Genomic DNA, 283,145 nt, shown 5'->3' with positions numbered 1-283,145 from the left:
CAGTCATTATGGCTGAATCTACTCAGTACCCTTTTCTTCCCTCTGGGCTATAAAGACTAAACCAGGCCGGGGGCTGTGGCTCAAGCCTGTAATCCCAGCACTTTGGGAGGCCAAGGCAGCAGGATTACTTGAGCACAGGAGTTCAAGACCAGCCTGGGCAACATGGTGAGACCTCCTCGTGTCTACAGAAAATTTAAATACGACCGGCATGGGGGGCTTGTCACGTGGGAGAAGTCACATGGGAGAAGAGTTGAGAATTGGCCTGAGTTTTGAAGGGCCAATTTTCTTCCACACAGGAATGAAAAATGTCAAAGGTTGGCCAGGCACGGTGGCTCACTCCTATAATCCTAGCACTTTGGGAGGCCGAGGCAGGGGGATCACAAGGTCAGGAGTTCGAGACCAGCCTGGCCAACATGGCAAAACCCCATCTCTACTAAAAATACAGAAATTAGCCAGGCATGGTGGCAGGCACCTATAATCCCAGCTACTCAGGAGGCTGAGGCAGGAAAATCTCTTGAACCCGGGAGGTAGGGGTTGCAGTGAGCTGAGATTGTGTCATTGCACTCCAGCCTGGGCGACAAGAGCAAGACTCCATCTCAAAAAAAAAAAACATTAAAAAGTTAGCTGGCTGTGGTGGCACACACCTGTAGTCCCTGGTACTCAGGGAGTTGAGGTGGGAGGATTGCTTGAGCCTGATAGATTGAGGCTGCAGTGAGCTCTGATTGTGCCACTGCACTCCAGCCTGAGCAACAGAGTGAGACCCTGTCTCTAAATAAATAAAGACTAAACGAGGGAGGGAGTAGAGACTAAAACGGAGTTTTGTATGAGTACCCTGAAATCGGGACTTAGGAATGAGGAGACTCAAGGAAGGGTCTTTGGCAGATTTTGCCAGCCTGGGTGGTAACCAGCTAATAGCAGCCTCTGGGGAAGACTGCCCTGGCTCCTCCCTGCCCCCTTAGTCCCTGCCCTTGTAATCTGGGCTTCTTCCTGCTCTTTCTCCCATTAGCTATCCCAGGGCCTCTGTGCCCATTGTTACCTGGCCAACAGCACCAGGTTTGTTTGGGTTTTTTTGTTGTTTGTTTGTTGTTTGTTTGTTTGTTTGTTTTGAGACAGAGTCTCACTCTGTCGCCCAGACTGGAGTGCAGTGGCATGATCTGGGCTCACTACAACCTCCATCTCCCGATTTCAGGCCATTCTCCTGCCTCAGCCTCCTGTGTAGCTGGGACTACAGGGGCGAACCACCGCACCTGGCTAATTTTTGTATTTTTAGCAGAGGTGGAGTTTCACCATGTTGGCCAGGCTGGTCTCAAACTCCTGACCTCAGGTGATCTGCCCACTTGGCCTCCCAAAGTGTGGGATTACAGACGTGAGCCACCACACCCGGCCCAGGCTCTGGTTTTGATCAGTGTTCTGCTCTTAGCTTGCTTAGGGCTGGAGAGTCTCAGGCATAGTTGGTGGTGGGCAACATGGGAAGGGGCATCTGCAGAAATAACAGCAGCAGTGACCATTTATTGAGTGTTAAACCCTTACTGATATTAACACACGCCCCACAGGAACATATGATGTAAAGGCTTAGAGGGGCGAGGTGACTTGCCCAGGGTCACACAGATAGGCAGCGGAGGAGTCAGCATTCTGAAGCAGAGCCTACTCAGAGACCCAGATCACAGCCCTGTCCAGGGCTGCTCTTGTTCTGGGGGTGGACTTGATTCTTTAGGACCATCATTTCTCTCTGGGTCTCAGGCTATGAGCTGACCCTTGAGAACACTGAAGGTCCTTTTTCAGGGCTGGGCTCCTCAGAGCCTCAGAAGATTCTTGGAAGAAAAAAAAAACTGCATCTCAACAGTGGTTACCCAGAGAGCAAAGAGAATCAGTCAGGTGATAAGCCTGTTATCTGAGTTCCGCCATACCCAAGGTACCGTCTTGGACTCTGGAGTGGGGCAGATACAAATGGATGGATGCCCTATGGTCAGACAGGCCTGGGTTTGCATCCCAGCTCCACCACTGACCACTGTATGACTCAGGGGAGAGTGGTTATCCCTTCTGGGATTCAGCTTCTTTGGTAAAATGGTGACTGTCATGTCTACCTTTTAGGGCTGCATTGAGGATTGAATGAGAAAGCATTCCATAGCTGCAGCAATAGTGGTTTATAGTAACAAACAGCACTGCATGTTGAGCACCGATCATTGTAATCCAGCCCAGGAGAGCAAGCCTAGTGGCCAGTGAGATGCTAGCACATGAGAGAGGACTGAGAAGAAACCAACTTGAGTGGTGCTGGGCCCCTACATGGCACCAAGAAGAGCTCAGTGAGTGACCCAGGAAATGGGGAAGAAATAGGACCTAAAAGGGTGGCTGGCAAAGGAGTTGGGAGCATTCCAAGCATGGGATGAATCATTGTTTTCCTGAAGATGCAAACATGACAGGCATGGGGGCTTTGTCACATGAGAGGAGCTGAGAATTGGCCTGAATTTCAAAGGTCCTTGAAAGTCACAGAATTTAGACTCCGGGCCACTGGGAGGCATGCTGGACTGTAATATGTTGAATTTCAGTTCTTGGCGAGGGGTCCTTTTGGGACCCTGTGGTGTGAAAACAGGCTGGGAAGCCAGGCAGATCCAGATCCAAATCCTGCTGTGCAACTTGCTAATATATGACCCTGGGTCAGTGATGGGATCTCTCCAAACCTTTTGACCACAAGACTGTCCTAAGGATTGAATGAGATAAAGTATATCCGTGACACACCTGCCCGACATGGGGCCTCTCTCTAGTGCTGATGTGTTAGTACCCATTTTATGTTGACATCTAACTGGCCCAATGAGTCCGTATGCCTGAAACAAGCATGATTTGCACCTGATCTGTTTCTGTGTCTGTCTCCCCATACTCTGGCACCCAGTGCACTGTCTGCACAGAGGCATACCTGGGTTTGGATCCTACCCATGTGATCTTAGGCAAGTTATTTCACCTTTTTGTTCCCCAGTTCCCCCATCTTAGGATAACAGTAGTGCTTGTCTTTGTCCCATCTAGGTTGAGAAGGGTCCTAGGCTAGCAGCCCCAAACAGGTGGGTGTTGCTCAGCTGCCTGGGGCATGTGGTTGTAAGGCAGAACCCACAGACCTTGCAGGAAGAAGGCTCTTGGGGCCATGGCCCAGGCCAGCATCAACAGTGACTACAGTGAGTGGGGCTTGAGCACGGATGCCGGGGAGCGGGCCCGGCTGCTTCAGAGTCCCTGTGTGGACACAGCCCCCAAGAGTGAGTGGGAAGCCTCTCCTGGGGGTCCAGACACAGGTACCACTTCCACACTTGGGGCCGTCTTCATCGTCGTCAACGCGTGCCTGGGCGCAGGACTACTCAACTTCCCAGCAGCCTTCAGCACTGCGGGGGGCGTGGCAGCAGGCATCGCACTGCAGATGGTGAGTGCACTGACCGGGAGGGCAGAGGTGCAGTTCAGGTGGGCACTTTGCCTCAAAAGGGAGGCTTTGAGTCAGGAATGGCCAGTAAGTGATATGGCACTGCTCTCCCCTCCCTCATATGTGGCAGACATGACTAATCTATTCTAGTATTCTTTCCTCTGACCCAAATGAGGCTTCAAAAGCCTTCCAACAATCAGAGAAATTTGAACATCAGTTACATCTCTAATTTTTTAGGTATAACATTGATTTTCTGGTATGTTTACAAAGAGGGCCCTTATCTTTTAGAATTACATACAGAAATATTTATTGATGAAATGATATGATAGCTTATATTGGCTTCACAATAAATGCAGAGTGGGAGGGAAAGGGAATGATGAAACAGGTTGGCCATGCATTGATCATTTTTGAAGCTGAGTGATGGATACATGCCAGTTCTTTTTACTATTCTCTTTACTTTTTTTTTTTCTTTTTCTTTTTTGAGATGGAGTCTTGCTTTTTCACCCAGACTGGAGTGCAGTGGCCCAACCTCAGCTTACTGTAGCCTCCGCCTCCCAGTTTCAAGTGATTCTCCTGCCTCAGCCTCCTAAGTCGCTGGCATTACAGGCACCCACCACCATGCCCAGCTAATTTTTGTGTTTTTAGTAGAGACAGGGTTTCACCATGTTGGCCAGGCTGGTCTCAAACTCCTGACTTCAAGTGATCCTCCTGCCTCAGCCTCCCAAAGTGCTGGGATTACAGGCATGAGTCATCGCGTCCGGCCTATTCTCTTTACTTTTGTGTGTTTGCAATTTTTCACAAAACTTTTTGTATTTAAGGAAAATCTCAACTCAGCATCGTCTAGCAGTCTCTTAAAATTGCCCTTGTGAGATTTGCCAAGCTTGCTTTGGGCACTGGCCCAGTAAATGCTAGGCGAGCCCAGGGCGCCCTCTGCTGCCAGGCCTGTCCCACAAGCTCTTGTTCTGCCTCTGCCTGCAGGGTATGCTGGTTTTCATCATCAGCGGCCTTGTCATCCTGGCCTACTGCTCCCAGGCCAGCAATGAGAGGACCTACCAGGAGGTGGTGTGGGCTGTGTGTGGCAAGCTAACAGGTGTGCTGTGTGAAGTGGCCATTGCTGTCTACACCTTTGGCACCTGCATCGCCTTCCTAATCATCATTGGTGACCAGCAGGACAAGAGTGAGCTTCCCCCTCAGTCTCTACCCCATCTCTTCTTATCAGCCCCAGGGATCCTAGGGGGAGGGAAAAGGCGCTGAACACCTCTCCAGGACTTACCTGGGCCCAGCATTCATCTGGGAATCCTCCCTCCAGGCAGAGGGAGGTGCTGGGACCCAGCGGAGCAGGAGGGCCACACCCCGTGGTGGCCTGGCTTGACATTCCCTCCTTCCTCCCTGTGCAGTTATAGCTGTGATGGCAAAAGAGCCGGAGGGGGCCAGTGGCCCTTGGTACACAGACCGCAAGTTCACCATCAGCCTCACTGCCTTCCTCTTCATTCTGCCCCTCTCCATTCCCAGGGAGATCGGCTTCCAGAAATATGCCAGGTATGGAGGCCCCAGCCCCGGTCAGACAGAAGCTGTGATCCTGGGCAGCTGTAGACCCAAGGGCTCCTGGGGAACCCTGCTCCTCCATGCCACCTTACCTTGGGGAGCAAGAGTAGGCAAAGCAGGGCAGACCGGGGCTTGCGGGGTTTCAGATAAGACCATCCTTTTCTGTCTCCATCACAGAAAAGGATGCATCCATGAGAGACTCAGTTCTAAGTGTCCTTTTGCATCCATGAGAAATTCAGTTCTAAGTGTCCTTGTCAAAGAAAGAACAGGTGGTATCTGGATGGTGAAGGCGGCCTCCTGGCTTTCCCTGGGAGGAAGGGATTTGGGTCTTTGTCAGCCTGGCAGCATCTTACCTGCAGCTTGGCATGAAGGAAGGAAACTGGTTTCCTGTCTCAGCGTCTGAAAGGCTGTGGGATTCTAGGCTTCCCCGTCTGTAAGTGCAGGGGCCATGCTCCACTCTCTCCAAGGCTCCCATAAATGTTGACACAATAGTGTTTGTACTCTCAACCCTCTTACCTCTGGCATTTCGTAGTTCTCAAAGGCCAGGCTCAGAGGATGGGCTGCCCACAACCCCTGCCCAGGCTGGGCTGCTCTGATTCAAGTCCCAGGTGTGCTTTGGAGCCCTGCTCTCTGCATTGTCTCTGAGCCATGGGGCTGAACCAGCACTTCCCAATGGCCAGAGATGATGATCGGGTCCCCTCTTGGCTGTCCAGCTCCCTCCTAGCTGTGGCAGGTTTCTCTGAAACTATTTCTCAGGCATTTCCTGAGTCTTTGCTTGGCATAGTTCCTGGTTCGTTCAGTAGACACTTGTGGTCACTAGAGCTGAAGGTGGATGTCCCTAGGGGTGGAATCAGATAAGGGGCAGCTAGGGATGAGGACACTTAGTCTCTCCTTCCCGGCAGCTTCCTGAGCGTCGTGGGGACCTGGTACGTCACAGCCATCGTTATCATCAAGTACATCTGGCCAGATAAAGAGATGACCCCAGGGGACATCCTGACCAGGTGAGGGTGAGGGCCCTAGGAGACATGGGGAAGAAGCCACCACTTGGGCCCCAGCAGGTGCTGGGTCAGGAACCAGAAGGCCACACAGGTGCTCTTCTCCAGGCTCATGAGCTCATCAGGGCTGACTTGGTCATTGTAGGAAGGAGGAAAGAGCCCCTGATCTCATGTTACTGGAGGGAAGTGCAAGAATCAGAGACAGGAGGCACTTTGCCACCCACATCCAACAGATGAACCAGGGTGAGGCTAGGCCTTGGGTTGTAGAGGAACCTGAGGGTAGAATTGCCCATGTTCCCAGCATGTGCTTGTCTGTAATTTCTCTATCTTTGAGGGTGAATTTATTATTAAAAAAAAAAAAAAAAAAAAAAAAAAACAGGGCCAGGTGTGGTGGTTCACGCCTGTAATCCAAGCACTTTGGGAGGCCGAGGCAGGCGGATCATGAGGTCAGGAGATTGAAACCATCCTGCCTAACATAGTGAAACTCCATCTCTAGTAAAAAAATACAAAATATTACCCGGGCGTGGTGGCAGGTGCCTGTAGTCCCAGCTACTCAGAAGGCTGAGGCAGGAGAATGGCTCGAACCCAGGAGGCAGAAATTGCAGTGAGCCGAGATCGCACCACTGCACTCCAGCCTGAGCGACAGAGCGAGACTCCGTCTCAAAAAAAAAAAAAAAATTCCTTTTTTTGAAAGGAACGGCCGGGCGCGGTGGCTCAAGCCTGTAATCCCAGCACTTTGGGAGGCCGAGACGGGCGGATCATGAGGTCAGGAGATCGAGACCCTCCTGGCTAATACAGTGAAACCCCGTCTCTACTAAAAATACAAAAACTAGCCGGGCGAGGTGGCGGGCGCCTGTAGTCCCAGCTACTCGGGAGGCTGAGGCAGGAGAATGGCGTAAACCCGGGAGGCGGAGCTTGCAGTGAGCTGAGATCCGGCCACTGCACTCCAGCCTGGGCGACAGAGCGAGACTCCGCCTCAAAAAAAAAAAAAAAAAAAAAAAAGAAAGGAACAAACCAGTGAAGCAAAACCCCCGTCCAGGAGCCAGGAATTCTGGATTTTGGTCCTAGAGGGGCTTTTCGGAGCCTCCAGGCCCCCTCCCAGCAGGGCCTGGGACATAGGGATGCCTCTTCTCCCTGTTCCCAGACTTCTGTGGCTTGAACCTATAGAATGCCAGTTGCTGGAGACCATGGTAGGCTGAATGAAGAGTGAGGGTGTGGGGTGGGTTGGTGGCTCCGAGGAGTTCCCAGGTGGCAGCACCTTGTGTGTTTGTTCACAGGCCGGCTTCCTGGATGGCTGTGTTCAATGCCATGCCCACCATCTGCTTCGGATTTCAGGTGCCAGTGCCAGTTGCAAGGTCCCTGCTGTCCTCTTAGGTCACCCCACCCCAGGTTGGAACCCAGGAAGGAGGAGGAACCCAGGCAGGATGGAGGAAATCCTGGGGGGAAGGACGGAGCAGGGGCCTCAGGACTTGCCCCTTGTCCCTGGGGTCTTTGTTCCCAAGGTACCTTTCTCTGGAAACTGGGGGTGAGGTCATTTCCCCACCATGACCGTGCCCTTCACCTGGACAGTGCCACGTCAGCAGTGTGCCCGTCTTCAACAGCATGCAGCGGCCTGAAGTGAAGACCTGGGGTGGAGTGGTGACAGCTGCCATGGTCATAGCCCTCGCTGTCTACATGGGGACAGGTGAGTGCTCCCTCCCTAGACCTGGGACTGGAGTGCTCTCACTTCCACAGGTGTCCTCAGGTCCTGGGGCCCAGCTTTCCTGGGGATAGCCCTGCATTCCCAGCATGACTTGTACAGGCACTGGCTTAAACTTGGCCTGTCTGGGGCCTCCTCCTGCCAAGATGAGAGTGGTGTATTTATCCATTCATTCACCAGTTCTAAGTTGGTGCCTAGGAAGTGCCAGGAACTGTTCTCAGTGTGGGGGATGCCATGGAGAGAGATAGAGCTGGTCTTGCGCTCATGGAGTTGACATTCTTGTTGGAGAGACAGTCACGCAGGAGTAACTAGGGAATCAGTAAGGAATTCCAGATGGTGGCGAGCATCCTGATGACAGTGAAATCGGGGAGGTGTATTTTGTTTTGTTCTATTTTGTTGTGTTTTGAGAAAGGGTCTCAGAAACTGTCACCCAGGCTGGAGTGCAGTGGCATGATCATAGCTCACTGTAACCTCAACCTGCCGAGTTCAAGTGATCCTCCTGTCTCAGCCTCCAGAGTAGCCGGGACTACAGCCATGTGCCACCGTGCCCAGCTAGTTTTTTGTTTTGTTTTGTTTTGTTTTGTTTTAGCAGAGACAAGGTCTCACTCTGTTCCCCAGGGTAGTCTTGAATTCCTGGGCTCAAGCAATTCTTCTGCCTTGGCCTCCCAAACTACTGGGGTTACAGGCATGAGCCACCAACCCAGCCTAAAATGGGGAAGGTATGAATGGGACTGGATGGGTGGCTTTGGGAGTGGTACACAGAAGGTTCTTCTCAGAGGAGGCCCAAATGATGAGAAAGAGCCAGAAGAGGAGGAGTTGGGGGAGAAGGGTTCTAGACAGAGGAACCACAAAACATCAAATCACTGAGGCAGAGCCAGGAAGAAGGTCTGTGTGGCTGGGGTGGTGTGTGATGGGGGCAGGTGACAGACAGTGAGGCCAGACAGGCACTGGCAGCCAGATCCTGTTGGGCCTGGAGGGCTTCTGGGAGTCAGAGAGGAAGCGTTTTAAGCAGAGGGGTGGTTCAGGGAAAGATGGCTCTGGCTACAGTGTGAAGAGTGGTTGGGATGAGGGAGCAAGTCTAGGAGACCCCGGAAGAAGGATCTCCTGAGTTCTTTCCATGGATGGACAATAGGAGCTGCCTGGGCCAGTACTGTTCTAGCCTCTGAATACACAGCCAGGAATAAGAGAAGCAAATAGCCAAATCCCTATTCTCCTGGGGCTCATATTCTGACTGGGGAGACAGAAAATAAGCCTGTGAAAAAAATTAATTTTTTTTATTGTTTACTTAAAGACCAGTGTAATAGTACAGTTTAAAAAAAAAAAAAATTAGAGATGAGGCTGGTCACTGTGGCTCACACCTGTAATCTCAGCTATGGGAGGCCAAGATGGGAGGTTCTCTTGAGCCCAGGAGATCAAGACAGGCCAGGCAACATGGTGAAACTCCATCTCTACAAAAAAAATTTAAAAATTAGCCAGGTGTGGCCGGATGCAGTGGCTCAAGCCTGTAATCCCAGTACTTTGGGAGGCTGAGACGGGCGGATCACAAGGTCAGGAAATCGAGACCACCCTGGCTAATACGGTGAAACCCCGTCTCTACTAAAGAATACAAAAACCTAGCCGGGCGACGAGGCGGGCTCCTGTAGTCCCAGCTACTCGGGAGGCGGAGGCAGGAGAATGCAGTAAACCCGGGAGGCGGAGCTTGCAGTGAGCTGAGATCTGGCCACCGCACTCCAGCCTGGGCGACAGAGCCAGACTCCGTCTCAAAAAAAAAAAAAAAAAATTAGCCAGGTGTGGTGACATGCACCTGTGGACCCAGCTACTTGAGAGGCTGAGGTGGGAGGATCGCTTGAGCCTATGAGATAAAGGCTGTAGAGACCCATGATCATGCCACTACACTCCAACCTGGGCAACAGAGCAAGACCCTGTCTCTAAAAAAGAGATAGAGAGAAATGAGTGTTAGGGGACAGGCACAGTGACTCATGCCTGTAATCCCAACACTTGGAAAAGCTGAGATGAGAGAACCGCTTGAGGCCAGGAGTTCAAGACCAGCCTCAGCAACATAGTGAGACTCATCTCTACAAAAATTAAAGAATTAGCCAGGCATTAGCCAGGCACGGTGGCTCACTCCTGTAATCCCAGCACTTTGAGAGGTCAAGGTGGGCGAATCACTTGAGACCAGGAGTTCGAGACCAGCCTGTCCAACATGGCAAAACCCTGTCTCTACTAAAATTACAAAAATTAGCTAGGCGTGGTGGCAGGCGCCTGTAAGCCCAGCTACTCAGGAGGCTAAGGCATGAGAATCGCTTGAACGTGGGAGGCAGAGTTTGCAGTAAGCCAAGTTCACACCACTGTACTCTAGCCTGGGGGATAGAGTGAGACTCTGTCTTCAAAAAAAAAAAATTAGCCGGGCGTGGTGGCATGTGCCTGTGCCTGTAGTCCCAGCGACTTGGGAGGCCAAGTCGGGAGGAACTTGAGCCTAAGAATTCAAGGCTACTATGGAACTATGATTGTACCACTTCATTCCTGCCTGAGTGACAGAGCAAGGTCCTGTCTTTAAAAGAAAAAAAAGGCCGGGCGCGGTGGCTCAAGCCTGTAATCCCAGCACTTTGGGAGGCCGAGACGGGCGGATCACGAGGTCAGGAGATCGAGACCATCCTGGCTAATACGGTGAAACCCCGTCTCTACTAAAAAATACAAAAAACTAGCTGGGCGACGAGGCGGGCGCCTGTAGTCCCAGCGACTCGGGAGGCTGAGACAGGAGAATGGCGTGAACCCGGGAGGCGGAGCTTGCAGTGAGCTGAGATCCAGCCACTGCACTCCAGCCTGGGCGGCAGAGCAAGACTCCGTCTCAAAAAAAAAAAAAAAAAGAAAAAGAAAAAAAAGGCCGGGCGCGGTGGCTCAAGCCTGTAATCCCAGCACTTGGGAGGCCGAGACGGGCGGATCACGAGGTCAGGAGATCGAGACCATCCTGGCTAATACGGTGAAACCCCGTCTCTACTAAAAATACAAAAAACTAGCTGGGCGACGAGGCGGGCGCCTGTAGTCCCAGCGACTCGGGAGGCTGAGACAGGAGAATGGCGTGAACCCGGGAGGCGGAGCTTGCAGTGAGCTGAGATCCAGCCACTGCACTCCAGCCTGGGCGGCAGAGCAAGACTCCGTCTCAAAAAAAAAAAAAAAAAAAGAAAAAGAAAAAAAAAAAGGCCAGGCACCGTGGCTCACACCTGTAATCCCAGCACTTTGGGAAGCCAAGGTAGGCAGATCACATTAGGTCAGGAGTTCGAGACCAGCCTAGCCAACATGACGAAACCCCATCTCTACTAAAAATACAAAAATTAGGGCCAGGCGCGGTGGCTCACGCCTGTAATCCCAGCACTTTGGGAGGCTGAGGCGGGCAGATCACAAGGTCAGGAGTTCGAGACCAGCCTGGCCAACATGGTGAAACCCTGCCTCTACTAAAAATACAAAAATTAGCCAGGCGTGGTGGCGAGTGCCTGTAGTCCCAGCTACTTGGGAGGCTGAAGCAGGAGAATTGTTTGAACCTGGGAGGCAGAAGTTGCAGTAAGCCGAGATTGCACCACTGCTCTCCAGCCTGGGTCACAAAGGAAGACTGTTTCAAAAAAAAAAAGAAGAAGGCTGGGCATGGTGGCTCACACTTTGGGAGGGTGAGGTAGGAGGATTGCTTGAGCCCAGGAGTTCGAGACCACACTGGGCAACATAGCACAACCCCATCTCTACAAAAAAATTAACTGGATGTGGTGGCATCTGCCTGTAGTCCTAGCTACTTAGGAGGCTCAGGTGGGAGAATCATTTGAGCTGAGGAGGTGAAGGCTGCAGTGAGCCATGATCACACTACTGCACTCTAGTCTGGATAACAGAGCAAGACTGTGTCTCAAAAAAGAACAGAAAAATAGGACAGGGTGATGTGAGAGAGTACCTGGGGTGGGGGTCATTGTATCATGGTAGCCGGACTGGCAGGAAGCATTCTCTGACGAAGGACATCTAAACTGAAACCTGAATGATGAGGAGATGGCATCTGAAGGTCTGCCAGACAGAACAGTCAGTGCCGAGGCACTGAGGTGGGAATGTGCTGGGCAAGTTTAGGCTCAGAAAGCTGGGGGCTGGAGGGCTTCCAGTGATGGGGGATATGAGAAGTCAGGGAGGGAGGCATCTGATCAGAGCCCCATCTCCCACTCTGAGCCTCCGCCTAAGTGTCCAGAGCTGCTACAGCAGCCTCCCAGCTGATGTTGTCCCTAGGAGTGCACAGTCCACCCCACTACCCTCCCACGGTTGCCCTGACCCAGCTGTTCCGGCCCCCAGGCATCTGTGGCTTCCTGACCTTTGGAGCTGCTGTGGATCCTGACGTGCTCCTGTCCTACCCCTCGGAGGACATGGCTGTGGCCGTTGCCCGAGCCTTCATCATCCTGAGCGTGCTCACCTCCTACCCTATCCTGCACTTCTGTGGGCGGTGAGCCCCGTTCCACTCCCCAGGGCCCCTCCGAGCCCCTGTGAGCCCTTCCAGCATGGTCCTTTGGCCTTGTGTGGACCCCATCCTGTAGAAGGAGAAACTGAAGCCTGTAGAAAAGGGTCAGTGCCTAGGATGGGTCCCTACGTATCCCAAGGCAGGTCTCAGGAGCGCCCTTTGTCCTGGGGTCACCAGAACATTCCGTGAGTCCTGTAAGAATATCCAGGGCATGGCACAGTGGCTCATGTCTCTAATCCCAGCACTTTTGGAGGCTGAGGCAGAAGGATCACTTGAGCCCAGGAGTTCAAGACCACCTGGGCAACCTAGTGAGACCCCATCTCTACACAAAATAAAAGAAATAGCCAGGTGTGGTGGCATGCACCTGTGGTCCCACCTACTCAGCCACTTGGGAGGCTGAGGCAGAAAGATGGCTGGAGCCCAGGAGTTCAAGGCTGCAGTGAGCCAAGATTGCACCACTACACTCCAGCCTGGGTGAGAGAGCCAGACCCTGTCTCAAAAAAAAAAACAAAAGAATCTCTATCCAGATCCTTTCCCGGGCTTTCACATGGACACCCTGCACTTTGCATACCCCAGACAGTTCCTTTTAAGGAAAAAACAATATCAGTTTCCATGTGATGTAAAGCAAAGCGCTAAGCTCTCCACATTCACCATCTCTAGTCCCCGTGGTAAACAGAGTGCTGGAGGCCCATTTTACAGAAGAGGAAACTGAGGCTCAGGAATGGAGCTTTCCCCGCCGTCTACCCAATTAGGAGTCTGGCTCCTGTGAGCTAGAGGTGGGAGGCTGCTAGCGGCAGGAGCCCCTCTAAGCCCCTCTCCATGTGGGCAGGGCGGTGGTGGAAGGCCTGTGGCTACGCTACCAGGGGGTGCCAGTGGAGGAGGACGTGGGACGGGAGCGGCGGCGGCGAGTGCTGCAGACGCTGGTCTGGTTCCTGCTCACCCTGCTGCTGGCGCTCTTCATCCCTGACATCGGCAAGGTGATCTCAGTCATTGGAGGCCTGGCCGCCTGCTTCATCTTCGTCTTCCCAGGTGCGGACCCCTGGCGCCCCATCTCACAGCCCCACAGCACAGACTCCCAGGGCCTCCCTAGCCTTAGCTCCCTACTTAATCCAAACATGCAGGAGAGAGTAACCACCATCACTGACTAATCACCCGCCTCACCTCTGTGATAACACCTGTCCAACCATTATCTCCTGGAAAGAAGGTGTAGTTGTGATCTCCAGTTTACTGATGGCACGTGGGGCTCAGAAAGGGTCACAGACTTGCCTAGAGCTTAACAAATTCGACTAGTAACAAACCTTTTCCATCCCACACTGTCTGGGTTCAGAGTCTGTTCTCTTAACCATTCATTCACGTGTCTGCTGCTCCCTGACTGAGGGATCTATCTGGCTGGTTCAGCCCGTTACAGCCCAGAGGGCAGTAGGGTCTGGGGGTGGCACCCTGACAGAGACATCAGAGGACCTGGGTTCCAGACACAGATCTACCACCAGCTCCCTGGAGAAGTGTCCTGTTGGCCCAGCCATGAGTTCTACCCTTACCCAACTTGTTTTTATCCAGGAAGCCACCCTCAAAGCCCCAGCTACTTTGCTTGGAGCAGGGGAGCCAGATCTGCTCGGAAGTGTACTGGGAAGACCCCTGGGGTTGGGCCACCACTGAGTCACCATTCAGTGCTGTCCCTTTAGCTCTGAATCTAGCACGCTGCCCAGGGGGTCTTATCAGATGCTGGCCTGTCATGGGAGAGCAGATGCCAGACGTCCCCAGGTGGATGTGGCATGGGGGCAGAGATGGAATTTCTAGAAGAGTAAACGTGGGCCTTTCTCCATCCAGCACTGCTTCTTGGGAAAGGGGGAGGCTAGGAGGGAGGGAGCCCTCTCCCCTCACGAATGCTCAGGGCCACTTCTTCTCTTCTAGGGCTGTGCCTCATTCAAGCCAAACTCTCCGAGATGGAAGAGGTCAAACCAGCCAGGTAAAGCAGGGCCCAGTCCTTGATCCTCTCAGGAAGGCACTGGATTGGAACGTGGCTTTGTGGGGGCCTTAAAACAGATAGGAGTCAGAGGCTTGTGTACTTAGAAATCATGGGTTTTTGTTTTGTTATGTTTTTGAGAAGGAGTCTCGACCTGTCCCCCAGGCTGGAGTGCAGTGGCGCAGTCTCGGCTCTCTGCAAGCTCCGCCTCCCAGGTTCATGCCATTCTCCTGCCTCAGCCTCCCAAGTAGCTGGGACTACAGATGCCTGCCACCACACCCAGCTAATTTTTGTATTTTTAGTAGAGACAAGATTTCACCATGTTGGCCAGGCTGGTCTCGAACTCCTGACCTTAGGTGATCCTCCTTCCTTGGCCTCCCAAAGTGCTGGCATTACAGGCGTGAGCCACCACACCCAGCTGGGATTTTTTTTGTTGTTTTTTAATACTTTTTAAAATTCAGTAGTGTGCTAGTTGTTAACAATTTAAACATGAGGCCGGGCACGGTGGCTCAAGCCTGTAATCCCAGCACTTTGGGAGGCTGAGACGGGCGGATCATGAGGTCAGGAGATCGAGACCATCCTGGCTAACCCGGTGAAACCCCGTCTCTACTAAAAATACAAAAAACTAGCCGGGCGAGGTGGCGGGCGCCTGTAGTCCCAGCTACTCGGGAGGCTGAGGCAGGAGAATGGCGGGAACCCGGGAGGCGGAGCTTGCAGTGAGCTGAGATCGCGCCACTGCACTCCAGCCTGGGCGACACAGCGAAACTCCGTCTCAAAAAAAAAAAGAAAAAGATGGAAGTCCCTCTTCCCCCACAACCCACTCGCCCCCACATCCCTTCTCCTGAGATAGCTCCATGTTACCAATACAGTCTGTGTCCTTCTCAACCACCTGTGTACATGTGTCCATGTCTGTGTACACATAGCTATGCAGATGTATACACAGTTGCAGGGCATTTGTTTTGTTTTATGAAAAATGATTTCAGCCGGGTGCAGTGGCTCACACCTGTAATCCCAACACTCTGGGAGGCCAAGGCAGGTGGATCACCTGAAGTCAGGAGTTCGAGACCAGGCTGGCCAATATGGTGAAACCGCGTCTCTACTAAAAATACAAAAAAATTACCTGGGCATAGTGGTGGCCACCTGTAATCCCAGCTACTCGGGAGGCTGAGGCAGGAGAATCTCTTGAACCTGAGAGGAGGAGGTTGCAGTGAACCGAGATCGCACCATTGCACTCTAGCCTGGTGACAAAGTGAAACTCTATCTCAGAAAAACAAAATGATTTCAGGTTCAGGTTTCGCTTTCCTGTTCCAGTCCCTTTGTTCCAGTTTCTAGTCAGATCTCCACCCCTTACAGTCCCATACCACGTTCAAACAGGTTTTCTTAAAGCTCTTATCCCACCTTTCTCAGCCTATACCCCCACTGCCTCAGACCCAGACCCCGCCTCCCCAGCTCCTATAATGATCCCCTGCTCTTCAGCAGGACCTGGCTCCTGGGCTCCTCTCAGCCTTTTCTGCCTATCAGCTTTTTCCAGCCTCCTCTTCCATATCCCTGCACTGACCAATGCCAGTCCACACCAGTCTGCATTTTCTGGACTCAAAATTAGTATTGTATAGACAGCAGTTAATTCTCTTACCTTCCCAATGCTTTCTTTTTTTCCCTCTTGTCTAGGGGGTGAGCTCAGGGATCCCCCCCAGCCCCAGTCTAGTAGTGGAACAGTAGTTACCGATTGAAGTAACTGACATGCTTGTTTTTGTTGTTGTTGTTGTTTTGTTTGTTTGTTTGTTTTTGAGTTGGAGTTTTGCTCTTTTCGCCCAGGGTGGAGTACAATGGTGCGATCTTGGGTCACCAATCTCCTCCTAGGTTCAAGTCATTTTCCTGCCTCGGCCTCCTGAGTAGCTGAGATTACAGGCATGCACCACCACACCCGGCTAATTTTGTATTTTTATTTTTATTTTTATTTTATTTTATTTTATTTTTTGAGGCGGAGTCTCGCTCTGTCGCCCGGACTGGAGTGCAGTGGCCAGATCAGCTCACTGCAAGCTCCGCCTCCCGGGTTTACGCCATTCTCCTGCCTCAGCCTCCTGAGTAGCTGGGACTACAGGCGCCCGCCACCTCGCCCAGCTAGTTTTTGTATTTTTAGTAGAGATGGGGTTTCACCGTGTTAGCCAGGATGGTCTCGATCTCCTGACCTCGTGATCCGCCCGTCTCGGCCTCCCAAAGTGCTGGGATTACAGGCTTGAGCCACCGCGCCCAGCCTATTTATATTTATATTTTTATTTTTATTTTTATTTTTATTTTTATTTTTGAGACGGAGTCTCACTCTGTCGTCCAGGCTGGAATGCAGTGGCGTGATCTTGGCTCACTGCAACCTCCACCTCCTGGGTTCAAGTGATTCTCCTTCCTCAGCCTCCCAAGTACCTGGAACTACAGGCACACGCCACCACGCCCAACTAATTTTTTTTGTATTTTTAGTAGACACGGGATTTCACCATATTGGTCAGCCGGTCTTGAACGCCTGACCTCATGATCTGCCTGCCTTGGGCTCCCAAAGTGCTGGGATTACAGGTGTGAGCCACTGTGCCCAGCTTAATTTTGTATTTTTAGTAGAGATGGGGTTTCACCATGTTGGCCAGGCTGGTCTTGAACTCCTGACCTCAGGTGATCCGCCTGCCTCAGCCTCCCAAAGTGCTGGGATTACAGGCTTGAGCCACCACACCTGGCCACTGACATTCGTTTTTACCATCAAAAATATTTAAAGGCCTTAGGAGGAGTACTGCCCCCCGAAATCATTTGAAGACAGATCTCAGGTCCCATGTGTTTATTTTGTTCAGGTAGTTTTTTTAAAACCTCTGGACAGCGCGAAGGCCAGAAAAAAAAAAAAAAAAAAAAGATGTTTTGATCTTCAAAGGCCATATGCAAAAACAAGGACTGAGCTCCCCCTCAACACTGTTTTTCTTTATGACACAGGTTCTCACTATATTGCCTAGGCTGACCTTGCACTCCTGAATTCAAGTGTTCCTCCTGCCTCAGCCTCCTAAAGTGCTGGGATTATAAGCCTGAGCCACGGCATCTGGTCTGCCACTTGCTTTTTTTCACTTAACTGCATGAGCATAAGAAGATCTGCTGCTTAAAATTTTTATTTATCTATTTATTTATTTATTTATTTATTTATTTTTTTGAGGCGGAGTCTCGCTCTGTCGCCCGGACTGGAGTGCAGTGGCCAGATCTCAGCTCACTGCAAGCTCCGCCTCCCGGGTTTATGCCATTCTCCTGCCTCAGCCTCCCGAGTAGCTGGGACTACAGGCGCCCGCCACCTCGCCCGGCTAGTTTTTGTATTTTTAGTAGAGATGGGGTTTCACCGTGTTAGCCAGGATGGTCTCGATCTCCTGACCTTGTGATCCGCCCGTCTCGGCCTCCCAAAGTGCTGGGATTACAGGCTTGAGCCACCGCGCCCGGCCATTATCTATTTATTTTAAGAAAGATTGAGGCCGGGCGCAGTGGCTCAAGCCTGTAATCCCAGTACTTTGGGAGGCCGAGGCGGGCGGATCACGAGGTCAGGAGATCGAGACCATCCTGGCTAACCCGGTGAAACCCCGTCTCTACTAAAAAAATACAAAAAGCTAGCCGGGCGAGGTGGCGGGCGCCTGTAGTCCCAGCTACTCTGGAGGCTGAGGCAGGAGAATGGCGTTAACCCGGGAGGCGGAGCTTGCAGTGAGCTGAGATCCGGCCACTGCACTCCAGCCCGGGCGACAGAGCGAGACTCCGTCTCAAAAAAAAAAAAAAAAAAAAAAAAAGTTGTCCTAACCCTGTGGCTCACACCTGTAATCCCAGAATTTTGGGAAGCCGAGGCGGGTGGATCACTTGAAGTCAGGAGTTCAAAACCAGCCTGACCAACATGGGGAAACCATGTGTCTACTAAAATTACAAAATTAGCCATGCGTGGTGGTGCATGCCTGTAATCCCTGCTACTTGGGAGGTTGAAGCAAGAGAATCGCTTGAACCCGGAAGGCGGAGGTTGCAGTGAGCTGAGATCATGCCATTGCACTCCAGCCTAGGCATCTTGTGCCTCAGCATCCAGGGTACCTGGGACTACAGGTGTGCGCCACCATGCCTGGCTAATTTTTGTATTTTTGGTAGAGACAGGGTTTCACCATATTGGCTAGGCTGGTCTCAAACTCCTGACCTCAGGTGATCCACCCACCTTGGCCTCCCAAAGTTCTGGGATTACAGGCGTGAGCCACCACAGCTGGCCATTTTTGTATTTTTTTAAAGTAGAAACAGGGTTTCACCACGTTGGCCAGGCTGGTCTCAAACTCCTGACCTCAGGTGACCGATCCACCTGCCTCGGCCTCCCAAAGTGCTGGGATTGTAGACATGAGCCACCGCACCCGGCCTGATTTTTCTATTTTTAGTAGAGATGGGGTTTTGCCATCTTGCCCGGGCTGGTCTGGAACTCCTGACCTCATTGGAGAAGGGTGATCTGCCCACCGTGGCCTCCCAAAGTGCTGGGATTACAGGCGTGAGCCACCGCACCTGGCCGGAAATCACCCTTTATTTCAATTCTGTTTTATCCCTGTTGCTGTTATTGGTACATACATCTGCAGATGTCTGCTTTTTGTTTCCTTTGTTAATGAAATAGACCACATTCCATGTGACCTGCTTTTTTCTGAACATCTTTCCATCAGGATGCCTACATTCGAATCCTGGCATGATGTAACCAATCAGTTACTCCCATTAGATCTTGGTCTTCTTACCTGTGGACTCGGGACAATACACCTGGCCCCACACTACCTTCGTATTGAAGTCTTTGAGAAATAGGAAGTGTTCTACCACCACGAGAAGTGGGATAATTACAGTAATTAACAGTTATATATATTGAAGTCTGCAGTCACAGGATGGGATGACTGATCAGACCTCTCTCACCCTCTGTTCTACAGCTGGTGGGTGCTGGTCAGCTACGGAGTCCTCTTGGTCACCCTGGGAGCCTTCATCTTCGGCCAGACCACAGCCAATGCCATCTTTGTGGATCTCTTGGCATAACCACTGCCTCCCAGGGAACACAAGGCCTTTGCCATTGGTCGCAGGAACCCATCTCTTACAGCTATGGGGCCATTGTTAGTCCACGATCATTCCAACTGGTGGGATGACATCCGGACATCCTCTTCCAGGGACTGGGGCAAACTCAGGCCCCACACCTCTGGACAGCTCAAACCCAGTCCTCTTCCTGCTCCCCAGTGCTGGCAGTGCTGTGGATGTTGGCAGGAGGTCTCACATCATAGAGGAACCTTCCTCCTCTCCCAGTTCTCAACTTCTCCATGCCTGGAATCCATGGGTGAAGAGAGTCGGTAGATCTCATAAGAAAGAATCCAGTCTGACTTCCTGACTTCCCTCTGGAGAATGACTATGGACAGAAGGCCACCATCCTCCACAGAGCACCCTATCCTGAGTAGGGGCTGTGCTCATTACCCCAGGCCAGTGGTAGCTTCCTCAGGAGCCTGGAAAGCACTGAAGTCATACAAATGCATAGTCAGGTAGATTCAGGCCTTGCCCACACCTTCCTGGGCAACCCCCAGGAACCGTGAACCTGTCAGCCTCTTTCCCATAGCTCACGGACATTTCCCAGGCCTTGAGGGGCCCCACCGTGTCTCTTTCACCAAACCTGATGGTCCAGGCTGGGCATCTCTCCTCCTCCATCCCCAGACATCACCAGGTCTATTGTTTACAAACGGTGCCAGCCCAGCTCTGAAGCCAACGGCCGCCCCGTGCCATGGTGCTGTGAGTATTCCTCTGTTAGCTTTCCCCATAAGGTTGGGGGATGTCTGCTTTTCTCTCTGAGATGGGCCCCTCTTTTCAGAGGCCCCAGGGTGGGTGATGGAGAAGGCTGGGAACATTTCAGACCCTCTGTGTGAGCTGGGTTGATCCGAATCAGCCCAGCCCTAGCCTGATTACCTAGAGACAAAAAAAAAAAAAAATAGGCAGGGCCAGGTGCGGTGGCTCACGCCTGTAATCCCAGCACTTTGGAAGGCCAAGGCGGGCAGATGACTTGAGGTCAGGAGTTCGAGACCAGCCCGGCCAACATGGCAAAACCCCATCTCTACTAAAAATACAAAAAATTAGCCGGGCATGGTGGCGGGCACCTGTAATCCCAGCTACTACTACACTCAAACCCAGGAGGCAGAGATTGCAGTGAGCTGAGATCGTGCCGTTGCACTCCAGCTTGGGCAACAAGAGTGGAACTTCGTCTCAAAAAAACAAAAACAAAAGGCAGCTGGGTTGTCACTGATGGGCAGCATCTGAGCCTGCCACACTGGCCTGGAAGCTTCCCTTCCAGTCTGGATTTTGTCTGCTCCTTCCCCCTCACCCTTCACCTCTTCACCTTCCATCACATTTCACCGTATAGCTCCGTCTGTCCCACGCACCTAATTTGGGGCAGAGGGGGGCTCTCTTATCAGCCTCTTCAGCAACACATGTCTATCAGGCCTGGCCTCAGTGGCCAGCCACATTGATGTCACATTGGAATTGTTACCCCAGGCAGGGTGAAGAGATAGGCTCTCTCCCCACCTCCCACCCCCCTCCCCACGATATTCTTGTTTTGACCACCTCAGCCCCTCAGCGACCCCCTCTCACTTTGGCCAATCCCAGGCACCAATCAGGCTTCCTCCTCCACCTGGAGCCCCTAGCATTTCCTTGGCCCCTCTTCCCCAAAACCTCTGTACAGGGTATGAGAGGGACCCGCTGCCCAGCCACCCACCACTCAGGGCAGCCCGATCTAAGAAGCAGAAGCTGGTTGGAGGCTGGCCGGGCTTCTGTCCAGTCTCCAGATGGATAAACTGCCTTTTCTCACATCCCCTCTTGGTGCCTGATCTCTGCCCACGGGGCAGACCCACGGTACTGTTTTCTGTGAGTCTCCGGCACAGCACCAAGCTCTGCCAGCACCAGTCCCTGACAGGGCTAGGAGGACAGCCTGGTCAGCAGGGCTGCAGTCCCCCAGTGCCGTGTTTCGGGGGTTGAGGGATGTAAGTGGAGTCATTGCACAGAGACAGACCAGTCAGGAGAAGGAGCTGGAATCTGGCCTCTTGGCCTAACCTCAGGAGCCCCCTCCCATCCTCTCCCCGCTCTCCCTGTCGGGGTACTTCACTGTTTATTTTCTACTTGTGTGTACTCGGGAAAGGGCAGATGGTTAATAAAAGGGATTTGTGCTGCTGACCTGTGTCCCCTGTGTCTGGTTCTGGGGACAGAGTCCGTGCCACTGCCAGGAGGAAGAAGGGCTGGGGTAGGAGGTGTAGATGGCATGTCACTGTCTCTGACCCCTGTCTCCGGAATGGCACCACCATGCTCCCTCTACCAAGCAGGGACCTGCGAGTGGCTCTTGCCACCCCTGCTTTCTTCCACATTCTACCTGTCCTTCTCCAATGACTTAGGAATGTATCGCAGTCTCCAGTCCTGTGACCTCTGCCCTCACTCAAGCCCTCACTGTGTCTTTCCTGTCCCTTTGTGGTCTCAGACTGTCCCCTTGACTTCAGATCTTGGCAAGAGCTTCAAACTCCTGAGTATCCACCCCCATCTTTTCAGAGGCCTAGCTGTCTTGATTTTGGAGCCACCAGTCACCATGCTCAGTGCTGGCAAGAAAACCAGCAAAGGGCCGGGCACGGTGGCTCAAGCCTGTAATCCCAGCACTTTGGGAGGCCGAGACGGGCAGATCACGAGGTCAGGAGATCGAGACCATCCTGGCTAACACAGTGAAACCCCGTCTCTACTAAAAAATACAAAAAAACTAGCTGGGCGAGGTGGCGGGCGCCTGTAGTCCCAGCTACTTGGGAGCCTGAGGCGGGAGAATGGCGTAAACCCGGGAGGCGGAGCTTGCAGTGAGCTGAGATCCAGCCACTGCACTCCAGCCCGGGTGACAGAGCGAGACTCCGTCTCAAAAAAAAAAAAAAAAAGAAAAGAAAACCAGCAAAGGTGGTCTGGGTGTGGTGGCTCATGCCTGTAATCCTAGCACTTTGGGAGAACAGGGTGGGCAGATCACCTGAGGTCAGAAGTTCAAGACCAGTCTGGCCAACATGGTGAAACCCTGTCTCTACTAAAAATACAAAAAAATAGCTGGGCATGGTGGCGCATGCCTGTAATCCCAGCTACTTGGGAGACTGAGACAGGAGAATTGCTTGAGCCCGGGAGGTAGAGGTTGTGGTGAGCCAAGATTGTGCCATTGCACTCCAGCCTAGACAACAAGAGTGAAACTCTATCTCCACAAAAAAAAAAAAAAGGCCGGGCGCGGTGGCTCAAGCCTGTAATCCCAGCACTTTGGGAGGCCGAGACGGGCGGATCACGAGGTCAGGAGATCGAGACCATCCTGGCTAACATGGTGAAACCCCGTCTCTACTAAAAATACAAAAAACTAGCCGGGCGACGTGGCGGGCGCCTGTAGTCCCAGCTACTCGGGAGGCTGAGGCAGGAGAATGGCGTGAACCCGGGAGGCGGAGCTTGCAGTGAGCTGAGATCCGGCCACTGCACTCCAGCCTGGGCGGCAGAGCGAGACTCCGTCTCAAAAAAAAAAAAAAAACAGCAAAACAGACTCCAGCACTGCTCTCAGCCTAGTTGTGGGAAGACTGATGCTAAGCAAGCAGTGACACAAATATACACTTCCAAACTGTGATAAGTGCCAAGGAGCAAAAATACAGTGTGTTAGTCTGGGGTCTTGAAGTTGTCTGGGGAGTCGAGGAAGACTTCCTGGAGGAAGTGATGTTTGAGCTGGCCTGTGACTGATGAGTAGGAATTAGTGAAGAGAGGTGGGGAAACTTTGCCAAGCAATGGAAACTGCATGTGCAAAGGCCTTGACCTGGGAGGAATATGACTTCAGGAACTGAAAAGTGGCCAAGGTAGGCAGACATTGACTGTGTGTTGGGAGGGTCTTAAACGACTCCTCCTTGCCTTTAGGTTCAAGTCTAACTAGCTCATCTCTCACACTTCCCCTCTCTGCTCCAGCCACACTCAAGTGAAGGTCAGGCTGCAACTCCTAGTAAAAGTAGGGGACTGACCTTGCAAGGAAGAAATACTTCAGAAGGGCTTGAAGGGTAGGTTGGCTTTGGGCTTTGGACTTTGGGCATTAGGCCTAACTAGGGGGCAAATAACTGGAGGTTGAGTTTCACCTTCTCTGAACAGAAGGAAGGAAAGGATACATCTATGCCAAAGGCATACTCCAGTGCAAACAGCCAACTTCATCTGTTCATACACTTCACTCGACATCCTCATCCTGGTGTAACAGGTGGATAATGAGAAATTACTTAATGGATACAATGTCCATTATTTGGGTGATGGATACACTAAAATCCCAGACTTCACCACTTACGCAATATAGCCATGTAACAAAATGGTATTTGTACCCCTAAAATATATACCAAAAAAAAATTTTTTTTTTGAGAGAGTTTCACTCTTGTTTCCCATGCTGTAGCGCTCTTGTTGCCCAGGCTGGAGTGCAATGGTGCGATCTTGGCTCACTGCAACCTCCGCCTGCTGTGTTCAAGCGATTCTCCTACCTCAGCCTTCCTAATAGCTGGGATTACAGGCACCCACCACCATACCCGGCAAATTTTTGTATTTTTAGTAGATATGGGGTTTCAGCATGTTGGTCAGGCTAGTCTCCAACTCCTGACCTCAGGTGATCTACCCACCTCGGCCTCCCAAAGTGTTGGGATTACCGGCGTGAGCCACTGTGCCCAGGCTACAGATTTTTTTTAAAAGACATCCCCATCCTAATGTCCCAAATACTCGTAAGCACTTGGTTAATGTCTGTCTCTCCCATTAGACTATAAGCTCTATTAGAGCAGGCCTATGTCTTCTTTACCTACCAGCGCTGGTGCCTGGCATGAACGCTCAGTAGTTACTAAAAGAATGAATAAATGAATAGCAGCGTTTGTTGAGTTCTTCTATTGTGCTGACACTTGCACAATCATCTGGTCTCTAAATTTCTATGAAGAAGCAAAAGCTAAGAGAAGTTAAATATTTTGCCCACGGTCACACAGGTTGTAAGACTGGAGGTAGACGGCACTTTTTTTTTTTTTTTTTTTGAGGTGGAGTCTCGCTCTGTCGCCCAGGCTGGAGTGCAGTGGCCGGATCTCAGCTCACTGCAAGCTCCGCCTCCCGGGTTTACGCCATTCTCCTGCCTCAGCCTCCCAAGTAGCTGGGACTACAGGCGCCCGCCACGTCGCCCGGCTAGTTTTTGTATTTTTAGTAGAGACGGGGTTTCACCGTGTTAGCCAGGATGGTCTCGATCTCCTGACCTCGTGATCCGCCCGTCTCGGCCTCCCAAAGTGCTGGGATTACAGGCTTGAGCCACCGCGCCCGGCTAGACGGCACTTTTAACTTGCATGAATAGACAAGTGACCAGGCCAGGTGCAGTGGCTCAGGTTTGTAATTGAAGCACTTTGGGAGGTGGATTGCCTAAGACCAGGAGTTCAAGGCCAGCCTGGGCAACACAATAAGACCCATCTCTACAAAAAAATATGAAAAAAGCCGGGCACAATGGCTCACACCTATAATCCCAGCACTTTGGGAGGCTGAGACGGGCGGATCACTTGAGGTCAGAAGTTCAAGACCAGTCTGGCCAACATGGTGAAACCCCATCTCTACTAAAAATACAAAAATTAGTCAGGCATGGTGGCGGGCGCCTATAATCCCAGCTACTCAGGAGATTGAGGCAGGAGAATCACTTGAACCCAGGAGGCAAAGGTTGCAGTGAGCCAAGATCGTGCCACTGCACTCCAACTTCAGCAACAGCGAGACTCTGTCTCAAGGAAAAAAAAAAACATATATATATATAGTGCATATCCGTAGTCCTAGCTACTCAGGAGGCTGAGGCAGGAGGATCACTTGAGCCTAGGAGTTTAAGGTTACAGTGAGCTGTGATTGTGTCACTGCACTCTAGCCTGGATGACAGAGCAAGTCCTGTCTCTTAAAAAAAAAAAAAGAGGCCGGGCGCAGTGGCTCAAGCCTGTAATCCCAGCACTTTGGGAGGCCGAGACGGGCGGATCACAAGGTCAGGAGATCGAGACCATCCTGGCTAATACGGTGAAACCCCATCTCTACTAAAGAATACAAAAAAAAAAAAAAACTAGCCGGGCGACGAGGCGGGCGCCTGTAGTCCCAGCTACTTGGGAGGCGGAGGCAGGAGAATGGTGTGAACCTGGGAGGCGGAGCTTGCAGTGAGCTGAGATCCGGCCACTGCACTCCAGCCTGGGCGACAGAGCCAGACTCCGTCTCAGAAAAAAAAAAGAAAAGCAATGTACAAATTTAACTTCTTCCCAAGAGGACCCATGTTGGGGTTTCCCTGCCACCTCCTGGGAGTCAGGGTGTTTCTAAGACTTTTTTTTTTTTTTGAAATGGAGTCTCACTCTGACGCCCAGGCTGGAGAGCAGTGGCACAATCTTGGCTCACTGCAACCTCCGTCTCCCGGGTTCAAGCGATTCTCCTGCCTCAGCCTCCTGAGTAGCTGGAACTACAGGCACACACCCCCATGCCCAGGTAATTTTTATATTTTTAGTAGAGACAGGGTTTCACCATGTTGGTCAGAATGGTCTCGATCTCTTGACCTCGTGATCCGCCCACCTTGGCCTCCCAAAGTGCTGGGATTACAGGCGTGAGCCACGGTGCCCGGCCTGTTCTAAGACTTTAACATGGGTACCAGTGCACACAATTATCACAAATCCCCTGGTGGCTCTCCTTGGGCTACAAATTCTGATTCACTAGGTCTGGAGTGGGGCCTGAGGTATACATCGCTGACACTCCCAATGATGCCAATGCTCTGGTAATCCCTGGGCCACACTTTTGAGTGGCAGGTGCCTCGTGGACAGTGCCAAGTCGTTGGCATCAGACAAACCTGACTTGAATCCTAGTGATGCCTCTTAACACTGTGAGAACTCAGGGAGTTACTTCACTTCCCTGAACTTCATTTCCTCATCTGTAAAGCAGGGTGATGATGCCTACTTTGTAGATGCAGACATTACAAATGCAAGGATGATGGCATAAGAGTACATATCAGGTGCCTGGCTGACAGCAGTGACTATGTTAGTCATTTTGCTGAACTAGAAGGAACAGGGAGTGTGTAACAGCCATTTCTTCCTTTTGTCAGTAGAGGTCACCTTTGCATAATCTCTGCTCATGAAAGTGGAAACCCTGTGGCCACAGAAGAGACTACAGGCCTCTGAGTCACTGGGGCTCCTGGAGACTTGGCTGCTGCTTGGTACATCTGAGTGACACCCATATACTAAGGCAAGGCCACTCTCAGTCATGGCCCACAGCCTGGTGGGGGAATCAGACCAATTGAATAATCACAGATGCTAATGTTTACTAGATACAGATACGGATATTATAAACCCAGATTTGGTATTGAAATAATTTGGTAATAATGTTTGGTATGATACAATAAAGAAAATGTCAGTTGGGCACAGTGACTCATGACTGTAATCCTAGCACTTTGGGAGGTGGAGATGGGCAGATCACCTAAGGTTGGGAGTTCGAGACCAGCCTGACCAACATGGAGAAACCCCTGTCTCTACTAAAAAAAAAAAAAAAAATACAATATTAGCCCAGTGTGGTGGCACATGTCTGTAGTCCCAGCTATCTGGGAGGCTGAGGTGAGAGAGTTGCTTGAACCTGGGAGGCGGAGGTTGCGGTGAGCCGAGATCACGCCATTGCACTCCAGCCTGGGCAACGAGAGCGAAACTCCATATCAAGACAAAAAAAAAAAAAAAAGGCCGGGTGCGGTGGCTCAAGCCTGTAATCCCAGCACTTTGGGAGGCCGAGACGGGCGGATCACGAGGTCAGGAGATCGAGACCATCCTGGCTAACACGGTGAAACCCCGTCTCTACTAAAAAATACAAAAACTAGCCGGGCGAGGTGGCAGGCGCCTGTAGTCCCAGCTACTCGGGAGGCTGAGGCAGGAGAATGGCGTGAACCCGGGAGGCAGAGCTTGCAGTGAGCTGAGATCTGGCCACTGCACTCCAGCCCGGGCGACAGACCGAGACTCCGTCTCAAAAAAAAAAAAAAAAAGAAAATATCAATAGATGTGGAAGAAGGCCAGAAACTTTGCAGACAGGAAGAAGGTAGACGCCCTGTCCTCCAAACTGGTCAAGTTTCCTGGGGGAAACAAACACAAGATTCATCCATTTGATCGTTACCCCATTAAAAACAAAATTGGGGGCCCGGCGTGGTGGCTCACGCCTGTAATCCCAGCACTTTGGGAGGCCGAGGCGGCTGGATCACAAGGTCAATAGATCAAGACCATCCTGGCCATCATGGTGAAACCCCATCTCTACTAAAACTACAAAAACTTAGCTGGGCATGGTGGCACAGGCCTACAGTCCCAGCTACTCAGGAGGCTGAGGCAGGAGAATTGCTTGAACCCGGAAGGCAGAGGTTGCAGTGACCCGAGGTCGCGCCACTGCACTCCAGCCTGGGCAATAGAGTGAGACTCCGTCTCAAAAAAAAAAAGAAAAAAAAATTGGGCTGAGTGCAGTGGCTCACACCTTTAACCCCAGCACTTTGAGAGGCAGACGTGGGCAGATCACTTGAGGCCAGAAGATCGAGACCAGCCTGGCCAGCATGGCGAAACCTGTCTCTACTAAAAATACAAAAATTAGGCCAGTAATGGTGGTTTACGCCTGTAATCCCAGCACTTTGGGAGGCCAAGGTGGGTGGATCCTGAGGTCAGGAGTGCCTGGCCAACATGGCAAAACACCATCTCTACTAAAAATACAAAATAAATTAGCCAGGCCTGGTGGCGTGCACCTGTAGTCCCAGCCACACGGGAGGCTAAGGCAGGAGAATAACTTGAACCTGGGAGGCGGAGGTTGCAGTGAGTCAAGACAGTGCCACTGCACTTCAGCCTGGTCGAATGTAAGATTCCATCTCAAAAAAAAAAAAAAAATTAGCCCAGCATAGTGGTACACACCTGTAGTTCCAGCTACTTGGGAGGCTGAGGCACGAGAATCGCTTGAACCTGGGAGGCAGAGGTTGCAGTGAGTCAAGATCACCCCACTGCACTCCAGTCTGGGTGAGAGAGAAAGACTCTGTCTCAAAAAAAAAAAAAAAAAAAAAGATGCATTAGTTAAGAGATGCTACAGATAAAACCTAAAATCTCAGTGACTCAACACCATAAACGTTCATATCTCACTGACGTCACAATCCAATGCAAGTGGCCCTGCTCAGGCACATGGAAGGCTAGGGTGAGGCTTGGGGCTAGCAGGTGGGTGGTTGAAGATAATACAAATTGCCGGGCGCAGTGTCTCATGCCTGTAATCCCAGCACTTTGGGAGGCTGAGGCGGGCAGATCACGAGGTCAGGAGATCAGACCATCCTGGCCAACATGGTGAAATCCCATCTCTACTAAAAATACAAAAATTAGCTGGGCGCGGTGGTGCATGCCTGTAGTCCCAGCTACTCGGGAGGCTGAGGCAGGAGAATTGCTCGAAACTGGGAGGCAGAGGTTGCAGTGAGCTGAGATCATGCCACTGCACTCCAGCCTGGCAACAGAGTGAGACTCCATTTCAAAAAAAAAAAAAACTGACATCCCCATCCCAATGTCCCACATACTTATAAGCACTTGGTGTGGGAGTTAGATATGGAGAAAAGCCCGCTGAGCAGAATGCATAAAAGCTTGGACTTTGGAGACTGAAAACTCAAAGTCTGACTCCCAAGTAATTTCTCCATTGGCTCCTTAGCTATGTGACCTCAAGGAAGTTATTTAACTTCCTTGGATCATAATTTCATCAGCTGCAAAAACGGAAATAATATCATCTGATGTTCAGCTTTCTCATCTCTCCATTTCTCTATTGTTGCATAATAAGCCACCCCAAAACTTAGAGGCTTTAAACAAAAGTTTACTTTCTGTAACAATTCTGGGCCGGGCGCGGTGGCTCAAGCCTGTAATCCCAGCACTTTGGGAGGCTGAGACGGGCGGATCACGAGGTCAGGAGATCGAGACCACCCTGGCTAACACGGTGAAACCCCGTCTCTACTAAAAATACAAAAAACTAGCCGGGCCAGGTGGCGGCGCCTGTAGTCCCAGCTCCTCGGAGGCTGAGGCAGGAGAATGGCCTAAAACTCGGGAGGCGGAGCTTGCAGTGAGCTGAGATCTGGCCACTGCACTCCAGCCTGGGTGACAGAGCGAGACTCCGTCTCAAAAAAAAAAAAAAATTCTGTGGGTTGACCAGGATCAGCTGGGTGGTTCTTCTCTTCTGTGTAGTGTTAGAGCTAGAGCTGCAGCCATATGAAGGCTTGCTTGGGGCACGGTGTCCAAGAAGGCGTACTCACTTGCTGGCTGCTGGCTGCTGGCTGCTGGCTGGGAACTCGCCTGAGCTGTTATCTGGAGCATCTGCACATGATCTCTCCATGCGGCTTCAACTTCTCATAATGTGGTGGCTGCATTCTTGGGAGAGTCCCAACAATGGTATGATCTCGGCTCACTGCAACCTCTGCTTCCCTGATCCTCCCACCTCAGCCTCCCAAGTAGCTGGGACTACAGGGGCAGGCCACCACACCCAGCTAATTTTTTGTATTTTTTTGTAGGGGTCTTTTGTATTTTATTGATGGGGTCTCGCCATGTTGCCCAGGCTGATCTTGAATTCCTGAGTGCAAAGCGATCTGCCCACCTCAGTCTCCCAAAGTGCTGAGATTATAGGTGTGAGCCACACGCCCGGGCCAACAGTGAGCATTTCAAGAGACCCGGAGAGAAGCATCTTCAGCTACAGGAGTCCCAGAATGCCACTTTTGTAGCATTCTCTCAGGCAAGTGAGTCACAGGGCCCAACGAGATTCAAGTGGAGAGGAGCTAGGCCCCATCTCTTCAAGAGACAAGTGACAAAGAACTTGTGGCCATTTTATCTAGCACATAATCTGGAAAATATACACAAATACCGGGATCAAAGGGTTTTTGCAAGAATTATGTGGAATTGGCCGGGCGCGGTGGCTCAAGCCTGTAATCCCAGCACTTTGGGAGGCCGAGACGGGCGGATCACGAGGTCAGGAGATCGAGACCATCCTGGCTAATACCGTGAAACCCCGTCTCTACTAAAAAATACAAAAAACTAGCCGGGCGACGAGGCGGGCGCCTGTAGTTCCAGCTACTCGGGAGGCTGAGACAGGAGAATGGCGTGAACCCGGGAGGCGGGGCTTGCAGTGAGCTGAGAGCCGGCCACTGTACTCCAGCCTGGGCGGCAGAGCAAGACTCCGTCTCAAAAAAAAAAAAAAAAAAAAAAGAATTATGTGGAATTTGTAAAAAGTACCTTGCCCATAATGAGGGATATTGAAGAAATAAATGAAAAAATAAATAAATAAACCATTGACTGTTGTTATTCTTTTAAAAGGTTACATTTGGCGTCAAAGAGTACCTTAAGTAAATCAGGATGGGATTCTTTACATAAGAGGATTCACCCCACATCAGTCTAAATAGCAAGCTTCCCTAGTTCCTGGAAAAGAAGACCTGGGTCGTGTGTCATTTCGCTGACATCCCACTAACTATAGCTACACCCTTCACACTCAATGGGGTCTCTTCTGAAGGCCCAACGTGGAGAAAGAGGGTCTTGCTGGGAATGTGACTAGTTCCATCTCCTGCAGGTCAGTGGTTGGACCAGGAACCTGATTCCCAGCCACCAGCTAAAACTGAGTGACATCCCTTGGGCTTTGGTTGTTGGTCAAAAATGAGAATGGGGTAGGGTGCAGTGGCTCACGCCTGTAATCCTAGCACTTTGGGAGGCCTAGGTGGGTAGATCACTTGAGGCCAGGAGTTCAAGACCCGCCCGGGCAACATGGTGAAACCCCATTTCTACTAAAAATACAAAAATTAGCTGGGCATGGTGGCACACGTCTGTAATCCCAGCTATTCGGGAAGCCAAGGCATGAGAGTCATTTGAACCCAGGAGGTGGAGGTTGCAGTGACCTGAGATTGCACCATTGCACTCCAGCCTGGGCCACAGAGCGAGACTCCATCTTAAAAAAAAAAAAAAGTTTTCAAGTCATAGCCTCATCCTCAATAAACCACATTTTATTATGGGAGACAGGGAACGGGATTCATTTGTTTAAAATAAAATGATTAAGATGATACAAGAGGGCCAGGCACAGTGGCTCACACCTGTAATCCCAGCATTTTGGGAAGCCAAGGCAGGTGAGTCACTTGAGCCCAAGAGTTCAAGACCAACCTGGGAAACATGGCGAACCCTCATCTCTACTAAAAATACAATTAGCTGGGTATGCTGGCAGATGCCTGTAGTCCCAGCTACTTGGGAGTCTGAGGTGGGAAGATCACCTGATCTTGGGAAGTCAAGGCTGCAGCAGGCCGAGACTGCACCACTGCACTCCAGCCTGGGTGACCAGAGTGAGACCGGTCTTAAAAAAAAAAAAAAGGCCGGGCGCGGTGGCTCAAGCCTGTAATCCCAGCACTTTGGGAGGCCGAGACAGGCGGATCACGAGGTCAGAGATCGAGACCATCCTGGCTAATACGGTGAAACCCTGTCTCTACTTAAAAATACAAAAACTAGCCGGGCGAGGTGGCGGGCGCCTGTAGTCCCAGCTACTCGGAGGCTGAGGCAGGAGAATGGCATAAACCCTGAGCGGAGCTTGCAGTGAGCTGAGATCCGGCCACTGCACTCCAGCCTGGGTGACCAGAGTGAGACCGGTCTTAAAAAAAAAAAAAAAAAAAAAAAAAAAAAGGTGATATAAGGGCGAAGAAGGAGCATGGAATTACACTCTGTCAATAAACAGATAAGGAGCGCCAGAGGACTCTGAACTCCTTCCTAGCTCCCTCATGAACGACCTCTGAGCCAGGAGGAAGTCCTACAGTCTCCTCCTCTGAAAGCCGGGAGCTTCTCCAACCTTTCAGCATTCCCGTTTTTAGACTCCATGGGCTGTGCTTTGGGTTAGTGATCCTATGGCCAGCTCTTGACTTTTCTCTTCCCAGGTCACCCTGGATTCCATTCAGCCAGTTCATGCACCTGTGTATCCATGCATCCATCCATGAATCCATCTGTCCTTCATCCATTCATCCATGTATATTTCTTTATTTACCGCCCCGCCCCGCTCCCCCCACCCTGCCCCAAGACAGAGTCTTGCTCTGTCCCATAGACTGGAGTGCAGTGGCGCAATCTCGGCTCACTGAAACCTCTGCCTCCCTGGTTCAAGCTGTTCTCCTGTCTCAAGCTGTTCTGTCTCAACCTCCCGAGTAGCTGGGATTAATATGTGCACCACCACGCCCAGCTAATTTTTGTATTTTTACTAGAGACAGGGTTTCACCATGTTGGCCAGACTGGTCTCAAACTCCTGAATTCGTGATTCACCTGCCTCAGCCTCCCAAAGTGCTGGGATTACAGGCGTGAGCCACTGTGCCAGGCCTTTTTTTTTTTTTGAGACGTAGTCTTGCTCTGTTGCCCAGGCTGGAGTGCGGGTGGAACCTTCTTCGCTCACTGCAACCACTGCCTCCCTGGTTCAAGGGATTCTCCTGCCTTAGCCTCCCTAGCAGCTGGGATTACAGGCATGCACCACTATATCTATTTTTTGTATTTTTATTAGAGATGGGGTTTCACCATGTTAGCCAAGCTGGTCTTGAACTCCTGATCTCAAGTGATCCACCTGCCTCAGCCTCCCAATGTACTGGGATTACAGGCATGAGCCATCACACCCGACCTAGTCCTAGTTTTGATTCAAGGGTTTTGATTATGGCCAGGCGCCGTGGCTCACGCCTGTAATTTCAACACTTTGGGAGACTGAGGCAGGCGGATCACTTGAGGTCAGGAGTTGGAGACCAGCCTGGCCAACATGGTGAAACCCCGTCTCTAAGAAAAATGTAAAAAATTATCCAGTTGTGGTGGTACATGCCTGTAATCTTAGCTATTCAGGAGACTGAGGCAGGAGAATTGCTGGAACCTGGGAGGAGGAGGTTGCAGTGAACCAAGATCACACCATTGCACTCCAGTCTGGGCGACAGAGCAAGACTCCGTCTCAGGAAAAATAAATAAATAAATCTCAACCTTTTCTTTTTTTGATGGGGATAGAAATTTTATTTATCCATGAAAGCCTCAAATCTGGGAACCTGATCTAATCCAAAGTTCTTTATTTATTTTTTATTTTTTTTTCCTTTGGAGACAGAGTTTCACTCTTGTTGCCCAGGCTGGAGTGCAATGATATGATCTTGGCTCACTGGAACCTCCGCCTCCCAGGTTCAAGCGATTCTCCTGCCTCAACCTCCCTAGTAGCTGGGATTACAGGCACCTGCCACCATGGCCAGCCAATTTTTATATTATTAGTAGAGATGGAGTTTTATCACGATGGCCAGGCTGGTCTCAAACTCCTGACCTCAGGTGATCCACCCGCCTCAGCTTCCAAAGTGCTGCGATTACAGGCGTGAGCCACGGCGCCCGGCCCCTAATCCAACGTTCTTACTAAAATGAGAAGAAAACTGAGGCCCCGTGAGGGAAGGTGTGACTTATCAAGGTCACCAGCAGTTAATGGCAGCCTGGAAGCCAGGCCTCCAGCCTCCTAGTCTAATGGTTAATGTTTAGCTGGCTGAGTCTCTGTCTCCGCCCATGTCCTTGATGCTCATTCCAGGGAATGGAAAGATGTGGATATAAGGAGGAAGCCCTGAGATCCTTCTCTGGCCTTTTTCCTCAAAAGAACAGACTCAGCAGTGACCTATTTCAGAAAAAGCACAAAACAGCAGCTGGCTGCCCATGGGTAGAGTCTGCAGAATCTACTCCTCCTCTGTTCCCCCAGCTCTCTCCCCCCAAGTAGGGCTGCGGTCATGGGAAAAGGACTCAAGCAGGAGCTGCCAGGACAGACAGTGGCGGGACCTACCTGGAATGGAATCTTAGCTTAGAGGCCCTCTGCAGCCAAAGAAGCTAAAGTGAGAGGAAGACATTGTATTCTGTGAGGACCCCAGCTCCCAGCATTTGTAGACAAATGATTATTTCCTTTCATCTTCTGAGTTGAGACACAGCCATTCACCACAGAACAAAGGCACTCACTTTCTGTAGCTACCATCAGGGCTCTTTGCACTGGGAACAGGGCCAAACGGGGGCAAACTTTAAAAATAGTAAAAGGGCAAGATGCCCCAAAGCAAACGCTCAGTGTGTACAAGGCACACCCTCAGAACTGAGGTAGATGCTTCACACAGCAGATGGGAAGACAGACAGCAGACCAGACAAGTGACCAAGTCTGCGGGGCTGGTGCAATCTCCATGAAATAAAGCACCAGCCTGGCCCCAGGGAGAGCACGGCTTTTCCCGCTGCCTCTCAGTTCCCTCATCTTCGCTGCCGGGAAGTTCTTTACAGCTATTTCCAATCTCTCTGCTGCAAACCTCTCCCCTCTAATTCAGCCTCAGGGACTGAAATCCTCCTTTTGGATGGAGGCTGGGCCCTGGCTTCCAGTGCTGGCTCCAGCACTGACCACTGCCTGACCTTGGGCAGGCCCCTCTGCACTGGTCCCTCATTTGTGAGATGGTGAGATTCTGTGGTTCCTTCCAGCTCTGGCTGATTAAATTGTCCTCAGCCTTCTCCTCCCCAGAGGTTGTAAATAGAAGCCGTTGCGTGCTGATGTTTCGGGGGGAAAAAATAAACTGGAAGAGAAGAAAGACTAAGAAGAAAGAAGGGAGAAAGAAGAGGAGGAAGAGGAAGTTAGGGAAAGGGGAGAAGAAGAAGAAACATTTAAAAACTAAGAGCTGTTGGCCGGGCGCGGTGGCTCAAGCCTGTAATCCCAGCACTTTGGGAGGCCGAGACGGGCGGATCACAAGGTCAGGAGATTGAGACCATCCTGGCTAACACGGTGAAACCCCGTCTCTACTAAAAATACAAAAAACTAGCCGGGCGAGGTGGTGGGCGCCTGTAGTCCCAGCTACATGGAGGCTGAGGCAGGAGAATGGTGTAAACCCGGAGGCGGAGCTTGCAGTGAGCTGAGATCCGGCCACTGCACTCCAGCCTGGGCGACAGAGCAAGACGCTGTCTCAAAAAAAAAAAAAAAAACAACTAAGAGCTGGGGCTGGGCATGGTAGCTCATGACTGTAATCCCAGCACTTTGGGAGGCCAAGGCGGGCGGATCACCTGAGGTCAGGAGTTCAAGACTAGCCTGGCCAACATGTTGAAACCCCATCTCTTTCTTCTAGCCAGGTGTGGTGGCATGCACCTGTTGTAAAAATACAAAATTAGCCAGGCATGGTGGCACGTGCCTGTAATCCCAGCTACTCGGGAGGCTGAGGCAGGAGAATCACTTGAACATGGGAGTGGAAGTTGCAGTGAGCCAAGATCGTGCCACTGTACTCCAGCCTGGGCACAAGAGTGAAACTCCATCCCCCCACCCAAAAAAAAAAAAAAAAACAAAGCCGGGCCGGGTGCGATGGCTCACGCCTGTAATCCCAGCACTTTGGGAGGCCAAGGCAGGTGGATCATTTGAGGCTAAGAGTTCAAGACCAGCCTGGCCAACGTGGTGAAACCCTATCTCTACTAAAAATACAAAAATTAGCCAGGCATAGTGACGTGTACCTGTAATTCCAGCTACTCGAGAGGCTGAGGCACAAGCATTTCTTGAGCCTGGGAGGCAGAGGTTGCAGTGAGCCGAGATCACGCCACTGTGCTCCAGCCTGGGCAACAGAGCAAGACTGTCTCAAAACAAATAAAAATAAAGTATCTTAATGTCTGGCTTCTCTGAGAAATTGGAATTTCTGGCAACCCTGGTCCTCATTCCTGCTTGGAAACCATGAGCTAGAGTTGGATGGACCCCTGCCCTCAAGTTCACTACGGTTCCAACCTGGCAGCTTTTCTCCTGTATGTGCCCTGTCTGCCCCCAGAGAACATCTGGGTTTTATTTATTTATTTTTTTTTTTTGAGACGGAGTCTCGCTCTGTTGCCCGGGCTGGAGTGCAGTGGCCGGTTCTCAGCTCACTGCAAGCTCCGCCTCCCGGGTTCATGCCATTCTCCTGCCTCAGCCTCCTAGTAGCTGGGACTACAGGCGCCCGCCACCTCGCCCGGCTAGTTTTTTTGTATTTTTTAGTAGAGACGGGGTTTCACCGTGTTAGCCAGGATGGTCTCGATCTCCTGACCTCGTGATCCGCCCGTCTCGGCCTCCCAAAGTGCTGGGATTACAGGCTTGAGCCACCGCGCCCGGCGGAACATCTGGGTTTTAAAGAGCTGCAATTGACCTTGAACCAAATCAGCCAATTCCAGCCCACCCCTTTGCTTCCCTGCAACATAGCGTTCACCCTGGGGCACTGAAATGCCAGTAGCTGAGCAGAGGTCTGCATCAGAGCCAGCTGTCCGATCAGCCTCTGCTCACAAGCTCAGGCTGACAAAGGAAATGGGACTGACCAGGAACACTAGCCAAGGGCTGTGCAGGGAATGAGGTGAGACAGATGCAGCCACTCAGCTTCCCCATAAATTTTAGCAGTTCACAAATCCCAGCATCCTCCCTACTTGTCTGGCTGCTCATGATTAACAGAGGCCCAGGGAGAAGCTGACTCTACCTTCTCTTCAGCCACACCCAAGATATTGGTATAAGGGAAGCTGGCACTATGAGTATTAGTATAAAGGCGGCTTCTGAGTTCTGCGCTAATACAGCTGGACCTCAAACAACCAGAGCCTAATGACCATTGTATGTAACTGAATTCCTGATTGATATGGGTTTAGTCTTCTAACCTGTATATTCCTTGATGTTTAAAATAAATAATCTTAACATGTGTTAGAAATCCTTTCTTCTAGCCAGGTGTGGTGGCATGCACCTGTAGTCCTAGCTACTTAGGAGGCTGAGGCAGGAGGATCCCTTGAGCCCAGGAGTTTGAGGTCTATCTGGACAACACAGTGAGACCCATCTCTAAAAAAAGAAATAAATCCTTTCTTCTTGAGCAAACCTCATGAATAAAACCGAATCTTTTTTGGCTGATTTAAGGTCTGGTAAAGAGCTTCCTTTCCTGCAAAAGTTGTTTTTAAGCACCTATGACGTGTCACCCCGTCTAGGCTTGAGAACCGAGAGGGTGCAGGCAATGGGCCAGAGTGAGTACTAACCACAGAATGTTCCTGAGAAGTTGCCTTCATAGACTAATTCTAGTTTGTGTTTGTTTTTATTTTGAGACAAAGTCTTGCTTTGTCTCCCAGGCTGGGGAATGCAGTATGTGATCTTGACTCACTGCAACCTCCACCTCATGGGTCCAAGCAATTCTCGTGCCTCAGCCTCCTAAGTAGCTGGGATTACAGGCACATATCACCATGTCTGGCTAATTTTTGTATTTTTAGTAAAGACAGGGTTTCACCATGTTGGCCAGGTTGGTCTCGAACTCCTGCCCTCAAGTGATCTGAGCCTCCCAAAGTGCTGAGATTACAGGCTTGAGCCACCACGCCCAGCCTATAGACTAATTCTACTTTGAATGCCTTGCTTCCAGCCGGTTCTAGGTTGATTAGAGCTCCTTAGGGACCTTCACTTCAGTACAAGCCAGAGTTTGTACTGAATCCTAGTTTGTGTCTTGAGGATTTGCTTTTTTTTCTCCTGAGGATTGAAAGCCCAGGAGGGGAAAAAATCAAACTAATTGTGAGCTCTGGATAGCTGAGTTCAAATTAACTGAGGTTTAACTGAACAGGGCTTGGGCACTGGGACAGTCTTGATAATTGAAATAGAGCAGAGTTGGAATTGGACACGTCTGAATATGAATCCTGGTTTTACCATTTCCAGTTAGTAGGATCTTATATAATTTACCTTTCTCAAGCATTTACTATGTACACACTTAGCACTGTGTATAATACTTCCCATGCATTAGCATTTGATCAGTGAGCTCTAAAAGCATTGCATAAGAAACCTCAGGAAAGACGCTTTACCTCTCTGAGTCTGAATTTCTACATCTACATGGTGAAAACAAAAATAAACATCGGACAGGTTTCTCGGGTGAATTAAGTGAGCTCAGTGCTGGAACGTCCTCAGCATCTGGGCTGGCCCAGGGTGTGTGCACTGCAGGTGTGGCCACAGAACACAGAATACACCACTCTATCAAATGCATCCTGCCAGGGTGCTCTGCTGGGTAATCAGGTTTGGGTTGTTGATTTTTCTTTTTTTTTTTTTTGAGATGGAGTTGCGCTCTTGTTGCCCAGGCTGGAGTGCAATGGCGCAATCTCCGCTCACTGCAACCTCCGCCTCCCGGGTTCAAGCGATTCTCCTGCCTTAGCCTCCTGCTGAGTAGCTGGGATTACAGGGGCATGCCACCGCGCTTGGCTAATTTTTTTTTTTTTTTTTTTTTTTTTTTTTGAGATGCAGTCTTGCTCTGTCACCCAAGCTGGAGTGCAGTGGCCCGATCTCGGCTCACTGCAAGCTCCACCTCCCAGGTTCATGCCATTCTTCTGCCTCAGCCTCCCGAGTAGCTGGGACAACAGGCCATCACTGCCACGCCCGGCTAATTTTTTTGTATTTTTTAGTAGAGATAGGATTTCACCGTGTTAGCCAGGATGGTCTCGATCTCCTGACCTCATGATCCGCCCGCCTCGGCCTCCCAAAATGCTGGGATTACAGGCGTGAGCCACTGCGCCCGCCCACGCCTGGCTAATTTTTGTAGAGATGGGGTTTCACCATGTTGGTCAGGCTGGTCTCAGACTCCTGATCTCGTGATCTGCCTGCCTCAGCCTCCCAAAGTGCTGTGATTACAGGCATGAGCTGCTGTGCCTGGCTAAGACTCCTCTCATCGTATTTAAGCCATGTGAAGTTAGGTTTAACTCCTGTTAGGCAGGATCTCTGCTGTCTGGGAGCAGCCCTGTGTGAGATTTAATCAATGCAGCCCAGCCCAGCCAAACAGGAGCATAAATTCCCTTTAAAATGAAGAAAGGGGCCGGGCGCGGTGGCTCAAGCTTGTAATCCCAGCACTTTGGGAGGCCGAGACGGGCGGATCACGAGGTCAGGAGATCGAGACCATCCTGGCTAATACGGTGAACCCCTGTCTCTACTTAAAAATACAAAAAAAACTAGCCAGGCGACGAGGCGGGCGCCTGTAGTCCCAGCTACTCGGGAGGCTGAGGCAGGAGAATGGCGCAAACCCGGGAGGCGGAGCTTGCAGTGAGCTGAGATCCGGCCACTGCACTCCAGCCTGGGTGGCAGAGCGAGACTCCGTCTCAAAAAAAAAAATAAATAAATAAAATAAAATAAAATAAAATGAAGAAAGGGTGGGGCAAGATTGTAAAAAATTGGCCGGGCGCGGTGGCTCAAGCCTGTAATCCCAGCACTTTGGGAGGCCGAGACGGGCGGATCACGAGGTCAGGAGTTCCAGATCATCCTGGCTAACACGGTGAAACCCCGTCTCTACTAAAAAATACAAAAAGCTAGCCGGGCGAGGTGGCTGGCGCCTGTAGTCCCAGCTACTCGGGAGGCTGAGGCAGGAGGATGGCGTAAACCGGGGAGGCGGAGCTTGCAGTGAGCTGAGATCGGCCACTGCACTCCAACCTGGGTGACAGAGCGAGACTCCGCCTCAAAAAAAAAAAAAAAAAAAGATTGTAAAAAATTAAGAAAAAACCTAAAGCCTTGGTCAGGTATGGTGGCTCATGCCTGTAGTGCTGGTACTTTGGGATGCCGAGGCGAGAGCATCACTTGAGCTCAGGAGTTCAAGATCAGCCTGGGCAACATAGCAAGACCCCTGTCTCTTTTTTAAAAAATGCCCACGGTGAAACCCTGTTTCTACAAAAAATATAAAAATTAGCCGGGCGAGGTGGCATGCGCCTGTAATCCCAGCTACTCAGGAGACTGAGGCAGGAGAATCGCTTGAACCCGGGAGGAGGAGGTTGAAGTGAGCCGAGATCGTGCCATTGTATTCCAGCCTACGCAACAGAGCTGGGTCTTTGTTGGTATCACCTTGACCAGTCACTCCCCATCTCTGGGTCCCAGTGCTTTCACTAACCCATTGCCTTGTGGACCTTAATTCCAGATCATATGAGTAAAATCCCATGGAAAGGAAACCATCCTGAGCATACTAAAAGCTGCAGTCAGTTCACATGCCTGGATGAGCCAGAGGTCATGCAAGTCTTATCTCCAACACCTCCCAGCTGTTCCTTAACCTCTACAGGCCTTAGTTTCCTCATCTATGAAATGGGCAACAGGCTGGGCGTGGTGACTCACGCCTGTAATCCCAGCACTTTGGGAGGCTGAAGCGGGTGGATCACCTGAGGTCAGGTGTTCGAGACCAGCTTGGCCAACATGGTGAAACCCCGTCTCTACTAAAAATGCAAAAATTAGCCAGGTGTAGTGGTAGGTGCCTGTAATCCCAGCTACTTGGGAGGCTGAGGCAGGAGAATTGCTTGAACCTGGGAGGTAGAGGTTGTAGTGAGCCAAGATAGCACCACTGCACGCCAGCCAGGGCGACAGAGCAAGACTCCGTCTCAGAAAAAAAAAGAAATGGGCAACAATAAAGTTAGTGTTGTGAGGATTTAGAATATGTAGGGAAAGAAGTTTAGCATAATATGTGCCCTGGAAACAGACTGATTGTTCAAATTTGGGCTGTAACATATAGCAGCTATGTGACCTTAAGCAAATAAACTTGTCTGAGTTTCAGTTTCCTCATCTGAGATTCCTCATCTGAGAAATAAGGATAATAATGAAGACCTACCTCCAAGGTTGCTATGAAAAGCAAGGCAAGGGCCAGGCGTGGTGGCTCACGCCTGTAATCCCAACACTTTGGGAGGCCGAGGTGGGCGGATCACCTGAGGTCAGGCGTTGGAGACCAGCCTGACTAATAAGGTGAATCCCCGTCTCTACTAAAAATACAAAAATTAGCTGGGCACGGTTCCAGGCGCCTGTAGTCCCAGCTATTCGGGAGGCTGAGACAGGAGAATTGCTTGAACCCAGGAGGCAGAGGTTGCAGTGAGCTGAGATGGCACCACTGCACTCCAGCCTGGGTGACAGAGTGAGACTTCATCTCAAAAAAAAAAAAAAGAAAGAAAGAAAAGCAAGGTGAGTCACAGGCAGGGTGGCTCACGCCTGTAATCCCAGCACTTTGGGAGGCCGAGGCGGGTGGGTCACCTGAGGTCAGGAGTTTGAGACCAGCCTGGCCAACATGGTGAAACCCTGTCTCTACTAAAAATACAAAATTAGCCAGGTGTGGTGGTGCACGCCTGTAGTCCCAGCTACTGGGGAGGCAGAGACAAGAGAATCACTGGAACCTGGGAGGCAGAGACTGCAGTGAGCTGAGATCGTGCCATTGCACTCCAACCTGGGTAAGACAGAGTGAGACTCCATCTCAAAAAAAAAAAGCAAGGCGGTAATTCTCATAGAGTATTTAGCGCAGTACCTGGCAGGCAAGAGTTATCTCTCGGCAATCTCCTGCTCCCAGGAGCCTAGAAAGAACATAACCAGTAAGGAGAAGCTTAGAGGTGAGGTTCAGGAAGAAGCCTCATTGTAAAGCTTGACTTTAAATGAGAATACCCTCTATTGTGCAAGCAGTGGAAGGGTTCTATGTAGAGAAAGTTTGAAGAAACTGGAAGAAAAAGGACTTGTGGCTGGGTGTGGGGGCTCATGCCTGTAATTACAACACTTTAGGAGGCTAAGGCGGGTGGATCACTTGAGGCCAAGAGTTCAAGACCAGACCGAGCAACATAGTGAGACCCTGATCTCTATAAAAAATTTAGCCGTGGGGTGGTGCACACGTGTGGTCCCAACTACTCAGGAGCCTGAGGCCAGAGTTTCACTAGAGCCCAGGAGGTAAAGGCTGCAGTGAGCCATGATCTCACCACTGCATGTCAGCCTGGGTAACAGGCTGTCTCAAAAAAAGGAAGGAGGGAAGGAGGGAAGGAGGGAAGGAGGGAGGAGGGAAGGAAGGAAGGAAGGCAGGAAGGGAGGAAGGGAGGAAGGGAGGAAGGGAGGAAGGGACTTGCCTAGACATCTGTTCCCTGACAAATGATACCAACAGATTGCTCCACAGGAATTCACACTGCTGGAACCTGGTGGCCAGAGTCCTGTACCTGGAGTCCCCTACTGGTGTAGGTTTTTTGGATTACTCCCACTCTCTCAGCCAAAACTACCAGACTGATGACCGGAAGGTGGGTAGTTGGGACACTCAAGGTGGGAACAGGTAGAAAGAAAGGGAGAGGGCAGAGGAAATAAGAGTAAGAAAGAGAGATATGCTGGGTGTGATGGCTCACGCCTGTAATCCCAGCACTTTGGGAGGCTGAGGCGGGTGGATCATTTGAGGTCAGGAGTTCAATACCAGCCTGGCCAACATGGTGAAACCCCGTCTCTACTAAAAATACAAAAATTACCAGTGTGTGGTGGCGTACGCCTGTAGTCCTAGCTACTCGGGAGGCCGAGGCAGAATTGCTTGAACCCGGGAGGTGGAGGTTGCAGTGAGCCGAAATCATGCCATTGCATTCCAGCCTGGGTGACAGATCGAGACTCCATCTCAAAAAAAAAGGAAAAGGAAGGAAGGAAGGAAGGAGGAAGGAAGGAAGGAAGGAAGGAAGGAAAAGAGACATAAGGCCTGGTGTGGGGGCTCACGCCTGTAATCCCAGCATTTGGGAAGGATGAGGCAGGTGGCGAGGTGGGAGGTCAGCCCGGCCCACTTGGTGAAACCACATCTCTACTAAAAACCAAAAAAATTAGCCAGGCGTGGTGGCGCATGCCTGTAATCCCAGCTACTCAGGAGGCTGAGGCAGAAGAATTGCTTGAACCCAGGAGGCGGAGGTTGCAGTGAGCTGAGATCATGCCACTGCACTCCAGCCTGGGTGACAGAACAAGACTTGATCTCAAAAAAAAAAAAAAAAAGTTTGGAGAGAGAGAGATGAGGCAGTGGGAGGACAAGAGAGTAGTGGAGCTAGAAGAAGAAAGGAAATGCTTTATGTCTCAGACCACAGGCTGCAAACTAGTGGCCTGTGAGCTGCATTATTTAGCTATATCTTTTCTTTGGCCTGTACATTGCTTAGGGAAAAAAAAACTTGAATTTTAGTTGCCATCATTTATACAATTGAGAGATTACACTTAAAAGTTCAGATTTGTATAATAATTTTGAAAAAATCAGATTTGTGGCTTCTGTTGGAAAGTTGTCCCTGAGTTTGCATTTCCCACTAGCAATACCCCTCTGGAGCCGGGTGGCTTTAAAAGGCCACCTGCGGCCGGGTGCGGTGGCTCACGCCTGTAATCCTAGTACTTTGGGAGGCCGAGGCAGGCGGATCACCTGAGGTCAGGAGTTTGAGACCAGCCTGGTCAACATGGAGAAAAATACAGAATTAGCTGGGTGCAGTGGCACATGCCTGTAATTCCAGCTACTTGGGAGGCTGAGGCAGGAGAATTGCTTGAACTCAGGAGGTGGAGGTTGTGGTGAGCCAGATCGCACCGTTGCACTCCAGCCTGGCTGGAAATTCCATCTTAAAAAAAAAAAAAAAAAAAGACACATTCTCTCCAGTTCATCACTAGCCCCACCATGCCCTGTTGCCTTACACCTGTGTGCTTCTTCTGTTCACGTCCTCTGCCTGGTTCCTACAGGCATTAGGTTTGTGGCCCCTATGTAAGACTCAAAGAACCCCAAACCCTATTCTGGAACTGACAGATAAATGATAATAATGTCTCTCTCCTATATATTAGGCAAGCCATATGGAGTAGCAGTTAAGAATCCAACAGCTGTTTCAAAAGGATCAATCTCAGGCCAGGTGCGGTGGCTCACCCCTGTAATCCCAGCACTTTGGGAGGCTGAGGCAGGAGGATCACTTGAGTCCAGGAGTTTGAGACCAGCCTGGGCAACACAGTGGGACCTCATCTCTGCAAAAAAAATTTTTTTTTTTTTTTGAGATGGAGTCTCGCTCCATTGCCCAGGCTGGAGTGCAGTGGCCGGATCTCAGCTCACTGCAAGCTCCGCCTCCCAGGTTTACACCATTCTCCTGCCTCAGCCTCCCGAGTAGCTGGGACTACAGGCGCCCGCCACCTTGCCCAGCTAGTTTTTTTGGTATTTTTTAGTAGAGATGGGGTTTTACCACGTTAGCCAGGAGGGTCTCAATCTCGTGACCTCGTGGTCCGCCTGTCTTGGCCTCCCAAAGTGCTGGAATTACTGGCTTGAGCCACCGCGCCTGGCCTGCAAAAATGTTTTTTAAAATGAGGTGAGAGAATAGTTGAGCCCAGGAGGTTGAGGCTGCAATGAGCCGTGATAACATCACTTCATTCCCACCTAGTGACAGAGTGAGTGAGACCGTGTCTCAAAAAAAAAAAAAAAAAAAAAGGATCAATCTCTATAGAAAAATAAGAAAAAGAATCTGATGGCTGGGTTCAAATCCCAGTGTGCCATTCCCAGATATACGACCTTGAACAAGTTCCTTTAACTTCTCTGTGCCTCAGTTTCCTCATCTTTCACATGGCATGCTAATAATACTACCTACCTCATAGGGTTGTGCTGAGAATTAAAAAAGTTAATAAACAGAAATCACTAGACTATAGAAAGCATTCAGTATCAGCTGTCATTGTCATCCTTCCTAAAGCTGTCACAGAGATCAGACTGTGTAAGAGGAGACACTCTGTGTAGCCCAGAGGTCAGGGGCAGCTTACTGCAGTACTCCCAATGTGACCTTGCCGGGTCACTTACCCTCCCTAAACCTGAGTTAACTTATTGTAAAATTGTTTCTTTTTTTTTTTTTTTTTTTTTTTTTTTTTTTTTTTTGTTGAGCGGAGTTTCGCTCTGTCGCCCAGGCTGGAGTGCAGTGGCCGGATCTCAGCTCACTGCAAGCTCCGCCTCCCGGGTTTACGCCATTCTCCTGCCTCAGCCTCCGAGTAGCTGGGACTACAGGCGCCGCCACCTCGCCCGGCTAGTTTTCTGTTTTTTTTTAGTAGAGACGGGGTTCACCGTGTTAGCCAGGGTGGTCTTGATCTCCTGACTCGTGATCCGCCCGTCTCGGCCTCCCAAAGTGCTGGGATTACAGGCTTGAGCCACCGCGCCCGGCCAAAATTGTTTCTTTTTTTTTAAGATGTAGTTTTGCTCTTGCCACCCAGGCTGGTGGTAGGATCTTGGCTCACTGCAGCCTCCACCTCTTGGGTTCAGGAGATTCTCCTGCCTCAGCCTCCTGAGTAGCTGGCATTACAGGCATGTGCCACCATGCCTGGTTAATTTTGTATTTTTAGTAGGACAGAATTTCATCATATTGGCCAGGCTGGTCTCGAACTCCTGACCTCAGGTTATCCACCTGCCTCAGCCTCTCAAAGTGCTGGGATTACAGGTGTGAGCCAGCTCATGTGGTCTGTGAAATTAAAGAGACTGACAAAATTATCTCTGGATCTTCTTTCTTTCTTTCTTCTTTCTTTCTTTCTTTCTTTCTTTCTCTCTCTCTCTTTCTTTCTTTTTTGTTTTGTTTGTTTGTTTGTTTGCTTGTTTGTTTGAGACAAAGTCTCAGTCTGTCACTCAGGTTGGAGTGCAGTGGTGCATTCATAGCTCACTGCAGCCTTGACTTCCTGGGCTCAAGTGATTCTCTCAACTCAACCTCCCACGTAACCGGGACCATAGGCACATGCTACACGCTTGGCTAATTTTTTCTTTTTCTTTTTTTCTCTCTTCTTTTTTTTTTTTTTTTGACAGAGTCTTGCTCTGTTGCTCAGGCTGGAGTGCAGTGGTGTGATCTGAGCTCACTGCAACCTCTGCTTCCCGAGTTCAAGCGATTCTCCTGCCTCAGCCTCCCGAACAGCTGGGACTACAGGCACGCGCCACCATGCCCAGCTAATTTTTGTATTTTTAGTAGAGACGGGATTTCCTCACATTGGCCAGCCTAGTCTCGAACTCCTGACATCACGATCCACCTGCCTCAGCCTCCCAAAGTGTTGGGATTACAGGCATGAGCCACCATGCCCGGCCATTTTTCATTTTTTGCAGAGACAGGATCTCACTTTGTTGCCCAGGCTTGAATCTTCATTTTCTTTTCTTTTTCTTTTGAGACGGAGTCTCACTCTGTTATCTAGGCTGGAGTGCAAAGGCGGTCTCACTGCAAACTCCGCCTCCCGGGTTTACGCCATTCTCCTGCCTCAGCCTCCAGAGTATCTGGGACTACAGGCGCCCACCACCGCACCTGGCTAATTTTTTTGTATTTTTAGTAGAGATGGGGATTCACCGAGTTAGCCAGGATGGTCTCGATCTCCTGATCTCGTGATCCGCCCGTCTCGGCCTCCCAAAGTGCTGAGATTACAGGCGTGAGCCACCACGCCCGGCCAATTTTTGTATTTTTAATAGAGACGGGGTTTCACCATGTTGGCCAGGCGGGTCTCAAACTCCTGACCTCAGGTGATGTGCCTGCCTCAGCCTCCCAAAGAGCTGGGATTACAGACGTGAGCTGCCGTACCCGGCCAGATCTTCCTTTTCTAATCTGAATTTAAATGTGACAACTTTTTTTTTTTTTTTTTTTGAGACGGAGTCTCGCTCTGTGGCCCAGGCTGGAGTGCAGTGGCCGGACCTCAGCTCACTGCAAGCTCTGCCTCCCGGGTTTACACCATTCTTCTGCCGCAGCCTCCTGAGTAGCTGGGACTACAGGCGCCTGCCACCTCGCCCGGCTAGTTTTTTGTATTTTTAGTAGAGACGGGGTTTCACCGTGTTAGCCAGGATGGTCTCGATCTCCTGACCTCGTGATCCGCCCGTCTCGGCCTCCCAAAGTGCTAGGATTACAGGCTTGAGCCACCGCGCCCGGCCAATCTTTTTGTTTTATAGAGATGGGGTCTCACTCTGTCACCCAGGCTGGAATGCAGTGGTGCCATGATCACGGCTCATTGCAAACTCAAACTCCTGGGTTCAAGCAATCCTCCTGCCTCAGCCTCCTTAGTAGCTGGGACTACAGGTGAGTGCTACCACTCCTGACTATTTTTCAAACTTTTTTGTAGAGACAAGGTGTCACTATGTTGTCCAGGTTGGTTTTGAACTCTTGGGCTCAAGCAATCCTCCTGCCTTGGACTCTCAAAGTGCTGGGATTACAGGTACCAGCCACTGTACCCAGCCATGAGTACTTGACCATGTGCTAGGTATGGGCTACCAATAGGGGAAACTGGTGAAGGAGGCAGCCTCAGAGCCTGCCAGTGGACACTAAACAAGTCGTGACGTCCTTTCTCACTCACCGGCCATCTTGGCAGCTGTTCTTGGCTGGGGCCATCCTGTGGGAAGACGATCGCCACAGAGAAGATGGAAAAAGTCTCTTGAGTTTATCAAGTCTAGGCTCCAACTCATTACAAAAAGTGGAAAGTTGGTAGGCTGGGCACCGTGGCTCATGCTTATAATCCCAGCATTTTGGGAGGCCAAGGTGGGCGGATCACCTGAGGTCAGGAGTTCGAGACCATCCTGGCAAACATGGTGAAACCCCATCTCTACTAAAATACAAAAATTAGCAGGTCGTGGTGGCGGGCGCCTATAATCCCAGCTGCTCTGGAGGTTGAGGCAGGAGAATCGCTTGAACCCGGGAGGCAGAGGTTGCAGTGAGTTGAGATCTCACTACTGCACTCCAGCCTGGGGGACAGAGCCAGATTCTTCTAAAAAAAAAAATAGTGGAAAGTTGGCCAGGCATGGTGGCTCATGTCTGTAATCCCACTACTTTGGGAGGCTGAGGCAGGTGAATCACCTGAGGTCAGGAGTTTAAGACCAGCCTGGCCAACATGGAGAATTCCCATCAGTACTGAAAATAAAAAAATAGGCCAGGTATGGTGGCACGTGCCTGTAATCCTAGCTACTTGGGAGGCTGAGGCAGAAGAATCGCTTGGACCCGGGAGGCAGAGGTTGCAGTGAGCCAAGATTGTGCCACTGCACTCCAGTCTGGGTGACAGAAAAAACTCCATCTCAAAAAAAAAAAAAAGAAAAATGTGGAGAGTTGGGTCAGGTGTGGTAGCTCATGCCTGTAATCTTAGCACATTGGGAGGCTGAGGCAGAGGGCAGCTCGAGGTCAAGAGTTCAAGACCAAACTGGGCAACATGATGAGATCCAGACCCTGTCTCTCTACAAAAAAAGAAAAGAAAAAGAAAGGAAGAAAGAAAAGTGGAAAGTATCTGCTGGGGTACAGCAGACTCTGAACATGATCAGACAAGGCAAAGTGAAATTGATCATCCTGGCCAACAACTGCCCAGCTTTGAGGAAGTCTGAAATAGAGCACTCTATCATGTTGGCCAAAACTGGTGTCCATTACTACAGTGGCAATAATATTGACTTGGGCACAGCATGTGGAAAATACTACAGAGTGTACACACTGACCGTCATTGATCCAGGTGATTCTCGTATTAGAAGCATGCCGGAACAGACCAGTGAAAAGTAAAACATGCAAAATCTGTCTTTAATAAAACTTGTCGGCCGGGCGCGGTGGCTCAAGCCTGTAATCCCAGCACTTTGGGAGGCCGAGACGGGCGGATCACGAGGTCAGGAGATCGAGACCATCCTGGCTAACACGGTGAAACCTCGTCTCTACTAAAAATACAAAAACGAACAGACATTTCTCAAAAGAAGACATCCATACAGCCAACAGACACATGAAAAAATGCTCGTCATCACTCGCCATCAGAGAAATGCAAATAAAAACCTGAATGAGATACCATCTCACACCAGTTAGAATGGCAATCATTAAGAAGTCAGGAAACAATAGATGTTGGAGAGGATGTGGAGAAATAGGAACACTTTTACACTGTTGGTGGGATTGTAAACTAGTTCAACCAGTATGGAAAACGGTATGGCGATTCCTCAAGGATCTAGAACTAGATGTACCATATGACTCAGCCATCCCACTACTGGGTATATACCCAAAGGATTATAAATTACTCTACTACAAAGGCACATGCACACGTATGTTTATTGCGGCACTATTCACAATAGCAAAGACTGGAATCAACCCAAATGTCCATCTGTGACAGACTGGATTAAGAAAATGTGGCGGCCGGGCGCGGTGGCTCAAGCCTGTAATCCCAGCACTTTGGGAGGCCGAGACGGGCGGATCACGAGGTCAGGAGATCGAGACCATCCTGCTAACACGGTGAAACCCCGTCTCTACTAAAAATACAAAAAACTAGCTGGGCGAGGTGGCGGGCGCCTGTAGTCCCAGCTGCTCGGGAGGCTGAGGCAGGAGAATGGCGTGAACCCGGGAGGCGGAGCTTGCAGTGAGCTGAGATCCGGCCACTGCACTCCAGTCCGGGCGACAGAGCGAGACACCGCCTCAAAAAAAAAAAAAAAAAAAAAAAGAAAATGTGGCACATATACACCATGGAATACTATGCAGCCATAAAAAAGGATGAGTTTGCGTCCTTTGTAGGGACATGGATGCAGCTGGAAACCATCATTCTTAGCAAACTATCACAAGAAGAGAAAACCAAACACCGCATGTTCTCACTCAGAGGTGGGAACTGAACAATGAGATCACTTGGACTCGGGAAGGGGAACATCACACACTGGGGCTATCATGGGGAGGGGGGAGGAGGGAGGGATTGCATTGGGGAGTTATACATGATATAAACGTTATGCACATGTACCCTAGAACTTAAAGTATAATAAAAAATAAATAAATAAATAAATAAATAAATACAAAATACAAAAACTAGCCAGGCGAGGTGGCGGGCGCCTGTAGTCCCAGCTACTCGGGAGGCTGAGGCAGGAGAATGGCGTAAATCCGGGAAACAGAGCTTGCAGTGAGCTGAGATCCGGCCACTGCACTCCAGCCCAGGTGACAGAGCGAGACTCCGCCTCAAAAAAAAAAACAAAAAAACTTGTCAGCTTGCTTTTTGAAAAAAATAATAGGCTGGGCATGGCGGCTCACACCTGTAATCCCAGCACGTAAGGAGGTCAAGGCAGGAGGATTGCTTGAGACCAGGAGTTTGAAACCAGCCTGGTCAACATAGCAAGACCCTGTCTCTACAAAAAAAAAAAAAAAATTAAAAACAGCCAGGAGTGGCAGCCTGCACCTGTAGTCCCGGCTACTCAAGAGGCAGAGGCAGGAGGATCCCTTGAGCCCAGGAGTTTGAGGCTGCAGTGAACTGTGATTACATAAGACCCTGTCTCTCAAATAAATGCATAATAAACAAATCATGACAAGTGTGTGGAGTATGACAAAAAGAAAGGTCCAGGGAACCGTTGGATCACCGAGCAAGGAGATGTGCATCACCCGGGGCCATAGGGAGAGAAGCGCACTGAGTGCAGAGAAAAGGGCATTCCAGGCAGAGGGAGCAGTGAACAGATGCATGGGGATAATAAAAGTTGATGCAGGCCAGGCATGATGACTCACACCTGTAATCCCAGCACTTTGGGAGGCCCAGGCAGGTAGATCACCTGAGGTCAGGAGTTCAAGACCAGCCTGGCCAACATGGCAAAACCCTGTCTCTACTAAAGATACAAAAATTAGCTGGGCATGGTGACACACGCCTGCAATGCCAGCTACTTGGGAGGCTGAGGCAGGAGAATCACTTGAACTCAGGAGGTGGAGGTTGCAGTGAGCCGAGATTGCACCACTGCACTCCAGCCTGGGCAACAGAGTGAGACTCTGTCTCAAAGACACAAACAAAAAAGTTGCTGCAGGCCAGGTGCAGTGGTTCACGCCTATAATCCCAGCACTTTGGGAGGCCGAGGCAGGCGGATCACCTGAAGTCAGGAATTTGAGACCAGCTTGTTTAACATGGTGAAACCCCGTCTCTAGTAAAAATACAAAAATTAGCCAGCCATGGTGGCAGGCACCTGCAGTCCCAGCTACTGGGGAGGCTAAGGCAGGAGAATTGCTTGAACTTGGGAGGCAGAGGTTGCAGTGAGCCGAGACTGTGCCACTGCACTCCAGCCTGGGTGACAGAGCGAGACTCTGTCTCAAAAAAAAAAAAGAAGAAGTTGATACAGCAAAGGCTGGGGCTTTATGTTTAAGAGGCAGAAACTGAGAAGCTCTGTAGGGTCCAATTATGGAGGGTCGTTCAAGCCCCAGCAGGGTTAAAGATAATAGGAAGCTTTTGAAGGGTTTGAAGCCCAGGCTGTCATGATCAACTCTACTGAGACCAGTGAAATATGCAGATGAGTAGATGACCTGTCTCATACCTTGCCTGGAGCAGGGAAGGCTGTTTGAGAGTCTTTCCCGTCGTGACCAGCTGCTGGGACTCTGCTTCCTCTCTGTTCAGGTGGCTGCTGACAACTACCAGGCACTGGCGAGCTTCTTTGGAAAGTTCTCCACTTTTGCCAGCCATGACTGCTGTTTTTGGAAAATGTGACGGGTGGGTATGAGCCCTCCCTGAGTGTGCAAACTGTCAAGGGTCTGTTTTCCATCAATTTCAAAGTAAGCCTCAAGCCTCAGCTGAGCAGGAATTAACACCAGCGAAACCTTGAGTTCCTTATCCTTTGCTTCAAGGCTTCCTCTATCCCATAAATATGTATTGAGCACCCCATCTGTGCCAGGAACTGACGTGGCACTGGGAATATGGCAGTGACCAAGACAGACACAATCTCTGCCTTCTAGGTGGGAGGAAATAGGCAGTGAACACAAACACACACATACAAAAAGGTCGTTTAGAACACTAACTGCAGTGAAGGGCCTCCTTAGCATCCATGGAAGCCTTCCTGAGAAGGAAACAGGTGAGTTGAAGGATGAGGAACAGCTAGAGAAGACTGGTCCAGGAGGAGAGAAAAGGGGTGTGTCTGGGCACGGTGGCTCATGCCTGTAATCCCAGTACTTTGGGAGGCCACGGAGGGCAGATTGCTTGAGCCCAGGAGTTAGAGACCAGACTGGGCAACAAAGTGAGAGTCCGTCTCTACTAAAAATACAAAAAGTTAGCCGGGCGTGGTGGCCCATGCCTGTAATCCTAGCACTTTGGGAGGCCAAGGCAGGTGAATCACCTGAGGTCAGGAGTTTGAGACCAGCCTAGCCAACATGGTGAAACCCCATCTTTACTAAAAATTAGCCAGGCGTGGTGGCGGGCACCTATGATCCCAGCTACTAAACAGGGTGAGGCAAGAGAATCACTTGAACCTGGGGCGGGTGGAGGTTGCAGTGAGCCAAGATCACAACACTGCACTCCAGTCTGGGCGACAGAGCAAAACTCTGTCAAGAAAAACAAAAAACAAAAACAAACAAACAAACAAACAAACTGGCGTAGCGCGGTGGCTCACGCCTGTAATCCCAGCACTTTGGGGGGTTGAGGTGGATCATGAGATCGGGAGATCAAGATCATCCTGGCCAACATGGTGAAAGCCCATCTCTACTAAAAATACAAAAATTAGCTGGGCATGGTGGCACGTGGCTGTAATATCAGCTACTCGGGAGGATGAGGCAGGAGAATTGCTTGAACCAGAGAGTCGGAGGTTGCACTGAGCCAAGATCCCGCCACTGCACTCCAGCTTGGTGACAGAGTGAGACTCCATCTCAAAAAATAAAAAAAGTACAAAAAATACAAAAAATTAGCCGGGTGTGGTGGTGCACACTTGTAGTCCAAGCTACTCGGGAGGCTGAAGGGCAGGATTACCTGAGCCTGAGGAGGTCAAGGCTGAGTGATCACACCATTGCCCTCCAGCCTGGGTGACCGAATGAGACCCACCTCAGTGTTGGGGATGGACAGTAAGAAAGAGGCTCTTGTGGCAGGTGGGGGCCTTGTAAGCCATGTAAAGATTCTATAGGGAGCCATTAGAAGGATTTTAGCAGAAGGATAGTTTATGGAGGAGCAGGGCAGAGTACAAAGATGGAGACCAATCAGGGCCTGCTGTGGTCCAGGCAGAGATGACAGCGACACATGGACTAGAATGAGAACATGGGAGACAGAGATCAATGGGAAGAGTGGGGATATATTCAGAGGATAGTGACTGATCTCTGACCTTGATCCTCATCCCCCTCTACTGTAATCTGAAAGGTGTCAGCTGCTCTGAGGTTCTGAGTATGGCTCTGTGTTAACCCTGCAGGAGGCAATGTAGCCAAGTGGCTACAAGTGTAGATCCGGACATCACACCAATCTGGGTTTGAATCCTGGCACTGCCTCTGACTGACTGTGGCCTTGAGCAAGCTCTTTACCATCCCTTTGCCTCAATTTCCTTGTCTGCAAAATGGGAATGCACAGGCCGGGCACGGTGGTTCATGCATGTAATCCCAGCACTTTGGGAGGCCGAGGCGAGCGGATCACCTGAGGCCGGGAGCTCAAGACCAGCCTGGCCAACACGGTGAAACCCTGTCTCTAGTAAAAATACAAAAATTAGCCAGTCGTGGTGACCCATGTCGGTAATCCCAGCTACTTGGGATGCTGAGGCTGGAGAATTGCTTAAACCTGGGAGGCGGAGGTTGCAGTGAACCGAGATCGCGCCACTGCACTCCAGCTTAGGCCATGGAGTGAGACTCTGTCTCAAAAAAAAAAAAACTGGGAAAGCACAGAGTAGTACCTGCTTCACAGGGTTATGGTAAATAAAGGAGACAATTAAAATGAAGGACTCAAGGCAGGGTCTGGCAGACAGCGACTGCTCAGTCAAGGTGAGTCATTATCACTGTCATGATCAAGTAGAGGCATTTACTTGTCCCTCATGGTTTTAGGCCAATGACACTGACGGAATTTGGTTACTATGGCCTCATTGGCAAAGAGTAAGTTCTGTCTCCTTCCAGTCCTTATCTTTGGCACCTTGTGATACACCTACCTGTGAGGCAGGTGGCTCTCTGCCATCCTTAAGTCAGAGACAGGTGATGCCACCATGCAGACCAATTTAGAAATGGCAGGAAATGGGGTGACTTCCATGGGAATGGAGGTGGGTCCAGTGGCCCCCTGCTGTCACTGTATGACTTTCCAGACCTCTGTCCACAGCCTCTGGCCATTCCTCACATCTACTGCTGCTCTGAGGGCACCTGCAACTTCAGCAACACAGAGAACCACTGCCTGAAAACGGTGAGTCACCTCCTCTCCTCAGAATCAGAGGAAGGTTAGAATGAGGGTGTCTTGGCCGGGAGCAGTGGCTCATGCCTGTAATCTCAGCACTTTGGGGGACTGAGGTGGTCGGGTCACCTGAGGTCAGGATTTCAAGACCAGCCTAGCCAACATGGAGAAACCCCATCTCTACTAAAAATACAAAATTAGCTGGGTATGGTGGTGCATGCCTGTAATCCCAGCTTCTTGGGAGGCTGAGGCAGGAGAATTGCTTGAACCCGTGAGGCGGAGGTTGCGGTGAGCCAAGATCGTGCCATTGCACTCTAGCCTGGGCAACAAGAGCGAAACTCCATCTCAAAAAAAAAAAAAAAAAAAAATTAAACTGAGACAGAGGCCGGGCGTGGTGGCTCAAGCCTGTAATCCCAGCACTTTGGGAGGCCGAGACGGGCGGATCATGAGGTCAGGAGATCGAGACCATCCTGGCTAACATGGTGAAATCCTGTCTCTACTAAAAATACAAAAAACTAGCCGGGCGACGTGGCGGGCACGTGTAGTCCCAGCTACTTGGGAGGCTGAGGCAGGAGAATGGCGTGAACCCGGGAGGCGGAGCTTGCAGTGAGCTGAGATCCGGCCACTGCACTCCAGCCTGGGTGGCAGAGCGAAACTCCGTCTCAAAAAAAAAAAAAACAAAAAACTGAGACAGGGTCTCTGCTATGTTGCCCAGGCTGGTCTGGAACTGCTGGGCTCAAGCAGTCCTCCCACTTTGGCCTCCCAAAGTGCTGGGACTACAGGCATGAGCTATTGCACCTGGCCAGGATGTCTCTTTCCTGCTCAGGTGTCAGAAGAGCAAAAAGAGGAGCTTAGCACCCCAGTGCATAGTGCTGTACACACACACACGCACGCACACGCACAAACACACACACACAAATACACACACACTCTTCCAATTCACAGTTTACAAAGCATGACATTTCCTCCTTTGCACCATACAGCAACCCGGTGAAGCAGGCAGATTGGTTGGGCCCAGAGTGTTGTTTTAAAAAATCGTGTTCCGGCCGGGTGCGGTGGCTCACGCCTGTAATCCCAGCACTTTGGGAGACTGAGGCAGGCAGATCACAAGGTCAGGAGATCGAGACCATCCTGGCTAACATGGTGAAACCCCGTCTCTACTAAAAATACAAAAAAATTAGCCGGGCGCGGTGGCAGATGCCTGTAGTCCCAGCTACTCGGAAGGCTGAGGCAGAAGAAGGGCGGGAACCCGGGAGGCGGAGCTTGCAGTGAGCCAAGATTGTACCCCTGCACTCCAGCCTGGGTGACAGAGTGAGACTGTGTCTCAAAAAAAAAAAAAAAAAACAAGAACAACAAAAAAATCATGCTCCTAGGCCAGGCCAGTGACTCACGCCTGTAATCCCAGCACTTTGTGAGGCCAAGGTGGCGGATCACCTGCGGTCAGGAGTTCAAAACCAGCCTGGCCGGGCGCGGTGGCTCAAGCCTGTAATCCAGCACTTTGGGAGGCCGAGACGGGCGGATCACGAGGTCAGGAGATCGAGACCATCCTGGCTAATACGGTGAAACCCCGTCTCTACTAAAAATACAAAAACTAGCCGGGCGAGGTGGCGGCGCCTGTAGTCCCAGCTACTCAGGAGGCTGAGGCAGGAGAATGGCGTAAACCTGGAGACGGAGCTTGCAGTGAGCTGAGATCCGGCCACTGCACTCCAGCCTGGGGACAGAGCGAAACTCCGTCTCAAAAAATAAATCAATAAAAATAAAATAAAAAAATAAAATAAAATAAAATAAAATAAAAATTGGGGCCGGGCGCGGTGGCTCAAGCCTGTAATCCAGCACTTTGGGAGACTGAGGCAGGAGAATTGCTTGAACCCAGGAGGTGGAGGTTGTGGTGAGCCAAGATCGCACCATTGCACTGCAGCCTGGACAGCAAGAGTGAAACTCCATCTCAAAAGAAAAAAAAAATTGTATTCCTGGGCTGGGCATGGTGGCTCATGCCTGTAATACCAGCACTTTGGGAGGCCAAGGCAGGTGGATCACCGGAGGTCAGGAGTTCAAGACCAGCCTGGTCAACATGTTGCAACCCCGTCTCTACTAATAATACAAAAATTAGTTGGGCATGGTGGCATGTGCCTGTAATCCCAGCTACTCAGGAGGCTAAGGCAGAATAATTGCTTGAACCAAGGAGGCAGAGATTATAGTGAGCCGAGATCACGCCATTGCACTCCAGCCTCGGCAACAAGAGCAAAAATCCATAAATAAAATAAAATAAAAATTGGGGCCGGGCGCGGTGGCTCAAGCCTGTAATTGCAGCACTTTGGGAGGCCGAGACGGGCGGATCATGAGGTCAGGAGATTGAGACCATCCTGGCTAACACGGTGAAACCCCGTCTCTACTAAAAAAAATACAAAAAACTAGCCAGGCGAGGTGGCAGGCGCCTGTAGTCCCAGCCACCCGGGAGGCTGAGGCAGGAGAATGGCGTAAACCCGGGAGGCGGAGCTTGCAGTGAGCTGAGGTCCGGCCACTGCACTCCAGCCTGGGGGACAGAGCGAAACTCCGTCTCAAAAAATAAATCAATAAAAATAAAATAAAATAAAATAAAATAAAATATTGTTTTACTGGCCAGGCATGGTGGCTCATGCCTGTAATTCCAACACTTTGGGAAGCTGAGGTGGGACCAGCCTACCTGGTCAACATAGTGAGGCTCTGTCTCTATAAAAAAATTATATATAGGCCGGACGCAGTGGGTCACACCTGTAATCCCAGCACTATGGGAGGCCAAGGCAGGCAGATCATGAGGTCAGGAGTTCAAGACCAGCCTGGCCAACATGGTGAAACCCTGTCTCTACTAAAAATACAAAAAAGCCGGGCACGGTGGCTCAAGCCTGTAATCCCAGCATTTTGGGAGGCCGAGACGGGCGGATCACGAGGTCAGGAGATCGAGACCATTCTGGCTAATATGGTGAAACCCCGTCTCTACTAAAAAATACAAAAAACTGGCCGGGCGCGGTGGCTCAAGCCTGTAATCCCAGCACTTTGGGAGGCCGAGACGGGTGGATCACGAGGTCAAGAGATCAAGACCATCCTGGCTAACACAGTGAAACCCCGTCTCTACTAAAAATACAAAAACTAGCCGGGCGAGGTGGCGGGCACCTGTAGTCCCAGCTACTCGGGAGGCTGAGGCAGGAGAATGGCGTAAACCCGGGAGGCGGAGCTTGCAGTGAGCTGAGATCCGGCCACTGCACTCCAGTCCGGGCGGCAGAGCGAGACTCCGTCTCAAAAAAAAAAAACCAAACAAACAAACAAACAAAAAATTAGCTGAGCGTGGTGGCACGTGCCTGTAATCCCAGCTACTCTGGAGGCTACAGGAGAATTGCTTGAACCAGGACCTGGGAGGCCGAGGTTGCAGTGAGCAGAGATCACGCCACTGCACTCCAGACTGGGCAACAGAGCCAGACTCTGTCTCAAAAAAATAATAATAGTAAATTTAAAAATAAATAGGCCGGCACAGTGGCTCATGCCTGTAATTTCAGCACTTTGGGAGGCTGAGGCAGGTGGATCACCTGAGGCCAGGAATTCAAGACCAGCCTGGTCAACATGGCGAAACTCTGTCTCTACTGAAAATACAGAAATTAGCCAGACTTGGTGGCATGCGCCTGTAATCCCGGCTACTTGGAAGGCTAAGGCAAGAAAATTGCTTGAACCCCAGAGGCAGAGGTTGCAGTGAGCCAAGATTGTGCCATTGCACTCCAGCCTGGGCGACAGAGCAAGACTGTCTCAAAAACAAAAACAAAAACAAAAATTAAAAAATATAAAGCAGCAGGAGGTCTCACAAGGAATGGTGACAATTTAGAGAAGACTGCCCTAGAGCACTGATTTCAACTGTGCTCCCTGCCTGCTGCTGGGCCCTCAAGTTCTGATTATCCATTGCTGGAATCTAAATATTCCAAGTGCCTTCGATTTCCATTTGACCCTTGACAAAGGATTATTGTGCATGGGGAGTTATTACAGGCCACCAAAATTTGGTTTTCAAATAGAATTGGCATTTGAGGAGTGTTTACTGGGCACAGTCAGATTTCTGCCAAGAAGTTTGGTTGCCATGTAGCCTTGCAAACTTTCTGCTGTGTATGCCCAAGTGGAGACAGTTTTACTCCTATTAAGAGTGACAATGGGGCAGATGATAGGACCATTGAGTCTTTGGCTCTACCTAAATAGGCCAATTAAATAAAATTGTGGGGCCAGGCACATTGGCCTGTTACTATAATTCCAGCACTTTGGGAGGCTGAGGCAGGAAGATCGCTTGAACGCAGGATTTGAGACCAGCCTGGGCAACATGGCAAGATCCTATCTCTAAAAAAATTTTTATTTATTTATTTATTTTATTTTATTTTATTTTTTGAGACGGAGTCTCGCTCTGTCGCCCAGGCTGGAGTGCAGTGACCAGATCCCAGCTCACTGCAAGCTCCTCCTCCCAGGTTTATGCCATTCTCCTGCCTCAGCCTCCCCAGTAGCTGGGACCACAGGCACCCACCACCACGCCTAGCTAATTTTTTGTATGGTTTTTAGTAGAGACGGGGTTTCACTGTGTTAGCCAGGATGGTCTCGATCTCGATCTCCTGACCTTGTGATCCGCCCGTCTTGGCCTCCCAAAGTGCTAGGATTACAGACTTGAGCCACCGTGCCCGGCCAAAAAAATTTTTTTAATTGGCTGGGCAAGTTGGCCTGTGTCTGTAGTCCTAGCTGCTTGGGAGGCTGAGGCAGGAGGATCGATTGAGCCCAGGAGTTTGAGGTGGCAGTAAGCTATGACTGTGCAACTGTACTGCAGCCTGGGCAACACAGTGAGACCCTGTCTCTAAAAAAAAAAAAGAAAAATAAAAATTGTGAGCCCTGGCTCCTACAGCATAATCCAGCCCACTGCCTTGGTGATGCTAGTTGATACTTAGTAACTCTCTCCTGGGTGGGGAAGGGCTGCAGCTTCTCCCAGCTCCCTGTGGTATGGCATGGATGTGTCTCCTGGAGTCAGCTCCAAGACTGCCCTTCCCTCTAGGAAGCCACAGGGCACAAGCTCAGGTCCCATATGCTCCACTGGTAGCTTCTATCATGTGGGATGTCAGAGGGATTAGGACCTTGATGTCAATTGGTGTTGGCCAGGAAGTATAGCAAGTTGTATTTCACCCTCAACCCCAGAAAGACTTTGGACTGATTCTTCTCTGCAGGTCCTAGAAGCTTATGGCATGATTCAGGGCATTGGCCTCAACATTTACCACCTCTACTCACCCTGGTGGAAGGTACCAGGGGCATTACACTACTGTCATGAGCAACCTGTTCGGAAGATACCAGTTCACTGTGGTCACCTGGGTAAGCGGTTGGTGAGGTGAGATGTGGGATGGTGGAGGCTGCATCCTATAATCTGGAGATAATTATTATAGATAATGCTCCTCTCTACCTTTACAACTAGTCCAGTCCACCATCATCTCTTGCCTGGACCATTACAATCTACCTCTAATTTGGAGATTCCTGATTCCATCCTTGTTCTCCTATAGTCTTTTCCTCTTGCAGCAGCTTTTATTTATTTATTTATTTATTATTTTATTTATTTATTTTTTTTGAGACATAGTCTCACTGTGTCTCCCAGGCTGGAGTGCAGTGGCATGACCTTGGCCCAGCACCTAGCATTTTTGGAGGCTGAGGCAGGAAGATTGCTTAAGCTCAGGAATTCCAGACCAGCCTGGACAACATAGCAAGACCCCAACTTTAAAAAAGCAAAATTCAAAATAAATTAATAAATAATAAAGGAGTCAGACTCCTGAGTTCATATTCCAGCTTTACCCTAGGTAACCATGCACTAGGACACCGCCTCTCTGGGCTTCAGTTCCTTCATCTGTGAAATGGGATGTCAGCAGTACATAGGGTAGAGGATCTTCATGAGGGTTAAATGAGATAAAGTATGTAAAATACCCAATGTCTAATGTAGAGGAAGATTTTGTTGTTGTCATTGTTTTGAGACGAAGTCTCGCTCTGGTGCCCAGGCTGGTCCGGAATTCCTAAGCTCAAGCAATCTTCCTGCCTCAGCCTCCTAAAATGCTGGGTGCTGGGATCACAGGCATGACTCACTGCAGCCCCAAAACTCGTGGGCTCAAGGGATCCTTCTGCCCCAGCCTCCCGAGTAGCTGGGACTACAGGCATACCCTACTATGCTCGGCTAATTAGAAGTCTGACACTTGAGCCCAGACTGTAGTACTCAAAGTACCTCATTCTGGCCTCCCTGGAAACATCCTTGGGGCGGGTTGTCTGTGCTGAGGCAGTCTTGGACTGGGGACAGCACAGTCTTGAACCTGAAAGGGATCAAGGTGGTGGGATGCTCAGGTGGTGGAAATGAGGGACAGGCAGCACTTCCCCAGGGTCCCCTATCCAGGGCAGGTACACCCTGGGCCCTATCTCTTAGGAATATTGGATGGCAATGGAGGCGGAAAGGAAGGCATGCAGAAGGACCTTACTGCCTCTCCTCTTTCCACCTCACCTTTCCTGGGTTACTCTCCCTGAGAACCCCCATTTGGAGTACAGTGTGGACCAGGGGCTACTGTGACTCAGAACAGTTCCAAGTGGAAATGACTTAGAGATCATCCTAGCCAATTCTTCTGTTTTACAGAAAGATTCTGAGACCTAAAGAGGAACAAAGACTTAGTCTATATGGGAAGGGCGTGAGCAAAGGTGTAATTGCCTCATCATGGGTTCTTCCTGCCTGTTGCACAAACAAAATCAGTTCACTGAGACTGTGATATTGCAGGAGAGAGTTTTATTAACTGAAGTCTGGTCGTGCAGTAGTTGGAGTTATTACTCAAATCAGTGTCTCTGAGAAGTCAGAGGCTGTGCTTTTTATGAACAAGTTGGTGGGCAGGGGGCAGGGAATCAGTTGGAGATAGCACAGAAATGTAGAAAATGGGCCTCCTGTACTGAGTCTGCTTCCAGGTGGGGCCACAGGACTGGTTGAGGCATGAGTCACAGGTTGGGGCAGGATCAGCCAGTTGCCAAAAAATCTGGGGAAAAAAAAATCGAGGCCGGCCGGGCGCGGTGGCTCAAGCCTGTAATCCCAGCACTTTGGGAGGCCGAGGCGGGCGGATCACGAGGTCAGGAGATCGAGACCCTCCTGGCTAACACGGTGAAACCTCGTCCCTACTAAAAATACAAAAAACTAGCCGGGTGCGGTGGCGGGCGCCTGTAGTCCCAGCTACTCGGAGGCTGAGGCGGGAGAATGGCGGGAACCCGGGAGGCGGAGCTTGCAGTGAGCCGAGATCGCGCCACTGCACTCCAGCCTGGGCGACACAGCGAGACTCCGTCTCAAAAAAAAAAATCGAGGCCAAGAACGGTGTCTCACGCCTGTAATCCCAGCACTTTGGGAGGCTGAGGCGGTCGGATCACGAGGTCAGGAGTTTGAGACCAGCCTGACCAACATGGTGAAACCCTGTCTCTACTAAAAATACAAAAACTAGCCGGGCATGGTGGCACACTCTTGTAATCCCAGCTACTCAGGAGGCTGAGGCAGGAGAATCTCTTGAACCCAGGAGGTGGAGGTTGCAGTGAGCTGAGATCGCACCACTGCACTCTAGGCTGGGTGACAGAGGGAGACTCCGTCTCAAGAAAAAAGAACTCTCAAAAGACAAATCTTAAATTTCACAAGTAATGTTATCTATAGGAGCAAGAGGAACTCACAAATCCTGTGGCCTCTGGCCACATGACTGCTGAGCATAAGGGATTATAGGAACTATGCCTACATTTAGCAGAATTCGGGCCCGTCCCATACTCCTAATCTTGTGGACTTTCATTCGTCCTTTTTTGCTTTTTGTGTTTGTGTGTGTGTGTGTGTGTGTTTGAGATAAAGTTCTGCTCTGTCGTCTAGGCTGAAGTGCAATGGCATAATCACAGCTCACTACCTCAAACCATCTTCCCACCTCAGCCTCCCAAGTAGCTGGGACTAGAGGTGTGCACCACCACATATTGCTAATTTTTTATTTAAAAAGTTTCTTTCTTGGGCCGGGCGCGGTGGCTCAAGCCTGTAATCCCAGCACTTTGGGAGGCTGAGACGGGCGGATCACGAGGTCAGGAGATCGAGACCATCCTGGCTAACACGGTGAAACCCCGTCTCTACTAAAAATACAAAAAACTAGCCGGGCGAGGTGGCGGGCGCCTGTAGTCCCAGCTACTCGGAGGCTGAGGCAGAGAATCTCTTGAACCCAGGAGGTGGAGGTTGCAGTGAGCTGAGATCGCACCACTGCACTCTAGGCTGGGTGACAGAGGGAGACTCCGTCTCAAGAAAAAAGAACTCTCAAAAGACAAATCTTAAATTTCACAAGTAATGTTATCTATAGGAGCAAGAGGAACTCACAAATCCTGTGGCCTCTGGCCACATGACTGCTGAGCATAAGGGATTATAGGAACTATGCCTACATTTAGCAGAATTCGGGCCCGTCCCATACTCCTAATCTTGTGGACTTTCATTCGTCCTTTTTTGCTTTTTGTGTTTGTGTGTGTGTGTGTGTGTGTGTTGTGTGTGTGTGTGTTTGAGATAAAGTTCTGCTCTGTCGTCTAGGCTGAAGTGCAATGGCATAATCACAGCTCACTACCTCAAACCATCTTCCCACCTCAGCCTCCCAAGTAGCTGGGACTAGAGGTGTGCACCACCACATATTGCTAATTTTTTATTTAAAAAGTTTCTTTCTTGGGCCGGGCGCGGTGGCTCAAGCCTGTAATCCCAGCACTTTGGGAGGCTGAGACGGGTGGATCACGAGGTCAGGAGATCGAGACCATCCTGGCTAACACGGTGAAACCCCGTCTCTACTAAAAAATACAAAAAACTAGCCGGGCGAGGTGGCGGGCGCCTGTAGTCCCAGCTACTCGGGAGGCTGAGGCAGGAGAATGGCGTAAACCCGGAAGGCGGAGCTTGCAGTGAGCTGAGATCCGGCCACTGCACTCCAGACTGGGCGACAGAGCAAGACTCCGTCTCAAAAAAAAAAAAAAAAAGTTTCTTTCTTTTCTTTCTTTCTTTTTTTTTTTTGAGATGGAGTTTCACTCTGTCACCCAGTTGGAGTGCAGTTGGGTGATCTCTGCTCACTGCAACCCTTGGCTCCCAAGTAGCTTAGATTACAGGCATCTACCATCATGCCCAGCTCATTTTTGTATTTTTAGTAGAGACGGGGTTTCACCATGTTGGCCAAGCTGGTCTCAAACTCCCAACCTCAGGTGATCCACCTGCCTCAGCCTCCCAAAGTGCTGGGATTACAGGTGTGAGCCATCATGCCCAGCCTAGAGGGGGTTAGTTTTAAAGAAGGAATGTTATCATCCCTGCTTTCAAATTAAACTATTAATATCAGGGCATGGTGGCTCACGCCTGTAATCCTAACATTTTGAGAGGCCAAGATGGGAGGATGGCTTGAGGCCAGGAGTTTGAGACTAGCCTAGTCAACATAGTGAGACCTCATCTCTTTATTTGTACTTATTTTATTTATTTATTTATTTATTTTGAGTCAGAGTCTTGCTCCATTGCCCAGGCTGGAGTGCAGTGGCGCAATCTTGGCTCACTGCAACCTCTGCCTCCCTGGTTCAAGTGATCCTCCTGCCTCAGTCTCCCGAGTATCTGGGATTACAGACATGTGCCACTACACCCAGCTAATTTTTGTATTTTTAGTAGAACTAGGGTTTCACCATGTTGGATAGGCTGGTCTCAAACTCCTGATCTCAGGTGACCCGCCCACCTCAGCCTCCCAAAGTGCTGGGATTATAGGCGTGAACCACCACACCCAGCTGAGACCCCATCTCTATTTTTTTTAAAAATTAAACTATCGGCCAGGCGCGGTGGCTCAAGCCTGTAATCCCAGCACTTTGGGAGGCCGAGATGGGCGGATCACGAGGTCAGGAGTTCGAGACCATCCTGGCTAACACGGTGAAACCCTGTCTCTACTAAAAAAATACAAAAAGCTAGCTGGGCGAGATGGCTGGCGCCTGTAGTCCCAGCTACTCGGGAGGCTGAGGCAGGAGAATGGTGTAAACCCGGGAGGCGGAGCTTGCAGTGAGCTGAGATCCAGCCACTGCACTCCAGCCCGGGTGACAGAGCGAGACTCCGACTCAAAAAAAAAAAAAAGAAAAAAAAAATTAAACTATCAACTAAATTCCTCCCATGATTAGCTTGGCCTACGCCCAGGAATGAATGGAAGAGAGCCAGCCTGTGAGGCTAGAAGCAAGATGGAGTCAGCCATGTGAGACTTTTCTCACTGTCACAGTCTTTGCAAAGGCAGTTTCAAAAGTACAGAAACAGAGCAGGGGTATAGAACTTGCAAAACGTTTGCAGGACTCCAAAAGAGCATCTTCATGGGATTCACCAAGTCTGGGGGCCCTGGTCATGGAATAATGGGATGGAGGGATAATGTGTCTCTGGCCTTGAATTCTATAAACCCCTACTGCACTCTCTTCCTCCAGTCTCCTGATGGTTCCATCCCTGGGGTACCCGAATGCATTAATACCATGCCGTATGGATGTCAGGGATGTGGCTGAAATGCTCTCTGCTTTCCTGACTCCCTCCCCGCCTGGAAACCATGCAGTTGAGTCTAAGATCTGGTCAGCCAATGGTAGAGGCATGACAGCTGGGCTGTGGCCTCAAAGGATTAAGGGGCTTTCTTGAGGGAGAGCTAGGGCACGTAAGCACTCAGTTATTTGTTGAAAGAAGAAATAAGTGAGGGTTTGAAAGGAAAATACAATCTCAAAATCCTCAAATCACTAAGCCAAAGGGAAAAGTCAAGCTGGGAACTGTGTCAGGCAAACCTGCCTTCCATTCTATTCCTCAAAGATATGTCCACTGCAGCCTCAACTGCCTAGGCTCAAGTCATCCTCCCACCTCAGCCTCCTGAGTAGCTGGGACTACAGATGTGCACCAACACAAAAATTCCTTGTGGGCCTCAAGGTCCTTACCCTGTTGAATTTCACCCTGGTAATGTAAATTGATAGCTTATCTTCACAGGTGAGGGACAAAGGACAGAATTCAAAGTCATCCCTCTGCTCACCTGAGACAAATCCATATCTGATTGCCTCCTCTCCCCTGTTGTTTATGTAAAAATGCAGATTCACTGAGCTGGACTAAGGCATAAGTGACTATTCCTCTACCCCCTCTCACATGTAAATTGTATGTTTAGTAAAATGCTAATCTGAGACTCAAAGAAATGCAACCTTTTGTCTCTTATCTACGGATGACCCTGACGCAGAAGCCCCCACTTTGAGCTGTCGCAACCTTTCCAGATGGAACCAAAGTACATCTTACACATACTGGTTGATGCCTTATGTCTCCCTAAAATGTATGAAACCAAGCTGCGCCCCAGCCACTTTGGGCACGTGTTGTCAGGATCTCCTGAGGCTGTGTCATGGGTCCGTCCTTAACCTTGGCAAAATAAACTTTCTCAAGTGATTGAGACCTGTCTCAGATAGTTTTGGGTTAAGAAGGGAGAGGGATATGTGGCGGTTGGAGAGGATTCAGAGGTGAAGGTCGGGGGAGTCCTAGGGTCCAGGAAGAGGGTGTGGGAAAGAGTTGTGATCCTGGGAGGAGTGTAAGTGTGCCCATGTCTAGCAGCAACTTTGTGCTGGTTGGGAGGTGGGGTTGACAAGGGCCCCCGGGAATCCCAGTTCTCAGTTTCCCTTAGACCCAGAGTAGACACAGCCATCCTCAGCTGCTTCTCCCTGCAGTACTATGCGGACATGTCCCCTTTCTACCGGAAGCTGCAGCAGCACAACCTCCGTGCCCCATGTGACAAACGCAAAGTCATCTGACTGGGGAGAGGTTTGTGGAGACCCTGTGCCCCAGGGGAGGGGAAGAGTGGATTCTAGTTGGGGGGGGTTGGTGGGGATTGGGGGTGGAGGTGGAGTACTGTAGTCCTTCATTCTTCCAGAAGTCGGCAGCCCGGGGAAGAGTCCTAGCGCTGCTCCAAAAGGCTGCCATCCTGGAAGCATTCTGCCTCAGGGAAGAATCAAGTGGAGGAAGGCTGGGAAGATGATCAAAGTTCAAGCATTTCTTCCTTTTCATTGGTATCCAAAAGGAGATATTGTCCTTTCAACTATCTAAAGCTGGGCTCCACCCAGATCACAGACAAGAGATAACTTTCCAAAAGAGCTTCATTAGCATTTAAATGTGTGCCAATCTCTTCATCTAAAAAACAAAAATAGAACCCTCTCCTCCAGCTATAGCTCTCCTCCCCTTTTCCAGACTCACAGGCCACTTCTATCTGGCTTTGGTCTCCCCTCATTCCACAGAAAGGACTCTCTCTAAGGTCACCATGGCCAAGCTGAGCTGTCACACAGCCCAAGGACCTTGTCAATCCCCACCTTGCTTGACTGCTCAAAAACACTGAGCCTCTCAGTTCCCTTGGCCTCCAGTAGCCCTCAGGCCTCTTGGGCTGGGCTGCTCTTTCACGCCTTCTTTGCGGGAGGCTCCTCCACACTTAACCTTGAGCTCCAGCAGGATTCTTTTCAGGTCCTGGCTTCTGCTCTCTGCAAGCTCCCACTGGGCGGCAGCTCTACCAGCCTGGCCTGTCAGTAACTGCATGCCCCGTTTCCAGAGTCTTCCAGAGTGTTAGCTCCTTGGTCACAGGACATCTCCACTTGGGTTGAATCATAACTACCTTCAACACCTGCACTAAACTCACCATCTCTTCTCCCAAACTTCCCCAGTCTCTTTGTCTCATAGGGAGAAAGGCACCCAGTAGCAGACAATTCTTTTTTTTTCTTTTTTGAGACAGTCTTGCTCTGTCGCTCACGCTGGAGTGTAGTGTGCAGTGGCGCGATCTCGGGTCACTGCAACCTCCACCTCCCGGATTCAAGTGATCCTCCTGCCTCAGCCTCTCTAGTAGCTGGGACTACAGGCACGCGCCACCACACCTGCTTAATTTTTGTATTTTTGTGGAGTTGGGGTTTCATCATGTTGGCCAGGCTAGTCGCAAACTCCTGACCTCAGCTGATCTGCCCACCTCAGCCTCCCAAAATGCTGGGATTACAGGCATAAGCCACCGCGCCCAGCCCCTTCATTTATTTTCTCTTACCTTTCACACTCTATCAATTACCAAAGTCCAACAATTTCACTGCCCGTATCTGTTGTGGTCCCAGTTCTCTCCATTCCCACCGCACTATCTCCCCTGGACTCTTAGAGTACCTTCCTGGTTAGTTTCCCAGCCCTTCCTCCACATCACAGCCAGTGTGACCTTAAAAAAAATGCAAATATAAGCCTGTCAGCCGCTCCACCCAACCCTTCAAAGGCTTCCCAGAGCTCTTAGGATAAAGGGCTGAGCACAGCAGCCCTAGATGGGCTTCTGGCTACCTCTTTGGGTTCCAACCTTCCTGGTCTTTTAGCTCCTCACAGATGCCCAAAGATGCTGTATCATCTCTGGAAGGCCTAGCTCTTTGCTAGAATGTAACCCTCCCCTCCACTCTTCCTCTGTAACTCCTACTCTATGCCCAGCCAGGCTGTTACTTTTTAAAATATATATATTATATTTTTTATTGTACTTTACGTTCTGGGATACAAGTGCAGAACATGCAGGTTTGTTACACAGGTATATGTGTGCCATGGTGGTTTGCTGCACCTATCAACCCATCATCTCGGTTTTAAGCCCCACATGCATTAGGTATTTGTCCTAATGCTCTCCCTCTCCTTGCCCCCCACCCTCTGACTGGCCCCCGTGTGTCATGTTCCCCTCCCTGTGCCCATGTGTTCTCATTATTCAACTCCTGCTTATGAGTGAGAACATGTGGTATTCAGTTTTCTGTTCCTGTGTTAGTTTGCTGAGGATGATGGCTTCCAGCTTCACTCATGTCCCTGCAAAGGACATGGTCTCATTTCCTGTTTATGGCTGCAGGTTTCTGAATTTCTCAGTGGGCTTTTTGTAGTGTGCCTCCCTGGACATCCCCCCAGGGTAGAGCTACCAATGTCCTACTAAAGCTTGAGCGCCCAGGGAATCAGAGGGATTGGGGCAAGGCAGTGGTAATGGGCTGGATTTAGAGTTAGGCTGTCAATGGGCAGCTCTGGATAAGAGAGAGAATCCTAAGGTAGTTAAAACTACTGTAAATTGAAGTTACTGACTAACCTGAAAAATGAGACTGAAAAACAGGAACATGAAATAATAAGGCCTTGTATTTCTTGCATTCTTTTTTATGTATTTCTTTATTTTTTGAGACAAAGTATCAGTCTGTTGCCCAGACTGGAGTGTACTGGTACAATCATGGCTCACTGGAGCCTTAATCTTCTGGCCTCAGGGGATCCTCCCACCTCAGCCTCCTAAGTAGCTGCAACTACAGGTATGCAGCACCATGCCTGGCGAATTTTTCTTTTTCTTTTTTGTAGAATCAGGGTCTTGCTGCGGTTCCCAGGCTGGTCTTTAACTCCTGGGCTCAAGTAGTCCTCCCACCTTGGCCTCCCAAAGTGCTGGGATAACAGGGGTAAGCCACTATGCCCAAAGGCCTTGTATTTCCATTCACCTTTCTTCCAAGCACTTTGAAACATACTATAATATAGTTTGCACAGATCTCAAAGCCTCAAAATTCTTTGTCTTCTAAGTATTTTTTTGTTCCTCTCCCTAACTTAATTAAACAAGGCTTTTGTTTCCAGCATTTACATTTCCCTCTCTGGGCTATTTTGGGAAACAATGAAAAGTTTTGTAAAACCAGAGTCTCCTCTCTAGCCAGGCTGGAGTGCAGTGGCGTGATCTCAGCTCACTGCAACTCTGCCTTCTGGCTTCAAGCAATTTCCCCCGCCTCAGCCTCCCGAGTAGCTGGGACCACAGACGTGCGCCACCATGTCCGGTTAAGTTTTTGTATTTTAGTAGAGACGGGGTTTCACCATGTTGACCAGGATGGTCTCGATCTCTTGACCTCGTGATTGGCCCACCCCGGCCTCTCAAAGTGCTGGGATTATAGGTATGAACCGCCGCACCCGGCCCAGAGTTTTGTAAATTCTTCCAGAGCCTGGGATGCAGTTACTTGGGGAGAAGTGAAAGACTGGAAGAAGACGAAGGAAAGAGGCCAGGAAAGTAATTAACGGCTAGCTAAAATATCCTGTTTCTTATTTATTTATTTATTTATTTTTTTAGAGACGGAGTCTCGCTCTCGCCTGGGCTGGAGTGCAGTGGCCGGATCTCAGCTCACTGCAAGCTCTGCCTCCCGGGTTTACGCCACTCTCCTGCCTCAGCCTCCGGAGTAGCTGGGAATACAGGCGCCCGCCACCTCGCCCGGCTAGTTTTTTGTATTTTTCAGTAGAGACGGGGTTTCACCATGTTAGCCAGGATGGTCTCGATCTCCTGACCTCGTGATCCGCCCGTCTCGGCCTCCCAAAGTGCTGGGATTACAGGCTTGAGCCACCGCACCCGGCCAAAATATCATGTTTCTAAATACAGTGTGTTTCTGAGTTATAAGGTGATTCAGTTAATCCTTTGTGAAGGTGTCTAGTAAAATAGTTGATCTGGGCCGAGAGCGGTGGCTCACTCCTGTAATCCTAGCACTTTGGGAGGCTGAGGCGGGCGGATCACAAGGTCAGGAGATCGAGACCATCCTGGCTAACATGGTGAAACCCCGTCTCTACTAAAAATACAAAAAAATTAACCGGGCGTGGTGGTGGGCGCCTGTAGTCCCAGCTACTCAGGAGGCTGAGGCAGGAGAATGGCGTGAACTCGGGAGGCGGAACTTGCAGTGAGCTGAGACCATGCTGCTGCACTCCAACCTGGGCTACAGAGCGAGACTCCGCCTCAAAAAAAAAAAAACAAAAAAACAGTTGGTCTGGGCTTGATTTCCAATTATGTCTTTTGATAAAAAGTCAAAGGTGTATCACGTGATCTACAGTACCCCTTCCAGTTTGTAAATTTCCTGTGAGTCTTTCAGCTTTTTAGTAAGGATGTAAGCCACCTAGGATTCTGACAGATGGTTGAAGGACTTTGATCTCTAGGCCACTGTGCAAATCTTGAAGGTACTTAGCTCAGGCTCCATGACCAGTCAAATCCTAGAAGTGGTGTTGTAACTCCAGGCGAGGGGTTGGCAGTGAGCACAAGGGTCTGCTGGTGCAGTCTCAGCTGAAAGCAGCAAACCATTTTCCTGGCAAAGACAGGCTGAAGTAGAAAAAGGCATTTCACCTGTATTTTACCTTATCTTTATTTTTGGAGATCTATGTTTGAGACCAGAACTAGCTATAGAATTACAGAGTTGACCTTAGATAGCTGACCTCTATGGGTATCATCTTCTGTCTCTATTTTTTTTTTTTTTTTTTTTGAGACGGAGTCTCGCTCTGTCGCCCAGGCTGGAGTGCAGTGGCCGGATCTCAGCTCACTGCAAGCTCCGTCTCCCGGTTTACGCCATTCTCCTGCCTCAGCCTCCCGAGTAGCTGGGACTACAGGCGTCCGCCACGTCGCCCGGCTAGTTTTTTGTATTTTTTAGTAGAGATGGGGTTTCACCAGGTTAGCCGGGATGGTCTCGATCTCCTGACCTCGTGATCCGCCCGCCTCGGCCTCCCAAAGTGCTGGGATTACAGGCTTGAGCCACCGCGCCCGCCTTTCTGTCTCTTAAAAAAAAAAAAAAAAATTTTGACCGGGCACAGTGGCTCATGCCTGTAATCCCAGCACTTTGGGAGGTTGAGGTGGGTGGATCATGAGGTCAGGAGATCGAGACCATCCTGGCTAACATGGTGAAATCCCGTCTTTACTAAAAATACAAAAAATTAACCGGGCGTGGTGGTGGGCGCCTGTAGTCCCAGCTACTCAGGAGGCTGAGGCAGGAGAATGGCGTGAACTCGGGAGGCGGAACTTGCAGTGAGCTGAGACCATGCTGCTGCACTCCAACCTGGGCTACAGAGCGAGACTCGCCTCAAAAAAAAAAAAACAAAAAAACAGTTGGTCTGGGCTTGATTTCCAATTATGTCTTTTGATAAAAAGTCAAAGGTGTATCACGTGATCTACAGTACCCCTTCAGTTTGTAAATTTCCTGTGAGTCTTTCAGCTTTTTAGTAAGGATGTAAGCCACCTAGGATTCTGACAGATGGTTGAAGGACTTTGATCTCTAGGCCACTGTGCAAATCTTGAAGGTACTTAGCTCAGGCTCCATGACAGTCAAATCCTAGAAGTGGTGTTGTAACTCCAGGCGAGGGGTTGCAGTGAGCACAAGGGTCTGCTGGTGCAGTCTCAGCTGAAGCAGCAAACCATTTTCCTGGCAAAGACAGGCTGAAGTATAAAAAGGCATTTCACCTGTATTTACCTTATCTTTATTTTTGGAGATCTATGTTTGAGACCAGAACTAGCTATAGAATTACAGAGTTGACCTTAGATAGCTGACCTCTATGGGTATCATCTTCTGTCTCTATTTTTTTTTTTTTTTTTTTTTTGAGACGGAGTCTCGCTCTGTCGCCCAGGCTGGAGTGCAGTGGCCGGATCTCAGCTCACTGCAAGCTCCGTCTCCCGGTTTACGCCATTCTCCTGCCTCAGCCTCCCGAGTAGCTGGGACTACAGGCGCCCGCCACGTCGCCCGGCTAGTTTTTTGTATTTTTTAGTAGAGATGGGGTTTCACCAGGTTAGCCGGATGGTCTCGATCTCCTGACCTTGTGATCCGCCCGCCTCGGCCTCCCAAAGTGCTGGGATTACAGGCTTGAGCCCCGCGCCCGGCCTTTCTGTCTCTTAAAAAAAAAAAAAATTTTGACCGGGCACAGTGGCTCATGCCTGTAATCCCAGCACTTTGGGAGGTTGAGGTGGGTGGATCATGAGGTCAGGAGATCGAGACCATCCTGGCTAACATGGTGAAATCCCGTCTTTACTAAAAATACAAAAAACTAGCCAGGTGTGGTGGCGGGTGACTGTAGTCCCAGCTACTCAGGAGGCTGAGGCAGGAGAATGGTGTGAACCTGTGAGGCAGAGCTTGCAGTGAGTTGAGATTGTGCCACTGCACTCCAGCCTGGGTTACAGAGGGAGACTCCGTCTCAGAAAAAAAAAAAAAAAAAAACTTAAAGTGGGGTGCGGTGGTTCAAACCTGCAACCCCAGCCCTTTGGAGGCCTAGGTGTGGGGAATCACTTGAGGCCAGGAATTGGAGACCAGACTGAGTGAGATCCCATCTCTACAAAAAAACTTTTTAAATTCATTTAAAAAAGTATTTAAAATTATACAAATAAAACATAAATACATACTCTTTGTAAAAAGTTCAAATAGTGGCCAGGTGCAGTGGCTCACGCCTGTAATCCCAGCACTTTGGGAGGCTGAGGTGGGTGGATCACCTAAGGTCAGGCGTTCAAGACGAGCCTGGCCAACATGCTGAAACCCTGTCTCTACTAAAAATACAAAAAATTAGCTGGGCATGGTGGCAGGTGCCTGTAATCCCAGCTGATTGGGAGGCTGAAGCAGGAGAATCGCTTGTACCTGGGAGGCAGAGGTTGCAGTGAGTCAAGACCACGCCATTGCACTCCAGCCTAGGCAAAAATAGAAAAGAAAAAAAAAAGTACAGTCGTCCATAGAATAAAAAGCACAGTTTCATTTTACCGTTCCTCATTCCCACTCCTCTCCCTACAGACAACCATTAGTGTTAGTTGGTGGGGGGAGGAGTATATCTTTTCAAATGTTTTGATGCATTTAGTTATATATAAATATAGACAGTTATTTTCTTCCACACAAATGATAACATAATGATTATATATTTTTCTTTCCTGCATCTAACTTTCTAATTTAGCAATAAATCTTAGAACCATTCCAGGCCGGGCGCGGTGGCTCAAGCCTGTAATCCCAGCACTTTGAGAGGCTGAGGTGGGTGGATCACGAGGTCAGGAGATCGAGACCCTCCTGGCTAACACGGTGAAACCCCGTCTCTACTAAAAATACAAAAAACTAGCCGGGCGCGGTGGCGGGCGCCTGTAGTCCCAGCTACTCGGAGGCTGAGGCGGAGAATGGCGGGAACCCGGGAGGCGGAGCTTGCAGTGAGCCGAGATCGCGCCACTGCACTCCAGCCTGGGCGACACAGCGAGACTCTGTCTCAAAAAAAAAAAAAAAGAACCATTCCATATAAGCAAATATACTTACTTACCTCATTTTTTTTTTTTTTTTTTGAGACGGATTCTCGCTCTGTGGCCCAGGCTGGAGTGCAGTGGCCAGATCTCAGCTCACTGCAAGCTCCGCCTCCCGGGTTCACGCCATTCTCCTGCCTCAGCCTCCCAAGTAGCTGGGACTACAGGCGCCCGCCACCTCCCCCGGCTAGTTTTTTGTATTTTTTAGTAGAGGCGGGGTTTCACCATGTTAGCCAGGATGGTCTCGATCTCCTGACCTCGTGATCCGCCCGTCTCGGCCTCCCAAAGTGCTGGGATTACAGGCTTGAGCCACCGCGCCTGGCCCTCATTTTTTTGTTATTATTTTTTTGAGTCTTGCTCTGTTGCCCAGGCTGGAGTGCAATGGCACAATCTCGGCTCACTGCAACCTCCGCCTCCCAGGTTCAAGTGAGTCTCCTGCCTCAGCTTCCTGAGTAGCTGGGATTATAGGTGCCTGCCACCACGCCCGGCTAATTTTTGTATTTTTATTAGAGATGTGGTTTCACCATGCTGGCCAGGCTGATCTCAAACTCTGGACCTCAGGCGATCCACCCGTTTCGGTCTCCCAAAGTGCTAGGATTACAAGCGTGAGCCACCGTGCCCAGCCAACTTAACTCATTTAAAAAAAAAAAAAAAAAGGGCCGGGTGCGATGGCTCATGCCTGTAATCCCAGCACTTTGGGAGGCTGAGGTGGGTGGATCACGAGGTCAGGAGATTGATACCACTCTGGCTAACACGGTGAAACCCCGTCTCTACTAAAAATACAAAAATTAGCCAGGCATGGTGGCGGGCGCCTGTAGTCCCAGCTACTCTTGAGGCTGAGGCAGGAGAATGGCGTAAACCCGGAAGGTGGAGCTTGCAGTGAGCTGAGATCCGGACACTGCACTCCAGCCTGGGCGACAGAGCGAGACTCCGTCTCAAAAAAAACAAACAAACAACAACAACAACAAAAAAAAATTCATAATATTCCATAAAAAAGTACGATATTTATTTATTTATTTTTGAGTCACAGTCTCACTCTGTCAACCAGACTTGAGTGTAGTGGTGCGATCTCGGCTCACTGCAACTTCTGTCTCTCGGGTTCAAGTGATTCTCTTGCCTCAGCTCCCGAATAGCTGGGATTACGGGTGCCTGCCACCACACCTGGCTAATTTTTGTATTTTTAGTAGAGACGGGGTCTGGCCCAAAGTACCATACATTTTAACAATCAGTTTATTATTGTTTCCAATCTTTTGGGTCCCCATAAACAATGCTTCCATGTATATGTGTATGCACTCTACACACATTTGCAATGTTCGTCTGTGGAGTAAATTCTTAGACATGGAATTATTGGGTCACTGGGGTTGGCATTTTCACTTTTGATAAACTCGGCCACAATGCTGCTATACGTAGGGGTTTTGGCAACTTTTACTAGCAACAGTGCAGGGAAGGGCCTTATTCCTCATCCTTGTTCTGTTTAGGGGACCTTTTACTTCTAAGATTACAATGTTGTAAGTCGATTTCTCCCTTTAGTACCCTGCAAGGCTTATTTGCACATATGCCTACCATGTGCCAGGCACAATGCTAGGTGCTGAGAATACAGCTATGAACAAGACTGAAGCGATACTTTTTCTTACTGTAGGTGGGGTCCCTGGCTCTTGCAGTTCTGGCTCTTGCACGGTTGCTTGAAAACACGAGGGACTCAGTAAATGTATGCTGAAAGACCTGGCCTCCAACTAAGGAAAGGTACATGTTGAAAAGTATTTTTAGGCGGGGCTTGGTGGCTCATGCCTATAATCCCAGCACTTTGGGAGGCTGAGGTGGATTACCTGAGGTCAGGAGTTCAAGACCAGCCTGACCAAGATGGTGAAACCCCGTCTCTACTAAAAATACAAAAACTAGCTGGGTGTGGTGTCACGCACCTGCAATCTCAGGTACTTGGGAGGCTAAGGCAGAGTCTCACTTGAACCGGGGAGGTGGAGGTTGCAGTGAGCTGAGATCGCACCATGCACTCCAGCCTGGGCAAGAAGAGCAAAACTCCGTCTCAAAGAAAAAACAAAAAAAAAAGCCGGGCGCGGTGGCTCAAGCCTGTAATCCCAGCACTTTGGGAGGCCCAGACGGGCGGATCACGAGGTCAGGAGATCAAGACCATCCTGGCTAACACGGTGAAACCCCGTCTCTACTAAAAATACAAAAAACTAGCCGGGCGAGGTGGCGGGCGCCTGTAGTCCCAGCTACTCGGGAGGCTGAGGCAGGAGAATGGTGTGAACCCGGGAGGCGGAGCTTGCAGTGAGCTGAGATCTGGCCACTGCACTCCAGCCTGGTGACAGGAGAGGACTCCGTCTCAAAAAAAAAAAAAAAAAAAAGGAAAAACAAAAAAAAAAGAAAAGATGTATTTTTAGGACATTATGTTCAGTTAAATAGGCCAGTCACATAAAAACAAATACTGCATGATTTCACTTATGTGAGGTATCTAAAGTAATCAAACTCAGAAACATAAAGAAGAATGGTGATTGCCAGGGACTAGGGGGAGGGGGAAATGGAAGGTGTTAAACAACAGATAGTTTCAGTTTTGCAAGATGAAAAAGTTCTAGAGATCTGTTGTACAACAATATGCATATAGTTAACACTACTGTATTCTACACTTAAAAATGATTAAGATGGTAAATTTCATGTGTTTCTTACCATAATTTTTAAAGTATTTTTTTGGGCACCAGAGGTAATATGAGACAGATGGCCAGGAGAGCACCTACTGAGCCTAGCCTGAGGACAGGGTGAGCAGAGGGATAGGTTTGAATTCTTTTTTTTTTTTTTTTTTTTTTTTTTTTTTTTTTTTTTTGAGACGGAGTCTTGCTCTGCCACCCAGGCTGGAGTGCAGTGGCCGATCTCAGCTCACTGCAAGCTCCGCCTCCTGGGTTTACGCCATTCTCCTCCTCAGCCTCCCGAGTAGCTGGGACTACAGCGCCCGCCTCGTCGCCCGCTAGTTTTTTGTATTTTTAAGTAGAGACAGGGTTTCACCTATTAGCCAGGATGGTCTCGATCTCCTGACCTCGTGATCCGCCCGTCTCGGCTCCCAAAGTGCTGGGATTACAGGCTTGAGCCACGCGCCCGCCTGAATTTCTTTTTTCTTTTTTGTTTGGAGACAGAGTCTGGCTCAGTCGCCCAGGCTGGAGTGCAGTGGCATGATCTCGGCTCACTGCAACCTCCCCCTCCAGGGTTCACACCATCCTCCTGCCTCAGCCTCCCAAGTAGCTGGGACTACAGGCGCCCGCCACTACGCCCGGCTAATTTTTCTGTAATTTTAGTAGAGACGGGGTTTCACCGTGTTAGCCGGGATGGTCTCGATCTCCTGACCTCATGTTCTGCCCGTCTGGGCCTCCCAAAGTGCTGGGATTACAGGCGCGAGCCACCGCGCTTGGCCATTTTTTTTTTTTTTTTTTTTTATAGAGACGGGGTTTCACCGTGTTAGCCAGGATGGTCTTGATCTCCTGACCTCGTGATCCGCCCGCCTCGGCCTCCCAAAGTGCTGGGATTACAGGCTTGAGCCACCGCGCCCGGCCGTTTTTTCTTTCTTTTTTTTTTTTGAGATAGAGTCTCGTTCTGCTGCTCAGGCTGGAGTGCAGTGGCGCGATCTCTGCTCATTGCAACCCACGCCTCCCGGGTTCAAGCGATTCTCCTGCCTCGCCTCCTAAGTAGCTGGGATTACAGGCCTGGGCCACCATGCCTGGCTATTTTTTTTGCATTTTAGTAGAGATGGGGTTTCACCGTTGTTAGCCAGGATGGTCTGGATCTCCTGACCTCGTGATCCACCCGCCTCAGCCTCCCAAAGTGCTGGGATTACAAGCGTGAGCCACCGTGCCCGGCCTTAATTTCAAAAGGTAATAGAGCAGGCCGGGCGCGGTGGCTCAAGCCTGTAATCCCAGCACTTTGGGAGGCCGAGACGGGCGGATCACAAGGTCAGGAGATCAAGACCATCCTGGCTAACCCGGTGAAACCCCGTCTCTACTAAAAAATATAAAAAACTAGCCGGGCGAGGCGGCGGGCGCCTGTAGTCCCAGCTACTCGGGAGGCTGAGGCAGGAGAATGGCGTAAACCCAGGAGGCGGAGCTTGCAGTGAACTGAGATCCGGCCACTACACTCCAGCCTGGGCGACAGAGCGAGACTCCGTCTCAAAGAAAAAAAAAAAAAAAAAAGGTAATAGAGCTAACCAGTCAACACTTCCTTCCCAATCCTTTCTCTTTGGGGTACAGGTGAGTATAAAATCTTACCAACTATCATAGATAAGAAACAAACCATAGCTAAACATGTTTCTTTCTTTTTTTTCTTTTTGAGACGGAGTCTCGCTCTGTCGCCCAGGCTGCAGTGCAGTGGTGCGATCACGGCTCACTGCAAGCTCCGCCTCCCGGGTTCACGCCATTCTCCCGCCTCAGCCTCCAGAGTAGCTGGGACTACAGGCGCCCGCCACCGCGCCCGGCTAATTTTTGGTTTTTTTTTTTTTTTTTTTTTTTTTTTTTTGAGACGGAGTCTCGCTCTGTTACCCGGGCTGGAGTGCAGTGGCCGGATCTCAGCTCACTGCAAGCTCCGCCTCCGGGGTTTACGCCATTCTCCTGCCTCACCTCCCGAGTAGCTGGGACTCAGGCGCCCGCTACCTCGCCCGGCTAGTTTGTATTTTTTAGTAGAGACGGGGTTCACCTTGTTAGCCAGGATGGTCTCGATCTCCTGACCTCGTGATCCGCCCTCTCGGCCTCCCAAAGTGCTGGGATTACAGGCTTGAGCCACCGCGCCCGGCCAATTTTTGGTATTTTTAGTAGAGACGGGGTTTCACAGTGGTCTCGATCTCCTGACCTTGTGATCCACCCGCCTCGGCCTCCCAAAGTGCTGGGATTACAGGCGTGAGCCACCGCGCCCGGCCACTTTTTTTTTTTTTTTTGAGACGGAGTCTCGCTCTGTTGCCCGGGCTGGAGTGCAGTGGCCGGATCTCAGCTCACTGCATGCTCCGCCTCCCGGGTTTATGCCATTCTCCTGCCTCAGCCTCCCGAGTAGCTGGGACTACAGGCGCCCACCACCTCGCCCGGCTAGTTTTTTGAATTTTTTTTAGTAGAGACGGGGTTTCACCGTGTTAGCCAAGATGGTCTCGATCTCCTGACCTCGTGATCCGCCCGTCTCGGCCTCCCAAAGTGCTGGGATTACAGGCTTGAGCCACCGCGCCCGGCAGCTAAATATGTTTCTATGCTTTTTCTCTTGAGAGCAAAGGACATGGGTATCCTTTCTTAGAAGGCTTCTAGGACTTAAGCCAGTAAGAGAACTTGAGTCTCCTACGTCTCTGGAAGGCGTCTCTGGAAGGTGTCCTTTCTTCAGTAGGCAGAACTAAAACAGAAAGTTCCCTTGACCAAAGCGAAGCAAGCGAGGACAAGGTGGCCACCTGGCTGACTACATCCCCCAGCATGCACTGCTCCTTCTAGGTGGCAGCCAGCGACGGACGAAGTCGCATTACTTCTGAGATGGGAACGGGGTAGGGGAGCGCGACTACACATCCCAGGATGCAAAGCGCCCCAACTCTAGTCACAACCTGGCTTGCTTTCTAGCTGGCGTTCCCCGCCACAGGACACTAGGGGAGGGGAATGTTTCGGTTGGGAATCCCCGAAGTATGCTGGATCGTGACATTTCGAAAGAGGAAGGAAAGTGGAGGAAGGCTGTTTCACTGTAACTCAAAGTAGTTCCCGCGCAGGGTGGCGAGGAGTTATGGACCCCTTCCATAATTTACTGTTCCTCAAAGGCAATGCCAAGCCCTACTGGTCGCAGCTCTCCAGGGCAGGTGGAAAGTACGTGAAGCCCAAATCGAAGTTAGCGTCCCTTTATTGGCCCTCGCCTCGAGCGCAGGCGCGAGGGCTCTGACTCTGGTCCCCTGGGCCTGGTGAGCGGCAATTGGCCAAAGTCCGCGAAGTAACAGTCCGGATTGGTAGTTGCTAGCAGGAGCCTGGTTTCTTCCTCGACTTCTGCAAGTGATAGAGTGTGATTGGTTTAAATCCGCGGGCACCTGTCGGTGATTGGCTAGAAGCCACAGGCGGGGCGCGGCCATTGGCTGGCACTGGGGCCATCCCTCCTCGGGCGGGCAGCGAATGATGAAATGGGAACGGGGAGGGGAAAGGCCGCGACGTGAGCGCGCGACCTCAGGCGCCATTTTGTAGAGAAACAAGCGGAGTTAACCGAAGAGGGGGTCGAGGAGAGCCGGAGTCGGGGACCCAGGAGTTTCCTGTGTCCAGCGCTGCCGGAGCCGCCTGAGGTGAGGCGGGCTGGCGTCAGGGGCTGCGGTAGGGTGGCGGTGACAGCTTGGGAACGCGAGTGCCGGTGGGAAGAGGAACAGGGGTGGACCTGGGGCCACTGGAAGCGTTTCCCGGAGCTCCAGGGAGTGAGAGGCAGCCGGGACAGGGAATTGGGACGAGGCGGGAGAGGGCGGACTCTTCTCCGCACGGCTCTCGGAGGCTTCACGCTCTGAAGATTAGAGGCCAGCCAGAAGGCTCCAGGGAGCGGAGGGCAGAGCTCGGGCGAGACCCGGGGTGGTCTCTGTCCCTGGCCTGGAGGCTCAGGGGGCGGCAGTGGCGGCAGTTCGTGTCGCTGGGCCTGGCTTCGCGCGGGTTGCACCCTCCTGAGACCTCCACGAGCTGCTCAACTACTCTTTCTGTCTCTGCTCCCGGATAGTTGCAGTGGGTATCGGCTCCCGAGGCCTAGCGCTTCGGGCGAGGGGGACCGTGTTTGGAGTTTTTGCACGTTTCCAGTTCTTCTCCGTGTACTCGGAGCTGCCACTCTCCCTCTCTGACGCCCCCAGCACGTTGTCAAAGCCCCCAGGTTTCGGGTGTCCTCGGATGGGAAGGGCGGGCGGGAGCGAGCACTTCCTTATTACTTGCTACAGGTTTTGTTCCACTCGCGCGCCTGGGCGCTCACACTTTCTTTGAAGTCGGCCCCCACCTACTCGGTCCGGTGTCTGCAGTAGTGGTGGCCCTGCTCACCCAGGACAAGTGTCCCGCTAGTGAGCTGAACACTTGTAGGCCTCAAGGCTGATGAGATCCACTGCAGATCTTGTAGAGTTACTTAAGGCCAAACACAAATAATACTTTTTCAGTACCGCCTTCTCTGCAGAATTTACCCAAGAGAGCTCACCGATACTAACTCCACGAGGAGTGAGCTTTGTAGATTAAAAAAGAATGCTTGACATCTGTGTGTTTGAAAATGTTGTATTTAAAATAAACTTTATGACAAACTTTTCCCATGAAGTTACTTCAATCAAATGTCACATTTCTTAGGACTCTAATCAATTAAGGTCTGTTTTCTTCCTGAAAACTGAGCAACAATGCTTAACCTACCCTGCCGATTTCTCTACAATTCGATCGCCTGTGACTACTTGGGGTTTTTTTTAAGTCAGTACTTGAGTGAATATAATTATACTGTTTGAAAAAATGCCGAACGTTTTCCTTATGACAGCCTCCTTGATAGGAATAGGGAATATATGGATTAAAACAAAGAGGGAGGGCAAGAATTAGGAAGAAGATGAAACAGATTAAGAACAATTTTTTTGTATAGGTACGTGGGTTTAATACTTAAGTGGTCTGCGGTCCAGGTTGGCATTCCTACCCTTTTAGAGATTGGCAGCAGAGTATTTTAGCTATTAAGAAGACATGTGGTAACAGTTTAAATAATTATGTCTTAGGACACTGCAAATTGTACCTTGTCTAAGGAGAACGTGCATTGATGATACATGGTTTTAGGTGACTAGCTGTGTTTTCAGTGAAATGGTAGCATGTTGATAAAAACTAGTTTGGGGAGTTGGTCCCTTTTCAACAAGTGTGAGTCCCCAAGTCATAGTGGAAACAAGTCTAGAATCTACTGGTCGCGATGGCTCACGCCTGTAGTCCCAGTACTTAGGGAGGCCGAGGTTGGTGAATCACCAGAGGTCCGGAGTTCGAGACCAACCTGGCCAACATGGTGAAACCTCGTCTCTACTAGAAATACAAAAATTAGCCGGGCGTGGTGGCAGGTGCCTGTAATCCCAGCTACTTGGGAGGCTGAGGCGGGAGAACCGCTTGAACCCGGGAGGTGCAGGTTGCAGTGAGCCGAGACAGAGCCACTGCACTCCAGCCTGGGGGACAGGGAGACTGTCTCAAAAAAAAAAAAAAAAAAAAAAGTCTAGAATCAAGGCGCAAAGACATGTCTATTTGTAACTGAAAATATTTCCTTTTCTTACCTAAGATTGTAATCTTAGAAGTTTTAAGGTACAGTTTTGTGACATTATGGTGGAAAAGAATTGAAGTACATTCTTTTTGGTTCCCAGCTTTTACCACCCTGGGTTCATTTTCTTTTTTTCCAGTTTCTGAATTTCTCCTGGGGGTTTAGATCCTAGTCTCTTTAACATAAATGTTGTCAAGCTAAGTAATAACACATCCTTCTTATTTGGAGTCAAGTCATTAAAAAAAACTATGAAAACAAATGGAAATGCTTGCCATCTTTTCAAAACATGCTTTAAAGTCTGATTTCAAATTATGTTGCATTTTACTTTTTCTGAGTATGTTTTTGGATAGATTCTGATCTGGTTATGAGAAACTTTTTTTTTTTGAGATGGAGGCTCGCTCTGTCGCCAGGCTGGAGTGCAGTGGTGCGCAATCTCGGTTCCCTGCAACCTCGCCTCCAGGGTTCAAGCAATTCTCCTGCCTTGGCCCCCCGAGTAGCTGGGATTACTGGCGCCCGCCACCATGCCCAGCTAATTTTTGTATTTTAATAGAGATGGGGTTTCACCATGTTGGCCAGGATGGTCTTGAACTCTTAACCTCGTGAACCGCCGGCCTCAGCCTCCCAAAGTGCTGGGATTACAGATATGAGCCACCGTGCCCAGCCGAGAAGCTTTCTTTTTAACCAGTTTAAATTTATGAACTTAATTATTTCTTTCTGTGAAGTAATAGGTCTTCGGTACCCAATGCCAGAGAGTGGAATTGGTCCACAATAATTCTGATTGAATGCTGTCATATTTTGAGACTAATTTTTTTGGCCCAGGCAAGTGGCTCAAGCCTGTATCCTAGCTTTTTGGGAGGATGAGGGAGGAGGATGCTTGAGACTAGGAGTTACAGACCAGCCTGGGCAATATAGTGAGACCCTGTCTTTACAAAAAAGAAAATTAAGTTTTAAAAAATTAATTTTTTGCAAAATATTTGTTATGAATATTTTGTCCCAGATTAATAAAAAGAGAAGTCTGCCATTTTGAAATGCTGTATTTTATGAACTTGGTATATCTTTTTTTTTTTTTTTTTGGAAACACAGTCTCGCTCTGTAGTCCAGGCTGGAGTGCAATGTGGGATCTTTGCTCATTGCAACCCTCACCTCCCAGGTTCAAGCGATTCTCCTCTTTTGGCCTCCTGAGTAGCTGGATTACAGGCGCCCATCACCATGGCCAGCTAGTTTTTGTATTTTTAGTAGAGAAGAGGTTTCAACGTGTTGGCCAGGCTGATCTTGAACTCCTGACCTCAGAGGATCCACCTGCCTTGGTCCCCCAAAGTGCTGGGATTACAGGCGTGAGCCATAGCGCCCAGCATGAACTTGGCATATACTTTTATTTAAAAAAAGACTTTCAAGCCGTATATATTAACTGAGGCATTTCTTTAATGACCCTCTGACCAAACTAAACTTCCTGCTGTGAAGTTTCAAAATGGCATCCCATTGAGTGACTCTATATATAGAAGAATCTAGCAATTCCTTTTCTGTTTGCTCACAATTTTAAAGATGAATCTTTGAAAGTTAAAAGGGGCTCAAAACCTTCTGCCCCCCAGTGTATACAATAGTTTTTTTTTTTTTTTTCTTCTGAGACAGGGTTTCACTTCAATGCCTAGGCTGGAGTGCAGCGGCACAATCACTGCCCACTGCAGCCTTGATATTCTGGTCTCAGGTGATTCTCCCACCTCAGCCCCTGAGTAGCTGGGACTACAGATGCATGCTACCACACGTGTCAAAAATTTTTTTCTTTTTTTTTTTGAGACAGTGTTTTGCTCTTCTCCCCCAGGCTGCAGTGCAGTGGTGCGATCTTGGCTTGCTGCAACTTCTGCCTCCCGGGTTCAAGTGATTCTCCTGCCTCAGCTTCCCAAGTAGCTGGGATTACAGGTGCACGCCATCATGCCTGGCTAATTATATAGATATATGTTTTTTTAGAACGGGGTTTTGCTCTTGTTGCCCAGGCTGGAGTGCAGTGGTGCGATCTCTGCTCACTGCACCCTCTGGCTCCTGGATTCAAGGGATTCTTCTGCCTCAGCCTCCCGAGTAGCTGGGATTACAGGTGCACGCCACCGTGCCAGGCTAATTTTTTGTATTTAGTAGAGACAGGATTTCACCACGTTAGTCAGGGTGGTCTCCAACTCCTTATCTCAGGTGATCCACCTGCCTCAGCCTCCCAAAGTGCTGGGATTATAGGCGTGAGCCACTGCACTGGCTTGTAGTTTTAGTAGAGATGGGGTTTTACCATGTTGGCTGGTCTGGTCTTGAACTCTTGACCTCAAGTGATCTACCTGCCTCAGCTTCCCAAAGTTCTGGGATTACAGGTGTGAGCCACCGCGCCTAGCCTAATTTTTGTATTTTTTTGTTAGAGATGAGGTTTCACCGTGTTTTCCAGGCGGGTCTGGAACTCCTGGCTTCAAGCGATATGTCCACCAAGATCTCCCAGAGTGCTGTGATTACAGATGTGAGCCACCATACTGGCCTATGATACTTTCTTTGTTTTAAGTGTACTTTTCACTCAAATTTGCAAGAATGTAGCAAACCAAATAAAGCACTGTTCACTGGAAAGCATAGTTTGAGAAGGCAGTAATTAGAGGTGTAGACTTAATATGAAGCCCTTTGTTGAGTTTTTTGTTTGTTTGTTAATACGGAGTCTCGCTCTGTTGCCCAGGCTGGACTGCAGTGGTGTGATCTTGGCTCACTGCAACCTCTGCCTCCTGGGTTCAAGTGATTCTCCTCCCTCAACCTCCTGAGTAGCTGGGATTATAGGCGTGTGCCATCATGGCCAGGTAATTTTTTTTTTTTTTTTTTTGAGACGGGGTCTTGCTCTGTTGCCCAGGCTGGAGTGCAGTGGCCGGATCTCAGCTCACTGCAAGCTCCGCCTCCCGGGTTTACGCCATTCTCCTGTCTCAGCCTCCCGAGTAGCTGGGACTACAGGCGCCCGCCACCTCGCCCGGCTAGTTTTTTGTATTTTTTAGTAGAGACGGGGTTTCACCGTGTTAGCCGGGATGGTCTCCCTCTCCTGACCTTGTGATCCGCCCGTCTCGGCCTCCCAAAGTGCTGGGATTACGGGCTTGAGCCACTGTGCCTGGCCACGGCCCGGTAATTTTTGTATTTTTGGTAGAGATGTGGTTCACCATGTTCGTCAGGCTGGTCTCGAGCTCCTGACATTGTGATCCACTCACCTCGGCCTCCCAAAGTGCTGGGATTACAGGCGTTAGCCACCACACCTGGCAGTGATTTAAAGGAATATAGTGCATATATTTAAGAAATGCATTTATGGCTTTAATTCTGGAAAACACAGCATTAACCTCCAGGATACCTGTTGCTTAATTGTGTTACAGTTGTTACAGGGAAATTCCTAAAATGTTGAATACGATGTTCAACTGTGTAGGATAATTTTTTGTTGATTCTGAGAATATAGATACAAACTTTTTCTTCCAGTATATTCTCACAACACCAGATGCGTGGGGTTTTCCCCTGCACATCAAACAAGCTGTTCAGCAGTGGACACCACATGGGTATCCTCTAATTCAGTATGATTCTGACACGGTGTACCTGAAGATAGCATCAGATCCCACAGGTTGAAGGCTCAAGTCCCATAGACAGTCCCCCACTTCCAATGCTAATCTCAAGCCCCAGGTTGTTTTACCTGTGTTTCTGACCAACTGACTATAAATTGAGTTTCTAAGTACACCTTCTTTTGTTCAATTAACTTGCTAGAGTGGCTTATGTAATTTAGAACTCTGGGAAAGACTTCGGTTTTTTTTTTTTTTTTTTGAGCTAGAGTCTTGGCTCTGTCACCCAGGCTGGAGTGCAGTGGCATGATCTAGGCTCACTGCAACCTCTGCCACTCTGGTTCAAGCGATTCTCCTGCCTTGGCCTCGCAAGTAGCTGGGATTATAGGCATGCGCCACCACACCTGGCTAATTTTTTGTATTTTTGATAGAGACGGGGTTTCATCATGTTTGCCAGGCTGGTCTCGAATTCTTGACCTCAAGTGATTGACCCACCTCAGCCTCCGAAAGTGCTGGGATTACAGACTTGAGCCACTGCGCCTGGCTACGTGGTACATTTCTTATAATTGATGAACCTTACACTGATAAATCATCATCATCCAAAGTCTCTAGTTTACGTTGAAATTCACTCGATGTTGTATAGGCTGTGGATTTGGACAAAATATAGGGCCTGGTTTTGCTAACAAGAATAGTTGCCAGGCGTGGTGACTCACACCCGTAATCCTAACACTTTGGGAGGCCGAGGCGGGCAGATCCGCTGAGGTCAGGAGTTTGAGACCAGCCTGACCAACATGGAGAAACCCCATCTCTACTAAAAATACAAAATTAGCTGGGCGTGGTGGTGCATGCCTGTAATCCCAGCTACTCAGGAGGCTGAGGCAGGAGAATCACTTGACCCTGGGAAGTGGAGGTTGTGGTGAGCCGAGATCGAGCCATTGCACTCCAGCCTAGGCAACAAGAGCAAAACTCTGTCTCAAAAAAAAAAACAGGCTGGGCGCAGTGGCTCACGCCTGTAATCCCAGCACTTTGGGAGGCCAAGACAGGTAGATCACCTGAGGTCCGGAGTTCGAGATGAGCCTGACCAACATGGTGAAACCCCATCTCTACTGAATACAAAAAATTAGCCGGGCATGGTGGTACATGCCTGTATTCCCAGCTACTTGGGAGGCTGAGGCGGGAGAGTTGCTTAAACTCGGGAGATGGAGGTTGCAGTGAGCTGAGATTGTGCCATTGCACTCCAGCCAGGGCAACAAGAGCGAAACTCTGTCTTAAAAAACAAAAACAAAGAATAGTTAGCTGGGCCAGTGCAGTGGCTCACACCTGCAATACTAACACTTTTGGGAGGCAGAGGTGTACAAATCACTTAAGCCCAGGAGTTTCATACCACCCTGGACAAACCACCCTAGAGATGGGAAACCCCATCTTTTCTAAAAATACAAAACCTGAGGTGGGAGGATCACCTGAGCCTGGGGAGGTCGAGGCTGCAGTGGGCCATGATCATTGCACCTCAGCCTGGGTGACAGACTCTGTCTCAAAAAAAAAAAAAAAGTTATCCTTTTGTCTAGTTTCAGGCTCTTTTGTCTTTTTTGAAGTAACTTTCTAACTAATCTCCATTGTAGTTTCTTTATCGTTGGTTTTTGGGTTTATTTCATGAATAATATGTGGATAGTCTGTAAAAGATTCTAGGAATGCAGTTAATTTTTTATATTTCTGCCAAGATTCCACCTAAATCATTGCTTTGAAAATATCCTTTCTTGGCCGGGCGCAGTGGCTCAAGCCTGTAATCCCAGCACTTTGGGAGGCTGAGACGGGCGGATCACGAGGTCAGGAGATCGAGACCATCCTGGCTAACACGGTGAAACCCCGTCTCTACTAAAAAAAAAATGCAAAAAAAAACTAGCCAGGCGAGGTGGCGGACGCCTGTAGTCCCAGCTACTCCGGAGGCTGAGGCAGGAGAATGGCGTAAACCCGGGAGGCGGAGCTTGCAGTGAGCCGAGATCCGGTCACTGCACTCCAGCCTGGGCGACAGAGCGAGACTCCGCCTCAAAAAAAAAAAAAAGAAAAGAAAATATCCTTTCTTTGTTCAGAAGTCATTCTTTTTTTTTTTTTTTTTTTTTTTTGAGACGGAGTCTCGCTCTGTCACCCAAGCTGGAGTGCACTGGCCAGATCTCAGCTCACTGCAAGCTCCGCCTCCTGGGTTCACGCCATTCTCCTGCCTCAGCCTCCCGAGTAGCTGGGACTACAGGCGCCCGCCACCTCGCCCGGCTAGTTTTTTGTATTTTTTAGTAGAGACGGGGTTCACCGTGTTAGCCAGGATGGTCTCGATCTCCTGACCTTGTGATCCGCCCGCCTCGGCCTCCCAAAGTGCTGGGATTACAGGCTTGAGCCACCGCGCCCGGCCTTTTTTTTTTTTTTTTTTTTTGAGACGGAGTCTCGCTCTGCCGCCCAGGCTGGAGTACAGTGGCCGGATCTCAGCTCACTGCAAGCTCCGCCTCCCGGGTTTACGCCATTCTCCTGCCTCAGCCTCCCGAGTAGCTGGGACTACAGGCGCCTGCCACCTCGCCCGGCTAGTTTTTTTTTTGTATTTTTTAGTAGAGACGGGGTTTCACCATGTTAGCCAGGATGGTCTCGATCTCCTGACCTCGTGATCCGCCCGTCTCGGCCTCCCAAAGTGCTGGGATTACAGGCTTGAGCCACCGCGCCCGGCCAGAAGTCATTCTAATACCTTCATCTGGAGTTATAAGTGTTGATTCCTCCTTCCCTGTGGTACTACTGTGTTGTGTTATAGTGAAAAGACTGTTAAGCGGTAGTCCCCAAATATATCTTTGTCCTTTTTTTTTTTCTTTTTTTTTTTTTTTTTTTGAGGCAGAGTCTCGCTCTGTCGCCCGGACTGGAGTGCAGTGGCCGGATCTCAGCTCACTGCAAGCTCCGCCTCCCGGGTTTGCGCCATTCTCCTGCCTCAGCCTCCCGAGTAGCTGGGACTACAGGCGTCCGCCACCTCGCCCGGCTAGTTTTTGTATTTTTAGTAGAGACGGGGTTTCACTGTGTTAGCCAGGATGGTCTCGATCTCCTGACCTCGTGATCCGCCCGTCTCGGCCTCCCAAAGTGCTGGGATTACAGGCTTGAGCCACTGCGCCCGGCCAGAAGTCATTCTAATACCTTCATCTGGAGTTATAAGTGTTGATTCCTCCTTCCCTGTGGTACTACTGTGTTGTGTTATAGTGAAAAGACTGTTAAGCGGTAGTCCCCAAATATATCTTTGTCCTTTTTTTTTTTTCTTTAAATGAGATGGAGTCTTTGCTGTGTCACCCAGGCTGGAATGTAGTGTTGCGATCTTGGTTCACTGCCATACAACCACCTCCTTCTGGGTTCAAGCGATTCTCCTGCCTTATCCCCCGCCGAGTAGCTGGGATAACAGGCGCCTGCCACACCACACCTGGCTAATTTTTGGTTTCGTCATGTTGGCCAGGCTGGTCCTGAACCCCTGACCTCAGGTCATCTGCCCACCTTGGCCTCCCAAAGTGTTGGGATTACAGGTGTGAGCCACAGCACCCAGCCTCTTTGTCTTTTTACATCTGGAATGTCATCTCTACCAAAACTTTATCATTCTGGTCCAAACTCAGATGTACTGTCTATAAATCCCTAATTTCCTTAAGCAAAATTGATTTTTTGCCATCCTTGTCCAGTTTCACTTATGTACACCCTACACTGCCTTTTTAAGTTTTCTGTTTTATAGTGAGTAAGGAGTCTCCCTTTCCCTAGTGCATACATACAGTTGAACTGTAATTGAATAGTGCTTCATTTATTACAGTTGGGTAAATTGATAGAATATAGCATTCTTGGAAATCAGTAGTCTTTGGTTTTCCTTTTTTTTCATACTGCTTGAATGAGCGAGTAACATTTGAGAGGAAAAGATAGATCTGTCATTGGTGGTTCATTATGTAGGTCAGGATTTTAGTTTCTTTTTTTTTTTTTGAGGCGGAGTCTCACTCTGTTGCCCAGACTGGAGTGCAGTGGCCAGATCTCAGCTCACTGCAAGCTCCGCCTCCCGGGTTTACGCCATTCTCCTGCCTCAGCCTCCTGAGTAGCTGGGACTACAGGCGCCCGCCACCTCGCCCGGCTAGTTTTTGTATTTTTAGTAGAGACGGGGTTTCACCGTGTTAGCCAGGATGGTCTCGATCTCCTGACCTCGTGATCCACCCGTCTCGGCCTCCCAAAGTGCTGGGATTACAGGCTTGAGCCACCGCGCCCGGCCAGGATTTTAGTTTCATTTGTGCATTGGATTTTAGAATATCATGACTAATTCTGGTAGTCTACAGAGTTAACTGTTTACATCTTGGCAATTCCTTGAATTGATTAGGGAGATCTTTCTTTACCCCAACCTTTTATTTAGAGTTTTCTTAGTTGTGACCAAAGCAAATAAGGTTTTTTTCCCAGCAGTTTTTTGGAAGACTGGAAACAAGATTGGAATTTTTCATTGCCTCACTATGAAAATGCAAAACTTGGCCGGGCGCGGTGGCTCAAGCCTGTAATCCCAGCACTTTGGGAGGCCGAGATGGGCGGATCACGAGGTCAGGAGATCGAGACCATCCTGGCTAACACGGTGAAACCCCGTCTCTACTAAAAAATACAAAAAACTAGCCAGGCGAGGTGGCGGCGGCTGTAGTCCCAGCTACCCGGGAGGCTGAGGCAGGAGAATGGCGGGAACCCAGGAGGCGGAGCTTGTAGTGAGCTGAGATCTGGCCACTGCACTCCAGCCTGGGTGACAGAGTGAGATTCTGTCTCAAAAAAAAAAAAAAAGAAAGAAAATGCAAAACTCGGCTAGGCGCGGTGGCTCACGCCTGTAATCCCAGTACTTTGGGAGGCTGAGGCGGGCGGATCACTAGGTCAGAAGTTCAAGACCAACCTGGCCAAGATGTTGAAACCCTGTCTCCACTAAAAATATAAAAATTAGCCGGGAGTGGTGGCAGGTGCCTATAATCCCAGTTACTTGGGAGGCTGAGGCAGAGAATTGCTTGAACATAGGAGGCGGAGGTTGCAGTGAGCTGACATCATGCCACTGCACTCCATCCTGGGCAACAGAGTGAGACTCTGAAAAAAACAAACAAAAAAACAAGAGTCCTTGCAATTTCTTATTTTTTGTTTTTTTGGTAGAGTCAGTGTCTTGCTCTGTCATCCAGGCTGGAGGACAGTGGCCTGATCATAGCTCACTGCAAGCTCGGACACTTGGGCTCAAACAGTCCTCCCCCTTTAGCCCTTTAGCCTCTTTAGTAGCTAGGGCTACAGGCATTTGCCACTGCACCCTGCTAATTAAAAAAAAAAAAAGTAGACATGGGGTTATTCTATGTTGCCTAGGCTGGTCTTGAACTCCTGGCCCCAAGCCGTCCTCCCTTCTTGGCCTCCCAAAGCGCTGGGATTAGAGATGTAAGCTACTGTGTCTGGCCTGCTGTTTCTTGAGTACATTCGCTTCTCTTTTCCTTCCATGTTCATGGCTTTCCTGTGACCTTATCTTTCCTTTCTTGATATTTCTCATCATCAAGAGTAACTTCTAAAAATGTTCATTTGATCATTTTGTCTGTTATTAGGCAAAACAGGCCTAAAACATATCCAAGATGACGGCAGCTTAACGGAGTAAAAATGTTATTTCTTCCTCAAATAATTTTCGTTGAGGATGTTTGTGCAAATTTCATTGAGGATGTTTCATTGAGGATCCTTTGCAATAACTCAAGAACTCTGCCTTCATCTGTCATCTCGTGACATCTTCCTCCTCTAGGTCTTGGGGCTTATTCATTGAGCAGATAGTGAAAAACGAGAGAATCATGAGTGAGGTTTTATGAGCTAGGTCTGAAAGTGCCACATACCCTATTTGGTGTATATTTTGTGGGTTAGGAACTAAGTCTTGCAGCCAAACCAATGCAAGAGAAGCTGAGAAATGTATTCTAATTCTTTAGCCAGGAAGAGGAAACAGTTTGGTGAGCATCTAGTCCATCTCTGCATCACCCTGTTAACTAAAACAGACCCAGACCAATCGAAATAGCTTCCCAGATCATTTTCGTGATAAGATTCAAAATTCTTAAATGGATTCTCCATGTGCTAGACAGGAAATCCACAATTTGGGTCCCATTTACCTCCAGAAGAATTTTTTTTTTTTTTTGAGACGAAGTCTTGCTCTGTCACCCAGGCTGGAGTGCAGTGGCCTGATCTCCGCTCACTGCAAGCTCCGCCTCCCGGGTTTACGCCATTCTCCTGCCTCAGCCTCCTGAGTAGCTGGGACTATAAGCGCCTGCCACCTCGCCCGGCTAGTTTTTGTATTTTTTTTTTTTTTTTTTTTTTTTGAGGCGGAGTCTCGCTCTGTCGCCCGGACTGGAGTGCAGTGGCCGGATCTCAGCTCACTGCAAGCTCCGTCTCCCAGGTTTACGCCATTCTCCTGCCTCAGCCTCCTGAGTAGCTGGGACTACAGGCGCCCGCCACCTCGCCCGGCTAGTTTTTGTATTTTTAGTAGAGACGGGGTTTCACCGTGTTAGCCAGGATGGTCTCGATCTCCTGACCTCGTGATCCGCCCGTCTCGGCCTCCCAAAGTGCTGGGATTACAGGCTTGAGCCACCGCGCCCGGCCGTTTTTTGTATTTTTTAGTAGAGATGGGGTTTCACCGTGTTAGCCAGGATAGTCTCGATCTCCTGACCTTGTGATCCGCCCGTCTCGGCCTCCCAAAGTTCCGGGATTACAAGCTTGAGCCACCGCGCCCGGCCCTCCAGAAGATATTTATGTCATCTCTGCCACTAGCTGGGCGAGAGTGTTGGGGGCAGTCCCCAAGTCCACCTGCAGGTTTGGTAATTCACTAGGAGGACAGACAGCCCAGGGCCATGATTTTTTTTTTTTTTTAAATAGCAAAGGATACAGGTCTGCTGCTGTGGCTGACCAGCACTTTAGGAGACTGTGGCAGGCAGATCATTTGAGGCCAGGTGTTCAAGACCAGCCTGGCCAACATGGTGAAACCCTGTCTCTAGTTAAAATACAAAAAATTAGTCAGACGTAGTGGCTTACGCCTGTGGTCCCAGCTACTCTGGAAGCTGAGGCAGGAGATCACTTGAGCCTGGGAGGTAGAGGCCACAGTGAGCCCAGCTCAGGCCACTGGGAACTCTTCTGAAAGTTATCAGAGACCAGTCAAGGGCCAACTATGCAAGCCCTTCTAAGGACAGCAGGCTCAGGCCATCTGTGTTACCTCTTTTCTACAGTGAGTGAGGTGAATGGCTTCCATAGGTTGGGATTTTGCATAGAGAGTCTTGGAATATACAAAGCTTCTGCTGTAATATTTTTTGGTTTTGAGAGTTTTCTACTTTGAAAAAAAAAAATTCAATTCCTTTCTCAACTATGTAACTTTTCAGAAGTTATTCTTTTTTTTTTTTTTTTTTTTTTTGAGACGGAGTCTGGCTCTGTCTCCCAGGCTGGAGTACAGTGGCCGGATCTCAGCTCACTGCAAGCTCCGCCTCCCGGGTTTACGCCATTCTCCTGCCTCAGCCTCCCGAGTAGCTGGGACTACAGGCGCCCGCCACCTCGCCCGGCTAGTTTTTTGTATTTTTAGTAGAGACGGGGTTTCACCGTGTTAGCCAGGATGGTCTCGATCTCCTGACCTCGTGATCCGCCCGTCTCGGCCTCCCAAAGTGCTGGGATTACAGGCTTGAGCCACGGCGCCCGGCCAGAAGTTATTCTTATTAGATACTTTGTGTATATAAGAACATAATCTAAATAGACCACTGTTATGTGACTGATTTTTTCCCCCAATAGATAATTTCTATTATTTATGGGTCTCTTTTTTTTTTTTTTTTTGAGACAGGGTCTCGCTTTTTCGCCCAGGCTGGAGTGCAGTGCTGCAATCTGGGCTCACTACAAGCTCCGCCTCCTGGGTTCAGGCCATTCTTCTGCCTCAGCCTCCTGAGTAGCTGGGACTACAGGCGCCTGCCACCAGGCCCGGCTAATTTTTTTTGTATTTTTAGTAGAGATGGGGTTTCGCCACATTAGCCAGGATGGTCTCGATCGCCTGACCTCGTGATCCGCCCACCTCGGCCTCCCAAAGTGCTGGTATTACAGGCGTGAGCCACCGCTCCCGGCCGGGTCCCTTTTTTAGTTATTACGTAGTATGCCATTTTATGATTTACTTAATCAGCACCCTTTTGATGGATATTTAGGCTTTCAGTTGATAGTTTTTAAAGAATTGGTCATTGCCTGGAGAAAAAGTAATGAATTAAAAGGTGACTCCTAAGTATTCAGTGCAGAGTTATAATACAGATGGTTTAGGGGCCTAAAGCTCTTCTGTGAGGGTGGACATGCTTACTGATAGCAGGAATTGGTATTAAAACAATTATTTAGACTTGTACAAATTGATTTTGAAACTAGAATACAAGGATTTTTGCTTTTTTTTTTTTTTTTTAAAACTTAGCTCTAGGCCAGACGTGGTGGCTCAAGCCTGCAGTCCCAGCACTTTGGGAGCCTGAGGTGGGCAGATCATGGGGTCAGGAGTTCAAGACCAGCGTGGCCAACATGGTGAAACCCCATCTCTACTGAAAATAAAAAAAAATTAGCCGGGCGTGTTGGTGCACGCCTGTAATCCCAGCTACTTAGGAGGCTGAGGCAGGAGAATCACTTGAACCTGGGAGGGGGAGGTTGCAGTGAGCCAAGATCATGCCACTGCACTCCAGCCTGGGTGACACAGCGAGTCTCAAAAACAAAAACAAACAAACAAAAAACTTACCTCTACTGCTCAATATCTTCAAAATTATACTGCTTATTATCTGAAAGTTAAACTATTCCTTATCTGTAAAGTTGGAGTAATAATGTCAACCCTTGAGTTGTGAGGATTAAATAAACATGTAAAATGCTTAGACCGATTCTACTTAGTATTTATTATACTTGCATAAATTATCCTATTATGTACACAATAGTTATAACTGAGATTTTAATAAGTGAATCAACCTTTTGGAACTGCCTCATAAATCTAGAATCTTTGCCTCTTGGAGAAGTAGTTAATATCAGTAAGTGTATAATCAGCCTTCCATAGAAGTTTTGCTCTTGTCGCCCGGGCTGGAGTGCAGTGGCACGATCTTGGCTCACTGCAACCTCCATCTCCTGGGTTCAAGCTATTCTCCTGCCTTAGCCTCCTGAGTAGCTGGGATTACAGGTGCGTGCCACCATGCCTGGCCAATTTTTGTACTTTTAGTAGAGATGGGGTTTTGCCGTATTGGCCAGGCTGGTCTTGAACTCGTGACCTCAGGTGATCCATCCACCTTGGCCTCCCAAAGTGCTGGGATTACAGGCGTGAGCTACTGCGCCTGTCCGATGTAGAACATTTTCATGATTGCAGAAAGAGAGTGAAAAAAAGACAAGGCTCAGATTGACCTATTTTAGGTCAGAATGCTTCTTTGGAAGTAAATAATTTTCAAGGTCAAACTTGGTTATCAGTTGGTGTAAGTATTCTGCATTTTTTTTTTTTTTTTTTTTTTTTTTTTGAGACGGAGTCTCTCTCTGTCGCCCGGGCTGGAGTGCAGTGGCCAGATCTCAGCTCACTGCAAGCTCCGCCTCCCGGGTTTACGCCATTCTCCTGCCTCAGCCTCCCGAGTAGCTGCGACTACAGGCGCCCGCCACCTTGCCCGGCTAGTTTTTTGTATTTTTTAGTAGAGACGGTGTTTTACCGTGTTAGCCAGGATGGTCTCGATCTCCTGACCTCGTGATCCGCCCGTCTCGGCCTCCCAAAGTGCTGGAATTACAGGCTTGAGCCACTGCGCCCGGCCCTGCATTTTTTTTTTAGTATTGGAAGTTGGCAGTTCAATAAACTGATAGCCTTGGGTCTTGCCTACTTGTCTTTTTAAAGTGCCTGATATTTAAATGTAGAGCAAGGTAGGTGGTAGAATGTTGCTGGCATCAGTGCTGTGGGAAACCAAACTGCCTTTACATCAATGTCTTTGCAGCGTGGCATGGTGGCACGTTCTTGTAGGTCCGGCTACTTGGGAGGCTCAAGTGGGAGGATCACTTGAGTCTAGAAGTTTGAGATAGATAGCGAGGTGTGGTCACACCACTAGACTCTAGCCTGGATAACAGAGCAAGACCACCTCTGTTAAAGGAAAAAACAAACAAATAGATGTCTTTGGTCCAGTTGGAAGGAGTTAAGGGGAGAAAAAGGAGGTGTGAGGGGCATTCCTTGTCCTCAAAGAAGAGTTTGCATCAAACTACAGTATCCTTTTCTTAAATGTTTCTTTTTTTTTTTTTTTCTGAGATGGAGTCTCCTCTGTCATCGAGGCTGGAGTGTGGTGGTGTGATCTCGGCTAACTGCAAGCTCCACCTCCCGGGTTCATGGAATTCTCCTGCCTCAGCCTCCCGAGTAGCTGGGACTACAGGTGCCTACCACCGTGCCCGGCTAATTTTTTGTATTTTTAGTAGAGACAGGGTTTCACCGTGGTCTCAATCTCCTGACCTCGTGATCTGCCCGCCTTGGCCTCCCAAAGTGCTGGGATTACAGGTGTGAGCCACCGCACCCGGCTTCTTAAATATTTCTAAAACCTGTTAGCAAGGAAGAACCTGCCACTGCTCCTTAGGTCAGTGGTTCTCAGGAATTGACTGGGGAGTTTATTTTATTTATTTATTTATTTTTGGAGATGGAGTCTCGCTCTGTCGCCCAGGCTGGAGTACAGTGGTGTGATCTCGGCTCACTGTAACCTGTGCCTCCTGGGTTCAAGCAGTTCTCCTGCCTCAGCCTCCCTAGTAGCTGGGACTACAGGTGTACGCTGTCATGCCCGGCTAACTTTTTGTATTTTAGTAGAGACAGGGTTTCACTATATTGCCCAGGCTGGTCTCCAACTCCTGAGCTCAGGCAGTTCACCCACCTCGGCCTCCCAAAGTGGTAGGATTACAGGCGTGAGTCATCATGCTCAGCCTGACTGGGGAGTTTAAAACAGCCTGTACTCCCTTTCTCCAGCAGTGTTGACTCTCTTGGTCTTGGGTGGTGCTTAGGAGTCAGCATTTTATTTATTTATTTAGAGACCGAGTCTCGCTCTGTTGTGCAGGCTGGAGTGCAGTGGTGCGATCTCGGCTCACTGCAACCTCCGCCTCCCGGGTTTAAGCGATTCTCCTGCCTCAGCCTCCCAAGTAGCTGGGACTACAGGCGCCTGCCACCATGCCCGGCTAATTTTTTATATTTTTAGCAGAGACAGAATTTCACCATGTTAGCAAGGATGATCTCAATCTCCTGACCTCAAGCGATCCACCCACCTCGGCCTCCCAAAGTGATGTGATTATAGGCGTGAGCCACCGCGCCTTGCCTATTTATTTCTTTATTGAGGCAGAGTCTTGCTCTGTCGCCCAGGCTGGAGTGCATTGGTGCGATCTCATCCCACTGCAACCCCTCACCTCCTGGGTACCTGGGATTACAGGTATGTACCACCATGCCTGGCTAGTTTTTTGTATTTTAGTAGAGACAGGGTTTCACCGTGGTCTCAATCTCCTGACCTCGTGATCTGCCCGCCTTGGCCTCCCAAAGTGCTGGGATTACAGGTGTGAGCCACCGCACCCGGCTTCTTAAATATTTCTAAAACCTGTTAGCAAGAAGAACCTGCCACTGCTCCTTAGGTCAGTGGTTCTCAGGAATTGACTGGGGAGTTTATTTTATTTATTTATTTATTTTTGGAGATGGAGTCTCGCTCTGTCGCCCAGGCTGGAGTACAGTGGTGTGATCTCGGCTCACTGTAACCTGTGCCTCCTGGGTTCAAGCAGTTCTCCTGCCTCAGCCTCCCTAGTAGCTGGACTACAGGTGTACGCTGTCATGCCCGGCTAACTTTTTGTATTTTAGTAGAGACAGGGTTTCACTATATTGCCCAGGCTGGTCTCCAACTCCTGAGCTCAGGCAGTTCACCCACCTCGGCCTCCCAAAGTGGTAGGATTACAGGCGTGAGTCATCATGCTCAGCCTGACTGGGGAGTTTAAAACAGCCTGTACTCCCTTTCTCCAGCAGTGTTGACTCTCTTGGTCTTGGGTGGTGCTTAGGAGTCAGCATTTTATTTATTTATTTAGAGACCGAGTCTCGCTCTGTTGTGCAGGCTGGAGTGCAGTGGTGCGATCTCTCGGCTCACTGCAACCTCCGCCTCCCGGGTTTAAGCGATTCTCCTGCCTCAGCCTCCCAAGTAGCTGGGACTACAGGCGCCTGCCACCATGCCCGGCTAATTTTTTATATTTTTAGCAGAGACAGAATTTCACCATGTTAGCAAGGATGATCTCAATCTCCTGACCTCAAGCGATCCACCCACCTCGGCCTCCAAAGTGATGTGATTATAGGCGTGAGCCACCGCGCCTTGCCTATTTATTTCTTTATTGAGGCAGAGTCTTGCTCTGTCGCCCAGGCTGGAGTGCATTGGTGCGATCTCATCCCACTGCAACCCCTCACCTCCTGGGTACCTGGGATTACAGGTATGTACCACCATGCCTGGCTAGTTTTTTGTATTTTTAGTAGAGATGGGGTTTTGCCATGTTGGCAAGGCCGGTCTTGAACTCCTGACTTCAAGCGATTCACCTGTCTCGGCCTCCTGAAGTGTTGGAATTACAGGCGTGAGCCTCCTTGCCCACATTGCTCAACCAGGAATTAGCATTTTAAATATTGCCCTCTCTCCCCCTTTCCAGTTCTTATACATAGCTGCCTTAGTTGAATAGCATTATAGTAAAGTCAGTATTTATTACATTAAGCCTCTTGGTCAATGTTTCCTTTTGTGTATTCTGTAATACCTAAAGTGAGTACATAGTGTATAGTTAGGGCTCAAATGTTTGAGTTGCTAGGAACGCTCACTTTAGTAGATAATAATGTATTTGTATGTTTATTAGTAATATGTTAATGTATTATATTTTATATATATATATCTCAGATCCCAGAAGGATATTCCTTCATGATAAAAGAAGGAATGGGAATAGTACAGTTTTCCAATTAAAAATGTTTTCTGGCCAAATAATTCATGCCTATAATCCCAACACTTTGGGTGGCTGAGGTAGGAGGATTACTTGAGCTCAGGAGTTACAGACCAGCCTGGGCAACAAACTGAGACCCCATGTCTGCAAAAAAATAAAATAAGTAGCCAGGCATGGTGGCATGTACCTGTAGTCCCAGCTACTTGGGAGGCTAAGGCGGGAGGATCACTTGAGCCTAAGAGAGCAAGGCTGCATGAGCCATGATCACGCCATTGCACTTCAGCCTGGGCGACAAGCTCGAAACTCTCCCACCCCTCCAAAATTTTTATTTCTGTAGGTTATTGGGGGACAGGTGGTGTGGGTTACATGAGTAAGTTTTTGTTTGTTTGTTTGTTTTTGAGAAAGAGTCTCTCTCTGTCACCCAGGCTGGAATGCAGTGGCAAGATCTTGGCTCACTGCAACCTCCCCCTCCCAGGTTCAAGCGATTCTTCTCCTGCCTCAGCCTCCCAAGTAGCTGGGATTATAGGCGTGTGCCACCACACCCGACTAATTTTTGTGTTTTTAGTAGTGATGGAGTTTGTCACCATGTTGGTCAGGCTGGTCTCGAACTCCTGACCTCGTGATCCACCCGCTTCGGCCTCCTCAAGTGCTGGGATTACAGGCGTGAGCCACTGCACCTGGCGAGTAAGTTCTTTAGTGGTGATTTGTGAGAATTTGGTGAACCCATCACCTGAGCAGTATATACTGTACCCACTTTGTAGTCTTTTATTCCTCATCCCCTTTCCACACTTTCCCCCTGAATCCCCAAGGTCTATTGTGTAATTCTTACGCTTTTGCATCCTCATAGCTTAGCTTCCACTTATGAGTGAGAACATAGGACGTTTGGTTTTCCATTCCTGAGTTACTTCGCTTAGAATAATAGTCTCCAGTCTCATCCAGGTCGCTGCGAATGCCATTAATTCATTCCTTTTTATGACTGAGTACTACTCCATTGTGTGTGTATATATGTACCACAGTTTGTTTATCCACTCGTTGATGGATGGGCATTTGGATTGGTTCCATGTTTTGCAATTGCGAATTGTGCTGCTATAAACGTGTGTGCAAGTATCTTTTTTGTATAATAACTTATTTTCCTCTGGACAGATACCCAGTAGTGGGATTGCTGGATCAAATGATAGTTCTATTTTTAATTCTTATTTTATTTTATTTTTTTGAGACAGAGTCTCACTACATCACCCAGGCTGGAGTGCAGTGATGTGATTTCGGCTCACTGCAGCCTCAACCTCCCAGGCTCAACAATTTTCAGCCTCCCTAGTAGCTGGTATTACAGGCATGTGACACTATACCCGGCTAATTTTTTGTATGTTTAGTAGAGGCAGGGTTTCACCATGTTGGCTAGGGTGGTCTCAAATTCATGACCTCAAGTTATCTGCCTGCTTTGGTCTCCCATAGTACTGGGATTACATTGTGAGCCACCGTTCCTGGTTCACTGTGTTTTGTAATACAGATTGGATACTCAGGTTTATTTGGTTTAGTTTATTTTTCTTGTCTTTTTTTTTTTTTTTTTTTTCCTTTTTCTGGAGAACGGGGTCTCGCTGTATTACCCAGGCAGGTCTCGAACTCCTGGGCTCAAGCTGTCCTCCCGCCTCTGCCTCCCTGAGAGCTGGGATTACAGGCGTGAGCCACCGCGCCCGGCCTAGTTTATTTTTCTTTAAATTTTCTTTTTCTTTTTTTAAATTGAGACAGTGTCTCTCTCTGTCACCCTGGCTGGAGTGAAATGGCATAATCTCGGCTTGTTGCAACCTCCATGGCCTGAGTTCAAGCGATTCTCATGCTTTAGCCTCCCAAGTAGCTGGGACTACAGGCGCCTGCCACCACACCTGGCTAATTTTTTTTTGTATTTTTTAGTAGAGACAGGGTTTCACCATGTTGGCCAGGTTGGTCTTGAACTCCTGGCCTCAGGTAATCCACCCACCTCACCCTCCCAAAGTGCTGGGATTACAGGCGTGAGCCACCGTGCCTGGCCTTTTCTTAAAATTTTCAATCATGCAATATATTTACATGGCTCAGAAATAAATCAAAACCAAAAATGAAAGATGTAATCAGTGAATTTTTGTTCTGACTTCTGTCTCTTCTCCTTTTTTCTCACCCATTCCCTTTTAGATAGCCCCTTTGGGCCGGGCGCGGTGGCTCAAGCCTGTAATCCCAGCACTTTGGGAGGCCGAGACGGGCGGATCACGAGGTCAGGAGATCGAGACCATCCTGGCTAACATGGTGAAACCCTGTCTCTACTAAAAATACAAAAAAAAAAAACTAGCCGGGCGACGTGGCGGGCACGTGTAGTCCCAGCTACTCGGGAGGCTGAGGCAGGAGAATGGCGTGAACCCGGGAGGCGGAGCTTGCAGTGAGCTGAGATCCGGCCACTGCACTCCAGCCTGGGCGACAGAGCGAAACTCCGTCTCAAAAAAAAAAAAAAAAAAGATAGCCCCTTTGCTTTGCTTTGCTTTCCTTTCCTCTCCTTTCCTCTCCTTTCCTTTCCCTTCCTCTTTCTTCTTTCGTCTTTCCTCTTTCCTCTTCGAGACGGAGTTTCACTCTTGTTCCCCAGGCTGGAGTACAATGGCATGATCTCCACTCACTGCAACCACCACCTCCTGGGTTCAAGCGATTCTCCTGCCTCAGCCTCCTAAGTAGCTGGGATTACAGGCATGTGCCGCCACGCCCAGCTAATTTTGTATTTTTAGTAGTGATGGGGTTTCTGCATGTTGGCCAGGCTGGTCTCAAACTTCTGACCTCAGGCGATTGCCTGCCTTGGCCTCCTGAAGTGCTGGGATTGCAGCCGTGAGCCACTTTGCCCAGCTCAGATAGCCATTTTCATAGGCTTGTAGTTTATTATCTTCACAAAAAAGCAACTATATATATGTGTGCGTATATACAAACAAAAGGTAGTGTATATACAAGTGCTTAAAGACACATGACTATATACACTGTCCAGGATGTTTATTCACCAGTCACCTAGTCCTCACCTGCCATCTTTCATGCTCAGAGATACTGCTACAGTAAATAATACATCCATATGTTATACTTTTGAAGGTGTGTAGATTTCTGGACTTTTTTAGTGGGATTTTAAGTGAAAACTTCTGTGTAACTACTGTTAATCGAGACCTTATTTGGGATCATGCTGTTTAAGAGTTCTGCAGCTTTTCACTTAGCAACTTAGTGTCATGAGTATACTTTTTTGTTGACATTTAGCAAACTATGTACCACAGCTGCTCTTGGTTCTTTTTAGCTTGAATGTTCAATAGACAATTAGTAATATTGTATAGTGTTCTCTAGTGAAAATGTGAATGCCATTTTATAATACTTTTTCCCCCCAGCTCTGCAGTAGGTAGTGGTTTATGTATGGTAAAACTATATTTGAATTGGACATTAAGCATATTGGGTGGGTGTCCCATTGCATGTATGAAGATAATCTTTTTTTTTTTTTTTTGAGACGGTGTCTTGCTCTGTTGTCCAGGCTAGAGTGCAATGGCGTGATCTCAGCTCACTGCAACCTCCGCCTCGCATGTTCAAGCGATTCTCCCTGCCTCAGCCTCTCTGGTAGCTGGAATTACAGGCGCCCGCCACCTTGCCCAGCTAGTGTTTTTGTATTTTTTAGTAGAGACGGGGTTTCACCATGTTAGCCAGGATGGTCTCAATCTCCTGACCTCGTGATCCGCCCGTCTCGGCCTCCCAAAGTGCTGGGATTACAGGCTTGAGCCACCGCGCCCGGCCCCTATTTTATTTTTTTTTGAGACAGTCTTGCTTTGTCACCCAGTCTGGAGTGCAGTGGTGGCATGATCTCGGCTCACTTTAGCCTCCGCCTCCTGGGTTCGTTCAAGCGATTCTCCTGCCTCAGCCTCCTGAGTAGCTGGGATTACAGGTGCGTACCACCACACTCGGCCAATTTTTGTATTTTTAGTAGAGATAGGGTTCACCATGTTGGCCAGGCTGGTCTCGAACTCCTGACCTCGGGTGATCCACCTGCCTCAGCCTCCCAAAGTGCTGGGATTATAGGTGTGAGCCACCACACCCAGCAATATGTGTTTTTAATGATGAAGATTGGGAGATTTGTTGAAATGGTAGTCATTTTTGGAGTGGTGGGGTTGTTGTTTTGAGATGGAGTTTCGCTCTTGTTGTCCCGTCTGGAGTGCAACGGCGTGATCTTGGCCCTCCGCAACCTCCACCTCCCGGGTTCAAGCGATTCTTCTGCCACAGCCTCCCAAGTAGCTGAGATGCTGGGATTACAGGCATACGCCACCATGCGTGGCTAATTTTGTGTTTTTTTTTTTTTTTTTTTAGCAGAGATGGGGTTTCTCCATGTTGGTCAGGCTGGTCTCCAACTCCCAACCTCAAGTCATCCGCCCTCCTTGGCCTCCCAAAGTGCTGGGATTACAGGCATGAGCCACCACGGCCGGCCTTTTGGAGTGTTTTTTTTAAGGCTTTGGCCTGGATGTGAAGTTAATCATTAAAACTGAGTCCCTGGCATGTAAAGAGCCAATAGTATACAAATAGAATGATCCTGCACTACAAATCCCTTATAGTGAATGAATATCTTGGAATCTCAACTTTAATGATGTTAAAATTATTAACTCTCTAAATAAATATTTTTGTGATGAACTTGTTGGAAAATGACTATAGCTTTTTGTTACAGTATTTTAAAATGGCCTATAAATAATGACATGTGACCTAACTGTATACACATAATGCTAGAGGTTTATTGGAAGGCTGTTTACACCTTTGTGTAGTATATGCTACTAAGGCTAAATCACTTGTCTATTCTCATGTAATTGTTGTATATGACTAGCAGTATTTCAGTGGATTTTCATGTTTTTTTGGTAGAGTGAAAATACAGGTTACAAAATCCTAAGCTTCAATTTATATCTTATTCATTGAACAAATATTTAGTGAGTTCTTACTGTGGGACATGAAGTATGTATAATAAATTGGCGCAAAGTAAATAATTACTATCGTTGTTGTTATGTAACTTATATCCTAATATGAGGACACAAGAAAAATATAAGTATGATACATGTTAGTTGATATGTGGAAAAATGCATGGGGCAGGGGTGTGGGGATTACAATTTTGCATAGGATAGTCAGAGTGGTCTTCACTGAGAAGGTGATGTTTGAGTAAAGACTTAAAGAGAGGTAGTTAGCCATATTGCTATCCACAAGAAGGGCATTCCAGACTGAGGTATCAGTTTGGTGCAGAGCCATTAAGATGAGAGTGTACCTGAGAAGCAACAAGGAGGCCACTGTGGCCAGAGAGAACTGAGTAGGGGAAGAAGAGTATAAGAGGAAGCCAGAAGAGTACCTACTAGTGGTTAGGTCCCTTAACCTAACCGCTATTTGTTCATTGGACATTTTAAAGACTTTGGCTTCTTTCCATTCTTTGAATCAGTGGAGGATTTTGAGGACAGGGTGACACATCTGAGTTTTAGACACACACACATACACTTTTAAATTGTAGAGGTAGGGTCTAGGTATGTTATCCCAGGCTGGAATGCAAGTGGTGTGATCATAGCTAACTGCAGTGTTGAACTCCTGCGTTCAAGCAGTCCTCCTGCCTCAGCATCACAAGTAGCTAGGACTGCAAGTGTGAGCCACCATGCCTGGGTTTTGAGTTTTGTTTTTTTTTTTTTTTTGAGACGGAATTTCGCTCTGTCGCTCAGGCCGGAGTCAGTGGCGCTCTCTTGGCTCACTGCAAACTCCACCTCCTAGGTTCACACCATTCTGCCTCAACCTCCCAAGTAGCTGGGTCTACAGGCACCCGCCACCATGCCCGGCTAATTTTTTGTATTTTTAGTAGAGATGGGGTTTCAACGTGTTAGCCAGGATGGTCTCGATCTCCTGACCTTGTGATCTGCCCGCCTCAGCCTTCCAAAGTGCTGGGATCACAAGCGTGAGCCACTGCGCCTGGCCGGTTTTGAGTTTTTTGTTTGAAAATTATTTTTCTCAGGACATTGTGTTGAGAATAGACCGTAGGACGCAAGTGTAGCAGGGAGACCAAGTTAGAGGGCTAGCATAGTAATCCAGGTGAGAGATTGATGGTCTTTATCATAGCTTGGATATTGTGAGCAATGGTTGGATTCTGGTTATATTTTATAGGCAGAGCCAAAAGATATTTCCTGTCAGATTGGCTATAGGGAGTAGGAGGACTCTTAAGATTTTGACCTGAGTAAGTTTAAGGCTGAAATTAGCACCAACTGAGATGGAGAGTGCTTTGCAGGGTGTGACATTATTAAGTGGGGGGAAGACAAGGAGCTTTTTTTTTGAACACAGTATGTTTGAGATATGAAGTAGAGATTATATTATACAAATTTAGACACTATGAGAGAGGTTTGGGCTGAAGATAGAACTTTTGAGAGAGTTATTGATATAGATAGTTTTTTCTTAACAAATTTTTTTAATGTATTATTTTATTTTATTTATTTATTTATTTTTTTGAGACGGAGTCTCGCTCTGTTGCCCGGGCTGGAGTGCAGTGGCCGGATCCTGGCTCACTGCAAGCTCCGTCTCCTGGGTTCACGCCATTCTCCTGCCTCAGCCTCCCGGGTAGCTGGGACTACAGGCGCCCGCCACCTCGCCTGGCTAGTTTTTTGTATTTTTAGTAGAGACGGGGTTTCACCGTGTTAGCCAGGATGGTCTCGATCTCCTGACCTTGTGATCCGCCCATCTCGGCCTCCCAAAGTGCTGGGATTACAGGCTTGAGCCACCGCGCCCGGCCTTTTATTTTATTTTTTGAGACAGATTCTCGCTCTGTTGCCCAGGCTGGAGTGCAGTGGCACAATCTCGGCTCACTACAACCTCCACCTCCTGGGTTTAAGCGATTCTCCTGCCTCAACCTCCTAGGTAGCTGGGATTACAGATGTGCACCATCACATCTGGCTAATTTATAGTTTTTTTTTTTTTTTTTTTTTGAGACAGAGTCTTGCTCTGTTGACCAGGCTGGAGTGCGGTGGCGTGATCTCGGCTCACTGCAACCTCCGCCTCCCAGGTTCAGGCAGTTCTCCTGTCTCAGCCTCCCCAGTAGCTGGGATTATAGGCTTGCACCACCACGCCCGGCCTATAGATGGTTTTTTAAGCCATAAGACCATAGGCCGGATGCGGTGGCTCATGCCTATAATCCCAACACTTTGGGAGGCCGAGACGGGCGGATCACCTGAGGTCGGGAGTTCGAGACCAGCCTGACCATCATGGAGAAACCCCGTCTCTACTAAAAAAAAATAACTCTACCAAAAAAAATAACACAATTATTAAGTTGTGGTGGTGCATGCCAGTAATCCCAGCTACTCGGGAGGCTGAGGCAGGAGAATCGTGTGAACCCGGGAGGTGGAGGTTGCAGTGAGCTGAGATTGCGCCATTGCACTCCAGCCTGGGCAAGAGCGAAAGCTGAGATTGTGCCGTTTAACTCCAGCCTGGGCAACAGGAGCGAAACGGTCGTTAAAAAAAAAGAAAAAAATGACTGAAGTAGATTACTAAGAAAGTTAATCTAGAGAAGAAAAGTTCAAGGACTCCAGTATTGTGAAGCCGAAAGTCATCAGAGTAGACCAGAGAGACCAGTGAAATGCCGTGTTAGGAACAAAATAAGTGTATTCATCATCTTTTTATTGTTTACTTAAAAGTATTTTACTACCTTTTTTTTTTTAATAGACAGGGTCTCGCCATGCTGCCCAGGCTTGTCTCAAACTCCTGGGCTCAAGTGATCCTCCTGCCTCAGCCTCCCAAAGTGCTGGGATTACAGGTGTTAGCCACAGTGCACAGGCCTTTTGTTTGTTTGTTTGTTTTAGGTGGGTATGGAACAGTAGTATATGTAGAACCTTTGATTTGTCTAGATAAAACTATGTGGCCTTTATACATTAAACTGTTACCTTTGCTTTGTCTTGATAAAACTGTGTAACCTTTATACATTAAGAAACTTAGAGATAAAGGTTTTAAATGGCCTCTTAAAGGGGCTTTAATCTTCCTGAGTTTACTGCATCTTACATGGTGAGTTTCGATTGTAATGAAACTGCAAGTGGACTTCAGAACACAAAGCTGTGGATAAGCTCAGCTCCTTTCCTTCAGAGATTTTTATGTTTCAGTGGTTCTTGGTGAATTCCTTAAAAAGTAGGTGTTGTAGTTGGGCACGGTGGCTCACGCCTGTAATCCCAGCACTTTGGGAGGCCTAGGAGGGCGGATCACGAGGTCAGGAGTTAAAGACCAGCCTGGACATCATGGGGAAACCCTGTCTCAACTAAAAATACAAAAACTAGCCGGGATGCGGGCTCCATAGCTTATGCCTGTAGTCCCAGCGTTTTGGAAGGCTGAAGCAGATGGATCGCCTGAGGTCAGGAGTTCAAGACCAGCCTGGCCAACATGGTGAAACCCCTTCTTTACTAAAAATACAAAAAATTAGCTGGGCATGGTGGCTGTTGCCTGTGATTCCAGCTACTCGGGAGGCTGAAACAGGAGGATCAGTTGAGACTCAGGAGGCTGAGGTTGCAGTGAGCTGAGACCGCGCCATTGAACTCCACCCTCGGCAACAGGAGCGAAACTCTCTCAAACAACAACAACACAACAACAACAACAACAAAAAATAGAGATGCGCTCTCACTATGTTTTTCAGGCTTTTCTCAAACTCCTGGCTTCAAGCAATCCTTCCCACCTCAGCCTCCCAAAGTGTTGGGATCAAAACACTTTGGCGTGAGCCACTGCACAGCCACATTTGTCTTTTTATAGAGAATAGTTCTCATTCAGCAGATGGCTGGAGTTAAACTGATAATCATCCTGTCATTTTAGCTGTACTGCTACTTTGGGCTTCCCTTTTTGAATTCTCCCAGTGAACAGTTTCAACAATGCAGGAAGCAATTTGGCTTCTGGTGTCATTACTTGTACAGCCATTCAAATACGTAAGGTATAAGTATAAGACCAAACTACCTGATTCTGAAGCAGTAACGTAAAGAATACAGTGAATACGTAGTGTCTTATAAATAGGTCGCAGATACCACGGGAAGAGAGTCTGAAAATGAGAGGTGAATGTTCTTTCCACAAACCTTAGTTTCAAGTAAGTTTCCACTTGCTGCTTCCAAGGGTATAGTAGAAATTATTTTGAAATAGGTAAAATAGAAATCTTAAGTGTTACAAGTTGTCTTACTAAAGTGAAACTCTTTGGTTGAGTATTTTCTTTTTTTGAGACGGAGTCCTGCTCTCTTACCCAGGCTGGAGTGCAGTGGCATGATCTTGGCTCACAGCAACTCCACCTCCCTGGTTCAAGCAATTCCCCTGCCTCAGCCTCTTGAGTAGGTGGGATTACAGGCACACACCACCATGCCTGGCCAAATTTTTTTGTGTTCTTAGTAGAAACGGGATTTCACCATGTTGGCCAGACTGGTCACGAACTCCTGATCTCAGGCAATCCACACACCTTGGCCTCCCAAAGTGCTGGGATTACAGGCATATTTTTTCCCCCAGATGGAGTCTTGCTCTGTCGCCCAAAGCTGAAATGCAATGGCGCAATCTCAGCTGACTGCACCCTCTGCCTCCCAGGTTCAAGCAATCCTGCCTCAGCCTCCTGGGTAGCTGGGATTACAGGCGTGCGCCACCATGCCTGGCTAATTTTTGTATTTTTAGTAGAGATGAGTTTCACCATGGTGGCCGGGCTAGTCTCGAACCCTTGTGATCTGTCCACCTTGGCCTCGCAAAGTGCTGGGATTACAGACATGAGCCACTGCACCCAGCCACGTATTTTATTTTTATACCTGCCCTGCCTAATTGAGAAACTTGGCATCTCTTATCAGCAGTGGTTGAGCTACTTTATTGTCTTTTTAAAGTCCTTGGTAACATTTTAGGTACTAACACAGAGATGATGGTAGTTTAACCCTATTCTCTTCTAATTATTATTTTTTTTATGGCTAGTCAAGTGAAGCAGTGGGAGTGGCAAGGAACAAAGAAATCTGCAACTAGTTGTGATCAGTTAGTTGTAAACATCACTGCACTTGGACCAGCCTCCTTTTTCCTTTAATTTAAAAATCTGGATTTGTATGTGTGTTTTTTTTTTAAACAGGTGCCATGTTTCAGAACAGAGTAAGACCCCTGGTAAAGAAGAACTGAAGATATTATACAGATACCAGAGATAGCCTAATTATAGAGAAAGCATTAACCTGCCTCTGAGGTGACTAAAGGGGAATAATGGTGATTTTGCGCCGGGCTCGGCCGCCTGCTTCCGCCCCAACCAGCAATGAATCTTGACTCGCTCTCGCTGGCCTTGTCTCAAATCAGCTACCTGGTGGACAATTTAACCAAGAAAAATTACCGAGCCAGCCAGCAGGAAATACAGCATGTAAGTAAACTAGCCAGAAAACAAATGCCGTTGAAGGAATGAATAGACAGTGGAAAGAAAACCACACATTTATGTGGGCATGTTGCATGAAAGGTAACAAACTTTTGCCCCTTATTTCAAGTGATTTCTGTCATCATCTGTAAAAGAGCTCTTAGCCCATTTTTTTTTTTTTTTTGGAGACAGTCTTACTCTGTCACCCAAGCTGGAGTTCAGTGGCATGATCTTGGCTCACTGCATCCTCTGCCTCCCGGCTTCAAGCAGTTCTCCTGCCTCAGCCTCCCGAGTAGCTGGGATTACAGGCATGTGCCACCACGCCTGGCTGTATTTTTAGTAGAGATGGGGTTTCACCATGTTGGTCAGTCTGGTCTCGAACTCCCAACCTCAAGTGATCCGCCTCGGCCTCACTCTGGGATTACAGGCGTGAGCCACCACACCCAGCCCAATTTTTTTTTAAAAAGGATTTTTCACGGCTTTTTATTTTCCATGGAAATTATAAAATAGGTCTGACCTGTCTTTGGGCTGGTGCTCAGGGCCCTGAGAAACCTGCTAGCTAAGGTTTTCCTTTCTTTACTTTTTTTTTGAGATAGAGTCGCCCAGGCTAGTGTGCAGTGGCGCAATTTCGGCTTACCGCGACCTCCGCCTCCTGGAGGAGCCTGAGCTCTGTCGCTCAGGCTGGAGTGCAGCGACGTGATCTCGGCTTACTGCAACCTCCTTCTCCTGGGTTCAAGGGATTCTCATGCCTCAGCCTCCTGAGTAGCTGGGACTACAGGCGCCTGCCACCACGCCCAGCTAATTTTTTTTTTGTTTTTTGAGATGGAGTCTCACTCAGCTTCCCAGGAGTGCAGTGGTGTGACCTTAGCTCACTGCAACCACCATCTCCCAAGTTCAAGCGGTTCTTCTGTCTTAACCTTCCGAGTAGCTGGGATTATAGGCATGCGCCATCATGCCTGACTAATTTTTGTATTTTAGTAGAGATGAGGTTTCACCACGTTGGCCAGGCTGGTCTTGAACTCCTGACCTCAGGTGATCTGCCCGCCTCGGCCTCCCAAAGTGCTAGGATTACAGGTGTGAGCCACCACGCCCGGCAGATTTTTATATTTTTAGTAGAGACAGGGTGTCACCATGTTGGCCAGGCTGATCTGAAACTCCTGACCTCAGGTGATCTGCCCGCCTTGGCCTCCCAAGGTGCTGGGATTATAGGCATGAGCTCTTGCGCCTGGCTCCCAGGCTTTTCTTTTTTTTTTTTTTTTTTTTGAGACGGAGTCTCACTCTGTCGCCGGGGCTGGAGTGCAGTGGCCGGATCTCAGCTCACTGCAAGCTCCGCCTCCCAGGTTCACGCCATTCTCCTGCCTCAGCCTCCCGAGTAGCTGGAACTACAGGCGCCCGCCACCTCGCCTGGCTAGCTTTTTGTATTTTTTTTAGTAGAGACGGGGTTTCACCGTGTTAGCCAGGATGGTCTCGATCTCCTGACCTCGTGATCCGCCCGTCTCGGCCTCCCAAAGTGCTGGGATTACAGGCTTGAGCCACCGCGCCCGGCCTCCCAGGCTTTTCTTAAACAGAGTTGGGGATGGTCCCCAATCAACTTCATGTCTGGGTTTTCCATGATAGTGAAGTCGGAAGCCAGCAGTGCAGCTGCCACCTACTTCTGTCCAGCCAGACCCTTGCCCTTGCTGATCACAGTCCTGGGGCTGGACTGCTTCACATAGGTTGTCTTTTGGCCTTGGAATATCCTTTATCAGAACCTTGGGGCCCTGGACTCCTTCACTCAGTACTTGGTAGGCCACCATCACACCCTCCTGTGCAGTAGGTATTGGCTTGCCTGGCTGAGTCATGTGGGAGAGTCCTTGTATGGTTCCTGCAGACTTTCCTCTTTGAGATAGTGTCTCTCAATGTTTGATTGCTTACAGATCAAAGTGCCAAAAACGAACCTCAAGATAGCTGAAAGTTTTCTTTACGCTTTTACATTTATTCTCAACATTTTTTCTGTGTTGGGGAGGGTGGTGAAGTGTTTATCCAGTGATCTTTCTACTTTCTTTTTTTTTTCTGAGACAGAGTTTGACTCTGTCGCTCAGCTGGAGTATAGTGGCGCTCACTGCAGCCTCGTTCTCCTGGGTTTGAGCAATCTTCCTATTTCAGCCTCCCGAGTAGCTGGGATTACAGGCTTCCGCCACCACACCCAGCTAATTTTTTGTATTTTTAGTAGAGAGGGAGTTTCACCATGTTGGCCACGCTGGTCTCGAACTCCTGACCTCAGGCCATTTGCCCGCCTCGGCCTCCCAAAGGGCTGTGATTACAGGCGTGAGCCATCGTGCCCGGCCAATCTTTGTACTTTCTAGAAGTTGTCCTTCAAAGCTATTTAAGCTAGTTAGTCCTTTTTTTTTTTTTTTTTTTTTTTTTTTTTTGAGACGGAGTCTCGCTCTGTTGCCCAGGCTGGAGTGCAATGGCCGGATCTCAGCTCACTGCAAGCTCCGCCTCCCGGTTCACGCCATTCTCCTGCCTCAGCCTCCTGGGTAGCTGGGACTACAGGCGCCCGCCACCTCGCCCGGCTAGTTTTTTGTATTTTTTAGTAGAGACGGGGTTTCACTGTGTTAGCCAGGATGGTCTCGATCTCCTGACCTCGTGATCCACCCGTCTCGGCCTCCCAAAGTGCTGGGATTACAGGCTTGAGCCACTGCGCCCAGCCTAGTTAGTCCTTTTTTTATCTTTTTCTTTTTAAATGCCCTGGTTGAGCTTGAATAGACCAGTTGTTAAAAAAAGAAATAGAAAAAGATTTTAGCTGTTCAGTCCTATTTGGCAAGAGGACTTCCAGCTACCTTCTTATGGTTCTTGACTGTCAAGACCCTTGTGTCCTCTGGGGTAAGCCACATGTTAAATTGACTTTCTTTTTTTTTGAGATGGAGTCTCGCTTTGTCGACCAGGCTGGAGTGCAGTGGTGTGATCTCGGCTCACTTCAAGCTCCGCCTCCTGGGTTCATGCCATTCTCCTGCCTCAGCCTTCCGAGTAGCTGGGACTACAGGTGCCTGCCACCACGCCCGGCTAATTTTTTTGTATTTTTTAATAGAGATGGGGTTTCACCGTGTTAGCCAGGATGGTCTCGATCTGACCTCGTGATCCACCCCCCTTGGCTTCCCAAAGTGCTGGGATTACAGGTGTGAGCCACCGTGCCCAGCCGTAAATGGACTTTTTAGTATGTATACCTTTGCCCCCACCTTCTGATGAGAACACCTTGCCCTCACCACCACTATTTACCTCTCTTTTCCCAATTATTTTTCTACCTTGCTGGAACAAGATAAAGTGACACTTGCATTGTACATCAATTCCACATACTTTTATTAGGTACTTGTGAGGTAGGATTTTATCCTTTCACACTTACATTTCTCATGCTATAGAGAAAGATAAGGAAGATGAGCAAGTTCCCAGAACGGGGCAGGCTGAGCGGTCACACAGGCATGGAGCACATGCTGAGAACCTAGAGGGAAGGACTGCAGAGTGCCATCCCGAATGCTGCAGCCGGAAGTGGTCCTTCCCTCCACTTGGCCCCTGACACCATGCTCTGTAGTGTGCAGGGGTCTGATGGCACTGCTAGATTGCTCCTTCAGCTAAGGGCCACATCTTAGACAGCTTTACTTTTCCCTTCAGCCCTTGTCCCACTGCCTTGCACACAGGTGGTCTATCAGTGTTCATTGAACAAAGGAGGGAAACTGATTTCAATTTCACTTGTTCAGTATCATTCCAGTTTTTATGTGAAAATTGCACAACCCATTTGGGGCACCTTCTTTTTTTTTTTTTTTTTTTTTTTTTTTTGAGACGGAGTCTCGCTCTGTCGCCCAGGCTGGAGTGCAGTGGCGCGATCTCGGCTCACTGCAAGCTCCGCCTCCCGGGTCCCGCCATTCTCCCGCCTCAGCCTCCGAGTAGCTGGGACTACAGGCGCCCGCCACCGCGCCCGGCTAGTTTTTTTTTTTTTGTATTTTTAGTAGAGACGGGGTTTCACCATGTTAGCCAGGAGGGTCTCGATCTCCTGACCTCGTGATCCACCCGCCTCGGCCTCCCAAAGTGCTGGGATTACAGGCTTGAGCCACCGTGCCCGGCCTGGGGCACCTTCATCTCAAAAGACAAGCACAAGACTGTCTTTGATACCTTTCTGTGGATTCCGTGGTGAAAAACCTTTATGCTTTTCATACTTTTCTGTTCTCCATAACTTTCTTCAAAAGTATCTCTTTCCACCTCTGACTTACTCAAACACAAAAGCATTCCTGTTTTAGAGATTCTGGCCCATGGGTTATCTGGCTAGTTACGGCCTCTCCCGTTCACCTGGTTATACTTTATTACTGGTGACTGGTTGGAGAGGCAGGATCACTGACTCTGTCACCCTTAAGAACCATTAGGACCCCTTCCCTGGAGGATGGCCTGCTTGTTCTCTGGGGACTAGTCCTCATTTCCCTTCCATGATACAGTGGGGCAGGTTATTTTTATTAAGCAAACATTTATGAGAACCCCCTCCCCAAAATAAAGTCCCCAAGTAAAGCACAACCTGAGAGGTTGTGGACTATGAATTGTTTCTAGGGAAGATAAATTTCTGCAAGTATATTTTAATCTTTCCCTCTATCTGTCTTGTGATTAAGGGGTTGCTTTTGGTAAGGATTTTTTTTTTTTTTAATCGAGATGGAGTTTTATTTTTTTTTTGAGATGGAAAATTATTTTTGATCATAGAGTTAGGCATTATGGAAATTCAAGCCAGATTTTTAAAAACCTGGTCGTCTCCAAAGAGAGATAATGACAGTAATAGTGGTGCGGGGAACAATATGGTAGATTATTGAATGAAACGGATTAACTTGAATAAAATGCTGTGACTTGTCTCTCTAAAACAAATTATAAAATGTGATGGGACTTGTTTTGGTCTGGTTCCTCTTTTTTTTCTTTATTGGTTCCTTTGTTTTTCACATTTTAAAAAATTGAAATATCCACAGGTTGTAAAAATAACCTTTTTTTTTTCTTTTTTGACGGAGTCTCGCTCTGTCTCCCAGGCTAGAGTGCAGTGGTGCGATCTCTGCTCACTGCAACCTCCGCCTCCCGGGTTCAAGCAATTCTCCGCCTCAGCCTCCCAAGTAGCTGAGATTACAGGCACCCACCACCATGCCCGGGTAATTTTTTTGTATTTTTAGTACAGACGGGGTTTTCACCATCTTGGCCAGGCTGGTCTTGAACTCCTTACCTTGTGATCCACCTGCCTTAGCCTCCCAAAGTGCTGGGATGCTGGGATTACAGGCGTGAGCCCTTGTGCCCAGCTTTTTTTTCTTTTTCTTTTTCTTTTCTTTTTTTTTTGAGACGGAGTTTCACTATTGCTGCCCGGGCTGGAGTGCAATGGTGCGATCTTGGCTCACTGCAATCTTCACCTCCTGGGTTCAAGACATTCTCCTGCCTCAACTTCCCGAGTAGCTGGAATTACAGGCATCTACCACAATGCCTGGCTAATTTTGTTTGTGTTTTTAGCAGAGACGGGATTTCACCATGTTGGCCAGGCTGGTCTCAAACTCCTGACCTCAGGTGATCCACCCACCTTGGCCTTCCAGAGTGCTGGGATTACAGGCGTGAGCCACCGCGCCCGGCCTCTTTTTTTTTTTTTTTTTTCTTAAACGAGACAGTATTGGTCTGTTTCCCAGGCTGGAGTGCAGTGGCATAATCTCAGCTGACTGCAATCTCCGCCTCCGGGGTTCAAGTGATTTCCAAGCCTCTCCCTCCCCAGTAGCTGGGATTACAGGTGTGCACCACCCCATCGGCTTATTTTTGTTTGTAGTAGAGATGAAGTTTCACCATGTAGGCCAGGTTAGTCTCAAACTTCTGGCCTCATGTGATCCATCCGCCTCGGCCTCCCAAAGTGTTGGGATTACAGGCGTGAGCCACCGTGCCCGGCCCGAAATGTATATTCTTAACCTGTGTTTTGTTTTTGCTGTTTGTTTCACAGTTTCTTAAAATAGGTTCCATGCTGATTCTTTGTGTTTTTATTTTCAAATTGTCCTAATTATTTATTCACATCAACAATCTTGGGCATGCTTGAGGGTGAGGAGTATGTTGGGGGTAGTGTCTCCCCTTTCTGTTTTCAGATTTGGTAATGGTTGCCGCCTCCTCTTCCGCATTCTGGTTTTCCAGCACACTCCTTTGACTAGATAGTTAATCACAGATATTAAAATGATATCTTGATTCTTCCTCAGCTCTGTGCTCTTGACCATTCTGCAATTTTTGTGGGCTGATGTGGGTCTCTAAATGGAGAACTTTTTTCTTTTATGGTTTATTGATGCTGCAGATTCATCACTTGAACAGAGGATAATTGTATGTTTTGGGGCATTTATCAGTCTTAAATATTTTAATTTCTGAATTTATCAGTTTCAAAGAGAAATCTGAATTTGGCCCATTATTAGAAGTGGTAAGAAGGACCTCTCTGGACTACTTTGTTTGTTTTAGGGAGATGGAGTCTTGGTGTCTTTACCAGCCTGGAATGCAGTGGCTGTTCACGGGCGCATTCATGGCACACTGCAACCTCCAGCTCCTGGCCTCAAGTGATCATCCTGCCTCACCCTTCCCCAGTAGTTAGGACTATAGGTGTGCTCCACCACGCCCAGCTTGTTTATATAATACTTTTTAATTTAAGAGTTGCTTTTACAGCCACTCAGTCTTTTTAATACAATGTTAATAGGGAAGATTTTTTAAAGTCTTGTGTTGCAGTAATTAAAGACAAACATTTTATGGCTGTGAATGGAATGTTTTTTTCTACGCTGCCATGCTGTCTGCTCCTCACCAGGAGCAACTGTTTCTTCTAAAACTAAAGTAGTATTTTACAAACAAAATCTTATGTTACAAAGATGTTAAAGTAAGATTATATTTATCCTCTGAAATTAAGCCCTACACATTTTTGCTTAAAATAGAAACCATTCTACCAGTTGGTAAGGGGAGACTAGTAAAATAATTAAAAAACTGTGTTAAACACCTTACAATCTGGTAGCAAAATCTTAGGCTGTATGAAAAATTAAGTATATCAAAGGCTTTTTGCTATATTTCTATAATGTTTCGATTTATGACGGTAGTAAAACATTGTGATCTAGGAGCCACATATTAAGAGGGATATTAGCAAATAAGTCTATGATGTCAGAGATTTAGAAAATTATATGGAATGGTTGAAAAAAATCATATTGAATGGTAGACACTATTTGACCTAAAGAAGACACATGAGGGAGGATTAAGACTTAGAGTGTATCAAACATATGTGCCACACAAATAATGGAGTATCTCCATAGTTAACTTTTTTTTTGAGACGGGTTTCGCTCTTGTTGCCCAAGCTGGAGTGCAATGGCGTGATCTCTGATCTCGGCTTACTGCAAACTCTGGCTCCTGGGTTCAAGCGATTCTCCAGCCGCAGCCTCCTAAGTAGCTGGGATTAGGAGAGCACGCGCCACCACATCCGGCTAATTTTTGTCTTTTTAGTAGAGATGGGGTTTCACTATGTTGGTCAGGCTGGTCTCGAACTCCTGACCTCAGGTGATCCGCCCACCTCGGCCCCACAAAGTGCTGGGATTACAGGCGTGAGCCACTGCGCCCGGTGCGTAGTTAACTTTGAAAACATACTCTACCTCTTAAAAATATTCATTCCAGGTTTTTATTGTATAATCCGCATGGGAAAAAAATTAAGCAAGAAACAAATGTAAGGATAACGGGATTTTAGTAAATCTTTGCTGATCCTAGTGAAGCAAAAACTTGAAACTTTTTTATTCTTTGGCCATTGACAGTGTGATGAAATGTGCCTTCTATTTTTTAGGTTGATAACACAATCTCAGACAAGTCAGTGTATTCATTAACCATGATCTGGCCCCCTGATTCCCTCTGAACTTTTTTCTGATCTTCAGAGTTCTTTTCTGTTTCTGTGCTTTTGCACTCTAGGTTTTTGCTTCTCCCTGGGTTGTTTTTTCTTCACCCGTATCTATGGTTGTCTCAGCTCACAGGTCTCACCTTAGAAGGTCTCTGAGATAACCCCCTGCATCAATATTAGCAAGCTCTGTTTTATTTTATTTTTTGTAACAGATAATGTTGTCAGAAATTTTTTGCCTGTACTTCTCCCACAAAAATTGGCTTAGTGACAATCTGGAACCTATTAGTCTCCTCTGCTGCTGTGTTTACAGCTAGAATAGTGCGTAGCATATACTCAACAAATGTAGGTTGAACCAGATTATCGTGTTTTTTCAAGGGTGAGAGATCTGGTTAATTGGATCATAGTAAATTCTGTTCTTTTTGTTTCCTTGTTTGTTTGTTTGATTTTTGAGACAGAGTCTCGCTCTGTCGCCCAGGCTGGAGTGCAGTGGCGCGATCTGGGCTCACTGCAAGCTCTGCCTCCTGGGTTTAAGCCATTCTCCCACCTCAACCTCCCTGGTAGCTAGGACTACAGGTGCCTGCCATCACACCTAGCTAATATTTTTATATTTTTTAGTAGAGACGGGGTTTCACTGTGTTACCCAGGATGGTCTCGTTCTCCTGACCTTGTGATCTGCCCGCCTCGGCCTCCCAAAGTGCTGGGATTACAGGCATGAGCCACCTCGCCTGTCCTTTTGTTTTATTTTTTATTGAGACAGGGTACTGCTTTGTCCCCCAAGGTGGGAGCACAGTGGCACCATCATAGCTCACTGTAACCTTGAACTCCTGGGTTCATGTGATCCTCCAGCCTCAGCCTCCCAAGGTGTTTGGATTATGGATGTAAGCCACTGCACCCCGCCTCTATTCTCTCTCTTTTTTTTTTTTTTTGGAGACAGAGTCTCACTCCCTCAATCCAGGCTGGAGTGCAGTGGCGCAGTCTTTGCTTACTGCAACCTCCGCCTCCCGGGTTCAAGCGATTCTCGTACCTCAGCCTCTCAAGTAGCTGGAAATTATAGGTGTACATCACCATGCCTAGCTATTTTTTTTTGGTAGAGATGGTCTTTCTTAACTTCCATATTTTCTGAATGAGGAGACGGGAAACTGAAATAAGCTAAGAACTTAGCCAGCTTTCATGTTGTTATCGTGATACAGTGGGAAGATCATAGGCTTTGAAGTTGGACTATAAATCCAGATTCTTCAGCTCATAGTCTTGGATTTTCGGCTCAAGGAGTCTGTTTTAACTATATCAACCCCTATCTGTGGGGATAGAGGGTGGTAAATGTTAGCATTGTTGAAGATTAAGCCAGGAAAGCTCAGTGCAATATCTAGCCCAACGTGGCTCTTAGTAAACATGATGACTCTGCACATATACTGTGCTCAAGTCTTTTCTAGACTAGATGTGCAGAAGTGAACACAGCTACAGAAAATTTCAATAAATTAGCAGGTATAGTAGTAATTGCTATGGAGAAAAAGTAAAGCAGAATAAGGAGTGATGCTGGGGCAGGTCATATTGCTATTTCAGGAATGGTAATAAGACCTCACTGATAAGGTGGCTTTAGAGTAGAAACCTAAATGAAGTGAAAGAACAAATCATGATAGCTGTCTGGAGTTTTTCATTTAGAGAGAATAACAAATACCGGCCGGGCGCGGTGGCTCAAGCCTGTAATCCCAGCACTTTGGGAGGCCGAGACGGGCGGATCACAAGGTCAGGAGATCGAGACCATCCTGGCTAACACGGTGAAACCCCGTCTCTACTAAAAAATACAAAAAACTAGCCGGGCGAGGTGGTGGGCGCCTGTAGTCCCAGCTACTCGGGAGGCTGAGGCAGGAGAATGGCGTGAACCCGGGAGGTGGAGCTTGCAGTGAGCTGAGATCCGGCCACTGCACTCTAGCCTGGGCGACAGAGCGAGACTCCGTCTCAAAAAAAAAAAAAAAAAAAAAAAACACCAACAAACATGGGTAAATTTGAGGAAGAGCAGGAAACTAATTGAGCTCTAGGGCAGCATCTAAATCACTGAAGTCTGATCTGGTGGCAGCTTCATTTAAGGCTGGGCCGTGTAGCGTTACAGTTGTGTTAGCAGAGAGAATTTGAGTTAAGTAAAATTGTTACCTTAAAAGAAAATCTTTGTTACACATTTGATCAATGCTACTTGGTGTTTTTGGTGTAGATGTTGAGCAAAGTACAGAGTTGCATGGTAAAATTGCCGTAGTTTTTCTACTCTTCTTCCTGCCAGTGACTGACTATAGGAAACTTTTTTTTTTTTGAGATGAAGTTTCACTCTTGTTGGCCAGGCTAGACTACAGTGTCACGATCTCGGCTCACTACAACCTCTGCCTCCTGGGTTCAAGTGATTCTCCTGCCTCAGCCTTGCAAGTAGCTGGGATTACAGGCACCCACCACCATGCTTGGCTAATTTTTGTGTATTTAGTAGAGACGGGGTTTCCCCATGTTGACCAGACTGGTCTTGAACTCCTGACCTCAGGTAACCCACCTGCCTTGGCCTCCCAAAGTGCTGGGATTACAGGCATGAGCCACCGTGCCCGGCCCAGGAAACATTTTAAAAATACTGAATTACAGGTGGAAGCAGTGGTGTATGCCTGTGATCCTAGCTACTCAGAAGGGTGAGGCGAGGAGATGCTATGAGTCCAGGAATTCGATATCAGCCTGGGCAATACGGACCCTCTCTAAAAAAAAAAAATTAATTATAACTTATGGGCACTTCCATCAATAATTTCTTTAACTTCAAAAATGAGTAATTAATGTAAATTGGAATTTTGCCTTGGAGGTTGATTTTCTTTTTTGAAACTTTTTTTTCCTTTTTAAATCCTCTCTTAAACATACTATTTTTGGTCATTTTAGATTGTGAATCGGCACGGTCCTGAGGCAGACAGGCATTTATTACGCTGCCTATTTTCGCATGTGGATTTCAGTGGCGATGGTAAAAGCAGTGGCAAAGATTTCCATCAGGTATTTGGGGCTTACAAAGTTCATATCCACTTAGCTGTAATTGTTAAATGAATTTTGGGCATAGTGTATGTAGCATATGACACATACAAAATAGCATCCAGAAGTAATTGTAGCTGGAGGGTGAAAAGGTGTTAAATTTTTCCTTTTTTTTCTGTGCGTCCCTTCTTCTGCCTGCCTGTAGACTATAACAGCTACCTAGTTCAGATTTCGAGAGGTACGGAGCAGACTTGCCTGAAGGAAGCAGGAATGTGGGGGTTCCCTGCCTGAAAAGTTAGTAAGGCAGAGGGGATCTCATGTCCTGGATTGAATCTCTAGCTTTATTTCCCATCTAGCAAGAGTTTGTCATAATACTGTTTCTTACAGTTATCTTATCAATGAGCTCTTCTTTTCTGGAAGTTTTGCTGGTAATAGACTTTGAGTAGTGTAATGAGTTTTTTAAAAAAAAAACCTCTATTTTTATAACTTTCTTTACATCTTTTTTTATTTCCTAGTTCCTTTTACCTTGGATGTTGTTGAGACAGAGTGTCTCTCGTCACCCAGGCTGGAGTGTGGTGGCACAATCATGGCTCACTGCAACCTCTGCCTTCTGGATTCAAGCGATTCTCCTGCCTCAGCCTCCCGAGTAGCTGAGATTATAGGTGCCTGGCACCACGCCTGGCTAATTTTTGTATTTTTAGTAGAGACAGGGTTTTACCATGTTGGCCAGGCAGGTCTTGAATTCCTGGCCTCAGGTGATCCACCTGCTTTAGCTTCTCAAAGCGCTGGGATTACGGGCATCAACCACTGCGCCTGGCGAGATTTTTAAAGAGCTGATTTTGATAAGATATAACAGTATATAGTGTTAGATCACATTTTAATGTTCTCAGTACCTCAGCTTCTGTTTGTTCTTAGATGACGTTTAGTGCTAATGAAAGTCATTTTTTATTTTTAAAGACTCAGTTTCTGATTCAGGAGTGTGCGTTGCTGATTACAAAGCCAAATTTTATCTCGACGCTGTCCTATGCCATTGATAATCCATTGCACTATCAGAAGGTTGGTATTACTATTATCTTTAAGAATGTGATCTCAGGCTTTCTAAAAAGGCCCTAAGCCTTGATCTGATAATGTGATGTCTTAATATAAAAATTTCAGGTTGTTATTTTGGGATGTCTTCCATAGCTTTGTAACAAAATGAAGACAGTTCATTTAATAATAAATAGAATCTTACTAAAACCAGATCATGTGAAAGCTTAAGTTTGCCATAGTTTTAGGACATAGTGATGTTTCTAGCAACACTACAGAATTAAGCAACTCCTATGTAGTGCCATCCTTGAGCAAACAGATAGATTGTTAAAAATTTTTTGAAAAAACAAGTTCTTATTTTAAACTAAAATTTGGTTTGTTTCAGAGTTTAAAACCTGCACCCCACTTATTCGCCCAGCTGAGTAAAGTGCTCAAATTAAGCAAAGTACAAGAGGTGAGTGATTTAAGAAAAGAGACGTAGACAAAATTAGAATTAAAAACAGCCATTTGACTCTTTGGTTAATCTAACCCTTCTTGTTTCAGGTAATTTTTGGCCTTGCCCTGTTGAATTCTTCCAGCTCAGATCTTAGAGGTTTCGGTGAGTTACTTTTCCAAAAATATCATGAAGTGAGACTTTAAAATACATGGGTTTTTAATCATGAGGCTCTGTGGTTTAGACTTACTAAGATAATCTGAAATTAATTTCTCTCTGTGGTAAAAAACATGTAATATAAATGTTACCCTCATAACAATTTTTTTTTTTTTTTTGAGAAAGAGTCTCGTTCTCTCTGTCACCCAGGCTGCAGTGCAGTGGCATGATCTCGGCTCACTGGAAGTTCCGCCTCCTGGGTTCATGCCATTCTTCTGCCTCAGTCTCCTGAGTAGCTAGGACTACAGGTGCCCGCCACCATGCCCAGCTAATATTTTTGTATTTTTTAGTGGAGACGGGGTTTCACTATATTAGCCAGGGTGGTCTCGATCTCCTGACCTTGTGATCTGCCCACCTCGGCCTCCCAAAGTGCTGGGATTACAGGTGTGAGCCACCGCATCCGGCCCCGTCATAATCATTTTTTTTTTTTTTTTTTGAGACGGAGTCTCACTCTGTCACCCGGGCTGGAGTGCAGTGGCCGGATCTCAGCTCACTGCAAGCTCCGCCTCCCGGGTTCACGCCATTCTCCTGCCTCAGCCTCCCGAGTAGCTGGGACTACAGGCGCCCGCCACCTTGCCCGGCTAGTTTTTTTGTATTTTTTAGTAGAGACGGGGTTTCACAGTGTTAGCCAGGATGGTCTCGATCTCCTGACCTTGTGATCCGCCCGTCTCGGCCTCCCAAAGTGCTGGGATTACAGGCTTGAGCCACCGCGCCCGGCCATAATAATTTCAAGTGTAAAGTTCCATAATGATAATTGTATTTAGGTTGTGTAACAGATCTCTAGAATGTTATCTTGCCAAACAGAACTATGCCTGTCAACAACTCTCCCATTTCCCCCTCACCACAGCCTGGTTCCTGGCCATTACTTTCTTTATACTTGTCAGCTAGAGAAAGCATTAGAGAGATGGGTGAGCTGGTGAATAAGAAGGGTGATTATGTGCATTTTGATGGTATGTGACTTTTTAACCCATTGTGGTACAAAAATAACTTGTGGTTTTTGGTTTACCTGACTTCTAGCTGCCCAGTTTATCAAACAGAAGCTTCCAGATCTTCTGCGTTCTTACATTGACGCAGACGTCAGTGGAAATCAAGAAGGTGGCTTCCAAGATATAGCAATAGAGGTCCTACACCTCCTCCTCTCCCATCTCCTCTTTGGGCAGAAGGGAGCCTTTGGAGTTGGACAAGAACAGATAGACGCTTTTCTGAAGACGCTGCGCAGAGGTAAGGGAGTCTTTGTAGCCTACAGTGGATGGTTTTCATGGATGACCACAGACATATCACAAAAGCATTTTTTTCTCTTCTCTTTTCTCTCTTCTCTCTTTTCTCCCCTCTCCCTCTCCCCTTCCCCTTCCTCCTTCCCCTGCCCCTCCCCGTCCCCCTCTTTCTCTCTCTTTTTAAAAAAGAGACAACATCAGCTGGGCACAGTGGCTTAGGCCAGTAATCCCAGCACTCTGGGAAGCTCAGGCGAGCATGACACCATGCCTAGGCTTACATGCTGTTTTTAGCTTAAAAAATTGGTCACTTTTGATATGCTCACTTCACCTCCTTGGATATTGGCATGGTAAAGTTAAGATAAATTCTAGTTATTTTGTTGCCTCTGAGCTTTCATGTTTGAGAAAGATTAAGAATTCTTTTTAAAACAAATCTGGTAGTGGATTAACTTATCCATTCTCATGGTTATTTTTATTTACTTCCTAATGTTTATATAGTTTAATGTACATTAACATTCTCACTAATGGGAAACTTTCCACTTGCCAGTGAAATAAATAGACTGATATTCTAATTGTTTGCTTTCTGTGTATGGGAAGTGATAGCCCTGTTGTGAAAATTTAAAGTAATATTTAGGGTATGAGTTGGTCAATAGATGGAATCCCAGTATCAAATGTTAAAGGTACACTGATGAGCATTTTTTGTGATATAAAAGTATTCAAATTTTGAAATTGATGTTAAAGTCATAACTTGGGCTAGTAGGCTGGAAAAAATGAAATAAGCTTGCCTTTGATATGAACTTGTGAGAGAATTGGGTTTGAGGGATTTTGGATAGAGCAAAAGAGGATTGTTTGTTTTTAATTAATATAGCAGTTGTAACCTTTTTCTTCCCTCAGATTTTCCCCAAGAACGCTGTCCTGTGGTGCTCGCACCACTTTTATACCCTGAAAAACGGGACATTCTAATGGACAGGATCCTGCCTGATTCCGGAGGGGTAGCTAAAACCATGATGGAGAGCTCTTTGGCTGATTTTATGCAAGAAGTAGGCTATGGCTTTTGTGCAAGGTTGGTAGTAAAACATGTTAAGTTTCTGATTATTCTTGTGCGAAACATGATGTAATTCTTTAAAAGAATTCTCTAAAATTCCTTAATCATCTTTTCCTCTCAAGAGGCATGCTTCTAAATTTTAATCTTCCACAAACTAGTATGTGTGACAGCTGTAAACATGCTGGGTGTTAAATGTTTATCTCCTTCCCCTCTCCAGTTTCTCAAAATTAGGAGTCAGTGGTTTCTAGGCTAGTTGCCACGATAGGCATATTTTAGCTTTTGGAAGGAAGAGAGAGCATTGAAGCAAGTTAGTGTTTATGGAACTTGTATCGCTTTACACTTAACGTGACTAATTTTCTCCTCTCTGACCCCCACCCCTCTAATTTCTTCATTCTGCCTTCATCTGTGGCTTCCTTCCTTTTCTGCCTCTTTTATACCCTGTCTCTTGCGTATTTTTCTCACTTGCTTAGGGCATCAAAGGATATTATTTCACATTGTTAGTAGCACTTAAGTGTGATATACTGGATTATTAATATTTTTCTAAAAGCACATTATTAAGGATGTTAATGTGCTTTTCTTTGACTTAAAAATCCTTATGTTTTAAAAACTCTCAGACAAATCACATTCTCACTTAGGTTTGAAATAGTGCATTTGTGAGTGTTGTACTTGTGCCTGGCATGTAACTTGTTAATCAAACTGAGTAAGATGCATAGTGAAACTTCAGGATGCAGACTGGGCACGGTGGCTCATGCCTGTAGTCCCAGCACTTAGGGAGGCCGAGGTGGGTGGATCACATGAGGTCAGGGTTCAAGACCAGCCTGACCAACATGGTAAAAACCCTATCTATACTAAAAATACAAAAATTAGCTGGCCATGGTGGCACGCGCCTATAATCCCAGCTACTCAGGAGGCTGAGGCAGGAGAATCGCTTGAACCCAGGAGGCGTAGATTGCAGTGAGCCAAGATCGTGCCACTGCACTCCAGCCTGGGCAGCAGGGCGAGACTTCATCTCAGAAACAAAAAGTTAGGATGTATGTTCAAGGTTTTGTACATATCAGAATAATCAAACTCACTTTGGATGTTAAAATCTTAAAGAAGATTGAGGATAATTTTGTCATTGTGAAAGAGAACATCACTCATGAGTCTTATTTTCTTCCACTGTTTTTTTTTTTTTTTTTTTTTGAGACAGAGTCTCGCTTTGTCGCCCAGGCTGGAGTGCAGTGGCGCGATCTCGGCTCACCGCAAGCTCCGCCTCCCGGGTTCCCGCCATTCTCCCGCCTCAGCCTCCGAGTAGCTGGGACTACAGGCGCCTGCCACTGCGCCCGGCTAGTTTTTTGTATTTTTTAGTAGAGACGGGGTTTCACCGTGTTAGCCAGGAGGGTCTCGATCTCCTGACCTCGTGATCCGCCCGCCTCGGCCTCCCAAAGTGCTGGGATTACAGGCTTGAGCCACCGCGCCCGGCCTTTTTTTTTTTTTTGAGATGGAGTCTTGCTCTGTTGCCCAGGCTGGAGTGCAGTGGCACAATCTCAGCTCACTGCAACCTCCGTCTCTCGGGTTCAAGTGATTTTCCTGCCTTAGCCTCCCGAGCAGCTGGGACTATAGGTGCGTGCCACCATGCCCAGATAATTTTTGTATTTTTAGTAGAGATGGGGTTTCACTGTGTTAGCCAGGATGGTCTTGATCTCCTGACCTCGTGATCCGCCCGCCTCAGCCTCCCAAAGGCTGGGATTGCAGGCGTGAGCCATGACATCCGGCCCTTACACTGAGTTTTAAAATTTGTTTGCCTTTTAAAAAAATTTTCAGGCTGGGCATTGTGGCTCACGCCTGTAATCCCAGCACTTTGGGAGGCCGAGGCAGGTGGATCAGTTGAGGCCAGGAGTTTGAGATCAGCCTGGCCAACGTGGTGAAACCCCATCTCCACTAAAAATACAAAAATTAGCCAGGCGTGGTGGTGCGTGCTTGTAATCCCAGCTACTTGGGAGGCTGAGGCAGGAGGATGATTTAAACTCGGGAAGTGAAGGTTGCAGTCAGCCAAGATCGTGCCACTGTACTCCAGTACTCTTGTACTCCACAAGAGGTGGAGCCCAAGTGGAAATACTTGCTCACTTCCTGCTGTGTGGATGGTTTCTAACAGGCCACAGACTGATAACGGTCCATGACTGGGGTTTCAGAATTCCGCTGCATTGTATCATTCTTACGCCTTTGCATCCTCTTAGCTTATCTCCCATCTAACAAGTGAGAACATACAATATTTGGTTTTCCATTCCCTGGTTACTTAGAATAATGACTTTTGCCATTTTCTTACCGAAGTAGATGGTTTTTACATTCCTAGCTGTATAAATATAACAAGAAATGACACTTACAGCTCTGCCTGTTTTATTTAGTAAAACTAAGGATTTCAAACAAGGTTCATTTAATGCCAAAATTTCTCAATCTTGATGTTGAGGCTGGTAGCATTTTTCTGAAGTTCCATTTCTGTTTCAGTATTGAAGAATGTCGCAATATAATCATGCAGTTTGGTGTTCGGGAGGTCACAGCTGCCCAGGTTGCAAGGGTTTTGGGAATGATGGCTCGAACTCATTCAGGATTAACAGATGGCATTCCATTACAGGTGTGTTGAATTCAGCTATTTTACCAAGTGAGTTAATGTCCTGTCCTCTTTATTTTTTTATTAAATTACAATATGATTGATTGCTCTATCAACCAGAAGTGAACACATGGAGTAGTTGGGTTTAATTCAAGTTTTACTTCTACAGAGTATTTCTGCTCCGGGCAGTGGGATCTGGAGTGATGGGAAAGATAAAAGTGATGGAGCACAGGCACACACGTGGAATGTAGAAGTCTTGATTGATGTTCTTAAAGAACTGGTGAGTATATGTGATGATGGTTTTTGATTTGTGGTATTTGGATGATACAGTCCAAAGAAAGCAAATTTTAAGAATTTTCCACCTTTGTTAACTCAAAAAGTAATAAAGTGTCCAAGTTAATTGTGTACTGGAGGCAGTATGTAATCAAATTTAAATTTTTTCATTAGGGTTGTTACCTTGTAACTTGGGGTGCTACTGCTAAGTTACTCTTGTCTATGGTAAATAAGAATAACGAAAATCATATTTATCTTGCCACTTGTACTTTGGTTGTAAACTGAATGAAAAATAAACAAAGTACCTCTATTGAAATCTTGAAGGGCTTAAATAAGACATAAAGGAATTGAACTGTATTTATTTTTGCTTTTGCTATGTTGCCCATATTGGACTTTAACTCCTGGGCTCTAGTTAGTGATCCTCCCACCTTTGGGAGTAAAGGGTTGGGATTACAAGCGTGAGCCATTGTGCCTGGCCTAGAATGGAGCTTTTGTTTTTGTTTTCTTTTTTAGATGGAGTCTCACTCTGTTGCCCAGGCTGAAGTGCAGTGGCATGATCATGGCTCACTGCATCCTCTGCCTCCTGGGTTCACACATTTCTCTTGCCTCAGCCTCCCAAGTAGCTGGGTCTACAGGCATGTGCCACCATGCTTGGCTTTTTTTTTTTTTTTGTATTTTTAGTAGAGATAGGGTTTCATCATGTTGGCCAGGCTGGTCTCAAACTCCTGACCTCAGGCAATCCGCCCTCCTTCCAAAGTGCTGTGATTATAGGCGTAAGCCACTGCACGTGACCCTAGAATGGAACTTTTAGATATTAAGAGGTAGTGTGTGTAATAAGCCAGGTGTGGTGGCTCACTCCTGTAGTCCCAGCACTTTGGAGGCCGAGGCAGATGGATCACATGAGGCCAGGAGTTTGATACCATCCTGGCCAGCATGGCGAAAACTTGTCTCTACTAAAATTAAAAAAAATTACCTGGGCATGTTGGTGTACTTCTGTAATCCCAGCTACTTCGGAGGCTGAGGCACGAGAATCTCTCGAACCCAGGAGGCAGAGGTTGCAATGAGCCGAGATCATGCCACTGCAGTCCAACCTGAGTGACAGAGTGAGACTCTGTTTCAAAAAAGAAAAAAAAAAGAATGGGTTTCTTAAAATTCACATTTAAAATTTTGTAAGTAGAACATCTAAATTGAATTTCAGATTTAATATGGCCTTTTGGACAATGTATCAAAATATACACACATTCATTACATTTTAAACTGCTTTGGTCTTTTTTAGAATCCGAGTTTGAATTTCAAGGAAGTAACTTATGAACTGGACCACCCTGGATTTCAAATTCGTGACAGTAAAGGACTTCATAATGTGGTTTATGGCATTCAGAGGGGTTTGGGTATGGAAGTGTTCCCAGTAGACCTGATATATAGACCTTGGAAACACGCTGAAGGCCAGGTGAGTGAGTGGTGTTTAGCTATAGAAGGGGGAATAAAATATGACGTATTCTATATGTAGTGCCATCTACCCATTGATTGAAATATTCTTGTAAAGTAGAATTTGTTATACATAGCACAGAAAAGCAAGGAGTGTCATAAGTATTGAAGGAATATTATCATAGTTTTAGTACTAGTCAGACTCCTTTAAGGTGTAACTGTCAAGGTGTTTTCCCAATAGTTTAATGATGTTCGTTTCCAAGGCAACATTAAGTTTCCCTAATTGGCTCAAAAAAGTCTTCTAACAGTTATGATTGAGAATCCACACAGGGTTTCATTGTGCACCTTTCATGTGTCTGAATTATGTGTGGTTTTCAAAGGACAAATAATTAAGAATTATTTTTGTTTTGTTTTGTTTTGTTTTGTTTTGCTTTGTTTTGTTTTTTTGAGACAGAGTCTCACTCTGTCACCCAACCTGGAGTGCACTGGCGAGATCTCAGCTCACTGCAAGCTCCGCCTCCCGGGCTCACGCCATTCTCCTGCCTCAGCCTCCCGAGTAGCTGGGACTACAGGCGCCCGCCACCTCGCCCGGCTAGTTTTTTGTATTTTTTTTAGTAGAGATGGGGTTTCACCGTGTTAGCCAGGATGGTCTCGATCTCCTGACCTTGTGATCCGCCTGCCTAGGCCTCCCAAAGTGCTGGGATTACAGGCTTGAGCCACCGCGCCCAGCCTGTTTTGTTTTTTTGAGATGGAGTCTCACTCTGTCGCCCAGGCTGGAGTGCAGTGGTGCAATCTCACTACAAGCTCACTACAAGCTCTGTCTCCCGGGTTTACGCCATTCTCCTGCCTCAGCCTCCCGAGTAGCTGGGACTAAAGGCGCTGCCACCACGCCTGGCTAATTTTTTTTTTTTTTTGTATTTTTCGTAGAGACAGGGTTTTACTGTGTTAGCCAGGATGGTCTCGATCTCCTGACCTCGTGATCCGCCCGCCTCGGCCTCCCAAAGTGCTGGGATTACAGGCGTTAGCCACAAATTGCCATGCTAATAATAACCTTAAGATTGACAATAGCCTAACGAAAACATTTCAGATTTTATAGCATTCACAATCATTTATGGTGGTAAGCATTTTCTTTCATTGCAGCTCTCCTTCATTCAACATTCCCTTATAAATCCAGAGATTTTCTGTTTTGCTGACTATCCCTGTCATACTGTTGCCACTGATATTCTGAAAGCACCACCAGAGGATGACAATCGAGAAATTGCCACATGGTAAACACTTTGATTCAGCTTTCATTTAAAGGATTACTTCTTTTGTGAAATACAAAGTTAATAGCCAAATACATAGTTAACAGGTTTAAATGAAGCAGTAGTTTTAGTGACCCTACTTAAGTATTTATAGAGGGGGTTGTTGGATAACTTATTTTTCAGTCCCTATCGTTAGTTATATCTTGTAGGATCTGTCCCTAGGTGTTCTTTTAAAAGCGTCAAATCTGAAAGTATCGATGTTGCAAAGAGGTTTGTACTTCCTCCTTTCTCCCTTAATGTTGAGATTTCTTCTCTGTGTAGAGCTTATGCCTTTTTTTTTTTTTTTTTGATTTGTAAGTTGTTCAAGGTGGCCAGCCTGTCAAATATAATAGTTTTCTTTTCTTTTCTTATTTATTCATATTTTTGGGATGGAGTCTCGCTCTGTTGCCCAGGCTGGAGTGCAGTGGCACAATCTCAGCTCGCTGCGACCTCTGCCTCCCGGATTTAAGCAATTCTTCTGCCTCAGCCTCCCGAGTAGCTAGGATTACAGGTGCTCACCACCGTCCTTGGCTAAGTTTTATATATATATATATATATATATGTATATATATGTGTGTGTGTATATATATATATGTGTGTATATATATATATTTTTTTTTTTTTTTGAGACAGAGTCTCGCTCTGTCACCCAGGGTGGAGTGCAGTGGCACCATCTTGGCTCACTGCAAGCCCTGCCTCCCAGGTTCACCCCATTCTCCTGCCCAGCCTCCCGAGTAGCTGGGACTACAGGCACCTGCCACCATGCCCGGATAATTTTTTGTATTTTTAATAGAGACGGGGTTTCACAGTGTTAGCCAGGATGGTCTCGATCTCCCTGACCTCATGATTCGCCCGCCTTGGCCTCCCAAAGTGCTGGGATTACAGGTGTGAGCCACCATGCTGGGCGCATATATATATATATATATTTTTTTTTATTGAGACGGTGTCTCGCTCTGTTGCCCAGGCTGGAGTGCAGTGGCGCGATCTCGGCTCATTGCAAGCTCCGTCTCCCGGGTTCACTCCATTCTCCTGCCTCACCCTTCCGAGTAGCTGGGACTACAGGTGTCCACCACTATGCCTGGCTAATTTTTTTTGTATTTTTAGTAGACACGGGTTTTCACCGTGTTAGCCAGGATGCTCACGATCTCCTGATCTTGTGATCTGCCCGCCTCAGCCTCCCAAAGTGCTGGGATTATAGGCGTGAGCCACCCCACCTGGCCTAGTTTTATATTTTTATTAGAGATGGGGTTTTACTATGTTGGCCAGGCTGGTCTTAAACTCCTGACGTCAAGTGATCCATCCGCCTCGGTCTCTCAAAGTGCTGAGATTGCAGACTTGAGCTACTGCACCTGGCCGAATCTTATACTTTTTCAGCTAAAGTATCTAGTTTCTCTGAGTTCTAGTTTCAAATTTTCGAGGTAGAATCTTAGTCCAGCCCAGTGTCTAGATCAGGTTTCTCTTGGAACTCTGTCCCATCATTCCTCTCTGGGAATGTGTGAAGAAAGAATGGTACAAGTACTTTCATCATTGTTGAAGTACACAGGGCTACAGGGAGAGAGCGTGGCTTGAATTGTTCCCCAACGGGATCTAGTTCATAATGTATCTTCAGTTTTTTTCTAACTATACCCTCCCAGAACACGTTTCTGTTATTGATCAAATAATTGTCTTTTACCTTTTTTGGTGGTGGTGTGTCCTTTTCTTAGGTGGTAGTCAACATTAGATTTGTAAGCTTGCTAATTTTTTTTTTTTTTTTTTTGAGACTGAGTCTCGCTCTGTCGCCCGGGCTGGAGTGCAGTGGCCGATCTCAGCTCACTGCAAGCTCCGCCTCCCGGGTTTACGCCATTCTCCTGCCTCAGCCTCCCGAGTAGCTGGGACTACAGGCGCCCACCACCTCGCCCGGCTAGTTTTTTTTTTTTTTTTGTATTTTTTAGTAGAGATGGGGTTTCACCATGTTAGCCAGGATGGTCTCGATCTCCTGACCTTGTGATCTGCCCATCTCGGCCTCCCAAAGTGCTGGGATTACAGGCTTGAGCCACCGTGCCCGGCAAGCTTGCTTATTTTTTTCCTTATGAATCTGATGTATATAGTAGTATTTCTTCTTCATTTTATTTGAACAGATAAAGGCCTCTTTCCATTTTTATAAACTTAAATACCATTATCACATTAACAAATAACAGTTCCTTAATATACCTAGTTATTTACATTTAAGTTCTCCAATTGGCTCAAAAATGTCTTTTAATCTTTCTGTGATTGAGAATCCAGACACAGTCCATAGTTTCTTTTATTCTGTAAATCTATCTTTGTTCTCTCTTTTAAATTTGTTTTTTGCCATTGATTTGATAGAGAAATACAGCATTGGTTCTCTAGTCTACCCCATGTTATTTTCTTACTTGTTTTCTTGTGGTATTTACTTCATTCTCTATCCCCATGTTTTTCATGGCCTGAGGGTAGAGTTAGATCTTCAGGCTCAGTTAAAGTCAACCAGATTCAACCTCTTGGGGCAAAAATAATTCTTAAGAGAGTGCTGTGGACTTCAGACTTCTAATATTAAAACATGACACCAACTTGGTTTTGTGCTGACAAGCTGGTATCACTTATTTTGAAAATTAATCTGTATACTTGGATGTTCATTGATGAAGCATGTTTCTTCCTTTTTTGTTAGGAAGAGCTTGGATTTGATTGAATCTCTGCTGAGGCTTGCAGAGGTTGGGCAGTATGAGCAAGTCAAACAGCTCTTCAGCTTCCCTATCAAACACTGTCCAGACATGCTGGTATTGGCCTTACTACAAATTAACACCTCTTGGCATACCTTGCGCCATGAACTTATCTCCACTCTGATGCCAATTTTCCTTGGAAACCATCCTAACTCAGCTATTATTTTGCACTATGCATGGCATGGGCAGGTAAGATGTGACCTTGTGCTTACCATTTTTTCATCTGAATAACTGACTTTCAGAGTGTTGAGGGAGCTCAACCAGAGAAATTTTTTTTTTTGCATCTCTGAATTATTATGACTTTAGAAGTCATACTATCATAAAACTTGTTTTATCTGTTAGAATCATGTGAGGAATAAAATATAAGATCCAAAAAGCAAGGAGGCAAAATAATATTTAATGATTTTCTTTCCTTTTTTTTTTGTTGAGATGATGTCTTGCTCTGTCGCCCAGGCGGGAGTGCAGTCTGGCTCACTGCAACCTCCATCTCTTGGGTTCAAGTGATTCTCCTGCCTCAGCCTCCTGAGGAGCTGGGATTACAGGCATGCACCACCTTTCCTGGCTAATTTTTGTATTTTTGGTAGAAGCGGGATTTCACCATGTTGGCCAGGAAAGTCTCGAACTCCTGACCTCAAATGATCCATCCACCTCGGCTTCCCAAAGTGCTGGGATTACAGGCGTGAGCCACCACACCCGGCCGATATTTAATAATTTCAGTATTAAGAAAGGTCTATATTGCTAGGGCATCCCTTTTCTTGTTATACTAAGGAACTTAAACATCTATCATGGAGGCAGAAGGTACTGATGTTATATTTTCATGGGAAATGAAAGAAGATCACAGATCAATTTAATTAGCATTCTTTTCTAATTTGTCTAAGACCAACATTTACATTTTATTTCAGTTTGTGCTGAAATGCCTTTCAAGCCCCTGTGCTTTTCACCTCTAATTTTGTAGAATGGGTTTGGCAAGTAAGTATTCTTTTGTCCACTGATTTGTTTCCCTCCTCCACTTTTTTTTTTTTTTTTTTTTTGAGAGAGGATCTTGCCCCGTGACTTAGACTGGAGTGCAGTGGTGCAACCATGTCTCACTGCAGCCTCAACCTCCTGGGCTCAGTCAGTCATCCTGCCTCAGCCATCCCAAGTAGATGGGACCACAGGCACATGCCACCATACCCAGTTAATTTTTTGAATTTTTGTAGAGACAGAGTTTCAAGTTTCCTAAGCTAACATCCTACATTATATATATATATATTTTTTTTTTTTTTGAGACGGAGTCTGGCTCTGCCGCCCAGGCTGGAGTGCAGTGGCCGGATCTCAGCTCACTGCAAGCTCCGCCTCCCGGGTTCACGCCATTCTCCTGCCTCAGCCTCTCGAGTAGCTGGGACTACAGGCGCCCGCCACCTCGCCCGGCTAATTTTTTTGTATTTTTTAGTGGAGACGGGGTTTCACCGTGTTAGCCAGGATGGTCTCGATCTCCTGACCTCGTGATCTGCCCGTCTCGGCCTCCCAAAGTGCTGGGATTACAGGCTTGAGCCACCGCGCCCGGCCGGGCATCCTACATTATATGATACATGTAGAAAAAAAAATTTTTCTTTGCCTTCATCTCAGATGTCCTGTTTAGTTACTTTTTATCCTTTACCCATTCTTGTAATAGTTTATATTATATACAAGTGCTTTTTACAAATTAATGAAATAAGGCTCTTTATTGTAAGTGAAAAATGATAGCCTTAGTTCTAGGTCATTCAGTTAGTATCTCCTCCTTTCCTAGAGACTCAATTAACATTGTAGACTTAACAGTTTACAAAATGCATGATAAACATTTAACCAAGCATTTGCAGTCCAGATGGTCTTCATTCCCTTCTCACCAAAGCTGTGAGGTAGAAAGGGCTGGTAAACAAGCTGCATCTCCTCACTTGTGATTGAATACTTGTTCTAGCAGACCATCTGCCACTCTAGGACAATTAAATGGGATATTACTTGGACATAGCAATAGTACTGATCTTGCTGTTGCTTCTATGATAAATACTCACTGAGTTCCAGCTATTTGCATCATTCATGGTTGTTTGTGAAAACCAGTCTACCTGCCAGTAAAAAAAAGAAATGGAATAAAAAAAATCAAAGATGCTTGTTTGTGGAAATAAGATTTAGAATGCGTGTACAGGTGCCATTCTCAGAAGTAGTGATACATCCAACACTATAGTGTGCAACAGGAGAAATAGTTACCTCAAAATGTTTTGTTTTCATTCATATACCAGTGATTTGCATTTTAAGTAATTATATAAACTTTATGTAACCTCATGTTCACATAATCTGGTTCACATTTTGTTTTTGAAAATGATAGGCGGACTTAATATAAGACAGATAAGTTTGATTAATGACTGTATGACCCAAGTTTAGGAACAGGCTTTATTTGGAATATGTAGAGGTAACTTGGCTTTCCCATAAAGAACGTCATGGTAATTGCATAGTTTGAGGCCTGAACTTAATGTCAGCACAGGTATACCTGATTTTTATACAAGTTCTAGTAAAATTAACTGGGCATTTGTAATAATATCTATTACAGTGTTTAGCAGTGTATCTATTTAATCTTTCTTCCCCTTCTTAGGGACAGTCTCCCTCAATTCGCCAACTTATCATGCATGCAATGGCAGAATGGTACATGAGAGGGGAGCAGTATGATCAGGCCAAATTGTCTCGAATACTTGACGTGGCCCAGGACTTGAAGGTGAGTTCAGCAGGACAGAGTGACACCAATTTATTTACTAATGAGAAATAAAGGCCAGGCGTGGTGGCTCAATCCTGTAATACCAGCACTTTGGAAGGCCGAGGTGGACGGATCTACGAGGTCAGGAGTTTGAGACCAGCCTGACCAAAACATGGTGAAACATCATCTCTACTAAAAACAGAAAAATTAGGCCGGGCGCGGTGGCTCAAACCTGTAATCCCAGCACTTTGGGAGGCCGAGACGGGCGGATCACGAGGTCAGGAGATCGAGACCATCCTGGCTAACACGGTGAAACCCCGTCTCTACTAAAAAATACAAAAAACTAGCCGGGCGAGGTGGCGGCGCCTGTAGTCCCAGCTACTCGAGAGGCTGAGGCAGGAGAATGGCGTAAACCTGGGAGGTGGAGCTTGCAGTGAGCCAAGATCTGGCCACTGCACTCCAGCCTGGGCCAAAGAACGAGACTCCGCCTCAAAAAACAAACAAACAAACAAACAAACAAACAAACAAACAAAAAACAGAAAAAGCAGCTGGGCGTGGTGGCGCATGCCTATAATCCCAGCTACTCCGGAGGCTGAGGCAGGAGAATCGCTTGAACCTAGGAGGTGTAGGCTGTGGTGAGCCAAGATCGCGCCACTGCACTCCAGCCTGGGTGACAGAGCAAGATTCCATCTCAAAAAAAAGAAGAAAAAAAGTAAATGTTTATGTAACAAAGATGCTGTAGGATTCACATGTAACTAGCTCCTAGAATGAGATGAGATTTAGAGGTTTCTTGAAAAGGATAGGAAGGAGAGCGACTTTAGGTAGATAAAAGTGTTTTTGATTGATCTTCCATGTATTGTAAAGCTGTTTTATAGTGAAAAATTAGCTTTTCTCATAAGTTATGTTAGATGCAGTTTTTGGAGAAACTAGGCATGTTTTTTCCCTTAAGCAACTTTCTGAGAATCAACAGGATCTTTTGATGAATTACTCTGTCTTTTTTTTTCTTTTTGAGATGGAAACTTACTCTGTCGCCCAGGCTGGAGTGCCGTGGTGCCTCTTGGCTCACTGCAACCTCTGCCTCCTGGGTTCAAGTAATTCTCCTGCCTCAGCCTCCCGAGTAGCTGGGACTACAGGCGCCTGCCACCATGCCTGGCTAATTTTTGTATTTTTAGTAGAGACAGGGTTTCACCACGTTGGCCAGGCTGGTCTTGAACCCCTGACCTCAGGTGATCCACCCGCCTTGGCCTCCCAAAGTGCTGGGATTATAGTCGTGAGCCACCATGCACAGCCTAGACTCTATATTATTAATCACTAGGTGCATTAATGTACTGGTGATGTAGTTGTGCTTAAGCCTGTGTTTAGATTTTGAAAAATGGGTAGGGATAATTATTCATGCTCTGAGTCTTATTCTGCTCTAGGTATAGTTATTTTAAAAAGTACGGTAAAGTTTGTTTGGAAGGTAGTGTCATGTATTCACCTTTAAAATGTGATCATTATTTTAGAAAATAATGACTAATGTTACCACCGAATTGTGCTAAGCTGTTTAAATTGTGACCAAGGAAGTATTAGCAGTGTGTTTTATTTGAACTTTGTGGAAAGCAAGAAACAATGTGGGAGAGAGATAGTTTCTTAATTGCTCTACTTTCATTTTCTAATATGCTTTGTCCTTTAGGCCTTGTCAATGCTGCTAAATGGTACTCCATTTGCCTTTGTTATTGACCTTGCTGCACTTGCTTCACGTCGTGAATACCTCAAACTTGATAAGTGGCTCACAGATAAAATTCGAGAGCATGGGGTAAGCAGGATTTGTTCATTTATTTTTGCTCTTAAATTTTGGTGGCTAAAATGGCTAAAGTACAAGTTTCAAAATTTGTGCAGCAGTAATAAACTAAAAGTAGAAAAATGTAAAAGAAACAACTTTTTAAAGTAGCAATGCAGATGTTATATATTTTGGATTTTAGTTATAGTGCTTGGTAGTTATCTTTAATCCAAAAACATTTAAGATCAATTTTAAATACTTTTCTCTTCCTCAGGAGCCTTTTATCCAGGCATGTATGACTTTTTTAAAGAGACGGTGTCCTTCTATTTTGGGTGGACTTGCCCCAGAAAAAGACCAGCCCAAAAGTGCTCAACTTCCTCCAGAAACTCTGGCGACAATGTTGGCCTGTCTCCAAGCTTGTGCGGGGTAAGAAGTACATGGATGAATATGATTCTCTTTGAATTGATTATATGAATAATTGTAGATTTGTGGAAGAAGAGGTTCAGTGAAAGTTACAGCAGTTTAAGATGGTCCAATGGTTTTTAAGTCCAAAGTCCTATACTATTTATGATACATACTAAATCCATTTGAGTTAAGGTTTTGTATCTGGTGTGAGATAGAGGTCCAAATTCATCTTTTGCATGTGAATATCCAGTTGTTTCAGCAGCATTTGTTGAGACCACTACTTTCCCTTTGGAGTTATCAAAGCAGTTGCCCGTAGTGCATGGGTTTGTTTGTGGTCTCTCTTTTAAGCGGCAAGGTCTTGCTGTTGACTAGGCTGGAGTACAGTGGTGCAATCATAGCTCACTGCAACCTCAAACTCCTGTATTAAGTGATCCTCCCACCTCAGCCTCCCAAGTACCTGGGACCACAGGCATGTGCCGCCCCTCAGCTGGTTAAATCTTCTGAAAGAATTTTTGGTTTTTTTTTGTTTTTGTTTTTTAATAGAGATGAGGTCTCAGTATGTTGCCCAAGCTGATCTCAAACTCCTGGGCTCAAGTGATCCTCCTGCCTCAGCCTCCCAAAGTGCTGGGATTACAGGTGCGAGTCATCACACCTGGGCTATTTTTGGTTTCTTAATTCTGTTGATCTGTGTCTCTTAGGCCGGTTCCACAGTCTTGATCACAATAGATTTTCAGTAAGTTTTGAAATTGGGGATTATGAATTTCCCAGCTTTGTTCTTTTTTAAGATTGTTGCAGCTCTTCTGGGTTCCTTGAATTTTCCTAGAAATTTTAAGATCAGCTAGTCAAGGCTGGGTGTGGTGGCTCACGCCTGTAATCCCAACACTTTGGGAGGCCGAGGTGGGTGAATCACGAGGTCAGGAGATCAAGACTATCCTGGCTAACACAGTGAAACCCCGTCTTTACTAAAAATACAAAAAAATTAGCCATGCGTGGTTGCAAGCGCCTGTTGTCCCAGCTACTGGGGAGACTGAGGCAGGAGAATGGCGTGAACCCGGGAGGCGGAGCTTGCAGTGAGCCGAGATCCCACCACTGCACTCCAGCCTGGGCGACAGAGTAAGACTCCGTGTCAAAAAAAAAAAAAAAAAAGATCAGCTAGTCAATTTTTGCAAAAAATTTGCGAAACAGCCTACTGGGAATGTCGAGAGGATTATGTTGAATGTTTAGCTGATCTTGGTGAGTACTGCCATCTTAATAACGTCTTTTTAATAATGTCTTTTTAATCCATGAATCTGGGATGTTTTTCTACTTATTTAGGTCTTCAATTGTTTTTTTTTTTTTTTTGAGATGGAGTTTCACTCTTGTCGCCCAGGCTGGAGTGCATTGGTGCGATTTCAGCTCACTGCAACCTCCGCCTCCCGGGTTCAAGTGATTCTCCTGCCTCAGCCTGCTGAGTAGCTGGGATTACAAGTGTGCACCACCACATGCATCTAGTTGTTGTATTTTTAGTAGAGACAGGGTTTCGCCATGTTGGCCAGGCTGGTCTTAAACTCCTGACCTCAGGTGATCTGCTGCCTCAGCCTCCCAAAGTGCTGGGATTACATGTGTGAGACACCACACCCAGCCTCTTTAATTTTTTTCATTGATATTTTTTTCATTTTCAGTGTACATCTTGCACTGAGTTTGTTAAATTTATTAAGTATTTATTTAACTTAATTTTTTTTTTTTTTTGAGAGTGAGTCTTGCTCTGTCGCCCAGGCTGGAGTGCAGTGGTGCGATCTTGGCTCACTACAACTTCTGCCTCGCAGGATTAAGTGATTCTCCTGCCTCAGCCTCCCAAATAGCTTGGACTACAGGGATACACCAACCCTCCCAACTAATTTTTGTATTTTTAGTAGAGGTCAGGTTTCACCATGTTGGCTAGGCTGGTCTCGAACTCCTGACCTCTAGTGATCTGCCCGCCTCGGCCTCCCAAAGGGCTGAGATTACAGGCGTGAGCCACCACGCCTAGCGTTAACTTAATTTTTTTGTGTGTGTATGTCCCCCAGGCTGGAGTACAGTGGCATGATCATGGCTCACTGCAGCCTCCACCTCCCCCCCTCAAACTTCAGAGTAGCTGGCATTACAGGTATGCACCACCATGCCCAGCTGATTTTTTATTTTTTGTAGAGACAGGATTTCACTGTCTTGCCCAGGCTAGTGTTGAACTCCTGGGCTCAAGGCATCCTACCACTTTGGCCTCCAAAAGTGCTTCAATTGATTATAGGCATGACCTTCTGCACCTGGCCTATTTTTGTAGATCTATCTGTTACTGAAAGTGGAGTATAGAAGTATTCAAATTTTTTTTTTTTCCTTTCCTTTGAGATGGAGTTTTGCTCTTGTTGCCCAGGCTGGAGTGCAGTGGCGCAATCTCGGCTCACTGCAACCTCCACCTCCTGGGTTCAAGCAATTCTTCTGCCTCAGCCTCCTGAGTAGCTGGGATCCCAGGCATGCGCCACCAAGCCCAGCTAATTTTGTATATTTAGTAGGGATGGGGTTTTTCCATATTGGTCAGGCAGGTCTCGAACTCCTGACCTCAGGTGATCCGCCCACCTTGGCGTCCCAAAGTGCTGGGATTACAGGTGTGAGCCACCATGACCGGCCCAATTTTTTTAAAAAAAAATTTTTTTTTTTTTTTTTTTGAGACAGAGTCTGGCTCTGTCCCCCAGGCTGGAGTGCAGTGGTGTGATCTTGGTTCACAGCAACCTCGGCCTCCTAGGTTCAAGTGATTTTTGTGGCTCAGCCTCCTGAGTAGGTGGGATTACAGGTGTTCACCACCACACCCAGATGATCTTTAAATTTTTAGTAGAGATGGGATTTCACCACATTGGCCTGGCTGGTCTCAAACTCCTGACCTCAAGTGATCCACTTGCCTCAGCTTCCCAAAGTGCTGGGATTACAGGCGTGAGCCACTGTGCCCGACCTCCTGTTATTTTTTTGACCGTCTTTTTCTCCTTTCAGTTTTGTCAATTTTTCCTTCATGTGTTTGGGGCTTTGTTTTTAAGTATATGTTTTTGCAATTGTTACATACTTCTTTATTTTATTATTTTTGAGATGGAGTCTTGTGTCTCGCTCTGTCGCCCTGGCTGGGGTGTGGTGGCACTGACTTGTCTCGCTGCAACCTCCTCCTCCTACGTTTCATTGATTCTCCTGCCTCAGCCTCCGGAGTAGCTGGGACTACAGGTGTGCGCCACCATGCCCAGCTAATTTTTTTTTTGTACTTTACTTAGTAGAGATGGAGTTTCACCATGTTTCCCAGGGTGGCCTTGAACTCCTGACCTCAGGTGATCTACCTGCCTTGGCCTCCCAAAGTGGTGGGATTACGGTCATGAGCCACCATGCCTGACCTTAATGGTTACATATTTCTGATGGATTGACCCTTATTGTAAAATGTCTTTGTCTATTAACAGTTTTTTTCTTAAACGTTTGTTTTGTGTGATACTAGTATAACCATTATAGTTATCTATAGTGGTTTGCTTGGTACATCTTCGTTTTGTTTTTGTTTTTTTTCCTCAAGCTATATGTGTCTTAATCTGAAGCAGGTCTTTTTTAGAGAAGGTATGGTTGGAGTGTGTTTGTGAATTTGTGTGTGTGTTTACTACATTCTGCCTGTCTTGCATTTAATATATTTATTGACAATGTAGGGCTCTTTTGCTGTTAATCTTTCTATCTCTTGTCACCTTTGTTCCTGTGTTCTATTATTGCCTGTCTTACTGTTAAAGAAATATTTTGTAGTGTACCATCTTAACTCCTTTGTTTCTTTGACATTATTTTTTGTTTTGTTTCTTAGTGGCTGCCTTGGGTATTAAAACTAACATTTCAACTTATTCCAATCTTTTAGTTTCAGTAGGATCCAAAAATTTCCTTTAGTATGGCTTCGTCCCCTTCACCTTGATTTTTGCCATTATTGTCATACAAATTATACCTTTTTATACATTATATGGTCACCAAAAGGTTTATAATTCTTGCTTCATGCAGTTAGTTTTTTGAGGCAGGGTTTCATTCTGTTGCCCACGCAGGACACGGTCACAGCTCAGTGCAGCTTCAGCCCTCCAGACTCAAAGCAATCCTCCCAGGTAGCTGGGACCACAAACATGTGCCACCACACCGGATAAATTTTTTTATTTTTTGTAAAGTTGAGGTCTCAGTGTGTTGCCCAGTCTGGTCTCGAACCTCTGGGCTCAAACTGATCTCCCGTTTTAGGCTTCCCAAATTGTTTGGATTATAGCAATGACCCACTGCACCCAGCCCGGTTGTTCTTTAATTAGAAGATTCATACTGTCCTTCGTATTTACCTGTGTATCTTTGCCAGTATTTTTTCATATGGATTCAGGTCAGTGTTCAGTGTCTTTTCATTTCAGCCAGGATTCTTGAATTTTTCTTGTTTCAGCAGGACTGCTAGCAATGAATTACCTCTTTTTGTTATCTAGGGAATATCCTAATTCCTCCTGTATCTTTGGGGATAGCTTTGCCAGATGAAGGATTCCTGGTTGGCATTCCTTTTCTTTGAATATTTTGAATATGCTCCCCCACTGCTTTCTGTCCTCCGTGGTTTCTGATGAGACATCAGCTGTTAATTTATTGAGTATTGTATGTGATGAGTTGCTTCTGTCTTGCTGCTGGTAAGATACTCTCCTTGTCTTTTTTCTTTCATCAGCTTGATTATGTTGTTGTAGGTGTGAATCTCTTTGAGTTTATTCTACTTAGAATTTATTGAATTTCTTGGATGTCTAGATTAATGTTTTTTATAAAACTTATGGAGTTTTCAGTCATTATTTCTACAAATCTTTCTGTACCTTTTTCTTTTCTCCTTGAGGCACACTCAGTGGTGTTCCACATGTCTCTTGAGTTCTCAGCCCCTCCCACTCTGTTTTTTGTTTTTTTGTTTTTTTTTGTTTTTTTCATTTTCTCAGGCTGGATAATTTTAATTGATCCATCTTCAAATGAACTCTTTTGTCTGCTTGAATGTAGGGTGGGACACGTGGTTAGGGGAACTTTATTACAGTTACTGTACTTTTTCTGTTTGGTACGTTGTAGAGTGTAGTGTTTGATGGGAAAAAACGAATTTCTGTTTGGTTCTTGGCTTTTTTTTTTTTTTTTTTTTTTTGCTAATTTCTATGGACATGGTTTTTGAGATAATATTCTTATGCTTTCCTTCAATTCTTTTGATATACTTTCCTTTAAATGTGTTCTGTAGTGGCTGGGTGTTGTGGCTTCAGCCTGTAATCCCAGCAGCCCTTTGGGAGGCCGAGGTGGGTGGATCACCTGAGATCAGGAGTTTAAGACCATTCTGACCAACATGACAAAACCCCGTATTCACTAAAAATGCAAAAATTAGCCAGGTGTAGTGACAGGCAACTGTAGTCCCAGCTATTTGCGAGGCTGAGGCAGGAGAATTGCTTGAACCCAAGAGGCGGAGGTTGCAGTGAGCCAAGTTTGTGCCACTGCACTGCAGCCTGGGCAACAGAGTAAGACTGTGTCTCAGAAATAAATAAAATAAAATAAATAAAATGCAAATGTGTTCTCTGAACCTATTTAAGGTAACCGATTTGAATTCCTTGTCTGGTAAGGCCAACAGCTGTGCTTCCTCAAGGATCATTTCTGCTGATAGCTTTCCAGCCCTTTGTGTGGGACACCTTTTGTTTCTTTACAGGTCTTGTAATTTTTTTGTTGAAAACAGACAACTTTAAATAATATGGCATTTCCTGAAATCAGATCTTCCCTCTTCAGCAGAGCGTATTGTTTGTTATTGCCCTTTTTCTGTTTAGTGACTTTCCTAAACTAATTCTCTTCTTTATAATGGTTGGCTACTGAAGTTCCTGCTTGGTTAGCCTTATTGTCAGCTAAGATTGACAGAGATTTTCTTTTTTTTTTTTTTTTTTTTTTTTGAGGCAGAGTCTCGCTCTGTCGCCCAGACTGGAGTGCAGTGGCGCAATCTCGGCTCACTGCAAGCTCTGCCTCCCGGGTTCACGCCATTCTCCTGCCTCAGCCTCCCGAGTAGCTGGGACTACAGGCGCCCGCCACCTCGCCCGGCTAGTTTTTTGTATTTTTAGTAGAGACGGGGTTTCACCATGTTAGCCAGGATGGTCTCGATCTCCTGACCTCGTGATCCGCCCGTCTCGGCCTCCCAAAGTGCTGGGATTACAGGCTTGAGCCACCGCGCCCGGCCCAGAGATTTTCTTAAACCTAATCTTGGGAATCAATAATTAGTTTTTGCTCTGGGAGAGTCTTAGATGTTCTTTGGGGCTGACTTTCAGCACTAAGCCAGGCAGTTCACAGCCACCTTAGTCTTTACTTCCAAAGTGTTTTTTCTTCTCTCTCTCTTTTTTCTAATTGAGACAGAGTCTCACTCTGTTGGCCAGGATGGAGAGCAGTGGCACGATCTCGGCTCACTACAACCTCCACCTCCCGGGTTCAAGCGATTCTCCTGCCTCAGCCTCCCGAGTAGCTAGGATTACAGGTGCACGCCACCATGCCTGGCTAATTTTTGTATTTTTAGTAGAGTCAGAGTTTCACCGTGTTGGCCAGGATGGTCTTGATCTCTTGACCTCGTGATCTGCCTGCCTTGGCCTCCTAAAGGGCTGGGATTACAGGCTTGAGTCACCGCACCCGGCCCAAAGTTTTTTTACAAATTTTTCTTTTTTTCGGGATGAAGTTTCACTCTTGTTGCCCAGGCTGGAGGGCAGTGGCACAATCTTGGCTCACTGCAACCTCCGCCTCCTGGGTTCAAGCTGTTCTCCTGCCTCAGCCTCCCAAGTAGCTAGGATTGCAGGCATGCACCATTACACCCAGCTAATTTTGTATTTCTTCTAGTAGAGGCGGTTTCTTATGTTGATCAGGCTGGTTTCGAACTCCCAACCTCAGATGGTTCGCCCACCTCCCAAAGTGGTGGGATTACAGGTGTGAACCACTGTGCCCGGCCTTCTTTACAGATTTTTAGTTAGCCTGTGGTTTGCTCCAACTGTGATAGTCTTCCATCTTGGACAGGCAGTCAGTTTCAGACAATTACTTTCAAATGTTTTTTGCAAACACTTCATACAGAAAAGATTTTTGTTTGGGTCAGTTTTTAGATCAAATAAATCCAACCTTGTCATAGTGTTCTCACACAGACTCCCTATACAGGTGAAATCATGACAGTTGACTGAGAAGGAGGCTTTGATGTTTTAACCTTGTTTTGACTCACTTCTCAGGCTTCTGCTTTTCATTGTGATTGAGAACTGTCAGCTTCTAAGCTTGCTGTGTAGCTGGAGATGGGAATAATAGGGTAAATTAGTATGCTAGAAAGCTTGGTAGTCTCTTGAATAAATGTTTCCTACTTGTTTATAAGCCTTTGGTTAATTTCCAAAGTTCTGAAAAAGTTGATTCAGACACTTTTCTAGTTGCTTTTGTGAAGGAGAGGAAATCAGCCCATACCCTATCGTTTTGCCTTATGAGAATGTATTTTTTTTTTCTTTTTTTTGAGACGATGTCTTGCTCTGTTGCCTCTGATTAGCTGGGATTACAGGCAAATGCCACCATGCATGCCGGTTTTTTTTTAATGGAGCTTCACCATGTTGCCCAGGATGGTCGCAAACTCCTGAGCTGAGGCACTCCTCCTGCCTTGGCTTCCCAAAGTGCTGGGATTACAGGTATGAGCCACCACGCCCGGCCAGCATTATTTCTTTTTGTTGTTGTTTGAATATTCTCGGTCTGTTACCCAGACTAGAGTGTAATGATATGATCATGGCTCACTCACGGGCTCAAACAATCCTCTATGCATCCTAAAGTCCTGGGATTATTGGCATAAGCCACCTATGCTCAGCCTTTTTTTTTTTTCCCCTTGAGGTCTTACTGTGTTGCTGAACAGCCTGAAGTTCAACAGGCATAATCATAGCTCAGTGCAACCTTGAAATCCTGGCTTAGTCTTCCTGCCTGAGCCTTGTGAATAGGTGGTCCTATAGACACATGCCACCATGCTTGGCCTGATGGTCTTTTTGTCATAATTAGAGAGAAACGTGCCTCTAACACCTAGTATTGTAGAAACCAATGATACTAGGCTGGGTGCAGTGGCTCACACCTGTAATCCCAGCACTTTGGGAGGCCGAGGATGGGTCACCTGAGGTTGGGAGCTCAAGACCAGCCTGATCAACATGGAGAAACCCCGTCTCTACTAAAAATTAGGCGGGCGTGGTGGCGCGTGCCTGAAATCCCAGCTACTCGGGAGGCTGAGGCAGGAGAATCGCTTCAATCGGCAGAGGCAGAGGTTGGGGTGAGCCAAGATCTTGCCATTGCACTCCTGCCTGGGCAACAAGAGTGAAACTCTGTCTCAAAAATAAAATAATAAAAATCCAATGATACTGGCTACAAACATTCCACAGTGCACAAGACTGCCTTGTACAAGAAATAATTATTCATGGCGGGGCGCAGTGGCTCAAGCCTGTAATCCCAGCACTTTGGGAGGCCGAGACGGGCGGATCACAATGTCAGGAGATCGAGACCATCCTGGCTAACACGGTGAAACCCCGTCTCTACTAAAAAATACAAAAAACTAGCCGGGCAAGGTGGCGGGCGCCTGTAGTCCCAGCTACCTCGGGAGGCTGAGGCAGGAGAATGGCGTAAACCCGGGAGGCGGAGCTTGCAGTGAGCTGAGATCTGGCCACTGCACTCCAGCTTGGGCGACAGAGCCAGACTCCGTCTCAAAAAAAAAAAAAAAAAAAAAAAAAAAATATATATATATATATATATACATATATATATAATCATTCCAAAGCACTCTGCTCTATAAGCTCTAAATGTTCTGCAGTTTCAAGTTCTAAAGTATAGCCTTTTACATTTATACATTTTAATCCATCAGCAGTGGAATATTCTGCAAAGTTAATTGCCTGTTAAAATTGCACAGAATGTGTTTTTTTTTTTTTTCTTTGAGACAGAGTCTTGCTCTGTCGCCCAGGCTGGAGTGCAGTGGCGGAATCTCCTCTCACTGCAAGCTCCGCCTCCCGGGTTCACGCCATTCTCCTGCCTCAGCCTCCCATGTAGATGGGACTACAGGTGCCCGCCACCGCGCCCAACTAATTTTTTTGTATTTTTACTAGAGATAGGGTTTCACCGTGTTAACCAGGATGGTCTCGATCTCCTGACCTTGTGATCCGCCCGTCTCGGCCTCCCAAAGTGCTGGGATTACAGGCGTGAGCCACCGCGCCCGGCCAATATTGCGCAGAATGTTTTTATTATAGAAAGGCAGTTTACCTAACTTTTGGATTTCAATTAATATCTTTAATTGATCTATTTGCAGTACTTGACTTGTTGAAAAATTTAATAAGATAATGTATCCAAAGTATTCTGAGTCCATACTGATGATAATAAATGTCAGAGAAGGAAAGTTATTTCAACTAATAAATACAGAAGTTATTATGATGGAGTTATAATCGTTAATGTGTGCTAATAGTAATGGGTATATGTTTGAAGAGCAGGATAATTATGTAGTTTGAAAATATCTCTCCACAAATTACATTGTAATTACAAAGGGGGAAAACAACTTCAGTGGAGAAACCTGTCAGATACCATGTTAGTCTGTTGATCAAAGTGATCACCATCTGAAACCTACATCATGTGTTTCATAGAAGGCACTGAGAAGAATTCAAAGTAATGTATACCGTAAGGTTATGATACCTAATTTGAATTTAGAATATCAGACAAATCAAGGCACGTTCTACGAAACAACTGACTTATACTTCCCCCCCTTTTTTTGAGGCAGGGTCTTGCTCTCTTGCCCAGGCTGGAATGCAGTTGCGAACTTGGCTCACTGCAACCCCTGCTTCCTGGGTTCAAGCGATTCCCTCAACCTCTTGAGTAGCTGGGACTACAGGCGCACACCACCACACCTGGCTAATTTTTTGTATTTTTGGTAGAGATGGGCTTTTGCCATGTTGGCCAGGCTGCTCTTGATCTCCTGACCTGAAGTGATCCACCTGCCTCTGCCTCTGAAAGTGCTGGGATGACAGGTGTGAGCCATTGCACTTGACCCTGACTTGTACTTAAAAGAATAAAGTCAAGAAGGACACGTAAAGGCTAAGAAAATCTTTCAGATTAAATGACCTGAAGAGAGGTGACAACTTAATGCAATGGAACGGATCCTGTTCCAAGGGAAAAATAGCTTCAAAGAGCATTGTGGGAATAGTTGGTATAATGTGAACATGGCCTATTTATTTTATCATTGTTAAGCTTCTGATGTTTGATTTTACATGGCTATGTAGGAAAATGTTTTTCTTTTTTTTTTTTTTTTTGAGACGGAGTCTCGCTCTGTCGCCCAGGCTGGAGTGCAGTGGCCGGATCTCAGCTCACTGCAAGCTCCGCCTCCCGGGTTTACGCCATTCTCCTGCCTCAGCCTCCCGAGTAGCTGGGACTACAAGCGCCCGCCACCTCGCCCGGCTAGTTTTTTTGTATTTTTTAGTAGAGACGGGGTTTCACCATGTTAGCCAGGATGGTCTCGATCTCCTGACCTCGTGATCCGCCCATCTCGGCCTCCCAAAGTGCTGGGATTACAGGCTTGAGACACCGTGCCCGGCGGAAAATGTTTTTCTTATAGAAAATATAGTGAAGGCTGAGGATGGTGGCTCACACCTGTAACCCCAGCACTTTAGGAGACTGAGGTGGGCAAATTGCTTGAGCTTAGGAGTTTGAGACCAGCCTGGGCAATGTCGCAAAACCCCATCTCTGAAAAAAACATTTAAAAATTAGCTGGGCATGGTCTGTGTGCGTGGAATCCCAGCAACTGGGGAGGCTGAGTTTGGAGGATCATCTGAACTCAGGAGGCAGAGACTACAGTGAACCACTGCATTGCTGCCTGGGCGACAGTGAGACCCTGTCTCAAAAAAAGAAGAAAACATGTAGCGAAGCATTTAGGGATAAATTCATGATATATCCAAACCAATGCTGCAGGACAAAAAATATAGAAAGAATGGTTAGATTAATAGGGCAAATGTATACCCTTGGCATGAAAAGCATTTGTGGGAGTTAATTGTAATATTCTTGCCACTTCTTTTACTTATTATTTATTTATTTATTTGAGACGGAGTTTTTCTCTCGTTGCCCAAGCTGGGGTGCAGTGGCGCCATCTTGGCTCACTACAACATCCGCCCCCCAGGTTCAAGCTGTTCTCCTGCCTCAGCCCCCGGAGTAGTTGGGATTACAGGTGCATGCCACCATGCCCAGCTAATTAATTTTTTTGCATTTTTAGTAGAGAGGGGGTTTCAGCATGTTGGTCAGGCTGGTCTGGAACTCCTGACCACAGGTGATCCACTGCGCCTGGCCAATTCTTGCCACTTCTAAGTTTGAAACTGTGTCAGAAATAACAATTTATCCCTAAATAATAAAGATGAATATTTTAATTTACCATATTTTATTCTAAAGTGCCCATTTTATTTTTCTTCCTACTTCAATTTCTGAAATGATGTGTCTCATTGGTGATGTGTCTTATAATTGGTGGAATTACTTTTTTTGTTTTTCCATAAGACATAAAATATTAGTGTGGCTTACACAGTTGAAGGCATTTGGATTCAATGCAGTATAATATAATTACCATCTACTGCTTGGTAGCCTGTTTTTCTGACCTGTGGCATTGGTCTTTTTGGAACACTTTCTTTTTAATTTAATGGTTTGTTTGCTTGCATTTGTTTTTGTGATTGGTAAAACATAGATGTGGTTTTAAAGTCAAAACCCTACAGCAAGATACATTTGGAGAAATCTTACTTTGAACTCTGATACCTCTACTTTGTTCTCCTTTTCTCCTGTAGTTAGCCACTGTCATTAATATTTTTACATTATCTTATATTAAAAACAAATACATACTCATTTGTATATTTATCCTTCACTGTAGAAGAGATAATACACAACTTGCTTCTTGATCTTATATCCTAGAGTTCACTCCATACAATTAGAGAGCTTCCTTGTTTCTTTTAATTGCTGCCTAATACTCCATTGAATGAGTATTCTGTACTTTAGGCAACCAGTCTCCTACTGGTGAAAATTCACATTGTTTTCGCTCTTTGTATTACATATAGTGTTGCAGTGAGCAGTATTTTGCATCCATCATTTTTACCAATGTGTAATTGGACTACTAGAAGTGGATGTGTCAGAATAATAGGTAAATTCATGTGCGATTGTGTTAGGTATTGCAAAATTTTGCTCCATAGGGATTTTTCTGTTTTGTAAAACCAGCAGTGTTATAGCATCTATTTCCCCACAGCTTTGCTAATACAGTATGTCTGCATTGTTATGGTGAGATATGGGACAACATGGAGATACGGTGTCTCTATGCAGTTTTAATTGTTGTGGAGTATTTGCAATGCAGATACATTTGTAAATGAAGCTTCAGAGGGCCTCTTGTTTCCTTAAATTTGAAATAACCTTTAATTATTTTGAGCATTTTTGTGGAAACTAATGTTCTACTTGTTTCTAAAGTAAGTAAGTAGACCAATACCTTCAGGAGTGTGAGGCTCCCTTTTTTGTGGTCTGCATAGCGTAACAATAGGAATGCATTTCTGAGATATGTATCATTAGGCAATTCTGTCTTTGTGTGAGCATTATATAGTATACTGGTAACAAACCTAGATGGTATAATGTACTGTATACAGTTTGCCTATGTGGTATGGCCTATTCTTCCTAAGCTACCAACCTGTACAGTGATGGTACTATACTGAATATACTGAAGGCAATTATAACACAGTGGTATTTGTATATTTAAACAGAAAGGTACAGCAAAATATGATATTATAATTTGTGGGACAACCATTTTATATGTGGTCCCATATACCATTTTGTTGACTGAAATGTCATATGGTACGGGACTGTATTTTTCTTCCTGGCTTCAGTGGACATAAACCAACTTGTTTATTTCATTTGTTTCTATGTTCAAACTATTGTTATTTGGTGGCACAAGTAAAAATTTTCATAGATTTTTCTCTGTCGATTTAATGTAATACAGGCTTATTCAGTACTGTTAGCACCCTAGTCTTTTTGTTTTTTGTTTTCCTCCAAATGTGAAACCACTTTCTTTTCTGAGTGATCACTTTTACTTCTTAATGCCAGTAGTAACATTCTGAATTTAGGTGGGAAGATTTAAGACTAAGTTCATGTACAGCTGCTACTGCTTTTTTTTGTTGTTTAAGATGGAGTCTCTCACTGTCACCCAGGCTTGAGTGCAGTGGTGCAATCTCGGGTCACTGCAACCTCCGCCTCCCGGGTTCAAGCAATTCTTCTGCCTCAGCCTCCCGAGTAGCTGGGATTACAGGCACTTGCCACCACACCTGGCTAATTTTTTGTATTTTTAGTAGAGAAGGGATTTCACTGTGTTGGCCGGGCTGATCTCAAACTCCTGACCTTGTGATCCACCCGTCTCTGTCTCCCAAAGAGCTGGGATTACAGGCATGAGCCACCGTGCCTTGCCCTTTTTTTTTAATTAATTTTTTTAGAGACAGAGTGTTGTTCTTTCTCTAAGACTGGAGTGCATTAATGTGATCATAGCTCACTATAGCGTTGAAATCCTGGGCTCAAGCACTCCTCCCGCCTCAGCCTCCCAAGTGGTTAGGACTACCGTCATGTACCAACACATCTGGCTAATTTTGAAAATTTTTTGTAGCGATGAATTCTTGCTGTGTTCACAGGCTGGTCTTGACGCTCCTTCCTCAAGCGATCTCCCACTACTGCCTGCCTCCCAAAGTGCTGGGGTTATAGGTGTAAGCAACCTCCACCTCCCAGCTATCATGTAGAGCTGCTTTTTTTTTTTTTGATATGGAGTCTCACACTCTGTTGCCCAGGCTGGAGTACAGTAGTACAATCTCGGCTCCCGGGTTCAAGCAATTCTCCTGCCTCAGTCTCCTGAGTAGCTGGGATTAGAGATGCTTGCCACTTGCCCGGCTGATTTTTGTATTTGCAGTAGAGATGGAGTTTCACCATGTTGGCCAGGCTGGTCTTGAGCTTCTGACCTCAGGTGATCCACCTGCCTTAGCCTCCCAAAGTGCTAGAATTATAGTCATGAGCCATCGCTCATGGTCCAAGTAGAGCTTCTAAATACAAAGGACCCCATAGTTGTATGAGGCAATACAGACTGAGTATCCCTTCTTGGAAATGCTTGGGATCAGAAGTGTTTTGGGTTTTGGGTTAAAAAAAATTTTTTTAACCGTTTGCCTTATACTTGATTAATATACACCTCCAATTCAAAAATCCAAACTCCAAAATGCTCCAATGAGCATTTCCTTTAAACATTGGCATTCAGAAAGTTTTAGATTTTGTAGTGTTTGGGATTCAGATTTTCGGATTTGGGATGCTCAACCTGTAATAGCAACCTAAGATAGGAAAATTGGTTTAACTGTCAAGTAAACATTTACCCTACTTGACATTTGTTTTAGAGGTCAGTCGCTTCTTCATGTGCTTGTTAAAGGTAACTACTATGCATGGTGTTTTTGTCTATAAGTACATGTATTATCTTCGACTGTGATACACTAGTATAAAAATTGCATGCCTGTTTGCTTTGATATGTTTGGGTTTGGGCATAATTTTTGACAAAGTGGTTGAAGCTATGGAATGTTTCTTGGAGAATTTTAAAATATTTTGGTTGTACTGTATACTGGTTTGTTTCAGAAGTGCAAATTAGTTTCAAGAGAAAGCGAGTACTCAGAAAATTCTAGTGATGAGTGACAAGTGCAGAGGGATAGAGGATGTGGCAGAAATTTGGCTACATGTTCCAGCAAGTTTTCTTTCCCCTTTCCCTTTACTTCTCGTCTCTTACCCAGGCTGACATGCTGTGGTGCGATTATAGCTCATTGCAGCCTCGAACTCCTTCACTCTATCAGTCCTCCCAACTCAGCCTCCCAAGTAGCTGGGAGTACAGGCACATGCCACGAGACCAGGCTCACTTTTGTTTTGTTTTGTTTTGGAGACGGAATCTTGCTCTGTCGCCCAGGCTGGAGTGCAGTGGTGTGATCTCTGCTCACTGCAGTCTCTGCCTCCCAGGTTCAAGTGATTCTCCTGCCTCAGCCTCCTGAGTAGCTGGGACTACAGGCGTGCGCCACCATGCCTGGCTTATTTTTGTGTTTTTAGTAGAGATGGGGTTTCACCATGTTAGCCAGACTGGTCTTGAACTCCTGACCTCAGGCAAACCGCCCACCTTGGCCTCCCAAAGTGCTGGGATTACAGGCGTGAGCCACTACGCCCAGCCTCGACTTTTTAATACTTATTTAATATTTGTAGACGTGGGATCTTGCTATTTTGCCCAAGGTTGGCCTCAAACTCCTGGCTCAAGCAATCCTTCCACCTCAGTCTTTCAAAGCAATGGGACTACAGGTCAGGTATGAGCCACTGTGCCCGGCCTCAACAAAGTTTCTTTATTAGAAAATCAGATTGGTACTCAGGAGGCTGAGGCAGAAGAATCGCCTGAACCCTGTGGGGCAGAGGTTGCAGTGAAGTGATACCGTGCCACTGCACTCCAGTCTGGGTGACAGAGTGAGATGCCATCTCAAAAATAAAAAATAAAAAATAAAAATCAGATTAGTTTACTTACATGTTCTGGGGAATAGGAACTGATTTTTTTCACTTTTTCCCCTCTATTTTAGGAGTGTTTCTCAGGAGCTATCGGAAACTATCCTCACCATGGTAGCCAATTGCAGTAATGTTATGAATAAGGCCAGACAACCACCACCTGGAGTTATGCCAAAAGGCCGTCCTCCCAGTGCTAGCAGCTTAGATGCCATTTCTCCTGTTCAGGTAAACGAGTGCTACATTTGATACATCTTCATTTGCCATAGATTTGGAATAGAATAAGCTTCTATGTCTTTAATAAATTGTCTGAATTTGTTACATTTTGGATAACTGCATGTCTAGCATCCACTTATTTTAAAGGAGATATGTAAATAGGCATTGTAGTTAAGAATAGATTTTATCATCAAATAGAACGTGACTCTAAGAGGAAATGTACAAACAACTTTATTTAGGTAAATGAAGAGGGTTTCTTTTTAAAATATGAATTACATAGACTCTTGAGACCTAAGCACTGCCTTTGAACCTGATGTGTCTTGTTTGTAGCTTCACGGGCCAAGCAACAGTGCTAGAGCATAACGACTTGTTATAACTGGGGCTCTTCAGCTCTCAACTGAACTGCTCTTTTAAAAACAAGGTACATTTAAGTTACTCCCTGACATCAACCACCCCCTTCTCTCTGGGAGCAACATATTGCGCTTCTATTTTCAGATGCATTGAATGGCATATTGGGTTTTAAGGAAAGAAAGAGGCTAAAACTTAGTGATTCAGTGGCTACTTCCCTATAAAAGGCATTTGCTTGTCACATTCTATAACCATGAAGGTATGAAGTAGTGCCACAAACTTAAGAAGCCTGGAAGTGCAGTTATTAGATATTTTAAAGATACATCTTTTGGTGAATAACATACCTTGTTTTTGTTTTCAAAATTGGAGCTGATCTTCCCCCACCTCCAAAATCCCCAAATTTTGACTAAATTTATTTTGACTGGGAGATTTGTTTCTAATTTCTAATATTTCTATTTATGTGGAAACTTAAATTTAGCTTGAGAGATTGTTTTAAAGTGACTTATTGGAATTTGTGATGATTTATTAATATAACTGTCCCATGTCACCACTAAAAGTTTAGGGCAGTCCATCTTAAGTGTTGTTCATTAGATTTTATAGCCCTTTTTATGGCTCTGTTATAGGTTGAGCATCCTTAATCTGTAAATCTAAAATGCTCCAAAGTCAAACTTCTGGAGCACTGACATGACACACCACAAGTAGAAAATTCCATACGTGATCTGATGTTATGTGTTGAGTTAGAACATAGTCATAGTTTTGTTTCATGCACAAAATTCTTTTTTTTTTTCCAATGAGACAGAGTCTTGCTCTGTCGCCCAGGCTGGAGTACAGTAGCTGGATCTCAGCTCACTGCAAGCTCTGCCTCCCGGGTTTTCGCCATTCTCCTGCCTCAGTCTCCCGAGTAGCTGGGACTACAGGCGCCCGCCACCTCGCCCGGCTAGTTTTTTTTTTTTTTTAAAGTAGAGACGGGTTTCACTGTGTTAGCCAGGATGGTCTCGATCTCCTGACCTTGTGATCCGCCCGTCTCGGCCTCCCAAAGTGCTGGGATTACAGGCTTGAGCCACCGCACCCGGCCTCATGCACAAAATTCTTTAACAAATATTGTATAAGATTACATTCTGGTTATGTGTATATAGGTATATGTGAAACAAGTGAATTTCATGCTTTGACATGGGTCCCCTCCCCATGATGGGATTGTTATGATATCTGATTATGTATACGCAAATATTCCAAAATCCAAAATTGAAAACTTTTCTGGTCCCAAGTATTTTCAATAAGGGATTCTCAACCTGAACTTTGTCAAAGGCAAAAAACTCTTTAAACCTATTCCATATGTGACACAGTAAGAAAAGTGACTGACACGCTTGACTTGATAACTGGGATTTAAGTATTATTGTGATTGAGTGGGTGTAATAGTTTGCTTTTTAAGATTATGAAGAGCTGTTGTTAAAGACTGCTTTACGTGTGTCTGCCTTTCTGCGAAGTATGTTTAATACATTTTTATAATGTTTTTTTTAGATTGACCCTCTTGCTGGAATGACATCTCTTAGTATAGGTGGTTCAGCTGCCCCTCACACCCAGAGTATGCAGGGTTTTCCTCCAAATTTGGGTTCTGCATTCAGTACCCCTCAGTCACCAGCAAAAGCATTTCCACCCCTTTCAACCCCCAATCAAACCACTGCATTCAGTGGTATTGGAGGACTTTCATCACAGCTTCCAGGTAAGGGGGAGGCAAATGAGAGCCTGGATTATTCATAAGTTTCATTATGCCTTACTATTTGGTAAGGGGTTTGGAGTCACTATGACAAGGAAAGCTGCTTAAATGAAATTGTGAAAGCTGCTTCAGTATCCAAAGTTGGGAAAAGAAAAACAGATTATATTCCATTCAGTCTGATTGGAGGAAAGAATTAGGATATTTGTAGTTGTAAAGTTAATTGAATTATTTAGTAAGGATTTTGTGTTAACATGATAGTATAAGTGGTAACATGTATGTTAATCACATTCTAAAGGCCTTAGATCAAGGACTCACAGCTTTGTGAATTCAGGTTGATATAATAAAGGTAGAAACTATTGTACATATCAGGTTCAGGCATCTGTTCTGCCTGCCTTATTGCATTTCACCAACCTTGAAGATGATAGGACATCCTAAAAACATTTTAAGGTTTTTTTTGGGGGGAGGGACGGGGTTTCGCTCTTGTTGCCCAGGCTGGAGTGCAGTGGCGCTATTTCGGCTCACTGCAACCTCAGCCTCCCAGGTTTAAGCGATTCTCCTGCCTCAGCCTCCTGAGTAGCTGGGATTACAGGCACCCACCATCATGCCTTGCTAGGTTTTTGTATTTTTAGTAGAGACAGGGTGTCACCATGTTGGCCAGGCTCGTCTCAAATTCCTGAGCTCAGGTGATCCACCCACCTTGGCCCCCCAAAATGCTGGGATTACAGAACGTGAGCCACCGTGCCTGGCCACGTTTTCAGTTTTTTCCCCAGATACCGTGGCATGTGACTTTACATTGAAATAAAAGCTACATTTTTTTTGTTGTTGTTGTGGTTGTTTGTACCTACCTCTTCTTAGCCCCCGTACTTGTTATGTTGACACTGTAAGTTTGGGCACTAAAACCTAAGGACTTCAATGTTGTCATTGACTCTGATCTAGTTAACATTGCTGCTCTAATCTTCTAGCTTTTATGATTAATTCATTTAAATAAATGTTACTGAACTTACTAAGGCCTTCCTAGCAAAGCTCTAATTATTGTAAGATTCCGTTTGTCAGAGTTGAGAGGAATAAAGACGTTTTGAGACTCATGGTAACTTTAATTGAGAAAAGCTAGCCAGCTCCTTATTTAAACTACCTTGGGTATGGGAGTATGTGCTTCGAGAATGTATACATTAATTTTTTGCACATTATCAAGAATATAAATAATTCCAGATGCTGAAGAAATTTGGATTATCTGTTGTTACTGCCTAGTTTGTGGGCTCTGTAAAATTGAATAGATGTAATAAGGGGATTAACAAAGGCTCTGACTTTTAAAATAAGAGTTATTATGACTATTTTAAAAGTCAGTCTTATTAATATATCTGAGATGTTAATAAAATCAAGAATATGAATAATGATAGGATTTGTGGCTGCCTTCGTTCTCTCTAGTAGGTGGTCTTGGCACAGGCAGCCTGACTGGTATAGGAACTGGTGCTCTTGGACTCCCTGCAGTGAATAACGACCCTTTTGTACAGAGGAAATTGGGCACCTCTGGACTGAATCAGCCTACATTCCAGCAGAGTAAGATGAAACCTTGTAAGTGGTAGTGTTGTCTGTGATTGTGAAGTGTGACTGAAAAAATGTTTAGTTGTATGTCTCTTTTGTGTTAGTAGGGCCATATGTTAATGTGCCTTCTAGACCAATGGGAATAAATTCACAAATTTGAATTATTAAAATAAAAGTTAGAGATACCAATCCACTTTTGCTGTGGATTCCCAGAACAAGTCATGGTTAGTAAGAGGCTGCATCCTGAGGGTGTTTGTCCTAAAAGTAAGAAATAGATATGATAAAGAGAAATTAATATGTGGTAGATAAACGAATGTAACTCTTGTACTTAACCTAAACATGTGTTGAGTTTTTTTTAAAGCAAGTCAGGAGTGACAAGGAAAATTTCAGATTTCTGTTTCCAATTTTTGTTTCACTTCCTTAGTGATTTTTTTATCCTAACTAAATTCATAGAAGTCATCTTTATAAATCCATAGGTATAATTGACTGAAGTCCTTGTCATTGGGACTGTGTAGTCATGACACGAGAGTTGAAAGTATTCCAGCTGACGTGATAACGTTAGTGTGAAAGTCTTGTCTGAATGTTATGTTTTGTAGCATGCTTTGTGTTTACATCAGTCTTTCATGCACATGCATGATAATTATATGTTAAATGTGATTTTTATTATAAAGTGATAAAGATTTGTTAACCTAATGAGGTTGTATTAAGGGTAAGTGCATTATGAGTTTGAACCAAGTTAACTTTTGTGTTGTAATGAGTCCTGATGAAGATAATACTAATGTAGAATTATGGAAGGCACTTTGTTAAGGATCTTTTATGTCTACCCTAGAACGCGTTAATACTGAAACTTGACCGCTTAATACCTTTTCCAGTTTTTTTATATTTCCCTTAAAGTTAGAACTGCAGTAGTCTCTGGCTGTCTGTGTTTTCTGGGGAAGTGGAAGAAGGGCTTAAATACCCACTGATGCCTTTTTTGTTTCCAACAGCGGACTTGTCTCAGGTGTGGCCAGAGGCAAACCAGCACTTTAGTAAAGAGATAGATGATGAAGCAAACAGCTATTTTCAGCGAATCTATAATCATCCACCACATCCAACCATGTCTGTTGATGAGGTGAGTGTCTACGATGATCTGATTATTTATTGTTTAAGCCAGTCTTAAATAAATGTCCTTTCAGTGTTTTTAGAAATCCAGCTCAAAGTGCTCTGATACAGCGATGTGTGTTTTGAAACCTTAATATTTGTCTCAAGCTCTTTTGGTGAATATTCTACTTAACAGTCTTTTGTCAAGGATATTTGAGAAAGGCTCTTAGTAATTGTTTCCTTTATGTGTGCGTTGTTTTTGTCTTGCTTTTCCAGGTATTAGAAATGCTGCAGAGATTTAAAGACTCTACTATAAAGAGGGAACGAGAAGTGTTTAACTGTATGCTAAGGAACTTGTTTGAAGAATACCGTTTTTTTCCCCAGTATCCTGATAAAGAGTTACATATAACAGCCTGCCTGTTTGGTGGTATAATTGAGAAAGGACTGGTCACTTACATGGCACTAGGTCTGGCTCTACGATATGTTCTTGAAGCCTTACGCAAGCCTTTTGGATCCAAAATGTATTATTTCGGGATTGCTGCCCTAGATAGATTTAAAAACAGGTAAGTGGATAGGTTTCCTGTGAAGTGTCTCTTCCCTGACCCCACAGACAGGGTCTTAACTCTTACCCAGGCTGGAGTGCAGTGGCGCGATCTTGGCTCACTGCAGCCTTGACCTCGCGGGCTCAAGTGATTCTCTCACTTCAGCCTCCTGAGTAGCTGGGACCACAGGTGCCTACCACCATGCCCAGCCTTTTGTATTTTTTGTACAGACAGGATTTCACCGTGTTACTCAATCTGGTCTTAAACTCCCGCCTCAGTCTCTGAAAGTACTGGGATTATGGTGTGAGCCACTGTGCCTGGCCTGAAGCCTTTTTTTTTTTTTTTTTTTTTTTTTTTTTTGAGATGGGGTCTTGCTCTGTTACCCAGGCTGGCGTGCAGTGGTGCGATCTGGGCTCACTGCAACCTCCACCTCCTGAGGTGAAGTGATTCTCCTGCCTCAACCTCCTGAGTAGCTGGGATTACACATGCGTGCCACTGCACCCAGCTAATTTTTGTATTTTTAGTAGAGACAGGGTTCCATCATGTTGGCCAGGCTTGAACTCCTGACCTCAGGTGATCCATCTGCCTCGGCCTCCCAGTGTGCTGGGATTATAGGTGTGAGCCACTGGGCCCGGCCAAAGCTTCTCTTTTTAAAAATAAGTGGTAGGAAAACTAAAATGAGAGCAGAGGTTTTTTGGTTGGATATTTATGAGGTATACTTTGTATAGCAGAAGTCTTCCCTTTTAGGTATATAGTTCTTTGAATTTTGGCAAATTTATACAGTTCTGTAACTCCCACCACAATCAAGATACAGAATATTTTGGAACTCCTGAACTCAAGTGATTGTCCTGCCGCGGCCTCCCAAAGTGATGGGATTGTAGGCATAAATCAGCATGTCCGGCTGATGCAGAATATTTTCATCATCTCCCAAGAGGTTTCCTTGTTCCCCTTTGTAGTTAGTCCCCTTCCCTGACTCGCAATCTCTGATAATCTCTAAAGTTTTTCTAGAATGTCATTTACGCAGAGTCATAGAAATATGTAGTTTTTTGAGATTTATGTTACTACATGTTTCAGTAGTCTTGTGTAGTATTCTACTATATGGGTTGACTACAAATTATTTTTCCATTCGTATGTAGGTGAAAATTTGAATTGTTTCCAGATAAGTGGCTCATTTTCATCTATTTTTAAGTAAAATATAGCCTTTAAAAATCAAAGGTAGTGTCTTTTCTGATATAAATCCAGTGAAAATCATCAGTATTTTCTCCTTCTACTTTTGTTTTCTTCCCTTTGACATTTTCTTCAAATAAGTTATTCGTAGGTAAGATGGAGAAAATGACCTAGCTTAGCATTTGGACAAAAACATTTTGTTAGTGCTGCTTCTGTTCTGACACGAAATGATGGCAGAATGATTTTGTTGGCAGATTGAAGGACTATCCCCAGTATTGTCAGCATTTGGCTTCTATCAGTCACTTTATGCAATTTCCACATCATTTACAGGAGGTAAGTGCCCTCTGTACCTAAAACCCAAATAGCTGTGTAGTATTTGGAGGGTTTAATATTTTGGCTTTTTTTGTAGACTTGATGGTAATGGCATTAAGATTTCTTAATAATTGGCATGATATAGGTATACATATTAGTTGAGGTTGTTCATTTTGTGGCCTTACAAGAGAACATGAAAAAATAATCATTCTTGGATTATCTTTTCTAAGTAGCAGGCTTACTTCAAAAACTTTTTACTCATTCTTTTAACCTGATAATGGAGTTGAAGAATAAACAGTTCTACTAAGAGAATCTTTATCTTAGGTAAAGTACAGACACCCTGCCTCATTCTAAAAGGGAATTGGAGTGGGAATCTTGTGTGTAAAAATGTGAAATTTTTATGAGTTAATATGAGCCAAAGCTGTTACACATAAGACTTAGATCATGTTTATTAAAAATAAAGGTAGATTCCTTTGAGGTGTGGTTTTTGTTTTGTTTTTGTTTTGAGATGGAATCTTGCTCTGTCGCCCAGGCTGGAGTGAGACAATCTTGGCTCACTACAACATCTTCCTCCCGGGTTCAAGTGATTATCCCATCTCAGCTGCGATTACAGGCACCTGCCATCATGCCCGGCTAATTTTTGTAGTTTTGTAGAGACGAAGTTTCACCCTGTCGGCCAGGCTGGTCTTGAACTCCTGACCTCAGGTGATCTGCCCACCTCCGCCCTGCAGAGTGCTGGGATTATAGATGTAAGCCACCGCACCCGCCTGAGATGCTTATTTAAAAGGAGTCAGTCCCTGGGAAAATAGACCTAGGGAATATACATTTTAAAAACCATTTTATATGATCGTTATTATTACTGAAATTTGAGAAGCATTGTTGCAGTGACTGATTTTAGGTTTAGGTTAATTGATAAGCATCATCTATACCTTTGTCTTGGTTTTGGTCAATATGAGTTTATATAGAACAGGGAAGTTGGTTAATTGACTTTCTTTTTAACATGCAGTAGACAACTTTATAAGATCTTATTTTAAGAAATCAGGATGATCAGAATTTGAACCTACTTGATATTCTGTATTTTAATTTAGTTCAGTGCTCTCTACCTCATCCTTCTAGGTTTATTAGGAGGGCAGGGTTATTGTAATGACTTAATCTCTGGGAATGTGGAGTATATTCATTCAAGTGAGTGGATTGAGACAAATTAAGAGACAGGAATATGGAGCTTGAAGGACTTGGAGAAAGAGTGAGATAGCAGGGGAGTGATCACTCAAAACTAGTCCCTAGCACCCACTGTATGTAGCAAGATAGCCAGAGAGAGAGAGGAGAGAGAGAGAGAGCATCACTTTCTGTACTTTGTCAGTATAAAGGGCTATACTTTCTTCTGAGACTCTTTTTCCTACTTTAGAAATGTCCCTCTAAGAATAAAACTGTTGTATACATAATTGGTAGGTTTAGTTCTGCTAGGTAAGGACTGTTGAAATAGTTTCAGGATCCTTATGTCAGCACTCTAAATTGTGTGGGGACGGGCTATATAGAGTGAGTATTTTTTTGTAATAACAGCTTTATTGAGATAATAACTCATACTACCACGGTTTTTGTTTTTTAAGACCTTTGGTTTCTCATTGCTGCCTAATTAGAAAAGAGATGAGTTTACTGTATGAACTATTAAGACTTTTAAAGTTTGCATTTTTTAAGGAGTTTAAAGGCATTTATATGCAGTATCTGGGGCTGCTGCTTGAGAAGTTGTTTTGCTGTAGTTCTCTCATAAATACTAAGATTTTATCGCTGAAGGAGTTTATAGAATCTACTTATGTACTAGTGCCAGGGTATGGGACAAAGAGTATGGGAGCTAGATGAACCAAAAAGCATTCATACATGTTTTTTACCCTCTCAGAAAAGAGGGACATGTAACGCAGACTTAGCAATTAAGGTTAACTCTTTTTCCTCTCCCTACCCGTTTAGTATATTGAGTATGGACAGCAGTCTAGAGATCCTCCTGTGAAAATGCAAGGCTCTATCACAACCCCTGGAAGTATTGCACTGGCTCAGGCCCAGGCTCAGGCCCAGGTTCCAGCAAAAGCTCCTCTTGCTGGTCAAGTTAGCACTATGGTTACCACCTCAACAACCACCACTGTTGCTAAAACGGTTACAGTCACCAGGCCAACTGGAGTCAGCTTTAAGAAAGATGTGCCAGTAAGTAGATCTGTCTGTTTTCTCTTCCAGGATTTATGATTATATCACTAGTGAGCATGTATTAGAATTTTATCATAACATGCCTACCAAAAAAGATATAAAAGACCAACATTTCTTCCTTTGTATCTCCCATCCTTCTATTTCCCAGAGGCAAACATATTAATAGTTCACTATTCTTGCCCACGTTTCTAATACACAATCATACCATGTGTATTTTTTAACACTAAGTCTGTATACATTATTGGACTTTTTTCAGAGAAGCACTTCAACTTGTTTGCCTTATGTACTTTTTTTTTTTTTTTTTAGCCTTCTATTAATACTACAAATATAGATACGTTGCTTGTAGCCACAGATCAAACTGAGAGAATTGTGGAGCCCCCGGAAAATATCCAGGAGAAAATTGCTTTTATTTTCAATAATCTCTCACAGTCAAATATGACACAAAAGGTGAGCATGCTGTCATAGTTTATAAATGCCTTCTCTTTTCCTTAATGGACTAAAGGATATATTGTTGACCCTTTTACATACTCACTTTAAAGGTAGAGGTAATAAACTCAAAGGGAATATGTGTATTTAACCTAGTGGTTTTGGTAAACATTAAATAGTACCAATTTTTAAGGTTTTATTTTGCAGCTTTTTGAAATAAGCTTAATGTTCTCGTGGTGATAGAAAGTTTCATTTGTACTAGTCATTAGTCATAACTCATTTTCTCCCAGAGACTATTCAGAGTATTTATTACAACCTAATAACTGAGACCAACTTTGTGAAAAGCATAAAGAATGCCACTGCCTCCTCAGATTACATGGTAAGACAGTATAGTTGACCCTTGAGCAACATGGGGGTTAGGGTTGCCAATCCTCTGTGTAGCCAAATCCTGGTATAACTTTTTATTCCCCCAGAGCTTAACTATTAACGGCCTACTGTTGACCAGAGGCCTTACTGTGATAACACAAATAGTTGATTAACACATATCTTATATGCATATAATACTGTATTGTTAGGATAAAATAAACTGGAAAAAAATATTATGAAGGAAAATTATAAGGAAGAAAAGATATATTTACTATCTGTTAAGTGGAAATGATCATCATACAGGTCTTTATCTTCATGTTGAATAGGCTGAGGAGGAGAAGAGGAAGTCTTGGTGTCTCCGAGGTAGTGGAGGTATTAATAGAAGAAAATCTACATTTAATTTTACTCTGTGTCATTCATATTCTTGTTCAAGGGTCACCTGTACTTGGAAACACTAGAGTTAGCTAAAGATTCCTGTAGATGGAAATTTAGGAAAACATGGTTCTGGAATTTTCCCCATTCTTGGTTACACTGTGGGTCTGTTAATGGCAGCTTGTAGATTAGTAATTCATGTGGAGATAGGAGACTACATGTTTTATGATTTTGAAGCTGAAAATGACCATAGATGTTTCAGTCCCAATCACCTGGGTTGAGTTGTGATTGACTACGGAATTGAGCATACTCTTCTTCATAGCATCTATCTGGTGTGAAGGAAAGTCATGCTTTAGTATCTAGTTAGTTTTGCAAGGAGCCATCATTATAGTGCTGTAGAGTGCTGTATAGTATGGTTCATAGAAACCAAATGTGATTTTATCATAGTGTAATTCTGTGCTTCCCATGTCATATTAACTGGCTAGGTTGAAGAGCTGAAGGAAACCGTGAAAGAAGAATTTATGCCTTGGGTTTCGCAGTATCTGGTTATGAAGAGAGTCAGTATTGAGCCAAACTTTCATAGCCTGTATTCAAACTTCCTTGACACGCTGAAGAATCCTGAATTTAACAAGATGGTTCTGAATGAGACCTACAGAAACATTAAAGTAAGAGTTGGTTCTTGTATTTTCTTTAATTATTGCTTTGAATTTAGAAATATTTGCTGTAGATTTTGTTTCTTATATGGAACTAAATTTTATGAAAAACTTAAACTTATAGGCATACCCTGTGCATTTTCTTTGAAAGTAACCACTATTATAAATTGTTTTTGTCATGCCATGCATGATTTTAGAACTTTACCATTGTTATGCATAAATAGCATAGTATTGGTTAGCACATTCTGTATGGTGTCACCCTCTGTACATCCTTTTCACTTTTTTTCGCTTGCTTTTTTTTTCTCCCCTGGATATTATTCGTGATAATGGTCTTTGCCGTAGTCCTTTGTTTTTTTTCTTTTTAATTTTTTTGAGACATGGTCTCACTCTGTTGCCTAGGCTGGAGTGCAGTGGCGTGATCTCGGCTCACTGCAGCCTCCACCTCCCAGGTTCAAGTAATTCTCTTTCCTCAGCCTCCCGAGTAGCTGGGATTACAGGTGTACCACCACGCCCAGTTAATTTTTGTATTTTTAGTAGAGACGGGGTTTCACCATATTGGCCAGGCTGGTCCCGAACTCCTGACCTCAGGTGATCCACCCTCCTCAGCCTCCCAAAGCGCTGGGATTACAGGCATGAGCCACTGTGTCTGGCCAGTCCTCTTTTTTAAAAAACAGAAAATATAGTCTTGTAGAAAACCATTGTATGGATTTGTATTGCTGCTGGGCATTTGTGGTGTTAATCACTTCAACTATTATAAACAGTATTGTCCTGAATGTTTTCATTTGTATCTTGTGGTATTCAAGTACCAGATATCTTTATACTCTAAATTTGTTTATGGAATAGCTGTTATCTAGGATTCTGTGCAGTTTAAGATCAAACTCTACTGAGCTGAGGCTTACTCAACAAAATTCAAGTATTTTAATTTCTAAACCATCATTTATTTCTTAGGAGAAAAAACTTCTAGAACCAGCATACAGCTATGGTCATTCTTTGCTCAATAACTTGGGTCATTGGGTTAGGAAGCAGCACTATATTTAAACCTGTGGATGAGAATATTCCTCATTCTTGGTTACGCTGTAGTGCAAAAGAATTCCTGGCTCTCTGTTGCGCAGCTGACATGTGCCATTCTGCTGTTGCTGTATGGAGTTAAGGAACATGGCTCTATTTCGTTTTTATTATCTGATAGCAAGGGCGGTTGGGATACATAAAAGTTTCCACATACTCCACAGCAAAGTTTCAAGACCTTGATTTTTTAAACAGAAGTTTAAATATAACCCTAAATCAAGAGGTACCACAGAGTAGATGGGTATATACATGTGTGCATACCTGCAGCCAAAACACTCTCCTATGTTAATTCTGTCCCCCTTAGAAAGACAGTAACTGGAGAATCAATTAAATGGTTTGGGTTTTTTAGACATTTGAAAAGAAGTATATAAACAGTATTATACTCTATCTCAGAAAGTTATCTTAGTTGACTGCAGAGATTTGTTAATGCCTGGATATACTGAGGATTGCAATAGGAGGGTAATTTGATTATATTCCTTTGTATGCTTGCTTCCTTTAAGGACTTAAGCATGGCTATCATCCTCATTTAAATTAATTTAGCACTTCAAAATAGCTTTGTAGTTAGGTCTCTGCTTTAAACCTAGCTAAGGTTTTCAGAGTTGAAAATACTTTTCTAGGGGAGGATAGCTGACACATAAGTTTGCGTTCTTTTTGAATTTTGTACAATGTGTTTGTACCTATTTTGAAAAAAAAAAGACTTCTTAAAGGTAAAAATGGCACTGTTGAATCATGAACACAGCAAAATGATACTGATAATGATATACGGAGTAATTCTACTTTGGGGCCTATTCTTAGAAATGATGACTTGTCTTTAGGATAATGGAATTCTCAAATACTTAGTTGAGTTTTCTTTCATAAGCTCATACTCATGTCTTTCTTAATCTTACACTATTTCAGGTGCTCCTGACCTCAGATAAAGCTGCGGCCAATTTCTCAGATCGTTCTTTGCTGAAGAACTTGGGACATTGGCTAGGAATGATCACATTAGCTAAAAACAAACCCATCTTACACACTGTGAGTTTCAGCTAAATGTGTAAAAATTGAGAATCTTCAGCACATTATGATTATTGGCTGTTTGGAGCTATTTAATGATTTTTGGGGTTTTATAAGACTTTGGCCCGTGTTTTGAGTTGTTAACCCCTTTTTGTAAGGCAAGGACTAGACATTATGTTGGTTCCTGTTTTGGGGATAAGCTTGGCAAAATACTTTTCTTTGGTTATGGTATACCATTTTGGGGGGTATATTCCCAGCTTTTGAAAGTATTTTTCTTATTCTAGGACTTGGATGTGAAATCATTGCTGCTAGAGGCTTATGTTAAAGGACAACAAGAATTGCTCTACGTAGTGCCCTTTGTTGCCAAAGTCTTAGAATCTAGCATTCGTAGTGTGGTGAGTAGATTTTAATATTTTATTTATGGCTAATTCCTAAGCATTGCTTTGTTTTAGCATGAGGTCAAGAGATTATATTCTTAGTTCTTGTGAGGTAAAGCTAGTTAAGTCTGTTTTCCTTAATGGCACTTGGATTTCCAATTTGAGAGGCTGGGTAAAATAGGAAAGATTGTGATGGTTGGCTTTGATTTTTGGTGTTTTGTTTTGTTTTGTTTTTGAAATGTGATATAGGTGAGAAGGCTAGGGGTTTTGTTATGGCTACACAGGTATAAGTGTTTAACTATTTTTGTTTTTTTTTTTTTTAATCCTTGTTTTTTGTTTGTTTTACTCTCCCCCACCAAGTTATGTTGTGTTGAAGTGTTTTAAATAATCCAAATTAAAGGGCACCTTTTGGGCTAGCTTAACATAATAGCTTTTCTTTAGGTTTTTAGGCCACCAAACCCTTGGACAATGGCAATTATGAATGTATTAGCTGAGCTACATCAGGAGCATGACTTAAAGGTAATTTACTGCTTCCTTGTCCTCTGGAACATTCTTTGCCTTCACATTATTAAAACTTACAGTGAAGGCAGGGTATTTTGGGGGAAGTACTGTAGTAACTGAAAGTAGAGTATATTATGAATAAAACTAAAATTTTCTTTTAAAAATTCTAATCCAACTCTGGAACTATGCAGTTAAACTTGAAGTTTGAAATTGAGGTTCTCTGCAAGAACCTTGCATTAGACATCAATGAGCTAAAACCTGGAAACCTCCTAAAGGATAAAGATCGCCTGAAGAATTTAGATGAGCAACTCTCTGCTCCAAAGAAAGATGTCAAGCAGCCAGAAGAACTCCCTCCCATCACAACCACAAGTAAGTGTGCTAAGTCGTCAAGGAAGGCTCCTGTTAGCCAGGATATTCTCTTAAATGGTACATGTCTACGTATATAGGAAACTAATTTCCCATATAATGTAGTGGTGAAACTTTGTATGCATTTTGGTGAGCCTTCTAATTATCAAGCAAAAGTAATGACTACGCCTTGTGTTACCATCTTAGATTCCATCCTGGCAGTTCATGCATATTATTAACTAAATGTGATTTAATCAGTTGCCTCTCATATCCTAGCTAGGTCAGGTTATCTCTGTTGTGTGAAGTTCCAGAAATAACTGCATACTATGATGGCCTGTTAACCCCTCAAATCTGGGTATGGCTAGACCTGCTCAATCTGCCAGGGGAATTGGACTGTTTGCTACATGAAGAAGATGAGAGAAGGGTGCAGGAGTGTTGAATGATTGGGAGTTGTGGTTAGAATAAATTGAGCTTTTCTTTCTTTCTCAGTCGTCAGCAGCTGAGAATCCCCAGATAATCCAAGGAACAGGCTAGGTTGAAAACAGACATCTTAATATAGACTGAATTTGTAGGACTTGGGCCTGAGAATGTGGCATGGCTGCTCAGTTGGTTTCTGTGCTGTGGGGCACTGCCACTGAATATACTTTTAACGTGCTTCATGTATATCTGTTATAACAGAATTTCCCTTTCAGGGTGGGAAAAATAAGACCTACTACATCCTTCCCTCCTCCCCCAATTAGTTTAATTAGATAATGGCCACTTAATAAAATTAAGCTAATTTTATAGTAAAGTCAACAAATGTACTTTTTAAATCTCTTTTTATTACTTTACATTTAGCAACTTCTACTACACCAGCTACCAACACCACTTGTACAGCCACGGTTCCACCACAGCCACAGTACAGCTACCATGACATCAATGTCTATTCCCTGGCGGGCCTGGCACCACACATTACTCTAAATCCAACAGTAAGTAAACACTGCGCCATTCTCCCAGCTTCTAGTTTGTGGTAAAGTAAACTTTGTTTGGTCACCTTTTCTTCAGCTCTTTGCCCTTCCCTCTGGATTCCTAGGTTGTAGAGTTTGTCAGAGAGGATGGAGATGTAGAACTGCTGTGTAGTTCAGTTGGGATTTTTCTTCTTCCCTTAAGAAATAGAGTGACTAGGCCGGGCGCGGTGGCTCAAGCCTGTAATCCCAGCACTTTGGGAGGCTGAGACGGGCGTCTCACGAGGTCAGGAGATCGAGACCATCCTGGCTAACACGGTGAAACCCCGTCTCTACTAAAGAATACAAAAAACTAGCCGGGCGAGGTGGCGGGCGCCTGTAGTCCCAGCTACTCGGGAGGCTGAGGCAGGAGAATGGCGTAAACCCGGGAGGCGGAGCTTGCAGTGAGCTGAGATCCGGCCACTGCACTCCAGCCTGGGTGACAGAGCGAGACTCCGTCTCAAAAAAAAAAAAAAAAAAAGAAATAGAGTGACTAGATGTTGGTTATTTTGGGTCCTCATATCCAAACCCATGATACTAAAATTTAGCTGGCAATAAAATCACAATCTCCAGGAATTCCTTACACAGAGTAAAAGATGCTTAATGTATACCATAGCTTTTTATTTTCTTTGTCTTGTCACTTTAGCCTTCTGCAGTAAGCCATTTCTTCCAGCTGAAGGCTAGAAATGAGCTGATCGTGCATGTGTGTAAAATTTCTAGGCTAAGATCTTGAAGTAGGACTTAGTACTTTGAGTTATGTTGTTGTGGCCTGGGTTCCGGAAGGAGGTCTGATAAAATATGGTCATGTAAGATGACCTCTCATCAATCCTTTTTCCTATACTTAGTATTTGCTTTGTACATTCAAGGGGAAATTGTATTGTTATCTTTAGTCTTTTATTCTACTTAACAGAATATATAATCCAGAATCAGGTGACTGGAGTTTTCATTGTCCTTACTTTTTAGAAACTGAAAATATTCACAAATACAGGAGTAACATTAATACATTGAGCTTTTTATTAAAAGGAATTGAAAGGGTATCAGAGAAATCATTTTAACCTTTTGTCCCCCTGCCACCAATAGACGTGTTACTTAGTTTTTGAGGGGTGGAGTGAGAGGCAGTGAGACACCTAGATCCAAAATTATGATTCATCTTTAGAATACTGGTTTATTTTTTTAATTCAACAAGTTAAAGGGACCAAGTAAGTTTTGGGGCATAATTTATGCCTACAATAAAAGATTAGAAACAGCCTTTCAAGTGAAGCCAAACATTTCAGTGCTCACTATTCTGATGAATGAATTTTAATATTAATAGTTTTTGTAGGAAGTCTTTTTTCTGTAAACTTGATTCTTTTTACATTTTTCAAGCTAATAGAGAAGTTGCTTTCTTTTAAGAGCACTTGAGCCACAAATTTTAAATAAGACAGCAGTATGTCTTTAAGTAGTTAATGCATATTATAATGAACAGCTTGTCCATTAAACTTGGATTTTAAAAAAAGACATATATATATTATTGTGTATCATAGGGTATACTGAATACTTTTCCCTGTATGGAGCCCAGTTTCTGTTACCCAAATTTTCCATTGGTTAACTTTTAAGTAGAAACTGGTAGTTTTTGGTTAACCTTGATTTACAAAATCATGAGTGTGATTGCCAGTAGGAATTGGATTGTCTTATTTAAACAAGGTGTTGACTTTGTCCTCCCCAACCCCCCAGATTCCCTTGTTTCAGGCCCATCCGCAGTTGAAGCAGTGTGTGCGTCAGGCGATTGAACGGGCTGTCCAGGAGCTGGTCCATCCTGTGGTTGATCGATCAATTAAGATTGCCATGACTACTTGTGAGCAAATAGTCAGGAAGGATTTTGCTCTGGATTCGGAGGAATCTCGAATGCGAATAGCAGCTCATCACATGATGCGTAACTTGACAGCTGGAATGGCTATGATTACATGCAGGGAACCTTTGCTCATGAGCATATCTACCAACCTAAAAAACAGTTTTGCCTCAGCCCTTCGTGTAAGTTGGCTATTTCCTTGGTATAGGTACAGAACATATTATTGCTTGTCTGTAATAATTTTTTTCTTTGCCTGTATGTGGCACTGGGCATTACCACTTATTCTTAATAATCACTATATTTGTTTGATATCTTCCATCATTTTAGATTGTAATTCTGTGAGGCAAAGCATCATGGCTGTGCTTTTTTTTTTTTTTTTTTTTTTTTGGCTGTTGTATCCTCAACACAATGTTTGACAGATACTAGATACCCAAATATTTGTTGGTTTAAATAAATTAAGATTTAAAAAGGAAATGTGAAATCTAACAATCCTCATTTCTGTTAATCAGGAAGGATGAAAGCTGTTTGAGAAGGCCGATATAAAATGACTTAAAGTGATGTTGCATGTGCACACACTTTTCAAATAATTCACTTACTAGTTTTGAGTCTCACATATCATGATTAATAATTTGTTTACTGCTTTACTGATTTTTTTGGGGTTTTTGCCTTTTATTTTTTAATGTTTGTTTCATGAGACAGGGTCTCACTCTGTAGCTTAGGCTAGAGTGCAGTGGTGCAGTCTTGGCTCACTGCATCCTCCACCTCTGAGGTTCAACTGATTCTCATGCTTCAGCCTCCCAAGTAACTGGGATTACAGGCATGTGCTACCACGCCCAGCTAATTTATGTATTTTTTTTAGTAGAGAAGTGCTTTCACCATGTTGGCTAGGCTGGTCTCGAACTCCTGGCCTCAAGTGGTCTACCTGCCTCGGCCTCCCAAAGTACTGGGATTACAGGTGTGAGCCACCACGTCTGGCCTGCTTTACTGATTTTAAGACATGTTCACCATAAACTGATAAGGTGTCTAGGATATTTTTGTCTTAAAAGTGAGGAAGCTGCCTCTCTTTGGTCCGTACGTCCAAAATGACAAAGAAAAGAAGGAACAACGGTCGTGCCAAAAAGGGCCGCGGCCATGTGCAGCCTATTCGCTGCACTAACTGTGCCCGATGCGTGCCCAAGGACAAGGCCATTAAGAAATTCGTCATTCGAAACATAGTGGAGGCCGCAGCGGTTAGGGACATTTCTGAAGCGAGCGTCTTTGATGCCTATGTGCTTCCCAAGCTGTATGTGAAGCTACATTACTGTGTGAGTTGTGCAATTCACAGCAAAGTAGTCAGGAATCGATCTCGTGAAGCCCGCAAGGACCGAACACCCCCTCCCCGATTTAGACCTGCGGGTGCTGCCCCACGTCCCCCACCAAAGCCCATGTAAGGAGCTGAGTCCTTAAAGACTGAGACAGACTATTCTCTGGAGAAAAATAAAATGGAAATTGTACTTAAAAAAAAAAAAAAAAAAAAAAAAAAAAAGTGAGGAAGCTGTTAAGACTATTTCAAGAGCACAGCTGATTCATAAGTAGAGTCAGAACTTAAAATGCATTTGCCAAATGCACTGCATTTTCTACTATCCTGTCTGTCCACATCAACTTTCAAGTCTTTTTTCTTCTATTCCCCCCACCCCCCCACCTCCATTAATAGACTGCTTCCCCACAACAAAGGGAAATGATGGATCAGGCAGCTGCTCAATTAGCTCAGGACAATTGTGAGTTGGCTTGCTGTTTTATTCAGAAGACTGCAGTAGAAAAAGCAGGCCCTGAGATGGACAAGAGATTAGCAACTGTAAGTGTTTAGAATTTGCCTCTTAAGATTTTATTTTTTAATTTAGGGAAGTGCCTTATAACAGGAACCTCAGTGACTTTTTTTGTTTGCAGGAATTTGAGCTGAGAAAACATGCTAGGCAAGAAGGACGCAGATACTGTGATCCTGTTGTTTTAACATATCAAGCCGAACGGATGCCAGAGCAAATCAGGCTGAAAGTGAGAATTGGGGCTGTCCCTCTCCCTATCCTATCTTTGTTTTATTTTTAATGTTCTTGTTGATTGAAATCCTTAATGGGACTAGGACAGCAGGGTTAAATGTTGTTTATGAGAAAACATCTTAACTTGATAGCATTTCACTTAATGGCTGCCTGTGGAGCAGGTATGGAAATAGCTCTACATTCCCTTGCTTCTCCGAAGTTGTTGAAATGCTGCTACTGTAAGGAGTTCATGTGCCTTCTAGTTTTCATGTTTCCCACCTTGGGCTTCTCACATTAATGGTTGCTTATTGTTTCCAATGAGACAGGGATAAATCTGATAATACTTACCAACTCCAAGGGAGAATTGCACTGGCATCGTCCCATGTGAGGTACTTTCCAAGAGAAACTCTCAGTTAATTTATAAATGAGATGACTCTTAGCAGGATTCAGGGAAATGAGAAGCCCTCTTCTGAACTGCATTTGTTAGTGTGCATGTATGCTTAATCATACTGTTATATGTTGTAATGACTCTTGTGTCCCTGAGCTTACTCACATGCAGACTTTCCACTTTCAAAACAGTTTATTTTGATTGTTGAGTGAATTCTGTCAAAATAGATTTTCTTCTTTCAAGGTTGGTGGTGTGGACCCAAAGCAGTTGGCTGTTTACGAAGAGTTTGCACGCAACGTTCCTGGCTTCTTGCCTACAAATGACTTAAGTCAGCCCACAGGATTTTTAGCCCAGCCCATGAAGGTAAATGTGTTTTAGATTAAATCGAGTGTTTTCCCAATTAATTTAAATGTTTTTGACATTTAATATATGTTTTTGACTTGCTTCCTGGGAGAATAATTTACAGGGGAACCTATAGTTTTTGAGTTGTAGGTATTCTTTGTGTCCAATTAAGTATGACATACAGGGGATTAAAGAAAAAATTGATGTGGGTGTGGGTGATTTATCTTTAATGTTTGGCCTAATTAGAGGAATTTGCATGGTAACATAATAACTTTTGGGTTTTTATTTTTAAATTTTATTATTTATTTTTTTGAGACAGGGTCTTTCTCTGTCACCCAGGCTGGAGTGCAGTGGCGTGATCTCAGCTCATTGCAGCCTCCACCTCCCAGGCTGAAGTGATCCTCCCACCTCAGCCTCCTGAGGAGCTAGGACTACAGGCGTGCACCACCTTGCTCAGCTAATTTTTGTATTTTTTATAAAGACGGGGTTTTGCCATGTTGCACAGGCTAGACTCAAATTCCTGACCTCAAGTGATCGCCCATCTCAGCCTCCTAAAGTGCTAAGATTACAGGCCTGAGCCATTATGCCCAGACTTCCCATTTTTTAAATAAAAGAATTTTCTAAAAGTTTCAGAGGTGTTTACAGAAAACTTGGAAATATAGGGAAAAACATTTTCCCGCTGAACCAGTTGAGAGTAAGTTGCTGACCTGATAGCCCTATCACTCCTGAATCCTTTGGTTTGTATTTCTTATAAAACCTTTTTCCTGTGTGACCACGGCACAACCATTAAGGTCAGAAATGAATACTAATACCTTACTCCATCTAATTCATAGACCTCATTCAAGTTTCACCAAGTATCCCAATAATGTATAGTAAAAGACTTGTTTTAGAATCACACATTTCTTCAGTTGTCATATTTTTAAAGTCTCCCTCAGTTCTAGCTGGTGTAGGTAACTCAGTTTTTCCTCATCTTTCATGACCATAACACTTCTGAAGATTATAGGCTAATTATTTTCTAAATGGCTTGATTTATTTGTCCAGTGTATTCTCATGGCTAGATTCAGATAATGCATTTTAAAAAATAGGAATAGCTCAGAAGTAATGCTGTATTCTTATTCTGTCCTGTCAGGCTTTGACAGTTGGACTGAGTACTATACTTTTCATGGTTTGAAACACTTTCTTAGGATGTAGAGGGCTTAGTAAATGGTGCAAGTGGTGCTGCCCTCAGTCTGTCCCGTTATTACTAATGCTCTCTTTTATGACTTGATTATGCTGCTGTCTGCCAGGTTTTCCTCTCTCAAATGAAACACCTCTTCCTTTGTGCCACCTTGTACCACCCCACTTGATGGTATTAATTCTGAATAGCTCAGGAAGAAGGAAAAGAAGAGGGCCTCCATGTTTGAATGTAAAAATAAGAAAAAGGGAGTAAACATACTAATAGACCTCTATTTGATACATGGGTCAATAAAAAACCTTAACATTCTTTTGTCTCTTGTTGGTTGTTTCCTTCTCTAAAACAGCAAGCTTGGGCAACAGATGATGTAGCTCAGATTTATGATAAGTGTATTACAGAACTGGAACAGCATCTGCATGCCATCCCACCAACTTTGGCCATGAACCCTCAAGCTCAGGCTCTTCGAAGTCTCTTGGAGGTTGTAGTTTTATCTCGGAACTCTCGGGATGCCATAGCTGCTCTTGGATTGCTCCAAAAGGTTGGTTCTTAAGCTATTACTTTTAGAAAATGCTAGGTGTGTAAACATTTATTGACCTGCGCCACTGTCTACATATTTATACAGTTAAGCTTAAGATTTCATAATATAAATCAAGTTCTATAAGTAGGTTATTTTTTTTTTCCAATGTAGAATGTAGTCGTAGCAGTTTTGAATGGTAAAATTGGAAATCTTAATTTTTTTCTTAAAGATATTCCTGAGATGTGATTTGAAGAAACTTTAAAAGCCCTTCACTTGTGTGTGTGTGTGTGTGTGTGTGTGTGTGTGGTGTGTGTGTGTGTGTTTAAGAGACAGGGTCTTTCTCTGTCACCCAGGCTTGAGTGCAGTGACGTGATCATGGACTCAAGTGAGCCTCCCACTTTACCTTCTAGAGTAGCTGGGATTACAGGTGCGCACTGCCAGGCCAAGCTAATTTTTAATTTTTTTTGTAGAGACAGGTCTTGCTTTGTTGCCCAGGTTGTTCTCAATCTCCTGGGCTCAAGTGGCCTTACCTCCTGAGCCTCCCAAAGCATTGACATTATAGGCATGAGCCACTGAGCCCAGCTGCCCTTTAGATTTTGAGGGACAAGTTGATCCAAGAATTTGGATCAGGGTAGGTAGGGAGCCCTGGGTTTTAACTACAGCAGAGCCTTTTATGACAATTAAGAGCACAGAATGAACTGAAACCAGATAGAATTTAGAGTGTGTGTGATAGGCAACTGAAGGGGATGTTTGGAGAGTGGAAAGGACAGGGAGGCTTTGGAAGGTATTTGGTACTTGGCATTATGATTTGGTTTCTGGCTGTGATAGTTGGGCCAAGCACCATGGGTCTGAACACTTTCTTTCTCCCATAGGCTGTAGAGGGCTTACTAGATGCCACAAGTGGTGCTGATGCTGACCTGCTGCTGCGCTACAGGGAATGCCACCTCTTGGTACTAAAAGCTCTGCAGGATGGCCGGGCATATGGGTCTCCATGGTGCAACAAACAGATCACAAGGTCAGTAGCCATCTTTGAAAAGTAGTGAGTATTGGATCGCGACTGCCTTTTGACATAGATAGTACTGTTTATGTCCAGGGGTTTCCCTTTTTTCTAGTAGGCAGGTGGGATACTTGGACTTCCTACTTCTGAGAGGTGAGAATTGTTAAGTAGTTGTTTTCCATCTGGTCTCTACCTTCTCCCCATGTTGGATATAGAAAACCAGTACCTTGTTTTGGGCAATAAATTGTAGGTCATTGTTTTAAAAGGTTTCAGTGATTTCTCAGAAGTAGTATTCATGTGTAAGTATTTTAATGTCTTAAATGGAATCCTCTGTATCCTAGGTTTTGAAAGCAAAGCCTGGGCTATCTGTTCTATTTCATTACTGGCTGTTTTTAAATTTGGATACTGATTTACAGTTGAATCTCAAGACATTCTTAATTTGGAGCAAATTTCCATTGAGTACAATGGGAACTTTATACAGTATGGTTAAGCCTATATGAGTAAAGATACTGAACTTTTTCTAGGTGCCTAATTGAATGTCGGGATGAATATAAATATAATGTGGAGGCTGTGGAGCTGCTAATTCGCAATCATTTGGTTAATATGCAGCAGTATGATCTTCATCTAGCTCAGGTATGGAAGGAATTTACTTGCAAGGACAAAAGGACTCAGGGAAGTATGTTTGCTCTTAAGTAAGTGTTTTCCCTCTTATGTTGTGTTTTCTGTGTTGCCAGTCAATGGAGAATGGCTTAAACTACATGGCTGTGGCATTCGCTATGCAGTTAGTAAAAATCCTGCTGGTGGATGAAAGGAGTGTTGCTCATGTTACTGAGGCAGATCTGTTCCACACCATTGAAACCCTCATGAGGATTAATGCTCATTCCAGAGGCAATGCTCCAGAAGGGTGAGGATGAAACACTTTGAGATCCCTGTGCATTTAGTAGTCTCCTAATATCTTTAGGGATGAATGTGCAGACTTACTAACTACTTGTTACAACTGTTTTACCAACCACATATGGGTGGGTAGCTTTAGTAAGGGCTAATATTGTCACTTGAAGTATGAATGCTTAATTGACTGCCAAGTCTTCTTGGCACAGAGCAGTACATACGGTACCAGACTTAGTGTCAGAGTCCTGTGTTTAAGCCCTGGTCATGCCACTTAAAAGATTTCTGATTTTAGGCAAATTGACTCACCCTCCTTAAACCTATACTTTATAGAAAATGGGAATAATTTCTCAAAGAAAGAGAAGTAACGTAAAGAAAGCATGGTACATACTAGGCAAGCAGTGAATATTTGTTGACTCTGAACATCAGCTTCATTTAAATGAACACGTTTTTTGGGCAAGAAGTAGCTTAACTGAGGGCAGTCGTTTGCATGTTATGTGCTCATGAGCAAGTGGATAAGAGACTAAGGATAGTTCGGTTTCAGTGTGGAAGTGGTAAAGCGAAGTGGTAAACCACTCTTGTGGTTGCTGTTAAATAAGTAAACTATACATCTGTATGTATGTAAAATCACAGCTATGGGCAGACTGATTTTCACCCTGGATTTATTGTACTAGATTGCCCCAGCTGATGGAAGTAGTGCGATCCAACTATGAAGCAATGATTGATCGTGCTCACGGAGGCCCAAACTTTATGATGCATTCTGGGATCTCTCAAGCCTCAGAGTATGATGACCCTCCAGGCCTGAGGGAGAAGGCAGAGTATCTTCTGAGGGAATGGGTGAATCTCTACCATTCAGCAGCAGCTGGCCGCGACAGTACCAAAGCTTTCTCGGCGTTTGTTGGACAGGTAGAGCTTTTGGAAAGAAAGGTGCTTTTTATTCAACATAAGTAGGGTGTGATGCCTCCAATATTAAAGCTCAGTATTACGTACCTGTGGTCAGACAGTTACCTCCATACTCATGCAAACCCAGTCATCATTGTGTGGTTAAATTACAACCTGTTTTCTCATGGTTGATCACTAAGCAATAAAGGCAACATTCCCTCTCACTGTTGATTCTATATTCCATTTCAGTTGTCACAGCTACAAAGTACAATGGGTCAGATAATGAATAATGAAACTACAAAGTGTATTTTTACTAGCACTGATGGGACTGTGGGCTAATAAATATGTGAAATTCTCACAATAGCCCACATTAAAAAAAATGACAAAACAAAAATGCTTATTTAAATGGTAGAATGTTTTATTGTATTTTCTGATTTAAGTATCTACCTAAACATAGTGACATGTTCCTTTGGAAAATAATTTCCAGTATTTTCATTAGATTTGATACAAATTGGACTTTGACTTAAAAGTGTTAGGAACAAAGCTTCTAGCTGAAAATCAGATTTGGCAGGAATGTTTGTGAATAGGATGAACAGGAAAAATGTCAGAACCGAGCCATAGTACCATTTAGCATTCTGTTTTTGATTGTCACTGGTTGCTTTCGGTGACTGTGAGGGAATCACACAATAAGTTCATGTGTCCTAATTATAACTTGGCAAGAGTGGTACTTTTCCTGAATTGACCTTGGAATTTCCTTTATTAGAACTGTTGTAATTTTTCAAGGTGAGTTGTCTGCTTATTTCTGCAGATTGACCATTATATTTCTTCAGACTGAACTCAAAAGTTTTAGGTATATTGCTAAAGAAAGATTACAAATTAGGTCTGTTTTCAAATTAATGATAGTTGAATGTGGAAGAGCTGACTTCAGTTCTAGAAGTTATTTGAAATTAGGTTTACTTTTCAAAATGAATGTTACTCAGTAAATCATACTGAGTATACTTCTCCCCTAAAAGAATCCAGGGAATTACAAAGCATACCCTACTGAAAAGTTATTACTGCATGTTTATAGTCTGATTTATAATTTGAATGGAAAAAATTGGAATCCATTGGTCTTTCTGATCATTACTGTTTCATGGGTATGGATGTGGCACCTGTCTCAGCCCTTCCTGCTGGCTTATTTGCTCTCATTTCATCTTTCTCTTGAAAACGATAGTGTATTATACTTTTCTGTGCTGTTTTATATCCTTCTGAAAATTCTTTCCTTCTTGTGCTCCTACTTGACCATAGTACTCTGTCCTTATTCCTCAGTCACTTTTAGTTTTACAGATACCAATGTAGACAAAGTCCCTTTGCCATGCTGGCGTTCTGTCCTAGTAGGGTACAGTATTATCATAGTCTAACCAATTCAATTGTCTTTACTGCTTGTCAGGAACAGTTAAGTTGTTTCAAAAATTTCAAGGTAACCTTGAAGTTTTTTTTCTGAACTTGGTTTCTCTGTTTAGTAAGTACTGACCTGTTCTTCCTCTGTAGCCTTAATGCGTATTTCACTGTTGTCTTTTTTGTTTGTTTGTTTTAAAGGGGTGAGGGGAACTAGCCAAATGACATTCCCGCTGTGCTTCACTTGTAATTCATATGTCATATATTTTCTAATTTTTCCTTTCTTTTAAATAAACTTGTGTTTCCCACATTATTTTAACTTAATATAACATTTTATTACATTAAAATCTCTAGATCAGATTTGTGTGTATTTCCATTTGGTACTTACCTATTGTACAAATTATTGATTTTTCTGGGGGTAGCTTGTTGGAGTTTTAAAAGCTTTGTTATTAAGTTAGTTTGAGGAAATTATCTTCAAATCCTTGAGAAGTAAATTACCTTAAATTCTGTGAGAAAATATATGCAATTTAGTCTCCTCTTTTGGAGTCCACAATGTCTTAATATGACTTAAAGATACGAACAGTTGGTTTTGTTTGCATGGTTAATTTTCCACATTATTTGGTGGGGACCTACTGTTCAAAATTGCCATGATAATCTGTCTGTCAGTTTCCATCTTCCCTGTTCTATATTAAACTTAAAACTGGAGGAATTCTGTCATGGCACCTTAATGGGAAAATAATTCTGATAATACGTTTATTACAATGTAAGAATTAGAAATATGACAGTAGGAACAAATGAGAATCTCTCTTAAGCATGAAAATTAAAAGTATATCGGGTTTATTTGTGTGTGTTATCTCATTGTGTCTTTATTTTTTGTTCCTGTGGTAGATGCACCAGCAAGGAATACTGAAGACCGATGATCTCATAACAAGGTTCTTTCGTCTGTGTACTGAAATGTGTGTTGAAATCAGTTACCGTGCTCAGGCTGAACAGCAGCACAATCCTGCTGCTAATCCCACCATGATCCGAGCCAAGTGCTATCACAACCTGGATGCCTTTGTTCGACTCATTGCACTGCTCGTGAAACACTCAGGGGAGGCCACCAACACTGTCACAAAGATTAATCTGCTGAACAAGGTCTGAAATCCTTTCTTGCCTTAGTCTTGGTCTACATCAGTGGGATTTTTTTTTTTTTTGGAGAGAGTCTCACTCTGTCACCCAGGCTGGAGTGCCTCCCAAGTAGCTGGGAATATAGGCATGAGCCACGATGCCTGGAGCTTTTCTATTTTTTAGTAGAGACAGGGTCTCACCATGTTGCCCAAGCGGGTCTCAAACTCCTGGTCTCAAGTGATCCACCTGCCTTGGCTTCCCAGAGTGCTAGGATTATGGGCATGAACCACCTTGCTTGGCCACATCAGTGGTTTCTTTCTTTCTTTCTTTTTTTTTTTTTTTGAGACGGAGTCTCACTCTGTCGCCCAGGCTGGAGTGCAGTGGTGTGATCTCGGCTCACTGCAAACTCTGCCTCCTAGATTTGTATCTACCTCCTCTCTACACCATTCTCCTGCCTCAGCCTCGCGAGTAGCTGGGACTACAGGCACTCACCACCATGCCCGGCAAATTTTTTTGTATTTTTTGTTTTGTTTGTTTTATGTTTTTTGAGACGGAGTCTCATTCTGTCACCCAGGTTGGAGTGCAGTGGCGCGATCTCGGCTCACTGCAAGCTCTGCCTCCCAGGTTCACACCATTCTCCTGCCTCAGCCTCCCGAGTAGCTGGGATTACAGGCGCCCACCACTGTGCCCTGCTAATTTTCTGTATTTTTAGTAGAGACGGGGTTTCACCGTGTTAGCCAGGACGATCTTGATCTCCTGACCTCGTGATCCGCCAGCCTCGGCCTCCCAAAGTGCTGGGATTACAGGCGTGAACCACCGAGCCGGGTCACATCAGTGGTTCTTAACCCTATTTGAGTCCCTCAAGTGATCTGCTTGCCTCGGCTTCCCAAAGTGCTGGGATTACAGGCATGAGCCACCATGCCTGGCCACATCAGTGGTTCTTAACCCTATTGAGGCCAACCCTTCCCCAAAACATTTTGTTAACGCCTCTTTTCTGTCCTGAAATTAAATTTGTAGATAATATGTAAACATATCTGCTCTGTCTTAGAAACAGAATATAGTGCCTTAACAGAAACACAAAAAGAGATCATAATGTATTTCAGTATGTTAATGCTTGGTAGTGACTACAGTATGAATTTGCCCCATACACAGAATCACTGTGAGTGGGTGGCTAGAAGTGCTCCCTGCTGATAGATTGGCAACTCAAGTACGTGAGTGACATTAGTCATTGGCTTATTTACACAGTGGAGTTCTTGGAAATCTGAATATTAAAGCAGTGCAAAAATACGTGTAAAAATGGACTTTGATTTTGGATTTGGGAAATTAGAGATGTGTTCTTCAAGCCCCTCACTGTTCAGTGGGCAAGTCAAGTGGAATGAGATCCCTGCAGCCTAACAGCTTTCCTGGCCCCTGCCTACTAAATGCCAAGATAAGTGTAAATCATTGCCACATGTCAACTTCATGTCAGACCAGACAAATTAGATTATTATATTGTGTTAACATGGTGAAATGTAAGGGGGCCTTGCTGATTTCTAGAGCTGAAAAACCATTGGGCGTTTGTAGAGAGTATTCAGGTGTGGTCCAAGGATGTTGAAATTCAAAGAAACATACAAAACACTGAAGGTGGAGTCAGACCAATTTATGGCCTCATGGGCTACCGGCATGTAATTTTGTATTCAAAATTGTATATATGCTTTATTTTAATGTTGGGTTTAAGAATGCAAAGTTTAAAAAGCATGACATCAAAGTGGTGAGTGAATTATCTGAATGATTTACAAGCTCTAATTTGTGTTTTATATAGGTCCTTGGTATAGTAGTGGGAGTTCTCCTTCAGGATCATGATGTTCGTCAGAGTGAATTTCAGCAGCTTCCCTACCATCGAATTTTTATCATGCTTCTCTTGGAACTCAATGCACCTGAGCATGTGTTGGAAACCATTAATTTCCAGACACTTACAGCTTTCTGGTGAGTATTGCGTTTGAGGTTTTGTGTTAAGGTTTGCTGGATTAATACAGTAAAATTTGGGGAGTAGAACCCTCGAGCATTTTGAGCCTACGTTCATGTGCTGTTCACTGTATTTAAGTTGGACTGTGCTTCTGACTAAGGTTTTTCTTCTTTCAGCAATACATTCCACATCTTGAGGCCTACCAAAGCTCCTGGCTTTGTATATGCCTGGCTTGAACTGATTTCTCATCGGATATTTATTGCAAGAATGCTGGCACATACGCCACAGCAGAAGGTGTGGCTGCAGTTTATCTCCTATAGATGAAGACTATAACTACCTGGGCTTATTTATTAGCATTGCCTATAGATTTCTGTTAGTCATTTAGTAGTAATTGTACTTCTTCCAAACTTAGTTGGGAATTCTATTTAGTGTTCACTAAAGTCAAGTACTTGACTGCCTCTGCCTGAAAGCCATTCTTCAGTGATTAGGTGTTGCTGCTTCAAGGTTGTGGGCCACCTGTGTCAGTCTCTCAAGTTTTTTTAAATTGTTTTTTCCTTTCTTTTAAAATGTTTTGCTTCTTTATACACAGGAATGATTTATTTTACATATTTGTCAGTTAAGGGTTTTTTTGGGGTGGTAGGGGTGTTGTTTTAAAAGTTGAAATCCATGTGTGCCCTCATAAATATCTGAATAAATCTCTGGGTAATAGGGCTCTGGAGCTTGTTGATTTTACAGACTCTCACTTTAAATGTGGAAGGCTCTCAAACTAAGGTTGAGGACTACTGGGCTACGTTATTTTGAAGGATTATGATCCAGTTCTATTTAAAAGTTCTTTATCTAATTGGTAATACAACACAGTTAACATGAGAAGTTTTTCCCTCTCATCTTGGAATTAAATTGGCAAATGAGTACTTCAGCAAGTACCATTCTTTGGCCCCTCAGATCAGAAGAAATGTGACGGCTATGTAATGGAGTGAACTTGACAAAGAAGGTGAAATAGCTCTTAAATGAAGTTGGTTTTGTTTGGTAGAGAAGGGTATTCTAGGAGGAAGAAACACAACATATTAAAAACAGTTATCCAAGAATTAATTGAACATAATTGGTATAGTTGGGGGAGGGTGAGCAGGCTGACTTTGGCTGAAAATAGAGAATTCATGTTGTGGACTCAATAAGGTTATTTGCGAAGAGTTGAGGAGTTGAAAGAGGGAAAAGAAGTGGCCGAGACTTAATAAGGAATTAAGAAAACACATTTCTAGTTGTCAGTTTCTGCAGTTGACTGTTTTGTGTTCTATCAAAAGTTTCTTTGAATTTTTAAATTTTGCTGCAGGTACACAGGGACCATTATGTCTTGAAATCTCTGGAGCCAGTTTGTTTCAAATATTATTTTCCACTATCTCCGTAATAACTTGGTCCTTTTTAATCTTTTTAATGCCAATCTTTTTTCTTTTCTTTTCTTTTTTTTTTTTTTTGAGACGGAGTTTTGCTCTTGTTGTCCAGGCTGGAGTGCAGTGCCTCAACCTCGGCTCACTGCAACCTCTGCCTCCCAGGTTGAAGTAATTCTCATGCCTCAGCCTCTGGAGTAGCTGGGATTACAGGTGACCACCACCACGCCTGGCTAATTTTTTGTATTTTTAGTAGAGACGGGGTTTCAACATGTTGGCCAGGCTGGTCGCGAACTCCTGACTTCAGGTGATCCAATGGCACTCAGCCTCCCAGAGTGCTGGTATTACAGGCGTGAGCCACTGTGCCTGACCTTTAATGCTGATCTTTAGTAGAGGTACTTTTAAGAAGTGAAGTCAGTGTAGCTGCTTGGGCAGCTTGTAGTGGCTGAAAAACAGCTGAGTATAATTATGACTCATACATTTCTTTCTTTCAGGGGTGGCCTATGTATGCACAGCTACTGATTGATTTATTCAAATATTTAGCGCCTTTCCTTAGAAATGTGGAACTCACCAAACCTATGCAAATCCTCTACAAGGTAATTAACTTGGATTTATTACAAATTAAAATAACTGAGATCTTAAAAATACACTTTAGGAATCTGAGGCCTTATTTTCATTTTATTAAGCCTTTAAGGCAAGACATACATTCAGAAAAGTGTAAAAACCAAGTGTACTTGCATAATCAGCACCCAGATTGTACAGTGTTTGTATGTTCAACTTTAGACGATACTACAGTTTTATAAAGTGTTTGTATCAGTTTACACTTTTAAACAGCACAGAAGAGTTACTCCTTTTCCCACATCTTGCCATACCTGGAATTGTCTGTTTTTCATTTTAGCCATTTTGGCAGTTGTATTGTGAGATCTCATTGTGGATTTAATTTCCTTGGTGATTTATCTCCTTTTTTTTTTTTTTTGGGAGACAGTCTTACTCCGAAACCCAGGCTGGAGTGCAGTGGCGCGATCTCAGCTTACTGCAACCTCTGCCTCCCAGGTTCAAGTGATTCTTGTGCCTCAGCCTCCCTAGTAGCGGAGACTACAGGCATGTGCCAGCACGCCTGGCTAATTTTTTGTATTTTTAGTAGACATGGGGTCTCATCACGTTGGCTACACTTGTCTCAAACTCCTGACCTTAAGTGATCGGTCCGCCTCAGCCTCCTGAAGTGCTGGGATTACAGGCCTGAGCCACTGCACCCAGCCTCCTTGATGATTTCTTAATGAGGTTTTCATGTGTAGATCAGCCATGGATATCACCTTTTTGTGGTGCTCCTCTTCCAGTCTTGGCTCTTGTTTGTATTTTTATTTATTAAATAATTCTTTATATGTTTTAAATGCAAGCCCTTTGTTACTGTTTATTCAAACATCTCCCATTCTCACAGCTTGCCCTTTTACTCCCTTAAAGGGGAGGTGTCTTTTGAGGATCAGAAGCTTTAAAATTTATTGTAGTCAAAATTGCAGATTTTTAAACTTTTATTAAAAGTTGCTTTTTGTGACTTGCGTAGGAAATCTTTGCGTGTCTAAACATGCTAAGGTGTTCTATTTTCCACCTATCTGAATTGTCAGATTTGTGAGCATAAAATCATTGAATGTTCTGAAACTATTTTTTATGACTGTAGGATCTGTAACGTGTCACTCCTCACATTAATGATTTTTGTGTTTTCTCTGTCAGTCTTGGTTAGGGTTTATCAGTTTATTTTTTCTAATAACAATCTTGGGCTTTGATTTTCTCCCTTTCGGTACTTTAAAAAATTTATTTTACGCTTTTACTCTGCTTTGATTTTCATTAGTTCTTTTTTTTTTTTTTTTTTTGAAGCTTCTGAAGATAGATGCTTACATCATTGTATCTTTGTTTTTTGTCCAGCCTCCTCTTCCAGCATATTCATTTGAGCCTGTAAACTCCTGATGCCTAGTTTTTCATCATACCTAAATGGAAATACTTGATAAATCGTCTGTGATAATGTTAATTAAAGCCTAAAACTTTTAAAGAAATGTTACTAAAGTATACTTTATTCTTTTGGGGGGGGGTCGCTTAACGTTATAATAGGAAACATTACTCCATTTTCCTTAGTGTGGAAATATTTTTCTTGTTTTTTAAAAATAGGGCACTTTAAGAGTGCTGCTGGTTCTTTTGCATGATTTCCCAGAGTTCCTTTGTGATTACCATTATGGGTTCTGTGATGTGATCCCACCTAATTGTATCCAGTTAAGAAATTTGATCCTGAGTGCCTTTCCAAGAAACATGAGGCTCCCTGACCCATTCACTCCTAATCTAAAGGTAAGGTTCTAACTAGTTAAAGGAAAACTTGTGTCTTAGTATTTCAGTCCTTTCTCTGATAACTAGACTGTTCTGCACTTCCCTACCCACATAACATGCACATTGTTAAGGGTACTATTTAAAGGAAATATCATGTTATTAAGCCTGATATAGGGTATGATATTATTGCTGTTGCTAGTGAATATTGATTCACAGCTTTTTTCTAGTTGCTAGTTTTCATATTAATTTTGATATTAAATTTAGCTCTATTTACAGAACCCCAGCTTAGGTGTTGGGGCAGTCATTTGCTGGGTGTGCCCCCCATGGCAAAGAATTGCAGAACAAACAGACCTTTGTCATCTTTTTCTTTTTTTGAGGCAGTCTTACTCTGTGACCCAGGCTGGAGTGCAGTGGCGCAATCTTGGCTCACTGCAACCTCCTCTTCGCTGGTTCAAGCTATTCTCCTGCCTCAGCCTCCCAAGTAGCTGGGATTACGGGCACGCGCCACCACACTTGGCTAATTTTTGTATGTGTTTAGTAGATACGGGGTTTTGCCTTGTTAGCCAGGTTGGTTTCAAGCTCCTGACCTCAAGTGATCTGCCTGCCTTGGCCTCCTAAAGTGCTGGGATTACAGGCGTGAGCCACCACGCCCTGCCGCAGTCTCCATATTTCAGTTTTGTGTGTCTGTGTGCTTGTGCAGTTGTTCCTTGGTCCCTTGCTATTCTTGGAGGATTGGTTCTAGGACCCACTGGGACACCGAATTTTAAGTAACCTTAAGTCTCATATGTAAAGTGGCACATAACCTTTGCATATCCCCTTAAATGATCTGTATTGCTTATGATACCTAATGTAGTGTAATGCTATTGTGGAAATAACTATTTTAAACTATGTTAGTAACTTACTAAAATTTGTGTTTTTAAATTGTTGTATTTTTTTATTATTTATTTATTTTGAGATGGAGTCTCGCTCTTTTGCCCAGGCTGAAGTGCAGTGGCGCAATCTCAGTTCACTGCAACCTCTGCCTCCTGGGGTCCAGTGATTTTCCTGCCTCAGCCTCCCAAGCAGCTGGTACTATGGGTGCCCGCCACCATGCCTGGCTAATTTTTTTTTGTATTTTTAGTAGTGACGGGGTTTCACTAGTTGGCTAGGCTGGTCCCTGCCCTCATGATCTGCCTGCCCTGGCCTCCCAAAGTGCTGGGATTACAGGCATGAGCCACCACACCCGGCCTTTATTGTTGTATTATTTTTTATTGACCCCATCATCACCCTCCATATTTTCTATTTGAGGTTAATTGGATATGGGACCTAAGGGTATGGAGAACCCACTGTATTTTTTTTAAGTCATTGGAATAAAGGAGAGAGAGGACCACTTAAAATCTCAACACCCTGACATGGCTACTATAGTTTGTTTGTTTAAGAGAGGGCGTTCTCGCTGTGTTGCCCAGACTGAAGGGCAGTGACTATTCACAGGTGTGAACATAATGCACTTCACAGCCTCAGGCTCCTGTGCTCAAGCTGTCCTCCTGCCTCAGCCTCCAGAGTAGCTGGGACTAGAGGTGCACACCACTAGAAGAGCCCAGCTATAGTTTAAATGTAGTCTCTACTCTGTCACATGCATTTTTTTGTTTGTTTTTGTTTTGAGACAGTTTCGCTCGTTGCCCAGGCTGGAGTGCAATGGCACGATCTCCGGCTCACTGCAACCTCTGCCTCCTGGGTTCAAGCGATTCTCCTGCTCAGCCTCCCAAGCAGCTGGGATTGCAGGCACCACACCCAGCTAATTTTGTATTTTTAGTAGAGACGGGGTTTCTCCATGTTGGTCAGGGTGGTCTTGAACTCTGAACCTCAGGTGATCCACCCGCCTCAGCCTCCCAAAGTGCTGGGATTACAGGCGTGAGCTACCGCGCCCGGCTTCATTTTTTTTTTTTTTTTAAGGAGTAAGTGTGATGTCTTGCTGGGGCTGCTTTTCAAAGACTCTTGGTGAGTGAGGAATCTTATTCCGGATTATTATTTTGACATCCAAGTCCAGGAAAAATCAGTTAGTTGTGCAAATTAGACCTTTGCCCAAAAGGTATCTTGCTTCTGGAAAGGAAAAACATTATGGAGTGAGAAATTTTTATCATTTTGTACCAAGATTCTTCTAAAGAAAGAAAGACTGATTAAAGTAATAAAATGTGGCAGCTGTGCCCTTCAAGGCATTTATAGTGTATATAGTTTTAGAAAAACAGTCCCATCACTTTTTAGCATAGATGTAATTTACTAATAAAAATGACTCTGCTTTTGATTCTTACATTTTATCTGTGGCAGGTGGACATGTTGAGTGAAATTAACATTGCTCCCCGGATTCTCACCAATTTCACTGGAGTAATGCCACCTCAGTTCAAAAAGGATTTGGATTCCTATCTTAAAACTCGATCACCAGTCACTTTTCTGTCTGATCTGCGCAGCAACCTACAGGTTAATTGGTTTGGCTTAAAACTCAGCTATGTCTTCCATAGAAAGCACTTTCTATGTATGGTTCTGTGTGTGGTCCATTTGGGAGTTAGTCTTTTATTGTCATTTCCATCAGTTGGGTGAGGTTAACTGGATTTATGTATTTTACTGGTTCATTTCATCAGTGATATTTTGCTACAGCTTTGGACGAGACAGCCCTGTAAGAGTAGACCACTGACAGTCATTAGCTGTTGGTACTTCCAGGGTTTTTCTGAATATGTGGATGCTGATTTACGTTTCTCTGTAGGGTATTTTGAAAGTTATATATTTACAATCTGTATATGCCATGCAACTACAACTTTCTCTCCAAATCTTTGACACAGTGCATATTTTGATTTTATAAACTTTAGAGTTGTGCCTTGAGTACAGTGATAGAAGCTTTGGCTTTCTGAGGGAAATCACATTTCTCTTACTGATACAACCACCTTTGGAGCATCTGTGTATTTGTTAAATAATCTTACAAATTCAAGCAAGTGAATCACCATAAATGTTCAGCCTTTCCATGAAGGTGTAAGAAGGGTTTAGAAATACTGGTGCTAGAATTGGTCCTCTGCAGGAGTAAGCATAAAGAGTTCTGTTTTGCTCATTTTAAGGTATCCAATGAACCTGGGAATCGCTACAACCTCCAGCTCATCAATGCACTGGTGCTCTATGTCGGGACTCAGGCCATTGCACACATCCACAACAAGGGCAGCACGCCTTCAATGAGCACCATCACTCACTCAGCACACATGGATATCTTCCAGAATTTGGCTGTGGACTTGGACACTGAGGGTGAGTAAAGCCTGCCAGTTTTCAGAGTAGAGTTCTCTGCTTTTTGCTACAGTCTGATCACAAAAATGTAAAAATGCTTCAAGCCACAATAGTGAAGGAATGTTCTGTCAGTATATTTATTCACAGGTCTGGCTGATTATTTTATCTTTAATTGGACGTTATCTGCTCAGTGCAGAAAATACAAAAAAGCATAAAGGAAAGAATTATCCAGAATCATGCAGTATCAGTTTTGGTGTATGTGACTGAAGTTTTTCAGTGTGAAAATAAACTTAAAGTCCCTTTAAACATAGGCTCTTGTTACATTGTTTTGTTAGGCTGCCTTATATAATAGCATTTTTATTGGTGCCTGTTTGGCAGGTATCTTGTTAAGTGTTCGTGTATAAAGATTAATGAATAGGACTCTCCTGTTCTGCAGAAAGCTCACAGTAGAACTCCTGTTGCAGGTTGCAGCTTTTCCGCTTGAGCTACATTTCTTTTGGTCCTCTGTATTTATCTTATATAATAGAGACCCCAGTTAGGTGCTAACTAGTTGTACAGTCCTGTCCAGTTTTTTGCATACATATATTTTAGGGGGACACTACTCTTTAACTTTGCTTATTGATTCTTGAGAGATACATTATTGTTGCATATATGCTGCATGCCTATATGTGGGATGGATTTAAGACAGCTTAAATTCAAGATATAACAAAATTGAATACCATCACTTCCAGAGCTCGGCAATAAAAGGACGGAAGCCTTTAGAGAAACATGTCACTGTGACAGACTCACAAACACGAGTAACGTCAAGCAGAGGCAGACAGCCAAACCAAATTAAGATAATACTTAACTCCAATGTAGTTTAGATTAATGGTTCTCAAAATGTAGGCTGGATACCCTTATGGTGTCAAGACCTTTTTAGGAGGGCTGTGAGGTCAAAATCTTTTTTTTTTTTTTTTTTTTTTTAAAGCAATAGAGTCTTGCTCTCTTACCCAGGCTGGAAGGCAGTGGCGCAATATCGGCTCACCACAACTTCCGCCTCCTGGGTTCAAGCGATTCTCCCACCTCAGCTCCCTGAGGAGCTGGGATTACAGGCACGTGCCACCACGCCCAGCTAATTTTTCTGTATTTTTAGTAGAGATGGGGTTTCACCATGTTGGCCAGGCTGTTCTTGAGCACCTCACCTCAAGCGATCCACTTGGCTCAGCCTCCCAAAGTGCTAGGATTACAGGCGTGAGCCACCCCACCCAGCCCAAAACTGTTTTCATCATAAAACAACATTTACATTTTTGGGCCTGTTCTGTCATGTGTACAGTTTCTCAGAGGTTACATGAAATACACTGTAACAAGTTGAACACAGAAGCAGAAATGAAAATCCAGTTGTCTTTTATTAAGCAAGACTTAGAGATCTGCAAAATGTAGAAAAAAGTAGTGATGAGTGTCACCAGAAAATAGTTCATGTTACTTATATTAGCATATAGTGGCTCTGTTTTTAAAAATGAATATTTAAAAAAACCTAATTTTTAATGTGGAAAATACTGAAATAAAACTCACAGAAATGAGAACTCTTCCGGGTCCCGAGAACCACTGCTTTAACACCAAAGATTAATTTGGAAGCCTCTGTCAGAAACCCAAACCCTAGCCAGTTAGAACTGTTTTCCCATGTTGGCCTTTCAGACTAAGTCAAGGTTTCTTAATTTCTAGGTCGCTATCTCTTTTTGAATGCAATTGCAAATCAGCTCCGGTACCCAAATAGCCACACTCACTACTTCAGTTGCACCATGCTGTACCTTTTTGCAGAGGCCAATACGGAAGCCATCCAAGAACAGATCACAAGGTAAGAAAGCAGCTTATTTTTTAAATGCTTCAAAAGGGTTTCCTTCATCTTAAATTCTTTTTTTTTTTTTAAATTCTCTATGCTTTCAGTGTTCAGTGAAAATCTGTTGTTTGGTTGGTTTGGGGTGTTTTTTTTTTTATTATTTTTTATTATTATTTATTTATTTATTTATTTTGGAGATGGAGTGTTGTTCTGTCACTGAGTCTGGAATGCAGTGGTGCGATCTTGGCTCACTGCAACCTCCACCTCCCAGGTTCAAGCGATTCTTGTGCCTTAGCCTCTCAAGTAGTTGGGATTCCAGGCGCCCGCCACCATGCCCAGCTAATTTTTGTATTTTAGTAGAGACGGGGTTTCACCATGTTGGCCAGGCTGGTCTTGAACTTCTGACCTCAAGTGATCCGCCCACCTCAGCCTCCCAAAATGCTGGCATTACAGGTGTGAGCCACTGCACCTGGCCTTCAGTGAAAATCTTTTACATGTCCAATAATGTGTTAAATGTGGGATACAATTGTGAGCAAAATGGTTGCTGCCCTCCTAATACTCATTCTGATTAACATGTATCACAAGTAGAGAATTATAAATTGTAATCATGCCTCAAATGAAAAGTAGTTTACACCACAAGGCACATTTTGATTAAAGGTCAGGAGTTTCTCTGAGGTGGTGGTAACCAGTCCTAAATCATGCATGCCTATGGAAGACTGTGTTAAGGACCTTGGACTTTTTCTCATTACCTCTCCGTTGAAAGCAGTAGCAATAACAGGAAATAACAATAGTTAGGAAATAACAATAGTTAGGAATCTGTTGCCAAATTGCCTAGACTATATATATAGCATTAGAGAGACTGTGATATATATATATATATATACACACACACACACACACACAAACACTTTAAAAATTGGGCTAGACTCTTAAAACTTGCTCATTTGCCTAATAGTACCTATGATGCCAAATATGGTATTCCTTTGATTTGTGTACTAAAATTTAGTATCTTATTGGATGCTTAGATGATGATAATCCATTTTGTTTATATAAAGCTGCAGTAAGTCTCCTTGGGCTTGTAATCTTTGTTATACTTCATGTACAGTTGGTACGTGAAAGGATATAAAAGCCAATACTGGCATTCAGAAAAATTTTACCAATTTACATGTGCACTAGCAATGTTAGAATTCTTTTGAGACAGAGTCTCGCTTTGTCGCCCAGGCTGGAGTGCAGTGACTCAATGTTGGCTCTCTACAACCTCTTCCTCCTGGGTTCAAGCAATTCTCTGCCTCAGCCTCCTGAGTAGCTGGGATTATAGGCACCTGCCACGATGCCTGGCTAATTTGTTGCATTTTTAGTAGAGACGGGGTTTCACCATCTTGGCCAGGCTGGTCTTGAACTCCTGACCTTGTGATCCACCCGTCTCGGCCTCCCAGAGTACTGGGATTACAGGCGTGAGCCACCACGTCCAGCCTGCAGTGTTAGAATTCTTATTTTCTATTTCCTTACTTTTCATTGAGAGTGAGCTTGCTTGCTTATTATTTGAGACAGTCTCTGTTACCCAGGCTGGAGTATAGTGGCATGATCTCGGCCCACCACAACCTCCCACCTACCAGGTTCAAGTGATTCTCCTGCTTCAGCCTCCGACTGCTGGGATTACAGGCATGTGCCACCATGCCTAATTTTTGTATTTGTAGCAGAGACGTGGTTTCACTATGTTGGCCAGGCTGGTCTTGAACTCCTAACCTCAGGTGATCCACCTGCCTCAGCCTCCCAAAGTGCTGGGATTACAGGCATGAGCCACTATGCCTGGCCTGGGAGCTCATTCTGGAAATTACTACTTTTTGTACTAACTTTGTGTGCCATGTTAAGCCCACTCTGGGCTTTATGTGGCTTCCTCCCCCCCATCACCCCTTATTCTGAACAGCTCTGAGGTAGATACCATTATCTGCACTTTACATTAATACTAAGTCTTCTAGGGCTAAGAGCAAGGCTCAAACCCAGCTATTCCATCCCGTGCCATGTGGAGTATATTGATTAATCCACCTGTCTTTACTACTAAAGGTGAAAACTTTTGCCTGTGGTTTAATAATCAGGGAGAAGTTAGAAAAAAGGGTAACGGAAGAATAATCATGAATTTGTATGCTTCTCTGCATTAACTAGCTCTTTTCTCCCCTTTCCCAGAGTTCTCTTGGAACGGTTGATTGTAAATAGGCCACATCCTTGGGGTCTTCTTATTACCTTCATTGAGCTGATTAAAAACCCAGCATTTAAGTTCTGGAACCATGAATTTGTACACTGTGCCCCAGAAATCGAAAAGTGAGTTCAAAGTAATTTTTTAATTGTCTAGGAATGAGACTGGAGACTGAAAACCTTATTTGTCTCTAGGTTGGGTCAGTGATTAGTAGTTGAATGAGATGCAGGTATTATTAGGCCTACTCTTTAACCACAGATTTGTAACTGTGTTCATCCTTCAGGTTATTCCAGTCGGTCGCACAGTGCTGCATGGGACAGAAGCAGGCCCAGCAAGTAATGGAAGGGACAGGTGCCAGTTAGATGAAACTGCATCTCCGTTGTACGTGTGTCAGCCTAGAGGTCTCACTGCACCGAGTTCACAGACTGACTGAAGAATCCTTTCAGCTCTTCCTGACTTTCCCAGCCCTTTGGTTTGCGGGTATCTGCCCCAACTACTGTTGGGATCAGCCTCCTGTCTTATGTGGGCACGTTCCAAAGTTTAAATGCATTTTTTTGACTCTTGGCCAAAATTTAGAAGATGCTGTGAATATCATTTTGAACTTGTGTAAATACATGAAAGAGAAAACCTTTGTCTGGAACTTCTTGGCTTTGTGCAAGCTGTGTCCAAGGCAAGTACATAAACTGGTACCTTGTAATAAAGAGGCAGCTGATGCCATGCACTTGTCTGAGGGCATAGCTCCATGTCCTCTGACATTCCTGGTATCCCAAAGAATAGCAAAAAGCCAGTTTAAATATTATGTAACTTATTTTTTTAATGTGGACAGGGGACCTTAAAAATCACTAAGTTATTAAAAATGTGGATGTGCTAGAATTTGATATGTCTGGGAACATGGGAAGGGCTCACAATTGGAATCCCATGAGTTTCTGTTTTTCTCGACCCAAACCCATTCCAAAGCTGACTGCATTTGTACCATCTTACTTATTTTGGGGATTATACACCTCAGCCGCGTGAGATGGGGGTCAGCTCTTTATATAAAGGGAAACCAGACCAGGTCTAAAGCCCACCCCCTACCCTCACCCCTACATCCCTCTTCTGAAACTTAAAAACAGTGGGAATATAGGAAAGGGAACCAAATCTCATTAATTGTTCTCCCCATTACCCCACTGAATGGCCATACAGGCTAAGCTGAATAATGACAAAGTTGAAAGGACCAATACAGCCCCTTTTATAAGGGTTTTGAATGTTTTGCAAATGTATTGGTCCCTGTGTTGTATTTTGTAGCCTTTTCCCGGGCTTCAGCTCCCCTACTTCTTGTATGTGTATGCATACTGTAGCTAACCATTAAAGTCATGACACACACGAGTCCACTGTGCCTTTCTCAGTAGCAGCAGCCAGTGCTGGTGGTGAGGAGGAAAAGTGGACAGTCCAGCCTTGCAGGCCTTGGGGCCATGGGGAACCATCAACTACCTGCTGAATGATAGGTCATTCCCACTAACTAAGCTGGCATGTTTAAGGAAACTATTTTTCTTCCTATTTCAACACTGGAAAATTGCTGGAGCAGGTTTCTCTGGTTAAACAGAATTTAAAATGCCCAGTTTTAATACCCCCAGGTATTTTGGTATTTTTTCTTTTTAAAGAAAATGAGTAGATTTGTATTTTAAAACTTAACCCACTTAAAATTTGCCTTACCTTTCATGACAAGTTTTACAGCCAGAGAGGACAAAACAGTTCAAAATTAAATAATTGAAGTCCTCTTTGAGTGATGTCTTAGGGTTTATTCCCTGAGGGGTGGTTTGTGCCACATAGAGTGTACTTCGGGTAACTGATCATTGAGTGCCAGTTACACAGCTTATTAAATCCAGTCTTTTAAATAAAGGTTAAGTGATTTCCTCAAACTAGACTTAGATTTAAACCAGGGTCTACCTCCAAAGTCTATTATTAAATGCTGAAACACAACAAGACGACGCACTACCACCATATTTCCACTGGCTTTGGTTAAAACTGAGAACAAAATAGCTGTAACATGCTTTAACAATTAGCAGTGATTCCCAAGTCTGCTGTTCTCAATCCTAAAACACATCACCCTTACCTCAGTTTATCCTAGCACACTACCTTTGCTACTTTTCCTCTTGGTGCTTAATAAGAAAAAGATCCAAATTTTCCCCTTTTTCAAACATCAATGAGTACTAGCTTAGAATAAAAGTTCTTACTGCTGTTCCTTCAGGAAACAGGGAAACTGCTAACTTGTGTCAGTTCCAACAACTGATGTAAGATCATCTTCTGACCATAGCGAACCTGTAAGGCTTGCTGTTCCCTCCAGCTGAGTCTGGCATAGACTTCCTTATTACTGAGTAAATCTTGGTCAGTTTTTAAGTCTGTGGCATAGGTCTGTAAGGTCAATAGAACACTGTTTCGAAGCAGCTGTCTCCACGATGCTTTGAGCTTGGGAATATTTGTGATCGTCAGGCTGCCCTCTTCCCTTTTATTATCTCCCCCTCCATCCTGGTCTTTAAGCTCTCTGAACTCCTCAGCAGGCATGCACAGTACCTAGAAACAACCACAGAGCCCTTTAATTCGGATGTACTACTTTTGTACTTCCGAAATGATTCAGGAGATTAAACCCATCTTAGCATTTATTAAAAACCCCACATTTCCTCATCTTCTAGCTGTTTTGCTTTAAATGCTTAGATTATCAGCATTAAATGGCCATTTTCAGCCCTTTACCTTTAGTGTGGTGATCAGCTCCTCTTCAGTTAGCACCTCCTCCCTCCCTATCACAAAGGCTCCTTCTTCCCCTACCATCTCCAGTTTGCATAGGAAATCCCAGCGCTCATACGCTAGGAGCCTTTCAGCTTCAGTTTTTGTTCCTGTAGATGAAATAGCAATGTGAAAAGCTCAGTACACCCAATGGCTCATTTTTTCTTTAATCTGCCACCCAGTCTACAAAGTCAACTGCTATTTAGCAAAGCTGTTTAACCTGAGGTGTGGGTATAGACACACCATCAGTGTCAAATATTGAGTTAATGATACACTCACCCTGTAATGCTGCCTCACGAACTGTCACCATCTGAATGTCAGCTGTGTCATCTGTGTTGTCAGGATATGGTTCAACAAAACCGTACATATGAATCAGTTGCCAATTAGCCATTTGCCCATAAGTGTTGAAAATCTCATGGCCTTTAGGAATGGGCTGAGTGGCTACCATCCGAAGACAATTCTGAGGTGAAAGGGAGAAGCTGGGGCCATGCCTTTCACGGGCCAGCCCCATGAAGATTACTTCCACTTAAGAGCCTTTAGCAGGTGTAGTTCAGCCATGGGACTGATGCTGTTAGCTACCAAAGTTCTACCTTTAGTTCCTGTTAGACCCTGAACTGTGAAACAAAAAAAGGTTAGACTAACTTTAAAAGGCCAGCTTCATGTTTAAGTGGGTGGATTTCTGCACAGTCCTCTTCAGCACTTAAAAAGTTGCTAGCTTTAAAAATGAAATTTTTGGCTGGGCGCAGTGGCTCACACCTGTAATCCCAGCACTTTGGGAGGCCAAGGTGGGTGGATCATCTGAGGTCAGGAGTTCCAAGACCAGCCTGGCCAACATGGCGAAACTCTGTCCCTACTAAAAAATACAAAAATTAGTCGGGCATGGTGGCGGGAGCCTGTAATCCCAGCTACTCGGGAGGCTGAGGCAGGGAGAATTGCTTGAATCCGGGAGGCGGAAGTTGCAGTGAGCTGAGATCACGCCACTGCACTCCAGCGTGGGTGACACAGCGAGACTCCTTCTCGGCAGGGGGGAAATGAAACTTTCGCAGATCGAAGTGGGAAAAGAAAATGGAGGCAAGGATTAAGAAATAACCATACTTAACTAATTTTCCATTCTATAAATGTGTCATCTTTTCAGGCAACTTTCCGTATAGAACAGAGCTGGTATAAACACAGCTTTATACCAGTTCTAGGATCATCTTAGACCTCTGGCCTGTGAATGTCCTCATCCCTACAAAACACGGAGACTATCACTGTTCCAGGCTGCTATCCACAGAGCCACACACCGTCTGGGCTCACTGATGTGATCAGCCAGCAGGGAACGAAACACGGCTAGGCAGACCACCCACTATCTAGCACTAAATAAATGATGGGATCGTTTATCAGAGGGCTAACCCCAACTTACTCTGAGGACTTTAAAATGTTTGGCATTCAAATGATTCTACAGTAATAAGCACACCAGAAGTACATACGGAAGGAGCTGATTTCACCTACTCATTTTGTAGCACTAGTAAGAGAATGGAGCCTAAGACACAATGGCTTGAATCATGCTCAGTGCACCAATAAGAACTCCACTCACCACAGAATATTCTAAATTGGCATTGTGATTGGCTAAGTGGTTTAGTATGTCTGCAGCAGGCACCATCACTGGGGAGTTGGGCTCCTTTTCATCCTCCTCTTCTTCCAATGGTTCCTGAAAGCTGCCATTGACAGAACCTGGCTAAGGCCCTGTCTTGGGTGAGGGACTGGGGGTGGATTTCACCGTTTTTCCCCTTTTGTCCCTCTCTACAGTTCTAAAGAAAAGGGTTCCGTCCTCTGAGGCTCCACCCACTGACCTATAGGCCATCACAACGGCCACGAGCTGATGGTAGAGTTCTAGGGAGCGAACCCTGAGGCTGAAGAGATCGGGGTGGGCTTCCATGAAGGGCAGCACGATGGAGTGGTACTCGCTGCGGATGTTGGCCAAATCCTTCTCCACGGCCTCAGGTACGCCTGTGCCCTGCAGCAGGCACCGGCGCTCCTCCTCTGGCCTGCAGGGACACCCACACCCAGGTTCCCTTCATCCCTTCACACACTTGACTGGGCAGGACTGGTGCACGGGCGGGTGGCGGGGAAACTTCCTGCAGCAGGATACGGTGCAGGCGTTCCCCAACCCCTCCCAAAGTTCTCACCAGAACATCGGGTGCTCCAAGCTGCCCAGCTCGGGCCAGAGCGCAAAGTACGGCCTCCAGCGTGAGGCCGGGGCCTGAAGCTCGTGGAGGAGCGCCAGTAGCAGTGGCACCCAGCCCGACTGGCTCTGCAGCGCGCCTTGCTCTGAGGGAGACACAGGTGTGAGCGCCCCGGCGCGGCCTCGCGGGCCCGCCCCGCCCAGCCCCAGAGCCCTAGCCCGCCGCCGTGCCCACCTCGCTCCAGCAGGCCGCCGATGGAGCAGGTGTGCTGCGACAGAAGCGCGGCCCGCGGTACCACGAACAGCAGCTCTCCGGCCTGCAGGCTCTCCCGGGCCACCATGCCGTAGCCGGCCACCGTGCCCTGCCGGCTGACCGCCACCTGAGTAGGAGGAGGGCTGGTCAGGCCAGCCCGCGCCCCGCCGCGGGTCCTCCGCCCGCCGGCTCGCTCGCTCACCTTGGGACTCAGCTCCAGCCCCACCCGCCGGCACCAGTTCAGGAAGCCGGCCACAGGATCCGGGTCGCCGCCGTCCACGGGCCCCGCCACCTGAGACAAGTGTGCGCAGTGACCAGGCCCGGCCCTAGAGAGCCCGCTGGGAACGGCAGTAGACCGCGGCGCGCGCACGCGCGCGCAAAACGGGCTTTGGGTGGAGGTGGGGACTAGAGGAGGGGGGCGCGGGACCCGCGGGAGGGGGCGCAGGCGCACAGCCCTAAGGGCGGAGGAGGGGTGAGGCGCGAAAGGAGAAGGCTGGACCCCGCACCCGCCACTCACCCGTGGGCGCTTCGTCTGGGTCGCCATGGTCTGAAAGCGAGCCGCCCCGTGGGCCCGTGGAGCTCGCGGCCACTTCCGGCGTCTCTGGCCCCGCCCCGGCGCCGGAACCACGTGGTGCCTGTTTTGGCGTCCACGCTGCAGATTGACCCGGCTGGAATCGTTCCTACTGAAAACATCTTGAGTCCATTATCTCCAATTGCACTTGCGCGGTCCGAGTGCAGAAGGAGCGTCCCGTGCCGCTTGGAGCCTGGTTCTAAGCCAGGTACAACCTGGCCTTTGGTCTGTCCCCGAGGGCTGAGGCTTCTTTTTTTTTTTTTTTTTTTTTTTTTTTTTTTTTTTTTTTTTTTTTTTTTTTTTGAGACGGAGTCTCGCTCTGTCGCCCAGGCTAGAGTGCTGTGGCCGGATCTCAGCTCACTGCAAGCTCCGCCTCCCGGGTTCACGCCATTCTCCTGCCTCCGAGGCTTCTTGCGGTCTGGGTGTAGGAACAAAATACGGTTTCTGGATCGGAAGCCGAGGGTCTGGCGGCCGGCCGGTGGTGAGCGACGCATCTGGGCGGCCAGCGACCTCCTGATCTCGACCCCTTGTTACCGATGGCCATGGAATCGTTTTACTGGTGGTATGCTTTCAGAGCAGTTTTCGTGTGTGTTTCCGCATAGCGTGGCCTAGAGGGCTCCTGGATCTAGAATAGATCCTCTCTGTCCTTATTTGCCAGTACATCCTCGTTTTTTAATCTACTGCGTAGCACGTGGTGGGTTTTATTAGCTGACATGGTAAGGACTCAATATCTACCTATTGGGTAAATAAATGAATAAAACAAATGGTGGTTAAACCTGGGGAAGTAGCATGCTGTTAAATTTAAGAAAATGAGGCTGTGAATATAGAGGTTACAGGAATGGGTTTTGAAACCAAGCAACGCCGGAGCTCAACATTCAGTTTTTGTTTTTGTTTTTCTTTTTTGGGGAGGTGGGGAGACGGAGTCTCGCTCTGTCGCCCAGGCTGGAGTGCGTGGTGCAATCTCGGCTCACTGCAACCTCCACCTCCCGGGTTCAAGCAATTTTGCCTCAGCCTCCTGAGTAGCCGGGACTACAGGCGTACGCTGCCACGCCCAGCTCATTTTTTGTATTTATTTTTAGTAGGGTCGGGGTTTCACCGCGTTGCCCAGGCTGGTCTTGAACTCCTGAGCTCAGGCAATCCGCCCGCCTCGGCCTCCCAAAGTGCTAGGATTACAGGCGTGAGCCACCGCGCCTGGCCTTGTCTATTATTAAGGCAGATCCTTTTTCCTGAAGCTTAGTCTCCTCACCTGCGAAACTAAGACAATACCTACCCTGTAGGATTAATGTAAGGATTGGTATGTTGACTAAAGAAAAAATACTAAGCTTTTAAATAATTAAAATTAGTTTTATTTAGAAGCCTGTAGCCCAGGAGTAATCTTGTGAGGCTGCTGTAACAGGGTATTTTAGTTTAGGTTATATGTAGTTGAAGATTTAGTATGTGTAAAATCATATCAAAGTTTAGGGATAAGTATATCTGGTTATAGATTGCAGAAGTATAATCATTAACCCTGTCAGACATGATTGTATGTTTAGGAGAAGGCAAAGAACAGGTCATTTGTCTTTGAAGGAATGTAGTGACTCAGTCAAGAGATTTGGAGGGCAGGGGTGTTTTGTTTTGTTTTTAAGGCATTTTTTTTCTGGAGAGCTGTATTTTTTGTTTTGAGACAGAGTCTCACTCTGTCACCCAGGCTGGAGTCCCGTGGCATGATCTCCGCTCACTACCACCTCTGCCTCCCGTGTTCAAGAGATTCTTCTGCTTCAGCCTCCCAAGTAGCTGGGATTACAGGCACGTGCCACCACACCCGGCTAATTTTTCTATTTTTAGTAGAGATGGGGTTTCACCGTGTTGCCCAGACTGGTCTTTAACTGCTGGCCTCAAGTGATCTGCCCGCCTCAGCCTCCCAAAGTGCTGGGATTACAGGCTTGAGCCACCGCGCCTGGCTGAAGAGAGCTGTATTTTGTCACAGAGTCAGGGGTTTAAGCAGAAATTAGCACATAAGGCTTGTAATGTGTGTCACACTCTCCTCTCACTGGTAAAATAATGTGACATATACTGGAAATAGAAAGATGGGTGGAGACCATCCTCTCCTAGCACCCTCACCCCAAACCAAGCAGCACCAGCAGCCCCTGCCCAAACATTCTGTCGCTCCAAAAGCTTCCCACGATGGGCATGGCATCACCACACTGGAATTCTTAGGTTCTTTATTAGTTTTTCAGCACAGTTAACTCTTTCTACGTTGACTAGAGTTTTGTTTTACATTTTGTCATCTCATGACAGCAGCCACCAGAATACACAGAATTAGGCTCTTTGTGTGGAGAAGAAAATAATAAACATTAAAAGTTCACCTTGACCAAAGAGACAACCTCCAGAGGACCACCACACATGGGAGGACCCAATGTACACACACACACACATCTATATATATAATGTATAGATATTTATAGATATTTCATCTGGAAACAGCAAAAAACAAAAAAAATTCCAAGATTTGCAGTGCTATCTACAGTAAGAGGGATGAATTCTACCAGCTTTCAACCAGTCACATTCAGTATTCAGAAGAAGCACATGAGGGGGTAGAACTCGGCACAAACTAACACACCACCAGGCTAGTCATGGCTTAAGATTACAGAAGGGGGGGTGATGTGTGTAGAGGAAATACGCATGTAGGTGTCCTCTCAGCCTCAGAACACACGCCACAACCCTCCTCCTCCACAGCATCTTCATGTTTTCATTGCTCTCTCCCCTCTGTTTTGAGGTTTGTGACCATTGGTTTAGGGTCTGAGACAAATGGCTCTGGTTTCTGGGCCGCAGGATGCTATGGGGTAAGGTGGGTGGATGGAAAGCATACAACACAGTCCTGGGCTTCAGGGGACAGCAGGGGGCTGGGGTGTGGGGGAAGCCTTTCTCCTCTACCTGGCTCTTGTTCGTGTCCAGAATCATCAGCCCCCAGTAAGCCCCAGCCCTGGGGCCTATGGGGTATGGGACTGTGGAACTCTCGCTGCCTTGGGCCAGTTGACTGAATCAACTCTCTCTTCCTTAGCGATGCTTCCGGGACACGCTGGCACAGCCTGGCCAGAGCTCTGCCTGAAACACCACACTGCGACTGATGGCGTTGCCCTCTGGGGAACCTGGGGGCAAAAAAGGGGTCTCCAGGAACTCAGCTACCCCTGCCTCTGGCTACCTGCGGGCTCCCAAAGGCAGTCACCACGAAGTTCTCAGGGCACACATGCCACACATGGGCTCTCTCTTCCTTTTCCCTCACCCCCAGTCAGGTCACTGTGGGGACAGAGGACCAGGCAACTTCTGCCTCTGGGAGGCCTTGGCTCAGAAATGGGAGAGGGCCAGGAGGTGGCAGAGTGTGGGCTGGAAGGGACAGTCTGTGGGGTTCCTGCCCTTACGGTTCTCCATGTTCTGTCTTCCTTGGACAGAGAAACCCCCTGATGCCCCTGCCTGCCTGGCCCTACAGCACCAGCTGGGCCCAGAGAGCACCAGGAAAGTGGCTGCCTGGTCCGAGTGCCCCCTTGTGGCTATTGTCCAGATGATTGTCACATGTGCTATGAGACAGAAACGGGTGTGCTTGGTGGAGAGTAGGGGAAGGGGTCTCCCAGGGCCCCCACGCCAGTGCCTGAGCTGGCCCTGCACCCCTGTGGGCCCAGTAACCACCCTCTCGAAGCCTCTCCCATCTGCAAACATGCCTGCCCAAGGGCTCACCCAGGAATGGCCTGGATCCTTAGAGAATCTCCCTCCCTGTGGCCCTGCTCTCCTATGCCTGGGCCGCAGGGAGTGAGATGAGAAGGGTCAAGTCGGCCAAGTTACCACGGAGAGTGAGAAGGGGTGGGGAGGAGTGAGCCCCTCAAAACACCTGGAGACTGTTCCGCTGAAGGATCTAAGATAGAGCCCCTCATTTTTTTCAAACAGAACCCCATTTCCTCCCCTTTGCCCTCACAAAAATAAACTAAAGGGAACATGAGTCGGCGCAAGGATGGCGGTGGGGCCTCGACGTGGGCGGACAGGTGGGCGTCGTCAGCGGGATCGAGGGCTTCAACAGGACACCTCCATGGTGTGGTTGACCTGGCCCAGCCCCTCGCTGCTCTCCGAGTGGGTGCAGGCCTGTGGGCGGCTGCCATCCACCGAGCTGGCACTGGTGAGGGATGCAGTGCGGGAGCGTGCCAGGCGGGTCATGCTAGCCGAGGGCACTGTGGACAGAGACAGGGTGGGCCTGAGGACTGGCGGGCAGTGCCAGGCGCCTCTGGTGGGAAAAGTAGGCTGCAAGCAAAGCGGCTAGCGAACCGTTCCTTGAAGGCACAAAGGGCCCCTCCCGAGCCAGGAGGCTGGCGACAGCTGTCGGGCCGGGGGCATGCAGGGCCAGCGACAGTGAGTGGGCCTAGGGGGCTGTGGCCAGCAGGGCCCTCTCAAGCAGCTGACCAGGCAGCCCTGAGCAGCTGGTGCAGGGAGGTGCTGGGTTTCCAGCTGTGCCTCCCTCGAGGATGCTGGTGGAGAAGTAGGACTGCTTCTGTAAAGGAGGACACGAAGCGGTGGTCACCCTCAATTCAGACTCTGCCCTTATTCGGAGTTTTACAAGCAAGACTTGCGGGCAGCAAACTCTACCCTCCTGAACGCTCCTGGCCACCTCTGGCTCAGGCAGGGCCAGACCTGGGCTCTACCTCTAAGGAGGGTCTGTTTCCAATCCCCAGAGCTCTGGAAGCCACGCAGCTCATGACAACCTAGAAGCAAGACTGCTCTGCAACCCAGCCAACCTAGAGGCCAAGTCTGCAGAAAAACAAGAATCTGTGGGGTTTCTGAGTTGAACAGGACACAAGAAGATTCCAAACCACAGCAAGATGCAGCCTGGCTGCAGCATGAGCGGGGGAGGGGGAGGCTGGGCGTCCATGCATCAGGGGAAGGGCTGTGGGGCTACCTGCTCCTCCACTCAGCCTTCGGTCCTTCAAGTACGCAACTAAGAGAGAAGACAGAGCCAGAGAGGGGGCGGGGTGGGGGAGACACAACACAGTGAAGAGCGTGGTCCACTGAGGCCAGGGCATTGAGATGAGCCGGAGAGATGGGACAAAGGACAGGCACAGAGAGGCTGGGGGCAGGGTCAGAGGCTCCGGAAGCCCACTTCTGCCTGCCCGCCCACCCAGCAGTGGTCCCCAGAAGGATGTCTGGCCCAAGGAAGCCTTGACAGCCGGTGGGGTGCTTATCCCCTCACCATTCTGCTGGGCCTCAGTCTCCTGCGTACAGAAGTGGGGAGGCCTGCCCGCTCTGTGCCTCTCCCAGCTCGGCTGCCTGGTGGAGTTTCTCCCCAGGACCCTGAGAACGCATCTCAGCGCCTGACAAGCTTCCTCCATTCACCTCACAAATGCTTGCTGTGCCCTGATCCCAGCCTCTGCGCTCCTGCGGAGCCCCTCTGTGGGCCCCAGGGCTCTGCCTTGCTCCAGAGAGCACTCTATTCCTGGGTGTCCTCCCCAGCCTTCCCACAGGCCGCCCCCTGTTTGCCCTGGAGGTACCAGCTCCAGAGGCTGAAGTCTGGAGTGCAATAAAAAACAAACAGAAGAGGAAGTTTGCCTCCTAGCATTGGGGAGCTGGAAACAGGTATGTCTTAGAGGGAAGGGGAAGTCGAGGAGACACACAAAGGGGGGGTGTGTGTCTGTACCTGGTTCTACCTCAGACCCAGATTTTCAGATCTGTCAACTCAGGTTCAGCTGCTTTCAGCTCTCTGAATGCCCAGGCGGCCCCAATTGCCTTCCCTGGTCCCAGGCTCCAAGCCCACTCCTATGACGCCCTGGGTGCAGCCACCAGTTGTTTCAAAAGGCCTTCTCAGGTGCCGTAGGCCCAGCTCTGACCCCAAGCCCTGGGGCACATGAGGGGAGTGTGCCTCACCCCCAGACAGGCTTCCCTGGCTGGACCCCCAGCACAGAGAGAAGAGTCCCTTCCCCCAGTATGCCCAGCACTGCCATCAGAACAGTGCGCCAAGTCCTCCCTAAGGGCAAAGGGGAGCTGGGCACAGCCTGGGATGCCCAACTTGCAACTCAGGTGGCATCTGTGGGGCCCAGCATCCGGGGCCCAGGTCACACAAGACTATGCCTGTGGGCTCCCCAGTACCACCTGACACCACGTGCCAGCCCTGCAAACAGGACCCCCCCACCCCACCCCAGCACTGCCTGCCCACTGGTCTCTAGGTGTGGCGGGGTGGAAATGTACTCACTGTAGCCCATGCCTTGCAGGAAGTATTTGAAGGCTTCAGTCAGCTTCCCTGGCTGCGGAGGGCAGGACAAGCACATGGTTTCACTGGCTGCCTAGGATTAGCGGGGAGGGCAGGGGCTTCCCCCACCCCATAGAGGTAAGGGCAGGAGGGCCAAAAGTCTCACCTGTGTGACCTGGGGCAGCCCTCCGGAGTCTGCCATCTGCAAGGGAGAGAGTGGGGTGACTTGAGCAGGGCCCTCACTCCAGGACAAGCTCCCACCTGACTGGGACCCCAGGCAAGCCCCTCCCTGAGGTTGGGCCCATGCTAGGGAAGCTGGCCTAGGGCTGGGGAAGAAAGCCTCACCTTCAGGAAGGTTGTGGTGGTCGGGTCCAGTTTGGAGTTGCACTCCACCTGGGGACAAGGAGCCAGCTTCAGCAACAGCCCCTGCTCCTCCCCACCCCTGTTGCTAAGGCAGGTTTGATGCCCCAAGCTGGGGAGGAGAGGGGGTGCAGGGAGGCAAAGGGAGACCCAGCACCTGTGACAGGCTGCTTCTCCCAGGCTTTCTTCTCCCAGGGCTCCCCACGTTCTTGGAGACCAGTTTAGCGGCCCCCCTGAAGGTCCTGGGACTCTTGGAGCCCACTCACAACTGCTAGGAGTGGGAGTCAGGCAAAGGCTGGGCTGCCGTGGTGGGACTGGCCTGGGAAAAAGTCCTGGGGCCCTCAGCAGTGAGGTGAGGGGTGCCGAGGGTCTGAGAGAGACTGGGTAGAGGGGGCTGGCACAGCCCACCACCGCACTCTTCCAGGACCTCCCAGTGGGCACGGGAAAGCCTGGTATTTCCAGGGCGCACGGGGCTGCTTGGGCACTTCCGGACCCTGCAGCTTCCCAGCAGCTCTGTGCTAATGGGGCCTCACAGCCCCAGGCCACCTGCTCCCAGACTTCCAGCACGAGGGGTGACACATGGCCCCCAAACGTAACAGGTGCAGGTGATGGGGAAAGGGAGACTGTGCCACTGTATGCATTTATGATTTATAATGACTTAATCACATTTCAGAAAAAAGAGAGATCGTAGGCCCTGGGCCTGAGGTAGGTAGGGACCAAGTTGGGGCTGGGCTGCTGGGGAGGGAAGAGGGGACCTTCTGATGGCCCAGCCCTGGCCCCAGCCCTCCCCATTTCCAGGCCTCCCCCGCCAGAAGGATGGGGGCTATGGCAGATGTGAGGCTTGGCAAGACTGTGGGAAAGTGGACGAGAAGCCCACCATCCACTGCCGGCCCTGGAGGCTCCCCTGGGCTGGGTCAAGAATTGCCCCTGTTGGACAGGGGCCATGAGCCCCGCACCCCTACCTCACACCCCCAGTGAGCCCACAGCCCCTCACTCACCACCCCGTCCTCAGCAGGTGCATTATCCCCGACCACCAGCATCACGGGGCAGCTGCAGATACAGAGAAAAAGGGCTGTCTGGCTGGGCCACGGGGGCAAAGGCCGGGGCAGGCCAGAGGGCCAGGAGGCACTCACCGGAGCGTCTTGGCATTGAGCACTGTTCCAGGCCGGTTAATGTCCAGGTCTCTGCGGCTGTGGGGGAGGGGGAGGGGAGGGGTAGAGGTGGGCACCCCAGGATAGGATGAGGGGCATCCCAAGCCCAACACTGCCAACTGGTAAAGCAGGGAGGCATGGACCTGCTCTGCATAAATGAACTGGAGGCCCCCTATGCATGGCTTTTTGGACTCCCCAGCACATACCAGGTGGGCTCTCAAATTTTGCTCTCTATCCCCCTCAGAGCCATGGGTACCGCCACCTGTGCTGTGCGAGTTTCTGCTACTGGTCTGTCTATTGGACCATATGGGATGGCAGGCCCTGGGTCTCTTTATTCTCTCTTGTTTTCCTAGCACCATGCACACAGCAGGTGCTTAGTATTTATGGAAGAATGAGAAGGAGGGCAGGTGAGTGAGGGGGCCTGGCCACCCCTGCAGCCCCTAAAGGGGGCTCCAAGGAGCAAAGCTTGCAAACCACAGGCTCATCCAACCTCTTCCCCATTTTGCAGACGTCAATATCAAGGCTGGGTCACTGCAGTCAGGGATGTCACCAACACCCCCAACACTCCCATGCAGGGAGCCCCCAGGGGAGGAGGAAAAGTGGAAGAACCCAAAGCCCGGAGTCTGAAGACCTGTTCCCCTCTGCCCCTCACAGGGTGTGACCTTGTGCAGGAAATGACCTCCTTTGAAGCCCAATGTCGTGCCCATCTACAAACCAGGGCAAGGGTGTTGCCTGCCTGTCTCCCTCATGGGGCAGTGTGCAAGGGCCCCCCCTGGGGTGTGCTGGGTCCCAGGGCTGCTGACCCCACCCGCACCTGTTGTACATGTTCCAGAAGAGCTGCAGGTTGGCCTGGTTCACCACGTTCCCAATCTGCTGCCGGTAGCTCTGCACCAACTCTGTGTTGTTCACTAGCTCCTCCTAGGCCCAGGGGGATGGATGGGGGCGTGCAGAGGAGCAGACAGACAGAGCGACGCAGGCTCAGAGGGGGCCGGCAGATGTCACTGCCAGAGTGGCCCTTGCCCCATTCAGCAGGCAGGGGAGAGGGAGTGTGGGCAAGTAGGAGGTGGGGCCTTGGGAGGGGATGACTGTCTTTCAGCTGCCTCAGCATCATGGAGATGCGATCAGGAGTGAGCCAGGTCAGATGCCAAATACACCCGCCTGCCTCCTGCCAAGCCAGGAGGGGCAAATCCCAGAGTGCCCAGATCTGCAGAAGCCCCCGCCCCCTTACCTGGCTGAAGAGGTGGGAGAGCACCGTGTCGGGCAAAGTGCTAGTTAGGCCGGAGAGCTGCAGGGAGCAGGGCGCCAGCGTGAGTGCCACCCCTCGCCCCACCCTAAGTACACCCACCCCATCCCTGGTCACCACACACACCTTGGTGGCAGCCCAGTCTATCCAGCCTTTGCCGTTGGGGTCGATGTTCACCAGCACCAGCCCCTCCACGAGGTCGGGAAAGATGAGCTGCAGTAAGAGGGGAAACAGGGCTGGGCGAGGCCAGGATGGGTGCAGACGGCAGAAATGCTCTGTAAAGTCTTCAGGGTGCCGCTGGTCAGCTGCCCGGCTGCAGCTGGGTCCGTGCATGCACACCCGTGTCCAGATGCCCCTGCCTGTCCTCCTCTCACCCAACCGTTCACAGTTCTTGGATTTATTTAGAATCTCTATCATTGTTTCCACCCCTACACACACACACACACATGCTCTTTCAACAGAATCAGCTCTTAATATATTTTTGAAGATGGTGCTATTGCAAAATTGAGTATTAAGCATCTTAAAATCTTAAGCATGTTGTTTTTTTGCTTTTATAGAAAATGAAGCCCTGGCCAGGCGCCATGGCTCATGCCTGTAATCCCAGCACTTTGGGAGGCGAAGGTGGGCCGATCACCTGAGGTCAGGCATTCGAGACCAACCTGGCCAATATGGTGAAACCCTGTCTCCACTAAAATACAAAAATTAGCCAGGTGCGGTGGCATGCACCTGTAGTCCCAGCTACTCAGGAGGCTGAGGCAGAATTACTTGAACCAGGGAGGTGGAGGTTGCAGTGAGCCGAGATCGTGCCACTGCACTCCAGCCTGGGCAACAGAGCGAGACTCCATCTCAAAAAAAAAAAAAAAAAAGAAAGAAAATGAAGCCCTCATGATATAATTATGAAAAAAAATCAATCTTTTCAAAGCCTATTTTGCCTTAGGCATTGCAAAATAGGTATTTTCTCTTCAACTGTTAGACCATGTTTAAAGAAAAACAGCATAGCCACATCAAGCTTGTCTAGGGTGGCAGGGAATGGCCTCCAGTTAACAAAATGATTAAGTGCTGACGTTGCAACTGGAGTTGAAAATTCTTGGTCATTTCTTTTGAAGTAGGAAATGTCTTGGATCCTGAAAAATTAGTTTTTTTTTTTTGCTTGTTTTTAGAGATGAAAAGCTTGTGAATTCCTGTCCAACAATGATGTTTTTGAAATGTGCCTTCTTTAAACCTCCCAACCACAATAAAATTTTTTGCTAAAAAAAATTATTCATGTTGAAATACCATGGCAAGTAGTGAAGGACGATCCTTATTTAGTGGCTAGAGCAGCAGTTAGTTGTATAGTTTGTTGCTACTAGAAATTCTGGCTTTGGATAATAGTTTAAGCAAGTTATAGTTTGTAGTCTCTTGAGAAAACCATATGGAGAAAGGAACCTCTTTTTAAAAAAAGTTAATTTCCCTGGAGGAAAAAAGAAAAAAAGAGGTTTTCTACATAAAGAAGAGGTGGGAGGAGGAGAAGCAAGAGCAGAGACAGTTCCTCAAGGCTGAAGGGTTCCCCCGGTCCCCACGACAGGGAGATGCCTGGCTTGCCCGGGTGTTTGGGGTAATGGGGGCATGGGGAGACTCACTGCAAACTTGGCCAGCACATAGGCTCCAGCACCTACTCCGATGCCAATCACGTACTTGAACCTGGTGCAGAACAGGCTGGTCACTCTAGGGCTAGTGGTGCCATTTCCCATACATGTCACCCAGAGCAGGCCCTGCCCACAGCCTGAAGCCCTCAGCTGAAGCCAGGTGGCTCTGCAGTCGGGGTAGGCACCCCTGGGCCCTAGCACTCACCCGAAATGCTGCACCACGCTAGGGAGCATGGCAGCCAGCTGCTCCATGGAGGGGAACTGGTACCTGCAGGCAGAGCAGGAGGTCAGGGCCCAGGTGTGGCCTGGGGTGCAGAGCTGGAAACAGGCGGAGGGAGCTCCGGGTACCTACCCCTGTGGAAACTGCGACGCCCCCACCTGTTGTCCAGGGGCATCCACGTGACACACCACAAAGTGCTTGGTGATCTCCTGCATGTCCTCGAAGTTGAAGAAGGTGTTGAAGCATAGTTTGTCTGCAAAGACACACCTCCACTATGGCTGAGCAGAGGGGCCGGGGGAGTGGAAGGGAGGCCAGGCCCCCAGAGGGCTCACAAGGCAGAAGTGTCAGCCTCAGGTCCATCGGGGAAATGGAGGCCCGGAGGGCGAAGGCAACAGAGCTAAGCGCGAGTGGGATTGCCAGGGCCCTGTGGGGAGGGCCGGGGCCTCACTGCTGACTGGAGGCAGAGGAGGGCTGACTGAGGCTGGGCTGCACTTACGGTTGAGGCCCACATCGTGGTAGGTGAGGATGGCTGGGCGGTTCCCCTTGGGGGAGCCCCGGATCACCACGTGCAGAAGGCCATAGGGCGTCTCGATGTCGTGCTCCTGGAGGGGAGAGACCGTGCTGGACACTGTGGGCAGCCCCGCTCCTGGCTCCTCTGGGGAATGAGGTGGTGCAGCCTGGTGCCTGTCAGGCATGTGGTAGAACCCCTGCTTGGGGCATCCTGTTCTCATCACCCCAAGAAGCCCCCAGAGAGGACCGAATGGATGGAACACCCCTTCTTACGACTGTTCAGCACAGAGACAACATGAACTGGTCTGCGTGGGGAAGTTCTGGTCCTCTCTGCAAACCAACCAGCAGTTTGTGCCGTCACTGTCCTCGGCCCTTGAGGGGCCAAGCAGGCCTTTTTTCTCCATCTTGCAGCAGCCCCTCCTGGGCAGCTCTGCCTCCCCAGCCCAAGTCCCTCTCACACTCAGAAATCTCAGGCACTTCCTGCTGCTGCAGGGGAACAGCCTCAGTGGTCCTACCTGGACTCCTCAGTAAACACCCCATGTCAGCCAAGCCTAGCCCCGACCCGTACACTGCCCCTGGCTCCCACTCTAAGGCTCTTGCACAGGCGGTTGCTTCCACCTTGAACGCCCTTCTCTGTGAGCCCAGCATCCCCAAGGGCTCCCTTCAGGCAGGCCCGGGTCACACCCCCGTCCCCATCTCCTCTAGAGGCCTTCTGCAGAGCCTGCTCTGGGATCCTCTTGAGTTCACACCTTTGGTTTTGCTGCTCAAGGTCATTACTTCCTCAGGAAGACCTGGCTCTACCCCTTACTTGTGAATCTGAGCATGTCACGTTACTTCTCTGCTGTGCCTCAGCCTCTCCATCCAGAACCACCTCACAGGGACATTGCGAGAACCAGACAAGCCAACGTCTGTGGAGCATTTAGCACTTGGAGAAAGCCCCGGAAAGGGGGCTATTATGCTAGGGCATCCCTAGGCCTTGGGGGGATGCCCTCCTCATTGGTCCCTTTGCAAACTGATCATTCTTAGACACTTGGATGGGCAAACTTCAAGAGGGGCCGTCTGAGCTGAATAAACAGATCCTCTCTGCATCATCGTGAGCCCTGGGAACCATGTGAGTGGCCCAGTGAGTTGGAGGTAGGGCTGCAGTCAAGGACATGAAAGAAACATCAAGTGACTGAGCACCTACTGTGTGCCAGGCTTCCTGCACGTTACCTAAGAGACAGGAACCCTTGTCCCTGTTTTGCATATGAGGATACTTTGGTTTAGAAAGAACCTGAGTTCCTGCCTCCAAATGGGAAAGGAGATTTAGACAGCAGGAGACAGCTGCTCAGGGGCCGGCATTAGTGGATCTGGTCTCAGAGGACAACTGTCCAGGCCTATGTCTCCAGTATGGAGTGACAAGCTGGCACCAACCTGGTGGCCAAAGGCTCTACCCTGGGGGCCACGTTTTGGCTTGCAGGCCCTGTTTATTTCCCTGTTGTCCTCCAGGAGGGCCCTGGTAATAAGCCTTAGGGTGAGCCATGCAGCTCAGGGGATGAGGAGGCCACACCAGGGCTGAGAGGGGACAGACCACAGAGTCCCTCCCATCCCAGGCCTGTCCTTTCTCGGGGCCCATCAAATCCAGGAACACTTCCCAGTCACTGACCACTGACCCACACTTTTCTCATTTACTTGCCACATAGACCCAAGCCATAGAGGAGGAAATTGAGGCTGGGAAAGAGGAATGACTTGCCCAAGGTCAATCCCAGAGTAGGGAGGGTGGGCCCTGCCAGGTGCCAGTCTCAGGGGCCAGGGCGGTGTACTGAAGGCTGCATGTTCACAGGAGATCAGGTTCCACCCGAGGGAGCTCCTGACCAGGCAGCCCCTTCACAGCAACCTGTGAGTTCTCTCAGCTCTGGAGGGTGGGACTGCAGAACAGCTGCAATGTGCCTCCTGCTGCATAAAGGACAGTTATCCTCCCGGGTTCAGACGTCAAGAGCCCAGGGCGGTGTCTTCTAAACCCAGATCCGCAGCCTGCGAGTCAACGTGAGGGGTGCGAGGGGTGTCTGCCCTCCGCTGCTGAGCAGGTCCCGACTGTCTCCTCCCACCCCTGGTGTGGCCGCCCCTGTCCCCATCCCTCTGAGGTGACGTGATCAGACCCTACTAGGGCTCATCTCCCAGGATGGGAAGGGCTGGGGCTGGGCCTGGGCGTCGCCGGCTGCCTGTCCTACAAAGCCCAGTGACCTTCGCTGAACCCTGCTGCCCACCTCCCTAACGCCTTCTCTGACCCTCTGCGGGGAGCTCAGGACTCAGTTCAGCCCGATCGAAGCCAAGCATCCCCGTCCCTTGGAGCACTGCGCAAGGGCAGCGCCCCAAGGGCCACAGTGTGGTGCACTCTGAGGCCCCCAACCCTCAGGGCCGAGCACTCCCATTGGCTCTGGGTGACGTCAGAGCCGGCCCCGCCTCCAGGTGGGCGCAGGCGGGAAGCACTGCGGCAGCAGGGAAGGGGGCTGTGGCGGCTCCTCTCGGCCTGTTCGTCTCCCCTCGCCTGTGACCTTGAGCACTGCAGGGGAGGGGGGTGCTTTTGAGCCGGGCTTTGCGCCGGTGTGGGAGTTGGTGGTGGTGATGCTGTGGTTCGGCCTGTCAGCCTGTCAGCCGCATCAATAATTCAGGGGACAGGGTCCGCATGGGCGGGCAGGTGCTGACGTCGTCGCCTCGGGGCGTGCGGGGTGACCTATGGTCTGCGGAACCGGCAGGGCAGGCGTGTGGGGCCCGGGGGTGGGGGTGAGTCTGCCCCTGCCTCTCCCTCCTGAGGAAGAAAGGAGCCGGGGTACCTGATGCCCCGGCGAGAGGAGGTGCCCTGGGTTCCACCTGGGGTCCCCTAGCCCTGCCAGCTTCACGGCTCCAGCGTTGCCTTCCCCCACCTACAAAATAAGGCACGCAGGCAACCCCTCCTCGTTCCTCCCCAGCAGGGACCCCTGCCTGAGGCTATCATTCCTGTGTGGCCCAGACCTCCTTGCCTCTGCCCGGCTGGCGCAGCAGAGCCCTGGGAACTGTGAGGCAACTCCTAAGGAAAAGGCTGCCTGTCCTTCCCATCACACCGGCACAGCCGTCCAAACAAGCTAGACGGCCGCCCACTCGGACGGCAGCCCCTGCACGCACAGACCCCGCACGCACGCACACTGGGTACACAGCCTCCGGGGCTGACCAAGGACCCCCCGCCCCCTGGCCTGATGGCCCCAGGCACCACCAAGGCAGACATCATCCAAGCGCACACCAGAGGGCACACGGTCAGTGGGACGTGCAGGCACTGGTGCCCGGGTCCACACGGCAATGCAGCCAAGTCAGACTGTGGCTTCCACGTTCCATTTCCTGCAGATACGTCACCCACCCCCCACCCACACGCGCCCCCTAGCCCCTGCTATGGGCTCTGACTAGCAGCTGCCCCCAGCCACTCCTGCAAACAGGATCACCAGGGAGCCTGGAGCCCTCTGGCCGTGTCTCAGTGACCCCAGGGTGAGGCTACTGAAGGCAGGGCTGCCACCAGATGTGGGCTGAGGGGGCACTTCCTCCCTGCAGTGGGTCATAAGGATGCACCATCCTCCCGGCCCACCTCGCTGCCCGTCGCGCTCTCACTCACCCCATCCCAGCACTCCGGCATCTTGCCGAGGGAGGGAACCCGCCTCTACCAGGAAGGACAAACAAAGGCCTGAGTCACTCGGGTCCAGAGGGCGGGGACAGCTTGAGTGGGAGATGGTCGGCTCTGTGATGGGGCACAGCTCCTGGGCCATTTATACAGAGATCCTGGCCCAGCCTAGCTGGCCCCTCCTCCCTGCAGGGTTTCTGAGCAGCGACTCGCTTGCCCGGAGCCCCGGCTCCCAGATTGGCTGCTGGGAGACAAGCCTGGCTCCAATTGGCTTCTGAAGTCCTCCTTGCCCCAGCCCTGTCACTGCTCCTCCCACCCCAGCCACATATCATCCTTGATGGTCCCCAGCCCCTGCATCCGCCCCCAGCACACAGGCACATGCCAACAGCTGTAGCTCATATAGGATCCTCCAAATACAGGAGCCGAGGTCACACGTACAAACTCACCCATGTCAGGTGCACACAAGGTCCTCACGGACATGCACAGCTCACCAATGCCGGGCAAGGCAGCATGCATGGGCACTGCCCAGACAGCTACAGCCCTTGACCCACACCTTGGGGAGTGTGGAGGGCCCGAGAGGGCCCCAAGCCCAGGATCTTGGGGACCAGACCCCCAGGCCCAGCCTCCCCATCAGGAAGGTTCCATCGCTTAACCTTGAGGAGGCCTGGGAAGCTGCTGCTTTCTGGGGCAACTTGGGCTATCACCCCGCTTCAAAGAGCTGCTCCTCCACCCACCAGGGATTTCCTCCCACCTTGCCCATGCACATGCAGGGGGCTTCCCCACACACTGAAAGTGGAGTTTAGGGGCCAGGGGCCCTGGGCAGATAGCAGGGCCAAGGGTATGGTCAGGCACACACCAGCTCTGTCCTCCCCACCCTCACCCTGCTGACAGGGGCTCCAGGCCACCAGGGAGACGAAGCGGGGCTAGGAGGCAGCTTCTTGACATTGACATGCCCACCTCTTGTAGACCCACTAGGCCCTCGTTCCCAGAAGCAACCAGTTTGGGGCTTGGCTCTCGGGTCTCTGGGGAGCACAACACTAGGGCTATCTCAGGCTCCGTGCCCTATCCTCCTGGGAAGCAAGGATCTGGGTGGGGAGCTCAACCGAGGTCTGCAGGTGGAGTGAGCAGAGGAGAATAAAGGCCAAGAAGTGCACGGGAGGAGAGGAAATAGGCCAGGGAGAGGAGCAGAGGAGGGGGCCCAAGGCTGGGAGAGCAGGAGCCACAGAGAGAAGGGGGATGCTGCGTGCCTGTGCTCCCAAATATAATCCATGAGGATTATATGTATTATCCTTGCAACTGCCTGTGCAGTAGGCACCGCTGTTTCTTCCATTTACATATGGAGGTTCAGAGAGGTTGACTGACTTGCCCAAGGTCACACAGCAAAGAAGCGGCAGACCTATGAGTGGCACCAGGGTTTGGCTGGCAAGACCTGAGCCTACCTTGTCTGGCCACTATAACTGCACAACCGCCAGAAAAGAGGCCAACAGTTTGGAGAGGCACACAGACTGCCCCATTTCTCTCCTGCCAGGGCCTGGGCAGGGGTGGGATCAGGGCACAGAGCCTAAGATAGCCCTAGTGTCCTACTCCCCAGAGACCCGAGAGTCAAGCCCCAAACTGGTTGCCTCCAGGAACGAGGGCCAGGTGGGTCTACAGGAGGTGGGCATATCAACGTCAGTAGCTGCCTCCTATCCGGCTTCCTCTCCCTGTCTTGCTGAAGAAGGAACACACCACTGACCCCAGCCCATGCTGACAGCCCTGCATGCTGGCCGACTGCCCTTAGAGAAAGTGGTCATCTCCTCATCTCTGGGTACCTGGTGACCTGGTCGACACCTGTTATGTACACTATTGCTGGCCATGTCCTCTGCCTGGGGGCACCTACTCCATCTCTCACCTCTCACTCTGGAGACCCAGGGCAGACTGATAGGCCCTGTGCTCCCCGGGGCAGCAGGGAAGTACAATGGGGAGTCCCCCTGGCCCATCACCTCCTGGCTATGCTCCCCGTTTCTGCAGCCACTGTGGCACAGGAAGAGGCTTGGAAAACAGGCACAGCCCTGCCCTCTGTTCTGCCCACAAAGCCCTCCCATGTCCCCCAAAGCCCCACCCAATCCTATGCCCACTCCAACCTCTGACCCCTGAGTGGCCTCTCCCCACCTTTGGACCCAGATGACAAGCTGAACTGCGACACTGCCCACTCCAAGCCACAGCCTCCATGACTGCTCAGCTCACTGCCTGCAAACCCACTGACCTGAGTTTAAGTCCCTCCTGGCCCCCTATTAGCTGGGTGACCTTGGGCAAGACTTTTTTTTTAACCTCTCTGTGCCTCAGGCTTCTAACTGTAAAGCAGGGACTGTGTGCCTTTCTCACCAGCCTGCTGTGAGAATCAGAAAAAACTGCACAAATCACTCCAGATCTGACCCCACCCCTGCCCAGACCCTGGTAAGGGAGAAATGGGGCAGTCTGTGTGCCTCATGGACCATAATCCTCATGGACCTAGAGAAGGGATGAGGAAACTGAGAGATGGAGACGTTAGGTAATTTTGTCACTTGGCTAGTAAGCAGCGGCAGCTACTAGTACCTCAGCACTCTGGGTGGGCCTGAGGTCTCAGAATCAAGAGTGGTAAACACTATGTTCAAATGTCCTGTAGGTGACAGGCTTTCTTTGAGCACTTTACCCATTATCTCTCTTTATCCCTCTTTTTTCTTTTCTTTTTTTTTTGAGACATGGTCTTGCTCTGTTGCCCAGGCTGGAGTGCAATGGTGCAATCTCTGCTCACTGCAACCTCCGCCTCCCGGGTTCAAACCATTCTCCTGCTTCAGCCTCCCAAGTAGCTGGGACTACCAGCACCTGCCACCACACCTGGCTAATTATTGTATTTTTAGTAGAGACGGGGTTTTATCATATTGGCCAGGCTGGCCTCAAACTCCTGACCTCAAGTGATCCACCTGCCTCAGCTCCCAAAGTGCTGAGATTACAGGTATGAGTCACCGCGCCCAGCCTTTATCCTCTTTTTGGAAAATATTTTTTATTTTAAGTATGGAAGGCTTCATGAATATGTGGGTCATTCTTGTACAGGGGTCACGCCCGTCTTCTCTGTATCACTCCAATTTTGGTATATGTGCTGCTGGGGCAAGCACTCATTTTGTCTCTTAATACCCTCTTTACAAATGAGGCAAATAAGGACAAAGAGGTTTGGTAATCTGCCTAACGTCACACAGCTAGTGGGCACAGAGCTAGGAACCACACCCAGGCAGTTTGGTGCTAACTCCACACTCTAGTGGTCATTCGTCATGGTCAGCTGAGTGTCCATATGAGGGGCCCGTGGACACCATCGCCTTAGAAATACTCGGGAGGTCCGTGCTGCCTGTCTCCGTGAAAATGCGGTAGATGAGTGGAGTGACTTGGGCTGGAGGTCACATCCTTGGAAGTGGCGGGGCCAGAACCTAGGTCTGTCTGGCTCATGTTAGTCCCTCTGCTACACTACCTCCCCCACTGGCTGCCCCCACAGAGGCAGGGGACAGTGACAACGCCTGCCATGGTGAGCAGGAGATAAAATCCCTGCCAGGCCTTGGCCCAGATAACAACCATCCATTCCTGTGGCTGCTTTTCTAAAACAAAAAACGAAAAAAATGCTGCCTCCATGTGGTGCGATAGGAGTGGACAGGAAGGTGCCTTTTAACACAACCTGCCTTTTACCGAGCAAAGATCCTGAGAACCGGGGTCCCACATACCCCGGGCCCCGCAACTCCAGGGCTGCAGCTCAGAGGGCTCGGTGGGCAGAGTGAGCTTCACAGCAACAGTTGGGCACCCAGAGGTGTGGCAGGGTCTCCTCCACAACTCCAGGAATGCCCTCTGCCTGTCCCCCACACCGTAGGCCTGTGTGCTGGGGCTGGCATCAGCACTGTTGGTGTCAGCCTCCCACGCTGTGGGATCAGTGTGTTGAGGCACTGGCTGGGTGCTCTAGGATTTTACTTGGCCAACCGCTTCCTCCAGGGCCCATTTGCCTGCATGGCCCATCCTCATTTGCAGCATGGAGGACAAAGAAAATCCCCTGGTGAGCCTGCCCTGATCTCCAGTTGTCCCTTTCCACCAGCCTGGGCCGGCTCCCGACCACTTCCCTCCCACCCCTCCTCCTGGGCTCCCGTTCACTCCCCACTGCCGGAACCCCAGCCTCTCCTTCCAGCTCCAGAGCCCTTTGTGCTTGGAGATGGCATTCCCAGGGGATCTGAGCACATGTACACTGGCTGCCCTAAAGTCTCCCCTCTCGTCCTTGAAGCAGCACGTGACCGAGGGACCAGCACACAGGCCCAGATTCTCACACTGATCCTCACGTTGCCCCCAGTGGGGGAGGAGCCAACAGGCAGCCCCGCCTCCGTGTCACCCCTGCGTCCAGACCATGTGGCTGGTGCTGTCACGGGGCTTGCAGGCTGACCCAAACCAGGTCAGGCCCAGGCAAGGACAGTGACCAGGGAGCTGGTTCCACCTTACAGGAGGAAGGGTCTGAATGGGTTTGGCATGTTGGGATTGCCAGTGGGGTCCCAGAACCCAACAGGACTCCCTTGTGTAATTGGTTCAGCACGTTGGGGTGGCCAGCGGGGCCCCGGAACCCAGCAGGGTTCCCTTGTGTCTGCTGTCAGGCATTTTCCCAAACTCAGAAATCAATGGTCACTGTGGGACTCAGAGGAGAGAAATAACTGGCCGAGTGAGCGACATCATCACCCGGAGGAATAAAAACAAAGGGCGTTTTCAGCTTTCACAGAGAACCTGGCATCAACTAAAGAGGACAGGGTTGTCCTGGCAACGGGTGTCATGGCAACAGGAGCTATTTTAGAGTCAACCTGCCTTTCACTGGAAGAAAACGCTGATTCAGATGACAACATCCCTCACTCTCTTTTCCATCCTCACTCCCCCTAGAGACCCCGTCTCTTCCCTGTTATTCACAGAAGCAGGGCCAGTTCATCTCCCACCCCAGCATCTCTCTGATAGACAGGGGGCAGGCAGGGCCGCTATGAGCTCTGGGGGTGGTCCTGGCAACTGCTACAGGCTGGGGGCACACAGAAGGGCTATGACTTTCCTCTGGGACCTGGCCAGGTGGGGCGAGGGGCTGGCTAGCTGTCAGTCCCACATCTCGGGGGTCTGAGCCTTGACCTACCTTCCAGTCTGTGTCTGCAGCCAAGAGGAAGGCATCAGAGGTCTCCTAGGGGAAGCCAAACAGAGGGGGTGGCAAGTTAGGCCCTAGCTGGTCTGGGGAGCCCATGGGGCCTTAGCAGACTCAATTTCTGTCCCAGTCTGTATTTTCTTTTCTTTCTTCCCTTTTTTTCTTTTTTTTTTTAGAGACAGGGTCTCACTCTATCACCCAGGCTGGAGTGCAGTGGCACGATCACAGCTCACTGCATTCTCAAACTCCTAGGTTCAAATGATCCTCCTGCCTTGACCTCCTCAAGCGCTGGGATTACAGACATGAAACATCGTGCCCAGCCCACCAGTCTGTCTCAATGTTAACAAAACTGACCAAGGGCTCACCAAGGTGCCAGGTATTGGCCACCAAGTACTTGGTGGAGGAGCCTGTGAGCATCCTCATTAAGGATGTGAGGATTCCATCTTACAGGCCACAAGGGTGAGGCTCAGAGAGGCTGAGTCACAGGCTAGAAAGTGCTGGAATCTCCCACTGCAAATCCTTGCTGTTGGTCACTCTGCCCTCCCGCTACCGTAGATGTTTTTCTGACCATCAGGGCACAAGGGTGGAAGAAAGGGAGGGGAGGGGAGAGGTGGGCGTGACTAACATGCCCACGTGTAGGGATGGGGAAGCTGAGGCCCACACAGCGAGAGGACTTTTCCATCCACACAAAGGTACAGTGGCAACTGCTCCCACCTCTCCAGACCTGGTCACTTTGCGCCTCAGATCACTGGAGCTTACTTCACAGTGAACCGTTTGAGTCTGGCTAGTGCCTGCTCTGCCCACTGGACTGTGGGCATCACGAGGGCGGGACCACGTCTGGCTGTGCTCTCAGTATGAAGCTGGCATGGAAGGGGCTCGCCAGACACAAACAGATCTGGATGAACAATCAGGCTTCACCAATGAGGGGAGAGAGGCTCAAAATGCGCCCACAGGTTACGAGGCTGCACAGATGGCCAGGGGAGGAGCCGGGGCTGGAACCCCACGTCTGAGTTGCCAGGCTCTCCCTGAAGCCAAGGGGAGGGTGGCTGTGCGACTCACCTGCTCTGGGTCCCTGTCTCCCCATCTGTATGACAAGGCAGCTGGCCAGCTCAAACTTGGGCCATTTTCGGGCCTGGGGAGGGAAACTAATCAGGGACCGGCACACGTCCGGGTAAAGAAAAACTCACAGATCCTGCCTTGCCTTCCCCTGCGTCTGCCTAGAAATCTCTGTGCCCTGCTCTGCGAGGCTGTGAACTCATGGGCAGGTCACTCAGCCTCCAAGCCTCAGTGCTGTGAGGATGACAGGAGAAGCTTGGTATTGCCCATCATTCTGCCCTTTGTATCCCAGCGCTGGACTGTGCCTGCTACAGATTCTTTTAAGGAATAAATACGTGGATTGGCCAGGCATGGTGGCTCATGCCTATAATGCCAGCACTGTAGGAAGCTGAGGCAGGCAGATCACCTGAGGTCAGGAGTTCGAGATCAGCCTGGCCAACATGTCAAAACCCTGTCTCTACTAAAAATACAAAAATTAGCCAGGTGTGGTGGTACGTGCCTGTAATCCCAGCTGCTAGGGAGGCTGAGGCAGGAGAATCACTTAAACCTGGGAGGCGGAGGTTGCAGTGAGCCGAGACTGCCACTGCACTCCAGCCTGGGTGATAGAGTGAGACTCTGAATCAAAAACATCCAAACCATGGATGACGGAGACAGTCACATGAGAAATAGGGTGCCACAGGAGGAAGAGGGAAGCAGTCAGCTAGGAAAGTACAAGGAGGAAAATGACCCCAAATCACAGGAGTGGGAGGGAGAAGAATGAAACCAGTATTTCTGCCATTTTTCCCAAAACAAGGAAGAGTTCAGCCACCTGCTTTCCAGCAGGCCAGGTGGTGGAGAAAATCAGAAGGAACTGGGGGTTCCCATGCCCAAAGAGGAAAGCCAGGCTTTGGGCTTCCTGTGACTGTCACATAGAGAATGGCCGCACCCGCTCGGGCTTCTGCAGATTCGTTCCAGGCCTGTGGGGGCTCTGCAGGGAGGAGGGAGGAGAGGAGGGAAGGGATGGGGCTGCAGGGGGAGGACAAGGGCCTGGGGCTGATGATGAATGGATCTTCTCATCTTGCACAAGGGGGCTGAGGAGAAGACAGGGGAGATGTCTATCCTCGGGACCTTAAGAGGGCCATTATCTCAGAGAATGACAGAGGAGGCAGTTTTGTTACAAGCAAAAGCTAATAAAAAAGAAGGCCGGGTGTGGTCACTCACATCTGTAATCCCAGCACTCTGGGAGGCCTAGGCAGGAGGATCACTTGAGCCCAGGAGGTCCAGGCTGCAGTGAGCTAGGATTGTGGCACTACACTACAGACTGGGTGACAGGGTGAGACCCTGACTGTCTGTATCTCTCTCTCTCTCTCATTCTCTCTCTCATTCATACACACACACACACACAGGCACGCGCACACACACACAGTGGAGCAGATAATGGCAGGGTGTGCTGTATGCTCTCTGGGTCTGGGGGGCCCAGGAGATGAAGGGTGTGGGAGGGGAAGGACTCAAAGGCCAAGAAAATGCAGAGTGTTCTGAGGGAGGTGGAGGAGTGGTGTGTGGGAGGCGGGATGGGGACACAGGCGCAGAGGGATCCACAGACAGGCCAGGCACTGGAGTCTCCAAAGGCAAAAGCCAGGCTCCAGTGGCGGGCAGGCAGTCTGTGAGTAAATGCGTGGGAATCCTCACCTCCCACTGGACTGAAAGAATTTGCACCTGGCAAACGGCAGAACATTTAAAAAGTGAACAAGGTGCCAGGTGAAGTGGCTCATGATTGTAATCCCAGCTGCTTGGGAGACTGAGGTGGGCCAGGAGTTCGAGACCAGCCTGGGCAACATAGCAAGATCACTTGTCTCTACAAAATAGAAAAATGAGCCAGGCATGGTGGTGCATGCCTATAGTTCCAGCTACTCAGGAGGCTGAAGTAGGAGGATCGCTTGAGCCCTCTCTAGCCTCCTTGAAGAAGGAGGAGGCTGTTATGGTCACACCATTGCACTCTAGCCTGGGTGCCAGAGCCAGACTTATCTCTAAACAAAAATAAAAAATAAATAGAAAGTGAAAAGGATGGGGCTGGGCACAGTGGATCACGCCTGTAATCCCAGCACTTTGGGAGGCCGAGGTGAGTGAATCACCTGAGGTCGGGAGTTTGAGGCCAGCCTGACCAACATGGAGAAACTCCATCTCTACTAAAACTACAAAATTAGCCGGGTGTGGTGGCACATTCCTGTAATCCCAGCTACTCAGGAGGCTGAGGCAGGAGAATCGCTTGAATCTGGGAGGTGGAGGTTGCAGTGAGCCAAGATTGCGCCATTGCACTCCAGCCTGGGCAACAAAAGCAAAACTCTGTCTCAAAAAAAAAAAAAAAAAAAAAAGCGAAAAGGATGGATGCTTTCAGCACTGCAGCTGAAAAAGGAGAATCTGTCTGTGAGAGCCACAGCCTGAGAGAGCCAGACTAGCTCTTGAAGACAGAGACAGGGGGTAGGACTGCATGGCGTGCCAGGCTGCAGCATCCAGGAAGCTGTGTCGGGTGTGGGGTGGGGCTTTGTTTTAGACAGAGTCTTACTCTGTCACCCAGACTGAAGTGCAGTGGTGATATCTGGGCTCACTGCAACCTCCGCCTCCCGAGTTCAAGTGATTGTCCTGCCTCAGCCTCCTGAGTAGCTGGGATTATAGGAGCTCATCACCACATCTGGCTAATTTTATATTTTTAGTAGAGACAAGGTTTCACCATGTTGGTCAGGCTGGTCTCGAACTCCTGGCCTCAAGTGATCCACCCACCTCAGCCTCCCAAAGTGCTGGGATTATAGGTATGAGCCACCATGCCCGGTCGGCTTTTGTTTTGTTTTGTTTTTGAGACACAGTCTCGCTCTGTCACCCAGGCTAGAGTGTAGTGGTGCAATCTCGGCTCACTGCAACCTCCACCTCCCAGGGTCAAGCGATTCTCCTGCCTCAGCCTCCTGAATAGCAGGGATTACAGCACCATGCCCAGCTGATTTTTGTAATTTTAGTAGAGATGGGGTTTCGCCATGTTGGCCAGGCTGGTCTTGAACTCCAGATCTCAGGTGACCCGCCCACCTTGGGCTCCCAAAGTGCTGGGATTACAGGCGTGAGCCAACATGTCTGGCAGGAATGGGGCTTTTTTTTTTTTTTTTTTTTTTTTTTTTTTTTTTTTTGAGACGGAGTCTCGCTCTGTCACCCAGGCTGGAGTGCAGTGGCCAGATCTCGGCTCACTGCAAGCTCCGCCTCCTGGGTTCACGCCATTCTCCTGCCTCAGCCTCCCGAGTAGCTGGGACTACAGGCGCCGCCAACTCGCCGGCTAGTTTTTTGTATTTTTAGTAGAGACGGGGTTTCACCGTGTTAGCCAGGATGGTCTCGATCTCCTGACCTTGTGATCCGCCCGTCTCGGCCTCCCAAAGTGCTGGGATTACAGGCTTGAGCCACAGCGCCCGGCCTGGAATGGGGCTTTTAAGGTGCCTTTGGAAAAAGCAGATGTGCCCAGGCCCACAGCTTGGGGCCTGTGCTGACTCATGAAGGAGGGAAGAAGCGTCCACAGGATCTGAAACGGAGACCCTCATGCAGGGGTGAAGATGTCATGGTGGCAGACTCTGGTCCTGGTGATGGGTGGATAGAGAGACACTACCTGCAATGGCGCCAGGCTGCTCAGTGGGCATGAACAGGCAGGAGTATGCCTGCTGAGTCAGGGAGGGAGGGGCGGCGAGGGCTAGGCCAGAATAAGGCAGAGAAGGGTGCCCAGCTGAGGTGGGCAGTGGAAGAGACAGGCATGGAAGTTATCAGGCCAAGATGCCCTCAGCTCTCCCCATTGTGCTAGGGGCCCTGCTGGGCCACAAAGGCACACCTCATACCAGCAGGCAGCACCTCCGTGCGGCTGTCCCGCAACCTGCACGCTTCAGCACTTGTGATGGGATGCAGGGCTCCCCGAGGGCCCCTCACAGGAGAACTCTGCTTTCATGCCTCAAAAGACAGGCTGGTAGGCAGGCACAGAGGCTCAGGCCTGTCATCCCAGCACTTAGGAAGGCTGAGGTGGGAGGATCACTTGCACCCAGAAGTTCAAGACCAGTCTGGGCAACAGAGCAAGACTCATCTCTACAAAATGGAGAAATTAGCCAGGTGTGGGGGCACATGCCTATGATCCTGGCTGCTCGGGAGGCTGAGGCAGGAGGATCACCTGAGCCCAGGAAGCTGAGGCTGCAGTGGGCTATGATGGCACTACTGCACGCCAGCCTGGGTGACAGAGTGAGATCCTGTTTCAGAAGAAAAAAAAAAAGAAAGAAAGAAAGAAGGAAAAGAAAAGTCAGAAGGAAAGACACAGGCAGGAGTGGGGAGGAGGGACCTTTTAGAAAGTTCTGAGAAACTTCTTCCTTCTGAGCTGTATCACCCTCTGTGGCTTCCACCCAGCCCATGTTTTTACTGAGAACCCACTGTGTGCTGTGTGGGGCACTGGGGAGACCTAGGGGTGCACAACAGAATAGATCTCTGTCCTGGGAACCTGTGGGGCGGGGCACACACAAACCAGGCTAAAGTGACACGGCCAGGGCCAGAGCATGTTGGGGTTTCAATATTAGACCCAGGGGTTAGAGAGGGACTCTCTGAGGAGGGAGCATTTGAGCAGAGGCCTGAATAAAACAAGGAGTGGAGCCAGCCCTGCACATTTCTGGGCTAGTGTATCCCTGGCAGATACACTAGGAATGTGATGGGCATGTTCAAGGAGGCTAGAGAGAAGTAAGCTGGGGACAGGCTTGGGAGACAGGCTGGGGAGCTGGTACAGATTGCATTCTGGGTTCCATCTCTGACTGCGATGGCTTGTTAAGCAGAGAAGTGACATGGCTTATTTTTTATTTATTTATGTTTTGAGACAGAGTCTTACTCTGTTGCCCAGGCTGGAGTGCAGCAGTGCAGTCTTGGGGTTGAACATCCCGGGTTCAAGTGATTCTGCCTCCTGAGTAGCTGGGATTACAGGTGTCCACCACCACGCCCGGCTAATTTTTGTATTTTTAGTAGAGACAGGGTTTCACCATGTTGGCCAGGCTGGTCTTGAACTCCTGACCTCATGTGATCTGCCCACCTTGGCCTCCCAAAGTGCTGGGATTATAAGTGTGAGCCACCATGCCCAGCTCATGGCTTATTTTTAAAGGGTACAGAGCAAAGGCAGAGGCAAAAAGACTAGCAAGGAGGATCCTGCAAGCATCCTGGGGCAACAGCTGATGGAGGCTTAGACCAGGGAGCAAGTAAACTTAGTGGCACATATACACCATGGAATACTATGCAGCCATAAAAAAGGATGAGTTTGCATCCTTTGTAGGGACATGGATGCAGCTGGAAACCATCATTCTTAGCAAACTATCACAAGAACAGAAAACCAAACACCGCATGTTCTCACTCATAGGTGGGAACTGAACAATGAGAACACTTGGACTCGGGAAGGGGAACATCACACACCGGGGCCTATCGTGGGGAGGGGGGAGGGGGGAGGGATTGCATTGGGGAGTTATACCTGATATAAATGACGAATTGATGGGTGCTGACGAGTTGATGGGTGCAGCACACCAACATGGCACAAGTATACATATGTAACAAACCTGCACGTTATGCACATGTACCCTAGAACTTAAAGTATAATAATTAAAAAAAATAAAATAAAATAAAGGACTTGAAAAGTGTGCAGTCACCACCCCACCAGGGCAGCTTATCTGCAGCTGCTCTCGGATAAGCCATGTCTTATCAGTTAACTCAAGGCTCTGTCTGTAAGATAACACGGTACTCTTCTTGGGGACAGGACTGCCACCTCATGTGGTTGGATCCCTGGATCCCTGGCTGTCTGCACAGTTCCAATGCTGGCTGCTCAGTAGCTCCTGGGCTCCTCTCCTTGTGATGGAAGGCTGGGGAGGCAGGGCAGGGCAGAGCACAGCACCTTGCAGATTTGAGGGGCTGGGCTCCTGGCCTCCCCATCTGTAAAAGGAGGGGGTCCAGGCAGCATAACTTGCAGGGACCCCAGCCCTGATGCCTCAGAATCCAAGCAGCAGGGAACCCACACTTTTTGCAAAGTGGTTTGTGTCACAGTCACCAATATGATGGCACTGGGAGGGAGGGAAAGGGAAGGTGGATAGGGTGTTGTCACAACAAAAAAGGGTGGCATGAAAGTCACTCTGGCCTCTAACGCCTTGTCCCATGACGGAGGGGTCTTTGGGACAAAATCATAACCTGTGATGCCTCTGTCCCACTGCCCTGGGAGGCACTGTTGGTTAGACCTGCCCAGGTGCCACAGAGGCTTGGGAGGCTGATAAGGAAAAGAGCGCACAGACAGGGGAGCAGCGTGCCCTGCTGGAGCCAGCACTGCCCGGTAGTTACCTCTTGGGGCTCCTGGGCTGTCCACAAACAGGGGTTGATACGGCCTCATTCCTCCACTAGCTGTGTGACCTTGGCCGACTGGGTTCACCTCTCTGTGCATCAGTTTTCTTGCCATTAAAGCGGGAATAACTCTCCTGTAGCACCTTTAGCCTCAAAGACGGCTGAAGCCACCTTGAGGCTGACTGGGTCTGGGTGGCACTCAGGCCTCCCAGAACTCCCCCCTGAGGCAGGGACAGGGCTTCTTGGGGTGGCCGGCCCTGGGGAGGGTCAGCTGCAGGGAAGGCGCGCGGTCTCCCTCTTGGCCACGAGGTGGCGCGCTCGGCCCTAAGACCTCAAAGGCGCGACTCTAACTCACCAGCTCGGTGGCGTCCTGGCCCCGGAGCAGCGGCTTCTCCTCAGGGAATCGCAGCTCCTGCAGCCCGGCCATGGTCACGTCGTGGAGCAGGAGGCCTAGGGAAGGAGCGCAGGGTTGAGGCCTGCTGTGGCGGGGACGCCCGGGCAGAGAACGACAGCGCAAGCCAGGGCTGGGGCAGGAGTGCGGGGACCAGACGCACTGTCCCCCTGGCCCCCAAGCGCAGCCCACCCAGGCACTCAGGACCCCCAGGCCTCCGTCTGCAAGCCCGGCCTGTCTGGCTTGGGGGATACCATTATAGTATTTGTTTTCTCATTTTTTTTTTTTTTTTTTTAACACTTGAGTCTCGCTCTGTCGCCCAGGCTGGAGTGCAGTGGCGCAATCTCGGCTCACTGCAATCTTCGCCTCCTGGGTTCAAGCGATTCTCCCACCTCAGCCTCCCAAGTAGCTGAGAGTACGGGTGTGCACCACCACCTTGGTAACTTTTGTGTTTTTAGTAGAGACGCGGTTTCACCATGTTGGTCAGCCTGGTTTCGAACTCCTGACCTCAAGTGATCCACCCACCTCGGTCTCCCAAAGTGTTAAGATTTCAGGTGTGAGATACCACGCCCAGCCTATTTTTATTTTTATTTGCTCTTAAAAATTAACACATGTTTGCAAATAAAAGAGAAAAGCAACGTCATGATTCCTAAAACAATTACAAGCAAAATTCTGCCTTTATTGAGAAGCAGAAGGGCACGTGCAGGGAGGCCAAACACAGGGTCAGACGCAGACAGAGTCCCCTGCTGAGGGCCTCTGGTGTCTGAAGGGGACAGTGGGGCTCTGGAGGATAGACTGGAGAGGAACAGAGCTGAGAGCTCCCCAGAGGGCTCCCAAGATGAGCCTGTGTGAAGATGGGCCAGGAAGGGGTGGGGGTAGAGGCTCTGGTGGTGTCACAGGTTGAGTGATGTTGAAAGCGGGGGTGCAGGTCTCAATTCAGGCCACCAGCAGGGAGGGGGTGATACACAGGGACTGCTCAGCTGCCAGAGGGTGGCCCTGGGAAATCCCAGGGGTTTCTGAACCTCAGAAGAAGAATGGGTCATACATGCAGGCGTGTGTGTGTGTGCGTGCGTGTGTGTGTGTGCAGCAGCCAGTGGTAGGGGAAGGAAGACAGAGGGTCCCAGGAACCCACAATTCCTCTAGGAACGGCACCATCATCTCTCAGTTTCAGGATGGCAGAGGTCAGAATGCACCAAGAGAAAAACTAGCCAAGAACATGATCTAGAAATTCCTAAAAGAATTAAAAATGGCCAGTACCTACATGGAAAAATATTCAAGCTCACTAGAAGTCAAAGAAATTTAAATTAAGATACTTTTTTTTTTGGCCAGGCACCGTGGTTCATGCCTACAATCCCAGCATTTTGGGAGGCTGACGCTGGAGGAGCACTTGAGCCCTGAGGTTCAGGACCAACCTGGACAACATAGCAAGATCCCACCTCTTAAAAAAAAAAATAAAGTAGCTGAGTGTGGTGGTGAGAGCCTATGGTCCCAGTTACTCAGGAGGCTGAGATGGGAGGATCACTTGAGACCAGGAGTTCAAGGTTACAGGGAGCTATGATTGCACCACTCCACTCCAGCCTGAGTGACAGAGCAAGACCCTGTCTCGAATGAATGAATGAATGAATGGATAGCTCTTTCTTTTTTTGCCAATGGCATTGGCAAAGTTTACACGGCTAGCAAAGGTGTACTGAAACAGGCACTTCTTACATGGCTTGTAAGTATATAAATGGACATATCTTTCTGGAGGGCAGTTTTGCAAATGAATTAAAATTATTTAAAAGGTTCATACTCTCAGACTCAGCAATCCTCTCCCCTGGAGAAATCGCCTAAAGAAACCAGAGATGGCAACAAATAATTTATCTATAAGAATTCTCAGCACAGTGCCATTTACAATAGAGAAAAAAATTGAAAAAAAAAAAAGTCCATCAATAGGGTACAAGATAAACTGTGTGTCAATAATAAAAGATTATTTAATATAATAAGAAAATTCCTGTTACAACAAATAGAAAAGCAGGCCTGGGTCCCTGCGCACGTGCCATGCCGGAGTCCCGGCTCCCAGTGGTTTCCGAGGAAACCAGCTAACACAATGCAGATGGGCTGTATTTTTAGAAAGGCATCCTTGAGGCTCTCCTGCTCCCATTTCCATCCTTTCTGATGTGTGCAAGCTCACCCATCCATCCAGGGTATGGGGGCTGGGAGAGCTGAAAGAAGGGTCCCCTCCTTGGAAAACTCTTCTGCATCAGGACATTTTAGCCACCTGCTTTCCTGAACACCCATCTCAATTAAAGTCCTTGGTAGCCCTGGGGTGTCCCTGTGGCCCCCCACCCCCAGCCTATTATGAAACCACCCTGGACACCATCCTCCCCAAGGACCATGCTATTAAAAGGGCTGAGAGTGGGCAGTGCAGGGACAGATGGCCTGTGACGGAGGTGGTGGCGGGGAAGGGGGCAGAGAGAGACCTCATCATCCAGAGAACTGGGAATGTCTCAGCCCATGAAAAACAGACAGTCCAGGGCTTGGCTGGAGTTGCGGGGCTCCAGGACAAAGAGGCCAGAGCAGACATTTCCACAGCAGGGTGGCAGAGAAGCTTCTTCTAAAGAAAGTTATGATTTTTTTAAGAAGCTATGTGATTAAGTTATAAGAAAATGAGAGTCGGCCGGGCGCGGTGGCTCAAGCCTGTAATCCCAGCACTTTGGGAGGCCGAGACGGGCGGATCACGAGGTCAGGAGATCGAGACCATCCTGTCGAACACGGTGAAACCCCGTCTCTACTAAAAAAATACAAAAAACTAGCCGGGCGAGGTGGCGGGCGCCTGTAATCCCAGCTACCCGGGAGGCTGAGGCAGGAGAATGGCGTAAACCCGGGGAGGCGGAGCTTGCAGTGAGCTGAGATCCGGCCACTGCACTCCAGCCTGGGCGACAGAGCGAGACTCCGTCTCAAAAAAAAAAAAAAAAAAAAAAAAAAAAAAAAAAGAAAATGAGAGTCCTACTAATGAAGCCTGGCTAAGGTCCCCAAGGAGTTAAGTAGCACAGAAGTGGGAAGATGCCAGGGTCTATGAAGCGGCCAGCAATGGCTCTTTCCACTCCGCCATGCTTTTCCCCTTCTTGATCTCTTATTCCCTAAAGGGACAGGAGCCGCCCTGTCCAGCCCCCAGTGCAAAGACAAGAGCTCTCCCAGGAGACACGTGTGCAGGGACCTGCTGGGCAGACAGAAGCTGTAAACACCGAATGGGCCTGGGGTAAGTCCCAATGCTTCTACTTCTCAGGGGTAAGATCTGGAGCCACTGAAACCAGGCCATCATTTCTACCCTATCATTCAATGGATAGCTTTATTTTGGGCAAATCACTCAAAGCCTCACTTACTTGCCTCACAATATGAGATCATGTTGCCCACCTCAGAAAAGTCTGAGGTGCAATAGAAACAATAAATATATAAATAACTTTTTTTTTTTGAGACGGAGTCTCGCTCTATCGCCCAGGCTGGAGTGCAGTGGCCGGATCTCAGCTCACTGCAAGCTCCGCCTCCCGGGTTTACGCCATTCTCCTGTCTCAGCCTCCCGAGTAGCTGGGACTACAGGCGCCCGCCACCTCGCCCGGCTAGTTTTTTGTATTTTTTAGTAGAGACGGGGTTTCACGGTGTTAGCCAGGATGGTCTCGATCTCCTGACCTCGTGATCCACCCGTTTCGGCTTCCCAAAGTGCTGGGATTACAGGCTTGAGCCACCGCACCCGGCCATAAATAACTTTTTTTTTAAGACGGATTCTTACTCTGTCGCCCAGGCTGGCATGCAGTGGCATGATCTTGGCTCACTGCAACCTCTGCCTCCTGGGTTCAAGTGATTCTCCTGCTCCATCCTCCCAAGCAGTTGGGATTACAGGCACCTGCCACCACGCCTGGCTATTTAAAAAAAATTTTTTTTGTATTTTTAGTAGAAATGAGTTTTTGCCATGTTGGTCAGGTTGGTCTTGAACTCTTGACCTCAGGTGATCCATCTGCCTCAGCCTCCTAAAGTGTAAAAATGACCTTTTTTGTTTGCTCAGAGGGTCTTGGTCAAAACAAACCCTGGCTCTGCTCTAAGCAAACTCTAGGCTGGAGTGCAGTGGTACAATCATCGCTCACAGCAGCCTCAAACTCCTGGGCTTAAGTGATCCTCCCACCTCAGCCTCCCAAGTAGCTGGGACCATAGGTGTGTGCCACCAGAGCCCCACTATTTTTTTTTCATTTTTTGTAGAGATGGGGTCTACTATGTTGGCCAGGCTGGTCTCAAATTCCTGGGCTCAAGCAATCCTCCTACCTCAGCCTCCCAAAGCACTGGGATTACTGGTGTGAGCCACCATGCCCAGCCTAAAATGCCTTTTAAATGAAAGATTTTTGTACATATTTGAATGGAACAAAAACCACATGTGATCAGGGTGTTCCTTGCCTTTCCCTGCCGATTTAAGATAACTTTGGAGTTTCGTTTTTTGTTTTTTTTTTTCCTCTTGTTTCTGTTAGATTCATAGCTGCACGCAGAGGGGCGAAGCTGATGTACGTAGGGGAGGGATGGTACAAGGGATGAGGGAGAGGAAACAGCCCCTTTGGCTGGGGGACAGTGACATGTGAGAGGCCCCTCAAGGGCAAAAGAGCACCGGGGACTGTGGAAATGGGCTCCTGCGCTGTGTTAGTGTGGGTGGATTCCTTAAGAGGAATTGTATTTCAGTTTAATCACTTCTGGTTGCTGATTTGTGTTTTTTCTCCTTTCCTTCTTTTTTCAAGGCAAACAGGAGCATTCGGCTCTCACCATGCAGCGAGCAGGCCCCTCCCGCTATGCTTCTGTAACTGTGATTCCATGCTGAGACCCCAGCCAGGTGAATCCTCTGATTTATTAGGGTTAAAAATAGAAACAATGACTGTGGTCATTCCTGGAACTATCCCATAAATGCTTACATTGATCAGCAGTAGTTACACATCCTACAGAAAAAAGCAATTGCTGAATCAGGAGAACAAGTGCAGTAGTCCTAGGAGATGGTGGGGGTGTTTGAAAATACACTGGGGGGCCCGGCACGGTGGCTCACACCTGTAATCCTGGTACTTTGGGGGGCCAAGGCAGGCAGATCACTTGAAGCCAGGAGTTCGAGACCAGCCTGGCCAACATGGCAAAACCCTGTCTCTACTAAAAATTCAAAAATTAGCTGGGCGTGATGGCGGGTGCCTGTAATCCCAGCTACTTGGGAGGCTGAGGCAGAATTACTTGAGCTCGGGAGGTGGAGGTTGCAGTGAGCTGAGATTGCATCACTGCACTCCAGCCTGGGTGACAAAGCAAGGCTCTGAGGAAGAAAGAAGAAAAGAAGGAAAGAAGGAAGGAAGGAAAGAAAAGAAAAAGAAAGAAAGGAAGGAAGGAAGGAAGGAAGGAAGGAAGGAAAGAAAGGAAAGAAAGGAAAGAAAAGAAGGAAAGAAAGATGAAGGAAGGAAGGAAGGAAGGAAGGGAGAAAGGAAAAAGAGAAGAGAAAAAAATGAAAATACATTGAAGAATGTGGGTGGTCTCAGTGACTGAGGGTCCTACATTCAGTGCCCAGGGACCACAGGTGAGAAGAGTCATGCAATGTGGGGACAGTGCTACACATGAAGGATCACTCCCCATCCCAGCCCCCATAGCTGCACAGTAAGAAACGCTAGAACTGAAAGAGAAGAGAGTAAGACATAAATGGAGTGAAGTTAGAGGATACAGGAGAAGCCAGACAGAGGAACCAGGCCTGTGGGACAGGAAGAGACCAAATAAGAAGAGGTAGAACTGTGGAATGGCTGGTGTTCTTTCAACCACAGGGGTGAAGGGGACCCACAGGTCAGGGGCAAGGTCCAGTCCACGCTGCCTTGAATATGCCACACTCCTGAGTTAAAAGGTCCCATTATTATGAAAAATGCCACAGGCAAATGAAATGAGCCATACCCAGGTCTGGCCAGCTCCACCCTGGGGGAGGGGTCCATACCACAGAAAAGGAATGATGTGGCCGAGTGGGAGCGTGTGACTCATGTCCAGGCCTGTGCTCCCAGGCACCACAGACCTGGTGTATCCCTACTGCTTGGATCAGAGTTGGTGCTCAGTGATACACGGGCCACCATCCCTACCCAACGCTACACCAGTGCCTGGTTGGAAAAGAAGCCCCAGAAATCTGGGACCCCGGAAATTGGGGAATCACCTTCCAACTGCACTATACAGGGGGTCTGGAACTGTCCAGGGAGCTGGACCCTCTTACTACTCTCCCTGTCCTTATCCTGATCTCCTAGGCCTGGGACAGCACTGAGGGTGGGACAGGGATGGGGACTCGGTCTTCCCTCAGGATTCCCAGTTCACAGATGAGAAATAAGAGACACAGGAAGGAGCGAAGGACTGGTGCAAGTTCTCCTGTGGCCGACCCAGGCTGAGGATCCAGAGTACATGCTCCCACCCGCCTACATGCATTCTGCCTCCCTGGCTGGGTGGCAGGACGGGAGGATGCGGGGGACATTACTTTCTCCATCCCAGGCTCCATTTCCCTCTCTAGGTAGGGCTCCTTGATTTATGCCAAACTTGAACTTGGCCAGTTCTGCTTTTTCCTTGGGTTGAGCCTATGAATCCCTATGCCCCCACCAACCACACCACCACCCTGCATACACGCGCGTGCACACACACACACACACCCAGCACATTCCACTGTCTTAGGCAGCCATATTTGGATTCTGGCACTCCTGGCTAAAGACCCGGGCTGACTCCGTAGGCGCATCCTCCCCACGGGAAGCACATGCCTTTGTTCATGCTGTTCCCTCTGCCTGGAGTGCCTTTCCCCACCATATCCCTACAAGGGGAGCAATATGGAAAACAGTCCTTAATATTACTGAACACCGAGTTCCAGGCATTTTACATGTATAAGCTCGTTTACTCCTCCTGACTCCTCATAGAGGTAGGTACTATTACTGTCCTCATTTTGTAGCTGAGGAAGTGAGGCATACAGAGGTGACATAACCAGCCCAAGGTATTATGACTGGTAAGTGACGGAACCTGGATTTGAACCCATGATGTCTGGGTCTGGAGCTCCTATGCTCATGTGTGGACTCTATCATCTTTTTTTTTCTTCTTCTTTTTTAAGACAGAGTGTCACTCTGTTGCCCAGGATGGAGTGCAGTGGTGCGATCTCAGCTCATTGCAACCTCCGCCTTCTGAGTTCAAGTTAATTCTCATCCCTCAGCCTCCCAACATAGCTGGGATTACAGAATTCTGCCACCAGGTCTAGCTAGTTTTTGTACTTTTAGTAGTGATGGGGTTTTGCCATGTTGGCCAGGCTGGGACTCTATCGTCTTGCTAACCCACTGATGCATGGATGAGTGGTTTAATCTCCTTACTGTCACCTCCCAGAGGACAGCGACCTGATCTTGTTCATCTGTCCAACCCCATCACAGTCCAAACACACACAGGCTTAATAACTGGTAAATTAGATGTAGGACAGGCCAGAAATCTCCATGGCTGACCCGCCCACAGAAGCTATAGGAAAGCACAGGATAAACATTTTTGTTGCTCAGATGTCACTGTTCCAATGTCAGTTATAGGCATAAAACAGTATTCAAATGCACACCACCAAGGTGGTGAGGCCACTCTGATACGAGGCTGTTTGATGAGGCTGGCTGTCAAGAGGCTCCAGGGCAGTAAGTTTGGCCACAAAACTTGGAGGGGGCAGGGATGGGCGCGGTAGCTCATGCCTGTAATCCCAGCACTTTGGGAGACAAAGGCAGGCAGATCACTTGAGGTCAGGAGTTCGAGACCAGCCTGGCCAACACAGTGAAACCCTGTTTCTACTAAAAATTCAAGAATTAGCTGGGTGTGGTGGCAGGCACCTGTAATCCCAGCTACTCGGGAGGCTGAAGCAGGAGAATCACTTGAACCTGGGAGGCGGAGGTTGCAGTGAGCCGAGATCCTGCCACTGTGCTCCAGCCTGGGTGACAGAGCAAGACTCCATCTCAAAAACAAAAAACAAACAAAAGAAAACTTGGAGGGGCAGATGCAGCCTCAGCACATTCCCCACCTCCTGCAGGTTGGTCTGGGCTCTCTCCTTCCTCTCAAATCCTACCTGTGTCTCCAGTCTCCCCACGGCGTTTGCCAAAATCCCTTAAAGGGGACAGACTTAGTAGCACTCCCATTCTAGGGCTCAATAAGGAGAAAGAAAATACTATGCACTCAATGGAAAAGTCGTGGCCGGGCGCGGTGGCTCAAGCCTGTAATCCCAGCACTTTGGGAGGCCGAGACGGGCGGATCACGAGGTCAGGAGATCGAGACCATCCTGGCTAACACGGTGAAACCCCGTCTCTACTAAAAAAATACAAAAAATTAGCCAGGCGAGATGGCGGGCGTCTGTAGTCCTAGCTACTCGGGAGGCTGAGGCGAGAGAATGGCGTAAACCCAGGAGGCGGAGCTTGCAGTGAGCTGAGATCCGGCCACTGCACTCCAGCCTGGGCGACAGAGCGAGACTCCGTCTCAAAAAAAAAAAAAAAAAAAAAAAATGGAAAAGTCGCAAAGGTCTGGGATGGGAATTCAGAGAAGAACAACAAGGGCAAAGCATCTGCCCTGCCTCACTGGCCGTCAGAGAAATGCCTGTGAAACAATGAGCAATATGACCTGCTCAGACTGCAGCTTCTCAGACACTCCTAGAGGACAAGCACTACATCTGTTTTGTTCACTGGGATGTCCCCTGTGTCTATGACAGTGCTGGGCACAGGGCAGACACTCAACATTTCTGTTCAATGAAATAAGTAAATGAACGAATGAACCATTCTTCATAAAGACCACAAATTACTAAAAGATTGATAATATGCAAGGTTGGTGAGGTTCTGGGAAAATGGGCACACACTCATGCTGCTGGCTGGATGGCAGCGGGTTCAGCTTTATTTGGAGAACAACTTGGTAGTCTGTTAAACGCAAATATCGGTCAACTCTGCAATTCTGTGTCTAGGTATTTATCCTAAAGAAAAACACCCACGTGTACCCTAAGAGGCAGCACACAGGGGTGCTCACTGTACAGCTGAGTAGAGCAGTGCAATCTGGAAACCACCTCAGTGAGCACCAGGAGGATGGTGAAATAAATTACGGAACATCTACGCGCTGGAGAACCATGCAGCCATTAAATAAACAAGGCAGCTCCACTCAGAGTGGGAAAGCATTCTAAACTATGCAATTAAGAAAAAAAGGCATGTCACCAAATAATGTGTAAAAATAATCCCATTTATGGCTGGGTGCAGGCTCACACCTGTAATCCCAGCACTTTGGGAGGCCAAGGCAGGAGAGTTGCTTGAACCTGGGAGGCGAAGGTTGCAGTGAGCCGAGATTGCGCCATTGTACTCCAGCCTGGGCAACAGAGCAAGATTCTGTCTCAAAATAATCTCATTTATGTAAAAATCATATGCATTGAACAGGTATATATATTGGCAACTTCCAAAAAAAAAAATCCTCAAAAGACTCACGGTAAACTGTAACAATGCTTATCTCTGGGGAAGGATATGGGGAAGGGTATAAAAGAGAGATTCTTTTTTAAATCCTATGCACCAGATTTTATCAAATCTAAGATATAACTGATTACAAGTGACACTAATTTTTATGAATCAATAAGAAAAAAAAAAACCACCACCAGTTAAATTAAGACACAATACTTTCCCCCCTTTTAAGTTATTTTGAAAAAAAATTAGGCTTGCAAAAAAATTACAACAAAACAAAAAACAAAACCAAGAAAGCACAGAAACACAGAAATTTCCCACATACCCTTCACTCAGCTTCCCCCAATGTTATCATGATACAGAACCATAATACAATTGAGAAACCAGAAAATTAAACACTGATACATACTGTTAAGTAATATACAGAACTTACATACATTTTACCAGTTTTCCCAATAATGCCTTTTTTGGGTCTAGGACCCAACCCAGGATGCCACATCATATTTAGTTGGTATGTCTCCCTGGATAGTTTATCAGTCCATCTTTTATAACCTTGACACTTATTATTATTTTTTTTTTGAGATGGAGTCTTGTACTGTCGCCCGGGCTGGAGTGCAATGGCATGATCTCGGCTCAATGCAACCTCTCCCTCCTGCATTCAAGTGATTCTCCTGCCTCAATCTCCTGAGTAGCTGGGATTACAGGCACCTACCACCACACCCAGCTAATTTTTGAATTTTTAGTAGAAACAGGGTTTCACTGTATTGGCCAGGCTGGTCTCAAACTCCTGACCTCGTGATCCAGCCACTTTGGCCTCCCAAAGTGCTGGGATTACAGGCGTGAGCCACCAGCCTGGCTGACCTTGACACTTTTGAAAAGTACTGGCCAGTTAATCAGTAGAATATCCTCGCTTTGGGTTTGTCTGTTGTTTTCTCATGATTAGACAGAGGTTATAAATTTTTGGCAAGAATACGACAGAATGAGGTGCCCTTCTCAGTTTATATCAGCAGGCACATGATGTCAATTTGTCTTGTTACAGAGGATGTTAACCTTGATCCCTTGATAAGGAGCTCTCTGCCAGATTTCTCCACTGAAATGTTACTATTTTTCCCTTTGTAAGCAGTGTGGGAAGATACTTTGACACTATGTAAACATCCTATGTCTCATCATACTTCCTCACCCCCTCCACCCCCTTACCCCTGCTAATTTTAACAACTATTGATTCTTGCCTACAGCAATTATTACTTTGATGGTTGCCTAATGATAATTTTCCTTTTTTTCCTGCTGAGGAAAAGGAAGATAATTTTCTATTTCCATAATCTCTTCTATGCTTATTAGAATTATCCTGTAAGAAAGAGTTGTCCTGACCAGGCGTGGTGGCTCATGCCTGTGATCCCAGCACTTTGGGAGGCCAAGGCGGGTGGATCACTGTTGCAGGAAGTCAGGGACCCTGAACGGAGGGACTGGCTGAAGCCAGGGCAGAAGAATATAAATTGTGAAGATTTCATGGACATTTATTAGTTCCCCAAATTAATACTTTTATAATTTCTTACTCCTGTCTTTACTGCAATCTCGGAACATAAATTGTGAAGATTTCATGGACACTTATCACTTCCCCAATCAATACCCTTGTGATTTCCTATGCCTGTCTTTAATCTCTTAATCCCGTCATCTTCGTAAGCTGAGGAGGATGTACGTCGCCTAAGGACCCTGTGATGATTGTGTTAACTGCACAAATTGTTTGTAGAGCATGTGTGCTTGAACAATATGAAATCTGGGTGCCCTGAAAAAAGGAACAGGATAACAGCAATGTTCGGGGAACAAGGGAGATGGCCTTGGATTCTGACTGCCGGTGAGCCAGGCAGAACAGAGCCATATTTCTCTTCTTTCAAAAGCAAATAAGAGAAATATCGCTGAATTCTTTTTCTCAGCAAGGAACATCCCTGAGAAAGAGAATGCGCACTGAAGGTAGGTCTATAGATAGACCCCTTGAGGCGGCCGCCTTTTATGGTCGAAGCCGAAGGGATGAAATGAGCCCCGTCTCCTGTAGCGCTCCCACGCTTATTAGGACAAGGAAATTCCTGCCTAATAAATTTTGGTCAGACAGGTTGTCTGCTCTCAAACCCTGTCTCCTGATAAGTTGTTATCAATGACAATGTGTGCCCAACACTTCATTAGCAATTTTAATTTCGCCCCATCCTGTGGTCCTGGGATCTCACCCTGACTCCATTTGCTTTCTGATATTTTATTACCTTGTGAAGTATGTGATCTCTGTGACCCATACCCTATTCGTGCACTCCCTCCCCTTTTGAAAATCGCTAATAAAAACTCGCTGGTTGGCCGGGCGTGGTGGCTCACGCCTGTAATCCCAGCACTTTGGGAGGCTGAGGTGGGCAGATCATGAGATCAGGAGTTTGAGACCATCCTGGCTAGCATGGTGAAACCTCATCTGTACTAAAAATGCAAAAAATTAGCCAGGCGTGGTGGCGGGCACCTGTGGTCCCAGGTGCATAGGAGGCTGAGGCAGGAGAATGGTGTGAACCCGGGAGGCGGAGCTTGCAGTGAGCTGAGATCGCACCACTGCACTCCAGCCTGGGTGACAGAGCGAGACTCCATCTCAAAAAACAAAAAAAAACAAAAACAAAAAAAACAAAAAAAAACCTTGCTGGTTTTACAGCTCAGGGAGCATCACAGAACCTGCTGACATGTGATGTCTCCCCCAGACACCCAGCTTTAAATTTCTCTCTCTTGTGCCCTTTCCCTTTATTTCTCAAACCAGCCGAGACACCTAGGAAATAGAAAAGAACCCACATAAATATCGGGGGTGGGGTTTCCCCTGACAGATCACAAGGTCAGGTGATCGAGACCATCCTGGCTAACATGGTGAAACCCTGTCTCTACTAAAAAATACAAAAAATTAGCCAGGCATTGTGGCGGGTGCCTGTAGTCCCAGCTACTCGGGAGGCTGAGGCAGGAGAATAGCCTGAACCCAGGAGGCGGAGCTTGCAGTGAGCCAAGATAGTGCCAGTGCATTCCAGCCTGGGTGACAGAGCGAGACTCTGTCTCAAAAGAAAAAAAAAAAAAGAGTTGTCCTTTCTCCTCCTTTATTCAATTACTTATTTACATCAATATGGACTCATGGATATTTATTTTACCCTGTGGGTTAAAAGCCATTGCTATCATTATTTCATTGTTCAAACTGGGCCAGGTTTGGCCACTGGGAGTTCCCTTAAGGTGGCTCTTGTATGCTTTCAACATGTACCCATTATTTTTTGAGTTTCAAATATTCTAGCCTCATTACATGTTCTAAACTCATCTTGTACTTTCTCTGCCTCAACCATGAAATCAACCATTTCTCTAAGGAGCCCTAGTTCTCCTTATTGGAGAATGATGTTTAGAAACCAAGATCTGGACACCAGGTGTGCTCATTGCTACTGCGGTGTCATTGGTCTGGGCCCTCTTAGCAGGCAGAGCTATGAAATGTATGCAAGATACTAACACACACAATTTACTTTTAAATATATATATATATATCTCTCTCCATATATATCAGATATATATATATCTGGAATCTGGAATTTATACTGATACCTTTACTTCAACATCACAGAGTGCATTCTAGCTTCCCCACTTTGATTGCAATTTTTTTTTTCTCCAGTGGTGAGAAACCTGGCTCTCACCCATAATATTTCTGCTTATTTGTTCATTCCTGGGATACATTCAAAATAGTGTCAGAACTGCTCCTTCTATGATGAGTTCCCTGTCATTGACGGTTTTTTTGTACTTACTGAAATAACTCTTTTAGAATATATTAGATCCAGATTTTAAAAAAGCATCTATCACTCTTGTAAATTTTTAAAAAGGAAAATAAAATTGAAATAAATTGTTTAAGGGATTCCTTTTCACATTTCAAGTCCAATGTCTCTTAATCTCTCTACCTTGGAGTTTTTGATGCTGTGCTATTCCACACAGCCTGGGCTTCTCCAGCATCAAGAATGCTCTACTACTATCTCTGGGATTTCCTTCTGAGCTGCCGACATCCACTCACAAATTCTGATGTTCGTGTGATGGCAGTAACAGCATGATGCCCCCCTTGCCAACAGAGACGGTATGATGCATCCCAATCTTAGAGATGTTAAAGTACGAAAAAAAAAGGTGCATCTTAGAAAGGACATAACATAGCTCTTTCATAAAGTAAGAAGGTGATATACAGCACCAATGTGTAAACTCTGTTTCTCTACACAACACGACTCCAGGTGTTACGCACAGACATTACAATAGACACAACAGGCCTCTAATTCTAAGACCAAGGGCAAGGGAGATGGAACTAGAATTCCAGTAACACATTCCATTTGGGCAGCTTCTATAAGGAACTAGTGAAAGAGTTCTACTGCAGCAGAGACTGCCAATTGTCCCCCCACATCTGTTCTCCCCTTCTTCCTGAATAACAATCCCCATATTTTAGATGAGCAGGTGGACGATGGGAATAAAGTTTGTTTATGATGACGTGGTGTTCTGCCAATGAGAGGTAAATGGAAGCATGGGACTTTCAGGCAGTGTTCTTAAAAGGGCGTGGTGGCTTATGCTTATAATCCCAGCACTTTGGGAGGCTGAGGTGGGCGGATCACCTGAGGTCAGGAGTTTGAGACCAGCCTGGGCAACATGGTGAAACCCCATCTCTACTGAAAATACAAAAAGTAGCCAAGCATGGTGGCACGTGCCTGTAATCCCAGCTACTTGGGAGGCTGAGGCAGGAGAATTGCTTGAACCCGGGGGATGGAGGTGCAGTGAACTGAGATCATGCCACTGCACTCCAGCCTGGGTGGCAGAAGACTCTGTCTCAAAAAAAAAAAAAAAAAAAAAAAAGCGGGGGAGACACGGCCAGGCGCGCTGGCTCATGCCTGTAATCCCAGCACTTTGGGAGGCCAAGGCAGGTGGATCACTTGAGGTCAGGAGTTCAAGACGACCAGCCTGGCCAACATGGCGAAACCCCATCTCTGTTAAAAATACAAAAATGAGCTAGGTATGGTGGCTGGCACCTGTAATCCTACCTATTTGGGAGGCTGAGGCAGGAGAATCACTTGAACCTGGGAGGCAGAAGTTGCAGTGTGCCAAGATCGTGCCATTGCACTCCAGCCTAGGCAACAGAGTGAGACTATATCTAAAAAAAAAAAAGGGGGAGGAGACATGCCATTCTTTGACTCCTCCTCCTGCCTCCTGGCTGGAATACAGATGTGATGGCAGGAGCTTGAACTGCCATTTTAGGCTCAAAGGCAGGATTCTAAAGGTGGCAAAGTAGCGATATAGAATAAAGAGTCAAGGTACCTGAGAATCATGAAGCCATGATTTGGGAATCCTCTATTTTGAGATCCTGGTTATGAAAGAAAAAATATACTTTTATCTTGCTTATTATTATCATGGGTTTTGTTACACACAGTTGAAGCTAATCTGAACTTGGGATATTTTTCTTGGAGACCCACCCTATCGTCATAAAGGAAGTCAAGGAAAAAGGAAACGGTGGGGCTTTCCCAAAGAAAAACAGGGAAATGCTAGAGTGAACCTGCAACTTCCTCTCTCCGGCAGGCAGCATAATCCATGATGCCATTCTCTCCCAGCAGTCTAAACCAGCGAGCAGCCCCTCGTAACCCACACCTCACAAGCTCACAATAATTGTACTGACATGGGTAACCATGACCTACATTAAAAGGTTAAAAGCAATTGGCATTCTTTGTCACAAATTCTCACGTTTCTTTTACACAGGTGCCTCACTCAATTCAGCTGTGTATCTTTGCCCAATCTGGCAAATTTCCTAGATACACGTATCCTGGATCTTTGTGCAAGATTCAAACACGTAAACTGAGGCAATGAATCTTCTTTGGCACAGGAGTCTGCAATACAGTCTCCAGTAAAGACAGAGCCTAAGGGGCATCTTTCTTACTGGGCATTTTTGTCACGGAAAGCCTCATACTTCTCTGAAATGCCTCATTTATTAGCATTTGAGGAATGACATTCATCTGGCAGAGAGGGGCTCTGTTCCAAGCAACTCCCAGAGCTTTCCTGCCTCAAATGCAATGTCTGCAGAGGGGGCTACCTGCATTGGTCCCCACCTGACACCAAGGTCCTTTCTTCTAACAGCACCTGGGTTTCCTTTTGGGAAACCTCCCTTCCCCATTCTCAGTACATGCGTTTCAGGTCTGAATGACCATACCCTAGGAGTGGCCCAGGCCTAAGGCATTCATTCATTCACCAGATACTGATTTGGCACCTACTGCATTCTAGGACTGGAGATAAAATACTGACCATTATAGACAAACATATCTACCTTCGGGAGCTTTCTGGGTGCTGGGGGGGAGGCAAACAGTCAACAAACCTAGGTAAATTCAAGGCATGTCAGACGACCTAAGAGCAAAGCAGGAAGCAACTTCACAGGAGAGGAGAGGGAGGTATGTAGAACAGGGTGGTAAGAGTGAGAAGCCACCTGCTGAGAAGGGGATGCGAGCAAGACTTGAAGAAGATCCGGGAGTGAGCCTTGGGATGTCCGGGAAGGGCACTGAGGGCAGGGGGAACAGCAAGTGCAAACGCCAGGAGGCAGGCGCCTGCATGTTTGAGCAAATGAAAGGAAGCCGGCCAGGCACAGTGGCTCACGCCTGTAATCCCAGCACTTGGGAGGCTGAGGCAGGCGGATGGCTTGAGGCCAGGAGTTCGAGACCAGCCTGGCCAACATGGTGAAACCCCCTTGTCTACTAAAAATACAAAAGTTAGCCGGGTGTGTGGTGTGTGGTGCACACCTGTAATCCCAGCTACTTGGGAGGCTGAGGCAGGAGAATCACTTGAACCTGGGAGGCAGAGGTTGCAGTGAGCTGAGATCGCACCACTAGACTCCTACCTGGCTAACAGAGAAAGACTCTCTCTCTCTCTCAAAAAATAAAAAGAAAACAAAAGTAACAAAGCCAGGGTGGCTGGAGCAGAGTGAGCCAGGAGGGGAGGAGATGAGGACAGGGGTGGTTAAGGGTTGGGGTGCTCGTCCTGTTCAGCCCTGAAGGTTGGGAGACTTTGGCTTTTACTCTGAGTATAAACATGCACTGGAAGGTTTTGAGCAGAGGGGTGATGTGATACAATTTTCATCATGAAGGACTCCCCCTCCTGTAATGTGCAGAATAGACCTGGGCGGGGGTTAGGGTGGAAATGGGGAGACCAGTTATTGAGGTGCTGATGGCTTGTCACACAGCGGTAGTGCAGGAGGTGGCTGAAGTCCTCAGCTTCTGGGTATGTTCTGAAGGTAAAGCTAGAGGGACTCATGGATCCATCAGACGTGGGCAGGAGAGGAAGAGAAGTTAGGGTGACTTGGTGGAGCCATGGAGGGATAGAGCTATCATTTATGATTTAGGGAAGAACTTGTGAAGGAGAGGTTTGGGGGAAAGATGAGTGGTGTGGTTTTAGACCTGAGCTAGGTGGAGCTGCCCATGGGCAGGTGGACGTAAGAGTTTGTACTTCAGGTTGGCACAGTGGCTCAGGCCTGTAATCCCAGCACTTTGGGAGGCCAAGGTGGGAGGATTACTTGAGCCCAGGTGTTCAAGACCAGCCTGGGCAACATAGTGGGACCCTGTCTCTACAAAAATTTAAAAATTAGCTGGGCGTGGTGATGCATGCCTGTGGTCTCAGCTACTTGGGGGTGGGGGCTGAGGTGTGAGGATCACTTGAGCCCAGGAGATCGAGGCTGCAGTGAGCTGTGATCATGCCACTGCACGCCAGCCTGGGCAACAAAGTAAGACCCTGTCTTCTTAAAGAAAGAAATGAAGGGAAGAGAAAGGGAGGAAGGAGGAGGAGGAGGAGGAATGGAGGGGAGAGGAGGGAAGGAGAATACATAATACAGTTTAAAAAAAACAATTTGTACTTCAGAACCTTGGGAGGAACCACTTCAAAGATACCATAGAGAGACTAGATGAGGTCATCTAGGGAGTGAACGATGACAGGGAAGAAGGTGTCCCAGCACTGAGCCCCAGAAGGCAATGAGGAGAAAGCAGCAAAGCCAGTGAGAAGCCACTGAGGCAGCAGACACCACCGAGGAGTGGAGTGGCCTGGAAACCAAGGGGACCGAGCCCTGGGCTCCGTCTCAAAGGCCTTTGCTGGAATCCTTGGAGAGGGGAAGCTCTTCCCCAGCAACGGGGTTTTCAGGAGGATAGTCTGTGAGCCAGCAACCACACCGCCCTTGCGAGGAAGGGCCTGACTTAGAGCTCAACAAATCCAGAGAACCAAACTAATAGGAATGAGGGAGAGAGAGACAGAGCCCGATGGCCCTGTGTCCACTGTGCTGGCCGGAGACAGCCCATGTTCCTCTCTTTGTATCACTCTAAGTTCGGTTTCTGTCACTTGCGCCCAAGACACCTAATGTAACTTCTAAGTTATTTTCTCCTGTGTGGTCCTGGGGGGCCAGGTGAAGCCAGCATCCCGTCTCTCCCTTTGGCAATCACACACAGGCAGCCGGGCCCCAGTGCAGGGTCAGAGGGCCCTACGTGCTTGATGGCAGGCCTTTCCCACCACGCTCGAATGACAACACCATGCTCCACTCCAGGGTAGTTCAGGCCTTTCCCAACCGAGGCACTTTCACTAAGCTGTGATGGGGAAAAGCACCCCCAGGCCATCCTGGTCATCCTCCTGGGTGCTCACCTTGGGTTGTAGGTTGCAGGTGACCTCTGGGTGACAACGGCTCCTCTGCTCTGTCTGCATGGGCCAAGCACAGTGTGAATACTCTGCAGCTGGTAAGGACTTTGGGAGCCGTGGGCTGAGCGCACTTCCTTTATGGAAGAGGCAAAGGCTGGTGCAAGAGCTCTTCCAAAAACCTGAAGGGGAGCCTGCTGGCTTCCCTCTCCCTACCCCAGAGCCCAGGCCCCAACAGCACATTTATCTTCCAGAACACCAAGTGGCCAACATTGTTAAAAGTCACTCTGGCATCCCTAGAGCTGTCAGGAAACAATTTGGGGTGCACAGAGTATGATCCTAGGGATTGCAAACACTGGACTTGGTTATGGGACTCTTCCACTCCCTGCTGTCTCTCTCTCACACACACACACTCTCTCTCTCTGGGGAGAAGACACCCCAGAAATATTCCCTCTATCTCCTCCAAAGAGGCTGGGTCCCCACCTTCCCCATCTCACTGCCTAGGATGGGTCCTATCAGCAGGCACACAGCACCTGCCCTGCCACTGCTGCCAACAGGTGAACTGAAGCAGCATCCAGGGGCCCGGGGTATTTGTTATGGGGCTTAAGACACCCAATCACGCTGGCTGGCAGATACATTCCACCTGTGGTTTGGAATCTAAAGCACTGAGGATTAAGAGGTGGGGAGGGGGTGGTGTATGATGAGAGCTTTCCTGGCTCTGTGAGGAGACCAGGTTTATGCTAGGCTGGGTGAAGTGCTCATCCCACTTAGGTTTGTGTGATGCTCTTCAGTTTACATAACAGTGTCATGGTGCTCTCCCAGCTGATCCCTCGACCATCCTGGGGGCAAAGCCAGGCTCAGGTCAAGGTAACACAGTCAGAGAGATCAGAACCAGGCTTGCAGACTCCAACCCACGGTGCTGCCCTCAGTGCAGGCCGAGGCATGAGTCTGATCTGCACACACCCTGCTGCTTTCCTGTGGCTGCTATAATAAATCACCACAAAATTGGTGGCTTAAAGCAGCACACATTTAAGTTGAGATCATGCCACACTGCCCTCCAGCCTGGGCAACAGAGTAAGACCCTGTCTCCAAAGGAAAAAAAAAAAAAAAGCAACACACATTCATTCTCTTATAGTTCTGGAGGTCAGAAGTCCAAAATCAATTTCTCTGGGTTGAAATTAACATGTTGGCAAGCTGTCTCCCTCCGGAGGTTCTGGGGAGAATCTGTTCCCCTGCCTTTTCCAGCTTCCAGAGATGCATTCCTTGGCTGGCAGCCCCTTCCTTCACCTTCAAGTCCAACAGCAGAGCTTCTTGCTGAAGCAATCATATCTCCTCTTTTTCTGATTCTGAATATCCCTTGCTTCCCTCTTTTTTTTTTTTTTGAGATGGAGCCTTGCTCTGTTGCCCAGGCTGGAGTGCAGTGGCACGATCTTGGCTCACTGCAACCTCTGCATCCCAGGTTCAAGCGATCCTTCTGCCTCAGCCCCCTTAATAGCTGGGATTACAGGCACATGCCACCATGTCTGGGTAATTTTTGTATTGTTAGCAGAGATGGGGTTTTGACTGACCTCAGGTGATCCACACACCTCGGCCTCCCAAAGTGCTGGGATTATAGGCGTTAGCCACCACACCTGGCCCTGCTTCTCTCTTATAAAGACACATGTGGTTTCACTTAGAGCCCGCCTGAATAATTCTGCAAAACAGCTCCACCTCAAGATCCTCAATCATGCCTGCAAAGCCTCTTTTGCCACATCAGGTAACATTTACAAGTTCTAGCGATTAAGATATCTTTGGGGGCTATTATTCAGCCCAGCACACCCTCCCTCCAAAGTTCCCATGGCTCCACCTTTGTTTCTGTTTTTCACCTTGCTGGTTCCTCCTCCTTAGACTTTAAGGAAAGCCAACTTGGCTTTCCTTGAACCATTCCTCCTCCTGTCCCTTTCCTCTCTGTCCACTGGACTCCAGCTCATCTTCAGAATTCCCACGGGATTGGTTCTTATCAGCATCTAGTGCTTTGCATTAATTTTTAGTTTTTTTAAAAATTAGCCTCCAGATGAGAATTTTTTCGTTTTTAAAAACAGAATTTGAATTTCTTGTAACACACATTCACTGAGAAAAATGAGAAAAACAGAAGACCAAAAAGAAGAAAGTAAAAACCACATGCAATCCTGTTAATAGAAGAAGCCACTGTTAATGTGTTGTGTATACCCTTTTATTCATTTTCCAATGCTCACCTAGACACTGAAAGAGAATGTCTCTGATACAAACCAACAGAAAATATGTTTCGAAACATCTGTTGGACTCTGGAGTCAAGATATTCTGGTTCAAATTCCAGCCAGCCACTCACCATCTGTGTGCTCTTTGACAAGTTACTTAACCTATCTGTGCCTCACTTTACCTATCTGTAAAAAAGAAGAAATGATAGCACATACCTCATAGGGTTGTTATGATGATGAGTTAACATACAGCATGTGGTTAAGACTGTGCCTGGCACACAGCAAATGCCATATACGTGTGAGCTGTCATCACCATTAGTATTACACTATTTAAGGGGACATCTGTTCAGATGGATAAATAACCTTTGGCAGCACAATTCGTAGCTACCTGGGGTTCTCTGGTATGAATGCACTGCTGCTCTACTGTTAGGCATTTAGGTTGTTTCCAGTTTTTTTTTTCTTTTTTGCTTCTACAAACAATGAAGGGATAACTATCCTTGAACTAACACCTTTGCACACATCTTTATTTGTTCCTAAAAACTCAACTGCTGAGTCAGAGATCACACATATTTTTAAGCTATTGATACATCATTGCCAACTTGACCTTTATAATCCTCTACCCAGTGGAACAGCATGCCCCTCTCCCCACACCCACCCTCCCTGGGCATACCCAGTGACCCTCATGTCTCCCCTCTCCTCCAAGGGACCACATTTCCTTACTCAACCATATATGTGCCCCCACATCAACATCACAGCACCCCAGTGAAGCAGAGAAGCAGACGAACTGAAAATGAGGATTCAGGGTCCTGCTTTCAGCCTCCTAGGGCAAACCCATGCCTCAGTTTCCACATATGTAAAATGTGGGTCAACACATCTGCCAACAAACACTAAAATCATCTATAAAGTTGACTGGGGCTAGATATTCCATGGATTCAAATGAAACCAAAATTCTAAACAACAGGTAAAACTTTTGTTTCTGAATCACACATCAAGTATATTCTTAAAAATTTCCCAGATCCTCTACTGAGGCTCCCCAGGGACCATTTCAGAGCCCAAATCTGCCATTTTAGAGCTCTGACTCTGAACCATTTTGGAAACATACTGCTCGAGTGCCGATGCGCAGAAACAATTGCCTTCCTACTTGTGAAAAGACCAGTGTCCCACTTTCACATATCACACTAAAAAACAAAAAAATCATCTGGCTACCGAAGGCACCAGGAATCTGCCCTCTGAGAATTGTAATGAGCTCGTGTGCAGGTGTGACCATGTCCTGGGCTCCCTCACAAGTATCATCTTGGCTCCCCACAATATATATATTTTTGAGACTCATTCTGTTGCCCAAGCTGGAGGGCAGTGATGCAATCTCAGCTCACTGCAACTTCTACCTCTCAGGTTCAAGCAATTCTCCTGCCTCAGCCTCCCCAGTAGCTGGGACTACAGGCACACATGACCAAGCCTGGTTCATTTTTGTATTTTTGGTAGAGACAGGGTTTTGCCATGTTGACCAGGCTGGTCTAGAATTCCTGACCTCAGGTGATCCACCCATCTGAGCCTCCCAAAGTGCTGGGATTACAGGCATGAGCCAACTGCTTTGGCTTCACACTGTTAATGAGGGCTATTATTCCCATTTTACTGATAAGACTGAGGCTGAAAGAAGGTAAGAATTGCCCAGGAGCTGAGAAGCAGAGAGGAGACCCTGAAATTCACATCCTCCGATTCCAAAACCCCTGCCTTCCTTGTCCCTGTTGCAGCAAGACCCCACTGAGGGGCCTGGAAATGGCCTCGATAAGCATTCGTGATTTATGAAGCCTCCAGATGGACCCCAACAGCCTCCTCTTCTCTCCAGAACAAAGAGACATGCTGGGTCTGGGCATGACAACTCACGGGTCTCCTTCTAGTCCCATATGTGAGGGGGTACCTGGCCTTCCCCACGATGTCAGAGCTGTAGGTGTCTGGCTGGAAGGGCCCCACCCCGAGGCCATGCTTCTCTCACAGGAACCTGAGACCTAAGTAGGGTCCCCCAGAGACACATCTCAGAGAGGCCTGGACTGTTGCAAGAACCCAATGAAGGAACTGGAACACCCTGGGGGGAGGGAATCTGGAAACTGGAGCACAGTGGGAGGAGAAGGGGCCCCCAGCACAGTGATGGAGTGCACTGGGGAGGCAGCCTGAGGACGCCAGCTCCGCGACTCTCAACTACTGTCCGCCTGCCAGAAGTTGCACTTGGCATCTTGCACACACTCACACCTAATCTCCAAAGACCCCAGCCAGCTAGGCACCACGACGATCCCATTTTACAGATGAGGAAAGTGAAGTGTGGAACAGCTATTAGACTGTCCTAAAGCCAGGCAGTTAGAATGCCATGGGACAACTCCCGGCTCAGGGCTGGGTTCTGAATCCAGCGCTGCCTCTTCTGAGAAATAGGAACGTGAGGAAGTCACTGACTTCACTGGCAAGACAGGCAAGATAATAAAATAGGAGAATGTGAAAAGTGTACAGAACTAAATCAGTATGAGTTGTTTTTGTTTTTGCTTTTGAGATGGAGTCTTGCTCTGTTGTCCAGGCTGGAGTGCAGTGGTACAATCTCGGCTCACTGCAACCTCCCTCTCCTGGGTTCAAGTGATTCTCCTGCCTCAGCCTCCCAAGTAGCTGGGACTATAGGCATGCGCCACCACACCCAGCTGATTTTGTATTTTTAGTAGAGATGGGGTTTCATCATGTTGGCCAGGCTGGTCTTGAATTCCTGACCTCAGGTGATCTGCCCGCCTTGGCCTTCCAAAGTGCTGGGATTACAGGTGTGAGCTGCTGCGCCCAGCCTTTAATATGAGTTTTTAAAATTCAGTAAAACAATTTCCGAAGGCTGATGTTGGGGCAGGGAGTTAGAGGCCTCTACAGAATTATCCTAGAGACGTAGATGCTCAGCGGGCTGTGTGAGCCTAACCTCAGTCAGCAACCCTTGAGCATTTGCTGTGTGCCACCACAATAAAGTGGCCACCTCCCAGACTGTGACCTGCTTGTCATCCAATGGGGGTGATGGGTCAAATCTCATAGACGCAGGAGAGCAGGGATAAAGGAGGGTGGGGACAGATCCAAATGCTCTAGGGGCCAACCAGCCAGAACAGGTGGGGCCCAAGAGGTGCCCACCAGGGTCTAGGTCCCAACCACATGTGTCGCCTACACTATCTGAGCAAGCCTCACACCATCTCTTAGAGACAGGGGCCAACAGTTCCATCTTTAAGATGAGACAGCTGAAGTCAAAGAGGTTAAGGAAAATGTCTGAAATCACACAGCTGGCTACTGATGGGGTTGGATTTAGAATCCAGATCTGTGAGAAAAGGAAGAGGACAGAGAGGAAAGGCTGTGAAGACCACAAAATAGCAACAGAGAGGATGGGCTGTCTCCCAGGGCCAGGTTGCAGGTGCAATAGGAGCCTGTGACTGATGACAGTGACTGAGAGAGGCCTCATCCACCCTGGCCAGGGACTTAGAAAGTCCACCAGAATCCGGTGAGCCCATCTGGTGAGGGAAGAGGGGTCCTGACTCCTCTACCAGGAGATGAGGGAACAGTGCATGGGGTCTCCAAAGCCTAGACCCCTCCTTGAGCCCCTACACATGTCTCCTGTGAGCATTTCTCATCCAGGCCCTTTGAGGGCAGGAAGAGGGGGAGGAGAGAGGAACCAGGAGATCTGTTCACCATGCAGGCCTCTAAAAACCCATGGTGGGGGCCGGGTGTGGTGGCTCACGCCTGTAATCCCAGCACTTTGGGAGCAGGAATCACTTGAGATCAGAAGTTCGAGACCAGCCTGACCAACACGGTGAAACTCATCTCTACCAAGAATACAAAAATTAGCCATGCATGGTGGTACATGCCTGTAATCCCAGCTACTCGGGAAGCTGAGGCAGGAGAATCCCTTGATCCTGGGAGACGGAGGTTGCAGGGAGCTGAGACTGTGCCACTGCATTCCAGCCTGGGCGACAGAGTGGGATGCCATCTCAAAACAAAACAAACAAACAACCCATGGAACTGTAAGCCTTCCCAGGGGGTTAACAAGTTCAGCGGCCTGTGCTATTCCCTTCCAAGTTGGGTGAGCTGGGCCTGCCTTAAGTGGGCTCCACAAAGAAAAAGTTGGCAAGGGATTGGAAGGGGTGCCAGCCCCATGGCTAACTGGGCACAGCGCTGGCACTTCTGAGCACCCAGCCAGTTTCCAGTGTCCCAGGAACAGCCTGCACCTTCCCTTCTCTACAAGTCTGTCAGGAGCTATTGCTGCTTTATTTATTTATTTTTTTGTAAAGATGGGGGTCTCCCTATGTTACCCAGGCTGGTCTTGAACTCCTGGCCTTAAGCGATCCTCTGGCCTCGGCCTCCCAAAGTGCTGGGATTATAGGCAAGAGCCACTGCGCCTGGCCTGCTACTGCTGATTTAATAAAACCTCACCCCCACCTTTTAGCCCCCTCCCCACCAACACATACGCACATTCCAGGCCATTCAGCCTCCATACCTCTCCCGGATCAAGCCTCTCTCACAGCCCAGAGCATGGGCCAGTCCCTTGATCCTGAACCCATAATGCCACCTCCCTCTTCATTAACAGAAATTGTTTTTCGAGGTCTTCAAAAGCTGCCCCCGACTCAGATTCCACCCTGTTTCCCGAGTGCACCCACAGCCTTGTAACAGGGCTCCTGGGCTCTGCTCCCTCATCGGACATTAAGGTCCTCGAAGGCAGTGATCAGCCCCCTCCCCCAGGTGTCGGAGGACACTTACTGGAATCTGTGCTCATCTGACATACATGGATGGAGCACCTACAAGTCCCAGGCCTGGAGGAAGCCGGGCTGCTTTCCTTTCCTCCTGTCTGGGTCTCTCCACACCGGGGAGAACACAGAAGTCACTCCTCGAATCCTCCCCTGTCCCTGCTACCTTTTCCACCTCCTTTTCCTGACCGTTCTCTCTTGCTCTCCAGCCACTGCCCCCTGGATGTGAGTTTCCAGCAGGGCAACTGATCACTTCTCCAGAGGGACCCCAAGGCTGAGGGTCCCCAGTCAGTAGGGTCCAATCTGGCTTCCCATTTCCCAGGCCACTTGGCCTCCGCTCCCAGCAAGAAACTTCTCCCCCCAGAGAAAGACGGCCCAGATTGTTACCGCGGGCAGAAATAAGAGGTCCATGGCGTGGGTCCTTCCAGGAGCCCACGGGTCCTTTCTTAGAGAACAAGCGACACTGATTGGAGGGCAGGAGCCCTGAGCTAGCTTTCAGGGTCCTGACCCGAGCTCCGCTGGTCAGATACCCCAAGGGGCCACCCCCTGACCGGTGCTCCCGCAGCCCGGACGCCGGCGCCACGGACTCGCCACAGCCTCAAGTCCTCTCCTGGGGCCGGGCTCCGCACAGAATCAGGTAGCACAAACCTAGGAATTAGTGGGGGTCCGCACCCCTTCCTGCTCGGACCCGAGCCGCCCCAGTCCCCGGCCGCCGCGCCCGGAGCCCGCTCCAACTCGGAAAGTGGCGGGCGGCTGCGGGGCAGGCGGGCGGTACCTGTGAGCAGCTCCAGCCGGTATCCCAGCACCTTCATCTCGACGCCTGGCGCGGCCCGGCTCTGGGTGGCGGCGTCGGGGCAGCGCGCTCGGCCGAGCCGGTGAGAGGAGCGCGGGAGACCCGGAGCGGAGCGGCAGGAAAGCGCGGAGCAAAGCGGCAGGAGCAGCTCACAGCAAGGAGCGCTCTCCCGCCCCCAACGCCGCGCTCCCCCCTCCAAAACGGTTTAAAAAAATCCACCAATTGCATGGCCGCGCACCCCCAAAAGGCACCCGCCGCCACCTGGTCCGGGTGAACTCCAGGAGGCGGAGGGAGGGCGCGGGGTGGGTGCGGTGACACCGCGGGAGGGGTCCCCCGTGCCCGCCGCCCGAACAAAGAGACCCCGCCGCCTCCCGGCGCGCGGACGGCGGCTGGGTGTCCCCAGCGCAGCCGGCAAGGCGAAGAGAGAGAGAGCGGGGGCCGCTGGGTGGAGGGGGCGCCGTCCCCGCGGAGGCGAAATGTGACGGGAGCCAGTCGGTGCGGGGCTTGCGGGGCTGGGGTCGTGCGCTGGACTGGGGTCGTGCGCGGGACTGTGCTGGGTTGGGCGGGGACGCGCGCAGCAGTCGCGGCGGCGAGAGGAGCGGGACCTGGGCGCAGGGGCTAGGGCGCCGCCGACTCACCGCGGAGATGCGGGCGAGACGGACGCGCAGGCGGGTAGCGGGGCCTCGGCGCCGCCGACGCGCGGGTGCAGGTGCGGGCAGCCGGGAGCCCCTTCGCGTGCCCGCGGCTGCCGGGGCGGAGGCCGGGCTGGGGGCGGTGCGCCGCGGGGGGCGTGCCCGCGTGGGTTTGGCGGGTGTGGGCGCTCGGCCAGCGGGGCGGTGCCCGACCTGGGGTTGGCCCAGGACGGACCAAGGTACCTCGCGCTTGGCTTCCGCCTCCTGCGCGGCTGGTGCGTCCGGTGGGCGGGCGGGAGGGCGAGCGGGGACCGCGACGCGGAGCCTGGGGGCACACCCCGATCGATCCACGCCCCTGCCGACTTCTCACCTGCTCCGCCGGGCTGACTGTCCTGGGTGCGCTGCGAGGCCCTGCCCGCCCCTCCAGGCCCCCTGTGGCCGCGCGGCGTCGGGTTCCCTGGGGAGGGGACGGCGCTGCCTTAGTCTTTGTTTAGACTCCCGAGGGGAACCTCAGCCCTGCAGAGACAGCCCTACCCCACCGGCCCCCCGCCTGCTGCTCCGCGCCACCCGCCGTCGCCGCCTGGGAACCGAGGGAGAAAAGCCGTGGGGATCGGGAAGACAAAGGGGCTCAGGGGCCCTTGGGGCGTCGTCCCCCTCCCCCCGTTTTCGGAGCCCGAGGGTGCCCTTGGGGAACTTGTGCAGGAGTGGGGAGGGACATCCCCTAGCAAAGGTGTCCTGGGCCCGCAGGGTCCCACCCTGAAGATGGGGAGGTCCCTGCTCCCCTCAGTTCACCTCCATTATCTGAGCGGGAAAGGGAACATGGGGACCCGTGTCTTCCTCAGGCTCATCCTGCTCGGGACCGCGGGGCACTCCTCCCTCCTGCCACACCCCTCACCACCCCGCCTTTGGTCCCAGATGAAGTCCCACTCTGGGGAGTATGGAAATCTGATGGCGTGAAAAAATTTATTTGGACAAGACAGCTCGACAGGACTCCTGGACACCCGGGTTCTGTTCAGTCTCGGCCTGTGACCTTGGGCGGGGCTCTGCTCCTCCCTGGGTTCCAGCCCTTTCCATGCAGGACTGTGTTGGACCAGGTCATCTTGGAGGTCCTGAATGGCTGTGGGGTTGAGGGTGCAGAGGGGCCTTCAGGCTTCCGGGCCCTTCCGCAAACCTCTCCCTGGGCTGGTTTGCGGAGAGGCCCTGGTTTTCCTTTCCTCCATCTCCAGGGGGCTGTGGCTGTGAATTAACCCATCCACCAGCTGAGAAAGCTGGTAAGATTTTGGGGGCCCCAGATGGGGCCCATGTTCCCACTTGGGTTACAGCTTTGTCCTTGGGTTACCCCTACAGCTTGGGGTGCAGTGTATAAATCACAGGAGGCAGCAATTTGGGTTCCTTGCTTTGCGGAAATCCCTGCCTCTCAGTTTCCTCCTTTGCAAAGGGGTGGAGGGAGTTCGGTGATGACAGAAGTGAACCTCTATTTCTGACACCTCCACCAGGCTTAGTTCTATATATAGCAGCCAGGAGCCAGTCCTTAGGAGCACAGGCCGGTCCTATTGCTTCCTGGCTGTGGGATGTCTGGCAAGCTGCTTACCCGTCTCTCTGAGCCTTCATGTCATACTCTGTGAAATTGGGATGATGGGCCGGGCGCGGTGGCTCAAGCCTGTAATTCCAGCACTTTGGGAGGTCGAGACGGGCGGATCACGAGGTCAGGAGATCGAGACCATCCTGGCTAACACGGTGAAACCCCGTCTCTACTAAAAAATACAAAAAACTAGCCGGGCGAGGTGGCAGGCGCCTGTAGTCCCAGCTACTCGGGAGGCTGAGGCAGGAGAATGGCGTAAACCCGGGAGGCGGAGCTTGCAGTGAGCTGAGATCCGGCCACTGTACTCCAGCCTGGGCGACAGAGCGAGACTCCGTCTCAAAAAAAAAAAAAGAAAAAGAAAGAAATTGGGATGATGCTGACCTCAGGATTCCTGTAAAGATTAAATAACAGAATATAAAGAAAATGCTTAATGTAGTGCCAGACACATGACTTAAGTTTAAGTGTTCAATAAATGGTCATTATTATTATTGGTGACGAAATTGTTATTATTGCATGAGAGATTCTTTCAGGCTTACCTGAGTCCTACCCTTTTCAGTCATTTCACACCTTGTCATTGGACAAAATTGTTGATGTTCTAATGACATAATTTGTGGGGCCTAGGCTGCTCTGCAGGCTTCCTAACAGGAGCTCTGACACTATGACACACCTATCTGGATGAGACATGGTGTCTGCAGTGACCTTGAACTCATGCAGACTAGCCATGTAGCTCAGATAGTTCATGAACTCCTGTGAGCATTCCAGTGAGTCATATGGTGGATTTGAACTCCTAAAAGTGGAGACAATAGGGCGGGCGTGGTGGCTCATGCCTGTAATCCCAGCACTTTGGGAGGCCAAGCCAGGTGGATCACCTGAGGTCAGGAGTTCAAGACCAGCCTGACCAACATAGTGAAACCCCATCTCTACTAAAAATACAAAAATTAGCTGGGCATGGTGGTGCATACCTGTAATCCCAGCTGCTTGGGAGGCTGAGGCGGGAGAATCACTTGAACCCAGGAGGCGGAGGTTGCAGTGAGCCAAGATTGCGCCGCTGCACTCCAGCCTGGGTGACAGAGTTAAAAAAAAAAAAAAAAGAAAAAAAAACAGTGGAGACAAGAGATGATGAAGAAACGTAATTGTGAGGGTTCCCAGGGCTATTGCGTCAAGCAAAGGTGCTTAGGGAATAGGCAGGTTGAGGAGGCCCTGACCCTTCTGGAAACATCAGTCATGCCAGGCAGAGGAGTCACTGCCGAGTCAGCAGAAGGGCAAGCTCTGGGTCCCCTGGGCCGCTGGGCTCTCGTCATCTTCAGCACCCTGGGGAGGAGACGTGATGTTTGGGAGCAGGTTGGATTAACAGTGGAAAGTAGAACAGTGCAAAAGGCCAAGCTGTTGCCTGGGACAGGAGGCCTCTAACAAAGTGTTGCCCCAGCCTTGCTCCTAATTACTTGAAACATACTTCCTAACTCACTGCCTTGTAAAATGGGCAGAAGATCACTGGCCTGCACCCAGGTCGGAGTTGAGATAACCTTTCTGAAGATCTCAAATGAGCTTTCACTTTCTCATCTGTAAACTCGGGCTGATATATCAGTCAGGGTGTTTAATTGCAAGAAATAGAGACCTACTCTGGCTAAATTGAAGCAGAAAAAGACTTTGTTAAAAGGAGGATAGGCTGGGCATGGTGGCTTATGCCTATAATCCCAGCACTCTGGGGGGCTGAGGTGGGCAGATCACTTGAGGTCAGGAGTTTGAGACCAGCCTGGCCAACATGATGACGCTCCATCTTCACCAAAAATACAAAAATTAGCCGGGTGTGGTGGCAAGCGCCACCACACACGTAATCCCAGCTGTTCGGGAGGCTGAGGCAGTAGAATTGACTGAACCAAGGAGGCAGAGATTGCAGTGAGCTGAGATCCTGCCACTGCACTCCAGCCTGGGCAAAAGAGTGAGACTCCGTCTCAAAAAAGAAAACGAAAAAAAACGGAGGGTGGGCAGCTCTTGGAATATCAGGTGCCAGGCCTGACACTGCAGTGTTGCCCTGATGTTAAAACCACCACTGCCATCCCCCGGCACAGAAACTGCAGCCAGTGCCACCCCTGGACATGGTCACTGGGCACTGACATCAGGATCTTAGCTGCTGCTTCCCCAATCCTCACCACAGTGGATTCTGCGTGGTCTTGGCTTCCTCGAGCCACTAGTTTCTAATTAACCAAGAACAGAACATGCCCAGGTGCAGCGGCTCACACCTGTAATCCCAGACCTTTGGGAGGCTGAGGCAGGAGGATTGCTTGAGCCTAGGAGTTCAAGACCAACCTGGGCAACATGGCGAAACCCCGTCTCTACAAAAAATACAAAAAGTAGCCAATCATGGTGGTACATGCCTGTGGTCCCACCTACTTGGGAGGTTGAGGCAGGAGACTTGCATGAACCTGGGAGACGGAGTTTGCAGTGAGACAAGATTGCACCACTACACTTCAGCCTGCGCAACAGAGCGAGACTCCGTCTCAATTAATCAATCAGTCAATCAATAGAAAGAATGGAATGTCTGATTGGAGGAGCCCAGGTCATATACTTTGGCGAAGCAGTAAGCAAAGCTGGGGAAAGGTGTTTTCAGTTTCTCTAGTGGGAGGTGGGCTCCGCCTTGTAGAAAGGGTGTGTCAGCTGCTAGGGGACAAGAGTGACCAGTGACCACTTCAGGTAACAATGGTCTTGTGAAACTGTTGTGAGATGATGCACATGGACATTTGACTTGGAGCCTGGCATGGAGGGAACACAGGGATCTCAACGATCCCTGTCATTGAGATTCATACCACAGTGTAAATGTAAACCAGTGATACTCCTCCATTCTTTAAATTTTTGATTTTTCAGCAGATGAAAGACAAAAGGACCTTGAAAACAGCATGGCTTGCTGCCCTTCCACAGATAGAGGCAGCTCCGGTCCTGCTGCCAGGAGGACAGGTGACTGGGTTTTTCCATTGTGGTGATGAATTGGGCTGAGTCACCATCCCCTCGTGACCATGACTGGGAGCAAGTAAAAAGAACCAGCTGATGGAGTCAGAGGTGCAGACGATGAACCTGGAGCTATTGAATCTTCATCCCTCAGCAGGGTGGGGGAAGCAGAAACTGTCTCCCCCTCCCCACTAACACTCCCTACTCCGGAATCTTGAGCCACATGGCCTCAGGGAGAGAAGAGAGGCTCGTTTCTTTCCTTTCATACTATTGATTGAGTGTCTCTTTGGTGCTGTGGGGTTCAATGGAGAACAGAGCTGATCAGGACATTGACCTTGCCTTCAAGATTCATGCACTGATGGAAACCAGCTCAGAGTCCCATAACCTCAGTACCAGGCAGACTCTGCTAAGATGAGTAATTGATGTTACCATGGAGTGCAGTGGAGGCCTGGGGGACTCAGCAAGGGCTTCCTGGAGGAAGAGGCACCTGAGCCCCCTAGAGGTGAATATCAGCAGATGGCGATGGGAGGCGGGTGAAAGGGAGAGAACATCCATTCATCCATCTGTTCATCCATCCATCCATCCATCCATCCTTCCTACAATGGGTCAGCCAGGCTCTGTGCTGAGTTCAGGGAGGCACAGAGCTAAGCACAGTGCAGTCCTGCCCCTCAACAGGAGCCCCTGAATTGAGGTGGAGAAGCCTAGGTATGCATGAGCAGATGGTGCAGAAGCTGGAACGAGGAAGTGGGTGGAGGAGAGTGCCCGGCCTCAGCCTGGCTCTGGAATTTCACCAGTTACCAGATTATCTGCTCCCTGCTCCTGGGCCACCATGGACGACTCACTGGTTATATTGCAATCCCCTTTCTCCCATGATATATAAGGGCCCTCCTCCCTGCAGGGCCAGCCCTTTGCTATGTGGTAACTCTGGACACCCCACTATCTCCTCTGTTCCTGAGGACAGTAGAACCCCCTCCAGTGTCCTTTGCAAATGTCCCTCCACCTGCCCTGGAAACTTTAGCAGACTCATGGAAACCCGGTTGGTGCTGAGTCAAGGCAAGAAGTAGAACTGATAATATTTTTTTGCAAATTGTAATAGTTAAATATATTCAATGCATAAACCTTATGCAGGGGGGAAAATGAAAATCACTAATAATTCCACTGCCTAACAATAGCCAGTGCTAACATTTTGGGGTTTTGACCTTCAACACTTTATACACACACACAGACACACACACACACACATACATACATACAGTGGCCCTCTGTGTCCATGGGTTCCACATCCATGGATTCAACTAACCACAAATCAAAAATATTTAAAAAACCAATAAAATAACTATAAAATAATGCAAATAAAAACAATACAGCATAACAACTATTTACACAGCATTTACATTGTATTCGTTTTTTTTTTTTTTTTTCAGATGGAGTTTTGCTCTTGTTGCCCAGACTGGAGTGCAATGGCATGATCTTGGCTCACTACAACCTCTGCCTCATTTTAAAGGCTGAGGTTTTGTTTTGATCTTGTATTATGGTGTGTGTGTGTGTGTGTGTGTGTGGTTTTATTGTTTGTTCTTTTTTTTTTTTTTTTTGGTGGTGGTGGTTGTATTTTTCCTTTTTTTTTTTTTTGAGATGGAGTCTCCTTCTGTCGCCTACGCTGGAGTACAAGTGGCTTGATTTCGGCTTACTACAACCTCCGCCTCCCAGGTTCAAGTGATTCTCCTGCCTTAGCCTCCGGAGTAGCTAGGACTACAGTTGTACGCCACCACATCCAGCTAATTTTTGTATTTTTAGTAGATACAGGGTTTAACCATGTTGGCCAGGCTGGTCATGAAACTCCTGACCTCAAGCAATCCACCCACCTTGGCCTCCCAAAGTGCTGGGATTACAGGCGTGAGCCACCGTGCCCAGCCTGATCTTTGTTATGGTTATGTAAGATGCTATCATTGGGGGAAACTGAGTGAAGCATACACTGGACCTCTCTGTACTATTTTTTTTGCAACTTCCTGTAAATCTACAATCATTTCAAAATAAAACAACAACAACAACAAAAATTGAGGTAGGCCTGGGAATGAACTATTTGACCTCAGTTTCAGAAGCTTCTGTTTTAAACTCTACGCTTTGTCACCAGAGCTAAGGTTTCCTCGTCTCAGTTTCCCTTGAAGGGTGGGACTTGGTCTAGGGAAAAGCACCCCTCATGGAGAGTGGTGGGTGACCATCCAGGCTCTCCTCCATCATAGTGCTCCTGCAGCCTAAGTGTGTGCTTGAGGGGCTGACCTACCCTGCTCTCTGCAGGAGGGGAGGACCTGAAGGGGAAAAGGGGCAGGCACGGTTTCCCTTGTGGGCTCCAGGGAGTTTCTAGGACAGGTAGGAATCTGGCAGAAAGCAGACGAAAAGATGAGATTTGCTCTTTGGAGCTGAGCAAAGCCTTCTCTTTCCTTAGGAAAACCCATATGTCCAGAGAAACCTCTGTTCTGAAGTGCTGGATAGGGGTCCCTTTTTGGCAGGCTCAGCCTTCTTGGGGTGTCATTGGTCCAGCCTCATCTTGGGCCTGAGCTAAAGCCATCCACAGAGCTGGGCATGGGCCACTCCCCAGACCTGGGGCGGACTCAGTTCTATGACTCACCACCCAGGGGCACTCTCCGTTCTCAAGGGCTGCAGTGTCCTGAGCACCATGACGACAGGGTTGGGTTGAATCAGAGGTTTCAGGCAAGTTTCCACATAACAGAAACTGGGGAGCCAACTTAGAATGCTGGCTTGAGAGTCTCCAAGATCATCCTCAGGCTTCATGATTTGCTAGAACTCACAGAACTCAGAAAACCCATTGTATTAGTGTTTATATTTATTGTGGTATAAGGATACACATCAAAATCAGTAAAAAGAAAAGGTACAAAAGCAAAGTCATATCAGGTGCATGCTTATGAGTGTCCCTTCCTAGTGGATTCACATGGGAACACACTAATTCTTCCAGCAACAATGTATGACAACACATGCAAGGTGTTAACAATCAGGGAAGCTCACCCGAGCCTTAGTATCCAGGGTTTTTATTGAGGTCGGTCATGTAAGTATGCATCACCCATATGACCAACCTTAGCCACCAGTCTCCAGGCCCCCAGAGATCAAACTGATACAGTGGCCTCAGACAAATAAAAACAGGCATTCATCACAAGTTACATTGTTAGTATAAACTCTGCTCAAACTGATACAGTGTAACCCAAGGCCCCAGACATACAAAAACATTGTTATCAAACAGGATGCTACAAGGGCTAAGGTTTATCTCCCAGAAGGAGTCAAGGACCAGCTCCTTTCTGGAATGTGCAGGGTTTGAGCAATACCAGCCTTCTGAGCTAACTCTTGACTGTTGAGATGTCAATCATTTATTTTACCTAATACACACACAAATCATCTGTTATCACCATGATTTCATAAAAGAAAGATTTAATGCCAAGAAGGTAGGTTGGACATCACGACAGTGTGGATGGAGGTCTGTGCTCTCCAAGAGAAAACAGTAGGCTTGATGTTGCTGACTATGAAAATGAAGGGACCAGAAGCCACAAGTGTACACCGTGAACCTGACATGGGCTTTTTTTCTTGTTTGTCTGCACAGCTTTGTCTCCAGTCAAGGAAGGGATGAACTGAGAGGCTCAGCCCTGCCTCCGCTCCTGTGCTGGCTCTGAGTCAGATGTCCCTACTCTTGGGCAGGAGCAGGCCCTGCTGGGAATGGGGGGGCATGGTGTGGCACCCTCCTCCCTTAAGCATCTAAGCTGTTTGTCCTTTCTTTTTTTGGAACTTGTTACTGTTACAACTTATTCTTCAAAGAAGGGAGTCTGTTTTTTTTAGCAAGTGCTCTGGCCTCTGCCCTGCCCCTTGCCCCAGGCTCTGGTCCCTACTAGGCTGACTCTATGACTCTAGGATAGAACAGCTATTTTTTTTTTTTTTTTCTTTTTGAGACAGAGTCTGGTTCCGTTGCTCAGGCTGGAGTGCAGTTGTGTGATCATAGCTCATTGTAGTCCCAACCTCCTAGGCTCAATCGATCTTCCCACCTCAGCCTTCTGAGTTGCTGGGACTACAGATGCATGTCACCATGCCTGGCTAGTTTTTGTATTTTTTGTGGAGATAGGGTTTCCCCATGTTGCTCAGGCTGGTCTCAAACTCTTGGACTCAAGCGATTCTCCTACCTCAGCCTCCGAAAGTGCTGGGATTACAGGCATGAACCTCTGTGCCTGGCCAGAACAGCTATCCTTCTAAGGTCCCAACTCATCCTGCTTTCCTCACCATATATCCTCCATGCATGGAGCTGAGCATTAAAGGCCTAGGTTGCTGGCCTGTGCAGGCTTCATGGCTTGGAGACAGACAGCCCTGGGTTCCACCATCCACTACCTGGGTGACCTTGAGCAAATAACCTAACCTTGCAGATCTCCTTGTTTCTCAAGTGGGTCTAATGATAAAGGTTTGGGGAATTAGTGAGTGGGTAACAGCCCAGGGCCTGGTGCCCAGTTTGATTCCATTGATTAGAAGCTGTGAGGATGATGAATCATGTCGTTTCAGGTGCAAAGCGTGGCGGCAAACAGAATCCTTGTGATGAGTGCAGTAGGTGCTGTGACACATCCAGCTGCCTTGGAACTGGGTGCTGAGAAGTCAGGGGGGTTCTGAGGCTTCAAGACTTCTGGGGGGGGGCACAACTCATGCACATGACAAGAGGAGAGCTGGTGGGGCTTTGGGGTCGTGAGGACTGAGGGGCTTGTTCACCGTGGGGTCTTTGCATGTACATTCTCTCTGTCCGGAGACCTCTTCCTTCCATTTTCTACACCTCCCCTGGCTAATTCCATTTATCTCTGGATTGTCCATTTAGACCTCAACTAACCCCTTCATTCCTTGACTCCCCTCCTCTGGGTCCCCTTTGAGCCCCATGCTTAGTTGTAATAATAATCTGCGATTTATTGCACCAGGGATAATGCAGAGGGCATTACCTACATATGTTATCTCCTTTGACTCTCTCAAAATTTAGAGAGTTCGCTGTGGCTTTATTTTTCTGATTTTACAGAAGAAGAAACAGACACACAGAAGTGAAGCAAGTGGCTCAACCGCCCTCCCTCACTCTGTACAGTGGTTGTCTGTGTGCAATTTCATCTGTGCCCTGAATGATGAACTTCCTGAGAGCAAGGAAGCTTGTTCACTGTTTAGCCCCAGATACTTAGTATGGGCTCAGTAGATGGGAGCCCTCCACCAGTCCTTGCTGAATGAATGAATGAATGAATGAGTAGATGAATGTTTGTAAAGTGGCAATGCAAGCTTGGGATACCATGGACCATGGACAATAAACAAATATTTGTACCTGTGATGGGCAGAATAATCCCCACCCCCCCAAATCTTAATCCCTGGAACCTATGAATATGTTATGTTACTTGGCAGAGGGAAAGGAAGGTTGCAGATGGAATGAAAGTTGCTAATCAGCTGACTTAAATAGGGACATGATCCGGATTATCTAGGTGGGTCCAAAGTAATCACAGGGGTCATCAAAAGTGGAAGAGGGAGGCAGGAGGGAACAAAAGAAATGGCAGTGTGAGAAGGACGTGGCTTGACAATGTTGCTGGATTTGAAGATAGAGAAAGGGCCACAAAGCCAAGGAAAGCATGCAGCCTCTAGAAACTGGAAAAGGGACAGAAGGGGATTCTTCCCTACAGCTGCCAAAAGAAGGGCAGCCCTGCTGACATCTTGATTTCAGCCCACAGAGAGACCCATTTCAGACTGAGGACCTCCAGAACTGTAGGCAAATATATGTGTTGTTTTAAGCCACAAATGTGATTTTTTTTTTTTTTTTTTTTTGACAGAGTTTTGCTCTGTTGCCCAGGCTGGAGTGCAACGGGGCAATCTTGGCTCACTGCAACCTCCTCCTCCTAGGATCAAGCGATTCTCCTGCCTCAGCCTCGCAAGTAGCTGGGATTTCAGGCATGCACCACCATGCTCTGCTCATTTTTTTTTTTTTTGTATTTAGTAGAGATGGGGGTTTCACCATGTTAGTCAGGCTGGTCTCGAACTCCTGACCTCAGGTGATCCGCCCGCCTCCACCTCCCAATGTGCTGGGACTACAGGCATGAGCCACCACCCCTAGCCCACAAATGTGATTTTTGACAATTACCATAAAAAAATGAATATAATGCCCTACCCCTGATGCAAAGAATCACATCTGACCCTTAGTGGTCACTTATGACATGATGGTTGAATTGCACTGGAGTATTGCTATAAGCACCCACTTACTATCAGGAAAGATACATTAAAAAAAGTGCTTTTAAAAAAGTTTATATATTGGGGTCTAACTGGGAGGTCTCAAGGTGGGTCAGAATTTGGTCCTGAGACAGAACCATTAGCTCAGCAGGTTGGACTGGACGGATCACAGAGAGTGACACCAGGGGCCTTCTAGGGAAGGGAGTCATAGGCTGGTGAGTGAGCAGTGATGCTGGACGAGTAGATGTCAGCATCCTGGGACCACCTATGGCCTCAGGCCTGGGGTCCCTGCATAATCATTAGGGCCACCATGCATTGAGTCTAGACCCCCTGCCAGACAGGATCCTAAGCCCCCCATAACATCAGCCCAACAGCCCATTGTGTAGGCAACATGCTGCTGCCTGCCTGCCAGAGGAAAGAACAGCCAGCTGTATTCCTCCACTGTGCCGGACACTGTTCCAAGAGTGGCACATCCTTAACCCATTCAGTCCTCATAACAGCCCCATGTGATGACTCCCATCATTGTCCCCAGTTTACAGATTAGGAAACTGAGGCCTAGAAAGGAAGTCACTTTCCCACTCACATAGCCAATAATTGGGTCTGAACTAAGGCAGTGTGGGCCCAGGGTCTCTGTTCTTTTTCTTTTTCTTTTTTGACACAGGATCTCCTACTTTCACCCAGGTTGGAGTGCAATGGCGCAATCATATTGCAGCCTTAACCTCTGGGCTTAAGCGATCCTCCCACCTCAGCCTCCGAGTGCTGAGATTACCAGCCTGAGCCACCACGCTCAGCTGTGCGTGTCTTTTCTTAACTACTATGCTTTACTGCCTCTCTAGATGGAATAATAATTATATTATAATTATGTATCTATTAATATAAAAGTATAACAATTTAATAATTATAGTACCAAAATATGCCATTTTAGCACGTTGGTTATTTTGAACCGAAGTCAACTGAGAAGAAGCAGATACAAGAAAAACTCTCTGGCCACCCCCTATTTGCCTAAAAGCAGGATATAAATGTGTAAAGGTAGCTCTTCTTCACTCTCTGCCACGAAGAACAGAAGTTAATCAACATAGACAACTTTGGACCCTCAGCCCAGAGAGGGCAACAGAGGAATCTACAAAACAAACCTGACTCACCCACCATATGTTCCCTTAGTTTCTCCATGTGTTTACCCTCCCACAACTTGCCTCCCTAGGAGCTCTAAGTCCTTTCACTTTGTCTTGTCACTTCTCTAATAATTTATTGTTCTTTTGTCAAGATGCTGCATAAGCCCAAGTTCTGTTCCAAGAGTGGCACATCCTTAACCCATTCAGTCCTCATAACAGCCCCATGTGATGCCTCCCATCATTGTCCCCAGTTTACAGATTAGGAAACTGAGGCCTAGAAAGGAAGTCACTTTCCCACTCACATAGCCAGTAATTGGGTCTGAACTAAGGCAGTGTGGGCCTTTGAGTTACTCGTCCCTGAGTATTTCCATGTGTGTGCATGATGCATGTGTTAATAAACTTCTGCTTGTTTTTTTTCTTGTTAATCTGTCTTTTGTCAGCCTTGTTTACAGGACCCCAGCCAGAAAATCTAGGAGGATGGAAGGAGAAAGAATCTTTCTTTCCTCCCCTACAATACCACCCCCCATTTGGATCAGGCCTTTCTGTTTATGACACATTCTCCTGTTTTCTCTTGTCATCCTCACAGTGGCTGGTTATGATCATGAGTGCCCTTGGCTCACATTTTGGGAAACAGAGTCCAGAAAGGGAGACACACACCCATCCACTGTCCGAGATGAGGGTGGGATTCCTTCTGGGGTCTCCTGCCTCCAAGTCCAGAGTCGCCCACTCCCACTGGCTGCCCCTGTCTTCTCCTGGTGCGTTACTTATGGGCCATTACCCCTGACCTGCAGGCGTCCAGATGCTGCCTGCCAGAGCTGTGACCTCAGTGTCCCCTGGAGAAGATCAAGGGCGTCCCCCCAACCCCCTGCCAGCCCTAGTCTCTGCTCTCCCCTCCAGCCGCTGCCTCTTTGGGTCTCTGTAGGCTCCTGGTGTGTGGCACAGCCTGTCCCCTGTCCCACCCACCAGAACCACCTTGTGAGCACAGCTTCCTCTTTGCCAAGCCAGCTGACATATTCAGCAGGCTCCTGACTTGCTGAGCAAAGCAAGGGTAATGGTGAATTCCAAGCTTGCCATGCCCTCACCCTGACACATGCAGGGGTGGCATGGGGGTGTGGATGGTGTGTGTGTCTTGAGAGGAGGGTGTGTGTGTGTGTGTGTGTGTGTCTTGAGAGGAGGGTGTGTGTGTGTGTGTGTGTGTTGTATGTGGGAGGGAGGTTTAAGCACTCATGGTTTAACCTATTTGCGTTGCCTCTTCTGGGTCTCGTAACTGAAAGTGTAACCAGCAAAGGTCATTTTCTTCTTCTTGTCACCCAGGGGGGTGGGAAGAGGTGCTTAGATCTAGAGTTAAGGTTGGGAGCAGGGCCCCTGAGGACCCTGGATCCCACAGCTTTGGAGCTGTGTGACGTTGAGCAAATTGCTGAATCTCTCTGAGCATTATTTTCCTTCTCTTTAACTACATCATTGAATCATGATGAAGATTAAATGAGAGTGCACAGAACACAGTCAGCACAGAGCCTGAGGGACAGCAAACACTGAAAATGAGCTTTTGACGGTGCGTGCGTTTGGATCACAAACTCCTGGAAGAAAGAGCACGAGGAGGAGAGGAGAAGCCCAGGATTCCACAGCAGAGTTCACTGGGTTTTAGGCAGGAGGTGGGTCATCTTCACCTCAGTTTCCATGTCTATAAAATGGGCAATAGTTGAGTCGAGCAGTTGCTTAAAACCATGGCTAACATTATGGAATTCTAGAAAATAAAAGTGAAAACCCAGGTCATCGCCAAAGTTTCCCCTTCTTGAATTGAACACTTCCCTCCCTTTTCCTCAGATTTGAAGGCATTTGGCAAGTGTTGGCACACAAAGCCGAAGGACAGGCATCTTGGTTTCTCCTCCCTGCTTTAAAGCCCCTGGTTGAAGGTCTCAGAATCATCTGGAGACCTTGTGACTCACAAAGCCCCTGAGTCCTGACCCCGGGACCCTGGTTGGTTGGGGACGAGGGCACCAAAACATGTGTCCTTAATAAGTTTCCCGAGTGAGTCCAAAGCAGGTGGCCACTGTGAGAAACTAGAGACCAAGTGCTCTGTTGGGGATTGTCCAGGGGCCCCTGGGAAGAGTCCTGGACTTCCAGAGTCTTGTCTCCAGGCTCCTTCTCCTCCATCCTAAGACCCTGAGAATTAAACGAATGAGCTTTCCCAGACCTCACCATCTCTCACTTCCTCCTATTGAGCATCGTTGATCTCTGTATTTTGATCAATTTCCAATCACCATAACTGTTCTTGGATCCAGGTCAATTGACGTTGGTTCTGCAGATGCCTCACCCTGGAGGCACAGGTAAGTGAAGCTGGATCTACATCAAAGTCTTCCCCAGACTAGAGAGCACAACTTGAAAAGTCTGCTGTTCGGGCGATGAGACAACTGAGATAACAGTGTGATCAGTGTCCAGGAAGCCACAAGCCCTAAGTGCCAGCATTTCATCATTGCATCCTGCACCTGGTTGGGCTAGTGGGTGCCTGGTAAATAGGAGGCAGAGGAGGGGAATAGTACTGCAGCAATAGCTAACTGGCTTACCAGGAGCAACCCCCCACCTTTTATTTTTTCTTAAAAGATTCTGGAGGCTGGCTTTGTCTGCTTTAAATCTCATTGTATGGCCGGGCGTGGTGGCTCATGCCTGTAATTCCAGCACTTTGGGAGGCCGAGGCGGGTAGATCATGAGGTCAGGAGATTGAGACCATCCTGGTTAACACGGTGAAACCCCGTCTCTACTAAAAATACAAAAAATTAGCCGGGCGTGGTGGCGGGCACCTGTAGTCCCAGCTACTCAGGAGGCTGAGGCAGCAGAATAGCCTGAACCCGGGAGGCGGAGCTTGCAGTGAGCTGAGATGGCGCCACTGTACTGCAGCCTGGGTGACAGAGGGAGACACCCCCTTAAAAAAAAAAAAAAAAAAAAGAAATCTCGTTGTATGATTTCTTTCCTGTAGTGAATCAGCAAGAGTCTAAGGTCTTAAGTGATTTCAGTGACCTTCGCCACATTCAATGCCCTCTTAATCCAGAATCAACTGTGCCCCTTGTGAACACACACCTGCCCTTCTTCCATCTCATTCTTCATAGGAACAAGCACAATCATCAGCAAGCCTCAAAGGCTCACCATGGACTGCAAATCCATCTGAAAGGTTCTATATAGTTGTCACTACAATCCCATCAAGTAGGAAATTAGATTATCCCCATTTTACAGATGAGAAACCCAAGGCTTAAGGAAGTTAAGACTTAACTTGCTGACAGTCTTACAGCTGGTCAGTGGTGGAGCAAAGACTTGAGCCTGGATCTCCAAGCCCACACCTTTAACTACTCTGCCCAAGAGCCTTTTCATATTGGTAGAAATGCCTGGTTTCATAGGATAGCCCCTCACCCAAGCCCTCTTCTGTACACCCCTTCCCCAGGGCTGCCTTCTAGCTAGCAGTCCTGCAGCCATTCCCACTTGCAGTGAATGTACTCCATCCCTACTGCCTGGAGTTAATTATCTCAAAAAGACATTTGGAAACTCAGCCCTGCTGAGTCTAATGTGTTCCCTTTTGCTAATTCAATAATCCTGTTTTTCAAATATGAGTGTTTTTTAAACTTGTCATTGGACTGATTACTCAGCAGATATTATCTGATCGTTGTTTTCTTCTTTGAACTCATGCTCATACAAGCCCGATGGATTTCAGAGCGGAGACCTGTGATTTATGACTGGGGCGTCTATTCACCAAGGGCAAGGCCTTGGCTGTCTGTATGCTGAGGCTCAGCAATCAGCCAGGACATAAAGTGGGCCAGCCTGAAACCCTGAAAAATATAACATACCAAATCATGGCAGAAAGAAGCAGCTTGAGCTCCTACTGGTGCATTTGGTTCACCAAATGCTAAGAGTGATTATATCCGGGTGGTGGATTTTAATGGAATTTTTAGTTTCTTCTTTATACTTATCTATTTTCCACTGTTTTTATTTCCAAAGTGTGTATAATTTTAATGACAAAATAAGAATACATTTATTGTGTAAGGCGGGCGTAGTAGCTCATGCCTGTAATCCCAGCACTTTGGGAGGTCAAGGCAAGCAGATTACTTGAGGTCAGGAGTTTGACACCAGCCTGGCCAAAATGGTAAAACCCTGTCTCAACTAAAAATACAAAAAAAATTCGCCTGGTATTGTGGTGAGCACCTGTAATTCAAGCTACTCAGGAGGCTGAGGCAGGAGAATCACTTGGACCCCGGAGGCGGAGGTTACAGTGAGCCCAGATCACGCCACTGCACTTTAGCCTGGGCGACGGAGCGAGACTTTGTCTCAAACACCACCACCACCACCACCACCACACACACCAAAAAAACATTTATTGTGATTAAAAATAAAGTTAATTCAATAAGATAAATGTGATCCTTAGGCTGGGCGCGGTGGCTCAAGCCTGTAATCCCAGCACTTTGGGAGGCCGAGGCGGGTGGATCACGAGGTCAGGAGATCGAGACCCTCCTGGCTAACACGGTGAAACCCCGTCTCTACTAAAAATACAAAAAACTAGCTGGGCGAGGTGGCGGGCGCCTGTAGTCCCAGCTACTCAGAGGCTAAGGCGGGAGAATGGCGGGAACCCGGGAGGCGGAGCTTGCAGTGAGCCAAAATCGCGCCACTGCACTCCAGCCTGGGCGACACAGCGAAACTCCGTCTCAAAAAAAAAAAAAAAAAAAAAAATGTGATCCTTTAGGCAAAGCCTCAGGTGAGTCTGGCTTTTATGAACTTGTTAAAGCCGCTCCCAGAAGCAGACCCCTCTGAAAATGAGCAGAACTCGATGTGAAAAGAGAAAACAAGACCAAGGCTATTAATTATGTTCACATATTTCTAAAAACAGAATGAAACTTGAGCTTTTAAAATGTAAACTTCATCGTTTGTTAAATCTTAGATGTCACTTTTGTTTACCCTCAGGCATGACTTACATAACTTTGCAAGTAGACTGTAGGGTGGATCTGTGTGTTTTTCATTCAACAAACACGGATTGAGCTTCGCCCTATACAAGTCAGTATTCTAGGCTTAAAGGATTCAAGAAGGAATGAGGATGGAGCCTCAGGATTGAGCACCTCCTAGTCTAGCGGGAGACAGTTATGCAAACAGTTACACAATTTGACAAGTGCTCTAGGAGTGCAATGGGGAAGCCCATAAGAGGCGATCTTCGCTCTGCCTGAAGAACTCAAGGAAGGCTTCACAGAGGAGGTGACTCACACTTAGAATAGGAGTTTTCCAGGTAGAGAAGGTGGGGAAGACATTCTGGGCAAAGGGAAGAAGATATGCAAAATTACCTGGGGATGATGGTGATAGGAAAAGCTTGTGTCCATGAAATAGCAAGTTGCTGGTTGTGACTACAATTTAGAGTATATAGCGATGCATTTGTAGATGTTGGTTGGATGGTTAGGAACCTTGAATGATGGACTGAGAGGTTAACTTGAAGATAGGGAGCATTAAAAGGTTTTAAGCAGGGGAATGGCATGATCAGATTTGCCTTCTAGAATGGCTGCTCAATGGATACATCAACGAAGGTCCACCTGGGAGACAGAAATCACATCATTTATTTGGACAGAGGGAATTTAATGTAAAGAATTATGAACTAGGTCAATCTATCTATCCATCCATCCCCCCATCTATCACATGTCATTCATTAAAGCTCACTATTTTTTCAGTTTTTTTACTTTTATAAATTTAAGGATACAATTGCAATTTTGTTACATATATAGTTTGTACAGTGGTGACGTCTTGGCTTTTAGTGTATTCATCACTCGAATAATGTACCAGTTATTGTACCCATTTTTTCATTTAATATGAACTTTACAAATGAATGCAAAAATCTTAAATATACATTTGCTAAGTTTTGACAGATGCATACACCTATCTAACTAAACTTTCTATTGAAATATGAGACATTACCATTACCTGAAAAAGATCCTTCATGCCCACTTACAGGCAATCCCTGCTTTCACAGAGACCACAACCACGATTCTAGTTTTTTCCACCATAAAGTGGTTTAGTTGAGGTTTCTCAGCCTCAGCACTGCTGACATTGTGGCCCAAATAATTATTGGTTGTTGGGAATTGTCCTGTATGTTATTTAGCCTATCCTAGAACTTCATACAAATGGAAGCCAAACTTTTTTGTTTGGCTTTTTTCACTTAACGTAATGTTGATGAGATTCTTCCATGCTGTTTTGTATATCGCTGGTTGTTCCTTTTTTTTTTTTTTGAGATGGAGTCTGGCTCTGTCACCCAGCCTGGAGTGCAGTGGTGTGAACTCGGCTCACTGCAAGTTTCGCCTCCTGGGTTCATGTCATTCTCCTGCTTCAGTCTCCTGGGTAGCTGGGACTACAGGCACCCGCCACCACGCCCAGCTAATTTTTTTTTTTTTTTTAGTTTTTAGTAGAGACGGGGTTTCACCGTGTTAGCCAGGATGGTCTCAGTCTCCTGACCTTGTGATCCGCCCGCCTTGGCCTCCCAAAGTGCTGGGATTACAGGCATGAGCCATCGCGCCCAGCCTGTCAGTCTTTTCAATTTAGCTTTTCTGGGTGAAAGTAACATAGTTTTTAATTGTGGTTTAAATGTGCCTTTCCCTGATGAGTAATGATGTTGAACTCTTTTCTCTATTTGCCATTCATAGATCTTCCTTTGTGGTCCTTTGTTCAAATCTTTTCCTCATTTTTTACTGGATTTCTTGAGACAGGGTCTCACTCTGTCATCTAGGCTGGAGTGCAGTGGCATGAACTCGGTTCACTGCTGCCTCTGCCTCCTGGGATCAAGCAATTCTCCCACCTCAGCCTCCTTAGTAGCTGGGACTACAGGCACACACCACCACGCCTCGCCAATTTTTGTATTTTTGGGGGTTTCACTATGTTGGCCAGGCTGGTCTTGAACTCCTGGTCTCAAGTGATCCACCTGCCTTGGCCTTCCAAAGTGCTGGGATTATAGGCGTGAGCCACTGTGCTGAATAAAGAGCCTTTTAAGTTTTTAAAGCCTTTTACATTTTATGATTAAGCCTTTGATCCATACATTCCACTTGTTTTTTTTCCTAGACAGGGTCTCTCTTTATTGCCCAGGCTGGAGTGCAATGGCGCAATCATGGCTCAGTGCAACCTCAACCTCCTAAGCTCAAGCAATCCTCCCATCTCAGCTTCCTGAGTAGCTGGGACTACAGGTACGTGCCACATACCAACTAATTTTTAAATTTTTTCGTAGAGATATGGGCTCACTATATTGCCCAGGCTGGTCTTAAACTCCTGGGCTTAAATGATCCTCCCACTTCAGCCTCCCAAAGTGTTGGGATGACAGGCGTGAGACACAGTGCCTGGCCGATATATTCCACTTTCTTTGTCCCTCTTGGTTCGAGCCAGATCCAAGAGCATAGGGGCTTCTGGGTCAGACATTTAGGTGGTGTCTTAGCCAATTTTCTGTTGCTATAACTAAATACCACAGACTGGGTAACTGATGAAGAATAGAGTTTAATTTAGCTCATGGTTCTGGAGGTTGGGAAATCCAAGGGCATGATGGCAGCTTCTGGTGAGGGGTTTGGTACTGCATCATAACATGGCAGAAAAGCGAAGGGCAAGAGAGCATGTGTGAAATAACTCGCAAGAGCTAGCCAGGCTCATTTTACAACAATCCATTCTTGGGAGAATTAACTCACTCCTGCAATAAAGGCATTAATCTATTCATGATTCACGTGGGCTCCACCCTCATGACCCAATCCCCTCCCAAAGGCCCCACCTCTTAATATTATTACATTGGCAATTAAGTTTCCAACACATGAACTTTCCGGGGATCCATCCAAACCACAGCAGGAGGCATCCATCCTCCCCTCACCCCTGCTGAGCCTCAGAGCTACACAGGTGGCTGTGTCAAGATGTCCTCATTCTGGAGAGACATGAGCATTCACCTGAGTCATCAAGCTGCAGTTACGTGTCCACTCTGAAGGGACAGAGAATTGGTCTGCTCACCATTGACCATCGAACCCAGTTTCTGGCTTCCAGGTCTGGTAAAAAACTAGCTTTTGTCCTAGTCCTTATTAGACCTTGAGAAAGTCTCAGCCCTTATCTGAGCTCCCTGATCTGTAAAAGGAGAGATCTTTAACATGAGGCAGCTCAGCCTAGTGATTAATTGATTAATCGTGAGGCTGTGGGTTCAGACTTCCTGCCTGGTTCAAATCCTGCTCTGTCTCTGCACCAGTGCAAATGAATCCATTTTTGTGCTTTGGTTTCCCCATTAGCGAAGTGGGATTAACGACAGGGCCAACTTCGGAGATAAGACTTATATAGCTCTGGCTAACAGCACTCAACAGTTTCTAGCTGGTTCTCTTGCCTGCAGCATGTCCCTCGAATGGACACAATAGCCCTGGGTGGTCAGAACTCTCATTGGCCTCCTTGTACAAGTGAGAAAATCCAAGGTTGAGAACATTAGGGACTTATCCAAAGTCCTAAGTCTTAAAAGTGGCAAAGCTGGGATTGAACTTCAAAGGTTGCGAAGCTCTTGGGGAAAAGAAATCATTGAAAAAAGCTGTGCTGTATTAGCTCACATCCTCCCCTCACTCCTTAGAATACCATAGCCAACTGAAAATTAAGCCTAGAAGAATATTTAAGGTTTAATTTCACAGGCAAAAGAAACAAGCCCAGAATCAGAGGAGCTACTGTCTCCCACAGCAAGATGAGGGATGCTCTGGGGATGAGAAGGACCATGGAGGAGCCAGACAGTCTGGGTGGGGACAAACCAAGGCAGAGGCTGCCAGCTGGTGGCCCCAAGTCTGTTGCAATCCAGGGATGCATTTATTTGTTTATACAATTTAATTTTTTTTTTTTTTTTTACTATTAATACATTAATCTGCTTTACTCAAAGTTGTGTGTTTTTTTTTTTTTTGAGAATCGCAAACATTAAACAATCAGGATTTCTGTCTCTCACGTACATCACATGCACAAGCACACACCAAATCTAGATATCTGGCTTCTCCTGAAAGCTCAGAAGATTTGACAACACTGGGTAGCCACTGGCTGCAGCTGACTTTATGAGGCATGAACACCTGGGTCCCCACAGTCCCCACCCCTTGCTGTCCTTTACACCTGACTCACTGATGTCATCCACCTGACCCTGGAAGGCACTGGGTTTTGGACCTCTGACTCTCAGGTTTCAATGCTGCTATTCTCAGCTGGGGGCCTTCTCAGATAGGGTTCTTACCCTGGTGGCAACGGGTAAAAAGTGAAGGAGCCTGTGAATTTGGATGGGTGTACTAATCATGTGTTTCTGATATTTTGACATCTGAGAGTTTGCTGGCCCTGGGGAGACTACTCTTTGCAGGGCCAGCCAATTCCTAGTGATAGTAAATGACTTTCTTAACCTCCAAAGCCTGAACACCACAGCTACCTCCTGCATCGGGTTTTTACACACTGGGCCACTCTTCTCCTGCCCTAATCACCTCCAGGCAACTAGAGACGGCCCCTATGCCCTAGTAACCCCTGACATTATTCAAACTGGCAAATTCTAAGCCTGTGTACCCGGTCTCACCCATTCCTTCCTGCAAAAACCACAATAAAGGCCCTGGCCCAGTTTTCCTCCTGTTTGCTTTGCTTCCTGACCAACCCCATGTTGTCCTGCATGGCGTGGTGTGCCTCCTCCTCTGGGATCTGTTGTTGCGGGAAGTCAGGGATCCCAAATGGAGGGACTGGCTGAAGCTGTGGCAGAAGAACATAAATTGTGAAGATTTCATGGACATTTATCAGTTCCCAAAATTAACACTTTTTTTTTTTTTTTTTTTATACTTTAAGTTCTAGGGTACATGTGCATGACGTTTATATCATGTAAAACTCCCCAATGCAATCCCTCCCTCCTCCCCCCTCCCCATGATAGGCCCCAGTGTGTGATGTTCCCCTTCCCGAGTCCAAGTGATCTCATTGTTCAGTTCCCACCTATGAGTGAGAACATGCGGTGTTTGGTTTCTCTTCTTGTGATAGTTTGCTAAGAATGATGGTTTCCAGCTGCATCCATGTCCCTACAAAGGACGCAAACTCATCCTTTTTGATGGCTGCATAGTATTCCATGGTGTATATGTGCCACATTTTCTTAATCCAGTCTGTCACAGATGGACATTTGGGTTGATTCCAAGTCTTTGCTATTGTGAATAGTGCCGCAATAAACATACGTGTGCATGTGTCTTTGTAGTAGAGTAATTATAATCTTTTGGGTATATACCCAGTAGTGGGATGGCTGGGTCATATGGTACATCTAGTTCTAGATCCTTGAGGAATCGCCATACTGTTTTCCATAATGGTTGAACTAGTTTACAATCCCACCAACAGTGTAAAAGTGTTCCTATTTCTCCACATCCTCTCCAACACCTGTTGTTTCCTGACTTCTTAATGATTGCCATTCTGACTGGTGTGAGATGGTATCTCATTGTGGTTTTGATTTGCATTTCTCTGATGGCCAGTGATGATGAGCATTTTTTCATGTGTCTGTTGGCTGTATGGATGTCTTCTTTTGAGAAATGTCTGTTCATATACTTTCCCCACTTTTTGATGGGGTTGTTTTTTTCTTGTATATTTGTTTGAGTTCTTGGTAGATTCTGGATATTAGCCCTTTGTCAGATGAGTAGGTTGCAAAAATTTTTTCCCATTCTGTAGGTTGCCTGTTCACTCTGATGGTAGTTTCTTTAGCTGTGCAAAAGCTCTTTAGTTTAATTAGATCCCATATGTCAATTTTTGCTTTTGCTGCCGTTGCTTTTGGTGTTTTAGACATGAAGTCCTTGCCCATGCCTATGTCCTGAATGGTACTACCTAGATTTTCTTCTAGGGTTTTTATGGTATTAGGTCTAACATTTAAGTCTCTAATCCATCTTGAATTAATCTTTGTATAAGGGGTAAGGAAAGGATCCAGTTTCAGCTTTCTACTTATGGCTAGCCAATTTTCCCAGCACCATTTATTAAATAGGGAATCCTTTCCCCATTTCTTGTTTCTCTCAGGTTTGTCAAAGATCAGATGGCTGTAGATGTGTGGTATTATTTCTGAGGACTCTGTTCTGTTCCATTGGTCTACATCTCTGTTGTGGTACCAGTACCATGCTGTTTTGGTTACTGTAGCCTTGTAGTATAGTTTGAAGTCAGGTAGCGTGACGCCTCCAGCTTTGTCCTTTTGACTTAGGATTGTCTTGGCAATGCGGGCTCTTTTTTGGTTCCATATGAACTTTAAAGCCGTTTTTTCCAATTCTGTGAAGAAAGTCATTGGTAGCTTGATGGGGATGGCATTGAATCTATAAATCACCTTGGGCAGTATGGCCATTTTCACGATATTGATTCTTCCTATCCATGAGCATGGTATGTTCTTCCATTTGTTTGTGTCCTCTTTGATTTCACTGAGCAGTGGTTTGTAGTTCTCCTTGAAGAGGTCCTTGACATCCCTTGTAAGCTGGATTCCTAGGTATTTGATTCTCTTTGAAGCAATTGTGAATGGAAGTTCATTCCTGATTTGGCTCTCTGCTTGTCTGTTACTGGTGTATAAGAATGCTTGTGATTTTTGCACATTAATTTTGTATCCTGAGACTTTGCTGAAGTTGCTTATCAGCTTAAGCAGATTTTGGGCTGAGACAATGGGGTTTTCTAAATATACAATCATGTCATCTGCAAACAGGGACAATTTGACTTCTTCTTTTCCTAACTGGATACCCTTGATTTCTTTCTCTTGCCTGATTGCCCTAGCCAGAACTTCCAACACTATGTTGAATAGGAGTGGTGAGAGAGGGCATCCCTGTCTTGTGCCAGTTTTCAAAGGGAATTTTTCCAGTTTTTGCCCATTCAGTATGATATTAGCTGTGGGTTTGTCATAAATAGCTCTTATTATTTTGAGGTACGTTCCATCAATACCAAATTTATTGAGCGTTTTTAGCATAAAGGGCTGTTGAATTTTGTCAAAAGCCTTTTCTGCATCTATTGAGATAATCATGTGGTTCTTGTCTTTGGTTCTGTTTATATGCTGGATTACGTTTATTGATTTGCGAATGTTGAACCAGCCTTGCATCCCAGGGATGAAGCCCACTTGATCATGGTGGATAAGCTTTTTGATGTGCTGCTGAATCCGGTTTGCCAGTATTTTATTGAGGATTTTTGCATCGATGTTCATCAGGGATATTGGTCTAAAATTCTCTCTTTTTGTTGTGTCTCTGCCAGGCTTTGGTATCAGGATGATGTTGGCCTCATAAAAAGAGTTAGGGAGGATTCCCTCTTTTTCTATTGATTGAAATAGTTTCAGAAGGAATGGTACCAGCTCCTCCTTGTACCTCTGGTAGAATTCAGCTGTGAATCCATCTGGTCCTGGACTTTTTTTGGTGGGTAGGCTATTAATTGTTGCCTCAATTTCAGAGCCTGCTATTGGTCTATTCAGGGATTCAACTTCTTCCTGGTTTAGTCTTGGGAGAGTGTAAGTGTCCAGGAAATTATCCATTTCTTCTAGATTTTCTAGTTGATTTGCATAGAGGCATTTATAGTATTCTCTGATGGTTGTTTGTATTTCTGTGGGGTCGGTGGTGATATCCCCTTTATCATTTTTTATTGCGTCTATTTGATTCCTCTCTCTTTTCTTCTTTATTAGTCTAGCTAGCGGTCTGTCAATTTTGTTGATCTTTTCAAAAAACCAACTCCTGGATTCATTGATTTTTTGGGGGGTTTTTTGTGTCTCTATCTCCTTCAGTTCTGCTCTGATCTTAGTTATTTCTTGCCTTCTGCTAGCTTTTGAATGTGTTTGCTCTTGCCTCTCTAGTTCTTTTAATTGTGATGTTAGAGTGTCCATTTTAGATCTCTCCTGCTTTCTCTTGTGGGCATTTAGTGCTATAAATTTCCCTCTACACACTGCTTTAAATGTGTCCCAGAGATTCTGGTATGTTGTATCTTTGTTCTCATTGGTTTCAAAGAACATCTTTATTTCTGCTTTCATTTCGTTATGTACCCAGTAGTCATTCAGGAGCAGGTTGTTCAGTTTCCATGTAGTTGAGCGGTTTTGATTGAGTTTCTTAGTCCTGAGTTCTAGTTTGATTGCACTGTGGTCTGAGAGACAGTTTGTTATAATTTCTGTTCTTGTACATTTGCTGAGGAGTGCTTTACTTCCAATTATGTGGTCAATTTTGGAATAAGTGCGATGTGGTGCTGAGAAGAATGTATATTCTGTTGATTTGGGGTGGAGAGTTCTATAGATGTCTATTAGGTCCGCTTGGTGCAGAGATGAGTTCAATTCCTGGATATCCTTGTTAACTTTCTGTCTCGTTGATCTGTCTAATGTTGACAGTGGAGTGCTGAAGTCTCCCATTATTATTGTATGGGAGTCTAAGTCTCTTTGTAGGTCTCTAAGGACTTGCTTTATGAATCTGGGTGCTCCTGTATTGGGTGCATATATATTTAGGAGAGTTAGCTCTTCCTGTTGAATTGATCCCTTTACCATGATGTAATGGCCTTCTTTGTCTCTTTTGATCTTTGATGGTTTAAAGTCTGTTTTATCAGAGACTAGGATTGCAACCCCTGCTTTTTTTTGTTCTCCATTTGCTTGGTAGATCTTCCTCCATCCCTTTATTTTGAGCCTATGTATGTCTCTGCATGTGAGATGGGTCTCCTGAATACAGCAGACTGATGGGTCTTGACTCTTGATCCAGTTTGCCAGTCTGTGTCTTTTAATTGGAGCATTTAGTCCATTGACATTTAAGGTTAATATTGTTATGTGTGAACTTGATCCTGTCATTATGATATTAACTGGTTATTTTGCTCGTTAGTTGATGCAGTTTCTTCCTAGCCTCGATGGTCTTTACATTTTGGCATGTTTTTGCAATGGCTGGTACCGGTTGTTCCTTTCCATGTTTAGGGCTTCCTTCAGGGTCTCTTGTAAGGCAGGCCTGGTGGTGACAAAATCTCTAAGCATTTGCTTATCTGTAAAGGATTTTATTTCTCCTTCACTGATGAAGCTTAGTTTGGCTGGATATGAAATTCTGGGTTGAAAATTCTTTTCTTTAAGAACGTTGAATATTGGCCCCCACTCTCTTCTGGCTTGTAGAGTTTCTGCCGAGAGGTCTGCTGTTATTCTGATGGGCTTCCCTTTGTGGGTAACCCGACCTTTCTCTCTGGCTGCCCTTAAGATTTTTTCCTTCATTTCAACTTTGGTGAATCTGGCAATTATGTGTCTTGGAGTTGCTCTTCTGGAGGAGTATCTTTGTGGCGTTCTCTGTATTTCCTGAATTTGAATGTTGGCCTGCCCTACTAGGTTGGGGAAGTTCTCCTGGATGATATCCTGAAGAGTGTTTTCCAACTTGGTTCCATTTTCCCCCTCACTTTCAGGCACCCCAATCAGACGTAGATTTGGTCTTTTTACATAATCCCATACTTCTTGCAGGCTTTGTTCATTTCTTTTTCTTCTTTTTTCTTTTGGTTTCTCTTCTCGCTTCATTTCATTCATTTGATCCTCAATCGCTGATACTCTTTCTTCCAGTTGATCGAGTCGGTTACTGAAGCTTGTGCATTTGTCACGTATTTCTCGTGTCATGGTTTTCATCTCTGTCATTTCGTTTATGATCTTCTCTGCATTAATTAATCTAGCTGTCAATTCTTCCACTTTTTTTCAAGATTTTTAGTTTCTTTGCGCTGGGTACGTAATTCCTCCTTTAGCTCTCAAAATTAACACTTTTATAATTTCTTTTTTTCCCTCTGTCTTAGACTTTCAGATTCTTTTTTTTTTTTGAGACGGACTCTTTCTCTGTCGCCCAGGCTGGAGTGCAGTGGCCGGATCTCAGCTCACTGCAAGCTCCGCCTCCCGGGTTCACGCCATTCTCCTGCCTCAGCCTCCTGAGTAGCTGGGACCACAGGCGCCCGCCACCTCACCCGAATAATATTTTGTATTTTTAGTAGAGACGGGGTTTCACCGTGTTAGCCAGGATGATCTCGATCTCCTGACTTCGTGATCCATCCCAAAGTGCTGGGATTACAGGCTTGAGCCACTGTGTCCGGCCACTTTTATAATTTCTTATGCCTGTCTTTACTGTAGTCTCCGAACATAAATTGTGAAGATTTCATGGACATTTATCACTTCCCCAGTTAATACGCTTATAATTTCTTATGCCTGTCTTTAATCTCTTAATCCTGTTATCTTTGTAAGCTGAGGACGTATGTCACCTCAGGACCATGTGATGATTGTGTTAACTGTACAAACTGTAAAACATGTATGTTTGAACAATATGAAATCAGTGCACCCTGAAAAAGAAGAATAACAGCAATTTTCAGGGAACAAGGAAAGATAATCATAAGATCTGACAGCCTGTGGGGTCAGGCAAAATAGAGCCATGTTTTTCTTCTTGCAGGAAGCGAGTAGGAGAAATATTGCTGACTTCTTTTCCCAGCAAGGAATAACCCTGGGGAAGGAATGCATTCCTGGGGGGAGGTCTATGAACAGCTGTTCTGGGACTGTCTGTCTTATGTGGTTGAGATAAGGATAAAATACGCTCTGGTCTCCTGCAGTGCCCTCAGGCTTACTAGGATTGGGAAATTCCAGCCTGGTAAATTCTGGTCAGACTGGTTGTCTGCTCTTGAACCCTGTTTCCTATTAAGATGTTTATCAAGACAATGCATGCACAGCAGGACACGGACCCTCATCAGTAATTCTAATTCTACCCTTTGCCTTGTGATCTTTTATTGCCTTTGAAGCATGTGATCTCTGTGACCTACTCCCTATTCATACACCCCTCCCCTTTTGAAATACCTAATAAAAACTTGCTGGTTTTGTGGCTCAAGGTCACCATCATGGTTCTACCAATAATGTGATGACACCCCCGGAGGTCTGGCTGTAAAATTTCTCTCTTTGTATTCTTTCTCTTTATTTCTCAGACTGGCCGACACTTAGGGAAAATAGAACCTACATTGAAATATTGGGGGCTGGTTCCCCCAGTAATCTGTGAGTAGCAAGCTATCATTTCAACAGCAGTAAGCTCCTGGTCTGTTGGTGTCACCATAGCTAAATGATAATAAAACCTACGTTTAAAGCAATGGACAGAAAAATGTCCATCTATCTTTTCACTAACCTCTAACTGCAACTGGGTGTTTCCTTCAGTTATCACTGTAGCAACAAACCACAGTAGTATTAACAGTGTCAGTTGTAAGAATTAAAGACAGAGGAAATAAACATGAAAGGTGGCTTGGCAGTTAACACAAGTTTATTTTAGAGAAAACAAACCTGAGAGGGGCGTGTGGCCAAGTTAGGTTAGAGGCACACTTTTTTACAGTCTAAGAATTTTTAAGGATTCAGGGTGGGAGAGTTTATTAGAGCTTGGACTGCTTTTGTGTTTTCTGGTTGTGCTTATTCAGGAGAGAGAGTTGTGTGTCTGTTCGCATATATCTTTCTGCAGCTGCAGGCATTCCCCCGAGTCTGCTTTTAGCTTCCCTATTTTAGTGCTGAAGGGAAGGAAATGTACTTATTAAGGCCCACTGTTTTACTGGGGCCCATTGTATGAGGGTGAAGTTTAGCATTTACCCAAGAGACTTTCCTCCCACCTCCGTCTGTGCCTAAGTTGTTTTATCTGTGTTTTACTGTTTGCTCTTTCTGGCTGCTTGTAGTTAGAAGGGAAGTGATTTCCTTAATATGCATAAGGCTAAGAAGGGAGCTGGAGCTTAAAGTGGCAGTGTTTGTCCGAGATAACAGTGCTCCTGTTCTGTCATTAGTGTCTTTGCTTCATTAGAAACCATAAATCAGCCTGGTGTGGTGGCTCGTGTCTGTAATTCCAGCAATTTGGGAGGCTGAGATGGGAGGATTGCTTGAGCCCAGGAGTTCAAGACCAGCCTGGGAAACATAGGGGTACCCCATCTTTACAAAAAATAAAAAATTAGCTGGGTGTGGTGGTGCATGCCTCTAATCCCAGCTACTTAGGGAGGCTGAGGTGGGAGGATCATTTGAGCCCAGCAGGTCAAAGTTGCAGTAAGCCATGATTGCGCCACTGCACTTCAGCTGAGTGACAGAGCAAGACCCTGTCTCAAAATTAAAATAAATAAACAAACAAACATAAAAATAGGCTGGGTGTGGTGGCTCATGCCTGTAATCCAGCACTTTGGGAGGCCGAGGCAGGCGAATCACCTGAGGTGAGGAGTTCAAGACCAGCTTGGCCAACATGGCCAAACCCCGTCTCTACTAAAAATACAAAAATTAGCCAGGTATGGTAGTGTGTACCTGTAGTCTCAGCTACTTGGGAGGCTGAGACAGGAGGCAGAAGTTGCAGTGAGCTGAGATCATACCACTGTGCTCCAGCCTGGGCAACAGAGCAAGACTCTGTCCAAAAAAAAAAGAAAGAGGAAGAGGAAGAGGAAGAGGAAGAAGAAGAAGAAGAAGAAGAAGGAGGAGGAAGGAGGAAGGAGGAAGGAAGTCAGTAGATATAAAGGAAGAGCAGAGATTACAGCCAGGAAGAAGGCAGACACTATGTCCTCCAAACATATCAAGTTTCCTAGAGGAAATAGGCACAAAATTCATGCATTTGACCATTCATCCATTAAAAACAAAATTGGGCTGGGCACAGTGGCTCATGCCTGTAATCCCAGCACTTCGGGAGGCCAACATGGGCAGATCATTTGAGGTCAGGAGTTCGAGACCATCCTGGCCAACATGGTGAAACCCCGTCACTACTAAAAATACAAAAATTAGCCCGTGTGGCAGTGTGGGCCTGTAGTCCCAGCTACTCAGGAGGCTGAGGCAGGAGAATGGCTTGAGTCCAGGAGGTGGAGGTTGCAGTGAGCCAAGATTGCACCACTGCACTCTGGCCTGGGCAACAGAGCAAGTCTCTCTCTCTCTATATATATTTATATATATATTAATTATATATATTTATATACATATTATATATATTTATATATTTATATATTTATATATATTATATTTATATATATATTATATATATTTATATATATTATATATATTTATATATATTATATATTTATATATATTTATATTTATATATTTTATATATTTATATTTATATATATTTATATATTTATATATATTGTTAGTGACAGTGAAGTGGCATGGAAATGCGGCAAAAATCTGAATGCCAAACTTGGGGTACACTCTGCCAAATGGCATCCCAAGGTCTTGAGAAACTCCTGCATCATAGCCATCTCGATGCTGCTCCTCTGAGAGGTCTACTCGTTCCTTCGTTCATTCTTTTGTATGTATGACAGCATCAGGCTATTGAGCACCTATGGGTGCCAAGTTCTGTTACTTGACTAAGAACAGATCTAGCTGCTTCCTGCCACTCCCCATCTGGACATGAAATTCTTTCTATCGCTGTGCCAACCTTCTCTCCTTTTTTTGCCCCTCTCTTGATCTAAGAATCCCATTCCTGAGTGGGTTTGGTGTGTTAATGCTGGGCAAGTGAGCCTGCCTGGACCTATGGCCATCCCAGACAGCTGCAGTGGTGGGGGTGGGGGGCAATTGAAGGTCTCTAACTTCAAAGGTCCCTTGGGAGGTGCATGGGGTCCTCTTGGGGTTCCCAAGGACCAATCTGCCAGCTTGTGCAGCACCCTCAAAAAGGAAGGGGAAAAGGTCACGCTCTATCTAGTATCCAGAAAACCATTTAGATGAGAAGCTCTTCTGTCTGCATTGGATAAGCTCCAACAGTAATCACAAATCTACTCCTTATCAACAAGTCCCTCACCTATCACAAGTAACCAAGTGCAACCTAGAAATGCCGTTGTCTTTTGTTCACACCCTATTTTTTTTTAGAAATCTGCACTTGGTTTGTGTATGAACATATATTACAACTGTTGTATATGATAAAAATTTAAACTGCTTATACAGAAAATAGTTTGTTTTCTTTTTTTTTTTTTTTAAACAAAGGTCATTTACAGCCAGGCACGGTGGCTCGTGCCTGTAATCCCAGCACTTTGGGAGGCCGAGGTGGGTGGATCACAAGGTCAGGAAATCGAGACCATCCTGGCTAACATGGTGAAACACTGTCTCTACTAAAAAAACACAAAATAATTAGGTGGGTGTGGTGGTGGGTGCCTGTAGTCCCAGCTACTCGGGAGGCTGAGGCAGGAAAATGGCGTGAACCCGGGAGGCGGAGCTTGCAGTGAGCCAAGATTGCTGCCACTGCACTCCAGCCTGGGTGACAGAGCAAGACTCTGTCTCAAAAAAAAAAAAGGTCATTTATGAGGTGAATTGAGAGGCCTGGGGATGCATCTGTTTCAGGCACCGCTGATCTAGGGAAGCCTTGGTTTCTCATCTCTGGCTCTTGCTTCTGTTGTGTTCACTTCAGTTTCAGGCTCTATTTTGTGGCCAGATGGAGATACGCATTCTAGTTCCTACCTCCTCTCTGGTTTCAGGTCCAGCGAATTTGCACGTGTCAGGAATGTGACCAGTGTTCTGAATTGGTCACATGCCTGTACCCACCATGGCTGGGGGCGTTGGAATTATTAATTGGTTTGGGGTGAGAGGCATCACGGACTCCTCCCCTGGAACTGATCAGCTTCTCCAGGAACATGTGAACCAACGGGATGGATTCCCAGAGGGGTAGAAAATGGATGCGGGCAGAAATAACAGCAGGTGTTCTTGGCCTCAAACAGATGCTAAGTGGAGGGGCTGGGGTTGCACCTGGGGTTGTGGACCACTAAGCCCCCATGGCCTGTGGCCTCCAGAAATGAGGTCTCATCCCTGTGGGTGAATCTCTCCCTGTCTCCATTCGTCTTTTGCAGCAAACCTCAGTCTGAAGTGAAACATCAGGAAATAATTCAGTCTTTTGTTTCATGGACACATACACAGAGCCTGTAGGTTCTGGACACATTCCTTAGATGAGTGGTAGTTGTGGGTGAGGCTGCAGGCATCTGTGTCATATCTTTGGGGCCTGGGGGCCAAGCAGCAGCTTTCATTGGATGCTTCCCCTAGATCAGGGTACATGGGAACAAACCTGGGTTCAAGATACCCCGTCAGCTCAGGGCTGTGCACAAGGAGTCTGGTAACAATTGGCAGATGAGGTAGAGGAGCTGGGAGCAGATGGGCCCTGGAGGGTCAGTCACTCCTTGGGGAAGTGCAGACAGGTGTGGTTGCAGCTCCCTGGCTGATTGGTGCCTGACTGAACCTAATGATGGACATGGACCAGAGG

The 283,145-nt window shown here is 47.3% G+C and overlaps 6 protein-coding genes, 1 long non-coding RNA gene and 3 other non-coding genes across 38 annotated transcripts in view; 6 read left to right on the top strand and 4 right to left on the bottom strand.

Moving 5' to 3' along the window:
- Positions 1 to 20,054, top strand: part of SLC38A7 (solute carrier family 38 member 7) — a 22,205-nt gene extending 2,151 nt beyond the window's left edge. For 2 of the 6 annotated variants that reach the window (XM_033218656.1, XM_033218657.1), the window contains exons 3-13: positions 2,092 to 2,303; positions 3,019 to 3,403; positions 4,379 to 4,577; positions 4,798 to 4,939; positions 5,848 to 5,946; positions 7,218 to 7,275; positions 7,510 to 7,624; positions 11,957 to 12,104; positions 12,949 to 13,148; positions 14,031 to 14,085; positions 19,020 to 20,054. In XM_033218656.1, the coding sequence (XP_033074547.1) occupies positions 3,134 to 3,403; positions 4,379 to 4,577; positions 4,798 to 4,939; positions 5,848 to 5,946; positions 7,218 to 7,275; positions 7,510 to 7,624; positions 11,957 to 12,104; positions 12,949 to 13,148; positions 14,031 to 14,085; positions 19,020 to 19,122 (1,389 nt within the window). In that variant the 5' untranslated portion in view covers positions 2,092 to 2,303; positions 3,019 to 3,133 and the 3' untranslated portion in view covers positions 19,123 to 20,054. The remainder of the gene's footprint in view (positions 1 to 2,091; positions 2,304 to 3,018; positions 3,404 to 4,378; positions 4,578 to 4,797; positions 4,940 to 5,847; positions 5,947 to 7,217; positions 7,276 to 7,509; positions 7,625 to 11,956; positions 12,105 to 12,948; positions 13,149 to 14,030; positions 14,086 to 19,019) is intronic. The other 4 variants (XM_033218659.1, XM_033218658.1, XM_033218660.1 and 1 more) reach the window with 4 other exon arrangements.
- A 1,349-nt stretch (positions 20,055 to 21,403) lies between these two features.
- LOC117088608 (60S ribosomal protein L30-like) lies at positions 21,404 to 48,314 on the top strand. The gene is made up of 3 exons (XM_033219851.1): positions 21,404 to 21,527; positions 47,149 to 47,265; positions 48,049 to 48,314. The coding sequence occupies exons 1-3, from the start codon at positions 21,404 to 21,406 to the stop codon at positions 48,312 to 48,314; spliced, it is 507 nt and encodes a 168-aa protein (XP_033075742.1).
- Positions 48,315 to 79,028: 30,714 nt separating this feature from the next.
- Positions 79,029 to 191,665, top strand: CNOT1 (CCR4-NOT transcription complex subunit 1). Of its 7 annotated transcripts, none has more exons than XM_033218632.1 (49): positions 79,029 to 79,182; positions 107,691 to 107,966; positions 118,723 to 118,830; positions 119,764 to 119,862; positions 120,218 to 120,286; positions 120,376 to 120,430; positions 121,499 to 121,702; positions 122,587 to 122,755; positions 125,222 to 125,348; positions 125,494 to 125,604; positions 126,874 to 127,044; positions 128,163 to 128,290; positions 130,968 to 131,208; positions 133,625 to 133,744; positions 135,396 to 135,518; positions 135,757 to 135,908; positions 151,511 to 151,661; positions 153,516 to 153,717; positions 155,137 to 155,268; positions 156,240 to 156,364; positions 156,610 to 156,896; positions 158,297 to 158,375; positions 160,317 to 160,547; positions 160,854 to 160,994; positions 162,197 to 162,376; positions 164,327 to 164,443; positions 164,707 to 164,817; positions 165,241 to 165,318; positions 165,492 to 165,669; positions 166,483 to 166,613; positions 168,342 to 168,638; positions 170,150 to 170,290; positions 170,383 to 170,487; positions 171,100 to 171,219; positions 172,719 to 172,910; positions 173,762 to 173,904; positions 174,411 to 174,519; positions 174,621 to 174,790; positions 175,446 to 175,677; positions 177,919 to 178,167; positions 179,942 to 180,105; positions 180,262 to 180,379; positions 181,962 to 182,063; positions 183,628 to 183,801; positions 186,085 to 186,234; positions 186,864 to 187,044; positions 188,725 to 188,857; positions 191,024 to 191,158; positions 191,317 to 191,665. In XM_033218632.1, the coding sequence occupies exons 2-49, from the start codon at positions 107,865 to 107,867 to the stop codon at positions 191,393 to 191,395; spliced, it is 7,116 nt and encodes a 2,371-aa protein (XP_033074523.1). In that variant the 5' UTR covers positions 79,029 to 79,182; positions 107,691 to 107,864; the 3' UTR covers positions 191,396 to 191,665. The 7 variants fall into 7 exon arrangements, with proteins under 7 accessions (XP_033074523.1, XP_033074521.1, XP_033074522.1 ...); XM_033218630.1 differs by having other exon boundaries at positions 155,137 to 155,283; XM_033218631.1 differs by having other exon boundaries at positions 155,140 to 155,283; positions 191,317 to 191,660.
- On the bottom strand, positions 87,033 to 111,525 carry LOC117087882. The gene is made up of 3 exons (XR_004438936.1): positions 111,334 to 111,525; positions 103,849 to 103,851; positions 87,033 to 87,067 (listed from the first exon to the last, which is right to left on the bottom strand). It is a non-coding gene; the product is annotated as an uncharacterized LOC117087882 (long non-coding RNA).
- Positions 151,943 to 152,078, top strand: LOC117088890. The gene has a single exon (XR_004439406.1). It is a non-coding gene; the product is annotated as a small nucleolar RNA SNORA50 (small nucleolar RNA).
- LOC117088888 lies at positions 163,389 to 163,523 on the top strand. The gene has a single exon (XR_004439404.1). It is a non-coding gene; the product is annotated as a small nucleolar RNA SNORA46 (small nucleolar RNA).
- On the top strand, positions 169,505 to 169,981 carry LOC117087881 (40S ribosomal protein S26). Its single transcript, XM_033218655.1, has one exon. It carries the CDS (start codon positions 169,539 to 169,541, stop codon positions 169,884 to 169,886), a length of 348 nt encoding a protein of 115 aa, XP_033074546.1. The 5' UTR covers positions 169,505 to 169,538; the 3' UTR covers positions 169,887 to 169,981.
- Positions 191,666 to 191,827: 162 nt separating the features above from the next.
- On the bottom strand, positions 191,828 to 196,928 carry SETD6 (SET domain containing 6, protein lysine methyltransferase). 5 transcript variants are annotated; one of them, XM_033218637.1, is made up of 9 exons: positions 196,728 to 196,912; positions 196,413 to 196,502; positions 196,193 to 196,337; positions 195,962 to 196,103; positions 195,626 to 195,820; positions 195,370 to 195,490; positions 194,073 to 194,253; positions 193,761 to 193,903; positions 191,828 to 193,583 (listed from the first exon to the last, which is right to left on the bottom strand). In XM_033218637.1, exons 1-9 carry the CDS (start codon positions 196,752 to 196,754, stop codon positions 193,257 to 193,259), a joined length of 1,371 nt encoding a protein of 456 aa, XP_033074528.1. In that variant the 5' UTR covers positions 196,755 to 196,912; the 3' UTR covers positions 191,828 to 193,256. The 5 variants fall into 5 exon arrangements, with proteins under 5 accessions (XP_033074528.1, XP_033074526.1, XP_033074530.1 ...); XM_033218635.1 differs by having other exon boundaries at positions 192,556 to 193,583; positions 196,413 to 196,921; XM_033218639.1 differs by lacking the exon at positions 196,413 to 196,502 and having other exon boundaries at positions 192,556 to 193,583.
- Positions 196,929 to 198,965: 2,037 nt separating this feature from the next.
- On the bottom strand, positions 198,966 to 251,498 carry NDRG4 (NDRG family member 4). 14 transcript variants are annotated; one of them, XM_033218643.1, is made up of 19 exons: positions 251,149 to 251,498; positions 224,629 to 224,723; positions 216,867 to 216,911; positions 211,712 to 211,756; positions 210,906 to 210,995; positions 208,079 to 208,184; positions 207,715 to 207,835; positions 207,568 to 207,630; positions 207,357 to 207,417; positions 205,864 to 205,950; positions 205,723 to 205,779; positions 205,309 to 205,412; positions 204,477 to 204,533; positions 204,342 to 204,393; positions 203,329 to 203,376; positions 203,150 to 203,185; positions 202,987 to 203,038; positions 201,700 to 201,738; positions 198,966 to 200,977 (listed from the first exon to the last, which is right to left on the bottom strand). In XM_033218643.1, the coding sequence occupies exons 2-19, from the start codon at positions 224,698 to 224,700 to the stop codon at positions 200,823 to 200,825; spliced, it is 1,290 nt and encodes a 429-aa protein (XP_033074534.1). In that variant the 5' UTR covers positions 224,701 to 224,723; positions 251,149 to 251,498; the 3' UTR covers positions 198,966 to 200,822. The 14 variants fall into 14 exon arrangements, with proteins under 14 accessions (XP_033074534.1, XP_033074531.1, XP_033074532.1 ...); XM_033218640.1 differs by lacking the exon at positions 251,149 to 251,498 and adding an exon at positions 250,493 to 251,075; XM_033218641.1 differs by lacking the exons at positions 201,700 to 201,738; positions 251,149 to 251,498 and adding an exon at positions 250,493 to 251,075.
- Positions 214,745 to 214,851, bottom strand: LOC117088837. Its single transcript, XR_004439365.1, has one exon. It is a non-coding gene; the product is annotated as a U6 spliceosomal RNA (small nuclear RNA).
- Positions 251,499 to 283,145: the final 31,647 nt, after the last annotated feature.

The sequence above is a fragment of the Trachypithecus francoisi genome, unplaced genomic scaffold (assembly GCF_009764315.1).
Source record: "Trachypithecus francoisi isolate TF-2019V2 unplaced genomic scaffold, Tfra_2.0 Lachesis_group10, whole genome shotgun sequence".
Classification (NCBI taxonomy): domain Eukaryota; kingdom Metazoa; phylum Chordata; class Mammalia; order Primates; family Cercopithecidae; genus Trachypithecus; species Trachypithecus francoisi.
This window is presented reverse-complemented; position numbering and strand designations above follow the sequence as displayed.

Bases quoted from the DNA above. Each gene is read 5' to 3' on its own strand.
- LOC117088608 (XM_033219851.1), top strand. From the start codon at position 21,404: ATGGCACCACCATGCTCCCTCTACCAAGCAGGGACCTGCGAGTGGCTC. The intron at 21,528-47,148 runs GTGACCTCTGCC...CCATCTTGGCAG, and splicing joins GTATCGCAGTCTCCAGTCCT to CTGTTCTTGGCTGGGGCCAT. The intron at 47,266-48,048 runs GCTGGGCACCGT...AAAAGTGGAAAG, and splicing joins AAAAAGTGGAAAGTTGGTAG to TATCTGCTGGGGTACAGCAG.
- CNOT1 (XM_033218626.1), top strand. From the start codon at position 107,865: ATGAATCTTGACTCGCTCTCGCTGGCCTTGTCTCAAATCAGCTACCTG. The intron at 125,605-126,873 runs GTGAGTATATGT...GGTCTTTTTTAG, and splicing joins TTGATGTTCTTAAAGAACTG to AATCCGAGTTTGAATTTCAA. The intron at 127,045-128,162 runs GTGAGTGAGTGG...CTTTCATTGCAG, and splicing joins GGAAACACGCTGAAGGCCAG to CTCTCCTTCATTCAACATTC.
- LOC117087881 (XM_033218655.1), top strand. From the start codon at position 169,539: ATGACAAAGAAAAGAAGGAACAACGGTCGTGCCAAAAAGGGCCGCGGC.
- SETD6 (XM_033218634.1), bottom strand. From the start codon at position 196,754: ATGGCGACCCAGACGAAGCGCCCACGGGTGAGTGGCGGGTGCGGGGTC. The intron at 194,254-195,369 runs GTGAGTGGAGTT...CTTTCACCTCAG, and splicing joins CCAATTTAGAATATTCTGTG to AATTGTCTTCGGATGGTAGC. The intron at 193,904-194,072 runs GTGAGTGTATCA...TTTCATCTACAG, and splicing joins TCGTGAGGCAGCATTACAGG to GAACAAAAACTGAAGCTGAA.
- NDRG4 (XM_033218640.1), bottom strand. From the start codon at position 250,529: ATGAAGGTGCTGGGATACCGGCTGGAGCTGCTCACAG. The intron at 210,996-211,711 runs GTGAGTGAGAGC...CTTATTTTGTAG, and splicing joins TGCCGGAGTGCTGGGATGGG to GTGGGGGAAGGCAACGCTGG. The intron at 205,951-207,356 runs GTGAGTCTCCCC...CTCTTACTGCAG, and splicing joins ATGTGCTGGCCAAGTTTGCA to CTCATCTTTCCCGACCTCGT.